This window comes from Cavia porcellus, unplaced genomic scaffold, assembly GCF_034190915.1.
Source record: "Cavia porcellus strain 051 isolate PalLab524CR breed Dunkin Hartley unplaced genomic scaffold, mCavPor4.1 scaffold_1, whole genome shotgun sequence".
Taxonomy (NCBI): Eukaryota; Metazoa; Chordata; class Mammalia; order Rodentia; family Caviidae; genus Cavia; species Cavia porcellus.
In genome coordinates, this window is record NW_026947484.1 from 181062755 (window position 1) to 181351112 (window position 288358).

General features: G+C 39.3%; 1 protein-coding gene across 7 annotated transcripts; it reads right to left on the minus strand.

Annotated features, from left to right (window-relative positions):
* Positions 1-36563: 36563 nt before the first annotated feature.
* Znf462 (zinc finger protein 462) lies at positions 36564-169929 on the minus strand. 7 transcript variants are annotated; one of them, XM_013153458.3, is made up of 13 exons: positions 169865-169929; positions 113869-114117; positions 107734-113342; positions 106801-106965; positions 105123-105226; positions 102100-102218; positions 99002-99193; positions 71553-71820; positions 69398-69534; positions 59918-60141; positions 46228-46360; positions 40300-40423; positions 36564-39346 (listed from the first exon to the last, which is right to left on the minus strand). In XM_013153458.3, the coding sequence occupies exons 2-13, from the start codon at positions 114086-114088 to the stop codon at positions 39139-39141; spliced, it is 7503 nt and encodes a 2500-aa protein (XP_013008912.1). In that variant the 5' UTR covers positions 114089-114117; positions 169865-169929; the 3' UTR covers positions 36564-39138. The 7 variants fall into 7 exon arrangements, with proteins under 7 accessions (XP_013008912.1, XP_023421306.1, XP_003470961.1 ...); XM_023565538.2 differs by lacking the exon at positions 169865-169929 and adding an exon at positions 166792-167570 and having other exon boundaries at positions 110323-113342; XM_003470913.5 differs by lacking the exon at positions 169865-169929 and adding an exon at positions 166792-167570.
* Positions 169930-288358: the final 118429 nt, after the last annotated feature.

Sequence of the window (288358 nt, forward strand, 5' to 3'; positions counted from 1 at the left end):
CAAAGTCCCTGGGGCAGACAGCAGGGCCACATGAAATTGCTGAACCAGGAAATTGCGAGAAGCTTGATGTAAATTAAGTATCATCAATAAGACAGGAAGTATGGAATCTAACCGGATAGGTTGCCTCTGAAGGTCTGTATCTCAAGGGAAAGTCCTGAAGAGGTGGATTTAAATAGTACCAAACCTTTGTGCTAAGCTTGATCAGACTGTGCCCTCACCTCAATGTCTTGTGGACACTGCCCACGTGTAGAGGCAACCAGGTGCAAACACAGTACTCTGAAAACCAAGAAGTAGCTGGAGTTTCCAGGGGGGTGCCCCGCAGCCTTTGTGTCTCTATTCTTTGTTCGAGGAAAGCACATTTCATTGAAGCAGAGCCGTGGCACCTCCACATGTGCATGACTACAGACACCTGGGCTGAGGGCAAATGGCTCGACTCTCCTTTGCAATGACACCTCCATCAGTCCCCACCCGTGGGAGGAGGTGTTCTCTTTGCCACATTGGTGAGGCTGGTGCCTTAGACTCGCAGCCAGGAGCCAACACACAGCTGCTAAGTTTCTTCCCCCCTCTGTTAAGCTGGAACATTTTGCACTTTTCTTCTCCAACTCTTTCAAAGCAAATCATTTTCCTCCTCTGGAAGGACGCCCATTGTTCCCTTGACATTAAAGATAGGTCTTCACTGTTTTCTCTTAAGGCAGCAATTGGTGAAGTTAAGCGGTATTATGTGGACTTGTCAGAAGGATACGACATTACACAAAGGAATGATGTGAAACAAAAATTGCTCTCTTCAACTTTCCCAACCTCTCCCACTTACAGATTTCAAGCTGTTTCTCTGCCCTTGTGTGTTCCTGGCATGGCTGGGAATGGGGGAGATGGCAGGGAGAGGCCAAGTTCATGACTGGCTGCTGACTGCCTGTCCAGTGGGAAAGCAAGGGGGTTCTGGGAATCGTTAGAGGACACATGAGGAGAAGAGAATGTGGGACTGTGGGTCAAGGAATCCAAAGAGGAAAATCTTTCTCATTGTGTTTTTTCTTAGGATTTGCTCAGGAATACTAACTTCATTCAGCTTCAGAGTTGGAGAATGATTGGGTAGTGTTAAAGAGCTAAAGGTCTTCTCTTTCCCATGGTGAATTCAGTTCATTCCCCAGTGAATTTTACTCAGGATGACGCATGATGACACGTGTCATTATTCACTAGTGAAACGTGGTGCTATCTAACTTCTTAGCAGAGAGTCTAGACACTGATGGCCAAAGCCAGTTTCTTCTTCATTCATTAATTAAATTGGGGTGTATGCTCTGGTACCCATTCTGTCACTCATTTAAATACATAAGCTTGAGCAAATATCCAATGGCTCAGTTTCCTCATCTATACAATGGGAATAAGTATTAGAGTTTCCTGGTAGAATTTTTTTATGGGCTAATGAAACACAGTACTTGTAATAAGTATAGTGCTTAGCAGTCTAGGTTCTCAATGTTTGATATATACTGTTATTATTATCAGTATTGGTCTGTGGACATTTATTAAGTGCCACTGGTACTGTTCTAGGCACTGGAGAGAGGGAGAGGAGTGAGATACGAAGGTGCACTGATGGGAGAAACAGAGCAGACAGTGATGACTGAGGAGGGGGGATGAAGCTGAGGCTGCTCCAGCAGCTGGTAGGGGTCACCTTTCCAAACCCAGTGGCTGCTCAGCATGGCTTGAAGGTACCATTGGATAAGAAGACAGTGTTGGTGATGCAGAAGCCAGCAAAGGGTCTTCCTGCAAGAGGAAACCATGTGTGTAAAGATGTAAGAGGACCCTAAAACTTAACCAGATTGTGTACAGTGCTAGGGCTCCTGGAGCATAGACAGGACTGTTTAATTGCAGTGGGTAGTGTGAATAGGGAAGCCTGGCTTCCAGGAAGGGCTTTGAACTGAAGATGAAGGCTTGGGTTTTATCTTGAAGCAGAAGGGAAATACTTAATACTATTCATGTGATATGACCTGAATGATTGGCTCCTGGGGGAGAGAAGGTTGAGAGATATCTTACATACTTTCTTACTATTGGGCACAATACCTGACATCTCCAATTTAAAAGAGAAGCTTGTTTTGGCTCCCAGTTTTGGTCCGTGGTGGGCTGGCTCCAGGACAGAGGCAGGAAGGCAATAGGGCATGGTGGAGGAGAAAGGGCCCAATCCATGGTAGTCAGGCAGCAGAAAGAGGTAGGAGGAGACTGAGAGGGAAATATATCCTTATGGGTCAGGCCTCCAGTAACCCATTTCCACACCTCCAACCAGCCCCACCTCCTCACAGCACGTTGAGCTCTGAACCCTGGATCCAACCAAATTGCAAAAGTCCACCTGTGAGCCATTTGAGGGACATTTTAGATCTAAACCATAATAAGAGGGGGGAAAGCCTGCTCCTGAAGACACCACGGTGGACAAAGGAAGAGCTGGGGTAGTGGTTTTTTGTATGGAGACCAGAAAGTGCTTCTGGGAAATTCAAAAGTTAGGATAGCTTGAATTTGGTAATAGCCAAACACAGGGGAGTCAGGGAGATATTGCCCACACACATCGTTAAGTTTTTGCTTGTTGTGATACCTTAATCACTCATGAGTCTCAGGAGTAGGTTAGATGATATGCTCCATTGTGGAGGTGCCATGGTGGGGCTGCCATGCTGGCAGTAGTGCCATGCTGGTGGTGAACATAAGGCATCTGGTCTTTCCTTACATGGGGCTCAAGGAGTTCAGGGTAGGTTATGTGCTTCAACACAGATGAAGCCATAGGCTAGATGAGGTCACCCCGGGCAAGTAAGATGGCAAAAGACTGCTGAACACCATGTCTCAAGAATAACAAGATTAAAGCATAGAGCAGCCAGTTAGAAGACTTAATTGAGAAGTGTCCAGAGTGATAAGAGGAAAACAGAGAAAACTGAGGTTGTGGAGGGTCTCATGAATGTTCCAGGGTATTGGTAACCCTGCCACACAAATCAAGGTATAAAGGTGGGCCCAGATTTACAAGTAAAGGAGGTTGTGGGTGATGCAGATAAGGACAGCACCATTTGTGAGGGAGACAAGGTGAGGACAGAAGATGGAAATGCACAAAGCTGGATTTGCCATTGGAGACCTTGTAAGTGAGGCAGGTGGAAAAGGGACGATGCACTTCTCCATGAAATAGTGGGGTAGTATGCTCATCAGATCTGCTGAGCCAGCATCTTTGTAGGTAGAGCCTGAGAATCTGCACTTTGATAAATCTCCCTTGGTGATTGTGGATCAAGAAATCTAAAGATCTGAAATTGTGACAAGAATAATGGTTTTGGCATTGGCAGCAAATTCATCCCTGGCCAGGTAAATGGGAGACCTCTTAAGTAGGATAGGAGTTTGACTCATGATCTTCCACTTACCATCTCTGTGACTGCTTTCTGCCCTTGACTTCTCATCTGTAAAACAGAGACAGTAGTAATTGCCTAATAGGTGCTGATAAGAACAATGCACAAGTGAAGACACTCATTATTACTGTTAACAAGGTGTTTAGCACGCGTGCCTTTTCCCATGAGTCAGTGCCATTGGCAGCTGAAGGGGAAGAGAACAAGAAGAAGACACCAATAAGCAAGCCCTTCCTGAAAATCGATGCCATGTGTGGGCCATTGTGGTGAGAGCCAGATGCCAGTCCCTCCTTATTTCTGGGAAACAAGAAGAGCCTCCCTGCTCCCCAGCCATAAGATACTAGCTGATCTGGAGAAACACAGACTGTGATTATAGCGATTGAGGTAAAATACAATTTAATGCTTGTAACCTTTAGTGTTTCACTGACTTTGCAGGTCTACAGCCAGTAGTCTGATCGTCTATTCGGAGGATAGCAATGTGCATTGTGGCATCTATGGGGGTCTCCTTCTGAAGGTGGGCGCCATTGTTAATTCCCTATCATCTTGTTTTGAAGTCCTGTATAATTTTCATCATTTTGCTGGATTTTATTCTGTTTTGTTTTGTTTGTTTGATTTTATTATATCTGATGGCATGGGCAGCTATTTCAAAGATAAAAGATACTATGGTAGCCATTTGGGATTTACTCTTATCTTGTTTTGAAGTCCTTTATTGCATTCATTGTTTTGCTCTTATTGGTTCTGTTCTGTTTTGTTTGATTTTTACTATGTCTGAAGGTATCTGCAGCTATTTTGAAGACAACAAGAGGTGTTATAGCAACCACTGTTGATTTCCTATTGTTTTGAAGCTGTGTTACTTACATTGGTTTGTTTTGATTGGCTTTATTCTGTTTATTTTTCTTGGCTTTATTCTCTTTAAAATAAAAAAAATCAATTGAAACAGACAAACAAAACAATGTGTTTACCTCCATGATCTAGAACAAACTTCACAGCTTTTCCAGACTCTATTTTTCAGACAAGAGTGGTAGTTTCTTACTCAGGGCTATGGTAGAACCAGTGTGGTCATACCAACAGGTATCATCTCTGTAGGTTAGGTGCTCAGTGAATCTCAATTTTGCATCTTAGTGCAGAAAGCTCCACTCAGAAGTGGTCATTAGTTAAGAAAACTGACTCCAGGGATGACTCAAATTTGCCCTCTACTCCCTCATGTATTAGCAGAATTTGGGGGCCTACAGGGTCTTGAGATTTCTGCAGTGCACCCCTGTGGCCTGTGGTTCTGGTCACTGACTTTGCTAAAGCAGTGATAAGAAGCTGAGTGTCAGCTGCCCCAGACTACAGGGCTGTAGTAGCTGTAACATATCCCACACTACAGGGTAAACTCTAGTTTCTTGGGAGATGGGCAACGTAAGGACAAAGTCCTCTATGTGTCCTAATCTCTTCAGAAACAAGAAGGAAAAGGCTCAGAATTGAGATGTTCACACGAGCAGGGAAAATGCCAAGATCAAATGCCAAGATCTATGCTTTGGCTTTTGCATAGTTCAGGCCTCAGAGCTATTGGGTAAAGAGGTCAGATTTGCAGCTTACTCTACCCGAGCTCAGTTGGAGAGAGGAAGGAGACAGAAGGATGGACAGTGGGAGGTGTTGGGGCTTGTGTTCTGCCTTCAGGTGCTCTGTGGACACATAGTCACCAGGCCCACATTTTTTTTTCTGCATCATACTCCCCTGCTGTTCTGGTTAGCACTGACGTTGGAAGGCTGCGCCTCTTGTGGAGCTGAGCTGCAGATGACAGTAAATGGGATTTAACATTTTTACAGCACCTTCATCTGACTCTGGCCGTGTGATTTGTACAGGTCCGTGGTGTCCAGTTTGTGCTTATTTTACATATAAGGAAACAGCTGCCTTGTGAGACTTACCGAAACCTTGGGATTGGTACGTGGCAGGGCTTGGATATAAACTCAAATGCATCTGGCTCCAAAGTCAGCCCTTTTTCCACTGGCCTAAGGTATCCAGAAGCTGGAGTGGTGGAACACACTGTAATCCCAGAAGTCTAGGAGGCTGAGGCAGGAGACTTGCAAGTGTGAGCCCAGTCTGGGTAATTTAGCGATTTAGGAAGACCTTGTCTCAAAAAATAAAGGAATAGGAATAGAGCTTTAGTTCAATCTCTAGCACACACTCTTCACGCTCAAAAGTAGCTCAGATTGCAAGATAAAAGACTAACTTCTTTTTTAAGATTTGGCCCCAGCCTTGCTTTGTGAACTGCTAAGTCACTTAACTGCTTGAATCAGCAACATTGAAAAGAGGTCTGGAACAGAGAATCTCACAGATCACTTCCAATCAGACTGACTGTATTAATCCTGGGATGCTCTGGGTCATGGTCCATGCCAGCCTTCACTTCTGAGGGGTTCACCTCCCAAGGATTCTCTAGTCTCACTCTGACCCTAGGGAGTGTTCCTAGTGAGAGTTCTTTGTACCTAGCCAGAAGCCACAGCATTTGTCTGAAAAGAAGGAAGCTTGACTGAGAGAGGAGAATCCACAGACATCAGTGGACATCAGCAGGGCGGTGCTGTCTTCCTGAGTCCCTGAAGCTGGCCCAGCTGCTCCCACAAGCATTGTTCTCTCCCTCTGTTGGCTCTCACTCTTGGGGCCCTTCTTTTACAGCCTCTGCAGGAGGTTACAGGCTGGATTAATGTCTCTTACCCTTGCAACTTGCTTGTGCTACTAGTGTACCTATTATGAATGCATGTGCTCTTCCTTGTTTGTGGAATGAATTAACAGAATTACTCATTTCTCTGTGGCTTCTATTCACCAGAGCTCTGCTGAGTGGGGTCTTCCTTTCTTAGGGGACTTATTCTTTTCCTTCTGGATATTAGATTTTCTTGGGAGATCCACTTTGGTTCCTACAGTTTACAGTTACAGAAAGTACCAATGGAATTTCTTTTAGTGCATGTCTAGTGTTACAGTTTGTATCTAGAAGTTCCAGCAAAGTCTCTTGTGTCTGTAGGTGGGGCTTTGGGGAAGTGGGTGGGTCATGGGTGTGTGACTCTGGGACTAAGGGTGTATGGTACTGAATTAGTCCACTGATTGGTGGAGCATAGTTCTGGGTGTGATAATGGGAAGGCCCACCCTGGTTGTAGGTGGCATCAACCAATAGGCTTGAGCCCACACTGGTTGTAGGTAGCATCCACCAATAGGCTTATAGCCTCATTAGAATAAAAGGAAAAGGGAGACTCAATGCTACTGCTTTGCCGCCTCCTGCTTGCCATACCATGGACTCTTTCTCCACTGCTGTGCCTCTCTGCCATATTGTCCTACCTTGGATTGTAAACTATGCACTGAAACCTCTGTAAACTGTGAGCTAAAGTAAATGGTGCCTCCTTTCACTTGTGGGTCTTAACAATGAGAAAGTAACTAAGACACCTGGTCAGGCTTATAGCTGGGGAGAAGGATGAGGGCTAATTCTCTGCCCTTCGTAAGTGGTTCTTCCACCTTTAGATCCTAAAGTTTGCCAGGTTTTGCTAAACAGGAGGAAGCCTAGACTTCCCTGAGGAGCTGGTCTTGAGATCTCTTCCTTTCGTTTCTTTTGACTTTTTGGCTCAATATGCAGCTTAAAAGGAGAAGCCTAAGGAACAAAGTCTCTTCAGCACCACATGGATTAGGTTGGAATTAGGCCACTGCTGTCAATTTTATTTGGTGATCCCAGTTGGGTCTCCAAATTATACCTGTAATTTGGTGCACTCTGTGTATTGCAGTCTGTCAGAGAAATCCTATAATTATTTTTAAGTGACAAAATTTTAAGGAATAGCTAAATAAATGCAGCTAAATTTAGAGCCATGTTGCTGTACAATGGAATGTGGCAGGAGGCAGAGACATGATCTGTGGCTGGACGGAGGAGAATTTTGTTACTATCCAAAAGGTGGCAGCAAAAATTACCTCAATTAACTGAACAAGAAGCTCAGCCTCCTCTGCCAGCTCGCCCAGGAGCCCTGGCAAACAGTTTTCCTTTCCTGCCAGAATTCCAGGCCTCCCTCACCAAGCTGTCCCTGGCTCCATCTGCTGCTCCTGTCTGAAGCTGATCCCTTTGCCCTCACCACCTCCTGCCTCCTCCCCAAGAGGCTCAGGCCCAGCATTCCAGAAAGTGAAGGGTCAGGAGTTCACACCTCCAAGAAATCTCAGCACAGATCCACGCTTACCGTGGAGCCTTGAGAAAAAAGGCAAAGGTCTGTCTGCCCCATACAACTCCATGGAATACAGAAGATTTTCTACAAACCCAAGCAGACAGTAAGATCTTGGGAGAAATGTGATCTATATCACACTGAGCTATTCATCCAAAGTTTTTATTTAGTGCTGAGAATGTACTCTGTGTTAGATGCTTATAAATGAGTCAGGTGTGTGAATAGATTAATCAATCAAAAATTTATTTAGCTTTTACGAGGTGCCATATAAGCTTCTGGATTCTAGATCTGTAGCAGTGAACAAAGAAGTTTTTGCTTGCCTGTCACTAATATTCTAATGGGGGTAGGGCAATGAATAAGATAAATGGGAAAAATATGTGCTTGAAGTGAGGTGAGACGCGCTATGGGGAAAGATCAAGCAGAGCAAATAGTGTGAGTGACAGCGGAGGCTGTCCTAGCATTACAGAAGGTGGCCAAGGTCCCGGGTGCGTCAGGAGCGGGAGGGAGTGAGGAAGCGGCCCTGAGTTCCATGGGGCTGAGGTAGGGATAAACGAAAAGACCCCGGGACGGAAATACTGAGGGCTGTTACAGATGCAGGGTGAATCCTGCAGGTCCAGGCTTGAAAGGCAACAGGACTTGGAGAAGAAAGACCTGTCTAGAAAAATGACAGCTATGCAAAGCTCACTGTGGCTTTCTTTAGATCAGGGGTCAGCCAGCCACGTGTTTTGGTACAGACCATAATCTAACATTGGTCTCATATTTTTAAATGGTTGGGGAAAAAAATCAAAAGAAGCTTATTTTATGATGCACGGAAATGATATGAAATTGAAATTTCAGAATCCATAAAGTTTTATCAAACAAAGCCAAGCTCATTCATTTATATCTTTTGTAAGATTTCTTTTGTGCTAAAATGGCAGATAAGAAGTTGTGATAGAAAACAAATGGCCTTCAATATTGAAGGTCTAAATGGTCCAAATGGTCTAGAAATGGTCTAAAATATTTACTATTTGGCTTTTTTCAGAAAAAATTCACTAACTCTTGGACTAGGCAAATGGGAGGGGAATTAGACCTTGGTTTGGGGGTTATGAGCCTCTGATTCTAGTTTTGGTGGGGCCGTGGCTTAGGGATTCTATGATTTAGGCCAACTACCTACCTTGAAATTTTTTTATTTCTAGGGTACAGACAAAGGAACCTACTCTCTTAGGATAGTTGTGAGAATTAAATAATATAAAGGAAATAAAACACATAACAAGTGCTTGATATTCTTGGCCATTATAATTATTACATATATAAAGGCTGATAAAAATATAGTGTGTGTTTAAAAATTATTATAGTAAAAGACAGATTGCTGTTAATCTCCCTCAGGATTTTCCTCCTCACGTCAAACACCCATATCCAACCAACCTTGTCACTTCCTGAGGAGGTTCTGAAGTCCTGTTTTGTGCATGGATTTATGAGTTCTGATGCAAGACGCAGTGAATCCGGTGACTGAGTACCATCCAACAGGAAGGGAAGTTCATGAAACATTACAGTGTGTCTTCGGCTACCTGATTCCCCAGATCGGGAGCTATGCAACCTCTGGTTCTTCTTCAAAGTCAAAGTGACCATAAAAGGTAAACATACGATGGATTCAGAACATCAAAGGAGCCGTGACAGTACAGCTGAAGACACTCATGACAGAGGAATTCTAGAACTGCTTCAAAAAGCATCCAGGATGATGGTGTAAGAGTGCTTGCAGCAGGAGGGAGAATTTTGAGAGGGTTTAATGGAAATGTCTCTTGTCCCGTAGCACATTTTTTAAAAATTTAAATATAATCATATTTTTATCATATGTTTCTTAGTGGTAAATTTGAAGGTAAGATGAAGGACATTTTACACAGTGAGGGGTGTTTGTGTCTCCTAAAATTCAGATGTTGAAGCCCTAACACGCAAGGTGATGGTGTTTCGAATTAGAGCCCTTGGGAGGTAGATTTAGGTGCAGTCATGAGGACAGTCTTGTTGAAGGTATTAGTGGCCTTGAAAGGGGAGACCAGAGTTCTTCCTCATTCTGTTCCTTTCCTCCATTTACTCCTCCACCTTTCCCTCTTCATCATTCCCAGGCACAGAGAAAGCAGCTGTCTACAGTCTATGAAGAGGACCCTCAAGAGAACCTGACACTGTTAACGTCTTGATCCTGGACTTCCAGCTTCCAGAACTGTAAGAAACAAATGTGTTTTGTTCACACCACCAAGCCAGTACTGTGGTGCTATGGCAGCCTGTACTAACTAGTGCAAACGAGGGGTACTGGATGATTTCTTAGCACTGGGACAAAGTACCCAACAACTACAGCATACAGGTGGAGAAGTTTATTGTGGCTCATGGTTTCAGTGTACTCAGTGCATGGTAGGCTGGCTCAAAGATGGAAACAACATGGCAGAACAGCATGCTGGGGGAAGCAGAGACAGAAAGGACGCACTAGGGACAAGAACATAGCCTTCCAAGTCACTCTCGGTCACCCTCCTCTTTTGATCAGGTCCTACCTCTCAATGTGAGACTTTTGGAGTTGACACTTTAGATGTCAGCCACTTTCAGGAGAAGTCAGAGAAATGTTAGGCTGTCTCTCAGAGGGTGAATATGATTTCCCTACATGGGCAAGTTAGAACATCTGAGGACAAAAAAGGTGCCTCATCATTTGCAGCACAGACACAGCAATGATGGAGGCAGGAAGAAGAGTAGGATTCAGCACAACCTGGGCAGGACACGCATATCCGTGAAAGGCCGTCTGTCCCAGTCTTGGGGTGGCTGATGTGTTAAGTTTTGCTCATTTGATATGTGAAGTGTTCTGTTCTCTGTTCCTGAATCATCTTCCAACAAGGGGTGAAATGCCAGCCAACAAGCCTGCTTCCTCCATGTTCTGTTATGGTCATGGGTCAGCAGATAGCCAGTAACCTCTTAATCATGGAGATGCATGTGAGAAATGAGAAAGGCATTACCTTGATGCAAAGGTGTTATATAAGCATTAGGAGAAATAAGGAAATTTTTTTAAGGGACAAAGAAAAGGAGCACAAAGTGCAATATATATGTATATGTGTGTGTATGTGTATATATATATATTTATATATATATATGTCTAATAAAGTCTTCATGCTTTTTGCAATGGACATTGAAAAAAGTTTTTAAATATTTTAATGATGTTATCTTATTTGAGTTTTAAAGAGATAACTCTGGCTCCTGTGAGGGTGCTTGAGTGGAAGAGACTGTCACTGTGGCCCACGGAAGACAAAGTTGTAGCTTAGATCAAGGAAGTGATCATGGAAATTAAGAAATGGGTCAAGGTGTGTGTGTGTATAAAACTGTAGAAAGAGGAATTTGGAGAGTTTAGTGGCTGAGTGTAGTGTGAAGGGAATGTACAGGTAAGGAGCTGAGATCAGCCTGTGCACTGCAAAGATGGGACACCATTTATGGAGATGTGGCAGGAGGGAAGGGACAGGTGCAGGGGTGTGAGGAGCAAACAGGAGTTCATAGTTCAGGGTTGGGGATAATGGGTGCAGGCCATTGAATGATCCAAGTGGGGGCTACTTTAAGATATTTGCTACCTCCGTCTAAAGTTCAGATCTCATTTGGAGCTAGAAACCAGGAGATTTTTAATAAATGAATAGTGACTGACATCCTAGAGTTTCTGAAATCACCAGGGGAAAGATCCTATTAGCCTGCATGCTGGTCCCCTCTCCCTGCCACCACCCTGGGCACAGAATTAAAGCCTACATAGTATTCTGCCACTAGCACACACACAGACACACACACACACACACACACACACACACACACACACACACTTCGATCCCTGATGGGTTGAGTGGCATGTGTCTGGCCCGGATTGTGCACACAGTTTTACAGGAAGTTGCCAGCACAATGAACCATCTGAAGCCTCTAATGAAGCAATTACAGTATGTGGAAGGAACAATCAATCAACTGTAAACTCAGTGGGGAGAATTTTACAGAGATAAAGAGTAGATAACTGGCTGATTGCAGTTAAGTCAAAGAGACACTGGATTCCTTCTTGGAGATGAAGTGTATATACTCTGGGAGATTCCCTGCCCCTCTGCTGACACACACAAAGAAGAAATTTCGTGGCACAAAACTGTCACCGCCCAACAGTCAGTGCTGAATTAAAAGTCCTGTCCTGGAATCATGAAAAATATGTTCACATTTTGGGAAGTTGCACTTCATGGAGACCTTTTGACCCCAGCGGGATCTGCACAGCAAAACAGTTCAGCATTCTGCCCCTGTCATTTGGTCCTGGAATCCAAAGCAGCTGTGCTATGGCAGATGCCCTGTCTGTGGCAATGCTGATAGTATTATGACTGCCACTGCTCTGTGCAATTCTGTACACATTATTGCTTCTAATTCTTGTAACAAGCCTTCAGAATGGGTGTTATTAGTCTCAATTTATGATGAGGAGAGAGATATAAGGTCTAAGTCATCTTTTGGATGTCATATAGCTCAGTCGGTACAGAGCTGGGTCACCCCTCACCTATCTGACCTCAGAGTGTGTCCCCACAACCTGCCACCTTGCCCACAGCCTGCCACCTTCCAGTCTGTGTGTGATCAAATTGAGTTGCCTCCCTTCAGATAACGTGTTCCCTAGATCTCTGGGTTTCTAGGGATTCTGATTGCTCTCTCCACCGTTGTCCTAGGCTTACCCTGGAGCCACTGATGAGACAGGTCATTTTCAGAGAACAATCATGCCTACTTCCTTATTCTCCATCCTGCCATTTCTGCTTCTAGCTTCTTCAGCCTTTCCCTGCATGACATCCTACTATCACTCTCTCCTCCACAACTTCCTCACCAGAAACACAACCTTCTACTGTCAGAGCTAAAGGGGTCAGAAGAAGTGAATCCTGAGAAGTGGATTTTTGAGTTAGAGAGTTAGGGAACTGAAGCAACTGAGAGATGTGCAAGGTGTTATATGAGCATCTGGAGCCTGACCTAAGTTGATTAAACACTCTGGGGCTCAGTTTCTCCATCTGGAAGATGGGGATGACTACACTTTTAGCAGGGTTGTTCTGAAAGCAGAATTAAGTCAAGCACAGAGGCACATTGCAGGCTGCTGGGCACAGAGGAGTTAGACGATAAAGGGTTGATATTACTTTTATTACCATTGTTGAAGATGGGAGCTGCTATTCCTCACTGACTTTTATTTACTTCACACAGTGTGAAGCACAAAGTTCTCACATGGATTATGTCAGCAAAAGCTAACTGACATCCAAATGTCTATGCACGCTTATAATGTACCCTCCTCCCCCAAAACTACCCTAGCACTAATATTTGTGGTCTGTATGGATTGTTCCTTGACTCATCACTTGCTATGTGAAGGAAAAATATGATTCCAACCTACTGCAGTATTTGTGTCAAAAAATAAAGATATCTCATCTTTAGAAAAGATTGTCAGTTAATTGTTTAGCCCATTTTGCAAGAAGTTTTCAATCTCTGAGCCAAATGTTTGGGATTAAGAGGAAAGCAAGAAAGCATTTCCACAGGGTCAGTGAAAAGAGCCACAAATACGAGGTTTTTTGGACTATGTTTTGGTGAAGGGAGAAAGTTGGGAGACCCTTAAGTTATGAGTAGTTTGATATTATATAAATCAGGGATTCTTAAACTAGTGCAGGTTTAAGTGTTACCCGGATTATGTGATAAAAATTCGATTGTGTCAAGTATCTCTACATCCCTAAAGCATGCTTTGTTCTTTTGTTGTGCCCAATATGCAGTCCTCAGCCTGGAGCATCTGGCTCTCTGTTACAGGAGAAGCCTCAGCTCTAATGTTACTTCCCTGAATCATAGTCCACGGTATAGAGGTACAGTCCATGGCATCAGACCAGAGCTAACCCTCTCTTTCTCTGTACTATGACATCCAGTCTCACAGGGAGACTCTCTTGTACCTTTCTTTGGTCATGTCTGTCATGTTTTGTCTTTGTATCTGTCACTGAGGAGAGAAGGATGATGTGATACAGTTGGCTGGGCTCTGGCCATAAGACTTTTCTTTAGATGTTGGATAATGTTGTATGATGTGTATTTGGTGATAAGGAGTGATTTCCAACAACATTGGAGGCAGTTTGCAAACAGAATAAGGAAGGAGACCCAGAAAATACAAGAGACAGAGCAGCCACATGACCTCTAGATATAGGTGAGGGTCTGTTCTTTCCTTTTCTCTTTCCTTCTTCCCTTTCTAGCCTGTGGAATTCTTCATACATACTATTGTATTGTTCTCCACATTATATTGTATTTTGTTTACAGATCTGACTTCCTCCCTTGGGTCCATCTGACAGTGAATATATAGACTTCAGAAACAATATCATGTCTTTCTTTGTGTTCTTAGTACTCAACGTAGAGGTCCAGTCATTGTGAGGCAAATCAACAAATAAAAGATTTAAGAGAACATAGGGCCAGAATGAAACGGTACATTTTATTTTTCCTGGCCCTGGGAGATCAACATCAAACAGTGGAGTTTATTGACATAAAACCTTCCAGGATAGGCTAAAAATGTTTAATTTGCATTCTCCCTAGGATTTCCTTTAACAAATACAAGCAACACCTGGGAATGAGAGACCTGCCACCGCATCATCCACTTGATTTCAGACTGGAAACCCTAGGCACATTCCCTTGCCCACAATTAGCCAGGTGGAGCCCAGACAAGTTAATATCCATGGCTCATCTTGATGCCTACACTGTCCCTGGAATCCAGACAAAGGTGTCCTTCCCTTTAATCCTCTGTGGCAGGACAGATGGTACTTACAACCCAACCTAGCACCTGGGAAATGTTTTTCCTGCCACCAATTAAGATGCATTTTCTCCACTGTGTCCCTCACTGGCACCTGGAGGACCCAGTCACCTCACCAGGAGCATCTTTCTTCTGATTATTCCCTTGTCCACTGAGCCATGCTGTTGCAAATCCACAGAGCTGCGAGGAAGAAATCAAGAACCACACCTGAACTGGAAGCTTCCTAATGTGTGACTGGGACTCCCAGCACATTATTTTTGAAAACACATTGTGTTTTCAGCTAGTTGACAACTGGGAACTTGCTGTGTACCAACAGACACAGAAGGGAAATAAATTATAAATAAGACCCTACCCATGAGGAATTCATAGCCCAAGAGAGACAGATTAGTAATCAGCTAATTAAAATTCACTCTGAGATGCCCTTAGTACAAACACTTTGAGGTAGTAATGACCACAGGAAGAAAAAGACTCACTAGTTTTGAGGAAGGGTCAAAATAAAATCTCACAGAGAGGCCATGTGTGTTAGTCTATCTTCGCATAAAAATATAACTCATATTTTTAAGGTGCAATATAGGTTAAATAATTACACATATTTATTTCACTTTAATGCCCTACTATCTTTGTGTAGAAATTACTGTTCCTTATTTATAGGTTAAAGAATTAAGGCTTAAATAGGCTAAGTGATTTGCTCAAAATGACCTCCTCCCCTGAAAAGGTGATTTTTGGATCTCAGAATTCATTTTGAATGGATTCTGAATTGAGAAGTGTTCCTCACTGCATGCAGAAGGTAACAAAATAAAACAGAAACCCCTCAAGCACTAGGCACAGAGGCTCTGTACCCAGAAAGACTGACATCACACCAGCCCAGGCAGTGGTCTAAAGAAGGAGTTCTCTTGAGACACTGGCCGCCACAAACCCAGCACCAGACTTTGCACTGCCCCTCGAACTGTTGCCCAGATGCTCCCAGAAATTAACAATAGTGTTGCCCCAACCCTTGAGTGAGTGGAGTCTTGGTAACCTCTGCTTTGGAGTCCTTAACTTCTAGCGAAGTGTAGAGTTCAAGCATAGCTGGACAGGATCTCCATCATGTCCCTCAATTCAGGGAAGGTAAGTACCTGGCATTCTCAGTTGCTTTTGTGAGTAATGGATTCAATTTCATAAATTTGGAAATTTCCAGGCAGGAGGTGGTTTAGAAGGCAGGTGACAACACTTTACATTCTCCTCAACATTACCTCTCTGTAGTGCTGATTTCCCTGCTTACTGCTTATTCTATTTGGCTCAATTTCTCATTCTCTGAAACACTCTGAACCCGGCAGGGGCAAGCAACTCTGTTCCTAACCACCTCCTGCATCAGGCAACATGACCACAATGTAATCACTATGATCATTCCAGAAACAGCTCACTTCATTCTTGATAAAACCCATTAATATAAGTGTGTGGTCAAACTCTGCCCTGGACAACTGGCCAGTCCAGTTGTCTAGAGTTTAATTAGCAAGAGCCACTGACTTTCACTTGTGAGTGGTGATTGGGAAAGAAGGAGCAAGAGTCCTTACTCATCTGTGAAATGAAAAATGTCTTCCTCTGCCTCCAGGGAGTGGGTCCTGGCTCCTCGGAGAAAAGGGCTTAGGTGAGGCCTGTGTCAGGCCTGCAGTTCTTTTAGGTCAGGGGTTCTCAAAGTATAGTCTGTTGGCCAGCTGCCGCAGACTTACCTGGGAGCTTGTTAGAAGTTAAATTCTTGAGTCCTACTCTAGATCTACTGCGTCAGAAATTCTGGGGGAGGAAACAGTGATCTGTGTTTTTAAAGCCTTTCATGAGATTCCGAGGCTTGTGAGCTTTTAGGCCAAGGAGCTACTTCCGTCACAAGTACCAGGCTTTTGGGCCTTCATGAGTTCATCTGCATTCCAATTCTCCCTCGTGTGCTTGAATATGAGCTGGAGAAGCTTTATTTAATGCAATAAGGCCACCCCAGATCATTCCTTTAGGTAAGTCGTACCCCAAAAAATCTACAATAGTTGGGCACTCCAAATAATTAATGACTAACTTGGATTACTTCTATCCATTATCCCATTCTGCCTACTGTACAGCTCTGGCAGGAAAGTCATTTCCACAAAGAAGAAACAGACACAGAAAAGTTAATTTACTTGCCCATTGCCACAAATCTAGTAGGGATGGAGCTTGTGGCATCTGAGTTCTACCAGGGCTATAAGTGTGACTGGGGATAATCCAGGGTCAGTGCTCCCAATCATCCGTCTGTAATCATATCACAAACACCTCAAGCAATTGTCTCTTTCTGCTAAAGAAATGTGTCTCTTTGACTTGGTAAAACTCTCAAGAATTTTCTTTCTTGAAAAGTCCCTCTTTATAAATACGATTTTATACAAATCTCGCATCATCCCTATGGCTTTTTAATGAAAATGATCCAACAGATGAATGCAAACTAGGAAAAAAAGACAAAAGGCCAGAGGTGTGAATATAGGACCCAGTAGCTATCAAACTCAGCTTTGCCACTTGCAGACACAAATAGAACCACAGGGAAACAAACAGAAAACAAAACTATGAACCTTCCCTGGTTGTTTTGAAATGTGAAGCTATTTTTCAGGTACTTGAATATAAGTCTGCTCTTTAATTTTTCTGCCTATTTCAGGTAAAAAAAATTTTTTTTGCTTTCATTAAATCCCATCTCATGTTTTGCCTCTTTCCTAACCTAGCATGAATTCCATGACAGTTATTCTGTCTAAATGCAACTCCCTGAAACACGCACACATACACACACCTCTACCCAAGGTGATCTTACTGTTCTTCTTGTACTTGTGATCCTACCATTGTTTTCATCTTGAAGCGCATAGCTGTGCTGTGGATTTGCTGTATTTCAAAGCTATCTTTTCACCAACAACAGGGCTTTTGACTCTCCCTGCCAGGGGACTCACTGCCATTTCTGCTCTTCCCCTTGCTCTTCACTCCTCTAGCTCTTTCTGCTCGCTGATCCCACTCACCAACAGCTGTTCTTATATCCTATGTCACAGAGAAAATGATGGCTAGCCGTGCATGGCGACACATGCCTGGAATTCCAGCACACTGGCAGACTGAAGTAGGAGGATTGCAAATCGGAGCCCAACTTTGGCAAGTTACTGACCTCGTGAGACCCTGTCTCAAAAAAAAATTTTTTTGGGGGGGCACTGGAAGTGTAGCTTTGTAACAAAGGCCCTAGGTCCAATCCTCAGTACCACTGAAGAGAGGAAAAAGAAGGCAAGCAGGGAGAGGGGGGAGGGAGACAAAGAGAGACAGATACATAGAGAGGCTTCTTAATCCACATCCTTGGACTTCTTGAATGATCTAATCAGTATCCAGTAACCCATCCTTTCCTCCTTGTCTCCTATCACAAAGAAAGAAATGGCATTTATTTCAGTCAAGATTAGTTTTCATAGTATTCATTTATTTACTTATTTTATATTCAAGATTTTATGTTTACCCTCTCTTTAATTGTTGCTCTGTAAACCTCTTCCATCTTCAACCTCTATCTCTTTATATTCTTCCCTTCAAACCATAAATATGATCAAGTTCTTCATTTAAAGATCTTTCTTCTTTGCTGATTTCTGCAACTCTAAAGAACCATCACTGATCAGATTCTAATTCTTTTCTTCCTTTGCTTCTCAACACAGAACATTCCAGTTCTGCCATTTTTTCTGTAACTGCCTTTTCTCGTAGCTAAATCCATTGGCTATGAATTCATCCCAGAGAAAGAAATCTATTCTTTGATGTAACTGCATTTTCTTAATTTACCTCTTTACTGTATTTGACATTCTTAAGTTCTGCCTTAAACCCTTTTTTAAAATTTTTAATACTAATCTCTTTTGATCCAGCTCTTAACTCTTGCATCCGCCTGTCAGTGTTAGGGTTGATATGATTCTTTTCTCAATTTATTGTTCTTTCTCTTCTTTTTTTCCATGACAGCTTTATAGTACCCAAATGGTGATGCTGAAGTCAGGTGTTGCTACCAGAGTGTGTTAACCAGCTTTCTGTGGTTGGGATAAAATATCTGACCTACACAGTTTAAAGAAGAAAAGGTTTATTTCAGCTCACGGTTTCAGAGGTACCAGTGCATGGTCAGCTAGCTCCAAGGCCAGAAAAATTATGGCTGAAGGATTTGGCAGAGAGAAGTCAAGGATCCCATGACAGGTGGAGAGCAGAGAGAGAGGAAGGGGTTGGAGGCGGGCTGTTCCAGTTTACTCCCCCGGTGACCTATTTTCTCCAGCCAGGCCCCACCTTCCACCAGCATGTCCAGCTATGAGCCCATCCACGGATCAATCACTGACAAGGTCAGTGCCCCCCCGGGTCACCTCCCAGAAGCCCAAACTCTGAAGATGTGAGTCTTTTGGGCAGTCTTTTTTATTCATAAAACAAATACAAATCTCTGTGGAGACCCCATGGGATGACTTTCATTATCTTTGTATAGCTAGCACTTTCTGGTATGCTTTTATTCTGTAGAGGCCCAAAACTTGATTTTCGTCAACATCAAAGAGTAGATTTCTTTCTCTGAAATAAATTCATATTAACCAAGTCAAAAAACTATGTGTAAGTCCAAAAAATCAATGTGATAAATAAAATGAGAGTGGAATGTCTCAGTCAGTGGGTAGGGTTTTTTCTTTTTCTTTTTTTTAAGTAAAAGCCTAGCAGATAGTTTTTCAAAGTTGATTGTATAATTTTACATTTTTACGATCAATATATGAGTTCCAGTTCCATATCTTCATTTATATTTAGTTTTATTAGTCTTTTTTGTATTAGCTGTTCGAGTAGATGTTTTAGCTATTCAAGCAGAAGATTTTAATTCACATTTCCATGATGGCTAATGATATTTATACCCATTTATGTAGTTACTGATTACATTTTTTTTTTTTTTGCAGTACTAGGAATTGACCCCATGGCCTTTGCACTGAGAATTAGAGCTATATCTCCAACTCTTTTTATAGGTTTTGTTTTGAGGTAGGGTCTATGTTGTTAAGCTGTCCTCAGACTTTCAATCTGCAGGCCTCAGACTTCCAAAGTGCTGGGTTATAGGTCTGTGCTTCCACTCCTGACTTGTTAATTTTCTTAAAAGACAAAAACTAGAGATAACTAAAAATATTACTTTCTCAGAGAATGCTATATCCATAGAGTAAAATACTAGCCAACTACTAAAAACACCTATCAACTCACATAGCAACATAAATAAATTTCATAGACACTAGAATTAGTGAGATAACCAAGATACAATAGACCATATACTGCATATTCCCTTTATATGAAGTTCAAGAATGATCGGTGTTAACCCATGGAGAAAGTGTGTCTGCTTTGTAAGTACTATGACTGATAAGAAAGAAGCACAAGGAGACTTCTGGGGTTAAAAAGATATTTTACTCTTTTACTGAGAATGTAAGTTTCAAGGGTATATGTGTATATTTTGTCAAAATTCATAGACCTATAAGAACTGCTCATTTAACTGTCAGTTATACCTTCCGAACCCTAAAAGAAAACAATTATTGAAGTCTTTTGCTAGTGCTTGTCTCTCTCAAGTCAGGCTTATGTGGCCCAGCAAGAGCTGGGGATGGGGAAGGTTTGGAGTGTTGTTAGGTGAACCTAAACAGCCCAGGGGGAGCTAGGGGCTTGAATGCTTAGTAACGTTATGTTAAGACGTCTGATGAATTCATCTCATAATTGGGAGGTCCGCCCTAGAGAACTGAAGTCTGGAAGCTAAACCTCATTTTGGTCCTATGAAGCTGCCTAACAAACCACCACAAAACTTATCAGTCATGTCGGATTGTGTTTCACAACTGTCACATTGGTGGGTTCAGCTGAACAGCTCTCTTGCTGCTCTTACTGGTGGTTACCTGTGTGGCTGCATTTAATTGGTGGCTAAGAGGGCCCTGAGCTCTACTGGAATTCTGGGATGGCTGGGTCTCCTTGTATGCAAGTATAAGATCTCTCTTTGCACATAGCTTTTTTCTATGAGGACTCTTCAGTAATGCTTCAGATTTTTCACATGGAGGCACAGGGCTCCTAAAATCATGAAAGTAGAAGGTACTAGGTCCAAAAGTTTATCTGTAGAACTGGCATGACATCACTTCTTTTCTAGTGTATTGGTTAAATCATGTCTTAGATTCGAGGGAAAGGATTAACAAAGTGTAGTTCATTGAGGGTCAGTACTATAACAGAATATCACAAATGTTTTGCATACAGTGATTTACACAGTAGGGAAGAACTTTCCAATAGGAATGCCTAAATCTGTTTCTGAGACTCCTTTTATTGCCTGCTGTGTTTATCTCCATCACTTGGACTATATATATATTAAAATATACCCGAGCACTGTTCTTTTGAGCTTTACTCTATTTCATTCAGGTGAATTTGCATATCTTTCTCAGGAAAAAATTCATTGCTAAGTTCTTGAGAGACTATCTTTGAGGTTTCAGGTACTAAGAGTTGTTATTTTTTAAGGAGCTTTTGCCCTTGCTGTGGCTTTGCATTCCATATCTGTCTCACAAAACCAGCACAGATCTGAGTTCCAGATGTTTTCATTGGGTTGTAGCAGGCTACAGTATTTGGCAAGAAGCTAGGATAAAACTTCGAGTTAACACAGGCATTTTCCATGCCCTGCACACACTTACTTCTACACTTAAGTATCACTGGAATCTTCTACTTATTTTAGACAGCAGCTAGGCAATTTAAGCTTACTGCCTCAAGGAAGGAGGGCCACAGCCACACAAAGGGGATCAAACATATCAACTTTCAATCTGGAGTTTCAAAACAGCCTTTTCAAAGTCCTGGCAAAGAAAACAGGTTGGTAGAAAAGTTTTTGAGTTTCAAAAGCTTGACTTTTTTTAATGTTAAGAGACTGAGGGACATTAAATATGACCCATAAAATCTAATGATGGTCTATAGAGACTCCAAGGGCAGAGCTGAGGGAGGAGAGTCCAAGAGGAAGCAAAAGAGTTACATGGAACATTCTGGAAAAGGTACCTTACCATGACTCAGCTTTCCAAGCATCACAGGTTGACTTCGCTATCAGTAGATTCTGAGATAAGCTTTGAGCACAAAATGTTTACTAGTGATTAGGGCCTAAAACAAAAGATAGAAGAAAGCAGGGTTGGACAGAGGGTAGTTGAATTGAAAACTGAATTAGGATTTGAGCTGGTCTAAGTTTTTGGCAGCAGAAACTCTACTTAACATAAATCCTACTCACCTGAGTTGTTCTATGTGAGAGTGTCTAGGCTTTTCTACCCGACTTTACTCAGTCACCGGACATGAGCTGCTCTAAGGAGGGCATGACCCGGAGCATGGTGGCTCTCTGCATCTGGAAGGAGCTGACAGCTGGAGACCATCTGCTAACCATTCTCACTCCCTACAGCTCAGTAGCGCCTTGTGTAATAAGCTGAGTTTCTGTCACCCTAATTCTTTCCTCCCTGAGATTAATCGCAAGCCAGTAAATGGTAGAACACTTGAATAGATTTGGAAAGTAGGCACCCGTGCTGAACTTCCAAAGCTTGGCCCAAAAGCAGAATAGTGCAGTGGACATAAGAAATGGAAGCAAGATGCATAGAGGGCCCCAGACTGCCATGGAAGATCCTGAACGTTTTCTATTACCCTGGTGGGGCCAGGAATGGGGACAGAATGTGGTCATGGACTATTTGGGTATATCAGTTAGTCTATGTGTTTGGTGGTGGGGCAGAGGATATATCAGCTGATAGATAAAAGTGCATTTAACCAAAGACCACATGGAGCAAATTTCTTCTTAGGTTCCAGCTAGAAGAAATTACAGCTAAATTCCAGGTCTTCTCTCCCATCTTCTTCCTGGGGCTAGGTTCCCTAAAGCCAGCTTAGGTCCTGTCACCTCCATACTTTTAGATAAATCTCAGGTCTTCAGCAGAAGGAAGCAATAAAGAAATCCCGGATTGCCTGAATTTAGGGTTTAGTTGAAAGAAAACTCTCAGCACCTGATTTTGTTGGGAATTAAGTAGATTTTTTTCTACCATGCAACAACATAGATACTAGATAAAGTTTCATTTTAAGAAAAAATATTCTACAAATTATATTCTTTATTCGCTTGCACCATAAATTGAAAATTCATACTGTTATATGAATATGAAATGATCAAAGAAGTCATTGTGGCTTCTGAAAGAAGGAAAGATATGAACATACATCACAGAAAGATCCAAACTTGCTCCTAGCCAAGCGTACCGCGCAACTGGGGATGCTATCTTAAAATCCAGACCCTCTGACACCACTGTTGCAGTCAATAGTGAGAGGTGACTTCTGTCAATCAACTTGGCTATGTATACACATACAGCCAAAAATTCTCGGTTATTTGCATTTTGCAATCTTATTTTTAAGTATCAAGCTTAACAAAATAAGGAGTGGCCATTCTGCCTGGTGTCCTAAGAATAAAGAGAGCAAAGAAATGGGCACAGGAACTGGTCTTATAATATATAGGGCAAAGTTCTCTGGTTGATGGAAAATATAGGAAACTGGTTTTGTTTTAGGGGAGAGATTTTTTTTTTTTTTGATACCAAGGATCAAACTCACAACCTCATGCTTGCCAGGCAAGCACTTATGCCACTGAGCTAAATCCCTGGTCCCCTAGTTTTGTTTTAGTTTTAATTTTAGCTTTTTTTTCCCCCTAAAGAAAAGCCTTGCTGATGAATTACTGGGGAGTGAAGTTTCAGGGCACAGCTTCTAGTTTCCAGCTTAGGAAATTGGGTGGATAATAGCGGGATTCCTCAATGTGGGGTGACTCCAGGAGGAGACAGCAGTGTAAGGAAAGGACGGAAAGCAAGAGATTTATCGTGGCCTTATTGAGCTTTCGATGCCATTAAGTACCCACCAGGCTAGTTCTTTGACATCTAGTCTGGAGCTTGCTGAAGAGGACAGGGCTGGAGATAATAATTTGTGAATCATGAGCATGAAGACAGTGCTTTAAGCCTTGGGGACTGGATGAGATCATTTACTGAATTACTGAATGTAGCTAGAGAGTGAATCAAGAGAATGACAGATCAAGCTGTAAGATTATTATAGAGTTTTCCTTTCATCTTCATTGTTTTCTATATTTTCCAAGGTATTCACAATGCAAGTATATTACTTCTGTAATCAAAAAACAAATAAAAACCTAAGAAACCTACTGGTGCCACATGCATACAGCTTCGCTGCTCCTTTTCCCGGGGTGGGGAGACTTTCGCTAGGTTTGGCCTTAAAAATATTAATGTGCTTATTTAATTGGGAATCTTGAAGACCGTGTTTGCATGAAAAATCAACCTTCCCTCCTCTTCTGCAGTGCAAATGAGCCACTCATCTGCACACCCACCTAACCCGCACCTCGCTGCTGATTGAACCTGTGCCTAATTATGTGTTGCTGCTTGAGTTCTGGAGTGTGTAATAGCAAGGTTTATTCGCCAGGATTGACAGTGATGACTAAGTAATTTTCCTCTTCATGTTGTTTTTATTTTTGTCCTTTTTAAGTGAAGAAGAAAGTGACTCTGCCTGTCATGCTACTTACCCAACAAGGTGATGGGGCTGTCTCTGGTTAGGAAGAGCTGTGGCAGAAGGCAGGATGTCTCAAGGGTATTTTGTCAGAAGACAGAAAGAGAGAGGGAGAAGAGGAAGAGGAAAAGGGAGGGGGAGGGGTGCAAGAGAGGGAGAAAGCAAGAGAGAGACAGAGAGAGACACAGAGAGACAGATAGAGAGAGACAGAGAGAGATAGAGATAGAGAGAGAGAGAGACCATAATTTATCCAGATGACTTGACTTTCAGGCAGTGACCAGAATATTTATTGTTAAAACTCTCTACGTCCTGACCCTACACTCTGAGCAGAGACACAGAGATAAATATGACCTTGTATGTGTTCTTAAGGAAAGCAAATTCTAGGAATTCGATTTGATTTCATTTTGTTAAGGGTCATGACGAGGGAAGTGTGGGATAATACGGACACACAGAACCAAGCAAAGGAGTATGGTTTGAGGTCAAGGCTCCATCTACTGAACTACCAGACACAGTTCTTCATGCTTTACCTGGGTTAGATCATTTATTCCTTTCAACACTCCACAAGGTAGACAATGTTTCTCTCTTTTTAAGGGAGAAAAGAGTTGAGGCACAACGTGGCTAAATGTGAGCTATTTACAATCAAAGACTTACTTAGATTGGAGGTAGAGGATGGAGGTAGAGGAAGTGTTCTTAGCAATCAGAGTGCCAGGTGAAAAGCCAAGAAAATGCATAGAGCATGAGGAATAATTTGGGGACTGCAAATGTTTGTTATGAATGCATCTAGGTTGGAAGGAGATTTGGGGCAGGGGCCTGGCAGAGAAGAATCTGGAGGATCTGGAGATGTTTGAGTGTCAGAATCAAATTTGCCTCCAGCTAGGCCACCTCATGTGATGTTATGAGACTGCGGTGGTTGTGCTGGTTTTGATAAACAATCAGTCCTGAGCAACAGCATAGGTGTGAGCGTGGACAAAGGTTGACGAATTGAGAGTGTTGTGGAGTAGACAACCCGACCTGGAGACCTACTGGAGGTGAGCAGTTACTGTGAACAAGTCAGCCAGGACCCAGATTTCTTCTCAGTACCTGGGTAAATTGTGGTGTTTCCTACAGACTGGGCACCCTGGTAGGCCTGGGTGCAAACGAACGTTGCATGGGGTTTGTTTTTGGAGGTAACTTGGGCCTGGGCCACTTGGGAACAGGAGAAAAAATTGCCCAACCAAATAAACAGAAACACAATGAATGTAAGGGAGGAGACCAAGTGCAGGAACCAACACACTGAACAGTAAACAGCTCTAACAGCCTGTTATGTGTAATCTGAATTTTTAGCATTTCCCTTGAAAATGTTATGAGCAAGGGATGGCAAATAGAAATTAATTAGACAGCTCTTGCTATTAGTGTTTTAATAGGTGTTAAATGTCATTGACATTTTATGTCTCTATTTTAGGGAAATTTAAAACATCTATTTATGAGACTTTTCATATTTACTGCTGGCCCGGGTCCCATCTTCCCTCTATCTCTTTAATGGCCAAATCTCTCCGAAGCCAAATTCTCCTGCTCTGAAGAGTACAAAGACTTCTCACAAGCTCATGGCTTTAGGTAGGGGAAATACTGCTTTATTGATGAGCATCCTATTTCACAGGAAAAGAAAAGAAGACTCAGAGTAAATGATTTTCTCATGGTCCCATCCCAAGTTAATAGTGTAGCTGGAGTTTCTGGCCAGGACCATCAGATTCCAAAGGTGCCTCTTCCCACCTGTCCTCACCCATACTGAGAAGTGGCTTGGGTTAATGTAGGACCCAGGCTTAGCAGAAGGGCTGCAATGCCTTAATCGTCTCCAAGTAGAAACTTCTGGATCTTAAAAACTAATGAGCCCTGAGAAACTTGGGTCCTAAGACAAGAGCAGCAGTTCTGTTAAGGACCAGTTTGTAGTCAAGGAAAGAGTCTAAATGGAAGAGGTGTAGCCTTACCTGAAAACCCCCACAAACGCTTTCATGTAGCTGAAGAAGTTTACCACTATGCTTTCTGAGCAAGAGCCACCAAGAAAACAAGCTTGAGATTGGCAAATCCCCTGTTCAGCCTGAACCAAGGCCAAGTTCCTGAAGCAGAGGAAATTCCAAAGCGTTGGAAAGCCAACGCTTGAGTCTCAGCTGCATTGCTTTTGTTAACACACTTCCCATTGCAATAACCCCCCAGAGCTGAAGCCATGCTTTCATTTTGGTATCCTCTCACTAAATGGGTATTCAGGGCCTATGTAAAGAGTATCACTTGTTGCCTGGTCAACAGCTACTATTCCTTCCTTCAGCTGGACCTAAGATTTTCCCACCCGTGTAAGCAGTCACACAGCAGAGGCCGTGTGAATGTACCAACCCAAAGCAACCATGCCACGTTACAAGGCAAATCTCACAGACATTGCTTTGGAGAGATCTTTTCTTTCTCTCTTCCCAGCTAGATGTGAGTAATAAAATAGGCCGCACTGAAGGTCATGCTGTGACCACAAGAGGAACCAGCTGTACAGTGCAGCTGACGTCAGTGGTGGCCGGAGGCTTCCTAACCCCTGATGACATCACAGAGCACTGATGACTGCATAGTAGTCAGATTTCTGGTTTTTTGGAAATTCAGCATTACCTCCCTGTTGAAGCCAATTTCTATTACTGTATTTGCAGCACGAGGCTTCCTAACTACATCAATGACTCCTTTGTTCTTGGCCCCGTATCAAGCCCTGGGAACACAGCGAGGCACCGTCTTTGCTCATCATGAGGGGGAAACGTAAGTGAGCAGAACATTTCAGTTCTGAGTGATCAGTATGAGGATCTCAGAAAGCCCTAAAGACTGCAGAAACCCTGGGGTGGGTGGGGGCTCAGGCAGTCTTGGGACTAAGGTCATTTCCTGGGGAAGTCAGTATCTAAACTGAGACCTGAACTAAGTGTGGAGATTCGCTGGAGGAAAGAGATGTGCTTTGGGTCTGAGAGAGATAGACCCAGATTTAAAATTTCAGGAGGATCCTTCTAGCATCTGTGGATTAGCTAATGTTTTATCTTCAGATGCTAATGCACACTGGTTCCCTGAAGATCTGGGACCAGACAGTTGAGTGTATACTTGGCTAATAAATCTCAAGATGAGAAGAGACCCATTTTCTAGTCCTATATGTGTATTGATGATTAAATAAAATAATATATGTAAAGCACTTAGCACCATGACTCTCCCAGTCTCTGCTCAATTTCTGTGAACCACTATCATTTTCATTCTTGTAGTTGGTTTCGCTTATTTAATGATTTGGAAACTTTCCTTTGAAGCAGTCTCAAAATATGATGCAGGGACAAATTATAGTCTTCTAGTATCTTTATCAGGCCCACCCCCAAATGCCCATCAGCCATAGAATGGATAAAAAAGGTGTGGTATTTTTATATAATGGAGTACTACTCAGCTATAAAGAAGAGTAAATTCAAGGCTTTTGTAAGTAAATGGATGTAACTTGAGACAATACTCATACTTGAAATAAATCAGACTTGCATGAGTAAACCTTGGATTGTCTCCCTAGTGCAAAAAACTGAAAGAGTAAATAAAATCCGAAATGTACAATAGATACTGTGAAAGTGAAAGGGGAAGAAACTGCTTGAAAGGGAAGAACAACTGAGATGGGGGAAAGAAGAAAGGAAAAAAAAGATTATATGTACAAACACAGGATAGATAATTATACTACTAATCTCTGTTCATTAAAAAGAATGGTTTGTGCTTTCATTATTCAACCATTTTTTCATGCCTGTATCTTATAATTTGAGCAACTACTTTGAAGATAACAACACACAATGTATTAACCATTGTTTATCTCCTACTATTTTGTTTTGAAATTCTATATCATCGTTTTTTAATTACAAAAAGGAAGTACCCTACAGTGTTTATGTTTAAACCAAGAAAATAGCTATACTTTCTCCAGACAACATGAATAGCTTATTCAGGATAATGCAAAGGAATGAGACATCTTCACGTTGCTGCTTTGGCCAAAGCATGGCTGCTCATCTCCTGAGTTCGGGAGAAACCTGATTCCTGGTGCTGGCTAGCAGGCATGTGAGATGCAGAATGACTCGTTGGTATTTTGAAAGTGTGAGAAATCTTATGCACCCGTAGACAAGCCTTTGCAGACTAATACTTCCATTTCTAAAAAATCAAAGGGAATTGCGTTAGGAAACTAAAGTCTAAAAAGGCTAATCTTTAAGGATAGGCCCTGCTTAATGAAGAATACCAAAGTGAAACCATCAGCTTCCTGCAGGGCACCTCCTGCCTCACTTCTTGGTTGGTCAGGCTGCAAATGTTCACCCAGCACCCTGCCAACAGACCAGGTGTGCTGTAAGTGCGGGACTGCAACAGGATGCCAAAGAGAGTCCCTGCCCTCAAGACCTGAGCATTTCATACTCTATAGCTCTCCTCTAGTCCAGACACTGCTTTAGCCCACAGTATACTATCATTCTCTATTTTACAGATTTAAAAAAATAAAACAGGCCTAGAAAGCCAAAATAACTCAATCGAGATATCAAGCCCATCAAGAAGAAGATGTGACACTCCAACCAGTTCTGTCTGACCCTAGAGCCCACCCTGTAGGGATTGATCCATCTTCTATCATTTTCATTGAAGAAACAAAACCCTTTACATGTTTTTGCAAGTTTCAGCAAGTGAGAAATCAGTAGATGTGAAATAAGATGCATTAAATCAGTGGCCAAACATGAAGTAACAACTGTAGACAAAGCACACACAGTCTCTCTAACCTATTTTGATCTTAACCCTCCTCAAGGCTTGAAGGAGGTGACTTTGCTGTTCCTTCCCTACAGATGGGGAAACAAAGGTTCCAAGTCATTAAGCAACTAACCATGGTAACAATGAGGAGGGTGGTTAGTTACAGCAACTGAGTGTCTACTACGGGAAAGGTACTGTGGCACATGTCTTCATGTGGCACAGGTTTCATTTAATCCCTGTGACATAGTATAATCATCCCTCAGTATCTGTGGGGGGATTGTTTCTGGGGCTCCTTCTGGATAGCAAAATCCATGGATACTCAAGTCCTTCATATAAAATAGCATAGTATTTGTGCACTACTTATGAATATTCCCTATATACTTCAAACCATCTTTAGATTACTTATAATACCTAATACAATGTAAATGCTATGTGAATAGTCATTATAGCATGTTGGTGAAAGATTACTGACGAGAAAAATAGTGTACACATTCAGTACAGGTACAGTTTTCGATTTTCTGAATATTTTCACCTGCGAGCTGACTGTACATGATTAAGTATTCTCGTGCTAATAATTTTTACATCAATATAACAGATGGGGAAACTGTTATGTTTGGAGTTTAAGGACTGATTCCCTTAAGCCACACAGTAAGTGAAGTCAGGATTTGAACAAAGGAAGCCCAGCTCCAGAAACTCCACTCTTACCCAGGATACTATCATGCTCTCTGTAGTCTGTAATCACATGGGATGAAAATCCAGTTGTGTTAAGCCAGTTCCCAGTGGCATCCCCTTTCTCCTGTCACATGGTACACCAACAACCTTTTGGCTTCTGGTTTGACATCAAAAGACCCATCAGAATAGAATCCCTTTGCTAGTCCAAATCTGAAAAGGCCTTAGGGGATCTAGACTGAGATCCATCCAATCTAGGGAAGATTTTTGTCTCTTCCCTGATCATTGTTTTTGGTGACTCCACCCTCCTCTGGGCTTGGTGGTCATTCTCAAAGCAGCACCCCAGTGGCTTCCAGGCTGATGTCCCAGAATGGGTGGAAGAGCAGACAGAAGCAGGGTCTCCCTCCTCACCGGGAGCCAGAGTCATGGGGCACAGTGAAAGGGTCCAGGCGTGCAACTGCCATGTTGTCTATGGGCCCCTGGAGAAAGCTCCTTTGGCTTTAGGAAAAGCTCAGAATTTCAGTCTTGCATTTTCACACATCTTAAATGGATTTCAGAGGCTCTGTCGCTGCCCGCCCCCTCTCTTTAAACAATGTGGTTAAGCTGCTGTAGCCTACCAGAGGCTGCATTCCTCCAGCATTGTGATGTGGTTTTTGGAAGTCATGCATGCAGTCAGCTAAACCAAACTAAGCTGTTTCATTAATGGGAGTGAGCTCAAGAGAGAAATTGTGAATAGAAACAAGGCAAGTTTACTTTCCAGCCCTAATTCAGAAAGCCGGATAATTAAGTGGGCGGGGAAAGGAAGCGTCCTTCACATTCCTAGAGTGGCTCTCTGTCTCCTTTATTTGATGGTTCCTGTGTGTCTATGGAGAGGCGCTTTAGTATATGGGCTGCCAAAACGAGCACTGGAAGGGTGTCTTGCAGGAAGTCCTAGCAAAAGATCTATTTGCCATGCTCCTCTTGGTGAGCCCAGCAGAAGCTCAGGTCCCTAGGCTCCGCTGGGTAAGCCTTTTGCACTGGAGAACAGTGCTAACCGTTTTCAGTTCCCTGCAGTTTCCCTTTCTCACCACGCAATTCTCTTCTCCTCCGACCTTTCTGCCAATTCATTCTACCTCTCACTTTGGATCCTCCTCTGGGACAAGACTCCTCCGCATGACCTCCACGCCCCGCCCCCTTCCACGGGCAAGACATCCCTTTCCTCCCCTTCCTCTTTTGTCACCAAAGCCACTTGCTCTGCAGTGCCCTGGAACACACCAAGCATTTGCTTGTCAGTTCCCTGCAGCTGGCATGGCCCCTTCCCTCCTGTGTAATAAACATGTCCAAGTCACTCTATTCTCAAAGGAAGTCTTCCCTCGGGCTGCCTCTCTGGAGCTGTGGGCCCGCGCTTGCCCGCTTGCTTTCCTTGGTCAGCACATTAACACAATCTTTCCTGCTTATCATGACCAGGCGTAGCCACTGCCATCACAGCCAACTCTGGCTTCTACTCTCCTCACTCCAGGGCGATCATCTGAGGCTGAGGGGACCACACCGTCCCTTCCCTGTCTACCTCTAGGCAAGAGAGGAGGAGGATGGTTAGGGTGAACTTAGGGGAAGTGCTGGTGTTTAGTCCTCTGTCATTTTCTCCGAGAGCTCCTGGAACTGCAGACAAAGACATTTTTTTCATCTACCAAGCTGCATATTTTTACTTAGATATTTAAAAAAGCAATATCGAGCTCTGAAAGAAAATGTAACATTGATGCCAAATCAGATGAGAACTAACACTTGGTATCAACAGGAATATATTTGAATTTAAAAAGGCTAGCTGCATCTGACAGCAATGTGTCTCAGCTCCTTACAGTCTGAGCCGAGGTGGGGGTGGGGAGAGAACATTTCATCATCCATCCATCCATTTCTCCCACAGACATTTATTGAGTCCTGACTCAGGGCCAAATTCTGTGTGTGGCACTAGGGAGATAAAACTGAATAAGACAAAGACAAGTGCATGGTGCCGTGGTAAGGAGAATGTGGGTGGGAAGCTTGCAGAGTCCATGCTTTCTGAGCTGTTCTTGGGCTATTCTAACCTCTCACCAAGGGCTCTAACCTGTAAAATAGGACCACTAGCAATAGTCATTGCAGACGTTTGCTAGGATTCTTGTGGGTTTCACACTAGATCCTTTTACTCCAAAGATATATCCACTTGGAATCTATGAATTTGACCTGATTGGAAGTAAGAGCCTTTGCAGATGCTATTAATGATCTTGAGATGAGATCATCCTGCAGTAGGGTGGGACCTAAATCCAACAGCTTGTGTCCTTAGACGAGAAGTGAAAAGGAGAAGACAGAGTCACAGAGGGAGAGGCGGTGCGAAGGCAGAGACAGAGATGGCAATTCTGCATCTGTAAGTCATAGGACAGCAAAGGTTGCCCACTGCCACCAGAAACCAGGAGAAAGTCATGGCACTGACTGCACCTCAGCCCTCCCGACGGAATGAGTTCTGCTGACAACTGGACTTTCAACTTCCAGTCTCCAGCACGATGAGAGAATGTCCTTCTGTTGCTTTAGGCCACCAAGTCTGTGAACACTGGCTACAGTGGTCTTAGGAAACTAGCATCAGGACTAAATGGGACATTATGGCTCAGGTATTTAGACCTGTTGCTGGAGCATCATACGACTTTAGTAAGTATTTATAAAAACAGTGAACCTGTGGTAGTTAGAATGAGAATGTGTCCTGTGACACCTGGGGAGTCAGGGAAAGTCTCACATTTGAAGCTGCAGGAGTAAACATTGAAGGCACACGCAGGGCAGGCCGTCTGGAAAGGAGCTGACATTTTCAGGCAGCATGAGCATGATACTTTGAGACATCTGATAAACTGTACAACTGAGTGCTGTGCCCTATCCCACCAGGGGTAGAAACGTTTTTACCAACACTTCCGCTCTGGTTTCCCATCTGCTCTACACTTAAGGCTGACAGAGAAGAGAGGGAGGTGGGACAGATCAGTGTGATATCTTATACTTCTCACAAGTGGGCCCTCTCATACCTCTTTTGACGTAACAGAACAGCTGGGGTCCAAGTCTCCCTTCCAAAGCGTTGCAAGAAATCACCAGCTCAAGGTCAGTCAGTAAAGAATAGAATCATCTATTGCATCTTTGGGACCTTTTTGCTCAACAGGCTCAGTTACTTAACACAATCAAAGTGAACTTGAGTTTCAGCTGGCTATTACAGTGCAGTAGCTAGACACTGCTCCACATTGTAAATAACAAAAACATTGGAATAGCAGTGGCTTAGACTGGTGTCTTTCCTTCTTTCCACCCTACTGAGGCTGAGAAGGAAATTCAGGCTGAGTGAATGTAAGCACCCACAGTATGCCCACACGTGCTTGGGGACTCAGCCTTTTTCAAACCTTCTGATCCACCAGTGTACTGTACGTTCCCACTTTTCTTGTCTCACAGTTGAAAAGTGACTGCTTTATATTCCAAATAAATTCCAGAAAGAAATAAAAAAGAAAGAGAGAAATGTAAAAGAAGAGGTATAATATATAGCTGGAAATGAAAAATGTCTCAGAAAATTTCAGTAGACTTCCATTTATAATTCATTGGCCAGAATTGTGGCTTCTACCTACAAAAGAACCCTAGAAATGTATTTTTAAAAGCTGAGTATATCATCACTCCAATTAAAATTAGGCTGTAATTTAATTTCCTAATTTATAAGAAAAAAGTGAGTGAGAGATATTGGGAAGGGCAGCTAACAACCTCACATTCATTCAATGCATACGTTCGTTCTTTGTTAAACTTGAATTGGATTGTGTCAATCTCTTGGTTAAAATTATTGAGTTTACAGTGCTTTCATGTATTTCCACATCTTTACATTGAAACTCTTTGGTGTGGTATTTGAGACCCTCATGAATTCTGAGCAAACTTCCTGAATGGTCACCCAACGTCATCTGCCACACTTTAGGATACTAGGATGAACATTTAATAAAAAATCTCCATGATTCTATGCATGCACCTTCCTCTGCCTGGTACATTTCCTCCCTACCTCCTTTCTCCCTAGCATACCTCACCCCAATTGCTGGAGACATTGTTCAGTGGTTCACTTCTCCAGCGTCACGCATCCCCCTCCTTAAAGCATCCAGGGTTTCTCTCCCCCTTGCTTTTTGTATGTCCAAACCACCTACCACATTGCTTTGTAAATTGCTCGTGTAAATTCCAGATGAAGTCAACCTAGGCAACTTATCATCCATAGATCTCATCAGCTTTGGCACGATAGCTTTCAGGCAGGTCCTGGGCCAGATAAAATTGGCTAAGAATTCTTTCTCTTCCTCTTCTGATTAAGTAGACTTTCACTAAGATTCAACACTATTTTAGAGATAGCTAAATCTGAAAGTCTGGCTCTCAGTTGGGAGCAATTTGACTATGATGAAATAAGTAGAAATTTAAAAACAGCCCTACATGCAAGCAAGATGTACGGTCGATATTGTAATATTCATTCTACAAATAGAAAAACTAAGGTACAAAGGGGGTTTAAGTGACTCAGCTGAATTGGCACGATGAGTGGGTCAGCTGGGAGTGGATTTCAAGTGGACTTAGTACTTACGGTCATGACTTTGCTATATATCCTCCCTCCCCTTTACTTTTTATATGTCCAAGAGCATAATTAAGTTATTCCATTCATGGCTGGTGCCGTGCAGATTAATAATGCCCTTTTGAAAGCTAATTATACCTCTGAGGATTTATTTTAATGAAATTATCTGAAATCAGGGTGCGCAGGGAATCCACAGGCAAGATTTGAGATTATTTGCAATACTGCAAAATTTAAAAAAACTTGAATATTCAATAACACTAAGGACTTGCATTTATGTATTTCCATTCAATATGTAATGTAACAGTTTTTAGTTATGAAGACTCTATAGCAACATGGAAAATATTTATACTCTTAAGCAAAAAGGAAAATGTTGCAGAAGTGCTGACCATTAGAGCCGTATGAAAAGTGCCCAGGAATAAAAATGGTAGAGAACATCCCTGGATGCTAATGTGGGAGCCACTCAAGTGACTTTATTTTGATGTTTCCTCTAAAACTTTCACATTATTTTAATAATTGTAAACATAATCTATAGAAAATATTTCATAAGTGTTTTACTGACCCTTAAAACTATCTTTTGGTTCATTTGTGCAAAGAGATATTTTTTATGAGATTAAACTTATTCCTCTGAGATCTGGGGCCAACAGTGGGCAGCTAGTGGATAAGTATGAACAGATGCAAGAGAATACATCATATAATAATTGTTGTTAGGTTTAAGGCTAAAGGCTCACCCAGTATGTCTGGGGAGCCAGTTTCTAATATGCCTGCTTATCTCAAAGGCATTCCCTCACACAGAGGGAAAGATCAGTCACTCTCAAGATCACATTTCCTCTACAGTCACCATCAACCCAATTCATTCAAAGCTTTTCAGCAAACCCCAGCATTTTCACTGGTAGGGTTAAGAATCTAAGTATTGTATATCTATCCTGTTTGTGAATTGTCAAAAGACATGTCATGTCCTGTTGTCTACCACTGAATATCTGCTAAAAAGTATTGGCCAAGGGCATTAGTAATGGGACCAGTTTCCTCCACTTTGAAAGAAAAGTTTCTGTCTCCTCTAACATCCTTAAAGGAACATTTTGCTATTCTGGACTGTGGTGGGTGCTTTGGGCTCACAAATTTTTCCTGGTCTCTTCAGTATCTAGCCCACATGCTTCCTGGCTCTTTTCTGGGAAGCTGAGGTGGTGACCAGGTTAGCCCTTGAAGTGAGATGTAGCTCCTGGATGAAGCATTCAAGTGGCAGAAGTAGGTCTCAGCAATCACCTCTGGATTCACATATGGAGATGTGAATTCGATGGAGCTAGAATTCCTCAGTCCCCACGTGTAAGGGCATCCCACAGATCTTCCCTGGGAACCAAGCTCTATTTGACTAAGTCACAGATTTCAGGATTTGCCTTATAGCCCCCACTATGACTAATATATCTATACATTCCATCCCTTCTACATAAAACAAAGCATGAGCGTGTATTAAACAAAGTCAGTTAAAGACATTCTTCATGTTTGATGGAGACCATGAGAGAAGAGCTGTTTTACAAGGAAGCCCATTAAAGTGACTCTCTCTCTCCTTTATAGAATTACATGAAAAATTTCTCAACTTGCTTCTTTGACAGTTAAACTTATATGTCAACTTAACTTGCTTGGAGTTGCCTAAAGAATTGATAAAGCACTTTTTGGGGTGTGTCAGAGGCATGACCTCCAAATCTCCATCTGGTTGGTCCCTGGCCTCATCTTAACAGTTTCCTGGCCACCAGGAACTAAGCAGTTTTTACTCCTCCCTCTTCTACTCAGAACCAGTCAAGCATGGATTGAGCCCTTCAAATGAAAACCTCGCCTCTTAAATTGCTGAGTTGGGTATTCGGTACTAGTAATGGGAGAGCTAATACAGTCCTAGAAAAGGCTGACCATTGATCAAAGTTAGCAACAATGTGGTTCCTACAAATTGATGCCACCCCTTTTTACAGTCTTGCTTACTACTCAAGCTCAGATCCAAACATGTCGCTTACGTGCAGCCTAATGGAAGCTGCTTTAGTCCACTCAGTCCTTTGCTACTCCAACCTCATTTTCCATTTGGGTCCTCATTTACCTAATTTTACTTACTGTATACACAGTCTTGTTAGTCTCTTAACAGTCTTAGTTTTCTAACAGCTTCCTTTTGGTGCAGGGAATCCATGAGATGAGGAAGTGTAAGAACCAGATTTCTAGAATAAACTGTGGAGGAATTACCACGAACTGTTCCCCCAACATCAATGGAGGGAGACAGTATAAATCAGCTGTGGTTAACAATGCTAGTGACTTTCACCGATTCCTCTGTTTCATGACTACTAATTTTTCCTTTGATTTGCAACAGGACAGCTCAAAACATATGTGAATGGGGTTAGCTTGGGGCAGGATGCACAGCAAGAGTAGTCTGAGGCTCAGACTTTCATAAGGTGAGACTAACCTGGACATGAGCTGTCAGTGGCCGTCACTGGGGAGTTAAAGTGACTATGCTCATGGACTCAAGCATCTCCAGATGATATTTAGGGCCTGGCTCTTCCCCTTTTCCCCAGAAACATCATGCGTCACTTTCACATTTTTTGCTGGAAAGCACCCCCTCCATGAAACGCTCCCAGTTGATGATGAATACATGATGTAGGAATACTGCACTAACTTAAAATCCAAGCTCACACCTCACTTTAATTTTACTTTTGCTTCGCACACCTGTGTAGACTCCCTGGCTTGAATTACCTCTTATACACATTCATTGAAAGCTAGTGCTGCATCATTTCCACATTTCCCCTCTGCACTCACATCGTCAATGATTTACAACAGATGCACATAGACACATGTGAAAAAATTCTTTATTAATTTCTCACATTTCATTACAAAATGTATGTTGCAAACAACTTGAATAACCTACTTGTGGGTTTTATTCATTTTTTTGTTTTGTTTTTAAACCCTTGGCTTCAAGGACTCAGGATTTCCCCATCTTTCATCAAGTATTGGGAAATGCTGATTATTGGAGTCAATAGGTTATTATTTTGCTATTTATCTTCTTCGCTCAAGCTCTGAAAAAAATGTCCTCTGTATAAATTAAACAACGAAAATGTTGTAAATTCTATGTCATTACAGTCAACAGAATTATAATAATGCGTCCAAAATGTGCGGCCACAAAATATCAGGTATATGTTTGAAAAAGAAAAAAAAAAAAATGACATTCTAGCCTTGTTAAAAGGATAATGGTCCCATATTTTTATTAACAGGTTAGCAAAACAAAATCCAATGGATTACAATATTTACATGTTATTTGAAAAATAATGTAGTGATAAAAGCATGTCACAATTATTTTCTTTTTTTTTTTTTCCTTTTTCTTCCTTTTTGTTTGTTTTTTTTTTTGGTAACTATTACAAACACCCAATCCAGGTATGGAACTGTTTAATACATTTGAAATGAGGCCAATTAAAAACAAATATGGACACAAAATGGATCTTTGTCTAGATAATTCACACTTTCCCCATTTTCTGGTTTCCACATGATGGCCCCATCCCTAGAAAAAAATTAAATTAAATGTCCTACAAACAAAAATTCTTAACTGCAAAAAAAAAATATATATATAAAAGAACAACATGCTTTTCAAGTAAGCACTTACTCCACAAATGCAACACCTTCCCATGGGTTCTATTTGAAGCTGTGTGGGACACTGTTATCTCAGCAATCCCCCTTCCCGCGACCCCTCCCCCCTCCCCCAACCCTTCCAAGTTAAAAAACAAAACAACAAAACAAAACATGAAAACCGAAGGACTCACACTCACACACATACACATGCACACACACACATACATCCAAGCACACACGCAGTCAGGCTTCTAAAACCTAGGCTTCAAGAAAAGTTCTTTCCTACTTTTTGGAATGAAACCCTTTGTTCACAATCAGAACATATTATAAATGTAGACATAGATTTAGTCTAAGCTGCTCCTTCCAGAAAAAGCTAATATGGGAAAACAGAGCAGCTGGCAGCTAGATTTAAAAAAAAAAAAAAAAAAGGTAGTTCTCCAGGCTCCTCATAGGATATATGTAATTTCTTTTCCATTCTCGCCAAAGGGATGGGATTCTAGCATATCCCCTCACCCCCTGAAATAAGTGAGAACCCCTTGTAAAACACAATGCAAACAAAAACACACAGTTTAGAATCACACACAAAAGCCAGCCCATCCTAACAGAACTTGGTGTGAGACGGATAATGTGTAAATTTGACAAGTAACAAAACGGTGAAGAGGACCTCTTCGTCTGGCCCACAAGCTGCATAGCTGTGCGGAAAGTTTGGTTCTTTAGTTAAATAAAAAATTTAAAAAAAAAAAAAGTTAACTTCTTTGTTATTTCCATGTTTAAAATAAAAACATTCCTATTCACAAAAAACTAAATCTCCCTTGCCCCCCAAATCAAAACAATAACGCACACACAAAAAACAATTGGTATGAAAAACTGAATTGTGCTGTGTTTGTAACACTCGAATCATAGAAAATAAAACGTGGCAAACAAAACTCCACAATCATCTTAAAATTAGCGCACATGAATCTACCAAACTCTAAATTATAGTTGAACACTAATAAACAGCTTACCTGGAATAAAGGATGACAATTCACAAACAGTTGTCTAATAATTAAAGTCTGTTTCTTTTTTTTGTTTTGTTTTTTACTAAAATAATTAAAAAAATCACAGTATTTTAAGAAATAAAACCCACGTGGGGATTTTAAGCACAATTTGTGTTCCTTTCTTTAAAACTCTTTTTTTTTCTCCATTCACCATCTTGCCCAGCAGTTCTCTCTACATTTAACCACAGGACGACAGGTAGTACTGACAGACGCAGAGAATTCCCTTGGTTAAGTTTGAGGTACTAGGAAACAGGTGACTGTTTTATGAAAAGCAGTTTGTTTGTTTTCTGTTTTTATTTTATTTATTTATTTTTTCCCAAAGCGGCTGCAGTTAGGTCTTGAAAAAGCTTAAGGTATTAAAACTAGAAAAACGCACCGAAAGGTATGCGTCCCAAAGTTGTTCCCCTAGGCGAGGTCTTCCGCTGTCCCCGGAGCTTCGATTTGCACACACCGTCCAGGACCGCCAAGCGGGGCGCACCGTGCCCACGTGGGGCGCTTCCACATCCGCGCAAAGGAAGCGTCCGCGTGAAGATCCGGAAGGAAAGATGTAGTGATGGAAAAGGAGCCACATATCCCAACCATTTAAATAACTTTTAATTTACATACTCACTCACACAGGTACCAGTGCTTTGAAAATAGATTGTTCAGTCCTAAAAAGCAGCTTTGTTCCGTCTTCTCTTTACTGTCCCTCCCTTCTCAGCCCATGCTGGCCCTCCCCACTTTTTCATCACGGTTCAAGTACGGCTTAAGAATTTCACCAAACTCTTTATTCTTTTTTGGCCTCTGCATTCTCCAGGAGAGATTTGTCGGCAGCTACTACACAGATGGCTACTGTTTCGTTTCTGAGGGAAAAGTCTATCCCGATCGGCTCATCGTCTTCCTTTTCCTCTATGGAGGGCATGGTGAGACTGTCCTCCACCATCTCTTTCGGGTGGATTTCTTCTCTGATCACTTGCTTGGTGTCATTCAATGACCTGCCATGAACATTGACGGAAGGGACAAATGAGTGAATATGCTTTTATGAATTAAACAACAAAAAAAGAGGCTGCTCTTATTTCCCTGATTCTAACAAGCTTCTGGGGGTTTCATCGGAAAAAATGCTACGGATGGAAGAATAAACTGCCAGTGATGTACACCCTCTGCCTGGGTAGGTCATGTATTTCTGCAGAGTTTTAAAGACAACAACAACACCACCAATTGTTTTGATTATACTGTGTTTGTTTCTAGATTAATGTAACCATCTTATGCCATGTCCTCTACTGAGTCATGAGAGGTGGAACAGGAAAACTGTCACATTCTAATTCATCAGAGGATAGGCTCTCTGCAGGTGAAAAGAGCAGCTGGGGTACTGAAGATTTATTGGAAAGGTCCAGAAACAAATCACAGAAACAAAGAATAAAAATCGCAAAGATGAAACTTGTATCTTGAGAAGCTTAGTTGTATTCTTGGAAGCCTAGACAACTGAAGTTTTGAGGAATTTTCTGCAGAAATGGCTGAACGCAGGCTTCTCTTAGTGCCTTGGTGAGCGAATGGTTTTGTGTTTAAGGATCTGAAAGGTGTCTGAGAGGCCAGCTATCACCTACCTGGGACAGGGCACAGGCGTATTCATGGACACTTGGGGAATGGAAGTCTTGACTCATGTTCTCTAATAGAATGGCACACTAATGGAAACTAAACAGACACAGGCTAGACTGACCTCTACTTGTGCGTGTGGGCTTGTAAGACATTTGTCATCCATTAATGGCTTCCCTCATCTGGCTGAGGCTTTAAAAACCCACAGGAAAACCTGACCCCTTCTACCCGACTGCCTTTCCACCTAAGCAGATGCAGCCAGGTCTTCGCAGTGTCAGGGGAGCCAAATGAGAAGCCTGACCTCCCTCCTCCCCTCTCACCTTGGACCCAGGCGTTCTGGGATGGCCTGACTTACATGCCGTGTCTCAGCACGTGTCTTTCCCACTCAGAGCCCTGTGAAAATGCCCGTCCACAGAATTCACACGGAAAACGCTTCTCAGGGTTAATAGCAGCCCCATGGTCAGAAAATCTCATCAGCTCTGCAAAGAGAAGGTGCAGGTGTTAACTGTGTGCTGGGGGACTTGGAGGAAGACACAAGGCCATGCTCACTGGTCCTGCCTCCTTCCTTACCTGGAAGCCAGGGAGGGAATGTGCTTTCCAGAACCCTTACTCTAGAGTTCCCCCGAGACGCATTCCTCCAGTAGCCACCTAGAACTGTTCTGGTCCCACGTCCCACGTCCCACGCTTCCCCATTTTTCTAACTGTTGTCACAAGTAATTGGGCTCCTCCTGGCCAGATGAGCCACATCTGCTTATTCTTAAGACATCTGAGCTTTCCTTTTTTCCTATTTAACCTTTCTTTCCCTTTGGTATGTTTTCTGTCAGTGCCTCATAGTTTGGCATCTATTTGATTTCTACATGACACAGGTTTATTTTTACTTAGTAAAAAGAATATAGGCTACACAACAGCACCCAGTTAAGTCAGTGTGGACATCAGGGGTTCTGCTTGTTCCAAGTGGGACCAGAGCCTCAAGACTGGGATCCCCTGTTATGGATACCATCAACACCTCTCAGAGTGGGTAAGAACCCTGAGTGAGATCTAAAAGCAAAGAACTTTGTGTGACTGTGGTCTGTACAACTGGTATGCAAAAACGTCTGCCTGGCCAGTAAGGGGTCCTGGCCAGCTGCCTGACATCTTCTCTTCAATCAGTGGCACGCAGGAGTGCGGGGCTGTGCAGGATTTTCTTCATGGGTCTGTAGTCAGCATCCAGTATTGACCTGGCTGCTTTGTTTCTTCCCTGGTGCTGGGCAATGGTAGGGGTCTGCCTAGTGTAGACGGGCTGGCTAATTGTTTTCAGGCCACACCTCCTGGCAACTCAAAGCTGATCGCTTATATGGCCTTTGTGTTCACCTAAGTCCCAAGCCCATATGTCTTTCATTAGACCACAGAGGGCGAAGTCTTCATGAGATAGTAACAGCAGGACTGGACGATGGTCCTGCGGCCACCCTGTCAAATGAGTGCAGCGCTTAGGGAAACACTGACCAGCTTTACATGTGCAACCGCTCAAGGCCCATACATATAAGGTGTGACGGGAAGAGGTCTCCTGATTGAAATACCCCATCTCATAAAATCCACAGGATGACACTAACAGGATAAGGGCTCGGTGACACCTTAATCTTCAGCACAAAAAGCTGTGTGAACGGGGCCAGTTTTCACAAAAGATGAAACATTTTCTCACAAATTAAGAAGATCACCATACAAGCCATTAAAAATAATTGCACAGACTATCTTCCTTGATTCTTTTCATTGGAAATGAGACAGCACCATCTGCTCTGCGCATTAATTCCTTAGCAGGGATTATCTTGGGCAAGAAATCAACAGAATGCCTTCCTGACTCCTCCCCAGTGGCATAATGAGAGGGGGTGGGGTGGACAGGATTCTGTTAGGGTGCATTTTGATTTCTGCATGCCTGGTTTCTCCTCTTTCAAATTCCCTCTGAGCTTCCCAGGCAGGCCCTGCCGTATGTTCGTGCTGAGTCCTCTGCTGGCCCTGGCGTTTGGAGAGGGGGCTGGGGAACAGGGTAGCTGCAAGGCTCTGACCTCCCTAAATTGAGGGTGTCTGATGAAAGTCTAAATTGACAACAGGGAGAATGTTCCTGGTACCCTGGCTCGCTTACCCTTGGGAAATATGAAACCAGTCATCTATTCTTTCCAGGCACATGCTAAGTTTCATCCTCAAAGGGAGGCCACTCATTACCTGTCACACTTCAAATGGCTCTTCTTCAGCCTGAGAGCTGCACTACTCCTAGAAGCCAGAGGGTTTGGCGAAAACACCCCGGGGCTATTGTCTGCTGCTGCTTCTTCTTGGCAAGAATCTACTGAAATGGTGGAAAATTCATTCTAGGTCTATTCAAAGGAGGAGGGACAAAGGAGGCCGGGTTTTCTGAAAACTGGATAAGGGGGAAAGGAAAGTTAGGCTTGTGAATTCCCAGGGACATGTCTGGAAGTAAGTGGGGGGAATCCTGCACCCCCTGGGAGAAGACACACTTCTCCCTCCAGTGTTTTCTCCACGGGCTCAAGGCTCATGCACGCGCGTGCTGCTCTTCAGTGAGAGCAGAGACCATGGAGTTCTTTCCAGTTATGCCCATTTGGCCTGACACAGCAAAGCCGGATGAGGAGGCCAAGCCCCCAAGCGGGGAAAATAGGCCCTGTGTCCCACACACATCTCAGCTGCCATCTTTTCTAATTTCCCGCATTTGTTGTAGTCACAGGAAAGGGAGAATAAAAGAGGTTTCTGCCTTGTAATGTTCCTAATCTCTAAAATAATGTGCACTCTGCTTCAGACATTTAAGAGTCATAATATCCAATGAAGAATAAATTATTTCCTGAAGAGCAACAGCAGGGCCACCAAGAACCATGAAAAAAAAGAAGCTTTTGTACCCTCTGTCAGATGCATATTCTCCTGGAGTACTCTTGTAACAGTGAGCAGATGTTATGAATTCATTGTCAAGAACATATTTGTGAAAAGGTTTAAAAAGAAGAAGAAAGAGAAAGTCATGCTTCGGTGATCACAACCATTGTTCTTCTAAGAAATGGGTCAATACAGACCCTAATAATAAATGTGCTACTGTAAAGAACAATCCCCAATACAATGAGGGTTGGATTTCCTTGTGTATTTTTCAGGTTACCACAAGCATGGATTTTTTGAGGAGCTAGCACACATTGGCTGTCAGCACATTGGCTGAGCAAGACCTGATGTCTGTGTTGCTCAGAAGCTCAAATGCCAAATGGACCCCCAGTTTACAAAACCACCAACCTCTATCCTGGCTGTCAGTGACAGGGCTGAGTACAGGTCAGGAAAGGGACTAGGGAAAGTCATAGGAAACAGTTCACCAAATAGGCTTGCAGATTGAGCAAGCAGGAGAAATAATAAAAGACATTCTGCTTTTAAAAGTGTGTGTTAAATGAGGTCCCAAAGGCCGCTGAAGCCACAATTTCAGAGCCAAATCCCCTAAAATAAAGTACATTCCACTCCTGAGGGCTTGGGAAAGTGGTCCGCAGTATAAGAAGTCTTGCTGAGGGTGGTGGCACATGCCTGTGATCCCGGCACAAATATATATATTTATTTATTTATTTGCAGTTCTAGAGAAAGAACTCAGGACCTCATGCATGCTTTGAAAGTACCCATTTAATCTTTGTAATGGAACCAACAAGACCCCTTCCCCAAATCTTGAATAAAACTGAAGTTGAAAGTATCATACTACTTTTTTGTTTGTTAAGACAAGGTGTCACTATGCAATTCAGGCTGGCTTCCAACTCACAAGAATCCTCTTGTCTCAGCCTCTGGAAGTGCTAGGATTACAGACATACACCCTCATGGCTGGCTAACATCCCACTACTTGACTAAAATCTACTACAAAGTTAAGGCAATCAACACAGCATGGTACTGGTATAAAAATAGACACGCAGGCCAATGCAACAGCATAGAGTTCAGAAATAAATTCACATATTTACAGTCAAATGATTCTTGAAAAAGCTACCAAGAACACAATGAAAAATGATAGTCCCTTCATAAATGTTGAACTGTATAACATGCATGAAGAAGAATGAAACCAGACACTTAATGTAAAATTAAAAAAAACAACTCAAAAGACCTACAAATATAGTGCCTGACACTGTAAACCTACTGGAGGAAAACAGGGGGAAAGCTTTAGGACCCCAGTCTGTTCAGTGATCTTTCGGATATGACCTTATGTGTAACATAAGCAACTAAAATAATGACAGATATGGTACTACATCAAACTAAAAACAGAAGATCACAGAATGAAGAGAGTATCTACCAAACAGGAGAAAATATTCATAAATCATACATAATAGGTTGAAATCTAAAATATATAAGGAAGTCAAAGAACTCAGTAAACAATCCAGTAAATAAACAATCCAGAAAGAAAAAGGACAGGGGCTCTGAAAGGACATTTCTCAAAAGAAGATATAAAACTAACCAGCAGACACATAAAAATGTTCAACATCAGTAATTAGAAGGAAATATACAAATTAGAATAGTCATTAAGAAGACAATATGAAAGTTTCTCAGAAAGTGAAAATTGGAACTGCTATATAACCCAGCAATCCCACTGCTAGATTTAAATGCAGAGAACATGGAATGAGTGGGTGCAAGAAATATCTTCATTCCCAAGGGCACTGAAGCTCATCCACAATAGCTGAGATGCAGAATTAACCTGTGCATTCTTCAACGGATGAATGGATAAAGAAATTGTGATGTATACACACGCTCGAATTATTTAGCCTGGGGAGTGAAGCCCTGTCATTTGTGACAATTCGCATAAATCTAAGGAATATAATACAAAAGGAAACAAACCAACTACAAAAAGAGAGCTATTGAACGATCTCTCTCATATGTGTAATTTCAAAAGGTTAGACTCAGAAGCAGAGACTATAATGGTGATCACCAAAAGCAGAGGTTGGGGAACTGGTGGGATATGGATCAAAGGATACCAATTCTTAGTTAGACAGGAAATGTAAGTTCAACTGATCTACTGTATAGCATGGCACCTATTAGGGACAACACACTGTATACTTGAAATTTGCTAAGAATACACTTTAAGTGTTTTCATTATCAATAAGTATATGATTTAATACATCTGTTAAATAGTTAAATTTAGTAACTCCACAATGTTTCAGAATACCATGTTGTACACAATAACTACATACAATTTATAATAAATTAAAAACAAATTAAATGTTAATACCAAAGCCCTGTATCTAAAGTTATATGTAAAGCCATAAAATATAGGCATATTGCAATCTTAGGAGGCAGGTCAAGATGTCATTATAATTTTATGAATGATGAATGCACAAGAAAGTAAATTATCCGAAGTCCTACAGCTAGCACACAGCAGCAGTGGGCACCAAATTCAGACAATTACGTGAGATTAAAGAAAAAATGTTATAAGTAAGGGCCACCCACACTGAACGTGGTGGGTCATGATACTCAGAAGTAACAGCTAATACTGGTTTTCTCATCACTAGAATGATCAATAATGTTTACTTCTCTTTTTATCCATAGGCTTTTAATACATCTGTAATAATAAAGCAACACCTCCCAACCTATAACCTGATGTGTATCGTCTGGGAATTTCTGCAATAGTCCACATCGAACAATGCAAAAAAACCCCACACACTTTAAGTGCCTATAACCAAGTATATTTTTGAAATCTTTTATTTTGAACTAATTTTAGACTTGCAAGAAGTTGGTAAAGGTAGTTCAAAAGGCCCATGGAACCTTCTCCAGGGTATTCTAAAATACATGATGGAATGAAGAGCACGGTCTCTCTTTCTCCCTACACAAGGAAAAGTTCCAAAGGGCTATGGAAGGGTAGGGCCTCGCAGGAGGGCAAAAGGGGAGAGCTCGGGCTCTTTGCAGACACCCTCTGCAGTCCCAACAATCGTCATTTTAAATGAGTGCTTAATTCCAAGTGTATTCTCAGTCCTCAGCAGCCTCAGTGTCATTCATCTGCAGTCCGTCTGTCCTCATTCTGAAGAGACACTAGTTTACCTTTTTAAAAACAAATTACTGCCATATATTTTAAAAATACCCATATATCTATAATTAGTGAGAAAATGTCTGTTTTCCTTGGAGTTCCTAGAGCTGGTAATAGTTTACAAAGAGACGGCCCCTGATGTTTCTTAAGACAGTCTGTTCTGCTACTTAGCTAAGAAGGATCATTCCTTCTGTTACTCCCACAGCGACCTCCTGCCTCCCTTCTGTCTCCCCACAATGTGGTGGATGCCATCTGGGACTCAGAGAGCAGGAGGAGACTAACCTCTGTCTTCAGCCTTGCTGTTCATTTCTTCTTCCTTGTCCTCATCATCACTGCTGGAGCTCTCCATTTTCTCTTTCATCTGTTCCAGCTGGTCCAAGTTAACTCTGCCAACCAACTCAAAGTTACGGCTCACCTGAAAAAGATCCAAACAAACAAATGATGGGATAATGAACCGTGGATTGAACGAGGTGCTCCCTGCGGAGACCTTTCCAACATCATTTTCCTGTGACTCTGTTTTGGAACCCAGATTAAACAACTCAGGTGCTTAAGAAGTCGACTTCTTCATTGTGACTCTCAGAGACAGGTGGGCCCTCTGTTCCCAAAAGCACCGTTTTCACTGGAACTGGTAACACGGGACCTTCCACACCAACATTGTTGAGAGATAGCACGAGCAACAGAAGGCCAAATGCATTGAAGCCTAAGGTACAGAGTAGGTATCCAATCAATATTTTCTGTGTTGAAGTCAAAGGTGTGATTTTCATAAACTACCCAAACTTCATAAACCGGGAATAAAGAAACTCTGCAAGTGTCCTGCCCTCTGGTAGTAAGAATCACAACCTTCTTTGCCATGAACCTTCTCGGTCAGGGGTTGTGGGCTGCCCCAGTTTAGGGACCCTGATACTGATTTCACTCTTACTCTAGTTTAGATGGAAGATAATACCATGGCTGTTAGTTTAAGTACTATATTTGAAACTTTCCACAGAGTATTTATCACGGCTTGTATTATCAGAGAAAAACAGAAATGACTTGCCCCTTTAAAAGCCCCTTAACAGCATTAACTATGGTTAGTTCTTTATTTTATAAGATGTGGTTAGATTAATGTGGGATTCTAACTTTTCTTTAAAATCTCACTCAAGAAAACAAAAAGCCACACAAAGAAAAGTTTTTAATGAGATTCTGTTTTGAGTTATCAGATCAATGATAGCACAATATTCACCTTCTCTTAGCCCACTTTTAGAATCTCTCCAGTTGCATAATAAAATGATCAGGATTGACAAGCGGAGGCTGAAGCCATAAACAAGGGCAGGCTACTCCTCCGTGGAGAGCACTGTGCCTCCCTTCTTGGGGGGCAGGGAAGTGCCTAGCAAGGATAAAATGAGACTTGGTTCTGGCCTCCAGAAGCTGGCAGGTCAGTTAAGAGGGAAGGCAGACATCATGAATTAGATTCCAAGGCAGATTTGCATGGCTTCTATGGTAGGGACAGAGCGTAATGAGCACAGGAGACGAAGGAGAGAATTTACAAGACACTTCCAAAATAGTCTCAGGGACCAGACTGGAACAAAGATTTGCTGAGCACCACCAATTCCATATGCCTGGCAGATGGGAACACCATCACTGGCTGTGACAAATGTAAAAGAGACTCAGAGTTATCAGGGCCAACAGACATCCTGCGAAATGGCTTAAGATTGTCCCAACAACATCATCTAGGTCCACCGAAGAGGAGGGAAAGAACTCAGGAAAACATGCTCTTTTAAAACAGAAGCAAGGATACATCGCTGTGTCTATCAGAAGGGGATCCACAGAATTAGCTGACTCTGAAAACAAGTCACGACTGGATGTCTCTATCAATCTCAATGCGATTCACTTAGGAAAGGTGACTTCTCTCTTTGTGTACGTAAAGAAGTTTTTAAAAATTAATAAAGTGAGAAGGAGGAAGAAGAGTTCAAGTTCACAATCTTTACTTCTGTTTTTTCTAAGTCCACAGCAACAGCCTCCAAGAGTTTGCTAAAGAGCATTTTACCTACTAGTCTTCAACTCTACAGACCTGTATGACTTTTTTTTTTTTTTAAAGGCACGAAAGCAAAATGAATTAGCACAAGGAACATACGCTTTGAAATCAGGCAGAAGCAAATTCTAGTTCAGGGTTCACTGCAATCACTCTCGACTCAATACATGTCTTCCACGTTAGCATTGTACCTGAAACATAAGTTCCCACCTCCCCCGATTTTATTTCCTTTCCTTTTCTGGGAATGTGGGTCTTTTCTAACTTTGGCATTTGCAAATGCTTATAACAAACATTATAAATACATATTTATGAAGCTGTGTTTGGCCACAAAACCTTCCTTTTAACCAAACTGAATTTATGACAAATATTTTAATAGAAGTATTCTGCCTTGTTAATTTTTCAGGAAAAGCATATAAGGTTGCTTCCAATTTGCCTAATTCTAGTTTATATTGAAGAAACACAACTTTAAGTGAGCAGTCCTTAGAAGGACTCTTTTGGGGACCCCTTGTTCACTTCATTCCCACCTTGAGTAACCAGGGATCCTGTAACTATGTAGGAAAGACAGGGAATGAGAAGTGGTTTTCAGGAAACAGAAACAGCGAAACCAAGAAAGCGAAAAGACAACCCCTGTGCAGCTTTAATCCAGCTGTATTCATTCATGCAGTCATTCACACATTCATTGATTCATTCATCTGCCCAGCACGATCTCCCTGCGGTTTGCTCAGTGCCGACCCTGGTTCTTATCGGAGCTCCCGCTTCTCATCAAGCTTACAGTGACAGAAGGAATTGTCACCAAACCAAATGTTATTTTTTCCCCATCCTTCTGCGATTCTTTTTGAGAACAGTATCTGTCCATTTTCCCATAGCCATCATCCCATCACCAGAAAACTGTTCACATTTTGGATTCTATGTTCCTTCACAATAGTGTCTGAGATTCCCATGAAGTACATCTTGGGCTACCCTGCAATTTATCCTTAAGACTTCTACAAGTTTTGCAAGGCATTAAAAGGCAAACCAGTCATCCAAACCTTAATCTGAACACAAAAGGAAGACTCTTTCTACATTTCTGAATCCATCATTATCTTCACCTGCATTAGTGCAATTGCCGCCTGCTTGGTGGTTTCCTGGCATCTACTGGCATCTCTTCTTGTATCTTTCCAGTGTGGTCAAAAAGGGTTTTTTTTCCTTCTTCTTTTTTTAAAATTTAAATCCCTTCATGTCAGTCTATGCTTGAGGATAAAATGCACATTTTTTTACACTGTTGTTTCCAGAGCGGGCTACTGTCTCACTTTAGCCCAGCTTCCCCGGCCCCTGCCCACCTCCTCACGCGCCTGAGGTTCCCGGGAGAAGCCACACTCCTGAGGTTTGCTTCCACACATTCTGCTGCTTCTTTTGGAAACTCTCGGTCATGCTCCTTTACATGTTGACTCAAGGCTTCCTGCCTGGCCTCTGCCCCCTCATCTGGGACACCTCCCAGGCCCATGCCCTCCCACCCCAAGTTAATATCCTTTCTTGGTTCCACAGTTCCCACATGCCCCCTTGGAGAGCACCCCATCAGAAATCAATTATGTCCTGCTTCTTTCTCTCTGCTCCACAGCAGCAGACCCTAAATCTCCACCAGCCAGCAGTGTGGAGATAAAAATGGGTGCTGCTAGCATCTTGTAGCTGCACCTTGAATATCTTTGTTTTATTTTTACATACATTTTAAGTTTTCATTATTATTTTTCTCATAGAAAGCTTCACACAGAAAAGGTGGAAAACAGAAAGGAATCTAAAGTTCAACTTCTTATTCATAATAACCAATTAACATATTGTATTCCTGTTCTCCAACTATATTATCATTTCTATGACATTCTGAAATATACAAGTGTATCTCCTGATTTTGTTATTCTTTGCAAGGAATAAATATAACACCTCCCAAAATAACTTTTAACCGCTATACTATATTTCATCAAGTGGCTATTCTACAATTTTCCTGTCTATTCCTCCATAAATATACCTTGGGTTTCTTCTAAATTTTTCACTACAAAAAAAGAAGTATCACTCCAAGCATTGTGAGGCACTCTAGGAGGCAGGGGCGGGCGGGAGACTCCCAAACTCAAAACCAGCCTGGGCAATATTGTTTCAAAATTTAAAATTCAGTTAGGCATGGAATAAACCTGTAATTCCAGCACCTACGAGGCCGAGACAGGAGAACCACTGGGGTTTGAAGCCAGCCTTGGGTACATACTGAGTTCAAGGCCATCCTGAACTACATTACAACACCATGTCTCAAACAACACCACCACCTCAAAACCATACAAACTAAAAAAATGGCCGGGGATGTAGACCCAGTGCAAAGCTCTTGTGTTCAAACCCCAGTACGGGAGAAAAAAAAAAGAAAAGAAGAGAAAGAAAGAAAAAGAAAAAAACAAACAAACAAAAAGCCCAATAGGAACTATTTTGTATGCAAACCTTTCTTTCATATTGTTTTAATTCCAGATGTGAAATTAAAAAGTCAAAGTCAAATATATTATTACATATTCAGCTGGCTCTGAAACAATCACGGTGTTCCCTGGGCCTGGTGATAGTGGCTAGACTAAAGAAACTTCACTTCTTTGGCTGCAGAAGGGAAAATAATTTATTACCTTGTTTTTCTAAAAGGTCCGCGATGAAAGGAGAAGCATGCAAGTCACAGCGTCTGAGATCTGAACTCCCTTTGCAGTGTTTCATAGGTAAAAGAAGGTAGACACGTCCCTGAAGTGTGGATTACTTAAACATGCAATTGTTCAGCCTATACAACTGTATGCTGATCCTTGTAACTTGTGAGGGTCACTTCTGAATATTCACTAACCCAGCATCCTGCTCAGGCCACTAACCCAGGTCTGCTGAAGTCGGCGGTGCACTAAGAATGTGAGATGAAGCGACCGTGACCAGCAGATGCTGAACCCCGAACAGGAAAGTGACGACGCTGTGAAACCCCCTCCACACTGGTCTAATGTGCAACCTTCACAAATTCATTTTGCTATTTGTTGGTTTTTTAACTATTCACCAAAATGACTTGGATCTTTTCCTAGCACACAGGCCCACACTTACGGTCTGTTCTAACATGCTGTAAAACAATTACCAAGTTAAACATGTATTTTCATACTGTGCTAGTGTGGCAATTCCAGGCTTCTAAGAGAGACTGACATAAATATGCTGGTTAGTGACAGAGGAGAACCAGACACCACTGCCTTTAGACTACACTGCGGGCATCAGGTGGGGCAGATGAGAACACAGAAAGCACACTAGACCTTTCTAGAGTTTCAGGGCTTTAGGGTTCCTCCACCTGTCACCTAACATTCATACCTTTGAAAGGAGACATCCACTCGGGATGCCCATGCTAGCTAACATCGGATCCTTTGTTAAAAAGAATAACCAAAGTGAATGTTTTCTTTCTAGAGAGAGCGACAGCAAGGAACATGGGAAACGCTGACCTGCCTCTCCCATCACCACTGCCCATTCTCCAGAAACTAAGAACGTGCCGGGCTGCGAAGAATTTAGATGACTTATCACACAGGCTGGCAAAGCTTTTCTGTAAAGAGACAGATAAATATTTTAAGCTATCTGGACCATATCGTCTCTGTCACAACTACTCAATTGTTGTAGCACAAAATCCACCATAAGCAATACATAAATAGGTAGGTACGGCTGTATTCCAGTCAACTTTGAGTTAACGGAATCCAAATTTCATGTAATTTCACCTGTTAGAAGAGATTATGCTTTCATTTTTTTCCCAATTATTTAAAGATGTTGAAACCTCTTTTTAGAATATAGGACATTTTTATAAAATCAGGTGGTTTAGGCCAGTTGGTCATGTTTGCTAACCATAGGCTTATAATATCAGGGGGTATATCCTGCAGATCTTCTTTGCATGCCTTTGAAAATTGAAATAGGGAGGAGGGAAAGAAATTAGCAAGAAAAATTTCAGCCAAATATTGTTTGTATGAAGTGGAATACAAACAATACAAACAAATATTGTTTGTATTGTTAGTGGAAGATTGTCAAGGGTACCTGCATAGATTTTTTTGTTTTTGAGTTCTCAGGTAGGAGAACTTCAGTCAGAGTGCTTGTAAGTTTCAAAAAAGGACATTCAACATTCTTCCATGCTGTTATGAATGGTGGGATTTCTTTATTTTTTTCTGGCCAAATAATATTCCATTTGGTACGCATGTCACATTTTCTTTATTCATGTGCCAGTACACATTTAAATTGTCTTCATGTATCAGTATTATGAACAATGGGAGCACAGAATTTCTCAATCACATGGTAGTTCCATTTTTAATTTCTTGAGGAAACTCCATAGCATTTTGTATAATAGTTATACTAATTTACTTTCCCACCAATAGTGCACAAGAGTTCTCTTTTCTTCACATCTATCAAAGCATCACTCTCGGCACCCCAAATATATACGATTTTATTTGTCAAATATACCTCAATAAAGCTGGGTGGAAAAGAAAGAGAAAAGGCATTCAGTCAAACAAACCACAAATGCAGTATTAAAATATTACAGAAGATGAGCTAGGAAATCATATTTGTTCAGCACTGTGCTGTCCTCTAATTTTATAGACACCTTTATCAAGCACAAAACATGCAGGGTTCTGACTCTTCAAGCCTTTCTTGCCTTGTTTGTTTATAAACTCTCCTAGGGCAAACCTTTCTTCTTTAGCTTTATATGCTCAGTGCAGAGTATAAGGTCAGCCCTGCAGCTGACACACAATAAATGCTCTCTGACTTTACCGGTAACCTGAAATCCCGTGAGAGATCCCAAAGTACAAAGAATCATAATATTGCCATTCTTTTGCGTCCTATGAAATAAATTTATTAATGACAGAATATAACTGGACACTTTCTGAAATATCTTGTATTTATCCTTACCTACTATATTCTATGTGCTAAAAACATTCAACAGTTTTTACTTGTATTGCTTAAGTTCTGAGACCAGTGTGTAAGATATGCATTATTCTTCTTATTTGAGATGAAGAAAACAGAACATAAAACAAGTGATTAAAGCTACTTATTTAGGGTCAGCCTGGACTACATAGAAAGACACAGTCTCAAAAAAAAAAAAAAAAAAAAAGGCCAAATTACTCACAAAATATGTGAAAATTGCCATGGTTGTACTAGTGGAACACAGGATAAACAAAGAAAAATACTGACAATAGTGTCCTTCTGCAAAATCTGATGGGTGAGTGTAGTAGGATCCTTTGAGAAGTTTTCTTCAAAATAATCCTTTCATGGACAGTAAGAATAAAGGATACTAAAGTACCAAGGATGGTAAGATGCACAGAATCAAGAAGAATTTCTATAAAATCAGATAACCTATTTTTTTCCAGACCTAAATTGGCCAAAGTCCAAACTAAGTCAACTCATTTGGAGAATCTTGACAAAACTGCAGATGGAAGTTCTCAAGAAAGCCAGGTGAAAGTGACCATTACGAGTCTCAGAGGTTCGCCTTGGCCAACTGAGCAGTTACCAAGCTTCTGAGCCTGTAATGCACAGGTACTGATGCTGATGATGTTGCCCCACTTTGCCCAGCTGAACAAACGGATACTTAAACTTCTTATTTGGAAAGTGATCTCATTCACTGATTTATTTAATAAATGGCTATTATTGAGATTCTATCACATACTTGGCTTCATGTTAGCTTTCGGGAGGGAAGAGAGGAACATGCCTTCAGAAGAAGGAGAAATGCCTCGAGGGAGCTTGGGAGGACAAGCGATCAACTTTTACCAGGGTAGTGAGCAGAAATCAGGGTTTCAAAGTTTACAGGTAAACTGCATCTTCTAAAATTATAAATCTTCTTGTCCATCTATTTCTGATTTCTAAAACATGTGAAAACAACAGATCTATCACTGAAAAAACAAAACTCAAATATGGAAAAGCAGAATGAAATGACACACTCAGAACGCTTCAGGTGGCAGAAATGTAATAATTTAGTTCAGACATTAAATGCAATCCAAAAACACACAAATGTGGTCCAAGGAATCGGGGGAGGTCTTTTAAACATTTATTCTCATTTCTGAAAACTAGTGTTCTATATGATTTGTATTTCCATTGATACTTGTATAGCCTAGAAAACTGAAGATTTTACTGGAAAACAAAAAGATTGGTGAACCTTTTTGGGCTTAATATTCTACACTTCCCTCAAACTGGCAAAATGTAAAAGATGAGGTTTTTAGAGTTCAGTCGCCTGAGGCCCTATTTGTATAAAAAATTAAAAACATTTCAAAGTAAATTTAATTAGTGAATGTGTATTGCCTGAATAGACTATCCTTCTAAGTTTAATATATCGAACATGACAATTTTATGAGCAAACCAACTTAGAGATAATATATTTTTATGTTCCTTAAACTAGCAAAGAGACTTTAGTACCATAAAGATCATTAACAAGGTATTGGATATACTTAAATTTTCTTCCAAAAAAAAGTCTATGTGTTTTTTTTTTTTTAATGAGAGAAGTATAAGATTTGTTTCTTCCCAAGAATTTAAGGTTCCTGCAAATGCTAAGCTTTCATTTCTTATCAGAACGGCTAACAGAGAGTATTACTGACAGATATTTCAGTGTGTGTGTGTATGTGGGGAAAGAGAAAGAGAAAGAGAGAAAGAGAGAGAGAGAGAGAGAGAGAGAGAGAGAGAGAGAGAGAGAGAGAAACAGGGAAAGACCGATAAGACAAAATAAAATAATCTTCCAGAGAACCTAGTGAGATCAGAAAAAGACAGGGAGTCAAAGGATGATAAAGAAAAATTGCCTGCCTGGTTTACTTTAGATCCCACGAGATTACAACTGAGTCCTTGCTCGCTGGCACAAAGATAAAGGTCTAGGAGAACAAGCTTCTGTTTGTCACCTATAAAATGAGGGTTCTCATTGTCATCCTTTCTCTACTGCACTTTGGCTTCTGAGGATAAACATGGCAGCCCACATCAAGTGGGCTTGACATTTTGGACCTTAAATGGAATGATATATTTGACTTCAAGGACCCTTCCTGCTGTTACCAGTATTTTGTCCTAGCCATGAACGATACGGCCTGACATCTTTAGATATGTTCCTGAGGTTTACCACCTTTGCAGGCAAAACTCAGATGTCTGGGTTTGAATGTCCAGCTCTTTTTAATGAAATCTTTCAACTGAAAAATACATCCTGCAGGGTCTTAGTTTCTTCTATAGAGTTTTCTCTACTGTACAAAATCATCCAAAGCTATTATTTTTCATGAGAGAATGCAATGAGCAATGCAGTCAAGACAGTCTTCCTGAAAAAAATAATTTGTGAACATCAGCTCAGAACTAACTGCTTTATTTATTTTCCATTTGACTTTTGACAGTTTATACATGAATCTGGATCTTGAGTATCTGGGCCTATTGGTTCCGAGGATCAACATGTTTAGAAAAAGACCATAGGAAATAAACATTTACTGAAGACCTATTATGTGTTTGGGTTTGGACTATTGAGGCGTAATTACTAACCATAACATTTGTCTGTCATAAGTGAACCACAATGCTGTTTATTGAATTTATACATTTCCACACTTTGAACAGTCTGAGAAATTTCTTCATATTTTTTGAAATCAACTCTTGCTTTTGACCTGTGAGCTACTGTTTCTATAATTTTGAAGTCTCAAGAAATTTCATGTAGAATTGTACTGTATCTAGTCTTTTGTGTCTGGCTTCTGTTCACCTAATACGATTTGAGATTCATCCATGTTGTGAAATATCAGTAAGTGATATCTCAGTTCATGAACCTGATTCCTTCCATGATCCTGGCTGCAAATTGAAGTGGATAAGAGCCAAATAAAATTCAATGGTTAGGGTCAATGTTGACTTAGGGAAATGTGATTCAGTTCTCACCCAGTTTGGTTTCAGATCAGAATCAAGGAGAGAATTGAGTTTGTGAACCGATGTATCACTGGAGTGCGTTCTTTTTCACTGATAAGTAGCATTTCGCTGGATGAATACAGCACAACACAGTTTGCTTATTGCTCACTAGAGTAGGATTGTCGGTCAGATGCTTTTAAATGCAAAGTGATTATACCATTTTACACTCCGGCAGCAATGTATGAGATTCCCAGTTTTACCAAATTCTTGCCAACATTTTGGTACTTTCTTAATTTTTGCCATTCAATAGGGCACAATGGTAAAATCTTATCTCTGTTTAATTTTTTATTTTTCCAGTAGTGAATCTTGTTAAACATCTTTTTATGTCTTTGTTTTCCATTTGTATAACATCTTTCATAAGGAATCTGTTTATATCTTTTGTTCATTTTTAATTGAGTTGCTCATCTTCTCATTACTGAGTTGTAAGGATTCTTTGTATATTTTGGTCAAAGCCCTTTCTTACGTAATTACTTTGCAAATATTTGCTTCTGATCTGCTGCTTGCCTTTTCATTTTCATTATGATATCTTTTGAAGAACAATGTTTAAATTGGTGACACCAAATTTATTACTTTTTTCTTTTAATGTCTATATATTTTGTGTTGTATCTGAGAACTTTCCTTAATTCACTATCACATTTTTATAGTTTTAACTCACATTTTGATTGGATTTTGATGTAGAGTAGTTGTATCAAGGCTCTTAATTTGTGCGTGAAATCCAACTGTTCCAGTACTGTTTTGAAAAAACACATTGCTTCTTATTACTTTGTGACTTTTTATGAAAACCAGTTGACTTCATATATGGCAGTGGACTTTCTCTTATGCTCCATCTATTCATATCAGAATATCATTTACTCTTAATTATTGTAGCTTTACAGTAAGTTTTGAAAGCAAGAAGGGTGAGTCCTCCAATTTTTTCTTTTTTCTGTCCTGTTTAGATTATTATAAATCTTTTGCATTTCCATGTAACTTTTAGGATCAGCCTTTTAATTTGTACCAAAAAACTTTCTAGTTTGATAGTCTATGCTGGATCTATAAATCAGTTTGGTGAGAATTATCAGTATTAAAGTTTATAATCCGGGGATTTAGCTCAGTGGCATAAGCACCTGCCTGGCAAGTGTGAGGTCGTGAGTTTGATCCTTGATACTGGAAAAATAAATAAATAAATAAAAAATTTATAATCCATTAACATGGTACATATTATAATAATTTAGAATTTCTCTCTGCAACTGTTTTTAGTTTTTACTGTAGCTCTGGTAGTTCTGTTTAGATTTATTCTTAAGCATATTATTTTTTTTGGATGTTATTTAGCATTCATTTTCAGGTCGTCCACTACTAGTATATAACAATATATAATTACATTTTTATATATTGATTTTATAGTCTGCAAACTTGTCAAAGTCACTGGTATTCTAGTAGCTTCTTGTAGATTCATCAAGGTTTTCTGGTTACCAAGATTATACTGTCTATAGATAAAACTGATTATATTTCTTAGACCTTTAATTCTTTGTCTTTTGTCTACAGTCCTTAACTTTTATATTTGAACTGTCAGCAAACTTTTTAGTACATTGATACTCTATGCTTCTTTTATAAATGCCAAGATCAGACTTTTGCATGCATTCATCCTAACAAATTATCATTTTCAGTTAGTGTGTAATGCCATTGTCTATCAACTAAAAATTCAGTTTCATTAGTACTGCTATCTTTAATTACAAAATAAATGTCTGGACAATTATTTTAAAAAGTTTAATTGTGCTTTGCACTCATCATTTAGGAAAAAAGGAATAGAAAATGAGAAAAGGAAAAGTGTTGATATCAGTAATAAGCACGAGTTTCATGAACTTAACAACGGAGACAAAGATGAAAGTCATTAGATAGGTTGAAAGTGGCAATTCTTTTGCTTTGATTAGGTGTTTAGTGGGATTAATAAACAAGTCAACCATGAGAAAAAGAATATGACAGTAAAAATCTAACATTCAAGACTGTCTAAAATGCAGATATAATTGGTGATTTTAAAACATATTCCAGGTCTTTGAGAACCTAAGTGACTTTATGATGGGTACAACCACTGTTATACTTGTTCAATTCACAAATACCCTGTGGAGGACACACTCTTCAACCATGGGAAATGCCAGGGCTTCAGCTGATCTTACAAAACTTTTGAGAATGGTGTAGCAATTACCATTTACAAATCAGAAAACAAACACACTTACATATTTAAGTAACTTCCAAAAGCACATCCAACAAATGGTGGAGACAACATTAAAACCTAGGTCTTTTTTTCTCTGACACTCCAGAGCAAACTATTTCCCTGCCCCACATTCTAGTCTCCCCGTTCCACCCACTGCTCAGGAAGTTCATGATTCTGTGTGTGCCATGGTTTCTAACATACTCTGTATTTCACTTATAAGCTACTTCCCCAGTGACAGCAACTGAAGAAGAATTTATCTTCCTGATTTGTTATGCCCTAAAATAATCACTTGAAGATTTAAGCATCATGAAAAACAAAAAAGCTGCTTACATAAATATGTGTAAATAAATATAGAAAGCCCAGCGTGAAACAAATGATTTCTCCTTATGTCTGGGTTAGGAATGCTCAAAAAGTATGAATTAGAAAACATATTGAAATTTTTAAGTGGTACAGTTCAGGTTTCCTTCCCTACCTTCAATTGTTGGGCAAATATTGGAAAGTCAATACATTCCAAAGCAGTAAAGCTGACATAAAACCATTAAATTGTGGACAAGAGACAAAACTCAGCATCCATCTCAACGCTACCAAAGTTCCATTCCAAGACTTAGATCTCAACGTTTCAGACTAAAATCTTTATAATCTAGGTTTGTACAGCCAGAAAAGCAGAGCTAATAAGGATGCAGAGCAAAGGAAATGGAAACCACACCGAAACAGCTTTTCATTGTGCCTTAAGTGAGCACTTAAGAGATGTTTTGGACTCAGTTCATCACAAAGGATTTCAATAAAGTGAAGTGGTATCCCAGTTCAGGAGCTCAATTCTCTCTATGATTCTGGCTGCAAACCAAACTGGATAAGCACTGAATCAAATTTTCCCTTAAGATCAACATTGAACTTAATCATTTAATCTGATTTGGTTCTCTTCTAATTTGGTTTGTGACCAGAATTGTGGTAAGAATCAAATTCGCGAACCGAAACCACTGTATTTTCCTCAAGCAAATACTAACCATAGCTCCTCTTGTAGTGAGGGCAATACCTCCAATCATAAATAATCATGTTGGCTCATGATATGCCAGGTAAACTGTGCAGAGTAAAGAAGTTGTCCTGTATAAATCTGATGCTCTGCTCAAAAACTTTGGAAGAGAATTTTTTTTTTCCCCCTCACAAATCCTCTATTTCATGTCTGGTTTTTAAATCACCAATTATGTTCTCTAAATAAAGCCTATTTTACAATCCTTGTGCTATTCAGATATATATGATGATGCCTTTGCAAATGTTAGAAGCAACCTACTTAACTAAGGGACATAATGACCTATCAGACAAATAGGGGTCAGCAATTATGGGCCCATAGATTGTTGCTTATTTTTGTAAATAAAGTTTTAATGGATCTGCCACACTCATGCATTTATGTATCGCATATGGCTTCTTGCTATAATGGCAGACTTGAGTAGTTGCTACGGATGCCACCAATGACCTGTAACACCTAAAATATTTACTCTGTGGTCCTTATAGACGTTTGCCAACCTTTGTGACAATCTAGAAAAATATTGTCAGGATTTTTTTTAAAAGTCAAGATACAATATTTTTTGGTAGAGTACACTCAGAATTGTGTAAAACAAGTGAAAATGGGTATAGAAAAGAGACCAAACATGTCAAGCAATCAGATTTGGGATATGGGTGATTTGCCTTTCCTCTTATGTTTTACAGTTCTCTAAAATGACCTCCGATTTCTTTTATTATCAAAAACTAAACTCCACTTCAAAAATTATTTTAGCGTATGTCTCTGTCTGGTACACAGTGGGTATGACAAAAGTCGCCTGTCTCCCCACTAGCCCCCTCCCCTCTGGAGTGCGGAGGGCGGGAGACAGGAAGTCCTGGGCAAGTACCTTATGCTCATCCCGAAGGTGACTGTCCAGTTCCTCCGTGTGCTTGGTCTCATAGTAGCAGAGCTGGCATTTGTAAGGTTTCAGTTCATTGTGCTTTTCTATGTGTTGCTGGAGGCTCTCGTCACTGGAGCAGGTGAAGGTACACTTATCACAGCGGAAAACTACTCCCTGCAAGTATTTTGATAGTTTGGAACGGCACACTTCAATGGGGACAACTCGCTCTTCTGTGGAGACAAATTGAATGGAAAGATGGGCATTTTTACTGATGGCAAGCAGATGTTTTTTGTTTTTCTTTTTTTTGGAATATTAGAAACTCACCCCGTCAATGTTGCTACTTCTCACGGGTCTGGATTTGTGATCCACACACACACACACACACACACACACGCACGCACACACACTTTTTCTCTTTCTCTCTCACTGCTCTACCCCAAGCCTCCAATCAACACATTTTTCTGGTATAAGTGTTTTAAAGACCAAGGCTCTGTATACTAAACACCTCAAATGACCTATAAAAACAGGTGGGGCAGGTTGAAAGGAGGATGTGGCCAAGGGGAGGGCAGGAATGGGCATGGCTGTCATGTTTACCAACATTAATGGTTATCGATAATAACCATTAGCAAGCCCTTCTCCCTTCACAAATGTTACTGCAGCTGGATCTATAGATTTCGGTAAGAGAGGAGGAAGTAGATATTACCTGGGGACCTGTGTGCTACCACTGTATTAGCACCTCCCTCCCAGCACCTCTGTGAGGCTGGTATTATTCCTGTTTTCACAATAAGTGAAACGAGGAACAGAATATTTTAGTAACTCTCCAAAGCTCACAGCCAATGTCACTGGCAAAGCTGAGATGTGAACCAGGTCTGCCTCACAGCAGAGCCATTACTGTCGCTATTTCCAAACCCATTGCTATTTCTCCTTTTAAGCTGTTCACAAGGTGGCTCGCCTCCTATTCTAAAACCAAGAGATTCCCTAATCTAATAGCAAATCAGAAAAACAAAGGAACCTGCACACTTTCTCTCAGTACAACTTCAACTGTGATGAGCTCTCACATGAAATGGCTGCAGGCAGCATCCAGGGGAAGCAGAGGTCCTGCGGGAGACAGAGGACCCTGTCTTTCACACCACCTTCATCTCATTGTCACAATGGGAAGAAACTAAAAGACAGTAAGGACTTGAGTGCTTCTCCCATTAACATACCAAATGCTGCAGGGCTGGAAATGCATGTGCTTGTTTATTTTGCACTCCCTCACCCTTGTATTTAACTGCTCAAATTAAATTTCACACCAGTCTGCCCAGAGTATCAGCGCACGTGCCAGATATCCATAACTGGGATAAAATTAAAATCTGTGCTATTTATGCAAGAATCAAATATAGCGTGTGTTTTCATGCTGTGTCTGGAATTCAGAAGACTCCAAAAGTTTACAAATGGATGCACACAACATATACTTATATTATTTAGAAACAGCAATGTATTATTAAGTCAAGAAAGCGTGATTTATTCCCAGAGCTGCTGAATGGCATGGCAGCATTTCTAGAACATCAGTGTTTTGGGAGCCTATGTGACTGGCTTCTCCAGTCTGCCCTTTGTTGTTGGTCCCTATTCCGCCCCTGGGGAATTTTCCTGCCCAATGTCATGCCTTAGACTCAACCACTGTCTAACTTCAGGGCAGTCACTGCCTTGGGAGTCCGTGAATGCAGTAATTAATTGGCTAGCAAAATGCTAGGCAGAGGAAGTGCGAGGTTGGTGTCTGTACCACACCCTGCAGCTCTAATGCATATGTTATTTTCCCTATACAGTCAATTGCTTATTTAGAAATATAAATATTTTTAAACCAAAGTATAGCAGACAGCTAAGAAACACTTCATTATAATGTAATCCACACATTTCTTAGAATAGAAAATGCTTAACAGTCTTCTAACCATTCAGTCCCACGGCTTGGTTTGGTGTAAATGGAGGGGAAAAAAAAGCTTTGGCATAATGGTGAGTCCTAAGGAACCCATGCTAGAATAGACTCTTATTCTAACTTAGGGTTTTTTTTTTTTTTTTTTAGTACTGGGGATTGAACTCATAATTGCATGCTTGCAAGGCAGGCACTTATGCAGCTGAACTAAATCCCCAACCCAGTTAGGGTTTCTTGACAGCAGTGTGATTGGCATTTTGGGGTTGGACAACTCTTTGTACTAAGGGGCTGGCCTGTGCACTGCAGGATGTTCATCAGCATCGTGGTCTCCAACCACTAAATGCTACCCACTTCCTCCTGTCTTGTGACAACCAAAAATGTCTGCAGACTAATGTGCCCCTAGGACGCAAGAGTGAGCCCAGATGAGAACCACTGCTTTAGTAAGCAAAGCAGAAGGGATCACCTCTCATTGCTCTGTGTGAAGCAATCCTTAGCATGACTCGTGAGCAAGGTGGTGGCATGGCAGGAGATGCGAGCAGTGGTGTGAACCAGGGGCCTGGTGCACAGTGGAATGCAGGACTCACAGGAAGAAGACCTCTTCTGGCACCTTCCTTCCTTGAGACTGCAAATGCCCTTGGTCTCTGTGGTTCCTAATTTTCACTGTGCCATCTCTGCTACTTTCTCATTCATTCTTCAGCTCTCGTCTGTCCCACTGGCCTTGGTTGTGTTGACCTCCGTGGAGATGGAGATCAGCTGGGTGTAGCTTTCCACATAATGGTGTCCCAAACACACAGAAGACACTCGTTTTGCCCCTCTCTGCCTTCACTTCCCATTGTAAATAAATAATCAGCTCTTTGGAACTTTTTATGGTTCTTTTTTTCAATTCCTCTACCACTTTGGTTAAATTTTCTTTGCAGTTTCTAATTTCATTATGTGTATCTAAGTGAACTTTACACAAAGTCATGAATACTCAGAATAATGCCCTGGAGTTCAAATAATAATAATAATTATGCACACTGTAATTTATTAAGTACCCCCCATGTTTGAAGCACAGTTAGGTGTTCTATACCTCACAGTGACTTCTTAGCTTCATAATACTCTATAAAGTAAGTTTTGCTTCATTCAGTTTGTGGACATGGAAATTGAGAAGTGATCAATTAAGATACTTCCTCAAAGTCACATCTCTAGTTTAGCATGGGTTGGTAATCTGGAAGCACAGATCTGACCTCAGCCAGAACCTGCCCCCTCCACCATTCAAAGAACTCTCTGGGAGCTTCCAATCTGTCGGCCAATTATTTTAAAATAGGAGAAGACTTTATACCTACTATTTTAAAACAGGAGAAGACTATAGAGTTTTGAAGTAACCACTTATAGCTGAATGTATTTCAGGTACCTTTTGTAACTGCTGGAAAGTCATTTCTCCACTTGCTTACTCAGAAATGTGACTTCCCATTTTCATATTAAGCTATCACCAGTATACCAAATGTCTCACTTGTAGGGAATTTTACTATGACATCAATTTCAGAAAAAAGTTAACCTTTCTTTCTTTCCAAAAACAGGGCTAAGATAACCAAGATTTTTTTAAAAGGCAGACTTTGAAAGGTGGGCAAATGACCAATGGTGTTTTCTGAATGAGGTTATTCATTACCCAGGCAAGTGAAGGACATAAAGTCAAAGACTGGAATGTTTCCAGGTCCTGCCTTGGCTATAGCAACTCAGTGCTGAGCGCTTTTTTTCTGTGGGGGCAGTGACAACTGTGGGTCTTTCTTGACTTCACACTTCTCAAAATTACCTTGGGTATGAAATCAAGGCCTGAATCACACTCATTGTGACTCAGCTTTCAGTACTGCCTGCAAAAATATTATGACTTCACTCGTTTGACTATAAGATGGATTGTGTCTCTCATGTCTTACTCAAAAGATGCCTGGTGCCACACAGGAACATAAAGCCCAGGAGGCTAGATCTAAGGAATACTACACTGAAACACCTGTGTCCTAAGGTGCCGCAGGAGTCAAGAAGTACGCCCCATCACGTTGTATGGAACTCAGTGGAAAAATCTGCAGCATCGTAACAACAGAGGGGTCACTTCTTTCCAAATCAGCAGAATATCACATCACTGTGGAGTCCAAGTACAAATTCTTCCAGACAGGCAAGCCCCAACATATATGGGGTTTTTCCCCCCTAGAACACGTCAAGTCTAAAAGAAACAGAGAGAGCTCTGGAGGTCCTTCACTTAGATAAAGTTGGTACACCAATTACCACCCGAGGAAACTGAGTCCCTCGATGGGCCAAACCAAAGGTCCATCTGTGAGTCTTAACAAACAGGTGACAAAGTCTGAATAATTAAAACAAAGTGCTCAAGAGAATAGCATTATTAATTTATGATCATGCTAAAATAAAACCATAAGTAGACACACATAAATACAAGCAAAGCAGCTATTGGTAGTAAGTTCTATGCTGTGATGTTAGCTAGACAGCCACGCTCAAGCTAGACAGAGAACAAGTGGCACCTCTGTTTCTAACAGGAGAAGGTATCTGGTCAGGTTGGTACAGAGCATATAGTTTTACTAAATAAAAACAACTGGCAATCTCCTGCAGATATTTTTCTCAAAAGAAAAATGACATAGCTAGTTAATTAGGGAAGGTAACTTCCATTCTCTACTTCTACCTGCTAGGTTTAGATATGGTTAGCACTGGCATACCTACTGCAAAAGAAAAGCATTAAGTTAACATGCCAACTTGAGACCGGAGCAGGGATTACACGGCTGGGCAATCACAATGTAAATATTTGGCAAAACTGTGCTTCATCGCAAAAATCAGTCTGTGCCAAGTTTTAAGGTTTACTATCAAGGGTACAGGTTCCCATGGATGAAGGTTTGGAAGGCATTTTGTTGTTAATGTGATAAACTGAACAGAAATATGCTCATGAAACTACTTATTCTCTTGTTTAGTGTCTCTTTTCTTACTAAGGTTAAATTCGTTCAGTGTACAAGCCTTACTTGACGCTTCATGGCTGTGTCCCCTCAAGAGCCTCAAACACTGTTACCTAGTTAGCATGTGCATGGCTCTGATTCAGTTTCCAGTGCCACACCCCACACACACACACCCACACGCACACACACACGCACACACAAACTGCTAGCACATAACAATGGCTCAACAAATGTTGCTCAAATGAAAGAAAATCCACAAAAAGGTGTACTGTTGACTTTGAAATTTAAATCTGAGGGCTTAATTTTTTCCTAAACTCATCAAATCATGGCCAGTCTCACCAAATGTTGATCTGACCTAAATCCATAGTTCCTGAAAAGTATGAATTTACCAACCCCTTGCTTCAACTTTTGTTAAATCATATTTAACAAATGTTTCATTGGCAATCTATTCAAAAATTTTCCTGGCCTACTATCTGTCTCCAGAGTCCAATGTCTGTATTAGTTTCCAAGCTCTCCATGACTTAGCCAGAACATACTTTTCTAGTATCCTATTTTCTAGCACCCAGAACAGTGTGATACAATTCTGTTAACATATCTTGCTTCCACTGACCTCAATGGTTTGTTAAGTCATTCCCTCTCCCCAAGTAGTGGGTTGAATAGTGTCTCCCACAAACATATATATCCACCTGAAACTCCAGCACGTGCCTTTACTGGGCCATGGGGCACTACAGATATAACGAGTCAAAATGAGGTTACACTGGATTAAGGAGGGCCTTAAATTCACTTACTGGTACTCTTAAAAGAAGAGAAGGCACCGAGAGACACGCAAGAAATGAGGTCAAGGAAGAGGCAGATCAAGTTAGGAGTAAGCCAAGGATGCCGAGGAACCTAGGATGCCATCAAAAGTTAGGAAAAGGTAAGGAAACAGTCTTTGCTCTTGCCTTCAGAGGGACTCACAGCACTGTCAACACCTTGATTTCATACTTCTAGACCCCAGAACTGGGGGAGAATACATTATTTTAAGACTTCTCGTTGGTGGTCATTTATTATGGTAGCCATGGGAAACTAATATGCCCACTCCACCTTGAGTTTTCTCTAACTGTACTGTGATGAATGGCTTAGTTTAAAAGCTGTCTTTGTTTACCACCTTTTTCTATCCGAACAGAAACATAACTCCTGGACACTCATCACACACTGTCTTGGACACACTATGCATGTTCATTTCCTCAAGGAGGCAGCTCCTGGGTCTTGTATACCCCTTTTGACCAGTCGACCAAGCATAGCGAGGTGTGGAACAAGCACATAATGGACATTCACTGAATGCACGAACAAACAGTATCATCTCTTTTGCCAGAGCCAACATGAATCTTTGGTTAGTTCTCATTCAGATTCCCTTCGAGTGAAACTCATGCTCTTCTCTTTTCTCTCTACTTAAATATATCAATATGTTTGGACAAGAAGTGATGGAAATTATTCTTGCCAGTAGTAGCTGTCTCAGGGCCAGTTCAGAAGTTGTTTTTCTTGCCTTTCATCCCAAGTATTTTCATTAACGAAGACCTCAGAAAGATCTCATCCTGCAGATCCTAGAGACCAAAGATGTTTATTTAGAGCTGGAAGTGCACAGGTGTAGAAGAAACCACATCTTGTTACTCTGAGATCGGCTCCAGTGCAGAATTATAGGGTAGATATCCAATCCTGTGTCTCCTGACATGGGAAGACCAGCTTCCCACTGAGCTTTCATTGTGAACTGAGGATACCAGACCAAGGCTAGGATAGATGGCAGATCCAGCTGTCCTGGAATTCTCTGCTGTCAGTGCATCAGTGGTCCTCATCTCTGACCTCCAGGACCGTGAATAATAATGGCCTCAGATCCAGCTACACAGTCCCTAGAACATCCAACAAGGTGATGTCACCTTCCCCCAGGTGAGAAAGTGCTATCTCTCATTAAAACTAAGGGCTGTGCGTCAGACACACTTGGGTTCAGATCCCAGCTAGGTTACATTGGTGTCATTTCTCCTTATGCCATAAACTGATGAGCCTTTCTGAACTTTCTTATGTACCACACAGGGCCTGCTGAGAATTCTGTATACATGGTATACATGGTATAAAGCACCTAGCACAATGTCCCTTACCTAGTAAGCACTCACTAACAGTATCCACTGCTGTTGTTATTAATGTTGTTCCTTATTTCCAAATGCTCATGCTAACTTCAGATTGATGCTCTCTGACCTTCCCAAGGGCAGTATTTAGATACTTAGAAAATTTTCTCCATAAGTAAACAGAATTCTGAGCTTGTAAACAACCAGTGGCAAGTGAGGTGATTAAACATGGAATCAAAAGACAGGTTGGCTCAGGACTCCACTGCTTATCAGCTGCGTCACTTGGATAAGTGATTCCAGCCCTCATTGGCTCTACAAAACTTACTCTTCAGCACCCCCAATGCGAACATCTGAAACCCAAATCCAACACCAAAAGTGATGCTCAAAAAAGCTTTTTGGTACATTTTGGATTAGTAAAGTGTAGGTACATATTTCAAAACCTCAAAAAAAAAAAAAAAAGTCACTGGGCTTCTTAGGTAGCAAAGCTCTGAGCACACCAGACCTCAATAGGGGGAAAGAAAACTGGAAATAATTCTGGTCCTAGGCATTTTGGATAAGGGATACTCAGCCAGTATTACATTTACAATAAATAGAATATACACTATCACAACTATTTACACGTTTTAGGAACCTTCTGTAGAAATTCCTTTCAGGTTTCAGTATCTGCTTTTCTGAAAATTTCCTGAACCACACTTTCACGGCAGTGCGAACCCCAGAGCCTAATCTGAAGCTCACTATTATCAAATGTCAGCCCGTTGTACGTTCAGACTCTCAACTGTCTTGTTCATACTTTGTCGCACTTTCTAGTACTTTCATTTTACTTCATATTTGCCTTAATTTCCTCTAGAGCTCTGCAGGACTTTCCTTAAGCTACCTAAAACCTTTTATGAAATGAAGCAGACCACAAATAAACACTGCACACTACAAATGCAAAAACAAAATTAAAAAAAAAAAAAAAAAAAAGCCCAGGTCTTTCTTAGCCTCAGGTTTTACACATGTTGAAGAGTTGTTGCTCACAGTGATGGGAAATGAAGTGACTGCATGTGTGAACAGCCCTTTGTCTAGGTCTTGGTGTTTAATCTTCTTGTTTCTCTTTCTTGAATTCTCAGCTCAGAAAAGTCACTGGGCTTCTTAGGCATCAAAGCTCTGAGCACACCAGGCCTCAATAGGGGGAAAGAAAACCAACCACAGAAATGGAGGACTCATCATTTCTTTCTCACTTGGCAGCATCACTATACTGGCCTCCACCCAAGATGTGACAGGGCACGGAGCCACTGCAACACATGGGCTGGGGGACCGGAAGCCAGGTGACTGAGGCAGAACACCAGGCAGGACCACTCAGGCCAAGAATTCCTGCCTAAATGTTGCTATGCTGCTTTTCCCAGCTTGCAGGTAGACATCCTAGCCAGCAACAATCTCACGTCTCATTAGCGTGCAACAGGGAGGAGGGAAACCCGAGGATGCTAAATGTGGAGCCTTCGATGGAATTTGCAGTATGAATGAGTAGGTCACAGTATGGACCGGACAAAGGCAGTGGCTCAGAGAACACGTGGGATATTTTGCCACTGCCCTCCAAATACCCAGATTTCACAGTGAGGGGCAGCTCAGCAGGGAAGCAGATGCTACTTACTGGTTTTGAGGTCGGTGTGATAAATGTTGAAGAGCTATCCAAGGTTAGAAGTAAAGGAAGTATGATAGGGAGAAAAAGGAAGAAAGCAAGAGAGGAGGGAACAAAGAAGATGGGGAAAATCAGTGGATGGAAATGGAAAGCAAGACTGTCAATGGATATTCTAGTGCTCTTTCTCCAACTCCTTGCAACTTGAATCTTTTCAAGACAAAGCAGATGCTATAAAAACACATTTTCCCTTCCAATGCAAAAGCAACTTGATGTTTATCAAGTTGTAACCGGCCAAGAGTAAACTCAACACAAAACCAAAGTGGACTTAAGAGAAGTATCCTTATTGGCTAGTTGGAACCAACATTTATGGATATCAACTCCTTACCCACCATGTCATGGGTATAATCCTCTCTACAAGTAAGAGGTTAAACACCATAGAATTCAAAACCAGAATTTCGGTTCAATGCTCAATTTATGGGTTTTTGATTATTTATCAGCCTACTTTAATTTTTTAAGAATATTTTTCCTCTGTCCATGTCATTATTTTGCTTTTTATCAAAATAATTGCTTATAAGCATAAACAGTAACTCTTCAAATGTTACATTTGCCTTCACCCACACATTTCCTCATCCATTCCTTCCTGAGGTGCATCCTACAAATGGCCGTGGATAGCAGAGATTCAGAATGTGCCCTGTGGAGGTGCTCACTGCAGAATCCATCCCTTTGCCTCCCTCCAGGTGGAGGAATTCATTTTCAGCAAGAAGGTGTTCTTACTCTGTGGGTTATCATGGTGTTTACCACTATGTTTCTTACCTGAAGAACAAGGAACCAAGGCCAAAGTGGTACTGTTGTAATCTCGAGAGAGTATTTGGAATACCACTATGCGTTCCTCCCAGTGCACCCAAAGGAAAGGAGGAGGAAGGTTACCTCGGTGCAGCACGATGTGGTCAATCATGTTGCGTTTGTATTTGGTGTGATAGAGGCAGAGAGGACAGCGGAGATCTTTGGGACCCTCCTCAGGAACCGCCGAATGCCCAGCTTCCACGTGCATAGTAAAAGCAGATCTAGGAGACAGGTTGAAGAGACAGGTGGTGAGTTCAACAAGAGGTCATTTCTTCCACACATCTCCTGCCAGCAAACCCACTAAAGTGAATATGTGTGACTTACCTGCTTGAGGGGCCAAAAATAAAGTTATGAGTCATGTATGTGACCACAAATTCCACGGTCAGCCAACCAATAACCAAACACACAAATATGGTAGCAATATATTTTTTTGTTTTTAATTTTGTCAGTTGGCTGGGATCAGGGTTTGATTTAGAAAATATTATGGTCCCTAAACACTTTCACGGAAATTAGAAATTGCATATCAATGACATGAAAACATAATCCCCACCAGGAGTATTTCACATCATACTGGGAAGACTGCTTTATCATTTTATTTCATTTTATTTTGGGGTTTTGAGACAGGGTCTTGCTATGCAGTTCAGGCTGGCCTTGAACTCACTATGTAGCCCAGGCTGGTCTCAAACTCATGGAGAGTCTCCTGCCTCTGCCTCCCAAGAGTTGGGGTTATAGGTGTATACTACCACACCTGGCTGAGAAGGACTAATTTTAAAGCTTGGTTTACAAACTCCCTACCTAGGCTTCTTGGGTAAGGAGTACAAATTGTTTAGGTTATGATGAGTGGGGAGTAGGAGGACTCAGTTCAGAGCTGTAACAGCTTCAAGGTCCAGTCACCTCTATCTCCTCACTGTCTGAATCCCCAATATTTTCAAACCCTTACATGTCTCACAAAAATGGATGAAACCAAACGTTTAATGGGCAAAGGTTACTGTTTATCAGATCCTGTGATTTTCTCTGGAGAAATGCAGGCCTGGTCATCGTGTCCTTTAGCTTCCTCTCTGTTCTAAATTACAAACATATTCATCTGAAAAGTAAGTGGACCAAGTTAATGGTCAGAGACCTAACAGTTTCCATCAAAGCCCAGCAACTAAGATGTTTGGGAAAAGGTTTCTTCTTTCAATTCACCTGTCTTGTGGGACAGGAAGTCTATCTTCCACTGCCTCTCTATGCAAAGCCTGCAGTGAAATGGTCAAAGGTTCAGGTCCTCCCTACAGCAGGAGTAGATCATAGCTGCTTTCAATGTGGAGCATAGTGTTGGTGTTATGGTATCATAACAGCTTTATCTATCATACAGTGCTCAGCAGTGTTTGTTCTAAGCACTTCAGATACACTGATTCATGTACTACTGGTAGCATAAGGGTCCTATGACGTAGGTGTTGTTATTATTATCTTTGGTTTATAGATAAGGAAATGTTGAGCCAGAGATATTCAGTGTCTCATCTCTGAGGTCACACACCTACCACGTGGCAAGGCCAGGATTCAAACTCGGGCGGTCAGGCTTCACATTTTACACCTGTAACCACTAACTTAAATGATATCTCACAGGATGAGATTAAATCACAGGGGAAGTTTAGATTCTATGGTAGAAAGCATTCACATCTTTTCCACTGAGCTCACCAATTCTGTCCTGCACAGGAGCACAGATGAGTATGGATTATCTCTTCCTAAACTGGAGCAGTCTGTTTAGGGTGGCTCAAGTCCAGTCTGCAGTGCTGGGACCTTGAATTTGGTTCTTTCAATACTACAATCTTAAGAGTTTTCCACTAGAAGAGCAGAGAGGCGAGCATTGCTGGATATTCTCTCCTGAACTCTGCTTTCAAACTATACATATGCCACATATAAAACAGTGTGTGTGTGTGTGTGTGTGTGTGTGTGTGTGTGTGTTCTCTGAAGGGAAAATACTTCTCTATGCAATAAGCCAGAAACATCCCTTGCTGTTGTTTCCTACTGTTTGGGAACTCATTTGCTCTGATTTTTAGTCATTTGTTCTGATACAGCTCTTCGTCCCTTCCACAAATCCCAGAGTAGTCTTCCTCTTTAAGGCTCCACCCAGCTTCCACATCATCACATGGGCATGGCCTTCCTCAAACTCCGGCTAGTAAAGTATAAAGGAAGAATGCAGTGAGGGGTGGAGCAGGGGCAGCCACGGTTTCTCACAGTTGTTCTTCATGCCACTTACTTAAAGCCTGTATAAAAGGAGCAGTCTTTGCACTTGAAAAGCTTCTTTCCCCCATGCTTGTCTCGATAATGACGTCTGATGCTCTGGATGTAGCCAGAGGAGAATTCACAGAATTCGCAGTGCAGAACAGCTTCGGTTTTCTGCTCGGTGCCAGCAGCGGCTCCAGAAAGAGGCACAGGGCTAACTCGGCTGTTGTTTCTGGCCAGGGCGGCTGACTGATAGTGGTTCAACTGCTGCTGAACATCAGGGGGCTCTGAGTAGGATGAGTCTGTGGAGAGATGGGCACAGTGACACGGGGTACTGAGAACACAGGAGAGGTTGATGCTTGAGAACTCCCAATTTTGGGGTCCCCCTCAGGCTCATGGGGACATAATGGACAAATTAAAAATGTCCATATTTAAAGTGTACAACACGATGATCTGATAGATGTTGACAGTGTGAAACAATTACAAGTTAACACACCTGTTTCCTCCCAGGATTATCATTTTTTGGTGTTTGGTTGAGGACATTTAAGATTCCAGCACATTTCAAGTACAAGATACAGTATTATTAACCGTAGTCACCTGCTGTACACGGAGACCCCCAGAGCTTGCTTCTCCTCTAACTGCAAGTCCACACCCTTTGACCAGCATCATCTGATTAGTTTTGAGTGTTTTTTTAAGCGCAATGGCCACGATCCCATATCTCATCTTTGCTTACATTCTGTGATGCAGATCTGGGAAACCATGTAGGGAGGAAGTGCCACGACTTTGAGGGCTCGTGGTATTTAAAAATAAAATTCTGAGGTTTAGGGTTCAAAGCAAAGGAAGAAAGCAAACTGCTCCACTTAAAGGAAATTGCAGCGTTGCAACACATTGCCACAGGATAGCCATCCTCACAGGTGAGATAAATTAACCCACAGTGTGTACACAGGAGTCTACAGGCAAGGGAAGGGTGATGCAATGGTTTCTCCTTTGCTACCCAGAATTATTTACACCAAGCAAAATTTAAAAAAAGAAACCAACCCCCCACCCCAAAACTCAGTCTGTAACAGAAATGTTCAAGCACATGGCACTCACACAACTATAAAAATGTTTTATGCCTTCACAGTCAAGTGATTTAAATTTTAAAATATAAAAGTCCGATGGTGTTCTCCTGGAATGGATGCTTAAAGCTTAGTCAGCATTAAGATGGAGATTTATTCATAAATCCCATTAAAATGAAATTCCAAACAAGTTCTCCGAAAGGTATTTTAAAGTCTGCAAATCCGAGGAAAATGTCGGAAATGACAGACACAGATCTTAACCCGGAGGAGCTTCGATGGCATGTGGTGGAGAAACCTGATCTGGGTGGGAGGAGGGGCAGAGCTCAGAGTCCTTCACATGAAAGATGGCAGACAGAGGGAAAGTAAAATGAGGAAAAAATTAAAAGAGGAGAGAGAAAATAAAGAAGGGTCTTGAACCTTTTCCCAACACCCTGCTTTGAATGTAGAGGTTTGGAATTCAGTGTCATCCTACAAAACCCGCAGCTGCCTAGGAGCCACACAGATGAGGCCTGTGAATACCACACAGAAGAATTTCGGTGTAACTTTCCTTGAAAAGGAAACAAAGGGCCCTTTGCTTAAGCCTTTTGGAAAGCCAGCGAGAAAGGGGCGCACAACTGTACAAGCCTCCTCCTGATTTGACAGACACTTAATTTTCCAAAGCATGATTCCCAGAGGCGGGATGCAGAGGATTTTGTAAAACCCATGCTTAATGAAACCAGGACCATCCATCCCACCAGCCTCCTGGAAGAGCAAAACAAAGACGTGGAGCCACCTCCTCCTGACTTCAAACTAGAGATGTAGCTTCTTCTCTTGTTCTCTGCTCCCCCATTCATAGTGTTGGAAACTAGGAAAACCCCTTAGAAACTGTGAACAAACCACACACACACACACATACAGTGAAACAAAAGGAAACTTGAAGAATCTTCCCAAGCCTCTGTGAGTTCATTACCAGGTGTAAACTAAAGACAAAAGATGAAACGAATAACACACTGAATTCATTTTACTCAGATCTTTTATCTTCTTTTTCTTTATTCCTCTACCCTCACTGATGAACCTACTCAGGATCATGATAATCCCATTGTCAATTTTTCATTTTTTTTTTCAATAGCAGGTTTGTTTATCATTTCATTAATTGTTTGGAGATGTTTTCTATTCAAGCCCTTAGGACAAATTTCGCCTTAATACTCATGCACAGTGAAGGGCAGTGTGTACTCTGCCTCTCCTGTTAGTCCAGTTCTGAGCTGCAGGTTAAGCACAGCTGGCCAGCATCCCTGGAAAGCTTAGGACCTCTGGCTGGTGCTGGTCCTAGCATGCGATGTTAGCTCTGTGGAATAGAAATTCTATAACCAACAAAGCCAAAGTCAGGTTCTGCTGCTAGAGATCTGTCCACAATCCACAAATCCATCCAGAGGCCAAAGCAAATATCCCAAGGAGTGGCCCACTTGGCAATAAGTGGCTGCAGTTGGGTCTACGACATGGCCCATCCCTCAGGGAGTGTCTCTGCCAGGTTTGTATGGATACTGCGGCACACTTCAGAAACCAAGCACTTGACAGCTTTGATTTCTTCGCAGCAAAGCTATGAGGGACACGTGGCTCCTAGAAAGATTATACGCCAGGTGAATGGGTCTCCTCTTACCTTCCATCCACCCCAGCTCAACCCAAGCATCATCTAGGCAGACACCCCCTAGGTAACACATTTTTCTTATCTCTGAGTCTACTGCATGTAATTTCATCCATCTGAAAAAAGACAAATTCTAAATTTTGACCGAGTATTTATGTGCTATAGAAATACTTGAAGAAATAAAATGTATGAATCTTGGGCAAAGCATTCCAAGACAGACTCATCACCTTTCTTCAATGGCAATGCAAAAGAGACAGCTATAGATATCCACGGTATAAACTCCCCTTTTCCCTCCTGGTAAAATCAGATGGACAGGTGTATTTACAAAAAGCAACAAATCCCACCACTCACGGTACATTTGTAATAATGCCCAGGTTACAACTCCATAGATTTCTTAGAGCTCATCTTTCCTTTCTGGTGTCAGCATTCTCAATTCCTCCCCCCCCCCCCCCCCACTGAGAGTTTGTGAATAATGTACGATTTTAGCACTTTGGGCACTAAAGTAACAAAGACGTGAGTGTGTATGATTCCACCGATCTTAAAAAAGCCTACTTGCTAAGCAACATAAAATTCCAACTTGCTCAAGAAGCACAGCCCTGAGAGCAGGAAGAGGGTCATCTATGTCCAGGTGAGAAAGGCAAGCAGATCATAAGCCAAAGAGTATGTCATGTAAGTTAAAAATCATCATTAGGACTATTCTGTTTTCATTCTGAGCTTAGCGAAAGGAAAGTAAAAAATATTCCTATGTTTGCAGAGACAAATTTCTGGCTATGGGAAAAGGAACTCAGCAGCAGGAGCTCATGGGTGGGGTTAGGAAGAAACTGTGTCCTAACAGCAGGTCACAAAAGCTACATTTATCACCTGCAGGGGCAACGCTGTCTGCAATGGAACCTACAGCACAGACTGGAGATGCCCAAAAGCAATGCTCTAAAATTCAAGAGGGATTTGACTCAGAACACAGGCATACAGATGAAATGGAGATGGGTGCTTTAGGTGTCTCTAGGGCAGGGTGGGATTTCATACTAGGAAGGGGCTGGATTCTGAATGAGTTCTCCTAGTCTTCTCACTTCTTAACGTTCCTGGAGAAATGGAAAATTTAATTCCAGATTCCGAGAATACCAGGCAAATCTAGGTGAATATCAACTTCAGGGCTTTTGTCATTTTGATTTGTTTTCCTTTTTTCTCTGGAAATTAGACAGCTTGAAACAATCACAAGAAATTTGACTCTGTAAATGAAAAGAAAGAAAATGTAACTCCAGAAGAACAATAAGCATGACAGAACGAGGCTTTCCTAAGCACACAGACCTGAGTCCACAACACCTAGTTACTGGTGTCTTTGTGCACGATCACGTGCTGCCTGTGGGTGCTCCAGGACAAAGATACACCTTCGAGAACTCAGATCTCTTAAGGAAGGGAGCTGAGCAGTTGACTGTTCTCAAAATACAGGCCTTTCTCATGTCTAGTAAGCTTAATTCCATTGACTGAAGGACTAAAAGAGGCACCGAAAACAAATGAACAGTAACGTGAGAATTTAACTACTATAAGATTGAGGAAGACAGAAGGAAGAGTAAGAATCAATTGGGCAGTAAATTGTGTCGCACAGGACAGCACCCTTGCACACTGAGTGATACTAAAAGGAAGCCATACCAGAGATCAATTCTCAATTTTCTGCAGCTCTGCAAAGAGGCTGTAAGGGAAGAGGAAGGTGGCAAAAAAAAGTATCCCAGTGCAACAACTGTACTCAGTTACACTGGAGCTAATTTTTGTGCAGACTTAGGGGACAAGCTTGATGGTTAGCGTGAATCAAGTATAGACCAAGAATTCCAGGCAAGCAAATTTTAGAGGTGACAATGGAGCAAATGACTACATTCTACCAATTCATTCAGCAAATATTTTTTATTTTTGTTTTCTGAGATGAAGTCATACTATGTAGTTCAGCCTGGACTTGAAGTATATATAGCCCAGGCTGGCCTCAAACTCACAGGAAACCTTCTGCCTCAGCTTCCCAGAGTGCTGGGATCACAGGTGTGTACCACCACACCCAGCCATTCAGCAAATATTCGTAGGGCATCTGATAAGTGACCTGTTCTAGGAAAGACTTGATCCCTGCCCTCAAGCAACTTAACTGTCTCAGAAAGACATCCAGACAATGATAACACACAAAAAATAATTTTTAATAGAGGCATCTACAAAGAGGTGGGGAGGAAAAGGTAAAATAGGTAGTATTTGATGACTGGAGTGAAAAAAGGAACAAATATCAAAAGAACTCATTTTAATAAATGTGAATAATATTAGTTATTGTGTTAATTCTTATCACTGTGAAAAAAAGTAACTTAATTTCCTTAAGGCAAAGAAGCAAAAGACAAGAGGAAGAGAAAGATGAGTTAAAACAAACAAACAAACATGTCTCAGAAGGAGAGGTAGGTTGTGTAAGACACACTTTAAAACTTCCAAATTCTAAAATAGTATGGAAAGTTCAAAATATAGTTTAGTGGTACTTTGGTTCATAAATATTTCTGTTCACCAACAATTAGGTTCCTAACAGAAGTGTTATGTCAAAATTTTGCTTCCATTTGCAAACTCTGCAAGGAGTGACCAGTACAGTCACAGCCATCACTCCCCCTGTACAAACACGATAACCATCTGACTCAGAGTCATGGCAAGAATTAAGTTCATGAACTGAGGTACCAGGGTAATGAATGGATTGTAATTTTCTTCAGAAAAGCAGACCATTTAACATCTAAGTATTGGTAGCATAAGCAACTAGGAATAGAATAGTACCTGTGGATAATTTAATCACAAATAGTGTAGATGCCCAAAATACAGGGCTTAGGAATTGGATCCAACTATCCTTAGTCAGGAAACTACAGAAAATTTGAGAAAAGCACAGCAATAGTGACATGAGAGCAGCTAAAGATACTTTATGGCATGCAACTTCTGTTATACAAATGCCCATAAACTGAGGCAAAAAACAAAAATAGTTCAAATCTTTGTGTGTATGACAGTTAACTGGAAATCTACAATAACTAGAGAATTCTGATGCAGTGAGAAACTCATTGAGCTTTGCAATGACCAAAATCCTTCACCAAATGGTTTACCTCTGGTGGACTCTTCATCCTAATCCAACACACCAAACATTATCATTTTGTTCTAAGCATCCTTTTTCCTTCTGAATGGTAGCAGCTGCTTTTGTTCAAAATCAGAGTGTGAGGGTTTTCATTCAAGTTACCAGGCTTCTCCCTTTTCTATGGCAGTACATTTAACCATGTGCTATTGAAGTATCTCATGATCCAACTTCATTTTCCTTTCCATTCCTCTGCTACCTGGTCTTCCTCTTAAGATCTACTCTAGTTGGGCCAATGTATATATCAAAGGTTATGATTATGATACGATGATGTACTATTGCCAAATAAAGTCTCCTTTCCTTGCATCAGTACATACAGATCTGTAGTCTGGTCCACGTCTATATCCTTATCTCTAGGTAGTTTCCCATTGCTTGCATATTCCACATATTTCATCATTCATGGTCCCTAGTCAGGACTATTTATTGCTTTTCCTCTTCCTTTTCCCTGGAAAAGTCCTACCCATCCTTCAAAATTCATCTGGAATGTCATCTCCTTTGTGAAGATTTTTCCAAACAACTCAAAAAGAACTCTTTGTTCTTTTCTAAGCTTTTCCAACACATACACATTATGATTCTTTCCCTTAACTCATACTTTATAATACATTTAGATCATGTATAATCTAAGTAACTTTCACCAAACCAATGTCCCAGGCCTTAAGAGTATCCTGACCAAAGAAAATTAATGGGCAACAACAGTGTCCAGATTGGAGTTCGTACTGCTCTCCAGCAGTTCCATCTATTTCTGATTTCAGCAGTTGAGCTGATGCCATGAAGAATCAGTTTTATTTGCTCCCAAACTTCTTTATACAGTTATGATCTGTTACTGTGCTTACTTAATATATAATTAATATCCAATAAGATAATGAGATAAGGGTGTAAAAAGTTATGTCTAGGAAAGCTGCATTGAATATTTTGAAAAGGCTTGATAAAGTCAAGTTATTAAAAAAATACTGGTGAAATCATGTTTTGGTGAGACACACTCTAAAAGACCGAAAACAAAAATCTAGAAGAATTTTGTTCTAATGTTTAAATTTTCAATCCACTTAAAAGACACTGAAACTGAAGTACCACGCGATGCAATATAGGTAACATGATTTATGCAAGAGAAAAAACAGAGAACTCCAATCAAAGGATCCATCCTCAGCTACCTGGGATTGACCCCATGTTACAGTTCTGGAGGAACATATTTACGTATTAGGTGAAAATTAAATGCATAAGGTGTTTTAAAGAAAGGAGTCTCTGATTAGGATGCCATTATCAAAATAATATGAAAATAAAATGATAAACACACATCAATGGATATTATTCAACCTTGAAAACGTAAAGGAAACTTGAGAATACTATCTTGGAATAAGACAATCATAAGAGGACAAATCTTGCATGGTTCCACTCTATGAGAAACCTAGGGTTGTCAAAACTCAAGAAACACAGTAGAATGGGGGCTGCCACTGGTGAGGACAGGAGTTGGAAAGTTGTCATTCGGTATATTTAGAATTCTAGTAATGTAAAAATGTTCTAGGTATCTGCTATACAATAATGTGCAAACAGTTAACAAAGTACTGCACGTATGCTCAAAATTTGATAGGAAGCTGGACTTCATGCTATGTGTTTCTACCATTTTTTTAATCTTTTGATAAGACAATCTGTTGGATTCTTTATGAACCTAATAACACTTTTATTATTATCACAATAAATTATGGTACTAGAATAGTGTTTGCTGGGTTGAATTCGTGGGCAATTGTTGCTATACAGAAAATATGGTATTGTTTCTGCCTATTTAAATATAAAGTAATCTCCTCAAGAGAGAGACATTCTGCAGCTTTTATCACTGAAGTATCTCAAATGCTGAGAAGTGCCGGGAAAGGTATTTAAGAAAATGTTTGCTGCATTGAACCACTTCTATAAGTTCAAAAAAGTATATTGCACAGAACTGTCAAGATACATCACAGATTTAAGAAGTCTACTTGTTTAAAAAGATTTCTTAGGTTCTATCTGAATTATTTTGTACCCAGACTTTACTCTCATTCAAATTCTTGTTCATTTTGTGCTACTAACACTGAATAAAATATGGCATCCAGAACAGCACCAAACACTACAAATCACCAATGCAACCTTCCAATGATTTCCTTTGAAGATCCTAAAAAATGTTCTCTATCTGTGGATCATTGCAAAAGAAAACCATTAGAAGCTAGGCTTTAGAATGCAACTCATTTAAACTCCTTCTGGGTAGTGTCTACGGAGGCATATAAATCTCTAGAGGCAGTTACATTATTTTATTTCCTTCTTCTGATTATGCCTTGAAAATCTCCAGGCGAAGGACTCTGGCACCTCCTCATCTTCTATCATCAGTGGAGCTCCCTGGCCTGGATGCACAAGATTATGCACAATGGCCAGGGGGACAATGGGCGCTGGATGACTATATATAGGAATCTGGACTTGGTTGTCATGGAGGCAAATGGAAAAACAAACGCCTAGTCCTGAAAATAAAGTGGAGGCCAAGCTTGAAGGAAACACACACTGAAAACTTCCTGTCATTCTGATGAGTAAAAACAAAACCTTGAAATATGATCAGGGAGTAGATGACAAAAAAACCAAAACAAAAAAGAGTCCCTAAAACTATAAAAACACAGCAAAACAATCTGCACTTTTTATCTTTGAGATATAGTTTACCAACCTACATCACTTGGCGGAGTCTCTCGAAGATCTTATTTTGTATGTATCTTCATGCTGTTCACACTCTGTATTTTGGGGAAATCCAGGTAGAACTGACCTAACACAAAGAGAGTTCCTGGAAGAGAGTTCCTGAGCTTCCAAATGACGAGGTCTTATATTTGGAGATAAGCTCATCTGCTTTTTTTCTCTACTTTTCTCTCCAACGTCATCACCATTCACTTAGCCAACAATTCAGAATAGATTCTTGATTCATTGCTCTTTTGTTCTACATATTAGTAAATCAAAAAGCACTGTTGATTCAACCTCCTGGAAAGCTTCTCTGCTGTGATTCACTGCTAGGTCACTGTTTCTCATGGTTCAAGTTCTCATGGTTCCTGTTGTGAACTTCTGCAAAATGCTCCTTACTGGCTTTCTGGTGCCCAGTTGTTTTCCCCCTAAGATTCCTTTCCATTCTGCAGTGCAAATGTGACCACAGGGGGAAAAAAGTCTAGATGCTGACCTGTGCTGTTCATCTGTCCTTCACCTTTCCAGACCTATCTTATCCCAAGCCCACAGCATGCTTAATGCCAGCCAGCAGGTTTCTGATACTTGCTTGCCATATCCTTCTTAGACATTTCAGCCTGACATTTACTAATCTATTAAATGAATTCAATTCAAATTTGCTGTCACTATAAAGAGTTTCCTTGATTGTTCTGGATATACTTATTCAGTTCCCCTCTGGGTCTCTCCCACTAGTACTCATCATGCTATATTGAGATTAATTTATTTTTACCCTCACCAGTCTGTGATCTCTTGGAAAGTAGGCTATTCATGCATGCATTCATCTATCTGTAACTTTTTAAAGTTTGACACCCCCTAGCTAAGCTCAGGATATGTTCTAAAACAAATGCTCAATAAACATGTCAAAGAGTTCAAACTGAAAACAGTACTCTGGAAAACTCAGATTTAAAAGGAAAATCCAACAGACCAAAGATGCTCTCTTTTTGGACACTAACTTTAATTGATCCTTTCCACTGAAACACTGACTCACTTACTAAAAAAAGATTGTTTTAAATTACCTGAACAATGGCTTCTGAACACTGGGATTTAAACAGCGTAGAGTTCAGGATCCATGGCCATGTCAAGAAGCCAAAGGCATTAATTTCTAGTTTTGATTCCCATCAGCTGAGTCTACACCTGAAGGAAGATGATGTCAGTGATCCAGAAGCCACTTGAGACGACGCCACAAGCAGCAGTCCCTTCCTTCTTTGTTGCATCATTAGTAGATGTGGGTGTTTGTGAGACAGTCAGGTGTAACAGACAACATAGATTTAGTAAACTATGACTTTTCAAGAATCAGTGCCAACACTATGCAAACAGAACCCTAGGAGAAGGCATTCCTGGGTCAGTTTTGGGTATTTAGAACTACATTTTCTCTGTATATAATGTCTTACCAACTTTACTTCATCAGGAATGCATGTTCATCCTAGAAATGTGACGTGCAGATGATTCACTTTGTGCAAGGGTTGGTAATGGCTCAGAGAAGCAGAGATGGCTTAATGTTATCCAGACAGTTGATGGAGAAACAGGAATATAACCTGGGGCACCTAAATGCCCCAGTTTCAAAACCGTGTTCTTTTTCTGCCACAGTCATTAGGAAACATTGTAGGCATTCCTTCTGCACTAAACTGTTTGTAAACCAAAGCCTGCATTCTTGAAAGCCCTCCTTGACACAGGCTGGAAATCTGCCGGGAAACAAACGAATATGTGGTAAGGGAGCCTTTTCATACTGTTTTTCGGAGGAAACGCTGGGTGGCATCTGCCATTGTTAATTGAGAAGCTCTCACAATACCAAATGCATAATTCACCTGTGACTCTTTTGAATTGTATGACGAGGAAGTCTTGTTTCCTGCTGTTCGTTTAGATCATATAGATGTCTTTACCACACCGAAAGATCCAACGACAAGTGTTGAGTACAAAAGCCTCTTTATAGAAACGACTTGGCCTCAACCATAGAGAGCTTGCAAATGACCTCAGATGGTATTTTGAGCTCACAGGCTGTGGGCAAAGCCACGGAGCTTCCTCAAGACTTGACCGGAGGGAAGATGCCTACTGACTTCAAGGAGCTGGGCACAATGTCCAGTGGGCTGTGAACAGCACTGTGACAGCCCGGATAGGAAGCCATTGTGGAGATTTCTTAAAAGATTAATCAGAAAGAAAGAGCACATCTGGGTATAAGGATATGTATTTAGATACATGTGGAGCTCTAAGTGCTAGTATGGAAATCAGGTGAGAAAGGCGATCACTGATCAAGAACAGGAATGCGCAGCCACACATCAAAGCACAAAGCTATTCTAAAATTGTCCCTGAGCTGGAGTTTCTGAACCAACAAACCCAGTGGGTTTCTTAGCCTTTTTTTCTTTTATTTTCATCCATTCCCATGCAATGTAAGAAATCTTCATTTTGAGTTAAGCTATATAATCTATATAAGCTTTATATTTAATCACCATTAAAGTAGTAGTTTGTTAAGACGGCTTCTCTACCCATTCCACACTCACCCCCCATAATACTGTCCAGTGACGGGGGCTCTGGTGTAAGGGGTAAGCCTCCAAAATGCTGGAAAGACATGACAGTGAACCCCAGGGGCTCCTTCCACCATCTTAGCTATTACTTTACATCTAGCGACTGTGTTAAGTGCTTTTTAAAACAAAAAGCTGTTTTCCTGGGCTGTCTTTTGCCAGGCGTGAGTACACACCTATAATCCTAGCACTTAGGAGCCTGAGAGAGGTGGATCACTGTGAGTTCCAGGCCAGCTTGGATATACTGTGAGTTCCAGGCCAGCCTGAATTACAGAGGGAGACCTTGTTTCAAAAATTAAAAACAAAGTATAATAAAATAATCTCTTGTTGATCTTCATCATGATTTTATAGAATTACTGCTTCCCATTTTATAGATGGAGAAACTAAGGAGGCAAACAAGAAACAGTTTAAGCTCTCTAATGAGTGCTTATAAGCCTTCTAGAGACTCCGAGAAAGCAGACCTCTGGCTCCCTCTTTGTCGAGGGCAAAAGTGACATGACCACATCATATTAAACTTGTTGTGGGCTCCAGTGACAGGCACACAAGTCCACAGCAGCTAAAGCTTGTGCAACACAAAAAGTTGCAGCAAACTGTAGTGTTCATGGACTGTATTCTATAGGCAAGAGGAGCTGGTCTCCTCAATGGGGCTGGAGGATCCAGTGGAGCAGGAGACTCTTCCATTGCTATACACATTTTAACACCCATCCCAGCTCTAGGCACAAGTAAGATGCTTGCACTCCTGCTTGCCTAGTTGATTCCCAACAAAACCAAATGCACAGCTTTTTCTGAGAGCAGTTTGTTCGCAAATGTTTCAGATAGAGAGAGCGGGGCAGGGCTCAGGAGAGACAACACTAATTGTTGGACCTGGATGCAGTGTGAAGGCAGGGTTTGACCTGAAGAATATCATAGAAGGAATGATTTGTTCCTCTATTGCCAGGTAACAATACACAAAGAATGGCTGAAAAATCAACTTGCTATAAAAAGGCCTGTCAGAGCAAATTTAATTCCCATATTATAGTGGTTTTCCTGACAACTCTTCTGAGGTCCATTTCTTTTTAAATATTTTCAAGATCACCTCCAATTTTGAGCATGATTCTTGTTCGCAGAGTCCAATTTACAGATACAGCCCCAATCACCCTAGCACCAGTGACACCCTCCGCAGCCACTGCGCCTGACACTCCACCTCTAATTGTTTCTACACTCACCCTTCCTCTTCTAGCTCTTGACAGCACTTCTAGCCATCTTATCTATGGTAGATATCCCTTGGCTGATTGGGTGTGCCTTCTGTATCTGAGGGATGGATTCTGCCACAACTTTTTGACTTGAATGGCTTTTTATATTTTATTTTGTGACTGATGAGAGCATCTTGCTTCCTTGGGAGCATCTAGTCGCTTGGGTTCCAGGGAGATGGAACAGCAAGGCCTGGAGTTGAGGCAGCAGGGCACCTAAAGACAAGGTGCTCCACATGGCTGTAGCTCAGTGTGCAGGAGGAAAGGTGCAATGAGGGACCAGCCCAGAGAATTGTGGGGCCCAACCGCAGATTCATTTGGAAGGCCAAGCAGACAGCCATTGGCAGGTTTTAAGCAGGGGACAGGTGAGATAGACGCCTCACATGCTTACACGTTCTGTCTATAAATTGTACCCATACCTCTGACCAACCATCTCTCTCATACAGGGAAGGCAGCTTGGTCTAAATGGGTTTCCATCTTGAGAAAAACCAACCAGCAACACATTCCTATCAATATTGTAATACTGTCAGCACCCTGTGAGTCCATACTTCATTTTAAAAGTTGAAGACATTATCTGTTCTCCTCTTGATTTTGCTAGTGTGTTACAATTAATTGTTTGAAATTCAGCTCCTATTGTTTCTACCACACTCCTATTGTTTCTGGAGTAGATTATAGCCCTACTTATGGAAAAGTAAGAAGAAAACTCAGTAGTCTGACTTATCTCTGATAGAGACAAAGACACTCAGACTTCAGGTCTCGAGTGCTCTTGCCACAACACAAGCTAAGATGAGCACAGCAGACACCCATGGGGTCTGTTTGCAGTGGGGCTCTGGAGTAAGGAAAAAAAAAAAAAAAAAACCAAACGGGATATGTTGATTTGCAACTTTAAACTATTATAATGGCCATTTTGTAAGATGACTAATTTTCACATTACACATGTAGGATGCTTACTCTAAGGGAAAGCAGCTCTAGGCCAGACATTCAGAATACAAGGATGACAAAACCCTGACCCTACACCATGCTCCTTTCTGGTAATATGAGGCTGGCAGAATGAATCACACATCCCCAAGAGAGGACAGGCACAGCACCACGGGATTTCAGAAGAAAGAACTGACTTACATTGCAGGATGTCAGGGAAGTGAAGGAATTTGTACATAACTCTGAAGGACAAGCAGAGTCAGGATGTGTAGAAATGAAGGAAAAAAGGCAAGAGTGAAACAGGCTCCAAAGCACAACACGGGAGAGATGCTCCTTTCAGTTTGGTAGAATCAGGGAGAATGAGGCAGTTGATGATAAGAGAAAAGGCTTGGGATGTGAAGAATGTTTAATGCACTAAAAAAAAACACAATGAGGTCATGGAGAGCTGTGAAGATTTCTGGGTAGAAGAATGAGGTGGACTTAAACCTTATTTAGAACAGAATGCATAGAGCGCTTGGCAGTGAGGTGAACATGGCAACAGTTTAGGTAAGAGATTGGGATGGAAAGGAGCAGGTGGATGTGAGAAGAATCAAGGAAATATAAACGAGACTGAGTAGGCAACTGATTCAGTGATGAAACATTAGCAGGGGATTCTTGCTGGGTTCTAAAGGCACTAGCTGTGGGAATACTTTGGGAGTAAGTTAGAGTGTGATTTTAGAACCTGTGAGGTGGACGATGAATGAGACCAGCAGTGCAGAAACTGATGAGTAATCAGAACACCATCTGGGGCATCTCCGGAAAATCTGAGCAGGAGATGCAGGTGGTATTTGGAGAGGTGGGTGCTGAGTCCATGTGTTTGTGAAGACAGTGCAGAGAACAAGACAGAGGACCAGACACAGGTATGGATAATGACAGGAGGAGAAACTGTGGTGAAATCAAGGTAAAGGGAAGGCATTGTCAACACAGGCTAGAGGACAGCCTGAAACACACACACATCAGGACCAAAATCAAGGAAGGAGAATTTGCTTAGGGGGAAGATCAGCAGTTTTAAATGCCACAGACCAAAAAAGAAGGATGAGGCAAGAGCAGAGGCCATGGACTTGGACTTGTTTGTCTGGACTCCCTGATGACCCTTGTGAAAGCCATCAGGGAGAGGGAGGGAAGGAGGGGGCAGCAGGTGTAAACAGCAAAACAAGTGACTTTCCTATGGAAATGTCACTGGACTTAGCCGGGAGCAGACCACTGCAGCAGAGTGCCTCAAAACCTGCTGAAAGCAAAACAGATTGTAGCAGGTGAAGAGTGATTGGTGAGGAAGCAGAAGTTGGGAATGAATGTTCCTTCTTTCAGGATATTTGGAGGCTGAGACTGCAACTGCAGAAATAAACTTGCAGAAGGTCATATCCAAGAATGGTTTTAATATTTAAAACAGTATAATTTCCTGGGGCTTATAGATTTTCTTTGATGTTTTCTTAGACTTTCTAGGAAAAAAAAAAAAACAGTACATCTAAGAAGGAGTTTAAAGGAGTCTGACACAGAAAACAGAGCTCTGGAACCGAGCTAACAGCACTACAGCCCCAACTCTAACAGGTGCCGATCATGTCCCAGGCAGACCATATAACCTTCTGAAAAGTATTTTCCTCTTTTTCTGAAGCAGGGGAGAGCTGGTCTTGGAAGTTCCTGCCTCATAGGATTGCTTTATGGAGGAAATGAGACGAAACAACATAATCTGTCAGTAGGCACACAATAAATGATAGTTATCATTAATTAAAAGGTGCATTAATAAATAATAATAATAATTTCTGCCTGACACTGAAACTTACCAAAGCATTCCCTCAGCCCTTTAACATGTAAAGGGCTAAGGACTTTCGCGTTGTAGCTGATTTCAATTAAGCCCTAACATTCAGGTTAATACCAACAGGGTTCCAGATTAAGCACTACTTTCAAACATGAGATTACTTTAGACTCCCAAGAAACCTCACAACATAAGGAAACTTCGTTCAGTTTCAAAGTCGCAATGTGGATTTGCTTTTGTTACCATTAAAAATAAACTTCACTATTCTCTCTGGTTGATGATAAATTACCATAAGTTGATAAGAAAATTCTGCTTCTCCTCTACTACTTTAATAATATCAAATATGTCTACAGTAATTTGGAATAGAAAAGCATTTTCACATTATCTCCCTTGATCCTTGAAATAGTCCCACAAAGTGGGCATGGTTATTTCACATATTAGAAAACAAGGCTCCCAGAGGGTAAAGGGTTTATCTAAAGATACTTATGTGTGATATGGAGCTAAGCATGTGCCTAAGACGGCACCTTTCTTTACAGTATCAATGCCACTTCCTGAACCTGAACCTGCAGCACCCTTCCACCTGGTCCTTAAACTCGGCACTAATATCCTGAGTGATCTGTAGACTAGTCAGTAAAGATCACCTACACAGAGAAATGGTTTCAGTTAGCTCATGTGCCCCTAATTTTTACTAGCTCCAGCTGGGTGAACACCATCCTGGGATCTGCTCAATCAAAATGAATTCAGCACTACACAGAAAGAGTCATACTTAATGCCAGTACTGTGACGCAGCTCCAAAATTCTGCTGGAAAACAACTGTCAGGAGTTGGGGAAGAAGGTCCATAAACATCTGGCTGTCTCCTCTGAATCAGTGTGCCTGATCGGAGCATCTACAACCAAAAATGCCTGGGGCAGAACTTGGAACTCTTGTGGAGTAATCAGATCTGTGGTTATCAATAACCTGCATTCCTCTTCTGGGTTCAGAAGCCCAGAGGTGCATGAGAGTTGCTCTACCTGATCTGTAAAGAGGGCCTGGGGCTTGTAAGGCTTGGATGGTCTCAGCACTTCCTTACACAGTTACTTTGTATGGACAGCCCCAGGAGAGAGATCTCCTGTGACTGTGATGATTATGATGATGCATAAAACAACTACTAATGGGTACAGTGTATTATAGTTTATAAAGCTTCTCTCTCCTGTGATGCTTTTGCTTTCTCTGAATTTAGAAAATGAAAGTACACTGAAAATCAATCAATTAATCAATCAATCCATCCCTGGCTTCAATCAAACCATCACTTCTCCATATTATGGTCTTCAAAGCCTTTCCTGCTCTGGCCACACATAATAGGTGATATCTATACTCTGAGTATACTCCCCTAAGCATACTGTGATTTAGAAAATACTCCTAGAAATTAGAAGCCACATAACAATGAAGCCATTCAAAAAGTAACTGAAAAACAAATCTTTAATTTAAACATTGAACTTAATTTCTTAATGAGTTACTTTTTCCAGACCTCCCTTATGGAGGTGACACAAGCAAAATACAGAAGCACACTGCAGATGTATAGCCAAAGTGATCCTATTTCATTGTTACCATAACAACATATAGAATCTACCAATTTTAATGTGTTGGTTGGGAATTTCACTTACTATCACTGTCTGCCTGTGGTTTAGCTATCTTAATTACTATGTTTCTTCTAACCAGTGTTGGTGGTATTACTTTTGCCTGCATGCAAGGTAGATGTGTTTCTTCATCTTTCCTTCTCTGTATTCATAATTAAAAACCTACCCATGGGCAAAATTTTAAAATACTGTAAAATCAAAAGTAATAATAAAATCACAACTTACAAGTACAATAATTTGCAATTGCCACAGTTATTAACTATACAGCTGCTCACTCCATTTACTTTGGGACAGGCAAACAAGACTACAGCTATCTGCAACTGCTGGCACTCTGCTTATGATTCTTTTCCTGTCTCTTCTCAAGAAAATAGCATGGGATACTGATTGATGGACACACTGATGTTACATGGGTATAAATCTGAATATGTGCACATTCATTTTAAGAGGCAAATCAGACTTTGTGATTAACAAAGATAACCTGGAGCACAGTTTGGAAAACGGTGAGATTAGAGCCAGAAAGACTGGCTGACATCAGAGAACATGCGAGCAGAGGTTCAGGTTGCAGTTTGACAAGTCTGGAAAGCAGAGCAGAAGAAGGGAGGTAGGAAATCACCAGGCTGGAGAAAGCTCTTCTGAAGTAGTAAATCCCAGGATCTCAGGGTCTGGGAGGAAAAGAGACCTGAAAATGTAGTCAGACGAAATGTAAGAGTTTGAGATGGGGCTGCAGCAGTTAATTGAATTCAACTACAGAGAGTCAGGCAGACTATTGTGAAGAAGAAGGTCTATCTTTCCTGAGGAGGCCAAGATGTCTGCTGAGTTACTACCCTAAATCTGGCCCACTGGACCGCAAGCACATGACAGTTAGGGTTAGATAGAGCTGACAGAAAGGCTGTGAGCCTCGACCAAGTTCATGAAAGAAGATGAAGAAAATAAACAAAGAAAAATAGTTTAAATGAGACCAATAAATAAGGAAGCAGAAATATTCTCAAGTGGAAGGAATGCATACATTCCTCTCGGCTGGTGGAGGGAGAGGAAATTACTCCCTTGAGTTTCAGAAAGCTAAGAGGGATATGGTGTCATCAGTGGGAGCAGAAGTAGAAGTTAGTTAACTCAAGGAGGGAGGAGCAATCAAAACAAACAAAAGATAGCACATGCTAGTGCACATAAAGCCCAATTCTAGTGACTGTCTCCAAACACCATGTAGCATCACTGACAGTCACTCACGGTGTCGGACTTTTCCACTCATAAACTGTCATTGTATCAGCATTCCTTGTATGTGGTTGCTTATTCATCACTAATTGAAATCAACTTAAGAAATATTTATTGAATGGCCTGCTAAGTGCTAAACTTCTGAAAATGAATAGGATACAATTGTTGACCTCAGAGAGCACACAGTTTATAGTTGGGAGACAAATATGATAGCTGATAATTATATGAGCATTTGGCAAGTTCAGAAACAGAAGTGAATACAAGGGTCAGAAACTACCCAACATACTTTATATTTATCCTCTAGCAAAATCTCATTTTTAGCCAATTATTTGAATAGTCTAGACAGTCTGTAATCTTGATTTTTGGCACTTAACTTATGGATTATTTGCTAGTATTTTAAATGTATTAAGCCTCAAGTAAACACAAAGAATTCTATTTGAGAAATTTCTGAGATGAGTGAGACTTAAAATGAAAATAATTTTGATTGGCAAAAATATCAAAGGCCTTAGATAATTCTGAAAATCCCACCTTAAATACATATACTCAACACATAAAAAATACTGGAAGCCTTTAAGTAGTGAATGCTGATTATTTGGAAGGAATAACAGTTTTTGTTTAAGATATGGTCTATCGTGTTTCCAACTGAGAGTGAGTCAAGCCATGGAACCTATGAAGTGAGAGCAAAGCCATATGAAAGAAAAAGCTTGTGTAGTATGATATCAGTTTTTTTTTTTTTTTGTCTTTTTTTCGTTTTTATTGGTACAAGGGATCGAACTCACGACTGCCTGCTTGCAAGGCAGGCACTTATGCCGCTGAGCTAAATCCCCAGCCCCTATGATATCAGTTTTATAACAATAATTAAAATAACAAAAAGTTTAAACATTCATAGAAAAATTTTCAAGATGGCTTTATACCAAACTGCTAACCAAGATTATGCTGGGTGGAAAGAGACTAACCTTCTGGGTGAGCCTTGTATTTTATGCTATACATTGCCATAAAACTGTTCTTCAATTATGAGTAGTTATAACTTTTATAGTTAGAAGAAAAAAATCTACACAGCCACCTTTAAAGAGGATGACACACATCTATACCTGTCTCTCATACAGATTTATTCTTGAAATGTACAAATGCATTTCACTGCACCGGTAGCTCAAAAGTACTCTGCTACTTTCCTAAGGGAAAAGCACCTTGTTGTTGCTCTTCCCTGTTCAGTATGTTTCTTAACAAATCCAATGTCCCCTCCCCAGTGTTAGATACACCTACTGTCTGGTACCACCTCTAGACACCCACTAACCTCACCATCCACACTCCACTCTAATTGGTCTCCTTGTTGTCCCAGGATCCTTCTATTAGTATGTTTGCTCGTTGTAGACTCCTCTCATGTGGAATGGCTTTCCTTCTGTCTGTATAAATCTACTTGTGCTTCTGTGCCTAGCTGGAGTCCCACTTCTTCCATGAAGACCTCTGTGACTCATCAATTCTTTCTCCTTTTCATAGCTATAGCCATTACAATCAAGAGGCTCAACTGTTTATTTCATTACATTCTTGTTTTTTAACTTGATACTATCTGTCTACCTATTAACTTAAACATCAATAAATAATGAAATCTTGCCTCCTGTTTCATTTATAAGAGGTGATCCCTTAGCCACTCTGTGTCACTTCTTGGTTGTGCCTTTTTGGTGTCAGGCTTCAATGAGGAATAAGGTTAAGGATAAGATTTAGATTCTGTGTTGAAACTCAGCTCTAATGCATTCACTTTTTAACACTCAGACTCACCATTTCACTCCTCAGAGCCTGGGTTGCCTTCTCTATAAAGTGAGAACATTCATTTGTATCTCTGATTCATTAGACATATTAAGACAAATAACAAAACAATCAGTAGAATTAAATAAATAAAAAATGATTATTTTTGTCACTCAGGAATTCAATAAGGGGATATGTGGAGTCATTATGTAAACCAGAATGGTTGACTTTCAAAAGGGTCAAGGGGAAAAAAATAACCAGGAATGCTAAAACTCAAGGACTAGATTAGAGGTTCAGAAGGTTTTCTGTGTTGCTGGTATGGCAGCCACTGCAGTTTTGGTGGAGGGCTTGAAGGGCATGAAAATAAAAGATGACATAAAGAGAGTGATTTCTGCAAGTCATCTAAGAATATTTTGTGTCCCTGGGGCCGTGGCAGAACCTAGGTCCTGGAATGACTTCTCCAAGAGCAGTGTGCTGACATGTGAAACCTTAGCTGGGCTCTGCAGTCTCTCTCTACCAAAGCGGTGAGCATTCGTGGCAGCAGCTTGTCTCTTCCTGGGCATCAACAGCAAAGACTGATTGCAGCAAAAAGAAAGCACGTCCTCTGTCAGGGTCAGGTCTAAAATGTTCCCTCAGTGTCCTCATGTGTTCAGAGTAGGGGCCTTTGGAAGGAGAGCGAGTAAAAGGGGCACCAGACTGATCAGTGGATTGGACTGATCCATGGATGAGTTCAGAGCCCAATTTGCTCATGGTCAGAGTGGAGGGTCATCAAAAGGGTGTACTCTTGTCCTTGGCTCCTCCCTTCGCTTGCTCCAATTCCTGACTGCCACTGATGGCAGTTTTCCTCTCTCATGTCCTTCTACCAAGTCACTTAGCCCTCGGATCCAGCCAACCGTGCATGGACTGAACTCTTGGAAACTATGAAGCAAAATAAAGTGCTCCTTTAATTCATGTCACCTTGGCTGCTCTTCCTCTTCTCATTGTATTTAACCATCCCCCTTGGGATCTTTTAATAGGGTATTATATAGGATCATGAATATGCCAGGAAAATGTACGTCACTTGGATATGCTTTCCCAGGTCATATCGTCTAAACTCTGGTAACTTATTTCAGAAAATAGTAATTCTTTCTTCAGTATTATTGCTGGCATCTCATTCTCATTTCTGCACTTACCATTCTCTCCGAGCGCTCCTTCTCTGAAAGGCTATCCCAGGATGGCTAGCTCTGAATCATGGCTCGCTCCGGTTGCTCCTCCTAACTCTAACACCCTTCTTTTAGCCTTTGCAAAATTCTCTCATGCAAAGTAGTTTTCGAAAGACAACTGATGACCTATGAGTCATCCTGAGTCTCAAGACAGCTTGAGGGATTTTTGTCTCAAATAAAATTGGACTGACTGCAACATCTAGCTTTGGCTCCAGGAAAAGACAAATCCAAGTGGACAACGATAAGACACGGGAAAATTCTTTCTTTCAAAAGCAACTGAGATTAGTCTTTTAGACAATACAACTAGTAATTCCACGCATCCTCTGCCAAAGACTAAAGTAGATTTCTAGACATTCCCATGACTGAGATTCTGGACAGCATAAGGTAATCTTCAAACAGTTCACCAAACAATGCAAAAGCCAGATGTGGAATCATGAAGCCAAATCTAGTGTTGCTAGGAACCAGTTCTGAATATGTTTAGTAGTAAATGCTTGTGTTTCTGATGATCAAAAGTCTTTGTTGGCATGGGAAGAGGGGGCCTATGTTCTCAGAACACGGAAAGTCGACACCTGAAATGTTTTTCAATCAGTACACAAACAGTGGCTAACAGAAAAGGTCACAAATCTCCGGCAGGTGGGTTTCTTGGGAAGGGTGTTATCACATGATCTCGACTTCAGGGTGATGATCACTGTGGAGGATTCTTATTTACCTTTGAGGGTAAGTTCTAAAAGTTTATCCTGTACAGTTTCCAGAGTGTATAATACAGGACTCTGGATTTTTTAATGCTACTTCATTGAAGACCTCTAAGATTTCATATGATAAATGTCATTCTTTATACTAAGTGTTAAAATAAACTCTAGATCACAGTTTCTGTGGAAATTCTGGTCTCAGAAAGGAAAGTTAGTAGTGTCTGGTCAGATAATTTTGAGCCTAGCAGAACCTATTAAAAATTATAGTCAAGCCATTAAAATTATGCTTTATATCCCATGTGCTATAAACGATGTAAATCTTTTTACTTTAGAATTATTCACTCGAGAGTCTCTATTTCATTACTGTCATTTTTTAAAGAAACCACCTCTTCTTTCTCTCACCTCAAGAGAAATCTGATTGCAATTGGAGCCTGCGTGGAAGGTCTGATGCCCTAGCAACTAATTGGATCCTCTTAAAGGTTGAATTTTATGTCTGACCTATTTAGAGATCTGAAAAGTTGCTCTTCGAAAAGCAGGTATCTCAGATCTTAATTTTTTTAAGTGTCAAGTACTGCTGCAGTCGAGGTTAAATAAGTTGATAGTTTGCAGGTTAGACTCAACATGCTTCGTAGAAAAGATTTTTCTTTTAAGCTTACATGTAATTCATGCTTATAATTCACTAATATTTTAAAGGTTTATCCAATATTTTACATTTCATATATAAAACAAGACTATTTGGGTCAAGTTACATTTTAACTGTCATCTCAGAATGCTCCACATATGAAACGCAAAACGTCAGAAAGACATTTAATAGAAACTGGGTACTGTTCAACTTTTCCTGCAGTCATCTGTATCAAGAGTTGGTGAAACAACTTCCAAGCCCAGCTTCTCCACTGCTTTTGCACATAAAGTTTTATTGGAACACAGCCATGACCATTGCTTACATATTCTCTATGGCTATTTTCATGTTGCTTTGCTGAGAACTGAGCAGTTGTGATAGTGATTATTTGACTACAAAACTGAAAATACTTTCTCTCTGGCCCAGTGTAGGAAAGAAGCTTGCTGAGTTGACCTATATGAGTTTTGCAAAATAAATTTTTGCTAAGCAATATACTGTTTTATGTTAAAAGCCTGATGGGAAAGATTATCAGGTAATTAGAAAGTTCTACTTATTGAAAAGTTGTGTTGATCTGTTTCACTGTACAGTTGCTATGAATTTGGATTTAATTCCCACTAGATATTGTAAGTTCTTTTGACAAAGACACAAGAACAAGTCGGTCCCTGTCAGGATCCGTGATTGTATGCAGCAGCTCACTTACTGAATACCCTAACAATGTCTATCTCTCCATCACCCCTACAGTTCAACCTTCTGAGGGATGGCAGGTTTACAGCTGTCTTAACCTTCAGCTTTCCTTCTTCACGGAAGGTGTCATTGTGCAGGAAGCAATGATAACATTTAATTTCTCTGTGTTATGGAAGATCTTTTCATCCTGGCAGAATAACCTCATCAGACAGTTTCCGTTAGAAAAATCCCTAAGGTTTGTTTCATCTTTAGATTGTTTGTCTTCTGAAGGTATCTCTTAGAAGAGAGATAAACTTATCCTTGTATAAGTGTGGTTCTATGGCACTAGATAAGTTTAGGGACTCAGTTCAGTCAGCTGAGTTGAAAAATTGGAATGTCTCTAACAAATCACTGATCTGTTAAAAGAACACAGTACTCACTAAGAAGCTACCTCATTATTGCCATTGGAAAAATTAGGGGGCAGAAAAAACAGCATATCTATAACTACGAATAAAGCTCCAAGAAGAGCAATAAAAATAGGGTAAAAAAAAAAACAAAAAAACAAAACAAAACAAAACAAAAAAAAACCACCCTTTGAAGGCAGTAAAAGTCATTAACTAGTAGAAAGAAGCAGATAGGTAGGAAATCCTTCTACGTTCAACAGGGTACAAGTGCTGAGGAAGAAGTTAGGACCTGAAGGTAGCAAGTGCAGAGACATGAAGTAAGAGGTTTGAAGCCACTCTGCAATGGAGGAAGAATAGCTAAATAGCCAACGCTGAGTGCCATGAGGTAGACTTTGATTTTGAGATGACAAATGTCAGTAGTTCCGCCATAAGAAGTGTCTGGATAAAAATCATGCTAATCGCTACAGTATTCTAGTGTTTGAAAAAGGCAACTGAAAAGTTTTACAGTCATATCACATACGTTTTTCTTTTAATTTCTATTAAACATTTCTCTGCTAGATGAACTCAGTTGAGATCTCTATGATAAAGGGAGAGACATTATGACCAGGTGTTCTTTGTGTTTTCTCCGGGTTGTCACGTAGGGCACGGGCAAGAAAATCCTATATTACCCTCATTTACCTTATTGATTTTGCACTGATTTTGTACTGCTGTTTTAAATGCATCATAGTAGTAATTACTTACCAAATCAGACAGTTCCATTCAGCATAACTGAATAGATAAAGCAAATAAATAGGCTTTTTTGTTGAGGGAAATCTGAAGGCAGGAAAAGATGTGTCACCACTGGCTTGACTTGTTATAAAGTGTAAGGCTGAAACTTAAATTACGTGTCCACTGCCCATGTCTTGTGTATTTTTTCAGACCTAAACAAATTTTGATGGTTAAACTACGCTGTCCTAGTTCCTTTGTTATTTTATAACTGTGTGTGGATGTGTATTTTTCTGTATTGAAAGCAGAGACTTGGAAACAGCCTGATAAAAGCCAGTCCTACATTCTGTATGGCAGGAGAAGGAACACAGTAAATACAAACACAGTGGAGCTCTTCCCTTTGTTGACAACCTCATTGTCTCCCCTGAATGCATTGTTTTGAATAGCAATTACATGTCATTTCCCATTATCCTATACACAAAACCAATACCATCCAGCCACTGTTTTTCTTTCGACAACTGATCATGAAGAATATATAGAGGATTCATGTACTGGTGAAACATGTCAAGACTGACAGCTCAGAGCCCAAGAGCTTTATTTAAGTACAGAACAGGTGTGTGGCCAGGCAGCTGGAATGAGATCTGCCCTCCACCTTCTCATTTCTGCTTTCTCGGCTTCCCTGCCTTGCAGTGCTTCCTCTTGGGCTGGAAAGAGAACAGCATGGGAAGAACCTCCCATTTGGGCTCCTTTCCTCTGCCAGAAAGGGCTGGCTGCCTCTCAAGGCAACAAGCATTTGACCACTGCAACTGCAAAGCACAGCGAGCATGTCAACTCATTTTATTCACATCCCTCACGGGGGATTCAGAAAGCCAAGAACACACTGGTGATTTCCCTGGTTTTATGGATCTCGACTCCCCCAGGCCTGCAACACATTTTTGGTTTGTGTGTTCACAGTGTCCTGGCATCTGCAGTGTGGGAAACTTTAACTGAGAGCCAATAGCCCCACAGCTTCTCTCTATTAAAATGTGCAATTGGATTTCACATGTGTGTCTCAAACACCATTCAAAGCATGATTTACAGGCTACTGTCTAGCCCCACAGCTGTTTTTCCATCCTTCAGACTAAGCTGTTTCTAGGAATCCACCATCCAGCTCCTTGGCAAACAGTCCTCGTAAGTGTGGTGCTCCTCAGTCATATTTGGCCATGCAAAACAATGCAAAAGCTATGGTAAGGACTCAAAAAATTATTGAATAAATAAGCTATTGATTATTCTTTGCATGTAATTATTCCTACATAAGAACACCCATTTGGTGCTTTGTTTCAATTTGTTCCACCTGCTAATCAACTTTTTTGTCATAAAATTAAACTAATCACTCCTGTTTCTTTGATTTGGTTATTCATAGTATAAATGGTACAGGTCCATTGACTTTTGCATAGGCCATGGTTAGCACCCAGGGCTTTCAGTTACTGTGTTTTAAGATTATCTTCCCATGGCTGAGCAAAGATAGGCTGTCTGTGTTACAGAGACTTACACTGTTGTGTTTTTGTGTCACTTGTCACACTCCATAGTCCAGCCTCTAAGAATCTGAGATCAATCCCCTAAGAAAGGTTAGGCCTCAAATTTGGGGGTGTGGTTAGCTCAGATATGAGTTCTGATAATATCTTTTAAATATTTCAAGTGACTGGAAGACCAAGATAGTACAGAATTTGTTCTCATTGTTCTGTGCCTGCTCCAGCTTTTGGCAGAGGGTGCAGGCTCAGGGAGTTGATATGATTCAACTCTTTTTAGCCTATACTGAGAAAGATGATCCATACAGTGAGTTATCTATAGCAGTGATTGTCTTGTCCTGTGACTGAGACCCAACTTTCAAGGGAGAAGGTCAAAGAAGGTGACACTGAGAGAAATGTCCCAGCCAACTCTTTGCCAGGAATGGTGCTTGAATATAGTGTATCAGTTTCTATGAAAAGGCTTCACAGATGTAGCTTCCATTTCAGATGAAAGCGATTAATTAAAAATCATGCTGCCAAAGATCTTACAATTTGGGTCATAGTAGATTTTGCCCTCTGGTAGCAATTCTTTCCCCAATGAATAGAATCTCAAGATACGAAAGTGTATTTTTTTAAAAACCTGTCACAAGTAGGTTCACTCAGTCCTAGGTTTGAATCTTTAAGATAGCACAGCAATAAGGAGCTATAGTGCTTGATATCATATAAAATACTTTGCAAGGAATGGCCATGAAATGTTGCAACTCAATAAAGACAGTGTTTTCATCTTAGGACTTACCTTTCTGTTTCTTCCTACCCACATACCTTGTAAATAAAGTTACGTATTCATTATTTTGATAATAGGAGAATTAGATCAGGTTGGCAAGTTGGACCATCAGAGAATGAGGTCACTGGAAGACTCTCTCATTTTAAACTCTTGCATCAAAAACTAGTCAAATTTATACTTGCTCTAAATGGCCCCAAAGACCAGATTTGCAAAGAATGAAAACTGCAGAAATAAAATGACCATTATTAAATACTTCTTAAGTGTCAATGTTATATTAGGCATTTTACATTTCACCTTTTTCTTATTAATCTCTCAAGACAACCCAATAAGGTAGATGTCATTGTCACTTCACATACAGGGTTAAAAAGCTAAAATTGCTCAAGAAAATATAACTAGTATGGTGAGAAGATTCAAATCCAACATTCATTGCACCTTCTTTCCTATCCACCAAACTACACCCAAGAATGAAACAGTGGACCTTGGTATCAGGCAAGTCCTTGATCTAGGCAGTGTGTAAGCTGGTGGGAATAACTGGTTATGAGACATTGCAGAAGGGATTCAAGCATTTGGAAGGAGTTGGAGGGGAACAGCTCCAAGCTCTTTCACAACTTCAACATCCACAGACTTCATTTTTTCTCTCCTAAGTCTCTGATTCAGCAGTCATCTGAGGTGAGCTAAGTGCTCAGTACAGGTCTCTTTCTTGGTCTGATCAAAACAATAAACTACTCCTTTGTTCACTGATTTAGTCACACTACCCATGAGCCAATCTCTCCGTATTTTGCTATGTTTCTTTTGAAGCTGCAAGACTGGGCAGTTAAACCCTCCTCCCAACTAATGCTCATTCAACATCCTTCAGCTCTAAGAAATCATTATGGAATCCTTAACATATCACACGACCTGCTCAGATTGCCCAGCTCCTTTATCCTTTTCCTTTCTCCTTTGAGTTTTATGTCATTAACTTACAGATAGGAAACTCCAAACACCTCACAGAAAATAGTTTTCTACGATCACATACGAATGAAAACAAGCAAATAGAAAACCGTCTGCCTGGTGTTTCAGTCCTGGCTTGCTTGAACCCACAGTGGAAGAATCCAAAACTGACGCATCCTACCCCCAACCAGGGTGCTCCTTCCACAGGCGATGCTCCCGCGGTACCCACGGATGTTTTCACGAAGGCATCTCACAGGTGCTCAGAGTTCACACCCCTTCCAACTCCTAGACTGTCTCAACCTTTGCGCATTTCTTCCTTTACTTGAACTGTCATGTTTTCATATAATGTGTTCTTCTAAAAGAGTAAAGACAACTGATCCCAGCCCACTCTAGAAAGAGTAAGATGATTGATCCCAGCCCTCCCCAACCATAAATTTTGCTGAGGAGCCCAGTTTTACCATTGGAGTCTTCTACTTCTTCAGCTGGGGAAGCCTTTTGAGAGGAGTGGTGGGCATGTGAAGAGAGGAGGCTGACAATTCGTGGCCGGGGGAGGGTCAGGGCTTTTCCGTGGACCTTGAGGGAGTGTTCCTTCAACTGGCTGATTGTCATGGTGGAAAATGAGCACCAAGAACACTTGTAAGCATGTTCACCTGGAAAGAACAGTGGCAAGGGTCAGGACAGAAAACAGCATAGGGAAAAGAAGGTAGGGTGGACAACAAAATAATACAGTAATTTATTTGAAAGACAAGCTTCCTAAGCCTCACGATCTAGGAACCCTTACAGGCCAACCACCTGCCCAGTACCACAAACGCAAGGCCTCCTAGCGATGAGACTTTTATGGATGCTCCATAACCTCATGACTTAGTCATTGTTTATCTTAGTTGTAGAGTTAAAGTTTGGAGATTCTCCACCCACCTACCATTAACTCTTTGTAAGAGTTCACCATCCCCTTTTCTACTTTTCCATACTAAGAATCATCATGCCAGGTTTCATCCAAGTATAGAAAATAATGCTCTTAATTCTTAATTTAAAGATCTACTGATGGCATTTCCAAACATGCAGTCATACTGTGTAAGGTCTATTGTACAATTGGAAATAATACACTACATACCAACTTACACACACACACACACACACACACACACACACAGACACGCACACACATGCACGCACACACACAGACGTGATCAGGAGACTTCATTTTTCTATCTAATCAACAGTGCATAAATAGGTCAAAATAACTCATTACTTTAATGAAAAAACTTGTACTGTAAACACAAGGAGGGTGTGTACCGTCCATATACTTTGAAAAAACAGGAGGGGGTACATTTAAACTAAAATACAGCATAAAACACCATGACCAGATTAAGACAAGAATGTGATGCACCTTTGCTACTGGGTTGGTTGCTAAATTGCTTCTGTCCTTGAACTACCATTAATTTTAAAATTAATGGTAGTTCAAGAATCAAGGATATGAAATTGACACATGCATGTTGCTGGAGACAACATACTCACTTCGGAAAACAACTGTTTTTAGAAACAACAGAAGCAATTTAGCAACCAACCTAACCATTCTTATTTCTGAGAGTCTCTATTAAGAAAATATCCTTTAATATGGAAAATCTTTGTTTTTAGAAATTTACATTTATGCTTAAAAATGGATTAAAGAACCCAAATTTTTAAACATAAGGAAAAGATAAAGTAAATGTACATATATCTTCTTGATAAACTACCATTAAATTCGTGAAGTAGGTAGTAATATAGAAAACTAAAAATAGAAAGGCAAAATGTATGTTAGATCACATCATAATCACAATTTAAAGATAATTATGGAGAAAATGATTCAAAGGAAATATTGAATGTTAATAACAGTGGTCTACAGGTAATAATTGTGAACTGAGTTATTTTATTTTTAAATTTTCTCTAATAAGCAGGTATTTTAAAAATGTATTTCTTGGGTGAAGTTTTAAAATCAGAGGAAGAAGAGGAGAAAACAGAATCTTTGGTAAAGTTAAGTTCTGTGGGACAGTGAAAATGGGCAGAGCTGGTGGGGTGCAGATTAATAAAGTAAAAGAGGAACCAGAAGCTACTTGCCTTCACTTAAGCCAGTTGCAATGGTTACTTTCTTAGCCCCCCAAAATTACCAAAGAGCTCAGGACCAAAATTCCAAAATTAAACCACTGATGATGCCCAGAGCCTGCATTTCCAAGACAGTTTCTAAAACATCAGAAAACCTTACGTACAAGACAGGGTATAGTATAAGGAAAGAAGTTGGAAGTCAGAGGATACAGACAGAAACACAAGTCATTTGTGCTCTCAACCACTGCCAAGGACCTAGACAAAAACGTTTGGTAGTAGACAATGATACCCACTAATATATTGCACTTACATTGTTTGTTTTTGTTTTTTAAATGCGAGCTTGGCTGTATGAATCTGCAGGATGGTTGTGAGACCCACAACCTGAGAGAGAATTCAAGTCCAGATTATTTGATTGGTTCATGCTACTACTGCTCATCCTAAAATATACCAAATAGTCCACATAAAATAGACAAGATGAGTCCAGAGACTTTTAAAAAATGTACTAGCCTTTCTCCTAGCCAAGCTTCTCAGTGGCTCAAAGTGTTATCACAGAGACCAAGGTTCCATGATACAAAGAGTAGAATTACACTGCTCCCACTGTCTCTTTCCTTCTGGGTAGACAGTGAGCACAGAAGACAGTCATCATGGTCAGCTCCAAGAGCACATACTTTAGCTTAGTATCCTGGAGTCAATGTGTACCTCTAACACACTTCAAATCCTTCCATGGGCCACACCATTCACCCAGTTCTGAGATGGTAAAAGTGCTTTTGACTAGGCTGAGGTCTAGGGGGAAAAAACCTCTCAGGATGCTGTCCTAGTTGAATAAATCTATAATATGGTGGGTTGAATTCTGATTTCACTGATTCCATAGACTTTAAAATTCCTAGAGACATTAAAAATACTTCACAGACAGAAAAAAAGCCTGTTCTACCTCTGATCCCAAGGTACATTAGGACAGTTGGGAGACTGGGTTACTTTTACTCTAAGAAGCTAGGTCAACAGGACCAATACTCAGGAGATAGACAGAGACCAGCACAGATCCTGGATATATACCCAGGATCCAAAGTTTAAAAAATGACTTATTTATGGGCATCTCTTCAGAAATCTCATATAGTTTAAGTTCTGTCTCCTTTCAAACCATCTTAAAATTATAACCTTATTTTAGTTGAATATTGTCTTTAGAATTGTCTTCAATGTGATAACCAGGCTAAACAATTCAGAAAAAGTCTGATTCTAATCTGTTGGTAGCATGAATCAACATGATATACATGATTATTTTGGCTTTCAGTGCTTTTAAATTTGTCCTATTTTTTTTTCAGTTTTCTTTAATAGGGAAAAATAAAACCTATTTGCAACCATCTCAAGAATAATGGCTCATGTGTAGGTCAAGATATTTTAAAAATTTTACTCAGTAAAGATCATTAATTCCCTATTTCAAACCTGCTGAAAAACTTGTGAACCCCAAGTACCAACTCACCAGCATGCGCTTTGAGTATGTGTGTTTTCAGCCGGCTGTTGTAGGAGGACTTGAAGGAGCAGAGTTTGCATCGGAATGGTTTATGGTGTCCGTGGTGGGTTTGCATATGGCGATCCAAACTTGATGTGGGAGAGAAAAAAGGGAAAATGGCAAGACTGAAAAGTGCAGAAGTGTTTTCTTATTGCTCTCTACCAGGCACCCCACTTCTATGCTGCTCAAAGTCCTTTTGTTTACCTTCTATTGATGGTGCTCACCATTAAAGTGGGCAAGAGCTAAGAGGAAAAGAGAGCTAAAGAAAGAGATCACGAGATTTTCTGAACAGAGGGATATGGGAAGTGGTAACACTTACGACAGATCCTTGTTCTCTTTTCTCCAGACTCTAATAATTAAAAGAGGATCTCCAAAAGAAATAAAAAGGTACAACAAGGTGGGTAAACTCATGCTGTCTGCAGTCAATGAAAATGCCTATCTAGCTTATTTTTTAAAAAGAATGGGAGAAATTAAGCACTTAAGTAGATGCTTTCTTTTTAAATTTTAATTCTACTATTGTGAACACTAGAGCAAAGAAAGATTTCCAGCTGACCTGCGGAGTGAACTATCTTGTTTCTAGCATCTGTAGTAATACGCAGGTGCAGTGCAAGTGTGTTTAGGAGGAGTCACATGGTCAAGAAGCTGATTATCCCTTTTGATCTCTGCCATATATCAGCCTTCCAGAAACAATTTATGAGGCTGTTATTTAATTAGAATGACCCACCCTGTACTTCATAATAATTATAGTTTAAAAATTAATAAACTTATCAAAATATAATAAGCTCCAATTTGTATCAGTACACAGAGAACTAAATCCCATTCCAAGTGAATTACATGACAGTAGTACTGCTTACCATTGACACATTAATGCTCTTGTGAACTGCAAAGAAACAATTTCAGTTGCCTCTGGATATCTCCATCTAATGTCCTTTAGCCATCTTCTACAAACCTATCAGGTTTTTTTTTTTTTTTAACACTTCAAAGTCTCTTTTTTCATTTTCCTATTTCTGTAAATGGCACTATCATGCTTTCACTCAACAGACTGAAAACTAGGTGCCATTTCTACTCTGTTTTACTCCCTCAACCCATACATACATCAGACCCATTCTAAATCAAGCAGATTTGGTCTCTTCACTATGCTTTAACTTCTCAGATCAGGTACTGGCATCACTTCTGAGTTGATCTCTCCTGGTGTTTTCAACTCGAGAGCAGAAATTTTGGAGTCACAATGCTCAGAATCACATCCCAGACATTACTTACAAATTCTGTGACCTTGGGCAAGTGATCTAACTCCTTTAAATTTCACTTTTCTTCTTCATAAAATGGAGGTAATAGAACTGTATAGCTCATAGGGCTATTTTGAGAATGTACATAAGTAATACTTAAAGACCCTTAAGACAGTGCCCGGTATATTCTGGGGTGCACTTAGACTTTTGTTTTCACCAGTAATAGAATCCTAAAGTACTAATTTGGCATTTTAAGACTCTAAACAAAGTTTCTATTCAAGTAATCAGACCTTACCTTCTGCCATTCCTTTACATGTACTGTAAGAATTAGTTAAATTGAACCACTAGCAAGCCCCACTGAGAGGCACATCCTCCTCCACTTGAGATCTCGTCTTTCCCCCGACAATGCAGCTCCTTTTCAAACTACTCAAGTCTTATCTTCCTACATTAAGAGTTGACTCAAATCCTCTGTACTCCAGAGTTTTTCTGACTCTTCCAAAGCAACTTTTGCTTTCATTGAAATAAATTGCTCATCTGTTTGTTTTTTTTTAACAAGCGTGTTTCACTTGTTTGATGCCTTCATAACACAATCCTAGGCTCCCAATTCCCTTAGATGACAGACTCTGTCCTATTCATCTTTATATTTGCCCCACAGTACAGTGCCCAGAGCAGGGTATATTCCTTTATTCACATGAGTTCCACTACGTGTCAATGGTATCTGCTGTTCAGGAAATACTTATATGTCAATATATGAACCTGATGAAAAGACTAGATATTGGGCTCTGTTTAATGAAGGTTTGTAATCAATCCTAATCTCCACAGAAACACCGCCTTCTGCTTCTCAACAACTGTTAACTAGCATTTTATCTTTTTAAGTTAACAAATAGCCCATCGTGTACTTTCAATGACCATAAAAATAAACAGCACATCAGTCTTGAAATCAGTTACCTTCTTCCAGGACTATGGGAGCTTGTTGCTAAATATTTATTTTTTTATATAACAAAATATTGCTTCTTTGAACAGCCTCGCTTCCCCTACTCTATGAAACTTTATAAACCTACCCCAAATTTACACTCGCTGTGGGAAGTTACAAGAAACTCAATACTGCCCCCCCTCCACTTTTTTGTCTTTTTGAGACAGGATCTCACTATGCAGTTCAGGCTGGTCTTGAGCTCACTTTGTAGCCCAGGCTGGACTTGAACTTGCAAGGATCTTTCTGCCTCAGCCTCCCAGGTGCTGGGGTTACAAGCATGCACCACCATGCCTGGAAATTTCCCTGTATTTTTAACAACTCTTCAGAATTTTTAAACCTTGTCATTTCTGATGTCTTTTTTTTGTTTTTTTTTAAATCTCAAACAATGATTCCTTGATCATGTAGATTAGTACACTAATTTTATCTCTTTAGCAAATTCATTTTCCAAATGAATTGTTACTTCTTCAAACAATGTCCAAGTTTTGGCTAACTGGTTGGTAAATCCATCAGGAAACTCATCTGTGCCCTGTAGCTGCAATCTTCCATGTGGTAAATCATGACAATTTTCCTTTTTAAAAAATGCCTGCATTTGCCAAATCTAATGCCATCCAGTCACTCCTGTTCTTAATCCCATTTTGCAGATGAGTTGACTGAGAACTCACATAATAGTGCACCAGGTATGAGCCAACAGTGCAGCTGTCTAACTCATCCAAGTTTCTCCTGCTGTAACCGAGCTGCCTTCTACTATGAAATCTTTTCCTAGTAACCCCCAGGGACCACCCAACAGCACTTACTTGTGCCTGAAAGCAGAAACAAAGGAGCAGTACTGGCAGCTGTACTTGTCCTCTCGGGTAAACATGGCCAGGGCCAGGTGGCTCCTCTCATGAGAACGCAGCCCCTGCATGGACATCAGGACTCTGTCACATTGACTGCAATGGTATCCCCCCGGCCGGGTTTCATCCTCCAACATTCCATCAAGCAAGCAGTGTCCACCATCCACCCGGCCCACCAGGGCTCCACTGGCATCTGTGGCTGCTTCCAATCCATCCAGGAAGAAGTGAGAAGGGTCTTCAGCCTCCTGCTAAGAGAACCACACACACACACATGCCCCACCAACAAAATAAATATCCATCATCATCGTCCCCAGCTTTCCTCTTCTCCCTGCATTCTCCCAAGATCATCAGCATTTCTTGTCAGGGATTCCTCCCCTGCCTCTCCAGCTCCTCCTAAAGTGAGGGCAAGCCAGACTGCCCACTCTTCATGCAACGGCGGTGACTTTAGGGGAACACATCCGGACATAGTTTATTAATGCCTGGGAAACACGAAGGGTGCTCTCTCAATCTGCAATGGGGCACTCATTCCTGGACTTAAAAAGAAAAATGAAATTGTGATCCCATCTAAACTGATATGAAGCTGTGTTATGGTATTATGGCTCAAAGAAAGAAAGAAGGAAGAGAAAATAGCAGAGTGGGTTGGCCATTTAGGAGCCTTGGGCTGTCATTTGGAAATGAAGCCAAACAAAAGATTCTGTTGTCTGCCTCCCACCCCAGAGTTGGTTGGTGACTTCACTCCTTAACTGAAGGTGGCTGCATAATTACTTGCAAATGTGAAGTAGCAGCCTGCTTTGAAGCGACCCAATTTTCAAGGTAGCTCCTTGGAACTATGATTTTGTCTTGCTTGATTCCAGGAAGCAAGTCTGGGCACACTGCAGTGGTATGTGCAAGAAGATACCTACTGCTGTCCTCGGGGTGCCACTGTTCTGCCCAAAGACAGAAGACCCCAGTCTTCAGTGTAGTAGTCTCCATTATTCTGGATGAACAATGACTGCTACTCAGATTAAGGCATTCAAAACAGGTGCTCTAATAAAGGTTGCAGAGAGAGGGAAAATGCTTGGCTGAATCACATGGGGAGGAAAGGGGGCAGACAAGCAAAGCCAAAGAACTGCCATTCTCGAAGGGTTTTGGTTTTAGATTTAATCAATGCTCTTTGTACTCACTAGACACCCCAAGATAAGAAGCAAAGACATATTCTGCTGGGCTCTTTGCATCCTCAGCCACATGAGGACAGTAATAACAGTCAGGCAGTGGGAGGAGCAGATGACAGGAACAGAACCCACTTGATTCCTTTTAAGAGTTCAGGCAACTTGGAACAACCAAGACATAATGGCACTAAACACAGAATAAAAAGTGTGACCAAAAGTTTCTTGTGCAGAGAATCCAGGACCATCTGTGTCCAGCGAACTGTCCATATGAGATGGAAACGAGACCAAAGCTTGACCTTTACCTGGACAGAAAGATGAGGAAGGTCCAACCTGCAAAAGAAAGAAAATCAAAACACGCCAAAGGGATGCAAATGTAGCTCAGAGGTGCTGCGTTCGGAGACGGTCCTCCCGAGCTGCTTTGAGCAATGGGGTTAACAAGGAACTGGAGGCGCTCACTCACAAGACCGGCATCCACAGCTCCCTTTTCTCACCTTCACGGCAGCCGACATGGCTGGGACATTGCCGTACTGGACGTGTTTCCGGAGGTGATTGCAGATGGCTCGGAGCGTTGGGTGCACTTCCACACAGAATTTACATTTGTAGCCCACCACTTTCCTCTCCTTGATCTTTGGCACCTCTTCTAAGTGACCAAAAGGCTGGTAAAATACAGTGGTAGCCATCAGTACTCCAAGCCCTCCCTCAAAGGCAGGCATTTATTATATACTGGCATATATATATATATATTTTTTAATTTTAAAGCAAAGTAGCAAGTTAAAAACCAAGGGAGATATAAGCAAGTATTTTTAAATACCAACTTAGCAGTCATGGCACATTCCCTATTGGACACAGTCTCCAGAACCCAGGTATGTTACGGCTTGTGAGGAGAGAAGGTTTCTGTGCCGAAGCTCATGGTCACGGCCATTAAGTTATCTGGTTTTCAAACCAGTTTCAACGACGCAGGTGAAGCGTTGCACAGCTGCGCCATTAATGAACCTCTTGATAAAATAATCTACTCCTTGAGATGTTAGGTTCCTGTGGCAAACACTGAAGACCAAGACATGGCTGGGCAGTGCTAATGATACCAAGAGACAGCCACGACTGCCTGAGCAAAGAGCGGGCGTTGTTGTATAACAAGGCTTCAGATCAGGCTACTTGGCAGAAAGACATACATAGAAACCACCCCAAACCTTCCCTGGGGAGCCACGAGTGGAGTCAGAGGGAGAGGGAGGGGAACAGGACCTTGGAGAGGGGTGAGCATAGAATGGGGGATAATCAAGCTCGAAATGTTTAATTGACTTATTGAGCTCTCTGGCAAGCTAAGTCACTAGGAAGCCTGCAGCAGTTTGGCTGGCAACGAAGAAGCGCATGTGGGCACCAGTGATGAGAGGCCTCCTGGGGGAAGGGAAATCAAAACATATCCTTACCCTCTCTTGTTTGAAATCTGCAAAAGCACCATCTGCATATTTCTGCTTGCTCAAAAGCTGTTTCCTCCTCTCCTGACGTTTGGCACGCTTCTGGAATTCCTCATTGTGAATGTTCAAGTGTGAGGTCAGCTCGGCTGTGCTTTGCAATTTGCTATCACAGTGCTTACACTGGTAGGTGGAGTTCAGCAAGCGGGGACCGTTGCCCAGGATGACAAAGTCCCTCTTTAGGTCTCGGCTGTGGTGGTCAGTGTAATGCATGCACAGCAGCTCCGCGGTGCTGAAGGACAGCTTGAAGCATTTGATGCAGCGAAACGGGAGCCACTCGATTTCCTGAGCTTCACCCTCCACCTCGGCTTTCTCAAAGCTGTCTCTTTCCTCTTCCTCCATCAGCGTAGGCTTCTCATGCTCGTCTGCGTAGACGGCTGTGAAGTAGCCCCCCAGCTTGCTGGAGTGCTGCTTCTTTGGGAATACCCCTGGATGGCGCTTCATGTAATGGGACACGATACCCTTCTTGCTGAATGACTGGAAGGAGCACAGGGAGCACTTTTTCTTCTCCACAGCCCGCCGGAGTTCCTCACTCAGCTGTGGGGAGTCGTCCTTGGGTGGGGATGGGATGATCACCTTGTTGGGTTTGTCACTGATGGTCCGAGAAGCTGCCAGGCAGTGAGTATAATAAGCATCAATGTCATGACGCTTCTGGTAGTGGGCTGCCAACCCTTTGCGGATGGGGTTGGTGTAGGCACACAGGGCACACTTGAAGAGGTTGTTCTTGCCCTCGGGCTGGGCGCGGACGTTGTTGTGCTTGATCCGGTAGTGCCTGGCAATCCCCTTCCTCGTGGAGCAGAAGTACTTGCAGAGCTGGCACCGGAACACAGTGTGGGAGACCAGGTGCGAGGTAGAGAAGTGAGAAGTGGACACGGCCTCCTCTCCCACCTCCTCCTCGGTAATGGAGATTTGGGAGGGGCTCACTTCAGTGGTTATCTCCGGCTCAAGGGAAACAGGCAGCTTCGGAGGGGAAGGGGAAAAGACATCAAATTCAGGCTGATTGTGGTACTTCTCATAGTGGATTTTGAGTTTCTCCAAAGTGCCGTGTGTATACGGACACAGTTTGCAGCGGTAGGCACCATACCCTTGCTTGAAAATCCTGCTGGTCTCTTCCACATCATTCTGGGAAATGTCAGTAGACTGCTCCACGTCATGCACAAAATCCTCGGCGGTCACCTTGATGGCCGGGTGTCGCTTCTGGTAATGGGTCAAGACGCCGTGGATGCGAGTGTTGATATACGGACAATGCCTGCATTTGTAGACGGCACCTGGATTGATGTCGATGTCCTGGGCAAAATCAGCAGCCTTCACTTTCATGCCAGGGTGCTTCTTCCCATAATGAGTGAGGAGGCCGTGCAAGTTGTTGTACTCGGACTGGCACACGGTGCACTGGTAGGGGGTGGAGGATATGGCAGGGTTGGCTGAAGTGAGGTGTATGCTTTTCTCTGGGGAAAGTCTTGCATCCTCTGAGCATTCTACTTCCTGCTCGGGGAGGGGGATGGGCAAACTATTTTCACAATTCATGGGGCCCACTAACTCGTCAGGTAGGAGGGGCTTCTCCACACCATCTTTCTCCTTGATGATGTCCAGCAGCACTGACTCATCACCATTCATGGCCCAGGGGTGGAATGCTTGGTAATGATTAGTGATGTCCCAGATGGACACCGCTTCAAAAACACAGTCCCTGCATCTATATGTTTTGGCTTCAGCTGGCATGGTGAGGGAGGGAGGGGACGGGTCTGGCCCAGCCCAGAGTTTGGTAGCCATGTAAGTATAATCAACATAATGCTCTGGATGCCTCCTCTGGTAATGCAGAAGCAAACCATTGGGCTCTGGGTGGGAATAGATGCACCACTCACAGTGGTAGCCAGCTTCTATCAAGCCATCTAAAAATGCCCATCGCATGATGGACGTGACTGTGGCCTTCAGGGCGGGGTGGTCTTTCTTGATATGCTTCCTCAGTGCATAGAAGTAGGGGGAGGTATATGAGCACTGCCTACATTTGAGTGCTCGGAGTTTTGCCTTGTCCCGCTCCACACCAGAGGTGGGGAGAAGGACACAACTGGCAGGCTTCTGGTTCCGGTCGCAGAGGCTTCGGATGGTGGCTGTGTGCTGTCGGATCACATCAGCATTGGCCTTGAAGTCTCGGTGCTTCTTCTGATAATGAATGAGTACACCTTTGACCGTCCGGTTTCCGTAATCACAGTGCTGGCAAAAGAACATCTCATTCTCCACAGGAGGGCCGTCTCTCTCAGAACTGCTCCGGTTCAGCTGTTGCATGGGGGCAGGAGGCCGGGGGGAGCCTTGTGGCCCTTCGACCCCTCTCATCATTGCAGCTGTGGGAGGAGCCTGCCTGATATATTTGGCAGTAACCTTTATTTCTGGGTGTCTTTTCTGGTAGTGAACAAGCACTCCCACAACTGACCGATTGCTGTAGGAACAGTGTTTGCAGTAGTAAAGCTCAGTACTGAGGTCTGGTGGCGGGGGTTGTGGGGGGGGTGGGGAACCCATGTTGGACATTTTGGGAGACATTGGAGCACCCACCTCAAATGATAATTGGGAAAGGGCAGAGCCCCTGTCCACAGACACCATGCGCATGGTTTTCTGGATCCTAAAGTAGGAGGCCTTTTCTTCAGGGTGTTTCTTCTGATAATGAACCAAGACAGAATGCATGTTGGGGCTTGCGAATGAGCAAACGTCACAATCGTAAACAACAACGGTGTTGACTGAAGGGTCCTTCTGGTTTTCACATTCTGGAGTAAAGGTCTTTGAAGGAGTGCTTTTATTAAACGTAGCTGCTATACCACCACCGCGACCCACGGGAGTGGATGTCGCCATGTTCTTGGGAGCTGAATTCAGAATCTCCCTCAGGGTCTGGGATTCAGTATTCAGCCCTTCCTGCTGCTCCACAACATAGCTTGAAAATATCATTGCATTGTTGATCTTAACTGTGGGATGCATTCTTTGGTAATGTGGCATCAGACTTCTGACATTTGGGCTAGTGTAGGAACAAAACCGACACCGGTATATCAGGTCCGAATGATCAAAGTTGAGAACATTCATGGCTTCTGGGTGATGTTCACCATAGTGCTGCTGGAGATCTTCAAAATTGGTGTAATCGATGTAGCACTCCAGGCACCTATAAACTGCACTGTGGTCATTGGGGTCCAAGATGTACCTAAAGCTGAACTTAATATATGGGTGCATTCGCTGGTAGTGAGTGCTAACACTCCGGGCAGATTTGTTGTTAAAGTCACAGTGTTTGCAATAGTAAAGCCTTCCAGAGTCACCAAAGTCTGTGTTTTCATTGTTGTGCTCAGTTCCATAGATAGGGGTTTGAGTATTCAGTAAAGTAGTGTTGGAAACCTGATGATCTTTCATGTTTGTTGAGGAGCCATAATAATCCTCTTCATCTTCAGAAAGGGTGAGCTCAATCTCAGCCCCGTTGGTAGCATTGTAATCGTGGGTGACATTTCTGAAGTTGGGCTCCTTCTGGGGCTCACTGGTATCTCTGACCCAAATCTGTTGGGCTGAAAAGGAAGTGGGAACCTCCAGGAGAGGTTCTGTCGGTTCTTCTTCCCTGTCCAACTCAACCTCTATCTCCACTTCGTTGTCTTCCTCTTCTTCCTCGTCATCCTCAACATTGATCACTGCATCTTCCTGCTGTTTGGTTTGGTTAATTTTGCTCTGCAGGTTGCTTGCTATCTCGTCGATCCTAGTTCTTTTCTTCACGGGTGATAAATCGAGAGGAAAGTCATTAGCAAGCTTCCTAGAGGCCTTAGCTACAAAATTGTTCTTGGAGGATAATCCAAGAATTGAGGTCTGACTTTTCTTCACAGTGTTGCTGGAAGAGGGGTGGCTGTCTGTCTCATTTTCCAGTGGTAGGCTTGAGGGTTGCCCCTCAAATTTTGGCAAATTGTCACAAAATGAATGTTTGTGCTGTTGATGGACTCTTAGCCCTTTCAGAGTTGTGGTGGAATAATTACACATGGTGCACTTGTAGGGGTGCAAGGGTGGGGCTTGAGTGGGCGGCTGTGGCGGTTGCGTTGGTGGTGGCTGTGGCTGGGGTGGCACCTGATGTAGTGGCTGGAGCTGGGGTGGCTGTGGTTGTGGCAGTGGCTGTGACGGCGGTGGTGGTAGTGGTGGTGGTGGCGGTGGTGGCTGCTGCTGCTGCAAAGGATCCAGCATGACTCCTGACTTTCTGCCGTTGATGCTTGAGCTCTCATAAGACACCACACTTTCATTCAGTGAAGAAGAAATGCTTTCACCCTGGGAGTTGACAGCATCCCAATCGGATGTTGTACCCGTGTGACACTGTTTATGAGCCCCAAGTTTTAGTGAGCTCTTGCAAGTAAACGGACATTCATCACATTTGTAGACAGCTGTTTTTCCAGATAAGTGGATGTTTTCTATGTGACGAGAGATGCTACGTCGATGCATGGTGAGGAAAGGACAAAAGGGGCACTGGAACCTATTCATGAATCTTCTAAACGGAATCCCCTTGGTCTCCAGCAATTTGTTGCCATCCGAACCCATCAGCTGTTCTGCAGATAGGGCTGATGCCTGGTGATCCATAACATTTAAGCCATTCTCACTGTCTATTTCATTTAACTCTTCATCAGAACTCGAGTCATTCAGCATGCTGTTAGTTTCCAGGTCAGCAGAAGAATTGGTCATGTCAGTCATTCCATAACGAGATCTCTCTGGCAAGCTAATGAGGCCAGAATTATGAGGTGACTTCGGCTTCATCTGAGGGTACGACATGGGTGAAAATTTGGAAGCTGAAGAATTGGGTCTCATGATGGAGTTGCCAATGGATCCCCTGAAGTTGGAGACGTTAGTGTTGGGTATCTCCCGGTTTGCAGCATTCATGGACAGATACGTGGAATTGGAGGTGGGGCTGGCAGCGTCTTTATTCTGCACATCAGGTAGGTTAGTCCCTTCTTGTTGCTGTCTGATACTGGAAAGAATCTTGACCATACTGCGGTGCTTCTTCATCATGTGGTCACACCAGCGTTCTCGACGGGGGGTCTGATAGCTGCACCACTCACAACAAAAGTTGCCTCTAGACTTGGTCAAAGGTTTGACCATGGATTCTAAGATGCTACGCTCCACGACCTCTGCTGGCAGTTCCTTGCAGGGGTCTTGCAGAGACATGGGTGGACCCACAGCATCTGGCATTGGAGCAGGAGCCGGTGGAGGAGCTGAGGTCTCCTTCAAATTGTTTTTGTGATACATCTTCTGATGCTTGATTATTCTTGCCCTCCTTGGAGACTTGTATGTGCAAAACTGGCAAGAGAAGACCTTTCCAAATCCCTCATGCATCATGATATTATAATTTAAGGATCCTGGGACAGGGGGTCCTGCTGAACTCCCTTCAGCTTGGGCTCCATGTACCTTCCTAGTGTGTTCTATGAGGAGGTTTTTTGACCTGAAGTAGCGTACGCAGAACTTGCACTGAAAAAACTTGTTTGTTGGTTTGGGACTAGGGGCAATATGCTGACCGTAATATCCTGGACTGTGGCCATAGTAACTTCCGGTCCCCAATGCAGCTGCATTTTGACCTAAAGAGAATGCACAAGAAAAGTAAGAAAAAAGAAGCAAAAGAGAATTAAGAAATCTATTCATGCAAATCAGTAGCATTCCAATTATTCATTAATCAACATCACGTCCAAAAGGCCTAAAAAAGCACAGTCCTGAAGAGTATTCCTGAAGCATTAATGAACATACATATATTATACCTTCTCACTGATAAAGATGCAGTGTACAGCTTTAGTTACAATATTCTCTTCACCTTCATAAATGAGCCATAGCTATGAAGATACAAGGTTCATAAACCACAGTATTTATTTTGTAACTTTCCGAAATATTACTTTGTTCTCAAAATTAAAAGTAGGAGACCTGAGAAAGCTGAAAGGATAATAACCTATGAGACTCAAGAAGAGAAAAATGATACCCAAACAACAAGAAATAGCTTGCAAAGAGCAAGAAACTGTAGAAACCACACATATCGAGAACCATAGCTACAGGCTAAAAATAAATGAGAGCAATTAAAATATATCAGATATGCTGAGTTTAGTATAGATTTACCTGATAAATCCTCTGCAATTGCAAATTCATCCTTTATAGAGGAAAACGCCACCTCTGTCTGATTACTGGCATTCATGGACCCGGATCGTGGCTCATTGTCATTGTCCTCAGCAACATCAGTTGGCTGCAGAAATGCTGTATGGACATCTTGGATGTGTGCCTTGAGATCTTCATAAGACGGAGCTCTGAAATCACAGCCATCACACTGCAGCACCTCCATGATCTGGACTACTCTCTCACATTAGGAACCTGGGGGAGAAGTCAGAACAAAGCATCAGAAGGAATGCACTAATCACAGACCTCAGACTGAGGGGGCTACACATTCAGTAATGGAAATATTCCTAATATCGGCATCCATCTCTTACTTGGCTTTGCCAACTGGAACACTGGCCAAAGGAAAGGCAATCAGACATAACAGAGACAATGTCATTGAATGCATAATTTCAAAGAAGAAAAGAAAATCCAGATAAATATTTTCTGGCTTGATACATCTTCAAATGTCACTTGTCAAGGAAACCCTTAATATTTCAAAAGTTTTAGCAGTATCTGAGTCTCTTCACTATCTTCATATTTCTTGGGAACTTACTATTGGCTTTGTTTCTTCTTTGAACTCTTTTTATTTTCAACTAGAATGTTCTTAGGAGATATCAATAAAGAAAGCATAAATCTCAATTCTTATTCGCTGTTTTAATATTATTACACTGATATTTTATCAGCAGATAGTACACAGTACTGAATCTGAGGAGTAGTGGTAAAGACTTTTTATTGTTGCTTTTATTATATTTAATATTTTTACAGATTCTGGAGTATACCTCTTTCTCCATTCCACAAAATTTTAGTTGATTCTCATTCTCTCTCTCTGTCTTTCTTTCTGTCTCAGAGCTAAATGGTTATTTGCTCTTTTACTATCTACCAATTAAAATCTAACAGCTTCTCCAATCTAATTAGGTCATAAAATATTTCTCATGAGGTTTTCAAACAACGTTAGATGACAATCCAGTTTCTAGTTTAAAGTTGTACCTTGGCACCTCAATTCACATTAAGGAAACAGAAGCCATGCTGGCAGGTTTGAAGGGCTTCTAGGTTCTGACTCCGGCTTTGTCCATTTCTTTCCTTTAGAAACATTAAGTGTATACTCAGATCCAAAAAGCTATGAAACTGGTGTGCCATAAAACAAAACTTGTCCAACTACCTTCATTCTCTATTAATATAACTGAAATATACAGAAATCTTCACATTAACCCAGTGGAGAGTTCCACCATTAAGAAGTCAAAAAGGTATTAGAAAAGTGTGTAGTCTTTCCTCTAAATATATCTCCCACCTTGAGCCATCCAGTTATCATCTTAATGAATGAGTTGCCTCACTAAACTCACCACAGACTCAGGTGAGTCACTGTAACCTAGAACTAGATGTCCAAGGACTAAAGTTATAGCCAAATCTATTTCATGATGTAGTTTTCTGTATTTTTCTTATAAAAGATAAAAATGATTTCTACAGGAAGAATGAAGTCCACTAATAATCTGTCAATGTAGTGCAAGGAGTCATGGCATGAGGATTTTCCATGAAAGAATGCTCCTCCTGGTAGCCTGCTAAAATAACTTCTGGCAAGTCCAGTTCTGGACAGCCTGAGCTTGCAGAGTGAGACCGAGATATTTACCTCCTCTTCTTTCAACCAGCAATTTATCCTTTTTCAATAAACATTGAACTCTGCACCAGAGTCCTTTGAGCTAACTAAGTCTCAATATTCCAGATACACAAGCTTTTATGTCTAAGCACCAACCCAAATTGTGTGGAAGAGGTTGCTATCAGCTCTGGATCGAATTACAGCAGTCACTGAGGCCCCACCCCACTTCTCCTTTCACACAGTCCATTAGACCTGAAAACAAATTTTTCCATGGTGCAGACGATTCCTGCATTTAGAACACTTCACAGAAAAAAAGCAGATCATCCAGTGTGCACTCCCCATCCCCCAAGCTTAGTCCTTTCATCTCAGTCAAACAAGCCACAGCTCTGCTGAATGTGTTTATCACACTTTCAAGAGATAGGAGCTCCTGCGTCACTGAAGCTCTAAGACTCACTAAGCTGCCCTAGTCCTCTGAGCTTTAGGAGCAGCCATTTTAGCTCAGAGCTTCTCCTCCGTGCACAACATGGCTTCTCTTGGATTCTGCTAGGCTGACAATCAGAAGTGAATGCTAGAAGGGCAGACTGGGCTCCTCCTATGCTCTTCTCTTCCCAACAAAGAATGAACTGTTTTCATTTCTTTCTGAAAAGCAGCACCTTTCTCCTCAAATGTCATTCACCAAGATCTCCAAAGGTTCTTTTATTCCATGATTGATATGCTGGTTTGTTAGTTCCAGCAGAGCAGTAGTTAGAACAGGGTGATCCTGGACCAGACACTGCTCCAGAGCAAGATTTGGGGGTACTCAAGGGGGACCTCCAGAAGCCTTGGCTTCTTGGGAGTCATCCTTCCACACACAGAAGACATACCATCCGATGCTGCCTGCCAGATTCCAAAGTCTAATGACCTTTGTTAATCACCAGCCAGTCTGTCTGCATCAGCAGACCCTGCCAACAGACACACCCATCAACACAAAGCCTGTAGCTATTCCTTTTAAAAGAGGTTCTCTGAAAGCTCCATTGTGCAGCTTAGAGGAAAACAAAATCTCTTCCCTTCAAAACTTCAAGCCTTTAGAAATAATGCAACAAAAGGCTTTCTGCTGTGTGTCTTTTGGAAAGACTGAGCCTGCCTGGTTTGCACAGTATCAACAAAAATTATGGTTTTGAACAAGGAAAGTGGGCACCTTCAGCATTAAGTCATCCACCTTGAGATGAAATTCATCTCCCAATTCAGTTCTCTCATGTCATGGTGTCTTCTGAAGCTCTTATCAAGGATGCTAACCTCACTGGATACAAACACAAACTAACAATCTCCTTGCTCTGCTACAAAGGAGATTAAAGGGTTAGGAGATCAGAAAAAGAGCCACTGATTTGGAAAAAGAAGAGATGATGAAAGTGATTTTCTAATGGGTTCTAGCTTTAATGTTGTTGCAGTCTGGACCTCAAAAATAGCTCAAAGCCTTAGAAGAGGTTAATCTCCAGGCTGCTGAGAGACCCAGCAGCAGGTAGAGCTGAATGGCCTTCAATTTGATGTCTGCACCAATATTGAAATGAGGATGTAGCCTACTTTGAAAGCCATTTTGCCTTCGCGCACACATTCTCCTGAAGATGCTGACAGAAGAAGAAAACAGAAACTGCTGGCATGGCCCAAACAATCAAACAGAAACTTGATATGTTTATGAGACTTGGTGCCTGTAAGTGCAAAAAGCAAGAGCAAGAGCAGATGAATGGAACTGAGAAGGATAGATATCAAGAAAACTGGACTTGAGGAAGACCATCCCCCCAATCCATGATAAGCATCTAAGAAACCAAAAAAGATGAGAAACAAAGCCTTGTGTATTAGTTGCACCACTCAGAAGAGCAGTAACCTAGATACTGATTGGTTACAAAATTATGACTTAAAATTAAAAGCTTTCATCTCATAGCTATTACTTTACTTAATAATATTGTGATTAGGAGGTTAGCAGTATTTTTTTTCTCACCAAATCAGCAAAATCAAAGCAAGGAAGCAAGTTTCTGAACTACCTAAAAATGCTTTTTTTTAAAAAGGTCATGAGCTCAATCTACAAATCAAATGAGTACTCTCCTCTCCTAGCCCCAGGCAGTATCTCCAGGGCCCTCAAGGTCAAACAGAATTTCTTTAGATAACTGGACTCTAAGTACCCATGATAATGAGTAGGTGAAAGCAAGATTCATTCTACAATAAACTACACCTCAGGTGATTGTTCTTTTAAAACAAAACCTCTAACCCCTAATTATTTGTTATTCTTCAAACCACTTATTTTTGGTAGAAGGTTTGTTCAGTTTACACTTAAAAGTTTGCAGATTTCAAAATACGGGGTTTTGATGAGAAACCCCTACTCGAGGCATCCATGTTTGACCAACCCTTGAAGACAGATATAAAGAACATCTGGATACCTGCTAAGGTTTTGGAATATACACATCAGAACTGGGGAAAGGCATTAGGGACATAAACTGTTCTTTTTTTTCCGTCTCAAGAGATCCAGTCTGCCCTGACACAGCCTGCCCACTCACTCTGTGCACTCAGAATTCCAAGTGTCCCTTACGCCTCAGTTTTTCCGCCTGGGAGGAAGAAAGCAGACAAGCCACAGCTTTATCATGTGTCCTTCCAACTCACTGCTCAGATGTAACTGGCACAGGGAAGTGTTCTTGATGTTTCACAGCATTTTCACAAGCCTGCCATCATCAGCTCTGGTCCCAGTCGGCTTGGCACACACCGCTCTCTATGAGGGATGCTAGCAGCACACGGTGGTCCTCAAGTCAAAGTCTCAATGGCCTCCAGGAAGCGAGCAAGCAAAAATGCATAGGCTTTGCCTGGACCTAACCTGTTCTCTGACTGAAGGACTGTAGACCAGAAATAAAGCTGTGGAAGCCCCACAACCATGTGATTCAGTAGCAACTAATTATAACCTTCAAAGCCTTTGAGAAATAGATCCACATACACCATAAGGTGCTTTTCCTCTGTCCTCTCCAGAAACCTACTTTCATTTATAAGACTCCACTCCCCAGTTCTTCTCAGACACACTTCTAATACAGGGCTTTAGTGCCTCTTGTTTGTCCTTTTCCACTTTATTCTCCTAGGAATGGAAACATCATTTATTCAAGGACAGGCAATTAAAGAACACATATTGGAATACTTCAGGTAGAAAAACAGAACAAAATCCGGAACTGGAAGAATCATTCTAAAACAATGTATCCAGAGGTCAGAAAGAAGCTGTTGACCCGAGATCAACAAGTTGTGGGGTGTATTGCAAGGTTAATATTTCTAATTGCAAATGCCAAGCCCGAAGAATAAAAAAGTGGAGGGCAAACACAAAATAAACTTGTGAATACTGGGTTGCGGGTCTTACAGCAACACGAGCTATTCTGTATCACTACTAACAACTTAACTCTTGTCATGACCAAAGTAGAGGCTCTAATAACTTAAAAACCTTAAAACATCTTTCTAAATAGTACTGAGCTGAGAAGTTGAAGTGAAATCTCTTTCAGAAGCAATACTTAAGGAATAAAACCTACAAATGCAAATATAAAATAGCCAATTGGATAAATTTTATATATGAACTCTGATTTAAGACTAGGTACTTCAAATTTAACAAAGCTAGGACAGAATCAGCTCTTTTCTAAATAAAATACAAGTGACATATGTGTTACTCCCAAGTTATAGTTTAAAAAAAATAAACCAACAAAGAACTTCTAATGCTGAGCTACATTCAATGATCTCACACCATTTGGTACTACTATAGATCCTGGCTTACCATGTGGCGTCTTCAAATGTCCTATCAAATGTTTATACTATTTGCTACATGATCTAAGCAGAGTTCTGTGTACTCTTGGCAATTCACCACACTAATGAAAGGTTTAACATATCAGGGAAGATAAATAATTAAGGAATTCAGAAGGGAGACACAGCTGTTCTTCAAAACCAAATTTTCAGAAGAGAAAGGATTAATTTGCAATCACATATGTAACCCTCAATATGAGACTGAATTTAAATAATATCAGGGCAATACCACAAGACCCAAGTCATGCCAATGCATGTGGCCTCTGCTGTGTATGGCTGGCCTGGTCCATCTGTGGGACCTTGTATACAAGCACAAAGTCAGCAGATTAATAACCAAGTCCCTTCCTGATAAGGAGGCTAATCTTCAGGTTTTCTCTTATTTGAGATTTGCTCTCCTATATAGAGTTTTCGGGTATTATAGAGCATGCTAGAGTAATGTTTCATAGTAGCTACCTTTAGGATCATCATTAAAATGAGATGAGCGTCTAAGGATGCAATCTAAGTAGCTAAAAAATTGTCAGATATATAGGAAGCAGTTCTGGCTGAGTGACCTGTTATGAAAGCAGGTAGTGGGTGTGTAACACAGAAAGAGATACTACAGACCTTCTGGAGAATTTGTGGATTCCTTTGCAATGACACAAGGCTAATTGAGGCCAACAGGCCAGTAGGCAGTCTGCCAGCTCTCCTGTCCTCAGAAAAGGAAGCGTATGATTTGAACAACGAGATAAAAGGAGAGAAAGGACGAGACAAGAAAGGGAGGAAGCAGGGTGGTATCTCAGCAGCTTTAGACTTCATTGTCTGTGAAGGGGAACCTGCAGTTCACCAGATAACTCAATATTCTTGAGATGTGGCTTAGAAACAAAATAGAAGATGCCTCTCCCACACCTACATCCTCAAAATGCAGCCATGAGAAACGAAAGGCCAGCTCAACAAGTTCTTTCAAATAATGGGGAACCATTCTTGATGTTTAATAAATAAATGAGAATTGATAAGGGCAGAGGAATTCTCTGGAACGTCATGGGTTCACCAGGAAGTCCTTGCAAACTGAAACCACTCTTGTCCTAGCATTCTGAATAAGAGATAACTGATCTACCTCCTCCAGAGCCAAACCTCACCCAAACAGCAAAGACAGAAAACCACGGTGTTCCTTTAGAGACTCTTCAGAATGCTGGCTGGGATTCTGCAGACATTTTTCACACTACAAGAACTCTCATTATAAAAATTGCAAAATTAAAGGGAAGTTGCAGATATGCTGCTGGGTCTTCATTACAGAACTGATTAAGACGCAGAGTAGGCAGAAGCTACAGTAAAAGTCATCTTCCACATGGAGAAAGACTGAAATGTGCACTGACTGCTTTCCCTGTGCGCTTATCAGCCTGACTGACTTGGAACCTTGGATGTAGCTTCACAGCCCACACTAAAACTGTTCCTTCCTCAAAAGATCCAGCCACGTACATCGGGTCTTGATGCTACTGGTTTTAGTAAAGGAATTCTGAAACACTCTTAATAACTTACCTTGCTCTCTATTCTTTTTTTCAAAGAAAACAACGATGTAGACTGCTGGCTTGTGGAAGGTGTAAGAAAGTTTGGCCAGAAGAACTTCCTTTGTTTGGGGAAAAGTCCACCAAAACCCCCATCTAATCTCTTTGAAGACTTACTCATTCATGGTATGCTCAATAAATTCAGACAAGTCCATTTTCAGCAACATGGATGGAAGTAAAGGAAATTATGTTAAGTGAAATAAATCAAGCACAAAAAGATAAACACCACATTTTCACTCATATGTGGAAGCTGAAGTTGCTCTTAAAAAAGCAAGGCAAAGAATATCAGCTACTAGAGAGCCTAGGAACAGTATGGAGGAGGGAGGGATGGAGAGAGGATGGATAATGGGGACAGAGGTATAGTAGGACAGGAAGAAAAACTTTTTGTTCCCCTGGTGCTAGGGCTCAAATCCAGGACCCAGACAAGTGCTCTACCACTGAGTTATACTAGAAGGAATAACTTCTAATGGTCTGTAGCACAGGGGATAATTACACTTAGCAAACATTAATCAAATACATACCAACAGTTAATAGGAAGGGTTCCAAAAGTTCCCAATGTAAAGGAAGGATATGTCTGAAGAGACAGATATGCATGCTATCCCATGTGATCATTACACATTAAATAGATATGCTAAAAAGCCACACTATGCTTCGTAAATATTACCACTAGTCAGTAATAATTGTTTAATTTAAAAATTCAGACCAAGTCATTTCCTTTACATGAGAATTGAACTAAATCTGCCTTTGGCAAGTCTCCTGACTTCCCCAGCCAAAATCCTTGTGTTAGACTACACTGATTACCTATACCTGGTTCCTGGGGGTCTGTCTGTTTGTTCCTCTTTAAACCAGGGTTCCTCATCTCATTGCCCTGTCAAGGTGACTTATAAAACAGTCTGCTTGCTGGCAAACAGTGGCTTATGTCTATATGAACCATGCACATTCCTAAGTCCCCCTATAAGAGGACATTATGCTGTGGCACACATCTGCAACCACTCCCACCCCAGGCTGAGGTAGGAGCTTTCACAAATCCAAGGCTAGCCTGGCTATATAGCTGGATGATATACACGTATGAGAGAGAGAGACAGACAGACAGAAAGACAGACAGACACAGATATTTTTCCCCTTCCTATTTCCCTCTACCTTCAGCAGAAGCTTTCAGAAGGCTTTTTGCTCCTTATCAAACTAATCAACTGACTCACTCAGATGCATTTGTTTTTCCCACTCTTGCTTCAAGAAATTAATTCACTCATATTAGAAAAACACACTATGCATTTACATTTGAAATTGGAAAGTACTCAAGAATTGGGATTTTTCTAAAAAAAAAAAAAAAAAGACAGTTAAGTAATTTCTTCTCTCTTGCAGTCCTCAACCTACATCCATCAAGTAAGTTTATGCATCCCAACAGTGAAGCAGAAACCTTGGACATGTGTCAGTCAACACAATTGTCGACTTCATCACAGTGCAAAAACACTACAGCTCAGGTATGTGGCCAAGTCTCACATTCCACAGATCCTTACTGATACTCCACTTTTGTCCAATAAGCTTAGATTCTTCAGCTTATTCAGTACTAAGCTTTTTTTTTTTAAGACATGCAGAAATTCCTATTCAATCGATTTAAGAATTTGTTCTTATGTCACTGAAACCAAAAAGTGACAGTAGGTATGATGTCTCTGCCTGTCATCTTTATCTCAAGCAAGTCTTCTGAGGTCCTTACTTTGATCATTTTGCTAAATGAAGAGGTTAGATCATGATGTTCAACCTTTTCATATAAGAGACCTATTTTACATGACTTCCTTCTTATATTTTGAAAGATTTTTTTCCTGATTAAATTCTTTCCACTACTTTTTATTATTATACAGAGACCTATACATGTCAGTCTTCATGTGGCTGCCTCCTCACATCATCCAAGTCTGAGATTCAAGTTTCTGTCTTCCAGGAGCTTCCCTGACAACTCCATCTAACATTGGTCACAACCTCTCCTGTGAAATTGAGCCCTTTACCCACAAAAACACATGCACGCTTGGCCTTTATTATATTATGCCCCTATATTTTTGTCATCATTGACATGATACCCATTTTTCTGTAGTCTGCCCCTTACTAGGACTCGAGCATCCTGAGAGGTCTATGGCTCTCCTCTATATTGGTACCTTCAGCCCTCCCTAGAACAGGGGAATCATGTACTTAACAAGCACTGTCCAAATATAAATTGAATGAATGATAGAGGCATAAGTGAATAAATCAGAGTTTCTGAATGATAAGATTCTCACCAACCATAAAAAATGATTGGCCACGAAAGCTAAATTTTTTACTAACCTGTTGTTATCACAATGTAGTGATCACAACCAGGAATAATTTTGCTCTCCATCCGTATAACCCCAGGATATTATGCAATATCTGCGAATAATTTCACTTATCACAGAGGAGTTGCTACCAGCCTATAGTGGGTAGAGTTCAGGGATGCTGCTTAACATTCTACAATGTACAAGACAGTTAGTTCACAACAAAAAGCAATGACTTGATCTCAAGAATCAGTAGTGCCAACATTAGAAACCCTCTGGTGAGTGACCTGTAGGTATTTGCAGTTTCTACCTTTATAAATCCTTCCTGAGTTTCTACCTAATGAGTCCCTGGCCCACATGATCAACAAGTTCTCTCCTAGCTGCAAGATTAATGAATCTAAGCCTCGAACTGACCTTAGCCACATGCTAAGCAATATCATGAGTTCTTAGTTTTCTGATTCAGGTATTTTAGCAAGTATCTTCCAAGAAAATTCCAAAATGAAGGCATGTGACTGACTGGTCCAATTTTTATAGTGATAGTTATGGTTTGCGTCTAGATGTTCCCCCAAAGCCTCATGCAGTCGTAGGTGGGGCTTTTTCAGAGGTGGTGGGATCTAGAGTGTGTGACACTGGAACTGATTCATGGCACACAGCTAGGATCAAGGGCATTAGGATTAAGAGTGTGAATGCAACACACCCTAAATAGCCTGGATAAAATACAAGGGATAGAAAGAGCCATGGTTGCCGCTCATGTTGCTTTGCTCCTTTCTGCTCACCATGAACTGCTTCTCCTCTGCAATGCCTGTGTGCCGTACCACCTGGCCTTGGAGCCAACGGATCATGGACTGAAACCTCTATAGATTGTGAGCTAAATAAACCTTCCCTTCTTTAACTGTGGGCATCAGGTATTTTGTCTCAGTAATGAGAAAAGTAACTAAAACAAGGCCTTGCCCTGCTGGCGATCCTGTAACCTGAATAAGGAGCCAATGTCACCCCTAATTGTCAAGTTCTATACTTAGCATGAAACCTCCAATGACAATTCCTGTGTAACACACAACATACATTTTTCCTCTCCAGTGTGTGTGGAGTTAATTTGTTTCAAAGTGATAGGGTCTCAAGCTACTCAAAATCACTCTTCAGAGGACAAGTAACGTGCTTCTTTTCGTTCTTTTGTCTTCAGGGCCCAGCAGGTCTGGCTCTGATGAGACTTGTGGTACGAATGACTAAATGCATACTTGTTTTCCTAGAGAAAATTACCCAGTGGTATAAACTCAAAGTAAATGTTTAGGAACTTAAGCAATTCCAGAGAGCCTCCATGACCAAAAAACCCAAAACCCCAAAACAGAACTTACTGCTATCTAACACTTCCCAGGCCCCAACAAATAAAGCTAATGAAGCTATATTATTACCCGAGTACTAGGATACCAAGAATGCTAAATCTCGTCTTGTCCTTGATATTCAGGTGAGTGGCTATCCTCGGCTCCCTCCTCATCAACAGGGAAAGCATCTCTGGCTGCACTGTTCCACCCATTCTTACATCACATTGCTATATTGCCCTAAACTGATGGGACACTTGTGGTCATCACCTATGGCTATACTTGAGACTATCTGGTTACCCTCCTCAAAACCCTTTTATTTTTATTTGGAAAGTGTTCTACAAAGCCTGAAGGACAATTCTTTCCCTGTATATTATTAAAACTGTATAGAATTCTTCAGTAGAGGGAATTATAACAGGTAGGAGCAGAATGTTCTCTTGTTAGCAGCCCTAAAAAACACTGAAGCAATATATTACATGTGGCTTCCTTCATTAAATCAAAGAGAAGAATCCACTCTGAAAGCTAATCATCCATAAGCTTAGAATGTTCATCAGAGAGGAGGGGATTTTAAAAGCCAAATAGCTCAATCTGGTCCAATACAGCTTCATTTTTCAGATAGGGAAACTGAGGTCTCAAGAAAAGCAACCTGCCTAAGCATTTTGGAACACAAATTCTCTGAAACCAGGAGGCAAAAAATGAATTCCATAATTTGAGAAAGAGACTCTGCAGTAAGACTACTCTAAGTGTTCTTCATACCTATTCTTGCTTAAAAGTCCATGCTCCGTATATTCTCAGTAATACTGTCTTTCTTCAAGGCAGGGAGGATTTCACAATAACCCCTAGTGTTTCTGCTGCCCCGGATTTCCACTCAGGAGAGTCAGTGAAAAGGTACAAAATCCACATCGTCTGCAGTTTGTTCAAGAAACTTCTTAGGCATGCAAGCTGTGTGTTCGTACTTTGGAAACACATTTGGAAGACTGAAAGTTGCTGACAAAGGTATACACAGAAGAACAAGGGCTATAACACTGAATTATCTTTCTTCAGACTCCAACCTCATGGAATCAGAACAAGGTTATGTAGCAGGTTTATGCCTGCCAAATCTACCCCAAGAGATACATCAGCTTGTTTCTTATGGAAAATGTATACTGCCAACAAAATCACTGAAGAACTAGGCTGAACGAGCCTTAGGGGTATCTGGAAATATCGCGGTCAGTTCCATGCAAAGCAGAAGGGAGAAAAGCAATCATTCTGATGAACCCTGGCAAGGAGGCTGATGCCCCTGTACTATGCCTAGTGAGTAACTCAGACAAACAGTACTACAACACTGTTGGTACCCGGTACCAATTGAGAACATACACTGCATTAAAAACAACTACCATTCTGAATATTTTTCTGTATTGCCTAGCATATTAACTTTGTTCGTTATTCTTCTATCTGTCTTTATTTCTAGAGAGTACCTATGTACCTTTGTTGTGTATTTAAAAAGCTAAATGTATCAGAACATCTGGGAATCATCTTTAACTTTTTAAATATTTTCCATAAAGGTGTTTATAAAAAGAGTTCACTACTCTCCTGAGAAGTAGCGAGTCCCATGTTTGTCTGTTTTTCTACCACATAAAACACTGTCACCAACATTCTGAAGGTCTAAATAATTGTCAACCTTTAAGACAGAGCTTCTCAAGGTCTGGATAAGCAGCATCAACATCACCCAAGAATTTAGGGACACAACTTTTAGGTTCCATTTCTAGGCTTCAGTCAGAAACTCTAGGGATGAGCCCCCAAAGTCCATTTTAACACACGCTCAGAGTGATCCTGATACATGCAGAAGCTGCAGTGTGAGCCGTAGCTTTCTTTGCAGTGTGAAATGGTCCCTGAGACTATCAGATAGAATAGTCAGCACCTCCTTCTCCATGGCACTGAACCTCTTATTTTCAAATACCGTTGTTTGAATGAATGAATACAACAATCACTATGCAGTACTTACACAGTATGAGAGAGGACTAATGCTTGTAAATATTATATTTAGTAATTAATGGAAAAATACCAAACTGGGAACCCAGTATCAGAAGCAAGAAAGGGTATGCTTGTGAAAAACAATGGCTAACCTTAGATACTGTGGCCAGGGCAGTGCTGATCCTGATCCTCATCTCCCTTACAAACGTCAGATGATTGATGACACTGTGTCCTTGATGTTTTGAAAGTAGGACATGGCAATCCACAGAGGAAAGAAACTGTTTTTACCCAGAAGACACTAAAAATTGAGTGCATCCTCAGAACAAATACGGAGCTCAATTGTCAGTAATGACCAACACTTGAAGGCACAAAGGTGTTTAAATTAAAAGCCCTCACTCCCCCCCCACAAAAAAAACCACCAAACACACATACACACACAACCAGTAGCTAATTGTCACAAACTGTGGACAAAGGTTTCAATGGAGAAAAATATAAAGAAAGGGGAAAAAAAGTTTGGCCACACCAAATCAACTGTGTCTTGTCCAAAAAGACAACCAGAGATTCTTCAGACTGCTGAAGGACCACAAAGGAAAACCAACCATCAAATCTCAAACTCAAGCTCCGAAGGCAAAACTGAGCTGGGGTTATGGAGATTTCAAGTGAGATCATCCTGACGTATGGGGGCCAAGAGAAAGTTCCAATAATTATGTCCCAATCAAAAACAAGTTGGAAAAAATGAACTGAGGGGGAGATGAGAGAATCCAGTGGCATGGAAAACAGTGAGCAGCTGGGTGTGGTGGCGCATGCCTGTAATCCCAGCACTCAGTAGGCTGAGGCAGGAGGGTTGCTGCAAGTTCAAGGTGAACCTGGGATACACAAGGAGTTCAAGGCCAACCTGAACTACATAGCAAGACCTATCTCAAAAAGACCAATAAGTAAATAAACAAATACCAGTAAGCAACATATTTTGAAAGAACAAGATACAGAAGAAACTTGTATATAACAATTAACAGAAATTCTGTGGAAGAAAAGATCAAAGACAAGATAATAAGACATCAGATGAAAGGGGAGCTGGCAGTTGAAAGAAACTGATGACAAAGAAATACCTTTGCAGAACTAATAAATATATTAAAGTTATAAAAGGTGCAATCCACAAACCAAAAACAGAGTTGATGTGGAAAACAGACTTCAAAAACTGCACAAAAGCACAGGAAAAGACAAGTAGATGAAAGCAGGTAAAGAAGATGACAGATAAGAAGGTTCGAACACAGAGATCCAACATACAGATAAAAGAGTTCTAGAAGTAGACAGCAAAACAAAACAAAGCAAAACAAAATATGCTCAAATCTGTGATATGAAATAGCTGAAACAAGAGAGTAACTGATGTTCCAGGAGGAAGTAATATAGGATCATCAAAACTGAGATGCCTTGGTGAGGTTGCAAGGTTTCATGGGTAATCACTGAATTCTCTTACCATCAAGATATCCAAAAATTAGTCGGTTACAGAAAGAAAAGTCAGCTGGCCTCTTTTTTCAGAGTAATACTCAAAACAGTGAAGCAGTATTTATGGAGGCGTTATGGAGGCCAGTTATTTCATTCAGCAATTAAATTCCCAATCAAGTACAAAAGAAAAAAGCATTTTCCGGTAGGCATGGGAAATGCCTCTCATAAGTAACTCTTCTTGACAACCTATGCAATGATGTATAATACATTCAAATAAGAAAGGATTCAAAACCAAGATCTGAGAACAGGGAGTGTACCGTTACATAAGCAGAGGCTGTGCACATCAGGTCACCTTACATTTAACAGGAAGATCAAATAATTAGTAACACTTGCAAATACAACTTTTAAATATATGTAGTAATAAATTTTTCCCTAAATAATCATAAAAACAGGGAAAAACCCTCAAGTATAACAAAATAAGCAGGAGAAAATTAAGTACACGTGGCTCAATATTCTCAAACTTTGTCCCTGGACATAAATAAATACTCAATGTTGTCCTGAAGTTAACTAAACTCCAGGCAGAGGTATAAACACATCAATTAAAGATGAACTTTTTGTTTTGTTTTTACTTTTTGAGACAGGGTTTCAGCATGTAGTTCAGGCTGGCCTTGAACTTACTTTGTAGCCCAGGTTGGCCTCAAAGAGGCAGTGTTCCTCCTGTCTCAGCCTCCTGAGAGCTGAGATTACATGCCTGGCTTTAAAATTAAAAGTGTAATTAATAGTAAAAACAAAAACGGACTGCACAGCTTTTAACTACTAGAAGGAGGAAATTAAAGAAAATGCAGGTCACATAGTAAAGGCATAGGGCAGAGGAAATTGTAAAGAAATATAAAATACATAAAACTACAAAGAAATATGAAATACATAAAATTACTTAAAATCAAGTATCTATGCTACCATCAATAAAGTGAATTAGATAACTAGTCCTAGAGAAAAATATCCCCAGAAGACATTTAAAAACAAACTCTAATTGCATGCTGTTTATAACAGACACACATATAGCCGAAAGACCCAAAAAATTTAAAAGAAATAATATGAATGAAAATACATCAAGGAAGCTAGATATGGTGGTCCATACATGCAAGCCCAGCATTTAGGAGGCCGAGGTAAGAGGATTGCTGTGAGTTTGTGGTCAGCTTATACTGGGAGTTCAAGGCCAGTCTGAATGACATAGGGAGACTCTGTCCCCAAACAGCTCCTCCCCAAAAAACCAACAACAAAACAAAGATATAACAAACAAAAGAAAACAGAGCTCATTATTAATAACACTCATGGGTAAACACAAATACAAAGCTTTCAAGATGGTAAAGAACACTTAATAAAGCAAAAAGTGGAATCCACAATGAAAATTAATTATGAATATTTATGCCCCTCCCAACAGTACTAGGAATAGGAAAAAAAAGGCAAAAAAATGAGAAAAATGCAGAAGAATTTAACAGATTAAGTGAAGAAAGACACCCAAGGATGTAAGTCATAATTAATAAAATTGAGTTAAGAGACACCATTTCAAATTTTATATCCTGGAAATAGACAACACACTGGTATTTTTCAAGAAAGTAGGTCACTTACAAAAGTTTTCAAGTGCCCATAGAGATTTTGCATGCCAGAATTAAAATATAATAAATTACAAATAGAAAAAAGTGTGTAATTTCTATTTACAACACAGTAAGTAAGGCCGGAGACAAAAGGAAACAAACTTCCAGACATTTGGAAAACTTTTTAACATTCTCCTAAATAATATGAGAGAATCACAACAATTTAAGTGATAATTCATAAAGTGTTACATATTTAAGCGTGAAATTTAATAAAAGCAATACTTAGAAAATTTCATAGTTTTATGAAAATTATAAAACAAGGAAATAAATTTTCTTCATAAATGAAGAAAAATAATAATAAATGAAGCAAACATCTAACTCAAGTACAATCCAAACTGAAGAAAGTTGAAAGTGGAATTTGGTGTCAGACATAAAGCAGCATAAAGAAAAAGCAGCAATCAAAATATCAAATCACAAGAGAACTGATTCAGTAATCACTCATTTTTTAAAAAAGTATAGCACTACATAAAATTAAATGAAAACTAGTTAATATAATGGAGAAAAAAGAGGGAGGAACAAAACTAAAATACAGAAAATTAAAAATACGCAGAAAATATCCATGAGTGTAAAGTGAATTACAATCTTGAAATCACTATGTACAACTCATGGCACTATTTATTTACCTACAATACACAAGCACATAGTTTATCAAAATTAATTGACAAAAGAAAACCAAACCAATGCAAGAATAAAACATTTTTAAAAAGGCTTACTCAATCACAAGATAGTGTGAGAGTTTAAGGAGCTAGGAGATCCCATGCTTTTTAAACAGTTTAGCCTAAGGCATAGAGACTGTTATCAGTGTATTTCCAATGGCAGTGTAACACAGGGACCAAAGCTTGCCCGAAACTGTAAATAGAAATAAACAGACCAATATCACTTATAAATCCAGGTGATCATTAAAGTACCAGCCCTCCATGAGCAGATGTGGTTGGCTGCAGGAATCAATGTCTCCATACCATAACATCTTACCCATACTCTGCTACGTTAAGAGATCAAAAGAGAAAAAAATTTGGTCAATACAGAAGAGACTAACCAGTGACACAATTTAAGATGAATTCAGCTTCATATTTAATGAAAAATTTGAAAAAAAGGTCAAATATAACACAAAAATTATTACTATTTGCATTGCTGTAGAAATGCTAGCCAATGCATTTGTAAAAGAAAACAAAATTAAGAGAATTATTAAGCGAGATGACATTCCCTGGGTGTTGGCACAGGCGAATGACACTTTCATTTTCTACTTAATAACTTGAAAAGTTTTTTAACAAGATTCTACTATTTTAACATTTAAAAACAAATATCAATTTTGGCAAGAGACTGGTCATCAATGGACATCACTTCCTTTCTTCAGGTGGCTAAAAACATTGGCTTCCACCCTCCAGCACCATGTTATTCCTTTCACCACCCTTTCTGGAATTCTTTTAATGACTAATTGAGTCAACAATTTCAGATGATATGTATTCAGTGATTTTAAAACTCAAGCCCTAAAGTCATGAAAATGGTTAATTAATTTTACTCATTTATCATCAATTCTCAATCAAAAGTTTGCTCTATTTATACATTTAAAAGCCTTTTATTTCTAGGAAAAGAAAAATTACCCTTTATCTCCTCCTTTAAAGAACTTAAACTAGGTGTGGTTACATTCCTATAATCCTAGTACTCAGTGAGGGTGAGGCAGGAGGATCCCTGCAAGTAGCCTGAAGTACATAGTGAAACCCTGCCTCAAAAAATAAAAGTTGCTGGAAGGAAAACTGCAAATAATCATATATGATGAAACTCGGTCCATTAATTTTCCCTCATAACCATCCAGAAAAATCTCAGCCTTAGTACTGTCTGAATGAGTTCTTCCTCCCAATTTCTCTCTGCAAATCCTCAGACTGGTGTCTCTGCCCAACTCCCAGCCTCAACTCTGCCCAGCAACTTAACATCTACTCGGTCAAGCATGTTTCCCATTTTCCACCGGATCTCAGTACGAAAAAGTTTCTGTGTTCTACCCTTTTCTTCTTACTCTCCTGCCACAAGGAATGGTGGACCTCTTTCTCCCATCCTCGACCTCCATAAGCAATGGTGGACCTCTTCCTCCCAACCCCAAACTCCACAAGGAATGGTGCACCTCTTCCTTCCATCCCCAACCTCTAACTGGGTTATAGGTGCGTCCTCTACGGTTCTTCTGAGAATCCCACAGTTCTGTATTCTTCGTTTCTCATTAAGTCACTCCCATCTTGGCCTCTTACTTAACCCAGAAAAAGACATAAGCACACACACAAACACACACACTATTTCTAAGGCTTGTCTTCTTCTCTAGAGAAGCAATATAGACAGAGTCAAAGAGAATTTGACTAGAATTCCATGATAAACTACTGAAATTTCCAAATCTCTATTTCTTCATCTATGTAAGATAATCCATTAATCCATATTTCAAAGGTCTGGAATCATCTGGATAATGAACACAAACCACTTGGCATATGCATTGGCATATACAAAGAGTTAATTATAGTTGCCATGATTGCCATTAATTCCTCTTTCCCACAAACTGCTCCCATGCGCCTCACTTTTCCACTGATCTTCAACATCTGCCTTTTGTAGTTGCCACTCTGCTAACACAAATTTACCATGCTCAGGACCAATGATACTTTTACTCTGCAACCTTACTAAATCATTAATTATGTGTCATTCTCCACATAGCCTATATTTTCTTGACATAATAATTACCTTCCCTGGATACTTGTAACTCTCTTCACCCTGCCTATTCTCCCATCACCAATTTGCATTTATCCTTCAGTTATCAGTCTAGACCAAGTTTTCTTAATCAGAACACTGCTGATGTTCGGAGCCAGATAACTGCTGTGGGGGCTGTGCTCAGTGCTGTAGAACACTGAGTATCAGTGCAGATGTCAGCCATCCATCAGATGCTAGTAGCATCTTCTCCCACCTCTAGTAGTGCCAACCAACCAGTGTCTCAACTGATCTAAAAACAGTGAAAAATGCCCTGTGATAGGACAAAATCACCCCGGTGGGGTACCACTTTCTCTGCAAAGCCTTTCCTAGTACATCAAGGCTGGGATAAGATGTCCTCCTGGCGTCCCAGAATCTCCCAAGTATTTTTCACACTGCACCATCTGCTTTATTGGCCATCTCCCCTTACTGCACTATGAGCTCCTTGATAGCAATGATAGCCAAACTCCAGAACCTATACAGTGTTCTTGCCTTTTGGTAACAAATTTATTATAATGCATACTCTACCAATAGATTTAAGGATAAAATTTGCACACACTAAATGTGGAAAGGCTTTAGCCCCATTCCATCTGGCCACCAGTCAAGGACCTGCCTTGGGGCTGGAGGATATTCTAGGACAGCTCAGCAGGGGCCTTCTGCAGGCCTCTTTCCCTCAGTTCTTAGGTCATCTTTTTCCCTAATCTCTATGTCATCCTTGTTTTAAGACTCCCTAGCAGATTTGGCAGTTTGGGGTTTAATCGTATGTTTCCACCTCTGTCCTTTTCTCTTCCTTACACACATGACTCTGCTCCTTGTACCGCACCTGCCTCTGGCAATGAAATTTCAAAAGAAGAAGAGTGTTCTTATAAAATGTGATTTTCACTCATAAACCATTACTGCACTTTAGAAGACGGGTAGTGTATTTGAGCATGAGAAACAGGACTGAAAACAACTCACTGGTCGCAAATTTATTTCTATGAAATTATTCAAGAAAGAGTCTTTACAGATCCATGTATTAAAGTACGACGAGGTCACTGATGGTCAAGATTCAACACAGTGTGGTCAAAACTCCCTTTTCACCAAGGCTAAGAATCCCAGGCATCTAGCTCTTTTGCCTGCATACCAAAACCTGCACTTCTCCTTAAGAAATTCTTAAGTTGCAAAACAGAATGCATAGTCTGTAACTAATTAAATGATATTTATATATATTAACAATCAGAAGACATAAGTCCCAAACTCTGAACAGTAAAGTCTTCTATGGGTGTGGAGGTAAAAAGAACTTTGATGACATTAGGGTATTTTTTATTAGTATGTGGGTTTTAAACTTGGAGAAAACAAACTCAATTATCGTCTCCTGTCTCAAAAAACTCCGATTCACAAATGGTTGGGCAACAGGTCAGTCCACACCTCAGGGAACATGTGGGAGTGTGATCACTTCTGCATTTAAACACTGAATGTGAATGCAGACAACATGGGAAGGTGAGCAAAGAGGCAGCCAAGACTGACCACAGAACAATAACTGCCTATTAGCAAAAGACGCAAATACCAATGCTTTACTACCTGTCTTCATAAACTTCAGACAGGAGCAGGTGTGTCTCATACTAGAGAATCAAAATTCTAGCTGGGACACAAACTTCTATCAGTCAGTGGATCCTAGTGACCTACTGTTCCCTTTAATGTTCAATTTTGCTCCACGAGGCCCTATGAAGGGCATAGACACCATCCCTGTGCAACCACATACATTATAATATCCCCAAACACAGAAATATCTTATATGTCACTCCAGGAAATACAAGAAAGGATATAATCCATTATCTTTTGGACATATGGGATACTAGCTATGACCACTCCGTCCCACAATGAGATCCTAAGATCAGGTGAGAAATCTGAGACTCAGTGAGGTAAAGTTTGGCATAAAAGTGTCTTGGTGTTGCCAAGGTCTGCTCTAGCTCACACTTACACTGGTAAACAGGGAATCACTGACCTAGGAGTTCTCTGCCCTAATTTTTTTGAAAAGTCATTTTCAATTAAGCCAAAACGAGAGTCACCGATCAGTTACCATCAGTTGACACACCCTCTTATTGAACATCTGAGTTCCCACTGTGTAACTGGTATGATTCTAGACATGGGAGAAAATCAAAAAATATGAAGGAAAAAAGGGTTGATATACAGCATGCCATCCTCATTCTATATAGTGGTTAAAATATAGCTGGGGAAAGATAACGAAAAAAATAGACAATGAAGAATTCTGAACACTATAGTGAAGCGTGGGTTGTTACAGTGCGTTTTCCAAGCACTAAGGCAGAGAGAGCAGCAGCGATATGGGGAGCTAGAAAAGGAAAAGACATGATTTCAGATAGAAGGATATTTTTTGAATGCTAGGCAGGGAGCTCAGGTCAGTAGAAGAAACATAGGTTTTAACAAAGAAAGTTAACAAGACCCTGCCCTGCAGGCCCATCTAGCTCCCTTGCTTAACACTTGACCTCAGGCAAGATAGTGAACTGCTTCCTCACCTGCAGAGTGGGACTAAAAAATATCCATCTCAAAGGGATTAAGAAGATAACATCTAGGGAGTCTCAAATGTCAGATTCTTCTCTCCCTCCCTTCATCTGGAGAGCAATGGGAACTCTTATCGTCCTTAATCAGAGGAATGTGATATATTGAAAGCTGTGTCCTCTCAAGATTATTTTGGCAGCACTATGAAGGACTTCTGGGGGCAGGGAGGGTGGAGAGACATAGGCAGCTAAAGCAGCTGCTGAGATGGTGTCCAGGAATGAGATCAAGTAGGCTGGGTCAGCAGCAGCAAGATGCACTCTGGGTGAAAGCTGGGGTCAAACCTCACACATTTAGAAGAGAGAAAGGATGGAAGCCATGAGTGTGAACTTCATCTAAGGCTTCACTTTTTGACCTATCCTGAAGAACTAATGAGACATGGTCCATGCTTCATGTTTTCCCCCAACATATGTCAGAAGTCTGTTCTTTGGCAATGAATAAAAAGTAAACTTTTAACTGAATTTAAAAAGAATACCATCAATGATGGTATAGAATATCACCCAAGAAGCAGTAATTCCTTAGGTAAAAAAAGTTTAATCAGATGGTGTTTGGTGACATTGCATTCTCATGTATTTTGTATTTAACTAGATAGCAAGGAAATTACCTAGACCAATACTGTCAGATATAAAGTCAATGCAAACCATATATATAATTTGACATTGTCTAGCAGCCATAAACAGGTATAACTCTCAATAATATAGTCTGTTTAGCATAATACATCAAAAATATTACTTCAATAGTCAACATAAAAACTTATTTTATAAGATACTTTATGTTTTTATTTTTATAGTGTTTCCAAATTCAGTATTTTTAGATTTAGAGCAACGTACTTATTCAGAGCAGGCACATGCAAGTATGTACTTGAAAGAGTTTGGCCCTAGAATAAATTATGGGACATTATGGTGGCAGTTCAATATGGTGGAAGGCCAAATCAGGGATGCTTACTCTGATGGCCACTTCCTCCTTCTTCCCCAATTACCGTTTCCTCTTTCTTTCCAAGTGTGCACGGTCCAATCAGCTCCTCGCATGTCATCAATGCCTAACCCAAGCACCACATCTGGTCAAAGGTCACATATACCCCACATACCCCATATATGGGCACAGGAGAAAGCCAAATCCTTGCCAGTTGTGGGCTCCTCTCCATGTCCTTTAAATAAAAGACCACTTTTACTTTTTCTTATATTCTGCTTCTTTATTGTGCCAGAAATCTCTAACAGTGCTGAGGAGCCATATTTGGCTCAAGGCTATGTAGTAGACAGCAGACCTAGACAATCTTGAAGACCCTTCAACTAAAGTACTTATTCAGTGGTTTTCATTGGTGTTCACTTTGAGATAGCCACCTAGGGCAGTTGAACAACTAGAATGAGAGATTCAAAATTCTTGTCTAATTACATCTGGTGGTATGTTTATAGTCTTGTAATATCCTTACATTTTAAGATAAAGGCCTGAGTTAGGGATCCCACCCATTCAAAAAGGAAAAGTCTGAAAATTGTTTTATGGTTGATTGAGCTAAAGTCTTTATAGCTTCTCTTAGAAACAACAGAGATACAAAGGTCTTTCTCAAAGCCCAAGTCTCTACTACCTAGTACTGTCAAACGGGTCATTTTCAGAACACAACAATCCAAACTGAGCCAACTCAAGCTGATTCAGCTATAGCCAATTAGAGCTGGGTTGAACTTGACCTGCATAATAGTAACCAGCATGGCATTCAGGAACATGAACGTGTCACCCCCCTGCTTGTCTGGTCTTGAGAGTCCCAACAATTTCTTTATGCTCCCCCCCAGCCACCCTCCCACCCTACACACAAATACAACACGTTAAAAAGTGGTAAAAATGGTTCCATTTCAGAGGACTATAGTAAGGAATTTGGTACAGGTCTCACCAGTAATTCTCAGCCTCTATCTTCCTGGGTATCTCTAGTCCTCCGGAAGTACAGTGTCAGTATGATGTCTCTCAGTAATCTTAGAGAAGTTTGTAGGCAGCCCTGCACTATGAAAAGGACAACTGGCTTGCCTTCACATCTGTGTCTTGACACTGAACACATTCGCAATCATGTGCAAGGTATTCAACCTGTCAGAGCCTCTGCTTTTTCTTATGCTAAACAGGAGGAGCACTCCTCATATGCTAAATAGGAATAAAAATAAACTTGAATCCAAGGTATAACAATAGGGTGGAGGTTAAAAAACAAATGTAGTAGTAATCTGGCCTATCTAGAAAATACTTTCTGCCCCTCCTTGCATACCATTAGCATTCCCCCTCCCTAGCAAAGCCTGTAGCTTTGAACCATTAGTATGAAGACGAGCTGAAATACAAGAGTTGAACCAGGCATATCAGAGGGAAGTAAAGGCACAGAAAGCAATCACAACAGTACTATTTCCTATTTCAGGAGGAGTTTATTATCTTACCAAATCATTACCATGTCCACAATCATCATGCAAATCCATTTTACATAAGACAGAAAGACATCTCAACTAGTGGCTCCAAGGACTGTTCTATGAAGACCATGGTGATTTCCTTCCATGATGATACATCCTCACAAGATTAGAAGATGTCCCCTGAATATCCTCAACTTCCTTGAAAAACCTACAAAGCATTTGTCATTTGTGAGTCATGTCTGGTGTACTGGAAAGGACGGTCAGTAGACAAGGTTTAGGTCTTTGTCATGACATTCAACCAGCTATGACTTTGGGGAAGTCAGTATCTGTGGGTCACAGAGAGTGCTTCTGTTTCAAGGGGTTGTTGTTGAGAATTGATTTATATAACATATCCTGAAAGCCTTTGGCCTAATTTACAAAGAACTTTGCAAGTCAATCTAAGGTTTGAAATTATTTAATTCTGCTTTTTATACTTTTATGCTTTGGTAGTATGTTTTAGGAATCTGCTCAGAAATACAGATGGAAACTCTGCTTCATATCAACTGTGTTATCTCACTGGTTTTTCTCAGTTCCAAGTCAGTAACTAGAGATTGGGTCTCTGACTTTGAGAGCACGACTAGGACTAGGAGGAGGCCAAAGAGAGAAGCCTGGGGTCAGAATGACTCATAACTATGGAATCCATTCATGGTGAAATGCTCTCTGAGTTTCTCCTCTACAAGTCTCTGCCTTAGCAAGGTAAAGATGACAGATGACAGATGAATGAAACAGGCAATATTTCTCTACAGACAAAATTTATTTATATATGCATGCATACATGTGAGTGTTGCCTCCAGATATGTTCTAAGCAAATTATCTAGTATGTTGTATGAAACTGGAAACTGACTTGATGTTTTAAGAAAAGATATATTTCATAGTGTGGTACTTTTCCCATTTGTCATTTCTCCACTGTCTTGGAGCTTGGCAAACTAAAACTCACAAATCCTAGAAATGATTCAAAGTTTTAAGAAAAAAAAAGTGAAAAGAAAGAATTCTTAAGACAATTCCTTGAAATTCTCCAACATTCTGAGGTTGTAGTGCCATTGAGTGGGAACACACAGATTATATAAGAACATTTAATGATGCCTGAACTTTAAAAAAAAAAAGATGGGCAAAAACCAAAGCTAATAAAGCTTGCAATATATGCTCATGTAGAGAGAGCTACCCAATCTTCCATTGGGGCTGTTAAATGGATGCCAGGATTGCTATGGAACAAGTGGAAAAGACCTCACAGGGGACATTCCAAATACCTTGTGCGTGGATTTTTTTTTTTCCACACAGCTGTAGCTATTAAAACTCTATTAAACCAGCTGCTAATAATTTTCAAATGGTCCATTAGTTCTACCAATGACCTTGGGCCACCACCAATTTCAAACCTTGTCTTCATATCTTAATCAACAACTTCTAATGAAATGCCCTGTTCTCTCAATAAAGAAATACATTTTGAAGAAAGACTGTTGATTGCATAGATTCTTTGACTTTAAGGAAATAGTATAATGTGAGATTTAACCTAAAAAAGAACTCCAATCTTCCTGAAAGGAAAATGATGCTCCAGAGATTTCTATCTGCTTTAGCAAGGTGAAAACTGAATTTTTGTTTGATTGTTTCTGTTTCTTATTTAATAGAAGAGAATGCATAGATAGGTCTCTTAGGACTCTGGAAAACTCTTGAATGTGCTCGAGCAACAGTGGGAATTAATCCAGTGGAAAGAAAATGCCAGAGAAATATACTAAGCTAAGTTACTTTAGAGGAATCTGAGAAAACATCACCTTTTCTATAATCAAGGGTGTGGGAAGGGAAGAAGTTACAAATATGATTTCATTTTCAGATGTGATTTACTAACGGGACTCCAGGAGAAATCAACACCATGAAAACAAGAGTGCCAAAGACTAAAAGGAATGTCCTTTTCTTAGGCTTGGAACTGAAAATATCTTTCTCTCTCTCGTGACCATCTTAACTTCAAAAGCAGAAGCAAGGAATGTCAATCCGTATGGAGCTCCTCTGGCTGCTTTACTGTGTTTCCATTCTTTCCACAGAGAAGAAAAGATAGCCCATTGTGTGTCCCCGCCAACAGAAATGGGGAAAAAAAGCACTTGTTTTTAAACGTTTAGAGGACACTGATAACTCGGGGGAAAAGAAAACAGATGAAGGATTATTTTGTAATTAAAAAAATATTTTAAAACTCAAGAAAGTCTAAGAATTCAAGAAATGTTCAGAATTTCCAGTGTTAAAAAGCATGGGTCCCACAGTTTTTATACCAAGGAAGTACATTTTTCTGTTTTTGCCTTTTTTGTTATTTTTTCAGTACATCTGTTCCAGGAAGAACTCTCTTCAATACCATGATTATACCAAACAATTTCCCATTTCCTAGAAATCAATCATCTCATCTTTTTCTGCTGGATTTGTTTTCTTCTGTTCCATCTTTGACTTTTTACTAATTCTCACCAAAATTGGCTAAAAAAAAAATCTTAATTTTTTAAGATCTTTAAATCTTAACCACATTCTTTGGACAGGGGTGAAAGCATGCTTCATCCTTTAGTGGTGTGTGGGGTACAAAGAAAACCATCAGATTTTAAGGATGCCATTTAGTCTTCAAGAATAAAAGTGAGAAAGTTGCTTGGGTCATCTCTTTGTTCACCATTGCTGGCAAGTTTCCAGGAAAGAGAATGCAGTAATCTCATGATAATTGAACAACACAGTCCCTTAGGCACTCCCTACCATGCAATATTGTTTCAGGTCACAGCATGATGCAAGTGACATGAGCTTTTAGTGCAGGGACAAACGAACGAATGACTGGTAGAATTCCTTATCCAAGTATATGCCTTCTGACCAAGCCACATTTGGCTTACACTCACCAATGCTGTGAATATAAGCTTTAGTGCAACTGTGTGAATAAGGGTAAGTTTCAAACATAAATCATAAATGGAGTTAAACCCAGATGCATGAAACAAATGTGAGGACCATGGTTGTGGAAATACAAAAGGAACTGCAGAGAGACAGGTATGATAGTTTATTGAGTCACTTCATGTGTTAACTTTGTATATGCCTCAAAAAAAACACCATAGCGGGACATGAGAGACTTTTTCTGAAGATGTTGGGAAACTCCAAACCAAGAAACTAATCACCAGTGTTCCTGGAAGAGAGATTTCAGGTGTTGCTGGGTATTATGACCAGGATTTCTGAGGTTTATATACCTAAATGATGCTGACAGCAGATTTGAAGAGTGAAGTCATACATAGTCAACTCAAAGCTAAGAAAGCCTGGTAGGATTTTATTACTAAGAGAGCTAAAATGTCACCAGATTTTATAAACATTTAGGCAGAATATTATCCAAGGATGGATGGAATAACCAATGGAGAAAAACTCTCATCTGGAATCCTGTGAGCATATTACAGTACTGATAGATCAAAATTAAGATTAAGAGGAATCAAGCTCTAGTAAAAACACTTAAAGAAATGGTCATGACCTTTTTTATTTTATTTACTTATTTTTTGGTTTTTGAGACAGAGTCTCACTATATAGTCTGGGCTACCCTTGAATTCAATGTGAAGCCTACATGGCCTCAAATTTGGGGCAATCCTCCCACCTCAGCCTAAGGGGTCCTAGAATTAGAGGTGTGTACCACCACACCAGGGCATGCCCTTTATTTTAGCCTGAATACGCATATGTATCAATGTGGCTTGAAACTTCTTAAGGTAATGATCTGTATCCTAATCACCTGGTATTAACATGTCTGAAAGAATGAAAGACTGAAAGATGTCCAAGTAGCTGTATTAGGACGTATTATCTTTAGCAATAAGAGATAGCACAGAAACTAAAGATAATGCACCATGTCTAGTTATGCAACAGGTTACACCTGCCTGTGACTGCAGATGTAAATACTATATTATGAGTTTCCAGAACACAGAATCTGTGTCTTTCATTTCTGTACAGCCAGGGTTCAGTTCAATGCCTGAGAAGAGATCAAGTGTTCAATAAATGTTTAGAGGAACTGAGTATGTCACTTGGCACCTAAAGCATGGGGCTAGCATGCACAGTGAGCTGGTTTCAATCCCCATCACCACTGGAATGAATGAATGAATGGCGAATGAATGAATGGTTTTGAATGAATGAATAAAAGACAAGTAAACCTGGTGTCCAACATTCAATGACAGAGAAACGGGTTGTCTTTTCTAACTAACCAAGAGGAGTCAGAGCCGGGCACGACTGTATAAACACCAATGGCAGCCACAAATCAAAGAGAAGACCAGGGGGATGCACAGTCTGACAAAGAGAGTTCTCCAGCTCAGCTCCCTTTTAACCAGACTCCCCTGTACATGCACCACAGCCCATCACTGGCATTACTTTCAAACCCGAAGACAGCAGCAGCGACAGCAACAACCTGAGCTCGTTAATGATCACAACCCTCTGAGCTACCAGAGCACAGGGGAGGAAAGAGACAGGAAAGTTTTACAAGATAAATGGGGAGGCAGCAATTTCTGAAGCCTCCCTTTTAAAGGGGTGGGGAGGAAGGGTGTGTACACTGAGACTGGATATACTGACTTCCACCTAGGTGCCCTATTAGGCCAATATTTTACAAAGCCAGGTGTGTGCAATTTGCTTATTAAAGTTCTCACCCTGGGGCAACTGACAAGACTCATCAGTCCTTGAAGACATGTGCTGTGACCCCAAGGCAAGTTAAAGCAGATCCAGAATATTTTAAACTAGAAAGAGAATCTTTTTGTTAAAGTGAAAGAGAATCATTCTGCTGAAACAACTGACTGAGAGGAAAAGGAATTAAAAGTGGTTTATTCTCAGTTTTGTGTAGACATTATCTTCCCAAACAAAGGCTCAAGGTTAGATTGAGGTTCCAGAAGAAACAAGGGAAACATTTTTATTGATGATTCTATAAGTGGTAGCACTGTCAAAAGGAAATGTTTCATCAGAGGGCAAACGCTCCAAGGTGGCCTAGCTGGCCTACTTCCTCTAAGAGGTCTAAGAGCCAACACTCTTTGGAACGCTGAGATCTCTTAGGAATCCACCTAACCCTTTCTTTTCCTTGGTTAATATGGTAGGGAGAAGGATAGGTGTGAAGCAGCCAGTGGAAATAAACAACCATGGCATTGCCTAAGGAAAGCAAGCTGATGCAGAAGATGATTAAACAGAAGAGCCTCAATTCTCTTTTCCAGAACAGCCAAAGGGACAAATGGATGCACCTGAATGGGAAATGACAGTAGTTTTTTTCTGTGCTGTTATCTATAGCACTCATGTCAAATTAGACATTAACAGATTGGTCTGCCTGTGAAACAGCTCCCTTCCTGCTAAACACTAACCCTATTCAAGGCAAAGTATTAGCAGTTCATATATAAGAGGATAGAGGATAAACATGGCAGAGGTCTGGGGGTCGGTGCTTCAAATTCAGGAAGATAAATAAGATGAATAAAGTCCATTTGCAGAACAACTGTCATGTAGCGAGCATTGTGCAAGCAACCACAAATTCAAAGCACTCTTCAGATTGCCAGACAGAATTATTTCCTACATATGTCTTCACCACAGCAACTTTTGGGAATTATACAAACGCCTTGTGAGGGTCATGTTAAAAGAAAAAGACCAAAGTTTTTCTTTCCAAACTTACTATATTAAGGATAATTCCAAAAGTCCTCCTCAGTCACAGTTGCCTTATACTAACCGCATGAAATCTATAGATGTTAATACTTTGCAAGGTAATCCTACTCTCTGTGAATTTCTTGAGGAACAGATCATTTCTCACTAAAATAAATACAAAAAAGAAAGAAAGGAAAGGGGAAAATGTACAGTGTGAACTTGGCTTTGTTCCTCAAGATCCAGAGGGCTTTTGTGCCGCCTCACAAGTTAGTCACCTTGGGCAATTCCTTTAAATGATCTTGGACTCAATTTCTCTGGCTATAAAAGGAAATTAAATAATCTCCAAGGTTTCTTCCAGTTTCAAAATTGTGGTAAGCAGTGCCTTGGAATGCTGATGATCAGGGCACCATTTCTAGTGTGTTAGCCTGGGCAATTCTGACCTCTCGGTACCTTTCTTATTTCCACCCGCAGAGGAAGAAGATTCAGTAGGCAGTGTGAGGTCCTTTACAGGAAGTAGGCAGTGAACAGTAAACTGTGAACAACATGTAAGAAGATGGTGGGAAAGCAGGACAGTGAGGGATCCTCAGCAACACAACACAAAGAGCTCTTTAGTTTAGCTGATAAAACCCAGGATGCAACCTATCATTGGTTCAAACTGCAACTTAACACATAGTTACCCTGGGTAACTCACCTGCACAAGTTGTTCCAAATGAGACTCTCTCCCTCCCAACCAGACATTCTCTTCTTTGTTTTAAAACACTGGGAAATGTGATGTCTTCATGAACGCCAAGTGAGGAAATATTTTGGTACAGAGTAAATCTGTGATTTTTAAATCACATAATTGTAAGGGACAGCAAGTATGGGGAAGTGCCACTGCCTGTCATTTACCCTCTCCCGCCTACTGCAGCCTTTTTCTGCTTGATCTCCACACTGTCTTCCAACAAGCCCAGACAAGACACAGAATTCTCAAAGTGGAGCTCCAGGCAGTCTCCACCAATCGATCAAAATTGGCACAAGAAATAGAAGCTATCTGCCAACATGGGTGCAATGGAATAAGCATGGATTGTCAAGGCAGGAAACTGAGATTCCATTTCAGGTTTCCCTAGCTAACTTCCTGTGTTGTGGACTTTGGATAAGTTACCTAGACCTTTCCTGAGCCACAAAAGAAGGGGTTGGGTGGAATGATTTCATAGGTCCATATAATGACAGACTTCACATTTACTGTAGTAACTTCTTTCAGACTCTTTCTCTCCTTTCTGCTTTTTGTAGCTGACACTACTGTGTATTTGGGGATCAAGATCTAAAATGTGCTCACAGACTATGTCTGGATCCTCAAGGCAGCATCCCAGCATTTTATTTTTAAAACCAGGATCCAGTATCATTGCCAACATGCAGTGGCTTGAATCCTGAGAGCTGGATACCCTTGAGTTATTATCAACTTTCAAAATAAGTCAACACATTTACAGAGCTAACAGAAAGATAGTGCAAGCTTTGAAATAATTTTGGATTTACATAAATATATTGGAATCATGAAAAGATAATGTTAAAGAGTGGTCTAGCGAGCTAACAATCCCAACCACCATCTTACCACTCCACCCTCATTCTCAATTTTACTAAATTAGTAAAGCTAAGTGAGTCATTGTGTAGCTACCTCCTAACATCCTAAGGCAAACAAACCCACTACTTGGGTAGGAGTTACTCTTGGTTATTATTTCATAAAATAACAAACTAGTCAAGTTTGTTATCTTATTCAACATAGACACCACATACTTTTTAAGGCTACTTTGCACATACTTTACCTTTTCCTGGGGAAAACAAAAGCCTCCTCGGTTTATCTAGATGAGGAAATATCCAACGTGCAAACAATTATGAGAACATGGCTCTCCTGGCATCCTCTCCTTCTCTCCAAGTGGTTTATGTGAGGATAAGGGACAGGGGTTGAGGTGAGAACTGGAAGGTATTAGGCATCAGATGAGTGCCCAGACACCAGTGGTCCTCAACACCATGTGCAGGGGAGCTATTTCAAGTTGTCCTTGTTCTCAAGTTCTCTGCTCTGCGCCATATGCCTAAGAAGTGTCTTAATGCTGATTTCTGCTGGGGCAGCTGGAACGGGACAGGATCATTTGCCACAGTGATCTGAGTCACTGCTCAGCAACATCTCAGGGTTAACAAGATCACATGTTCAGCTGCTACTTACAGCCTTGGAGGCACTTCAACCTCTTAACTTGGGTAAGCATTAGGAGCCTAGCAGGTAGTGTCCAACCTCTTAAAATAACTTTCAAGAGACTATACTCCCTTCTTGGAGCTTCTCAGCATGCCAAGGACATGACTATGAGTTCCTGGGCCATGATCACTCTTTTCTGTTACTAGAAAATTACTGGCAATCAGAAAAATATCCTCAACATTCTTCTTTCCACTTAATTGTTTCTTCCTTCCTACTTCTAAAACAACATTCTTCTCATCCCCATGAGACTTTTAAATTTGCAACAAAACGTAGAGAAAGATCAACTTCTCTCAATAATATATAGCTAGAGCCACTTTCTTTAATGGGTGTAGAGGGTTTAATGGCAATGGTTGCAGCAGTAGACAAGATGCAAAGAAAACATTTTTCAGCATTTCCTCAGGAAGCCAAAGTGTCTGACCTGTCAGATTTTGCAACAAGGTCATCTTCCTTTTGTTGAGATTATTGCAAGACATAGTCTAAATGGGTATGTTGACCTTACTCATTGCTTTGAAGCAGAATCTTCATCTTTCCAAGTTTCATCTTCTCCTTTGGGGCAAGGTTTACAGGGCTGGTTTGGTCAGTTCATCACACTAACCAGCACAACTGCATATCAGGCATACTATTAGTCCTTAAATCATGCTGATCCTGTAGCCAAGGTCACTCTGATTCACACATAGGTCAGTTAACAGTGGCCTAACATCATAGGCAACAGCTTTAAACCAGGCCAAACAGGAAGCCATATAGAGCAAGTCTCTGGTCAGCAAGTTTATCTCCTTATCATTAATAAAAGAGAGAAAACTTCACCTGGGTGGATCAGTAGCAATGTCTTTGTATGTAGAAATCAACATAATGGTCCTACCAAATGTTCAACACGAAAAAAATTGCAATCAATTTAACGGACACTGCCTTCAATGTTAGGAGGGAAGGGACAGGACACAGAAGGATAGTGGCAGTAGGGAAGCATAGTACAGAGCCTGGCACTAAGATGACATTTCTACAAGTTAAATCATTTAATCTGTAGTTCCCTTAAGGTGCACTCAAGGTACTAAATACCTGGGGGAAAAACGTGAAAGAAAGTCTACACCATAGCCCAAATTATTACCAGCTATAAATACCAAGTTCTGACAGTAATTCTCCCATTTCCTACTTCCTGCAAGTTGGACATGCAAGCACAATGACTACGTCCTCTTCCCTTGCTTCATGATACGTCATTGTCAATGCCAAGAGTTCCTACATCTGGCTTCTTACAATATACATTCTAGGCTCCCACCCTAGACTAAGGAATCCCTCTCCTGGATAAAACCTAGTCCATTTTCAAATAAATCCTCTTTTAAATTATTTTTCTCCCCCATTCTCAAAGTAATTTTAAAAGTTAACCAGTTTTAGGGGTCACTGCCTCATACCATAATTCTATGATGAATTTTAAAAGGAGCTGTCCCCCACCACCATGCAAACAACGTGGTCCCTCAAACATTTTCTTTATGACCGATGAAGAGAGTAGAGAACTTACTCCACCACCACACAAACATCCAACAATTAGCAGACTAGTGCCACAGATTCTTCAGATTCTAAAGCTGTTAAAACAAACAGTGTGTGTCTGGTGCAAAGTTTGTTCACCAGCCCCGTAACTCATGTGGGCTCCTCTAACCATCCAAATGAGCAAGTCACGGCTGCTGATTCCAGGTAAAATGATAAATAAGTCAAGAGCCTCAGACTTAGCTCTGGACTCCATCCAAACTTCAAATAAAAAGATTTACTAATCCCTTGCATACAATAAAAATAATAATATAAAAACAAAACCACCTGCCATTAGCCAAGCTGAACATAATCCTTTTTGCAGTAATAATTTTACTCAGGATACTTTAACATCAAACTGTAACATCAAGGGTTTGCATGTGCAAGGAATGAAATGACGTAGGCCAGTGTACAAAGTACTCTGGGAAAATGCAACTCCTCAGAAATGGATTGGGACAAAACGTGAGGATTAAAGTTAGAACCAGCAAACAGGACCAAGAAGCGTAAAGTCTTTTCGTTTTCCATCCAAACACAATTCTGCCTTTCCTGGGCTTGTATTAATATGGTCTTCAGAAAGACTTTGACTTTCCTGCTATTATCCTAGTCTTGCTTTAACACATATTTTATATTAGAATGCGTTCCAGGAAGCATATGGCAATAGAACTAGGTCAACCATTAACCAAATAACAGGAAACTGCTCTGCTGTGCACACCCTTCAAAAGCTTGCTTAATGAGCTGGCTCTTCAGAATATGTCCTTCACTGAGGTTGGGACTAACAGGATCCATGGGTTTCTTTAATGCTGCAAGGTCACCTAATACCTAGAAGGTTTCTGTACATACTAGACTTCCAACCATCTAAATCATTCCATTGAAATGTTAGATAACTAAGGTCAAAGGTGAAGAAGCATGTTACTGAATTCACTTGACAGTCCTCAAAGAACATTGGCTATTATCGTGGTTCTGTTGCTTCATTCTTCCAATTCTGTTAAATTGATACACTACATATTCATCATTTCTTTCCACAACATTTTCCTTTATATTCATGGAGGCTTCAATATCAATTTACCTTAAGGAATATATGCCACATGGGATTTAATAGAAAACTACAAACACATTCCTGAAGAACCAAGCAACTTGACTGTTGAGTATTTCTGAGTTTGACTTTTTCTGGTCCAATGCTTGAGTCAATTCTACAGAATCTCATTTTGTAGTACACCAAAGAGTCATCAGGAAAATACTAGTGTACTATCATCTTTAATACTCCTTCTGAAACTGCCAACAACCAAATTCATCTTGGCTTCTTTCAGTTAGATGGCTATCTAGATATTCTTACTTCCAAGATGTGTGTAGTATGTATTTGTAGAGTAAGGTAGTTTCTATTGATCAAGAACTTACATTAACGTTCATCTTGAGTTAGAATCAGGGCCAAATATTCAGTCACTAACATTTAAAGCCCCATGTCCAGTGATATGGAATAGCAATGATGATTCAGAAGAAACTAAAAGGTACTATGTTTCGTTTCAAAAATTCAGGCAGAAGATATTTAAGAGCAATATGACGTTTTAAAAGATGCTAGGATCAGCGGGCTTAACATGTGATTTTTTTACTGGGGCATCTATTCTGGGTACTGTGTAAGGCACTGGTGAACAAGAGGAACCAGGAGCCTGTTTTTCTGTAGCTTCTAAGTCCTGAATCATTCAATAACTAACTTGAAACAAACCCCTGGTTGGCCTTTCATTTGGCTAAATTTTGATTAATTAAGGTGCTTCTTCTCTGAAAATAGTCATTAAGACTTCATTGAGAACCAATACAAAGAATGGTACACTGGGGCTAGAGGTCAAATAAAAGAAGCTTATAAAAGACATTAAAGTTGTTAAGTCTTTTTGATTCTGGGTCACTATCTCACATCTGGACTATTTTGGGGAAAATTCAGGTTTTATTTCAAAGGAGTCTGTTGTATAGCAATAGTCAAAACAAGAAACCAGAACCTCATCTAAGGAATTTAATAAATAATCCACTACAGAATGTTCAAGATAGTGCAAACAGAAGTTGAGGTACTTTTCTTCTCCTTTTCCAAATTTTGGAATCATGTTTCAAAGAGAAGTATATTCACTTTTAAAAGTCGCCTCATAGTAAAAGTTTCTGCTCAGCTTCCAAAGCCAAAAAACAAAATGTTTATCAATCTCATCCATGCACGTTTCCAGGAGTCCTCTACCGGGGATTTCATGGATACTTCAAGGGTGTTCTAATCACATAGTCACTGGCAGTGCTCTGCCTCCTATCATTTTATAAAAACTTAAGGATGAGAGGAAAGGGAATTAGTATTTTTTATATGCCTACTATATCAGTCTGAGCACCAGAGATTTATATTCATGATTTCATTTATTCTCACACAAGAAACTTACAAAGCAGAGGGTTTTGTCCCTAGCTAAGGAAATTAGGGACCACCGATTAAATCATTCACTCAAGGTCACTGAGCAGGCACTCAATATCTACTGGCTTTGAGTCTATGATCTCTGCAGCACACACTACAGCCCTCTCTGCCAAGGTAAGGCCTACTGATGCGGATAACAAAGGGCTCCCTTGTATATATGGTCTCCTTAGTATGGAGGAGGCAGAGTTCCTCCCTTATATGTGTGCAAATGTTCCCAACATAATCTCCAAGACCCTGGAAAGATAGATGGTTGAGTGTTTCTCAGAGTGTCCAAACACTGCTGATAACACAAGGTCAGGCAAGTTCCTACGATACAAAGCAAGATGAACTCAGTGGGTCCTCCTACCAGTTGCCCTTGTCCTTACTCATAGGCTGGAGCATGCCAAGGCCTGCCTGGAATGACGCAGGAGAGGGTCACCATGGGTGATCCATACCCCCACCCCCAGGCTGCTAACAAAACAAAAGCTCAGTGCTGAGACACGCTGCTCCCTGAAAACCTGCCAACACTGTTTTGTAGGAATCAAGATTCTTATACTAATTGCACCCATCAACCTCAGAAGTAAATCCAAGAGGTGAAGAGTGAAGCAGAGGTCTAGAGGTCTGTCTAGAGGTCAAAGGACCATGAATCCGTGGGCCCAATGAATCTTGGAGTCCAAGTCTTCACTTTGCCTGCTAGGCATTCCTTTTTATCTCACAAAGAAGCCAAAATGCTTTTAGTTCACATTATACTGATATTCTGATGACAGGCACATTTAAATAGAGAAATAAAACTGAGTATCATAGTTATGAAAGGCCCAGCTTATGTCATTAGTAAAAATGTACCCCAACAATCACTTTCTATTCTACCAGCTCCACAAAACCAACATCAGAAAGACAAGACTGCTGAAACAGAGCTACTTAACATAAACAAACATGAAGTCCACACTTTGGGGTCAGATGATGTAGTTAATTTTAGATGACTGTTTTCCATCTGATGGAATGGTTCTCACTGGTTTTATGAAACCCTTGCACTTATCTGTAACCAACTCTGCTTCAAAGTTTCTCACCTATAGAAAACAAGTAGTGAGGCAGCTGAAAGAAGGAATGATTTCTACACTGTGAGGTCTTCACAGACAAACTGTCCAGTTTGCTCCAGCTGCTGGACTGATGGGGGCACTCACTGCACTCTGGGATAATGCTGGGGAGATGTAAGAATTTGGAGACAAGATACTCAAGCTTGCAGCTTCCACTGGTCAGCCAGCATCTGAGGCCAGCATTCATTTAAAAGAGGCTGTGAAAACCCTGCTGAGCCAGGCTTCTTGGTGATTGTAGGCAACTGTTAGTCTCATTCCTAGGGAAGCTCTGGAATAGCCCAGGCCTTGAATACATACAGAACAATCTTAAGATATTAGCAGTGAGTTCGACTGATAAAGAACACATTGTTCTAAGAATGAGTTAGTTGCTGCACTCTCTCTCTCTCTCTCTCATTCTCTCTCTGTCTCCCTCCCTCTTTAACACAACTGAATGTCCCGCCAAGTGTGCTCAGGAACTTCTTCCCCCGTCATGCCACTGAGAAGACCAGGTTTCAGCCTAGTGCCTTGATATACTAGCTCATCAGCTTCCAAGTTTCACAAGGAGAAACAATCTACTCCTCACACTGTAGAAGCTTTCTTTTCTGGAGAACTAGACAGTGCTGATGGCTCTCGCCAGTTACATAGCAATTATGTAATTGCTAAGCTTCTGCAGAATCACGGGAACCATTCTGCAGCCTTCTTACTGAGTACAGCTGCAGCACAATGTTCCAAGATGATTGCAGCCTTTGAATGGATGGCCAGTCTCAAAGCTGAGCACAAAGGGACGTACAATGGGATTCCATCTCAAGCACAAAGATGTTCCTGCCTAATGAAGCCCTTTCTCCTCCTCCCAGTCTGTGCAGCAAACCCTTCCCTCTGCCTGTCCTACATATGTGTGGAATGTGGTTTACTGTTTATGTGACAGGTTCCAGGAGAGGCAGAAAATCTGCTGAAGTTTTGCCATGGACCATGCACAAGGTAATCATTTAACATTTAATACGAAAGCTTCAAAAGAGGACAAGAAGCAAGGGGGATGGAAAGCATCTCTCTAGGCTTCCTGCACTGGCATGAAATGACTGCTTCCCTTCCTTCTGCCAGCTCCAATCCTTCATGTTGACATTACACATCCTGTGCTGTAGATCCACCCCCATGCTGCCGCTTGCCCAGCTGAATTATCTCCTGCGTCACAGCGGTGGTAACAGAACTGCTGGCTCGGCGGACCTGAAAGCACCATTTCAATGCTTAATGCGTTTAGCAACTGGACACATTACCAGTGCATCAAGGCTGGTCTATGGCCCTCTCAGCAGCCATGCAATACTTGACCTAACCTTCTGCTAACCAGATGGTCTGTTTGCCTCTTGGGATCAAACCATTAAACTTTACTTTATTAAATTCTATCCAAATGTGGGGACAGTTTACAGCAGCGTGTCTGGTTCATCTCCAACAGGGTTGCTAAGATGAAAATGACCTAAAAATAACTGGAAACTCTACTTCACACCAACAGAGAACAAGATATTTTGGAGTAAATATTTAAATGATCTGCCAGATTACGAACCACAGCAGCACTGACTCCTTGGTTAGCAAATTATATTGTAAACATATACACACACCCGAAAAAGGCAGAAATGAATGCATCTAAACAAAAATCCACTAACCACAGCCTAAACCACAGTTCACCATTCCCTTGCCTCCAGGCTATTTTAATGTGGCTAAGGACACCCATCTCCATCATAATCACTTCAATTACCAAAACAAAGAGCCTAACACAAATCTGATAGATTTGCACATCCCATGGGTTTGACCATCTAAGCACACAGCAGGTGTGCCCAGTACTCAAAAGGTGCTCAATGAAGGTTTGATGAATGAGGAGATGAATGGTTACATATTTTTTAAATATAGCAGCTTCTATAAAACACATCTATGACCGTGAAAACACTAAACTCTTTCCAATTCTATCACCACCTCACAATAGCTAACAAGGCATGCAAAACCAGGCCTCAGATGAATGGCAAGGAGCAAGCCAACTGCATCCAGAAGCACTGGAAGGTTACTAATTCATCAGTGCAAAAGACCTTCAGAGGTGGCCACTTATTGGGCACCTGGCAGAATGCTGGGTGCTTGGCATACATTACACCTCTTAACTTCCAACAGAGAAAATTCTAATCTAAAGATAGGAACCCAGGAAAGCAGAGGCAGTGAAGAGCTTAAACCCACCTTCATAGAAGTAGAAAGTAAGTTGTAGATACGGGTGTGACTTTAACTCTGGCTCCAAAGCCAACATTTCTTAGTCACAGGTAAGCAGCAATTCTAAGACAGATGAAGAACTCCACATATGAAGGTCATCTCTATAACATACAGTATCAAGGAGAAAAACCTTCTTTCCACTCTTACTCTTTTAGGTATCCAAGTACTCAGGATTTCAGTTCCCTTTCTTTCATTCTGTATTGCTTATTGTGTCGAGGGCATTCATAGTATAATTACTACCACACCTGGGGCTATGTCTCCTTTAGTTTTAGGGTCCCCTCCCCTTGAGATTAAAAATTTCTCATATGCAGTCTCAGAGACTTGAACACCAGTAAATTTGTGCATGGTCACTTTTTCTCCCAAAGAGCAATGGACACAATTTTAAAATGGTGACTATAAAAAGATATATATATATATATATACATATATATATATATATATATATGTATATGTATATATAAATGTGTAATGTAAAAACTAACATTTCATTGACACCTTGGTCTCACTGGAAATCTCCAAAATGTTAAAAGAGAAAGAAAAACTTCACAACTGATTCACTTTTTAAAAGTAAGAAATTTATTTTCAAAGGTGAAAAGTCACTGTACAGTTTAACCAACGAGCCACTTAGATGTTCTTCATCTTTGCTACCAATATCCTTACCACCACCCCACTGTCACCAGTAAAGCCACCAATAAATGTTTTGTGGTCCAAGCAAATAAGGTGACTCCTGTTAGGCCCTACCATTTCACATTTTTCACATTTTGAAATATCATCATTACGACGCTCTAAAATTAGCCCGTCTACCTCTGAGATCTCAAAGCATTTGCTATTACAGTACATTAGTAAGACCAAGTAGACATGGACTGTTAAAACAAACATTTGCATAGAGCAAAACCTAAGCATTTCTAAGCTAGCCTCCAGGACAGTCCTCAGAATGCCTCACAGATTTCTTATATGAGAAAAGAGGCATCCAGCACTTACAGGATTTTTCTTGCAGAAAGTACTGTTTTCTTAACCAAACACTGGAAACACTAATAACATCTTTCTTCCAGAAAGCTCAAAGAACTTCACGTTTATTAAAACTTGTTCTCCTACCACACTCCAGGAAATATTGCTGCAAGAGGGGGATAGGAAAGCTTGTTACAACGTAAATGCACTTTTCTAAAAGGAAATGGCACCGTTTCCGGGTAGTTTACAGATTCCTAAGGAATGCTGCTGAGCCCTCCTCAGCCAGAGGGACCAGCAGCTCCTGAGGTAAGGACGTCTGCTTGTGATGGGCTTCAGCGCACAGATGGTTCTTCAGTAAAGGCAGAAACTTAAAAAAAGAAAGACTTAGGTTCAAGACCAAGGATAAAACAATATATTGGTCATGATGACGGTAGCACAACTCTGGGGAAAGGTTTCTTTCTTCAGTGTCTCTACCAATGAGGAAAGAAGAAATTTATCATTTTGAGTGTCCATAGAAGCCAGAACTCTAATATGTTTTAATTTTTATGTCTGATCTAGAATCATAGCATATTATTCTCCTTTTATTGGACAGAAAGTCATGGGAACAGAGAAGCTAAGTGACTTATGCAAGGTCACACAGCTAGGAACGGAGATAAATTTCAATCTCTTGTGAGCCCTGCTCATGATACATCACCTCTTTAACGGAAACCCCTGCACAGAAGTGCACTGTCACGGACAATTCTAGGAGAAGAGATGACCACCAAGTAGAAAGCTGCCCTCTTGATGTCTCAACAAAACCTTAAGTGCCGAGGGAAAATCTAGCTCTTTACTTACATGTACATAGATATGCACATAGAAATACATGTACACATAGAAAGAAATATAAGCATATGTACAATTGCAGAGTTCTACATGTTTTTCAGACAGACAACTGTACTGAACTTCAGCCATTATGTGCAAATTATAAGTGCATTATTATCCCATATAACTGTGCATCCAGAAGAGGAAGGCTGCCAAATGACAATCAGGCCCAGTGATTCAGTGTCACCCTGACATACTCACTTCTGATACAGGTTGTTGTTTATATTTCCTAGAAATCATTGTCTCCATTTGGGAGATTAGTGAGTAAACAATATCCCTGGCAATAAGATTTTTTTTATACTAGAATATACTGGCAGTATATTTAATAAATTTAGGGGATAAGACAGGACAATACAAAAGTCCTCCCTTTACAGCTCCTTGGATCTTGATGACCCTGTTGTTAAGGTATTATTTTAAACACAAACGATTACTTCTTGGCTTTATGATTATACCTTATAACGTAAAAGATCTAGTCAAATGAATCACTAATATTAAGAGTTTCTGAATAGATTCACGTGCTAAGAGAAAAAACAATTTAGTCAATTTTGGATTTTTGTGCTTCCAGTTCTCATCTACTAATGGATTAATGCCATGTTTAATGCCTAACAACTTAAGAATCTATTTTTCTGTAAAAAGCAACATGAGTTATATAGTATGTGCCTAGTCATGGACAAAATAATATTGCCACAGAGCTTGTAAAGTCGGGGTGGGGGGGAAACTGTAAGAAGGAGGCAGGAGGAGAAGGAGCCGGCAGGAACACCTTGGCAAACATCAGATGCTCACTATTCAGAGCTGTGTCAAGTAAGGTCCCTAACACCTACCTGTGCTGGGGTCATTTTTGATAATTGTAGTTGATGTCTAGAAGCAGGGTTATGAACGTAATTATCAGGAAGCAGCAATTGGGCAATCACAACCTAATTAAGCCCACTGACTAGATTATCTTGTTTTCTCCTAATAATCACATAACATTTAACACTTGCTAATTTCAGGACCTATGGGTGATGTTCATTCATTATTAACAAGCTACAACCACTGGTCAGAAAGACAAAGGGTGAAGTACCCTGAAACACTGAGTCAACCATAGGCTAGGATGACATAAATTTCAGGGTGAGCTGACATCTGTTTCTGAACACCCCTGCCCTTCTCTGCCCCTCCCCTTCACTGCCCAAATTACTAAGGAGAGGTAAAGTCCTGGGAGAAGGTGGAATGACAATGAGAACTTTCACTGGCAATAGAAGAGTGCAATTCTGTTTTCTTACACATGTACTGCTTTATGCCATCTTCGATGTGCTTGTTTACAATGACCACGGAAACTATCTTTGAAAATGTGACTTTCTTTCCTTTTCAAGATAATGGATGATTCTTTTGCCAGGCATGCATACATAAACTTTATGCATTTACCTTCCCGGAAGGGACGTGGCCCAAGGCTCCCTCTCCTATAGGGCATCTCATTGAGTGTACTCAAATTTATTGCCTATGATTGTCACTGCACCTACAAAGAATGTGAACCCAATTCACCTCAGTTGTGCAAAGGAGAGCCTACTTAAGTTTCTCCTTAAAGAACTGCAAGAGAGAGTGAAGAAACAAGTTGATCTTTGAGACAGGTTCGGTTGAGGGATATTTTAGGTCTGACATTACTGAAAAGGGTCATAGCTTATGTTATGTAAAGCTGAATAGTCCTTAATTCCTGTAAAAAATAGAAATTCTTCCCAAAGAATCACATGCTTTTATACTTCTCAGCTATATAGCTATTTTTTGAGGCCTTTTCCCATTAGAATTCTTAATTTAAGAAAACAGTGGATATTAAGGGGGGGAGGCAAAAATGAGCAAAGCATGTTACAAATATGTCCCCCAAATCCATCATTCTGTACAACTAACAGGCACTAATAAAGGAAAGGGGAGAGAAGAAAAGAAAGGTTTTGGAATTGAAGTGCAGTTCAGTGGTAGAGTGCATAGCTAACATGTAAGAAGCCCTGGGGTTTTGATTCCCAGTACCACAAAAACAGAAAAGAGAGAACTAAAGAACCATTGATTTTAATAAGTTTGATAAATGATGATGAGAAGGGTGAGTCTGTGGTCTCCTCTAGCATGCTTTATCAGCAGGACACCCAGGGCTGGAGATGTGGCTCAGTGATAGAGCACTTGCTTAGCATGTGTGAACCCCTGGGTTCAATCCTCAAACAAATCAAAACAAAAACCAGGGTGTACATTTATGGTCCTACAAGAGTTTTGGTTATGAGTTTGTCTGGGGACCATGGGTCAGCTGAACAGATCCATAGTATGGTGATGTTTTAGAGCTCTAACTCTGCGTAGCAGTTAAAACCCAACTGCTTGTCCATGCAGAAAAGCTACTGTCCTGGACATCATTGAGGTGTCTGCATCTGTTCTACCTCCCTAGTACAGCCTGTGACTCTAATAAGGGCATTTATGATCATCTATGAACACCTGCTTCCTTACTGTACCTTAATGTTCCAGGGAAAGGCAGGTAAGACCAAAACATTTCCCATGTCTCCATGATCCAAATAGAGCACATGGTGATCTCTAGAGGGCAGCGAGTAATAGCACCCACACTTTTAAGAGAATCTGCCTTGTTTTCTACAAATAACCATTAGATGATACAGCTAATTTTCAAAGGACTGTGCAGTTATTGAAAAGGCTTTTCCAGCTTACATTAAACAAAGCTAACACAGAACACTGTGACTTTTAAGGAGACCCTAAGAAACAGAAAAGTGAAACTTTTTCTACTTGAAAACAAAAACAATAGCATCTTTCTGCCATAACAGGTAAGAGCTGTTTGTAAAAGTCCATGTGTACAAGTACTTTACAAACTTGATACACTTTACAAATGTTTATTCTCTAAAGTGCCCCACCATGTGGTCTCTTGTCTCATTTTGCCCATCATCTCCTTTGTAAGTTGGAAGGTATGTTCAGTTAAACACAGCACTTTGTCAAGCCACTGCACCAAGTTATCTGTCTCCTATCAACCAATGTATTGTAATTAATTTTCCATTAGGTGCAGATTTCCTGCCAGAACACCAAGGATGTACTCCCAGCCATTGAGGAGATAAAGCATGAGGAACACTAGCCGTTAAAATACGAAGTAATAACCAAACCAGGACTCATGGGTCAAGAGCTACAACTTGAGAGGCAGTGGCTTTTCCTATGGATCCTCTCTCCCTACCTGTAGCCTACAACCTTAGGTACATCACTTTACCTCCCTCACTCTTCAGTTTCCTCCACCATATGAATAGTCCCTGGTTCATGTTAAATGTTAAACAAATGTTACTTAGAATTAATATTAGCTATCAGTCAACCCAAGAGGGAGAGCAGCAGTTTTTGAAAGACTGGATATTACTACGGTACTCAGGAATGGCAAAATTTCTTGATGAAGCAATGGCTTTTATTCTCTTACCACCTTTAACCAGCATTGAGACAGACAACACATCTTGAGCAAAAGGAGGGAAGTTTTGCTTTCAAATGAAACTCTAGACATTCAAATGAAAATGGTCTCCACACTGATCCTCCACCCAGTTAACTTTAAACACTAATTAACAGTCTTCAGGAAGACTCTTTAAGATTGAGACTATCAAAAAGTCTGGGTGGTCTGCTGGGGATTTAGCTCAGTGGCATAAGTGCCTGCCTTGCAAGCATGAGGTTATGAGTTCAATCCCCACTACCGCCAAAAAAAAAAAGGTCTGGGTGGTAACTACTTGTTAGGTTAAGTCTTTACATGATTTTGTCTATTTGTTGTCTGTTTGAGACAGAGTTTAGCAGGCTGCCCTTGAATTCAATTTACTAGCCCATGTTGACCTTAAACTAACAGGGATCCTCCTGTCTCAGCCTGTCTCTGCCTCCCTAAGACCTGGGATAATAGGCGTGCACAGCACACCTGGCCCCTGGGATTATAGGCGTGCACCACTCACCTAGCCAACTGGTTTGTTTTGGGCCATGTTCAGTCTGTAACCTAATATTAAAATTTTACCCCCAAAATTTTGCTTCTAGATTAGCTCCTTCACAATCTAGGTGAAATAAATGGTGCTGAACTGCTGACTAATTTACTCCTAAAGCAGAGGCCTGATGTAATTAGGGATTAGCAAGACTAACCATTCTGCCCCCAGTAGCTTTATTTTGGAATTTAAAATGCTGGGAGTGGATTGCCAGACCAGTCTGTGACGTTGAGGATCATGTAAATGGGTTAATCCCCAACTGGACACCAGGTAGTAGTCATGATTCACTCTTTCCTCTCTGAAATAGGCATGTCTTTGTTCCTATTTGCTTCTAATACTCGGAGTGTAGATGGTGAAGCTCTATGGATAACCTTAGAGAAGACTATCACGTTTTCTTCCCATTAATAATGCAGCTATTTTCTACTGTGCTCTGTTCTCTACTTCGTTCATTTTCCAGGAAAATCTCCACCTAGGCCTACTTAACCGGTTCCCTCAAGTTTCCATCTGTCCTTTATCAGAAAAAGCTGCATTTGCAACACAGAAGCCACACAAAGAGTCTCCCAAGCCCAATTCTATTTTTTACAGTAGGAACTTACCAAAGAATGTGGATCTGAGCACTGGTCTTCATATTTCACATGCAATAGGTACCAAGTTACAAGTTCTTTTTCTACTTGCAGTATTATTTTCTTAAGAGCAAGATCTCACTTCTTCCTGGAAGCTCTTCCCAGTGGACAAACCTCTTCTATTTTGACTTGTCAATTATTCTCCTACCTTCTTTTCCTTTTCCCATCCAAGTGGACTCTCCTTCCCAGCAAATTTCCACCACATAATTACAGCAATGCTTCAGCCTACTTTTCTGTTAGCTTAACAACAACCCTGTCTATTTTCTACTTATGCTGATGCTACTGTTTGCTTTTGGGACAGACTAATCCAAGGATCCTTTCAAGGCCTGACTTCCCCTACCATGATAGCAGTTGGAGCTCTGATTCACAGGCGCCTTCCAAAGCTTTTCATTAGCAACAGAAATGAGATGGTTTAGAAACCCATTTCTTAATCTGCAGGTGAGTCTTGGAAATCCTTGTGCAGCAAACATCTTTCAAGTACTCCACATTGTACCACTGCACAATTACTTTCTGAGTAATAAGTACAATGTTATAGGCACATTTGTAGTGTTAACAGGGAGAATGTTCCCTCTGAGGAAATCAGCCTTCACCCTCCCCTGGCCTCTAGCATCTCCCAGCTCAGCTCAAATCAGAAGCCCTAAGCAGACACAGCAAAAAGAAGAATAATGGCTTTACCTTCTTACATCTGAATAGAGAAGAATTAGAATCCAAAATTCAAGGGCCTTAGCTTCTGCTCTGGTCCAACTGGCCAAACAACAGCTTAGGCAGTGAGTGTGGCTTTCCCCAGCTGGGCTTTGTGGCAGATAAGCCTCTCCACAAATCCTGGGCTTAATTACTTCTGATACAGTTGTCCTGCCTGCGCCTCCAGCTCCTTTTGTGCTCCAACCAAAGTGAATCCAAAAGTAAGTCACTGCTTGTTCACCTTGGGCAAAGGCGTAATTTCCTCCTAAGTGATCCCAAAACATTTAAATCAGGATCTATTGCTTCCTAATGGTATTTTCCCATCTTTCCTTGCATGGTGCATGGTAAAAGTCTACTTAACACCTACAAATATCTTCTTGAATTATATAATTCTAATCTTCAAGTGTTTATTTAGTTTTTTAACATGAGTACCTACCAACCCTCCCTTAGTCCTAGTAAACAAGTTCTACTCTCTGAGTGAAGATGGGGGGTAAGATGGGAACAGGCAGTGCATAAGTGTTTTATTAATATCCAGAAGCAGCATGCAGTGAACTAAACAAGCAAACACATGAAAGCAAGGAAATCAATACCAAAATACCCATGACCTGGCATGAAAAGAAATCTTCCCTCCAAGAATAACTCAAGAAGAAATGTGTCCAGTTAGGAATTAGAAAAGAATGCTTTGAAGCCACCAAGTAAGCTGCTCACCAGAAGAGAAAGACAATGCACCTGTAGGTGATAATACCAGCACCCTTTGCCACCACATCACTTGACTTCTCTGAGCCTGAAAAACAGAAAACTTAGGGTTGAAGGCACATACTTAAGGACTTCAAATATCTTATGAATACTTCAACTGATGAGCACAGAAGGCCTTGGAAAAAAGATAACTTTTATGATAACACTGCCAAGCAGAAAATGTAAATCCAAATTACTTCCAATGGACTTCTAATTTATTATCTGTGCAGCTCTCCAGATACAAAGTTCAAGGAGAAAGCTTCCTGGTAAACTGCAAATACAATCTAAATTCATGACAATCTACTTTCCTGCATTTGGAAACTTCTGCTAGGTCTTACAGATCCAGCAGACAGTTTAACTGACAATTATCTTCTTTCCAGTGCCTCCCCCCTCAAACTTTTTTCTTCTTCGCTCAGCACTGGCATGCAAACCATGCTGTTTTAACTTCTTTCCTGTTCTCCCAGTTCTTCTGGAACATTTTATTTTCGACAGTCAACTCATTTGGAGGAGTGCCACACTGAGGTTCAACTGTTTACAACGTTAACTGTGTTTCTGCCAGAAGTCCACATCCAGCACTACCTTCTCCAGCCTGCCTCCTGGATTAAGAATTTATGCATTCGTTTGGAAGAAGCTTAGAAAATGTGGAAACTTCCAAACAGCACTCTTCCTCTTTACAAGATACTTTTGCTTACCCAAGAGGACACAGTAATGAAACCCATCTCACCCTTCCCATAGTACTCTCCTATTGTTCATGGTTAAATATTGCTTGTGCTGTCCAGTCATTTTAATTATGACTTCATGGATGGTGGGGAAGTAGTAAGCCACTGGTTGACAAGAGAAAACTGATCTCCAAGAAGATACAAGGAGGACACACTTCTGAATGACTACAAAGAACCCTTGAAAATCTCCATTAACTGTTTGAGACTGGGTTTCACCCTCTCAATCACTCATCAGTATTACAAAATGGCATCTCTGAAAGAAGCCAATTTAAATCTGTCCCACATTGCAAAACAGATCCTCAGAGTCCAATTCTGGGCACTTTTGTAAGCTGCAATAGACCCAGACAAATTTCCAAAGAAGGGCATTTGAAAAGGACTTCCAAGGCCTAGAAGATAGAACAAGAGAGAAGAATAGGAAGAATTAAGAGAAATGCATAGCTACAAAACCAGTACTAAAGCTTGACTAAAGAAAAAAAGAAATCGCATGATCAAAATCAGTCTTTGGATCTATGACTGAAACACACCATACTTAGCCAGGAGTCTCCCAAAATGTTAAATTCAATGAACAAAATCCATATTCCTGTCCCAGTGTGTATGCATGACAGTGGTTTCTCAGAGAGCCCTGGACTCTCAAGAGTACAGCTGTTTCACGATGTGTCAATCAAGAGCAACAGGGTGGTGGAAAGGTCACTGCTGCAGGCAGACCTGACTTCTAGGCCTGGTTTTGCTAGAGCTGAACTTTCTGACCCTGTTCAAGTCATTTCATGTCTCTGTTTCCTCTTCAGTAAAATAAGGGTATAGAAAGAATAGCTGAGGTATATTATCTCTTTAGGGCCTAAGAGAAAAATAAACACCTAACTTCTAAATTGCAAGTTCTACCTGGCAATATTAAACACATTTTGCTTCCTTCACTTGTCACCAACGATGTACACATGTGTCCATTTTTCAATGATTTGCATGTTAATTTCTACTTGGGAAATAATATTTTGGATATTATCCCAAAATCTCAGCATATGCTCCCTGTTCCCTAGTGTTCTTTCGTATTATACTAAGTGCTTCTTTTCCTTTCTTCCTTTCTTATTTTTTTAAGCAACCTTCCCCAAACTAAGAGTTGTGCTATTAAAAGAGCTTAGAACTTCCCATTTCCTTGCGAGGGCTAAAATTAAACTGTCCATTCCTTAGGGCCCAACATAACATCTGCCAGATGTCTTGGCATATCACACAGGAGAGGAATTTACTTCTAGCATTATCTACTCTCTTCTGTTTTCTCATAATCAATTAATAGGTCACCAACACTTAACTAACGTTTCTCCCAAAGCCATCAACTTCCTAAGTATGTGACTCTCACAAGATACTCACTTTCATAAACACACAAACAAGCTGATATATTTTTCAGCTCATTGGATCTTACCCACAAATCCTGGCAATCTTTTCTCCTTACTTATTTGTGCATTTCTGTATTTTCCATACACTAAAGCATCCAGTCATACACTCATGTCAGACCCTTTGCAATCTGAATTCATTATTTATATTTCTTAATCTATGAGTGCAGCAGTATGAAATGGCATTGCTCTTCTCCAGTCATGAACTTGAAAGTGTTCCACATAGCTTTGTCAGTTTTGTGTCCCATGACATAGTGAATTATCAGTCTGAAAAAGGCACCTACTACAAAGAAGTACAGTAACCTTAACCAGGAAATCTCAGCATCAAGGAAATATATAAGGCAAACCAGACCCTATTAAACTCCATCACATATAAAACAGGACTTTCCTGAGCCAACCTTATTATTCCCTTCATTCAAGAACACTGAACTAGAGTACTTTAAAGCCCATTAGTAGAGTTAGCTTTTTTTCCCTCCTATCTTTCAGAAGCCTCATTAGGAATTGATATGATTTCTTATTTTGGTTTATTTTCCTCTCTAAAAGTTGTCTCCACCTGGAGGAGTGGGGGGCACAGAAGGATGAGTCCTCAGGAAATACAGTCAGAGAATCAGACTGACACAAAATCAAGAAGAGAAATATTGTGGAATATGAAGATCTTATATGGCAGTGTCCATCATAGCTTACATATGTTGCTTCATTAAGATTTCTGAATTCTTAATTTCATTAAGATTGTGAATCATTTAGTAGTATGGCAAAATTTTGCATAGTGAGTCTCATGAACTTGATGTCTTAAAAACAAAAAGGATCATTAAGTTTTGACAGCAAATGAGAATGTTCAATCTGACTCTCTTATTTCTCTCATGGTGAAATATCCAAAACCCTTGTCTCAATTCAAGTATATAGTGCTCTAGAAAAATTCAAGAAATCATGCTTTTAAGCAGTTTGGTGCTTGCCGTGTTGATGAAGTGCAAAAGCCATGGTTATGTCTCTTTGGTTACCACTTAGAACACATTCTCAAACTCCAAAAGGCTTCTTTTTCCTCCAAAAAAGCTAATCTCTAACACCATCTATGAAGATGCTAAAGTTTCTAGTTGTAATATTAAAAATTCAATGAGTCAAAGTGATGGACAGGCAATCAGTGTGTCATGTTTTCCCCCCACTGAGATAAGTAAATAATCATCTCTCCTGCTAGTAACAATAAAGATACCATAAAAGTTTGTTTCAAGATCAACATATAGTGTATTGGTTTAGATAAATATAATCAGATGCAAAATTATCTGATAATCACTTTCCCAAATAACTCTCTTTATCCACCACATCTGATCTTCCAAGTTTGAACACCTAGCATCCATACATGCCTTAGCAAATTTAAATGTAACAGTGATGACATTCCTCTTAAGAACAAAAGTAATGGTAGCAAAAGATAATATTCAAAAATGAAGAATGAAAGGTATGGTTGCAGATGACATTTTTTTTTAAGTGCTCTTGGAGAGGCTTAGATTTTCAATAAAGAAGCCAAGACCCAAACAGAAACGTTTTTAAATAAGCATACACATCAACTGAAAACCACCTATCTTCTTCATCTATGAAAATAGGGTTTTACTTTACTGACCATGGACAATTATCAGCTAAAGAACCATGTTTCCCATCTCCTTTCACACTCCTCAGAAGAACAATAACCCTCAATTAATGACACAACAGTTTGGTTTGAAAAATGTGATGTGGTCATATATGGCATTGTGCATTTTCTGAGTGACACTGCTACCAGCTACTCAACAGAATATAATTACATCTGGAATCAAAAACCACTTCAATATGCACAAAAACATGTACACATGGGGAACTTCATGCACAATAATCTGACACATAATGAGAAAGCAAAGAGAAAAAAGCTGGTGCAAGTCGCTCACCAACATGTTCCTTATTTCTGTTGAAGCTGGTACCTTTCTGTATTTCTCCTTAGTTGAAACCAAGGTCTAATTAGCCCCCTCCAAATACCTTAATTGGTTCTGAAGCATCTCCAAGTTTTCATTTCACTGTGGAGCGCTCCTCACCTATCTTTAATAGTCCATCTAAAATTCTTCCAACATCTCTCCTTATCCTCAAGATGGCTACCTTATCTAATGGAAAAGCAACATCTTCATGGTTGACTTTTATAAATTCCTGAAGCATTTTAAGAGTACTTCTTTAAGTCAATTACATACATTCTCTAGAACTAATCTGTGAGGAGCTCCAAATCAGTGTGTGGGGACTGGGGTAGAACTGGGGTCCTTTTTTCAAATCACCCTCACAAAATGTCTTCCTACAAGATTAATAAATTCCTCCGATTAAAAAGGTGAAGACACTTGGACATTAGATTTTCTCAACTGACACAATTTGTTTCCATAGTGACATTGTTAAGTTAGACACACTGATATTCTTGAAGACTTACAGTACTTGAGAAGACGGGGAAAAAAATAGCAGAAGAGGGAAAGGGGAACAAAGGAGCTAAAAGGAGGCCTAACATACAAATGGAACAACCTGAAGAAAATATAGAACCTGGAGAAACTGTTGTCAGCCTGGCTTAGAGTTCCTCGGAGATCCTGCAGGAATATTTTTCTTTCTTTTCTAGAATTTTTTTTTCCAGAAATCATATCCAACCAGACAATAAAGTCTTGCAAGACCTCAAACATGATGATCACCAAGCCCGAGAACTCAAAGAAAAAAAAATCTCAGCTTTGGACCACCACCATCTGCACAATGAGGAAATAACATTTCCTAGTGACTTTCAGGAGACCAGGAGCAGCTTTAAATTGTGAGAAGACCTCAGTGGAAATGTTTAAGGTTTTGCTTTGCTTGTCCTGAAGGAGGTCAAAGCCCTTTAGGTCCACTCAGAAAGAGAAAAAAAATTCCAAAAGTTTACTTTAAAATGGAAACAAACGTCTCAATAACTTGTGAAAGCACTCCTTGGGTGGCAGAAAAATCTGAGGAACCCCCAGGACCCCTCATTTCCTTGCATAATGAATAGAGTGAGGAACCACCAGCAGGTCTCCCTCTGGAGAGGGAGAAAGAGGAGGCCAGCAAGTCTCCTCCTCCAGCCATCACCAGCTGAGCTTCAAAATGGAGACATCCATAATTTTATAAACACTTCTCATCTCAGCTTTGTCTCCTGGAAACCCGCTCTCCTCCATTTTCTGGTGGAGTTACAAGAAGACACGGCTTACCTGACTCAGTTCCCAGCTCTCAAATCAAACTAGTCACTTCCTCCAAAAACCTGCAAGCAACCTCCAGAAACAAAACCAAAGCATGCCAAACAGCCAACACAGACACTCAGACACTGCCCCGGGGGACCTAGGAGAAAGCCCCAACTGGTTGGTCTTTCCCCATCCCAGTCGCGTGCTTAAAAATGAAACTTTTTTTTTTTTTGGTTGGGGAGGAATATAAAAGGAACTCTCCAGGCAACCTCCCTCCTGCCTCCCTCTCTGTAGATTAGAAGCTACAATGAAAAGAAAATGAGGGTTCCTTCAGGAATGGTGAACAGCCTGGAGAATGAACGTGAGAAGGAGCTTTGTGTTTTGGAGTCTGGACTGGAACCAAAGCAGACAGCTTGCAAATGGAGGACAGGGAGATAAAGAAAGGGAAAGAGAGGGGCTGCTCCAATGGGGGGGGGGGCGGCTGCGGCTTCCCCTTGTGCCTGGAAGGGGGGCAGACCCCTGGGAACCGCACCAGGAGTGAGACGCCCCCCCTGGCCTCTGCCTTCCTTTCTCTCGGCCTCAGAGGAGAGCCAAGCGTGTGTAATGGCTTCTCCTCTCCAGAAACCGTTGTCCTCCTCCACCAGACGCTTCTGAACCTCCAGCCTGGAGACAGCTCCTCAGCTGCTCCTCAACCTGCGCCGCCCCCCCAACCACCCTGCTGCTAGCCTCTCAGCTCGCCCACAGCGGCGACAGCGGCCACCCCCCAACACACACACACACATACACATCCCGACCCCGCATCCCAACTTCGGAGAGAGGGGGGAGAGAGAGAGAGAGAGAGAGAGAGAGCCAGCCAAATACCTGAGGAAGAGAGGGGTGCCAATCCGCACGGCTTTGCCATCGGGCGGGGGACAGGCAGACAGGGGGGAAAGCAAGGAGAGAGGGACAGAGAGAAGAAAGAGGTCACCCGCTCGGGTCGGGGCGCTCGCTCCGAGTGCTCGCTCCCCTGACCCTCGCTCGCTCCCGGCCTCCCGCCCTCCGCCCCCCTCTCCCTCTACTCCTGTCCCCGCGCTCCGAGCATCCGTCCTAAGCCTCCAGCTCTCTTCTCACTCATCTTTCATTTTCTCTTCTCTTCACAGAACTACACGAAATTAATTAAGCCACAGCGCTCGCCTGCACCCCCCCCCCGCAGAAGGAGCAGCCAGCAGGAAAAGCACAGCCACCTCCACCGCCACCTTCTCCTCCTCTTCCTCCCTCGCTTCTCCTCCTCCTCCTCCTCTTCCTCCTCCCCCTCCTGCTCGCCCTCCTCCCCCTCCTCCTCCTCCTCCTCCTCTCTCGGGCTCCTTCTCCTCTTCCAACAGCCAGTCCATGCACGCAGGGGACTCCCTGTGCTCCCCGCTCCGCCAACCCTCCTCGGCCGAATGAATGAGCGCGTCGGCGCCTCGGCCGCCCCGCGCTCTCCGCCCCGGCGCACTCGGACCACCCGGAGCTGGTGGTTAATTGCAGTAACTTACAGAAGAAGCGTCCCGGCCCCGGGAGGTGCTTCGGGTTCTCCAGCCCCACCGCCTCCTCAGCCTCTTTCTCTTTCTCCTCTTCCTGCTTGGGTTATTGTTGTGGAAGTTGTTTAGGAGTCTCATGTGCTTCTGCCGGGTCTCAGCAATGGAGGATCGCCATCTTCCCTGCCTTGCTCGGCTCCTCAGACTCGCTGCAGCGGCAGATGACCTGAGATATCCGTCTCTCTCTCCCGCTCCCTCTCTCCCTCCCTCCCTCTCCCTCTCACTCTCTCCCCTCTCTCCGCTCTTCTCTCTCCTCTCCTCCCTCTCCCTTGCGCGCTCTCTCTCTCCCTCCCTCTGTGTCTCTCTCTGAATAATGAGCAACCAGAGGGAGAGAAAGCAAGACAGAAAGAGAGAAGGAAGACAATCTTCTCCTGCCACACAAAACGCCGGAGCACCAGGGGGTGCGCGAAGCCTTTCTAATAACAACAACAACGTGCAGGAGAGAGGAAGGGGGAAAAAGAAAGAAAGAGATGGGGAAAGGGCTAGAGAGGGGGGAGAGGGGCTGAATTATCCAAGAGCTGGAGAAGCGCAGAAGGAGAAGCTGGAGGAGATGCTGAGGCTCTGCTGCGGTCCCCCCTCCCCCCCGCCGAACCCCAGAAGGAGGCAAGGTGGTTGCAAAGTTAAGGCTGGGACATTGTCTTTGTCACTCAGAGCAACACAGAGCCAGGCCAGTGAGATGCAAGAGGAGGAGGTGGCGGCGGCGGAGGAGGAGGTGGTGGAGGAGGAGGAAGAGGAGGAGAAGGAGGCAAAGGAGGAGGAGAAGGGGAAGAGGGAGATGAGATGAATAAAGACCTGCGGAGAAGGCGGTGCGAGGAGCGCGGCCGCCGGGGCCGAGGCGTGCGCGCTCGCGTCCCGGAGGCGCCCGGCAGCCCTGCCGGCCGAAGAAGCCCCCAGTGTGGACCCTGCCCCGCTGCACATAGCGCTCCCACCGTCAGCCCTGCCAGAGGAGCCCAGCCCCGGCCCCACAGGGTCCCTCACATGCATCCATCTAGAGGCCAATCTTTGCAAAGAGCAGACTCGGGGAACTGGAGGTTTGCAAGTCTAAACCCAAATCAACCACGTGGGGCTTTTTAATTCCTTTCCAGCTTGCGGTGTGAGTATCTCCAGTGAAAAGCTCAAGTTGTCCATTACTGGCACGAATTTTGAAGTCGTCTCCCCCGAAATAAAGGCTCATTGTGCGTTTAATTTCTTTCTGATATAGGAAGCGGGGGAAGGACGGGGGACGGAAACAACCCATCATTTCGAGTCTCGGAATCACCACTTTCTTTTCCTAACTTGTGAAATGTTTTGACGGCGCACCAAAAGGGGTGGGGGCTACTTAAATAACTTTACACCCTCCAGCCCCACGTTGTTTGAGCTTTCTGGCTGATCATCTATAAAGGCTTGGAAAGTAACAATCAGTTCTCCTAATGATAAGGTGTCATGTTGAAGACAAGAGAGCCAAGATGAAGCTTTCACACCTTGAATTTTTATTTAGCGTAATGTTCCCCAAATCGTCTGAACTATCGCTTTGCAAGAGTGGGTTTCTATCCCCTCGCACCAGGTCGAATGTCTCCCAAGGCTTTAATTTGAGGAGGGGGGAGGGGTCTGGGGAGACTACGGTATCAAAAAATCAATGCAGCAAGTCAGGAGCAATTGAAGTTCAAGGGCATGGGCTGGCTGTACCATTTCTATTTCTCAGATCCTTGAGTTGGACATCAACAGCCTCGGGAGAGAGAAACACGCAGCGCGCGGGGCAGAGACCTTAATTAAAGTTTCTTTTGTCCGCGTCTGAATTGGGGGATGTCGCTGGATTCCTTTGCATTGAGGAACGCGCATCCGGTGAAGGCGCGGTGTTGAGGATCCTGGGCAAGACCGTTCTCTCCAACACGCGTCCCCTCCCTCCCCCGCAACAGTCCGAGTACCGGCAGATACACCCGTAAACCCGTACAATAAAGGAGGAAGAGGAGACGCGCGCAGAGTTGGTTCCCATCGGATAGCGGGCTTTTATAAACAGGTCCGAAGCCTCATTTTTTTAAAAATGATTTTTTTTCCTGATTGTACATTCCCGGGCAGAATCTCGCACCCCGAGGCAAGATTTCACCCCCTTCCAGTCAACACTTCCTGCCCTTTTCTCCTCCCACTCACATTGAAAAGCTCGGGAGCCCTAAAAGGGTGTTGATGGCGGGGGTGATAAATAAATAAATAAATGACACTACGCGTGCGGTGGAGAAGAAAGGAGGGGGAGGGAGAGAGACGAGAAAAAGTAGGGAGAGGGGAGCGGGGAGGAGAAAGGACACGGGCGAAAGGGAAACGGGAGCCAGAGTGAGAGAAAGAAGCCCAGAAGACGGTGAGGCTGCTCTGCAGAGGAAAGAGCCTGGCTCTGTGCAGAACTGGGAGGATTCCCCCTTCCAGGTGCCCCTAGGGACCTGGGAAGTTCTTCTGGCCCGAGCTCCTCCCCAGCGGGACCCCGGGGTGTCTGAGCGGTGGCCGCGGCTCCCCCATAAATTCCTCGTGGCAACCGGAGGAAGCGCGCCAGGTCTGCGCCGTCCCCAGTGTCCCGGCTGATAATTTACCTCTTTGTCTTTAATAAAAAGCTGACTTTTCTTGTCAAGCTCTGCACCGGGAAAATAACAATCGTATTTCAGGTTGAAAGCTCCTATGACTGCCGGCTTTTCGGAGGCTGCGATAAAAATCTTCATCGACGTGAAGGTACCTTCTGGGCAGGCTTGGGTCGGAAGTGCTAGGAGCGGGGCCGCCCTTCCCCCGGGGCGCAGCGAGCCGGGCGGTGGGGCTGGGGCGGGGGTGGGACGCGGCGAGGTCAGAGGAAACCTGGAGTTTCCAGGCTCCGGGGGCACCCGGGGCTTCCCGCAGTCGGGGAATGAGCCCTGGGGAGGAGCCTTTCCCGGGAGCGCGAGCGCGCCCCAGCACGCCTCCGACCTCGTAAACCCACTTGGCAGAGACCGGGGAAGCCGCTGGCGAATCGACTGCGGTGAACTCAAGAAATTAACCTGCGCTACAATTAATCGGGCTGCCGCCCTTTCAGACTCACCTCGAGCGACCGAGATAGAGAGAGCTCCCGAACCGGCCACGGGAGGACCTGGCTCCACCCTCCCGTCCCAGAAGAAGAGGACAAAAAGGGGAGATGGACTTGGAGATGGCCCCGCCCTTCAAACGCTCCAATCCTTGGAAACCAGACCTCCTCTCCAAGCTTCTACGTCTAGAAGGGACAAAGACAGCCAGGAGATCCAGAGGCTGATGTGGAGATGGTGGCTTCTCGGGGCTGCTGGTGTGGGTCTGTGGGGAAAAGGCACAATCCATTCCAAGCAGGGCTCCACAGGATGATCTTAAGAAGACAAGTCAGTCTTCTGCTTCAGGAACAAACTGACTTCCCAAAGCTGTAAGGCAAAGTATTGCAAAACTCCTTCACATCCCTGCTTTTTCAGTGTGGCAAGGCTAAAATTTCAATGGGTGTCACACACATTATTGTACACTTTTAGAGGACTCTAACTAAAATAATTGAAAGAAACTAAACATAAGGGGGGTTAGGGTTTGGTGGTTGGTTTTTTATTTGGAGCAGTTGTTCAAGGGATAGGAAAGCGATTGGAAAAATGTGAGCCAGGACAGGGAAAGAAAGTGCTGTGACTGAAGGTTTTAGTGAAAACCTTAATAAACTTGACACTTAAGTAACCGGAGTTACGCTTTGCCTTTCGCAGGCTATTTAGATAAGCAAGAGAAAGTTCACACCTCCTGCTATTTCATTCCCCAAAAATATTCACAAAGATACTGCAAGCCTAGTTGGTGGGTTATCTTCTCCATCAGGAAGGTTAACGTTTAAATTTTTTCATTAAAATGGAAACGTCTGAGTTTTATATACAGCCAACATAGTGAAGGCATTCTCATAGAAATATATCAACTCCTTGATATTTACCTTTTGTATCCTACCTATGTTATTATCCTCCAGGGTCAGATGGGATTTCAAGGCTTTATTAATGTTCCAGGGAATAAGAATATGTTGAAAGTCTGGACTTTCCTTTCCCTTATCATGGGTGACTGGCGTACAGACTCTTCATAAAGAGAAATTATGGCTCATCAAAAGAGTGACTTTATGAGCATTAATAGAATAATAAATCTTGAATTTCAGTTCAAGAAACAGTGAAGTCCTATAAGCAGAGTGACCCATGCAAATATGATCCACTTACTTGCCTAACACTAGCAGGAGAGGGATAACCTATAAATCATTTTGGTTATTAAAGCCTCAAGGAAGAAAGGCACCCCTCTTAAAGAGAAAGTGTTTATGACAGGAAAGGGTTTCTCCTAAACCTGCAGGAAGGACTCATGGGAAAAATGAGACTTGATAAAGACTCCATTCAAGGCATTTTCAGCTGAAACACATAGAAATGCATAGATGATCTGATGGTGTAATTTAAATAGTCACAGCCTATAGTATAAAAAAGAAAAGGTCCCCCGGCTTCCTGATAACCGTATCCCCCCCCCCAAAAGTTCTAGATGATAGTTCCTCCTCTTCCTAAATCTAGCTGGAAGACTATTCAAGCCAATGATTTTAGCAAAATAAAGACAAGGTGAATGCAGAATAGGGCTTTTTCAGAAGTTTTTAATTATTCCACCTTTAAACATTTAACCATATTGTCACACATCTCTTGCTGGGACTTCTCTACCTATGAAAAATTCTTCGTAATTCAGTATAGTTCTTTCACGATTTGAGTTTGTGAGTTTCAGAAAACAGGCACGTTCGTGACGGCAGGGCACTAAACAAGTTTGTGATTTTCAATGGGGATTTATGTTGAATTCTTGATACCTTTATTTTGCCAAAAACATTGTCTTTGAAAAGGTTTTCTGAAAATTTAAAATTAGATAATTATAGAGCCCCATTCAAATTTAAGGCAGTAAACTCACTGGCATACTTTCTTTCTGATCTCATATAGAGAATTCAATATATTTTCATTACTCATATTTAAAACATATGTATCTGGTTGACTAACATCCATGCTTAGGGAGAAGAAACTAAAAGAAAAGGTAGATGATTCCTAGCCTTTATCAGTTCTCAAAGGAAGAGAAATTCTAACAATCTAAACTTACTCTGTATAAATATTTGTATATACAACTTTAGATACCAGAGAGGATGTTTCAATAATAATATTCTAAATTTCAAAAGAAAGTCTTGTTCCCATGGACAGAAGTAAAATTTATGCTTCCATCAAGCTGGTTACTATAACATGAAACATGTAATATCCAACCATTGAGTATTCCATCAGCATTTATAAAATGCTGCCCTGAGAGCTGAACACAAGTGATACAATGATGAATGAAAGATGAACTGAAGCCTCTATGCATGATTTACTTCATGAACTAGCTTCAGAATCACATTTCTTGGTTATAGAACTTTAGTTTTTGTCTTACTCAAAAGCAATGCAGGAGTTTTGTCAGTGAGGAGAATCTGGTTGAATATTTTTGTCCTTACCAGCAGTTATTCAAGAAGAGTATTTTATTAAAATAAATTCATATTCATATATTGATAGCTCATATCAAAGGTAGCTCATATCTTGACTTAACGCATAATTTAACATGAATTTCTTATTCAAAGCAACCTTTTAAAAATATAGGCTGTTGATATAACTAAGTAGTGGAACACTTTCTTAGCATGTTCAAATACCTATGTTCTGCGTCCAGCACAGAAAACATAAATTTTCAAAAAAAAATCAACTTTAGATTGACTCTAGTTCAATTAATCAAAATTCTGAAGACTCAGTTTAATGAGTGCTCATTTCTAGAGGCATCCCTTCCAGCAGAGACCTGTGTTTCTAGATTCCTACTAGGCAAACTGATGAATCAATTAGAATACAGAGCTTCAGAGGCTGTCAACTCTAGGACCTACATCTCTATGGCACTTTCCCAAGCAATCATTTTCAAGCCATCTTCAAGATTCAAGATGGCAAATTGGCTCAGTGCTAGAGTTCTTGCTGTGGATGCACAATGCTCTGTGTTTGAAATCTTCAAAATTCTTTGCTTTGGGTTTTTTCTTTGGTATATGTTTATATTACTTTTCTATTGCTTTCCTTTGATATATTTCTCTATTTCTTTCTGTCTCTGTCTATCTATCTATCTATCTATCTATCTATCTATCTATCTATCACCCCACTCAATATTGCAATTCCACAATTGACACTGAGCTACATCCCTGACCCTTTTTAAAGTTTTATTTTGAGCTAGACCTATCTCTTTAGTTGCTTAGACTGGGCTTCAACTTGGAATCCTACCTCATCCTCCAGACTACTGGAATTACAGGTATGCATCCCCCAGAGTAGTTAATATTTTTTATCCATTTGCAAGAAAATTGTATTTATCATAAACATTCAAATATAAACCACTTTATAATTTAAAAATATATTTAAGACAAAAATTACATAATCTACTTTTGGTAAGAATTAAAAATCAGCACAAGCCTTTTAAATTCAATTACACAGTATATACTAAAAGTCCTAAAATGCTCACACTTTCATCTTTTTAATTCTTCTCTTAAATTTCCTGAGGAAACAGTCAGAAGTAGAGGAAAGATTTATGCAATAAATGATAGAAGAGGTAAAGTAAGTGAATATACATGATTAAGAAAAGAGAAATGGTTAAGCAAATAATTCATTTTCATTATGTCATATTAGACAGCTTTAAATTGTTTATGAGAATTTTGTAATTAAATAGAAAAATGGCCTATTATTAGTTAAAAGGCCTACATACAAAATTTATGATCATGGTTTTTTTCATAATACATTCCCAAAAACTTGTTAAAACATGTATTAACTGTATATTATGCAGTTAGATAATAATATATAAAACATACAAATATACATTATGTACATTTGCTGTAGAGTCAAGTTTTTTTAAATTAACTGTCAATTGTTTTTTTAACTGTTAAAAACATTAAGTTAGAACATATGTTTATATATATGATAATAAATGCTTCTAATAGTATATTAATTCTGCTAATAAACTAGTGTAGTAGTAACAACTTTTCACATAGGTATTTTAATTTGTTTTTCATGGGGATATACATAGACAGATAGGAGTGGGGACATAGCTCAGTGCAAAGGTCCTTGGTTTAATACCTAGTATCGCTCTCCAATATCACACATATAATATATATAAACTTCACTTGTTGAGGATATGGAAAAATAGATCCTATAATTCTCTAATGATGAGATTATGAACAGTTTCAACCTTTCTGAATATATTAAAAGTATTTAACCTTAAAATTTAACTTTTAGTCATTGATTTGAAGAAATATTCATGACTGTAATCAAATTTTATGTAAAAAGGGATTATTGTCACATCAGTACCCTATAGTAAGTGATTGGTTTAAGAAATTATGTACATTTATGTAATAGTTGTATAGCTATCAAATTCTTTAGGAAATACTAAATGATGTTATAATATGTATGTGATTTTTTGATAATGAAAAACAAACTTCAAAACTATATAGTATCACCTATCTGTAACTATGTACATATATTAGGCACCGAAAAATATTAGAAAACTATAGATAATCATAGTTTTAGTAGTAGTTTTTCTGAGTAATATCATTTTTAGGTGATGTAATTATTAAGTGATGTAATTATGGGACATATATACTATATATATATTCTATATACAATAAATATTTATTTAACTCTGGCTTTTCAGATTTTTAAAAATTTCAATAATGTAGTCTCATTTGCAATAAGAAAAATTTAGAATTTGCCAGCTTAAACTACTATGTCATAAATCCTGACCAGATTAAATGTTTGTCTAATTTATAAAAGGAATTTTAACTGTGAGGTTTTGTTAATACTTGTGTCAAACACACACACACACACAATTTTGAATTTTTCTATATTTTGGTTTCCCAAATAGGCTAGACTCAGAGTTTAGCACCTCCAGTGAGAGTACACTTAGTACAATACCAGGTTTACCTGACGGTGCCTCCCAACGCCAGTCCTGGACTGGTCACTTGTAGAGTTCACGTTAGTGCCCATTTTACCACAGTCCAGAATCCACATATATTCTCTCTGCCTGCAAGGTTGCAGTTTGGTTTCTCAGCAAGTTGCTAAGAATAGTGTTTAAGAGAAGTTACACTTTGGTTATATTTTCAGTGTCTCAAATGTTCCGTAAATTTGTTTTTTAGTTTCTTTCTGATGTTTACACTGAACATTTGTTCATTTCAAAGAATAGGCTTAATGTAGGTATTCATTTAGAATAAATGAGACATTTGTTTAGGAAAAAAAAAAAGACAAAAGCTACACCTAGCAGCAAATATTTACTGATTAATTTCTAGCTCCTGTTGTTATTAGTGATGACCTTGCACATGGTCTTCTGCATGCTTTAATGTTGCATGCAACATTTTCCTTATTTGCAAAGGAGGAATATGTTAAAACTTTTAGAATTGCTATGGGAGGGTTCCAGGAAATGCTTATAAGGCACAGGGGGCCTCAGGATGTAGCTCAACTACTAATGCACTGCCCAGTCCCTGGGTTCAATCCCCAGAACCACCTTTAAAAAATAAAAAAGTAAAAAAAAAAAAAAAAAAAAACTGCAGGGAGGGAGGGAGAGCACGGAACATGGAGTTTTGTAACTATAAACTAGCACAAGCTATGTCCTCAAATCTTTACTGTCAGGCAGTATAGATGAAGCTTTAAATTTGGAATCAAGACAAATATCCAGTCTAGAAAATCAAAAGCAGACTATGTACCCATGATAAAAGAAAAAATCCAAGAGTTTTTAAACAAATCAAAAGACCAATAATCATGAAAAACATTTAAAGTCAAGCATAATTAATTGTATCTAAAATTTTCCATTACTACCATTATTTCCTTGCTACTTATTAATTCACTTTGTCACTTTTCAAAACTGTTTCAAACGTGGCACTAGGGCAAAGTGTTCTGGCAACTGGGTCAAAATCCTAAAATCAAGAAAATTTGGTTTACCAATAGCTCAAATTTTAAAAACAGTTGAGTATACTTAGAAAAATCGATACTATGCAGAAATTGTTATAATAAATATAAATAAATAAACTACAGCAAAGAGGAAATATTTTATTTCCCTTTATTTTCCTGTGAGTTGTATAGACACCACTGTTCATTGATCTAGCTTCTGGTCAGCAGCGTTCTGCTGGAGCACAATTTGAAAACCACTAATCTATTCCAGACGAGGAAAGGATCTGAAGGAAAAGTGATTTGCCCAAGATTAAGTAGCAAGCTACCAAGAAGTTAAAATCCAAAGTTACTCCTTCCCTTCCCACGGTCATTTACACAGCACCAAGGTTGTCTATGCCATCCCTGCAACAGAGATTTCTGCAGCTGGTCTTAAAATGAGTTACCATCTTTCCTACCTCTTTTTCTTCTCTCCTTTGCTTTCTACCTTCTTCCCTCTCACTTTCCTTTCCCCTTCTTTCCTTTCTTTCTTTTCATAGTTTCCAAAAAGTGAGACCCTACGCTTTACATGGCCAGGAATGCTTAACAGTTTAGCTTAAATTCTTTTGATGATTTTTGGTTCTATCATCTTTTTTTTCTAGGGGATTACATTGTCCATATACGTATCAATATCTTCTGTTCCTTAGAAATATTTATTCTTTTTTTTTTTTTTTTTTGTCTTTTTCATTTTTATCGGTACCGGGGATCGAACTCACGACCGCCTGCTTGCAAGGCAGGTGCTTATGCCGCTGAGCTAAATCCCCAGCTCCTAGAAATATTTATTCTTACCCTCCACCTTTTTTTCCCTTCATCTTTCAAACTAAAGTGATTTTTGTTGACCCAGAAGCAAAGAAGAAAAAAGACAAAGGGGCGTATGATTTTTTATGTGGAAATTATAATTCTACTTTTAATTTATATCGGGATATAAATGGTGAAACAGTCCTATTCTGTATATCAAGGAACATATGCAAGAAAAATTGATTCTTTTGGACCTTCTGCACTTATTCTGTATCATGTAGCACTCACAAAGGAATTATTCTATTATTGAAAAAGGAGGTCGGCTGGTGTTCTCATTTGACTTACTATGGGGCAGAGAATTTGAAATTAGTCAGGGCTTTCTAATGGCAGGAACATAAGATTACAATATCAACTTGGTAATTAAATTAACTCCATGGATACTAGCATGGACTGATGAAGGATCTGACAAGAAAGGAAGGTAGCAATGGTGTTTCTTAGTGTTTCACTTGACCGAATAGCCTACAGTCAGGATCTTGTCAACGATCATGTTCCATTCACTGAGAAGACGGCAAAACCCAAGTCACCTCTTGCTGTCACAAGAGCTACTCAGGGCCGTAACCACTTATCAGGCACAGAGATGTGGTGTTTGTAAGAGAAGACTCACAAATTCTTCCTGGAGGCTGGGAGAAGCCCTCAGGCATTAGATCAGAAATAAATCTCTGATCTGAGAGTGATCCTCACAAAACCTTTCCACTTTCCCCCAGTACTAGGGATTGAACCCAGAGCCTTGAACATGTTAGGTAAACGTTCTGTTACTAACCTATACCTCCAGCCCTCCAAGTGTGTTTTAAGATTATCTGCTACTTTATATTTGAAGAAACCAGACTCCAAGTAGTTAGAGAATTGCCTAAGCTTGTTCAACTGGAATTTGAATTCAAAAGTTCTGGTTCCAACTAGTTTGTGATTGGCAAGTACTAAAAGTATTAAAATCCTAACATAGCATAATAAAAAGTATTAAAATCTTGACATAGCATAGTAATGTGGTTTTGGCACCTATGGATTTATGTAAATATATAGGGTTTTTAAATTATAAAAGTAATATATATGTATTTAGCAACACTTAGTTTTATATATATATATATATATATATATATATATACATGTTTAGCAAATACAGTCCTTTAAAAAAAAGAAAAATCATATCTATTCCCCAAACACAAAGACAGTAACTTTTTCCTCCGTATTTTCCCTCTTGTGTTTTGATAGTTTATGCTTCTTATTTACTTTTTATTGTGTGTGTTCACAGCCATTTGTGATGTTATTTAATAAATTAAGAATATTAATCCCAGGTCTGGGAAGATCCAAGTAGTTCGATAATAGAGCACCTGCCTAGTAAAAATGAAAATATCAATCTCTATAATACATAATACATTGGTTATCTTATTAATTTTTTCTGATGTATAGATTTTTTTTTCAGTGTGAGTGGTCAAATATAGCACTTTCTGTGTGTGAAGAAAGTGACTTACTACTGTGCTATAATTTCCTCAGGCCCAATTAAAAATTATTTTTGTGTGTTTAAATGCATTAATCAATTTTTAATGTTTTTACCATTGGTGTAATATTAAAAGAATTTTAAAGGCCTTGATAGAATAATTATTCATCAATTTGCTTTTTTAATTAATTCTAAGATTTTTATTCTCACATTTAACTCTATCAATTTATGTGGAAATTATTTTAGTATGTGATATGAGGTAGAGATCAAACATAACTGTTTTCTAAATCATTAATCAGTTATCACAGCATCATTAAAAAATCCTTCCTTTACCCACTTAATTGAAATGTCAGTTTTATAATGCAATAAATGTTTATATGTTTCTAGACTATCCATTTGTTTCCATTTATGTTTTTCTACATTAGCAAACCTGTTCATCCTTATTTACTCATTTATAGTCAGATTTATTCTTTTATATTGAAAAAGATAAAAAAGAAAAAACCACAATGAGCCGGAATTGGTGGTACATGCCCAGGATCCCACAACTCTGAGAGGCTGAGGCAGGAGGGTAGGAAGTTCAAGCCTAATCTGGGCAACTTCGTGACTTAGCAAGATACCGTCTCAAATAATTTTAAAAAGAGCTGGAGATGTAGCTCAGTGTTAAGTCCAATCCCTAGGTCCAAAGAAGAAAAAAGAAAGAAAACAGACAACAAAACAGATCATAATATCGAATATTGCTTAGATTTTATAAGATATTTGAGAAAAACTTGTATCTGTAACTATGTCTATATATGCTATCATCTATTTATCAAGGAATTTCTCAATTTCAATTCATTCAACATTTATACATGTTTAGCTCAAATGTTATTTGTCTTTTCATAAAGTGCACCTTACAAATCTATTCAGAACTTAGCTTTATTCTTAATGCTGTTGTAATTAAGAATTGGAATCTAAGGACTTATACTCCCAAACACTGTTAGACTTTGTTTCATCTTCTTGAGAAAGTAGCTAAGGTAATGAAGCGATGATTTCAAAGTGCTTGAAGGGAAAGAACAAAAACTTTCAAGCAATCTAATAAAAGGCAAGGAAAAATGATACAAACAAGGAGATATAATAGAGAATACAAACATAATGCCAGAAATAAATAATAAACCTAATTGGTTAATATATTTGTGTCAATTTTCAGGATAAATGTTAATGGATAAAATTTTTCTACTGAAATTTAGAAATTCATATACTAGTAAGCCAAATAGATAACCAGAAACTTCAATCATTTATTAAATGAGTCGTTCAATTCCTCCAATGGAAATCTGAATATGACAAAAATCAATTTCTGAAGAAAGTGTGTTAACAAGACAGTCTAAGAACACATAGGTTATAAATATAGCTAAATTACTAGAAATTTTTAATCTATAAGGAAGTAACCAGAAATCAGGTAAATGTACTCAAAAATAAAGTACGAGAATATATAATAATATCAGGTTAAAATAAAATCCAAGGTCAAAAATCTTACAGTGAAAAAAGAAAAGAACTTAGTTGGTAAAGGGAATAATTCATCACTTTATACCCAATATGCTACATATGTAAAATATATATCATATATGTTTATAGAGAGACACAGAGACAGAGACAGAAAAATTAACAAAATTACAATGACTAGATTGTTTACACTCCTCACTAAAAGAATGAGAAACTATCTTAATCACTTTCTACATTGCTGGGGCAAAATATCTGATGCACACAAATTAAAAGAGCAACTTGTTTTGGCTCCCAGTTGGTAGAGGTTTCAGTCCGTAGTGTGCAGGCTCCAAGGCAGGCCCACAGGGCACAAGGATGAGCCAGAGAGTAAGCAAGAGAGCAGGGAGGACCCGAGAGGGAGATAAAGCCTTCCAGGCCTTTCCAGGCCCTTCCAGGCCATGCCCCAGTCATCTTCCTGCTCAGACCAGACTCGACAGCCTGATAGCAAGTCTGCTATAAGCATTTACAATCCAGTTACTATCATCACATGCGGCTTTAAGGGGAAGATATGAACCATACTAGGAATTAAATGACTCTCAGATACAAAAGGAAATGAATGGCAGTACCTTTATTAAGTTTATTTAAAGAAATGAGTTATTAGAACTATGTCCATGTTTTTCTAGTACCCATGAAACACCTCCAAAAAATGGCAAGTTATTCGGTCACATGTGGAAAAGATGTATAAACTCAACAAATATCCAAAGGAAAGCTGGTGGGGGCACACACCAGTAATTCCAGCACTCTGGAGGCTGAGGTAGGAGGCTGAGGCAGGAAGCTCACTGCAAGTTTGAGAACAGCCTGAGTTACATGCTGACTTCAAGGCCAGCCTGAACCATTAGAGAAACCCTGTCTCAAAAGTAAAGCCCAAAGTAAAATAAAACAGAATGGATAAAACTCATAATTATCAGCAGATAGAAACACAAATATAAACATCTACTAAAAATTCATTTCATAATAACTCTTAGTTCAAGAAAACACTAAAATGAAATTGTAGCTTAGTTATATAAAATACAGTAAGAATTCTACATATCAAAATTTATGTAACATAATCCATGTATAGCAAAATACAAGATAATACCATTAAATTTATTAGAAAGCAAAATATTTTTATTTTTTAAATTTTATTTTAAAGAGAAAAAAAAAAAAAAACCAAATTTCAGAACAAGGTAACCGGAGAGGAACAGTGGTTAATACATTTCACACTGTTATCTTTAAATTAGTTGCTCAGAGCCCAAGATACAGGCATCTAATTGTCCAAATACTATTAGCACAAACTTTACTTCAGAAAACAAAATATTAAAAATGCACATTTTACATTTTTGTTTCCTCCTTCTTCTCTGTGGTGTCAGGAATTGAACCCAGGACTTTCACACTGAGCTATATCCTAGCCAATTCATCCCTTTTTAAAACAGGGTCTTGCCAAGTGACTGATTTGCCCAGGTTGCACTCTGGCTTGTGATCCTCCTGCCTCAGCCTCCTAGAGTACTTTGATTACAGGTGTGCATCATCACACCCAGCTATATATACTTTCCTTAAAGAAGCTAGGACAAAACTGTTAAGTAAATTTAAATAGAGAGCACTGAGGATTAGAAAAAGAATTCCATGAAAACAAACTGCGAGTTTACCAATTGAACAATAAACTGAGAAATCATTTAAATATGATAAAAACACAGATATACAAGACTAAAATCAGTAAGGAGACATAGCTATAGAAATTCAGAACACATGAATGTATTATGTTAATAAATTTGAGAATCTTAGGAGGAAGGAATAGTTTTCAAAAAAATCTATATAATAATGAAACATTTCAAGAAGAAGAAGAAGAGAAAAATCAATTACCATATGAGAAACTAAAACATAGACATACTGCGCTGGGCAGATAGCTCAGTGCTAGAACATGTGCTTAGCATGTTACAAGACCTGGATCCCAACTGGAGAGGGATAAAACATTGTTAAGTTAAAAATAATGGATACATTCTTATTATTATTGTTTTATTGTAATATCCAGAGTCTCATGCAGGCCAGGAAAATGCTTCACCACTGAGCCAGGCCCTCAGTCTTAGTAGCAGGTAAATACTGCTATACCTTACAGAAATTGTGAATTCATGCATACATCTACCTTTAAACTCCTTATGTTACAAAAATAACATATGAAAAAAATCTAGACCATGAGACATAATGGTACACATCCCATGCTATTTGATTTCATATTCAATTCTCTGATTTCCTATTATTCTATATCTTACAAAGCAACAAATAAGCCATGTCATAAAAAAAACTCTCATGGCAACATTGTCCAGATAGATGCAAAATTTCTATATAGAATATTTTCCATAAAAAATCCAACAATAAATAACAGAAATGAAACTTCATGAATAAATAAGGTTATTCTAGAAAGGTAAGGTTGCTCAAAACCAGGAAATGTATAGATTTAGCTCACTGAATTTGCTGAACTCTATAGAATGACCTTGTGATCATCTTGATATATGTCAAATAAGTAGTTGATATAATTTAATAACTCTTTCTGATTAAAACCAAAATAAATTTAATAATTTATGGTAGTTCTTTCATTATCAGAACTACCAGAAAATTATAGCAAAAATTTTACTCCTGAAATAAGCATTAGGGTCAATAATTAAAAAGAAAAAAATATATGCTATCTACTGAAAAAATTCAACATTTCACTAAGGTTGCAGCTTTTGAGATAATTCAGGAACACAAAGAACTATTAGAGAGATGGAGATCAAATTTTAATTATTTGCTAATGCAAATAGAAATTCTCAAATAATCCTCTAAAAAATTAATAGAACTCATTAGAGTTCAATCAGAGAGCTCGATACAAGGTAAACACACAAAAATCAATGATTTTTCCATATGCTAGAAGTATCTAAATAGGTTTACATGCATTCAGTTGCAGTCAGAAGAGCTGAATTAGCTGAAGTTGAAGCCTTGTTTCCTGAAGAGGAAATCTAGGGAAAGGCAGCTCATTAATGTATTCAGTGGTTCACTAATGTCCTCAAGAATCTCAGCACTTTACACCTTTCTACCTTATCCTTGCAAGGTGTCACCATTTTATTATCATATTTGTGGCCTCATGGAATAGTTATTTCAGCCAGGCGTCATGAGCTCACCAGCACTGACAGTAAGGAGAAAGAACAGAGAAAGGCATAACAGGGTTTTCCTTGTATCAAGGAGCAAAATTTATCAGAATTTGTCTTAACATACATTTGGTAAATCCAATGGGATAGGGGAATCGCATGTGTAGCAAGACAGTCCGTTGGCCTGCCATCCTCAGGAACTGACACAGCGCTGATTTCAAACAAATCAGGATTCTGTTAGCACGGAAAGATGTTCCAGTGGGCCACCCGGTAGATGCCTCCAGGTGAGTGCCACTAGATGAGGTAAAATATAACATTCAGGACAAGATGCAGTGCAAATAGAAAACCTCAATCACTCGGAGACTGATTTTAAAAACACATAAAATAATTCAGATATAGGACATACTTGTAAACCCTGTTTCTGGGAGTCAGAAGTAGGAAAACTTCACGTTCAAGCCCAGCCGGGGCCACTTAGCAACTTATCAAGACCCTGCCTCAAAATTAATGTAAATAAATAAACACACAAGAATTGCTGTGTGTTTAGTGCCATGCTAAGGCTGAGTTCAATGCTCAATATTTAAAATGAAATAAAATATCTAGAATGAGATATATAAAACCTACATGATGATATTTAGAAATTTTACTATGATGCTTTATTAAAAATGAAGGCATATCATACTCTTATGTGTTGCATTTTCTATATAATCATCTACAAATTCACAATAGTCATAATTAAATTGCCCAGTTTTCGATTACCTTGATAACTGCTCCTAAAGCTTATATGAGAAAAGGAGCATTTATAAAAATATTGCTGGTAAGAACCCTAACTTCCCATCAGACACCACAGCATTTATTATGCAGTGACAAAAATAATGTGGTAGTGGCACAAGAGTTGAATACAAATAGCAGAACAGAAAATGAAAAGCAGTCCAGAAAACAAAATCCAAAATCAGCCCACGTACCCGTGAAGATTTGGATATAATAAATACAGTGTTTCAGATCAGTCAGAAGCAATCGATTATTTTAGATTTAATTTTGGAAGAAATATCTTCCCTTGGGAAAAATTATTATATTCCTTCTCTACCTTATGTGCAAAAATAAATTTCATAAGTAGGCTATAATTATAAAGCTAGCAAAATATTTGCAGGAGACTATGTTTATGGTCTGAGGTGTGAAAGAAGTTTCTAAGAAGAAATAGAATCCAGAAGATTGACCAGTGAATGCACAAAATAATTTCATAGGTAAAAAAGGTAAAAAACAAACAGTAGCCTAAAGAAAATATTTGCAACATACATGGCAAGGAATAAATATTACTTCAATGAGTTCAAAAAGTTCCATAAAAAAGGACATTTTTCAAGTGGACATAGAGTGCCATCAGCAGCTCACAGATGTTACACAAAATTGGCAAAACATGTTAAAAGATATCATATCTCTACTAATTGCAGAAGTAAAATTTATAATAATAAGGCAATTTCATTCCCCAGATTGCCAAATTTTTTAAAATTGATAATATTTAGTGTTGACATACATATATAAGCACTGAGTTCACGAAAATATTAATTTGCACTGTGATTTAGTGACCAGTGGAGCAATATCTACTAATATTCATATTCACAGCTTTATGATCTGTATTTCTTTTTTTTTTTTTTTTTGTCTTTTTTCTTTTTATTGGTACCAGGGATCGAACTCACGACTGCCTGCTTGCAAGGCAGGCACTTAGCCGCTGAGCTAAGTCCCCCGCCCCTATGATCTGTATTTCTACGACTCTAACCAACAGAAATATTTGTATATGCTTACAAAGGTGTTTATTGTTTGTAATACAACAAAAAACTTAGAAATTGCAGTAATACTTAACATAATAACGTATTAATAAATTACAGTGTATGAGCTCGCACTATAAATTTCTATGTATTCAATACTATTAAGATGAACAAAGAAATTAGATGTACTATGTACACGTACCAAATCCCCATGAGAAATGTAAATATTATGTACTACAAATATGTACTGATCAAGAAAATGATCTGGAAAAAAATTTGTTTTTACACTTTCAAAAATAAGATAGACCTATTTGTAGTAACATAGAAAAATGTTCAAGGTTATCATTGAATGAAAAATCTGTCATTCATTTTTAAATGCTATGTTATATATTACAATATCATTGTGTTTGTATTACATATTCTGTTTATGTATCTCACTCATATGTAATGTAAATGCATGTAACATAATCAAAAAGAGGCTTTTATAGACAATTTTTGAAAGGTTGGAGTATATTAATGCAAAGGATTGGGTAGGGTGAAACTAGCCACAAACGGGCTTAAATATTTTAGTCTATATGTTTCAAACTACAAATACTGTGTGACTGGGATGATATTTTTAATTTTTAGAGACTTCACTTCCTTATAAATTAAGTCATATATTAGTACTTACTTTATAAATGTATAACAGATCGAATGAGATATTTATGAAAATCAGTTGGCTCGTAACAAGTGCTCAATAAATGTTTGTTTCTTAAATCTTGAAGTTACAGACAAGTAAATAATCATTTGGTTTCCTTGTTTGGGCTCACAGAAAGCATGGTCCAACAGATCTATCAAATGTTTGCACTTGAAATTTCATTGAAAGATGCAGATACGGGTCTATGTTTCAGATTAATTAAATATTTAGTTGTGTGATCATTACTTATAAAGTGAACACAGTATTCACTTATGTTAGCCAGTGTGCTAGGAACTTGGAGGTGTAAAGATGAGCAAGAGACGGTCCTATTGAGGGGTTTAAAGGCTGCTTTAATTTAAAGCTTTCATCTTAGTGAAATAAATGCAATTCTAGAACCATTTACAACAGGCTAAGGATACAGAAAAAGAAAAATAGTGAAAAGACACAGAATCAAAGAACCTTCAAACTGGGCACAATGTTCCTTCCACAAAGATTGTCAAGTAATTTCAATTAGAATAGTAACTATAATTTGTTGAACATTTATTATTATTCCAGACTTCACACTAATTCCTCATAGATGTTACCTCAATTTAAACTCACAAAAACCTGAAAGCTGTTTACCATCATACACAATTTATAGACTGAAACCAAGACACAGAGAGGTTAATTTGTCTGAAGTCATACAGTTAATCCAAAGGACTGAAATTCGAGCCGAGGTTAGCTTTATCTCAGGGTCCTTATTTGTAATCGGAACCAGTTCCCTCTATTGTCTTCACTTCTGGAGTGTGTCCAAGGTAAGAAACTCTGTGTATCAAAAGGCACCTCTTTCACTTCATGTGAAGTTCTCTCTAGAGTGCTTGATTTCATCTTCCTATAACATCAGTTCCATTCCTCAACAAGCATCAAATAACTCCTCCAACGTAACTGGACTTGCCAGGGATGCAGGGAAGCTAGAAACATGGTTCGTACCCCCAAACAGCGTATCATCCTGTCTTTTCTCTCTGGAGGAGCATGGGAAGCCTGCTGTTTCTACAGAAGAGCCCTTCAAAAGTCTGCAAACTATCCATCTCCCATACTCTTCGAACTAAAAGCCACTCTATCTCAGACTGAACTTTTGGTTGTTGTTCCACATAAAATATCTTCAGTTTCTTAAACTGTTGTTGAGCGGCTCCGGAGATCCGGCCATAGTGGAAGTTAAGAAAGCAATTCGCCCCCTCCCACTTCGGTAAGGCCCCTGGGGTGGGCCAGGAGGAGAATCAGTCAGTAGCTTCCTTGAGCCTACCAGTGCAGGCTGAGAATCAAACATCCCCCCACATCCCCGTTAGCAACTGGGGGCAGATGTCTGAGCATCTCTTGGGAAGATGACCATATACAATATAGCAAATATGGGGGATTTCCTTCTATCTTCTGTTTGAAGGCAAATATGTTCACTATTTTGTGTTGTTATGATTGTTTGCTCTATTCAGTACTCTCTTTCAGTTGGTTTTATAATGCTCTGTTTTTGGTTTGATTTTGTTATAACTAATTGACTGGACAACTATTGTGAAGATAATGAGATAGACTATGGTACCTGTTACTGTTATCTCGGTATCTTGCTGTGATTTCTGTACAAATTTCAGTGCAGTGTCCCAACCGGTTTTGTTCTGTCTTGTTCTGTTGTATTCTTACTACCTTCAAAATAAAATTTTAATAAAACTTATTGTTAGAGTCCCAAAGATTTATTTAGCTTAAATATCTTTTTCCAGATGTGCATCTGATGTCATCCCTATAAGACATGATTTTGAAATAAAACAATCTACTTCCATACAAGTGCAGAGAAACTTTGACTTACATCAAAATATCAACTTCAAATAGTATTAGTAGTGTGGCTTCTAGTTGTGTGGGTTTGATAATAGGAGTGTCATTTACCTGTATTAATACCACTTTGTTTTTTTCAAATCCATTTTATTCACAGATAAAAAGAAAAGAAGAAGAAGAAGAAGAAGAAGAAGAAGAAGAAGAAGAAGAAGAAGAAGAAGAAGAAGAAGAAGAAGAAGAAGAAGAAGAAGAGCATGTTAATCAGGGGCAGCAATAGTACATACACTGTGCATCATCATCCCCAAATCACTCATCAGAGCACAAAACATTTGCATTCAACTGTCCAAACAGTATCAGCACAAAATTTTCTATTCAGCGAACTAGGAGAAATCAGTAGTATAACTATCTTAACTACTTTTTATATACATATACATACACGTATATGTTTTTTCTTTCGGCTTGTCATACTAATGAAACAATGTGATGTTTACACATGTGTGTCTCATTTCACTAATGAGTATGGTCTCTAGGTGCATCCATTTACCTATAAAAGTGTCTAGTTTATCATTTTATGGCTTAGTAGTACTCCATTGTATAAAAATGCTGCCTGTTTTTTATCCCTGTCAATGGGCATTGAGGTTGTTTCCAAGATCTGGCCATTACAAACTGTGCTGTTATAAATATGGATACACAAATATCACTGTGGTATAAGGTTTTTAATTCTTTAGGGAAGATACCCAGAAGAGGAATAGCTGGGTTGAATGGGACCTACAATCCTAGTTTTTTGAGGAATCTCCACACTGATTTCCACAGTGGTTGCATCAGTCTGCATCCCCACCAACAGTAGATAAGGGTTCCTTTTTTCCCACAGAACCCCCCCAGCATTTGTTATTGGTTGATTTCTTGACATTAGTCATCTTTCCAGGGTGAGGTGGAAACTCAGTGTTGCTTTAATTTGCATCTCTCTAATGACTAGTGATGTTGAACATGTTTTCACGTATTTATTTGCTGTTCGTATTTCGTCATCTGAGAAGTATGTATTCATCTCAGGTGCCCATTTTTGGATTGGCTCTTTAAATCTGGCAGGACTGATTTTTTTTTAGTCCTTCATATGTTCTCGATAGTAATCCTTTGTCTGAGTTACAAATGGCAAACATTTTCTCCCACGCTGTGGGCTATCTCTTCACTCTGATGTTGGTTTTCTCTTGCTGTGCAAAAGCTTTTCAGTAGAGTGAGATCCCAGTTGTTGATTCTTTGCGATAATTCTTGTGCAATCTGAGTTTTTTCATAAAGTCCTTGCCTACATCAATGTCTTCAACAGTTTTACCTACTCTATCTTCCAGCAGATTTAATGTTTCTGAGCTAATATTAAGATCTTTGATCTATTCTAACACCACTTTCTTCTACACTCTGACCCATCTTTTACTTTTACAAATTTTGGTCTATCCAGGTCTTCACTTGAAGATTGTGAAATAGAACTTTAAAAAATTTAAGAAATGAAGCCTTAGTCTATTGCTTAGGCTGGCCTCCAGTTCCTAGGCTTAGGTGATCTTCAGGTCTCTGTCTCTGGAGCAGCTAGGGTTGTAGACATATACCACCATGTCTGAAAAAATTAAATTATTTTGGAGAGAGGGCCTCGCTAAGTAGCTCAGGTTGACTTTGAGCTCATAATCCTCCTGCCTCAGCTGCCTAAGTAAGTGAGATCATAGGTATGCACCACCACCTCCAGTTTAAATTTTAAATTCTTAAATCAGGACCTTGTTACTCTCTGTTACACATAATAGTTTTAAAAATTGGTCTATCATTTCAAACTGTTAAACTTTTAAATTCTTGATGTTGTGTTCCAATTTATTAGATAGCTCTTCAGTTTTATACAGTCTTCAATTTTGAGAAATAAATGTTTTTCTGCCCACTTTGAAGGACCAAGCCAAAAAAGCGAGTTTTGAATTGTGTTGTCAGTGACCTCTTTCCGAGTTGGAATATGTTCATTAATCAGTCCCCTTCTCTTATGGTTATGGTTTAAGGCTAGATATCCCTCCCAGGCCTCATGCAGTAATAGGTGGGTCTTTTTCAGAGGTGACTCGATCTAGAGTGTGATGCTGGGATTACATTAACAGACAAATGCTCAATTCAAGATTAAGATTAAGAGTCTGAGTGAGTGCTACCTATCTTAAATAGTCTGGATAAAGTAAAAAGAGCAGAAAGATGCTGGTAGGGTCCCTTATTGTTTTGCTACCTTCTGTCTGCCATCAACTGCTGCCCCTCTGTCTTGCCATCCTGTCCTGGAGGCAGCCAATTACAGATTGGAACATCTATAGACTGTAAATAAAACTTGCCTTTTTTACCCTTGGGGGTCAGGTATTTTGTTTCAGCAAAGAAAAAAAATAATTAAGATAATTATCATTATCTGGTAAACTCTCTTTTTGTCATCAGTATTCAATACAGAATGAATTCACCCAGATAAATTAGCCTCTGACTTGCTATATTATGAGAAACAGAATACATGTTATTGAAATGTGAGTATGTTTTCCTCTCATTGTTCATCTGGTCTTGTTTATTTTTACTTAGTTCATATGGGAACTAGTAATTATTGAATTTCTTCCTAAATGGTTACAAATATTGTATTTCAGGGTTGGGTCCCACTAAATTCGTAAGTTGTTCATACTGCACTTAAACTGGTGATCTTTTGGTCTCTACCTCCCAGAATCCTGGGATTATAAGAGTTCCATCTTTCTTTTTATTTTTCTTCTAGTTTTACAAAGATTAAAATTATAAAATTAAACTCACTGTAAAATAGTTAAATCTGAGCAAATTATGAAAATTAAAAAATATACTCAGAAAAATAGTTAAATCAGAGTAAGGAAGGGGCGGGGGATTTAGCTCAGTGGGATAAGCACCTGCCTTGCAAACAGGCAGTCGTGAGTTCGATCCCCGGTATCCGCAAAAAAAAAAAAAATCTGAGTAAGGAGAAAAATGAGTAAAAAAATAGTAACAGTAGATATAAAATTAGCACACAAAATGCCTGGCCTAGACTCTTTATGTATATTGAGAATGGACAAAAACAGATAGTGATCTATGCTGTTCAGAGGATAAGAGCAAAACACATTTTTGTTTGTATTCTTTCTTAAATCACATTGTCATCTCAATAGATGCAGAAATTTTTTTTGACAAAATCCGAACAAAAATAGTAAAGAAAATAGAACCCATCTCAACCCGACCATTTATAAACAACCTACTGCCAACATTATACTATATGGGGAAAAATTGCAAGTGTTTCCTCTAAAACCAGAAACTAGAAAAGGTTCTCTATGTACCCTCTTCTCCAACATAGTCTTCGAAACATCAGCCAGAACAATCAGGCGGGAGAAAGAAATAAAAGGGATACACATAAGAAAGGAAGAACTCTGAGTGTCATTACTTGTAGATGTCATGATCCTCTACATACAAAATGCAAAAAATCCCATTGACAGACTCCTAGCATTAATACAAAATACAGCAATGTATCAGGATACAAAACCAACACACAAAATCAGTAGCATTTCTATACATAATAATAAACCCATTGAGGAAGACATTAGGAAAACAATACCATTCACAGTAACAATAAAAAATTAAATACTCAGGAATTAACCAAGGGCGTGCTCTGTAACAAAACTACAGTACTCTGAAAAAGTAGATCAAAGAGGGCACCAGAAAATGGAAAAATATCCCATGTTCTTGGATAGGTAAAACCAATATAATCAAAATGACTATACTTCTGAAACTCATATTTAGATTCAGTACAATTCCAATCAAAATACCAATAGTATTCCTCTCAGATCTAGAGAAAACAATCTTAAAATTTGTAAGGAGCTAGAAGAGACCCAGCATAGCAAAAAGCTATCTTGTATGACAAAAGCAGAGCAAAAGGCATCACAATCCCAGATTTGAAGTGATACTGCAAAGATACAGTGATGAAGACGGCCTGGTGCAGGCACAGTCACAGACATGTAGGTCAGGGGAACAGAACATAGGAAGCAGAAGGAACCCGAGACACATTCAGCTTTTTGACCTTTGACAAAGAGCCCAGAAACCATGGTGGAAATATAGTTTCTTTACTAAATCGTGCTTGAAAAATTACATATCCACATGCAAAACATTGAGTCTAGAGCTATACATCTCTCCATGTGATAAACTACATCAAAATGGATTAAAGATCTAAATGTTAAAATGGAATCACTTAATCAGCTGGAAGCTAAAATAGGTAAAACCCTTGAAGACACTTGGTGCATCCAGGCGAGGACTTCCTGAGCAGAACCTCAATGGCACAAGAAATAGTACAAGAATCAACAAATAGGATCACATCAAATTAAAAAGTTTCACCAACAGAATGAAAACATAACATATAGAATGGGGAAAAAAACTTTTGCTCAGACAGAGGACTAACATGTAAAATATACAAAAAACTCAAAACGACTGAGATCCACATGATAAAAGATCCAGTCAAAAAATGGATAATTGAAATGAATTGATGCTTCTCAGCAGGAGAAGTGCAAATGGCTAAAAAATAACGAGAAATGTTGAATATCTTTGGTTATTAGAGAAATGCACATTAAAACAATACTGAGATACAGCCTTACTCCCTAGATCCCCTTTCCTTTTGCACAATTTCTTTCTATTTCACAATATCTATATATGTTTTTGGTTTTCATTTACACTTTCAGTTTCTCACACCAGAGAGACAATGCAATAGTTACACATTAGTCCAGTTTATTTCATTTAAGAGTGTGGGCTCAAAGGTCCATCCATTTAGTATAAATGTTTCAAGTTTTCATCTTTATGGCTGAGTAGTACTCCATTGCATTAAAAAAACCACATTCATTGATAGACATTTGGGTTGTTTCCAAGATTTAGCCATTACAAATGGCAGACACTCAACCTTAAATATCACACAGTTTCTCTGACATGGAAAACCAATAGAGAACAAATAGAGAGGAAATGAAAAGATAGATGATAGTAAGAAGGGCAATCTTTTTCAACAGGAAGGGGACCAAGGGGGCCAAAAGATGGAGGAAAGGAAGAAGGTTAAAGAAAAAGAAATTGATAGAAAAAATGGAAATGAGCTTTTACAAATGAGAAAAGAGCTAAGAAATGGAAGGATCAGTTACAGATGGGAAGAGCAGGGGACAACAAAGAATTAAAAGCTGTTATGTATATTTACCAAGTTCCCACACTAAGGACAATCACTGTGTACTGTGAACATGTCTGTACTAATAAAAAATAAACAAATAAAAGAAGCTGAGCGCTCCTGATGTGAAGTATGAGAGAGCCCTTATTTCTGTGAACTCACCTGCAGCCCTCAACAGGGTGAAAGGGAAAACACCAAATCCTGATTGGTTGAGGGCAGTTCTAGAAGAGCCAAAGCAATACATCTCCACAGGCATGCTTCTTGGGGTTTCAACACTTCCAGGATGACCCCAAGGTTCTGCAGGCGAGGATATGTTGATGTGCTTTGGATAAATGCCTCATAATGTTGCTTGTGATCACATTTTTTCATTAGTTTGGAATAGCTGAGATCATGAGTGAGAATCTAGAGTTCAGTGGCTCAGCTCTGTGCTACAATTTCAAAGCATATGTATGTGAACCAGGTCCCTGTAGAAAGTACAAAGGGATTGAAGGTGTATTTCAATGGCAGAATACTTACCTAGCATGCATGAAGATCTAGGTTCAAACCCACGTGAGTGCGGGCACACACAACGCATATATACATTGAAGAATCTAAGACATCTCTATCAATACCACTTACAAGGAGGAGGAATGTCATTTCTTGAGACCATAGCAGTTGTTCACTATAGATGAAGTTATGAATAATTTCCTTTTAATGACATATTTATGTAAAGATGTGTACTCTTTAAACAAATTAAAACTGGATGTAGTTGTGCATACCTGTAATCCCAGGTATTTGGGAGGCAGAGTCACAAGTATGCTAAATTCAAGGCCAGCCTTATCAATTTAGAGTCTGTTTCAAGCTAAAAAAAACTTAGAGTTGCACCTCAGTTGTAGAGATATCCTGGGTTCAATTCCCAGCACTACAAATAATAAAAAGTACTAATATTTATTTTAGTCAAAGGAAATCTTTTTTTTTTTTTTTGGTACTGGGAATCAAATTCAGCATCTTGTGTTTGAGGAAATCATTTTGGGGACTATAGGCATGTAAATAATAAATTTTTGGTACTATAGGCATGTAAATAAAGAAATTTATAACAAAAAGAAAAGAATGCCATTAATAGTTCAGTAATTTTTGGTTTTCGCTACAGAAATTTGAATTTTTTCCAGAAATTTCTAGATAGAAAAACACAAAGATGTCATATTTGCCATAGTTTATTACTCTTAAAATAAAAGAATTATATAAAACAAAATCAAAAACAAGAAAAACCTCTCTCCTCCAGTGTGTTTTCCCCCAATCTAGCAAGTACTTAAAAGAAATGTCACTTGATCATTTGCTCAAATGTCTTAGTTCAAAGTCTAAAAATAAATAAAATCCAGGTTGCTATCAAGCAGTGTGTCAGCGCTACCACAATCAGATTTCCACTGTCCTCAATATCAGATCCCTGTATCCATTCAGCCCACTTCTGTGTTCACCTTGTAGCTGTGATGGGCATTTCCTGGGGGGGCACAGACAACTTCTTACCTCGAAGATCCATGTTTCTCTGTTTTTCTACCTGGACATGTTTTGCTAGCACCACAGAACCTGCACAGCAATTTGGGAAGGCTAAGGTTTTAATGCTCCTGCTGGGTAACTCACCGCTGACGGAACTGTGGGTAGCTACCCCACCTCGACCTTCCCGACAATGCTGAAGCACATTCTCCATGTTTCTCAGAGGATCCCCCTGAAACTGAGCCAGTTGCCTGGGACAATAACATGCTCATTAATATGTGGCTTCTGTCAAAGTCTTGTTTCAGGGTCAGCTTATGAAAGAACACAAACTGAGCTACTCTCCTTTGCTACTCTTATTGAAATTTCGGTGAATTTGATTATGAATTAGCAGCTCCTGGGAAGTCTTGTGTGTAGCTCAGGCAAGGTGGCCTGCAGTAAGTGAGGGTCCTGTTATGGAAAAATCATAGAAATGAGAAGCAACAAACCTGACTTGACTTCTGCACAGATCTTGTGACTTAGATCTCACTGAGTGCTTCCTCCAGTCTCATAAGCTACACATTCTCAAGTGCCCTTTGCTTTACCTTCCTAATTTTCCTACTTTATTTGACAGCGAAATCTAAGCTCAGTCTCCAAATTCCCCTCCCCAACAGGATATGGTAAAAAAAAATATGGAATTCAAAAAATTTTTAAATTTTGTTACAATAAAAGATGCATTACCATCAAAATACTCTCCTGGCTTTGAACACTTCCCACCATTCTTGTCGCTTTCTGAAACAGTTCTGGAAGTCCTCTTTTGCGAGTGTCTTAAATCACATGGTGGCTCCCTATATGTCTTTAACTGACTCAAAACATTTACTTTGCATGGTCCTTTTGACTTTGGAGAAGAGCTAGAAGTTGTATGGTGTGAGGTCCAGTGAACAAAGTGGGTAAGTATACACCATAACATTTTTATAAGCCTGCCTGTTCACTGAATGGCATTCAGCAGCATTTATTTACTCTATTTTAAAAAATCATACCTTATAAAGACACTCATAAAAGAGGACTTCCAGAACTGCTTGAGAAAGCAGCAGGAATGATGGAGTAAGTGTGCTCAAAGTGGAGAAGAGTACATGGAGGGGGATTAATATAATATAGCTTTTACTATAATAAAATTTCAAAACATAAGCACATACTATGGAATTTGAGCACCTCATGTGTATATTGACTCCAAAATTGACATCTTCAATCTGACTCTTGCTAATACTCCAGAAGCTCAGTCTAAGGGCTACTTAGCTCCTCCGCTTCAATGTCTAAGAAACACCGACTGTAGTAGACTGACAACTTTTGACACCAGCTTGAACTGAAAGAACATGCTGCTGGGTATGGATGGCCCACCTGAGAACTGTCACCAATATGAAGAGGCGAACTGGAGAGGAACAAGTGGCGGTGTTCTCCTGGGTGTTGCTGGTTCTCCTGTTACTGCTGGTTCTCCTGGAGGAGCTTGTTGAGCCTCTTTCCTGATGTGAACTTGGCTGTTCTCATTATCAGAGGAGCTCAGGACCTTGTTGTCACTGAGAATGGTTGTGGTTCACTTTGGGGGAGCTCTGGTCTTTATTTTACTGCTTCCTGGCTCTGGAGGGGAAGATGGTGCACTGCTCAATCTTTCGGAGAAGCTTGTCATGCTGGTTTCCTGGTATGAACTCAGCTGTTTTCATTGTCAGAGGAGCTCAGAACCTCATCGTTGAGGATGGCTGTGGTACTCTTCAGGGAAGCTCTGGTCTTCACTTTGAGCACTGCTTCCTGGCTCCAGTGCAGAACCCACAACCTACTGGCACAGACCCTTTGTTCTGCTGGCACAGACTTTCTAGCTTCCACCGCTGATCTTTGGGCCTTCTAAGCCCAGATCGATGAAACAGACTTGCCTGAGACATTGTCATGAGCTCCAGATCTTCAGTGGACTCAGGCAGGATCTTGTGGTGGGATCCAGACCTTCTGCTGGACTTTTTTTGAGTCTTTAGTGTGTAGACAAATTTCCTGCACCTTTAATGTTTGACTCTTTGGGTGACTGTTATAAAATAATTCTGTAAATTATATGTCCTGTATTAAATTGTTTTCCTTGAAACCTCAAACTACGACACCAACATAACAAATCCAGAACTAAATCCTTGTTCCCTTGGCAGTCTTGGAGATTGTATTTTTCTTAAAAGCTTAACCATTTCTAATTCATTGCTGTCTTATACTCAGTCTGCAAGTTCAGTCCCTTTGCTTATGAATACATCCTAAATCTTCTCTATGGCTAATCTGAATCTAGTCAACACCATCTCTTCACTGAATTATTTCAATAACTTTCTGATAGAACACTCTGCATCTATTCTTGACCCCTTGAACTTTATTCTGAGTGACCTTGTAAACAAACACGCTGTTAGATCAAGAAATTGCTATGTTATGGCACTCCAATTGCACATAAAATCAAACATTTATTAGATTCTCTTGGACAGTGGAGTAACATGATTGAGTCTCTCCTATTTTTCTAATTACGTCTTCTATCACTCTCCTTCCGGCTCAGGTTTCTTTGGCCTTGCTGGCTTCCTTTCTCTTATTTGCTTTTTTGTACTTGTTGTTCTCAATCCCCAGAAGTGTCTTCAATAATATGCCTGCCCTGTCTCTTCACCAAGATCTCTACACAAATCAATCTATTCATGTATTTTCCCACATCATTCTGGCACAGCCACCTCACAAAAACATATACATGTCAAGGGCCCATCCATACACACAAACTGCCCATCTCTGTTAGCACTGTCTGAATTTTAAAAATTCAGATATTGTCTTTGTCAACTGGACTATGAGTTCTTTGAGATCAAACACTCTGGTTTATTTTTCCTCTATGGCTAAAATTTCCCACAAATTCTGGTACAAATCCATCACACATATTGTGAATGATGTAAGAAACCAGTTATAAACTAAGAAAAATTGGCCTTCAGATTTTTGACTTTTGTTGGCTATAAAGTATAAAAGAAGCGCTATAACTTGTTTAATTAAAATAAAAGATTATTTTTACTATTGTTCTTAATTTTCTAATGTTGCCTGATAACTCACATTTCTTTATTGCACATTATCTATTAGAATGTTTCACTGATTTTTCTTGTGTATACATATATGCCAAATGGATATTTGTCTTTCATTTTTTCTTCCTATCTTGATTATATTGTCTTATGAGCATTCCAGTTTTCTCCAGGCATGCTGTATTCTCAAGAGGACTGAGATTTTCCCCTTTTGGGCAGGACCGCACCTTTTTCCTACAGATTTCCATCCATCCATGTTTTTACTACTTACAGGAAGTCAAGAAAGAAAGAGGAAGGGGCAGTGATGTGATTTTATACCTACACAATTAGCCCAAGGTCATCTTAGCCTTTCTTCTTCTCTACTCAAGCTACTTTGGGCTCATGGGTTTGTATTTTTTTTTTGTACTTATCTTAATTGATTGGTGCTCATTTATAACCTGAATAATTTAGGCAATTAAAAATATTTATTTAAGTTTATAGACACATAGGTGTTTTGTTCTTTTAATTCTTTCCTTAAAGCTGAGATCTAAGATTTTTATATTTACAAAACAATGGAGACCAAATTTCTCTACCAGGAGCAAGACTGAATCTAGCCTTTTGCAAATTCCTTTTCAATCTCAGGTACAATTGGTGCTTGATTGTTCAATTTTATCTTTTAGTACCTTTCTTTTTCTTAGGATGATTTTCACCTACTCATTTTTTATTTTTGTAAATCCCCTCCTTCATCCTCATTTTCTTTTCTTTTCTTTTTTTTGAGAGTGTTCAAAAGTGTTTTATAATTATCTGCTAAGCAGCAATGAGACTTTATTGGTCTTTTTCATTCTGTAAATATTCCATTATTAATTGAACATGTAGAAAGTAGAAGATAACAAAAGTCACACACACATTAGAAAAAGAAGCTACTCTGAATACTGATAATGCATATGTCCACTTACTGTGCAAGTACTGTTGGCCTTAGTTTGGGGACCTCAATGTAGCTCCATTCTTAGAGTAAATCTGGCATAAAGAGCCACCTACAAAGTTTTTTGGAATTTTTCTATGTGTGCAAGTTATCAACATGATGGAAATGGAAAGAGTAAGTGGAAGAAAGGAAAATATCAGTTAAAAATGGAAGTTTAGATGCACTCACTGATCTATAAATACTACTGTTTGTTCTGTGCCAGGCAATGTGTTGGAGAACAAGGAATACAATGGCAAACAAATCTAAGCAATATTACTGGATCTTTCAAAGATAGAGTCTAGTAGGGTAGAATGGAGTGGAAGAGGCGGGGAGAGTAGAAAGAGAAAATGACTAGGAAAATTGTTAAATTACAGCAGAAATGTGGGTGAAAGACAGATAGGTTATTCAGGTATTATGCATCATCTAAAAAAGTCAGGCCAAGGTCACACCAGCCAGAGCTCTGCTGAGTTTCTTGGAAGGAAGAATACTAAAAAAATTCTTTTGGTAATTTCACAAGGGTTACCAGAAGCCCTAAGAAAAATTCATAAAGCTTATCACAGTCATAGAGGTCAGGGAAATTTCTTTGAGGAAAGACAGACAGGCAATCAAAATCTGAAAAAAGTTTCAAAAGGTGTCAGTGAGGATGGAGGTGTGAGCAGATGGGGAGAGTGATGAGAAGCCACTCAGAGGGTGACTTGTGTAAAGACCACGTGATCAGGCCCCAAGAAGCTGAAGGCCGGACGCTGGACCAGGTGAGAGGAGAAAGCAGAGGGTATTTTTGGGGGCTATGCATTTGAACTGGGACCTGTATAAGAGCTGATCACAAAATGTGGTATGCGTTGAAATTTTTAAAAATTAATTACAATAAAAGATACATTGTCATCCCTTCCAAACTCTAACCCCCTTACTTTGATCACATTTATCTCATTGTTCTTGGCACTTTCTGAAGCACTACCAGTAGTCCTGTTTTGTCAATGTCTTTATAAAATGTGATAAAAAGTGTGGTGAACACTGCACTGGAGGACAGCAAGTGGAAAGGTAGGCTCAGCTCCTAAAAACATTACGGTATGTCCTTATCCACCTCATCCACTGGACCTGCTGTTGTATGACCTCTGACTCTTCCCTGAAGCCAAGATAACCATGAAAGGCAAATGCTTTGAATTGATTCAGGACATCAAGGGAAGCACAACTAAAGACACTCAGCAAAGAAGAAGTGCGGAACTATTTCAGAAAGTGACAAGAACAAAGGGCAAGTGTCTTTGAAGTGAAAGGGAATGTTTTAAGGGAGATTAAAGACAATGCCTCTTTAATATGTTTTAAAAATTTAAATATTATCTTATATTTTGATCCCATTTCACATGCTTTATTAAAGACAGTATTCAACAATGGTAAGCGTTGGTATTGTGATATGGAACAGGAAGGGGAAGCTTACAAGGCCCTGGGAATGATAGGCAAGATGAGTGGACAGTACCATCTCTGAACATGGCAAAGTCTATAGAAACATTTCATGAATGCTTCTTCACAGGGCTATGAACACTCTGTTGATTGGAAAACCTGTAGAAGGAATGGCTATTTAATGTATAGAGTAGAATTCACAATCCTTAGGCTCTAAGGCATAGTTTTCTGCCTTGGTAAACAGAGCAACCCAATTATAATCTACTTTGTTCTTGATAATGAAAGCTCTCGGTTAAATTGAATTATCTTAATTTTTATGTGAAGAATCTAGGTTAATGAATTGATTCTATCCTGGTCTTGGATGTGCCCTGAGCTTACTTCCTTAAAAACCACTGCTGTCAGATTTATTTCTTCTTCTTTACCTTGCTTACATAAATGGGAACTGTTGGGTGACTCAATGTAACATAGCTAGAAAATTAATAATCTAATTACTTCAGCAATCTAATATTGTAGGACAGCTGCTCTCAATCTCTGATTATTTTCCTAGGATAAATTCTAGAGAGAGATAATTTCTAGGTTATACATATTTTTAAGACTTTTGACATGCTTTGTTAATTTCTTTGGAAAGATTTCATATGTTATATTGTCATTAGCAGTATAGAGATTCTTGTTGGTCTATACTTGCACTAACATTAGATGTTCTTATCAAGAACATTCTATTAAGCTTTATCACCCATGTAGATAATAAAATTCAATTATTATTTTTCTATTACCATATGTATTTTTTTCAAAATTAATGGCCATTTGCATTCCTTCACCAAATTTTATATTAAGGTGAATAGGTTTTATTTACTGATTTTCAAGTATTCTTCACATAGTAAATTTCCTTCAACTTTTAAATAAGACTTAAAATACATTTCTATTTCAGCATGTATTACTATTTGGGTCACTATTTTTTGTCACTTTTGAATCACTTTTGATTTATGGGAGAAACTTTGGTTCTGAAACTTGAGAAAATTATTACCAAATAAAATTAAGATCAGACTACACTTTCGCAACTTTAAGCATGGGTGAATCATGGTGCTTTGGTTATTCACTAACTGTTTTCTCCATCTACTGTGCTGTTGAATGTTTGAGGGGTATTAGATTTTCTAATTTGAACTCTATAAATAACTGATACTCATATCTAGGATAGTGACCTAGAAGCCAGTGGTGTGTAGCAGATGCTGGATACTATGGGTTGTCCTCAGCAGGGCTGATCAAAGGCTACCAAGGTGAAGTTGCATAATGGACTCTTGAAGACTGGTATTGACAGGGGGGGTGGGATATGCACCACTATACTAACGAGGAGTGAGCTGAAGGCTGGCATTGAAGCAATGCAGGATTCTAAAATGTCATCTGAGTTGCCAAACTGGTCAAGTTCAACCACTCATTGTATTATTGCCAAAAACATTTTCACTTTTTTCAAATATTAAATATATAGAGGATAATAAGCCAGAAAGTTGCATTTATCAAGTTTTTCACACAAATGAAATTGTAATTTTCCCCCTTAGGTCAATATATCATCGGAAATTCTAGCAGTCTTTGGATAAATAAAATAGTAGGACAACTTAATTCAGTTATTTCTAACACACCAACTAAGATATGTGTGCGGGGTGAGAATGGAATCATAAGAATTTAGACTGATTCATCTACGTAAATTGAGAAAAAGAACTGCTTTAGAAATTATCTTTAAATGCTGAGCGTTTATGGTTATATAAAACCAAACTACACCACACACACACACACACACACACACACACACACACACACACTTCCTTATTTCCATGCAGTTGAGAACAAAAGAATATAAGCACACTAAAAAAGGAAAGATTTATCTTGATTTGAATAACAACATTCCTGGTTGTAAAGATTATAAAAAATGTTCCAGAAAACAAAAGTATTCTTTTCCTATATATCTGTTGAAATAATAGGATACTGCCTCTCGGAATATCCTGGTGAGATTTTGTAATAGATCTAATGAATCCATTGAATACACTATTTTTGTTTTTCACTACCGAGAAGGATCATGTATAAAGCAAAACCTCTTGTCACAATGAGTGACACGAGCTCTTGAAGTCCGAAAGTTTATAATGACATGGCACGTATGAATGATTGCCCTTGGAAAGGGGAAAACAGATTCAGGGAGGGAAGCCTCAAGGTGGGGGTAGAGTGACTGGAAAATTCACTTGATTGCTTTGAAAAATCAACTTAACTTTGGCTCAGGATTCACATTTCCCACTTATGTCTTGTCTTCAAAAATAAAAAAGAGGAAACCACCAATGAACACATGTGGTGAGATAAATTATTCAGACTATTGTTAGAAAAATGAGTAAGGGTTCTAAACAGTTTCAAAGGGTCCTGACCAGCTCTTTTCACTCACCTTGAGAAGAACCATACAAGTAAGAACACAAAAGAAATTCTTTTTCTTTTCCTACACTAGTCATCAGCAATGTTCTCATTGGGCTCCTGGCATCTGGGCTGAGTTGCTGGGTTACAGACAAATATCATCAAAACAAACACTAAAGGTACTCTTTTGGATCTTAACATGTTGGAAAGGTCTTCTGCCTTCCAGCCTCTAGGCTAGCTAGTGACTTTCTTATTACTTGCTGTCCTTTCCTTTTCTTCCTGCAGGACAACCTCTGATTATAAACTTGTTGTGGAGCAGAAGCAGCTTTTAAATGAGACCATTAGACCTTTAGACCTTTCCTCCAACTTCCTGCTGAACAACTGGGGCATTTAAGTGGCTTCCTGTCACTATCTTTTAGTAGAACTTACTGTACCACCTGATCCTCTGAGAACCAGTGGGATATAATGTGGCTCCTCCAGAGTAGCGTTAACCCTTTACTGCCCACCTTTTCCACTTACCAAGGACAGGTTGCCAAGGAAACAAATGGTATTTTCCATTTAGTACCGTGGTGCCAGGTTTGGTCAAGGGCTTCCTGCTTCTCAGCACTTGTGATGTGTTAGACTATATTTGAACTTGGACAGGAAAGCAACAGGCATGTTTAGAAGTTTGGGAAATAAGATCTATGGCAAAAGTCAACCCATTAGCCAGTTTGTCCAAAGTATTTTATTAAGGTCCACAGGGTGCCAAGCACTTTAATAGAATAGGGACATTCCAGCCTGCTCTGCAGAAGTCAAAAGCACCACGGTGATTTGTCCTGAAGAAGAGAAGACGGAGAGAAAGCTGTCATAAATCTTCCAATATTTGGAGAGGCTTTATTCAGAGGGTGGCAAACAATTGTACTCTAAGTCTGCTAAGGCAAGAGTAGAAGGAAGTGCACTAAAACATACTCTATTATTTCTAAGAAAGAAATTTCTAATAGTGCAAGTGGCTAAATACTTTTAGGATATATCTCCTAAAAAAGATGACCACATCTTTCTAAAAACATCAATCAAAAAGACCTACTTAAAAAACAAAAGACTCATTTCTCTTCTGTCTGAAATGGTTGGCTTTTGTGTGTGTGATTTGGAGGGTGTATGTATTTATCTGCAGACAAGAGTAGGCCTGACTTTTGATATAGGGAACTTCTAACCATGACTGATCTTTGAAAAGCAAATATTCACTATATTTCTGGAAAGGTCAGAGGTAAGTGTTTTCATTCTGGTGTTTTGCAAAATTTGAGCCAAAGAAGACAAAGTGTCTGTCCCAGGATCATCCAAAATATGAATGTTAAAGCCAAACACATATTTTTCAAGTATATATTATTTTTATTAAAAGCTTAGTTTCTAGAATGAATTTTATTAGAATGAATTTTTAGTGGCTTAAAAAAATTACAACTTTCCAAGCTTGTTTGTAATGAATTTTTTGTTTGTTTGTTTTATTCTCTTTTATCATTGTAGCTGCTATTCTTTGAACGTCTGTTATGTCAGGCATCACACTCAGAGCTTTACACACTTTTAATCCTTACATCTATGATTTTTTATTTCTTTTAATCCTCACATCTATGATGTAAGGTAGTTTCATTATTTGTATTTGCTATATCAGGAAGTGGAGTTTCAGATAAATTCTGGTAAAATATGTCTAACTGTAGTTATCAAAGTAGTAGGTAGTGAAGCCAGAATTAAAATACTGGTCTCTGAATTCAAAATTCCTTCTCCATTGTACTGGTTTTCTGGAAAGAATCTGATTCAATTATGCTATGCAAAAAGATTAAATTATTGTTAATAAAAATGCAATTCATACGTACTGACCTTACTGAAATTGAAAAAACATGATTTATGTCAATTAGCACACTTAACGATGATTAACATTTTTTTTTCGTCTCAGAAAAGACAAAACAGTGTTGAAAGCAGAAAACACTTTACTCCTCTTACCATCTTCCTTCTAAAGTGATTTTTGTGAGTTTTTGTAGAGCTATAAGATTGATTTCACTGGAGCCCTATTTCATAACTGGCATCAAATTCTGGAAACCTTTTATAATGGCCTGGATTTCTTGATCAACAATTTAATTCTATTTCATAATTTGAATAAGACATGCTTTCAATGCTGAACCTCTGGAATATTACAAATTCTTATTAGAGATGACTTTGCATTTTAAGTCTCCTCAGTCTATACTCTTCTCTCTTCTCATGGTCAAATTTAAAAGTAGAAAAGGCACCAGTAAAACTTCTAAATTCTAGCAGGTGTGGTGATGCATTCCTATAATGTGAGCACTCTGGGAAGCTGAGGCAGGAGGATTTCAAATTTGAACTCAATCTGGGCAATTCAATGACTTGGTAAGAGTTTGTCTCAAAAAGAAAAAAAAAATAAAAATGGATGAGATGTGTGCAGAACCCCTAGGTTCAATCCCTAGAACTACAAGAAAAAAAGAAGGAGAGAAAGCAAGTGAGAGTGAGAAAGCAAGAGAGAAAGACAGAAAGAGGAAAGAAAGAAAGAAAAAAGTGCTAGATCCTAAATGACTCCAGACAAACCTCTTAAATTCTTTGAGTGGACACTTTTCATTTGCAAAGCAGAGATAAGGATCCTGGCCCTGGTTATCTCCAAGCTGTGAGACTTCTTATGTGCTAAGGGAAAGAGTAAGCAAGAAAATTTGGTTAAGTATATAACAGGTGTCGTGGCTTACAGTGACAATGAGAAAGAGGTTACACCTTGGGTCAGTCTGAATCTTGGAATTTCTAATATTGATCGTGAACTGATTCATCCTTTGGTTCAACTGGCCTAAACTGCTTTCTCCCATGAAAGTTTTTTCAAAGCGAAAATGTAATAGATGTGTCTCTTTGCTTTGAATTTCTTCTGATATGGGTCACAAACAAAACAGAGCTCATCATTTTCTCCATAAGACCTTTTCCTTTTCCCATGTTCCCTACCCCAACGGATGAATGCAGAATAAAAGGTGTGATAAAAAACACAATAGTTCAAAGCACTAGTGGCAATTTCTGACATTACAGAGAGACCTCATGCACCTTATTCATCGGCTCTGGCTATTCCTCAAAGCAAAAGATAGCAAAAGTTTTCAATCAGTTGGTTTCACTGAGGCCGCCATAACAGCACAACTGAAGATGCTCTTGAAAGAGAACGTCTAGAACTGCTCCAGAAAGTGGCAAGATAATGCACGTGCTCAAAGTGAGGGGAAATGTTTTGCAGGGGATAATGGCAATGTCTTTTACTGTAGTACTTTTGTAAAAAGTTTAAACATTCACTGTATTTTTCTATCACATCTCATACACTATTTAGATTCTAGTCTCCCATGCAGCCCCTGCTCCCTGCCCCATTCCTCCCACTCTTACCTGGTTCTGGTTCTATCATAGACAACTTTCTTAGATCTGTCCTCCAGTTGCTGTCCCTACATAATAACTGGATCATAATCTTTCACTAGTACTATATTGGTGAATTATTTTCTGGGTGGAGACTAGGCTTTAAAAAAGGTAATATAAAGTGGGAAGAATGGGATGCAATGGAACAGAAAGAATTGGAATACATTTCATAGCATGTGCATGACTACATTATGAAACATTTGTTTTATTTTAGTTCTTTATGGGGCTAATTGTGTGTGTATGTGTTTATGAGTATATGGGGTCATAATGTAAAACTATTAATTATGCTGAGTCATAGACTGAAAAATTTGGAAGGTACCACTAGGTTAGAGGGTATAGGCAACTTCCCCTGCTTATAATTCTCCTCCTTGATCCATTCACTATTCTGCAAATTGTCCCATGGATAGTCTTCTTTCACACTTGATGATATCATCCAATCACCCTGGATAAAGGCTCTATGTGGGTGAATGTGGTGATACACATCGATAATCCCAGCACTCTTGGTGGCTGAGATAGGATTACAAATTTGAGCCCAGCCTTAGTAACCTAGAAATCTAATGAATTTCTGTTTAAAAAATTAAAAATGACTGAGATGGAAGTCAGTGCACAGGTTTTAGGTTCAATCACTTCAAGGAAAAAGGAAAAGGAGTCCTACTTCTCACAGCACCGATTCATGGGGATGTCATTCAAGATCTTCAGTAATTCAATCCCAGATGCTCTTCCAGTTTCATTTATTCTGTATTCCTTATTGGCCTACCCATCTCTTCCAAAAATGCTTTTAGCATCATCATTTTGTCTTTGCTTATATTGTTCTTTGGCCTAAAATTGACATTTTCAATTCTCTGTTTGTCTAAATCCAACTTATTTAAAGTTATTTAAAATAACTTTAATTTTTTCTGTTTAAAACTTTGAGCTTCTACAGAGGTTACTAAGTATAAAATAGAATCATACAATCCTGATAATCCAGAAATAGCATTATATATTTAAATATAGTATTTTTTAGTCTTTACTTCAAATCACATATACATATTATATACAGAAATGCATATTTACAACTCTTTTTGGCTTAACAAACTATGAAAATTTGACAACATCATTAAATAATTTTTAAAATCATATGGAATGGGTGCATTATATTTTATTATCCAGATACCATGTGTCTTAGCCACTGTTTCATCACTGAGAAATAATGCCCAAAGCCTAAAATTTAAAGGGGAAATTTATTTTGGCTCATGATTTCAGTCCATAGTCAGCCTGCTCCAAGATAGAAGCAGGATGTCAGAGGGTGTGGCAGAGAAAAACATGCTCAATCCCTGGCAGCCAAAAAGCAGAGAAAGGAGGAGCTAGGGACAAGAACACACTCGTGCAGGTTACACCTCCAGTGATCCACCTCGAAGTGGCTAATGCCACATCGAGCTACTGATCTCATCAATGGATGATCCCATTGAAGAGTACAGCACCCCCAGCATCCAGTCAACTTCCAAATGCATTAAGCTTTTGGGGGGACATTTAGATCTAAATCATAGTATCATTGAAATTTTAATGAGAGTTGCTGAGGACCAAACCTAGGATTTCACTCTGAGTTATATCCCCATTTTTTTTTTTAGATAGTCTCATTAAGTCGCTAAATTGCCCAAGCTCTGTTTGAACGTTCAATCTTCTTGCCTCAGTCTCTCAGAAAGGTGGCATTACAGGCATGCACCGTCATGTGCAGTTTAGTTTCTAATATTTTATCATTATGAATAATTCCTTGATATATGTCTTTATATATTTTTCAAAATTTTTCCCCATTAGAATAAAATATTAGATTTGGAATTATTGGGTAAATGAATACTAACCTTTTTTTTTTCTTGGTACTCGGGATAGAACTCATGACCCTATGCTTGCCAGGCAGGCACTTAGGCCACTGAGCTAAATCCTCCCCCATATTAACATTTTTCAAGGCCACTGTGTATATATTTTTAATATATACAAGCCATACAAAATCTCCTTATTTGTGCCAATTCTGTACTTTGTCATTTTTAAAAGTCTGTAAATTTGAAAGTTGAAAAATAATTTTCATTATTTTAATTTGCATTTTTTGAGTAATAACCAGGTGATATACTTTAGAAAATTATTTGTCTCTGGTTTTGTATTTTTTTTTAAATTAGGGAAGTTGTTTGTTTTTCTTCTCTTGTACCTTTACTGGAAATCTCACTTGTGCTTCAAAGTTTAATTTAAAACACATTCTCCATAGAACTTTCTTCTAGTTTCTTAGTTTAAAGCTTTGTTTTTCCAAAACAGATTATTTGTACCTCCATTTAGAGATCAATTTACTCTATCATATTGGCTGCTATCTTCCTCATTTAATCATAGGATATTTGAGAATCAAAAGCTTTCCTTATTTGTATCTGTATCTCTCTCCAGTGAAAGGCACAAATCAGGAATTCAACAGTAAGTTGATGGTCTGTGCTGAGCTAGAGAGGAGATCCTTTCCTTTTTAATGGGAAATTTGAAAAGGTATTTTTTCATGTTTGCTTCTAGCATATCTTATCTGAGGCTACACATATATTCTTGCCATGTATTTATGGAGGTTCTATAAGGTCAGCCTGTATTGTTTTTGGGCTATTAGGAAACGGGAGCAAGCAGTACCCTTGCTCAGGTCTGCTTGGCTATGCTTCCTAGTTCCATTTAAAATAACTTCATCAACATTAAAGGCTTTGCACTCTGGGTAATGTAAAGCTTCTCTTTTCCCTCTTTCCCTCAACACCACGGTGTTTTGTTTTGATATACTTACAGGGAATTTGTGTTCCATTTGAATTACTCCTGCAAATTGGTTAAGAGGTTACAATCATAAAATGCAGTTTCTGGGCAGAACCTCAGAGATTGTCTAATCCAAAATCTCTGACCCTTTACAGCTTTTTGCTTTTGAGATTCTCACTTCAGTTGATATTTCTTCTCAGAGAAAGTAAAACTCAGACCCCAAGTCAAGAAGTAATTCTTCCTTTCCATACTCCATCTGAAGGACCATCCTTCTGAGCACCTTCCTTTGAGAAGAACATAAGCTTGATTCTCAGTAATCTGGAGCCAACAGCAGAGGCCCCTCCAGAGTCTCCCAGATTAACACACCGGCCTGCCTTCTTAGTGCTGTTCTCCAGGGATGACCTGACTACTACATACTGGCTGTCTTACGTCTCTTTTCCATATGCTTAACCAGTTTTAACAGATTTTGTGAAGGCATTGGTTATTTACTGAGCCTCTACATGCCGTGCTGTGCTAGGACTTTTGCAGATTTTATGGCATTATTTCTCCCAATTGTTCTCATTTTTGTATTCGGAGATTTGAGGCTCTCAGACTATAGAATACAAAAGCTACATCTCTGGAAAAGTAGAGGAGCAAGAATTTGTGTCCAGGCTTGCCTAACCTAATGATCTTGTTACTTTCATTGCATCCAGTTTCAATACAAAGAAAGCGATTAAATTTCTAAGACCATATATACATCCTACACATTCGGAGGAGGAATATTTTTTCTCTTGGAAACGCAACTGTTGAATGTTAGGGATGGGTGGGAAAAGACTTGCTCCAAGACATGTTTATTTTGAAAGTATTTTTTAAGTGTTTAGAATAGACACTAAATGAGTACATACAGAGATGGAATGAAAAACTGGAAACATAGGTATCAAAATATTTATCAAATGAAAAAGAATAATGCGCTTTTTAAAATCAAGAATATGTTTGATTTAATGAGAAAGTGAGATATAGCGCTCAAAATACCAGGCAACTCTGCTGCAGAGTACTGTTATGTCTGCAGATTTTGGAGTCATTCAGAGCAAGATTTTAAGTCTAGTTTTGCTGTGCATACTTCATCTTTCTGTATCTAAGTTTGCAACAAAGGGTAACAATACCTACCTCTTGGGCATTCAGTGAGATAATAGATTCATTTATTCATCTATTCATTGCTTTGACAAAAGTATTTTTGAATATTTACAATTTGCATTGTAAATGGGTAGGTAGCCATAAGTGAGCCATATACGTGATTACTGATTTAAGGGAATTGATAGTCTTGTGGTTAAATATAAAATGCTTGTCATGGTGTCTGGCACATGCTAAGCGGTAAGTGGCAGACGCTATCATTATTATATTATTATCATTACTATTATCAGTGTGCATTTATATAACTGTTTGTAATTTTGACATATCTTATATTTGATAATAGCTGTGAGACTAAGTTAACATTTTCCTATATTGGCATTTCTAATTAAAGGATAGTGTCGTAAGGTAACGAGCAATTATTGTTAACAAAAGAAGCACTGTATAATTAGAGCCTTGTTTCACGAATGTAGGGTTTCTTTTCTACTCCTTACTTGACTGCTATTCTGTCTTTAGCCACATGAAACGCTTGTAACACTGGATGGCACAAAGAATAACTATTGGTTTAAAAAAGAACATACAAATGAATAAGAGTTGAACGGACTCTAAACACAATATCTGGCTGGTGACTGCAGAAGAGGATAATATCTAGTTTTAGATTGTGCAAGGATCCTCCATATAATAGGAGTCCTAATTCTCAAGCATTTTAACTTGGGGGACATTTTGAACTGGGAGATTTTATGCAAGAAAGTTATTTTTATTTCTTATAAACCACAAGGAAAAAGAAAAAGTGTAAAGGCTATATATGCAGTAACCATCTTCTAAACATGAAGAATTCTAGTTGGAGGGAATTAAATGCTGAAATAATTACTCAGGTATTTTTCCATGTATGCTCACATTTCACAATGACAGGCTTTAAATGTAATGGTTGGAGTTAGTATTTTGTGATGATTTACTGTGTTTGGAGATTCATACTTTAGAATTTAATGCCTTGTTCAATGGAAATAACTTTTACATGCACTTAATGAATACTCTTGAAAGTGGTTAGTAATGGGAAGAACATGTGCCACGGAGGTTGAAAGGGATTCTACCATATCAAATTCACATTCGTAAAGATAAATTTGTTTATGTGGGTCAGATTAGATTTCCACAAATATCAGTTTGCAGAAGATGAAAAGGCCCCAGGTAATAATGTATTCATGTTGTATTGGAAGATCTGCTCATTTAATATTATATTCATCTACTCATGTAATATTATTTTTAAAAAGTAGCATAATAAAAACCACATTTTTGTTGAACTTAGAATCATGGAATTTGACACACAGATTATTTAATTTTGATTTAACTGGTATAATTTGTAGATCTGGAGAAATCTCTGTCCTTAATAAACTTTGTGAAAGCATAAATTGTTATTTTGTTTCAATATTTTTATATTATAACTCAAACTCATTGCCACCATAAGGAAATAAATATGATCAGTATGAGCACATTTTTACTTTTTAAGACATAATCATAATAATTTTATGTAGGCCAAGTAATGTTGATAATGAAGTCTAAAGGAAATTAACAGCTTTCTCTCCCTTCCCCCCACTCTCTTTCCCCAAACACACACTATCAGTTTAGATAAACATTGCACGTGACAAGCATAATGCTTATTTACTGAAATATTCAGGGAATTAATATTTGACCCATAAATTCCAACCTACATTAGGCGCTGATTTTTTCTTTCTTTTCCTTCTGAAAGAAATATGCTTCCACTTTCTATGTGTTGAATGTAAATCAGAGAGCCAACGCATCAGAAATGAACGTTGCCTTTTGGAATCTACACACAAATGCTCACAAATCTTGAAACATAATTGTATGCATGTGTGCACGATGATTGCACACAGTGTGTAAAAATGTTGCTATGGTGAGTGAGCAGTTATGAAAATAGAAATTGGTCAGTACTAGTTTAAGCCAGACATGGTGTGAAAAGGTAATATAAAATCTTCTTTCTGTAGACCTCCTAAGTTGTCTGCAGCATCCCAATTCTGAGCGAAAACCTTCATTGCTATTCTAGTCATCAAATTCCAAGATGGAAAACACCTATTAGGTTACTTAGTTTATCCCCTTAGGGCCAGCACTGAAGATTACTCTGATAGCATATTTGATTCCTTCTTGTACTTTTTCAGTATTTGGTCCACCTTTATTCTAAAATGTCTGTGTTGGAAGGAGTTTAGCTATTTTCCCCCTTAAGTAAGTACATTTACCTAGATTTCCTTTTATTCTTTCAACATTTAGATACATTTTGTAGTTTGCAAATACTATTGTGTGCCTGCAATCAGATCTAGGCAAATGACTTCTCCCCTTTCATAATATTACTCATTTGCTCATGGCTCATAGCATCCAAAACAATGTGGGGGCACTATTAGCAATAGCTTTGATGCAGTTTTTGCTTCCATGAATATTTGTATGTATTCATGTACATCATTTGCCAACAATTTCTTTCTCAGATTGCTCATCAACAGAGACTGCAGAAAAGACAAGCAGATTACTTAAGTTATGAAAAACTCTGCATACTGAACTAGCCACAAACCAAGATTGTTCCAAATCTCATTATTAGAACAAATAGGGTATGGCAAGGAGACCTTGACCCGGTTCAGTTGAAGACATCTGGACTGTATGAGTGGTAATCTCAATTGGTATACCAAAAGAAGGATGAGGAGCTTAAGACGTGTCAAGAATTTTTAAAAAATGTTTCACATATGTTAGCCCAGTCTTTCTAACAGCTTTCTTGGGATTTGTTCTAAATAACCTCATATCTTGAGGGTTACTTGTCCTGGGTAGTAGAACTGGTTAGAAATCTAGTAGTGGACTGTAGAGTCTGTACCCATAACCACTATGCTGTCCAGAGTGCATGACGGGGCTCTGAGTGAGCTCACACTTTGGTATCATATGGACCCTATTTTGGACACTAGTTTTGTACAATTTTGTATAATTGGTAGTCTGGCCCCTCTCTCTGTCTCTGTCTCTCTCTTTTTTGCTCTCAGTAAAGAAATTAGTAGCATCCTTCCCTTAGATTTTAGATTTTATGAGAATTGACTGAGAAAGTGTCCAGCCCTTGGTATAGTTTGTGACATATGATTGGCATTAAACAAAGATTAGTTTTCCTCTTCTGAGTTCTCCTTAATGTCATGGAGAGAGGTTGGCGATCATAATTTCTCCTCAGCCATTCTAAAAGTAAACGATTTTCTAAGTGATTGGCTTTTGTACATGTGAAGGCACATGCTTGTATTTCAAAGTGCTAGGGATTTTTGTGATTGGGAAATGTCCTTGAGAAATCAACTTGAGACATAGTCTGGTCAACTTCTTCATTTCACCATCCTGTTCATCTGACACTACAGGATGATAGCCCCACTCTAAAAATAGATTTTCTTCTAAAAGTTTGTTGCAAATTAGAACTCCCAGCATGTTTTCTCCTAAAAGCTACATTGTAAATAAAAATTAGGTCATTAAGTTACCTGCATAATCTTTTTAATGCATAAGATATCTAAGTTATCAGCCTAGCAGCCTGGAGCAAAGACAATAGTTAGTTTGATAGTCATAGCAAATGTATTTATTGATCTTAGCTTGTTTAACTTATAGCCATGGAATAGGCTAGTTCTGTTGGTCTCTGATAATTGTAGGAATTTTGGAGAACTTACAGATCCATTAACTGGCTGATAGTCAATCAGTGCTCTCCCTAGAGTCTGAAATGAGTAACAAAAACCATATTAGACACTGAGAACCTTCAGGTCACATGAGGCCTGCTTGTTATATTTTCAACTAGATCTCTCAGGTTCTTTCTCTATTATTTCAATAAATTGTTCTCTATTTATGGTAGTCTGAGTGGGCTTTTGAGAAGCAACAAGCTAAAGATCTCAGGTCGGATTCCTGCTGGATTCTATATTTTGCAATTCTGTATGGCAGTCTAGAAGGTACTTGTCTCTGATGGTGTTAAGAGAGGTTCTTGGTTTAGGAGGTTGCAAGTAGAGAGCAACGGGAGCCTTATTGTTGATAATGATCTGTTTCTGTTAACTCTTAACCCATAAAATATTGTAGTCACCTCTTCAAGGTCCTCCCTGCTACATACAATCTACCATGTTTCTCTCATGGACACAGTTCATATCTTGAATGCCCTTTTGTTCCTTTCTACTTATACAAAGTTTGTTTTGCTTTCACTGTATCTTAAGATGAGTCATGGAGAATTATAGAACTTTATGGCAGGAAGAGGATAAAGCCATCTAGTTCAAAGGCAAAGAGGTTGCCAAGGTCACTCAACTAGAAAGCAATGCAGCCAGATCCTGGATTTGGGTCTGACTTGAGTATGTTTTCCATTAGACAGCTTTACCTAGAGCCCATAGCATACCAGAGCGACCTCTTCACAATGCATTGTTTAGTCCTCTATTCCCTTGACTTACAGATTTGGCTCATGTTTCTCTTAAAAACTGCAATCTTGTTGAGAGCAGAAGTGATACTTCCTTTTGTTGTGGCTTAGTTGAAGGATGTTTCCAACATAGACAAGTTCCATTAAAATAGTTTTATTTTGCAACTACTGGTGCCAGGGAATTGTGTCCTAAAGTAGATAGCTGGACTTTTACTTACCAGAGTGGGAGCCAGATCCATGGGCCGGAAGTTTTATTAATTGCAGTAGTTGGTGTTGCTCAACACGGAGATGGTTCATATGTGGCCACATGCAGGCACAAGCACAGAGATGGGACATATGTAGCCATCTCCCCCATCCAGGTGTGTTAAGAGGTATAGTACAATCAGCTGGGGTAGATGAGGTGATTTCTGAATTAACTTACTGTTTATTTCAAGTGCTGCTCAGGTATTTCTTAGAGCAGAATCATGAAATGTCTCTTCTAAGTGTTTATGCCTCGTAGGGGTCATGGATGAGAGGGCAAGTTAATTTTTCTTTTCGCTGACCCGAAGAGCATCTTTTTGCTTGCTATTTTCTCTCCTAACCACCATCTTAGTTTTCTGGTGGCTATTTTCATGGTCTCACATTTCATCATTCACATTGGTGTCTCAAAACATTCTGATCCTATGCTTTTTGACAATATAAATACAATATTCAGATTAGGTCATAGATACTGGCAAGTTATATTTAAACTTTTCGGGTCTTAGATTCATGAAGTGAGTCTCCAAACTGTGATTTCCTACTAGATTGCATCACAAAGTGACCTCTTTGCCACTTACTTTGATATAACAAGTTGGGATTTCTAGCTTTGAGAAGGACCATCAATATAAATGTACTCTCAGTGTTCAGATATCATCAATTGAATTGGGTCAAAGTCTTTTTTTCTGTATCTTATTTGGTCTAGTTGTAAAATTTGGAACAGTCCCAATAATCTTGGTTTATGACTCATTTAGCATGCAATATTTCCCATAATTCAGGCGATTTTTCTTCCACATCTTGATAAGTAGACTGAGAAAGAATTTGGTGGTCTACGAGGTATATTCATATGCATATGCATAGAAGCAGAAGAAATTGCATCAATAAAATGTTAGGTGACTGGATTAAAGTGAGTTTTCTCTCTTTGCATTTTATGAAGTGAATGTAAATTATTTTATAGTTAAGAAATCAATAATTATTCTTACATATAAAATGAAGAAATGTGGATTTCAGAGAGTTATCATGTATATCTTAGATGTACTCAAAATGTTCTTAATTTTTAGAAACACGAGTTGAAGAGCACAGTGTGGGAGAATATAAATTGAAAAGAAAAAAGAAAGTTTTCCAAATTCTTGGTTTACCTAGTAACGGTGCTACGTTCACTGGAGTCCCTGTAAATATGCATGTTAATTTTCTCATGACCTTTAGTATATGATATTCTCAAAAGGAGATGCTGGTGCTCTGACGGGGAAAGAATTTTATTTAAAGTTTTTGTTTCATATTTGCTGTGTAATTATTGACAAGACATCTAAACTTTTTGAAGTTCAATTTTCTCATTACAATAGCATACATAGTAATAATAATAGTTGTTACAATGACCAGTTATGATAATCTATTCGATAATTCTTTTAAAGTATGAGGAAGGACTGGAAGCTCAGTGACAAAGCGCTCCCCTACCATGTGCAAGGGTTTGGGTTCAATCCCCAGTGGTAAGAAAGAAAAAGGAAGGAAGGAAAGAAAGAAGACAGGGCTGTTGTGTGGATCTTACAATGATAACTATCATTTCCATCCTAAAATTCATAGACATCCTTCTACAACTTATTTCTCATTGTTAGCCATGAACTGGGACTCTTCTGGCAAGCAGTCCTCAGCATCACTGAGTAATCTTCCCAACTGGGACCACAACTGGATGCTTATGCTTCTGTGCCTGAGCTTATGTTCTGAACTTCACTTGAATCCTCTGCTGTGCCTTGAATCCTCTACTATGCCTTCTTGGCTCACTTTTCTGGAAGAACTAGCTATTCCATCCTCTGGATAAACTCTCTTCTAGAATTTGGTCATAATGCAGTTTTATCTTGTTAGTCAGTTTGTTGATTGTTATGTTGAGATTGGCAGGTATACAAAGATCCCTTCCCTGATGTCCTACTAAAATTTGATCTAAGTTTAAGGCTTATTTTTGTTACAACCACCTGCACAATTATTACATAACTCTTGTAAGAAGGTCCTTTGAATCAAGCAAGTTTTACATTGTGATCCAGTGTGCTATTTGCTATAAGATGAGAGTAAGAGTTGTTAGCAGCAGGCCAGGAATAAATAAAGATCAGGAATTTATGTCAAACCATGGTGGTCTATAGTGCTATCCCAACTATACACTGCTTGAATGAATAAAACATAGAACAATACATAATAATCAGGGCTAGGAGATTTAAAAGGTTCAGGGGTCAAGTAGTTTTTTTGCTGTATCTGGCACTTTCTTAATATGAGGTAAAGAGATTTTTGGTGTTGTCTGTGACCAACAATTTCTAGGAACTTAAGAAAATGGATCAAGCTTATTTTATGATTAAGGTCTTGAGCTTTGAAGTTGCACAGTTTTGTGCTCAGATCTTGACTTCGTTGTTTACTTATTTTAATTGTTTAATGTCCCCAAACCTCAGTTTTCTTGTTTATCAAGAAACTATTGGAATATATCAGAGGGGATGATTTTGGCTGCAAGTAATGACTATCTTATTCTGACAGTAACGCAGTTGATTATTTCACAGAATAAAGGATTCAAAGACACAGTAGACTTCCAGGCTATGAAAATCCAGTGACTCAGTGAGATTTTTTCCATCCTTCAGCATTATTGTCATCAGGATTGATTTTTTCAGAGGGGAAGTGGAGACCACATATTCGTTCCACTGACTCTTGCTTAGGAGCGAGGGGAGTTTTATCTGATTGCCACTAGGCTTGTGGCTTATTTCCAAAGTAATGACTGATATCAAACACAGATACCAGTGGCACAGATCAAATAATACATTAGGATCAAATGTTGGAAAGTCAACTCAAGCCATCATAGAGTCAAATTTTTAAAAGAAAATTTCATTCATTTTTTTTGGTATCAGGAATCAATCTCAGAACCTTGTGCTTGCCAGACAAGGGCTTGTGCCACTGAGCTGTATCCCTGACCCGAGAACATTGTTCTTAACTCAGAGTTAAAATATGATAAGCATAGGGCAGCTTTGTTATTGGTCAGTCACTAATTTAAACCTAAAAAAAAAATCCATCATAAATTTCTGCAGCATTTCTTATACTTGTTTTCTTTCTTAAAATTCAAAAAAATTAGGATATATAAATAGTAACTCTTTTCGATTTCCTATTAACTTGTTTTGAAGTCCTGTAGTACTCCCACGATCTTGTTTTGACTGATTAGACTCTATTCCATTCTATATGATAGTATCAAGTTTGAAGACATAGGCAACTACTTTGAAGACAATAAGATTCACTAAGATACTTATTCTGGTTTGACTATTGTCTTCTTTGGAAGTCCTGTAATGTTTACAATGCCTAAGTTTTATTGGTCTTGTTCTCTACTGTTTTGTCCAACTTTATAATATCTAATAAGATAGACAATTCTTTTTAAGGAAACAAGGGACAACGTTGATAACCATTGTTGATAAACTTGTACTCTGTTCTACACCATGTGCTATGTCTATCCTTGGTATTGACTGACAGCTTTGTTTTGCCATATTTGACTGTATTCTTCCCCCCCCCCCAAAGAAAGTAATAAGCACTAAGGAGTAATAAAATCCAAGATGTGTAAATTTTGTTGTAAAAAAGAGAGGGGGAAAAAAAAAAAAAGAAAAAGAGCTCTAACGGATATAACAGCAAGTGTGTTTGGGGGTGTTAAATAGCTGACTTTATCAATGTTTTTGGAACATTGAACACAGCTGTTTGCAGTCTCCCTGTTTCAATGTCCACCTTGTGTTCTTTGATACTGTGATTTGAGGAACTATTTTCAAGAAGATAGTGTGTAATCTACTAGCAGGTGATTTCTTACTGTTATGTTTTTTTGTTTTGTTTTGTTTTGTTTTGTAGTTCTGTATTGCGTGTACCCTTATGCCGCTTTGGTTTGTTTTGTGTTTTTCTCTTTTTCCTCTTAAATAAAAAAAAAATTGTTCTTTGCCTAATTCCTTCTTTTGCCTCTGAGTAACATTTGCCAGATATCTGTGTCCCACATACTTGCGGATCTAAACAAGAGTATCTTATTGCACTGATAACACTCTGCTTACTCGTAAGTCGACTTTACTTTTCGTAGTGTGGAAAGCCCGTGTGGCTTGAGAAGCATGGGTTTTGCCATATGCATGGAGACAATTCCCGTGAGACAGTCCTGGGGTAGGTGTTTCATGCAGGATTTGACTGAAGGAAACTTGGGCTGATTTGTCTCTCCTACTTAGCATTTGGGTAATCTTGTGTAGAACATTATCTCTTTTGGGCTTCTGTTGCCTTTTCAGTTGAGAATAAAAATGATTTAGGGATCAAGAAGATAACTGGTGTGAAAGGTCTTTGTGTACATTTTAATTCTATGAAGATAATAGCTATGTGCCTTTTACTGTGTTTTCTTTTTAGTGTTAAATGTAAACACGAGAGTCAAATGGAATCTCAGTTTTCTTGTCTGTAACTTATGGGGAAGATGCAAAACAATAATGAGATGACTTGATCTAAGAGATGCTTCTTATATTTAAAGAAGAAAACGTCATGCATTTCTTTCTGCAGGTTCTTCACCAGCCTCAAAATTTCCAGTTACCTCAGTGAAACTTCCAGTGTACAGAAAATGCTTCTGGTTGCAAAGGAACTAGGTAGGTTGATTTATTTGGAGTACAGGTCTCTGGGGAAAGTACCCCATTTCACCAACAAGAAGTGATATCATCTACTTTTCTGTGTATTGACGGACATAATTCTAGGAACTATACATCCAGGAAATCAATAAAAGTCACTCAGAAAAAGTCTAATTTTCTATAGGGTTTTCTATTATGGGATTCAAAACTCAACCAGGTTGTATTTCTACGAATATGAATTGCCATTCCTTAGGAAGCAGCATCCAAATAAAGTGACTTTAAGGGATATTCCTTGGATGAACCTAAAACTGAAACAGACACTGCACATGGCTTAAAGTTGAATGTGGGAGGAATTCTTAGCTCAAAATCCTTCCAGACCATTGAAACTGGTTGATGTCTTCTGACAAGGGCTCTTGCCAGAAAATTGCCAGGCTAACCTCTCCTAACTAAGTGATTTCAACTCTGGACTTACACTGATATATCTCCTAGCAACATATTTTCCCTTAAATAATAACAGATATGTTATGGTCTTGTTTATTTTTTATTTCTATCTTGATAACCATCTCATCACTTTCTCAAGTTAGACATTATTTTTCTTTTGTTCTCTTCCTTCAACTTCATTGTTTTATTATTGCTCTTCATCTTTATAAGATAACAGTTAGGTTATCACTGTCCAGCATGGAAAACCCTAGCTACTGAGTCTATTCAATTGAAATTGACTAGAATTAGATAAAATAAAAAATTCACTTGATTTTCAGTTTCATTACTCGTTAATCAAGTACCCAATAACCACATGTAGCTGGTGGCTGCCATAGTAACAGCAGTCCAGATATGGATAATTTCAATTATTACAGAAAGTTCTATATATAATGTTGGTCTAGGTAGTTAAAATTTCTGCTTTATTAACTGAGTTTCCTCCCTACTTTTAGCTAATTTTTATGAATTTAACCCTCATTCCTATAAAAAAGGTTGCTAATTGCTTGAAGCCAAAAAAAAAAAAAATCTTTATAAGTTGTTCATACACCACACACACTTTTCCTTTTCCTAGGGCATAGTTATTTCACTGTTTCTATAACCTTTTCAGAAGATTAAGTAGCAGAGTAAGCTGCTATAGTCTTTAAGACTTTTTAATCATCAAAAAAAGAATTTTAGGTGTGGTAGTGCACTTTTGCAATCTCAGCATTAGGGAGGCTGAGGCAGGAGGATCACAAGTTTGAGTCTTACTGGACAGCTTAGTGATATTATCTTAAAAAGTAAGAAAAGGGCTGGGGAGATGTAACTCAGTGTGAGGTCTTGGGGTCAATTCCTAATACTACATGAAAAAAAGGAATTTTATATAAGCTTTGGAGATTAGCATTTCTTTGCCTTCTTGGGTCCATTTATGGACCCAAATATTGGGTCAATATTTAACCATGACTACTGAGTGGTTATCCAAAGAAGTCACCTTCAGCAGAGAGCTGTTTGTACAATGTGATCAGACCTGCCACTCAAATTTCTACTGTCTTGTCTTTCAGTCTCTGCCAGCTGTTATCCTAACTTTCTCTTTGAACTGATTCTTGTTTGGTGTTCTTTATTCACCTTTGATTAGAGTTTTCCATAGAATTCAGATCCTGACCTTAGACCATTCTGGCCTTCATTTCTGTGCTAATCTTATGAGGTTGATGACTCATCATATAATTTCCTCCTACATCCACATTTTGCTTTGTCCTTCAGGTGCTGAGATCACCCCTGGAACTTGAGAGACTGCCCATTCCTCCCTTAGCAGGCATGAGTCTGACTTCTTCGGTTTGCCTTGCACTCGGCTTGGAGAAATTGAAAAAAAGGAAAGAAGAATTTTTATCATCGAAGAATTCACACAGTAGTGGAAAGTACAAAAGACAGTTACATCAGACCAGATGACTTGCAAAGGAGTCCATGAATGGTGTCAATATGAGAATTGTTAGAATTTGGAAAAGAGGTGGATCTATTTCATTAAAGTAGAACTTGTTTGGATGTGAAAGTCTGGGCAAGCTTTGAACTAGCCGGGAAAGGATACCTTACTTAATGAGTTCGGGCCAATACTATGAGGTCAGAGTTACTTAAGACTTGCTTTTCCTGTACTTTCCATGTTTTTGACTGACTCTTGGGCCCACATCCCGGCCCAGGTGCCCCATCCTTCCAATAGTTGCTTAAATATGGATTCACTTGGCTTCCTGTAAGTTCCTATAAAAAGCTTAAAATTTATTCACTTTTTATTTTTGATGCATCTATTAAGACAGTCTAGATCAGTGGTGGTGAACCTACAGCACATGTGCCACAGCGGGCTGTTTGCATAATTGAATGCTCTAAAAGGTTCTCCATCACTGGTCTAGATATTTCACTGGGAATAACAGTCAGTCATTCTGAGTTGAGTTAAATCTGTGGCTGAAAAATTGCTTTGTTCTTTCCATTGGGAGCTTCTGAGATCTTAATTGTTTGAAGCCCTCCCCCCATTATTCTTGGATGTATACAGGTGCTAAGACTTTGTAAACTTTATTTTTCAGATGGAGAATCTGAAATTTCCAGGATGAGAGAGGTAGCTGAGCTCAGGATGTAAACTCCTTTGGGAGTTAAAGTCACTCTATTTCTCTAGTGCTTATAGCTGTTCCTGGAACATATCAGGTTCTTAGTAAATGTTGACTGGGTGAGTGTTTAATGAATGTCTCAGAAAAACATGACTCTCATAATGTAAGGAATGAGCAGAATTCAGCTAAGCTGAGTATGCAGAAATTCATCTTTTCACAATGATTTTGAGTTCTGCTTTTCAAGTGCCTGCTGTTTAAGATTATGTTCTCGCCAAAGTCCCACATGAAACCTACTCTGGCTGTTGTGAGTTTATTCATTAGTGGTTCTGCAGAACTTTTATCTTCCAAAGCACCAAACATGTTATCCTTAAATGACTTCTTCATACATCTCTCTTTTCTTTTGGGTGTGGAGAGTTTGGGTGCTTTTGTTCCTTTCTGGGTACTTTATTTATGACTATTTCTGGGTACTTTTTATAAAGAACTTTCTAAAATTTTCATTTTGGTGTTACAGCCTGTTCAGGAAATAATTTCTTAATCATTTTTGTAAGTTCAGCATTTCACCCAGTACCTGGCACATTTTAGATGCTGAATTATTATCCAGTGAGTCAGTGAAGGTCCTAGGTCCTAGTGGCTATTGTTAGTACTCTATACAGATGCCCTAGGATACCCTTATGTTGTAGTCAGGGGCTGTGCAGAGAACAATTAGAATCAGGACATGAAATTTATAATATTATTTTATGATGGTCACTCAGAGTTAACACAAGAAAGTGCAAGAAATCTGTCCACAACACCAGTGACAGAATAGCCAACCAAGGACCTGAATCCCACAGCAATGTCCTGTGTGAGTCCAGATGAAGACCCAGAACTCATGACAATGCCTCCCACAAGTCCAACTGCAGGTCTAGAGCCCACAAAAAGGACTCACATCAGTCTCTTTTATGGATCCGTGCTGGGAAGGCCCAAAGGTCAGTGGTGGAAGTTAGAAAGTCTATGCCAGTGGGGTGAAGGAGCTGTGCTGGTAGGTTTAGGGTTCTATGCTGGAGCAGAGAAGTCATGCTCATAATAAAGACCAGAGCTGTCCTAAAAAGCACCATGGCCATCCTCAGCGACATGGAGCTTCTCCAGTGCTAAGCATAGTCGAGTACATGCCAGGAAGCCAACGTGAGGAGTTCATTCTGGAGATTGAGCGGCATATGTCTTCCCCTCTCGAGCCAGGAAGCAATGCTTGATGTAAGGACCAGAGCTCCTCCAGGAGAACCAACATCTCAAACAGCAGCACATAGGAGAACCCACAGTGCCACAATGCCTCAATGCCTCAGTGTCTTCCTTCTCCTCCATTTATGCTGGCAACTTTCCTCAGGTGAAACATCTACTCTCAGCACCATGATGATTTAATTCTGCTGGCGTTAAATTGACCACCAGTTTGTAATCTATAACACCTTATCTGGATGTTTTCTTCCTCATAGTTTCAACCAGTGCCCTTTTGAAGAGGAGCATCTCTCAGTAATTGGGCAACCTTTGTTCAGACCTTCGATGAGCCAGGGGGCTTGTTAGTTTATATCTTTCAGGGACGTCCTGGAGCCAGTGTTTTACTGGTGCAAGAATATGAAATCCCAACTTCCTTTCCTCAAAGCAGACCAAGTGACAGGGTTATTTATCTTCCAGAAGCTCTCACAGGTTCACCGTGGAGCTGTAACTTCATCCAATTTTACACTGTACTTGGTTTATTCCTCTTTTTTTGTCCTGACTTCCCTACTCTCCAGAGATCACTTCTTTAATAAATCACCCATACACAAATTCTCCTCTCATGTTCTTCTAGGAAACCCAAACTAAGACATATATTGATCTTTTGGCTGCCATTATAATGCAAGTTTTTTTTCTCCCATTTTTATTGAAATAATAAACATGTTCTAAATCTTCACATAAATTAAAAAGCATTGGAAATAGGATCAGGAATGTGACTCAGTGGCAAAGCACTTGCTTAGCATACACAAGAGTCAGTGCTGCAAAAACCAAACCAAAACAAAACTCCCAGAATACTAGAGATAAAGCTTCTATGGTGATTCTTTTGCCTCATTTTTATGACATGAATGATATCTTATGAGAAAGCACATCTACTGATAAATACATGGTTGGAACCCAGGACTTCACTTAAGTCATCAAGAACTTGACCACTGAGTTACACTTCCAATCCAGGAATACGAGTTTTTAAGTAAAAAGAAAACAACAGCAACAACAACAAATCCAAGAAGCCAGTCCTGATGTTAAAGCATGCTGCCTACACATTGGAATGGAAGTGATGGGACTCTAGTAGATGAGTCACAGAGAAAACACAGCTGGAATGAAACAAGACATTCCAGCACATTCAGGAATGTCACTAATTTATTTCTGAATACTTGGGAAAATGTAGTCAACTGTGGAACACATACCTCTCTGTTTGCTGTTTTCCATTTCACCTCCTTCTTTCTCCATTTCTGTATCTGCCCAGATCTGTTTCTTTCACTAACCCAAAATAGCAGGTCAAATTTCCTTCCACCTTCTGATGTTGGTAGCCGCAGTAAACCTGAAATACCAACAGAAAGAGCAACAGCTGAAAAATGTGACTTTCTTAATGGCTGTGTGTGTTTTCAAAGAAGGATAGATCACTGGCATTTTAAAGGGATCATAAATATACCATTAATGAAACTGGAAGCCACCATTTCAGCAGCCAGATTAATTTCAGGAATTGACACCATTCCAAGAGAAGGGAAGAGCAACCAAATAAAATCACCCAAGTCCAAATTTCTCCACACTGCACAGGGATTGAGTGAATGACACTTGGAAAAACACATACATCAATACCTTTTAAGTGCAAACTCTTCCTTCTTAAACCGTTGGGCTGGTGACAATTTGACACACTGAAGACATAACTCGATGTAGACTATTTAACCAAGGAAACACGATTGTCAATTTTCTTCAATTTTCTTTTGTTAATAGCCTATAAACACAGATGTCCTTATTAGGTGCAGCTCCTTTTCTTTATTTGAAACCCCCATTACATTGTTCTTCAAAAACGTTAGAGAGTGGCCACAGACCGCACTGCTCACTAACTTTACAAGCTCTTCCTCTTTCCCTTGAGCTTTTGTATGCTTAGCTGCCCGTCCTCAGGCTCTGAGTGTGTAATCAGGCCCAGTCTCCCGCTGAGCACCATCAGGAAAATGGCAGCTCTCACTGAGAGACAGCAGAGCCATTCACAGTCATGGAGCTACGGAAACATTGACAGATATGACAGACATTTCCAAAGCTGTGTGAAGCATTAATTTTAATGTATTCTGTGTGTCCTTACTTAGTAAATATTTATTTGACTGTGAAAGATAGGAGAGGTAATCACTGCTTTTCTTCAAATACAGTTCTTGTGTGAGCCCCAACCCCCTCTTCTTGGGGGAGCTCAAAACTTGGTCCTGGAGTTTTGAAACAAAACGTGGAAAAAGAAAAGATGTAAGAGACAAGATCTCTATTCTAGAAGCAGCTTTAACATTCTTTTCTGTATTTTGCCTAAAGTATTTCCTCTGGTTGCAAAGAGATGGTCTAACCACATTGGCTCAGCAGCTAACATGGATCATGCAGACACAAGGTGTGGTAGTGCATGTATGTGATCTCAGCACTGTGAGAGGCAGAGGCAGGAGAATTGTAAATTCAAGCCCAGCCTGGGCAATTTAGTGACTTAGTGAGAGTCTGTCTCAAATAAAACATGAAAAGGGGTTGGGGATAAAGCACCGTGTGAAAGTCCTGAATTCAATCCACAGTACTATAAAAAAAAAAAAACAAGTTGGCTAGAAAATGATTTTTAAGAGGTCTGGATGGCCAATGATATCTTATCTGAAGATCTATCAACCTAGCCGACACTATTTCCATTCCAGCTTTTTTGCCACACTCTAAGTGTGATCTTTCTAGTTAATTTCTACAGTCACTGACTATCCAATCTACCCAGAGGGTCTAAGTGGGCTGCTATCTCTCCAGATACAGATACAGAAGACATTTTTTAAATTAAACTAAATGGATGCAGAAGTTGAAAGAGATCAGATGGGGTCACAACAATAATCTCTGAGGGCCTACAGAGCATTTTTGCATGTTCTGTCTCAGTTATTTCAAACAACTTCCTGTGATGCAAGCACTTCTTGCACTTCATAGAGAGGGAGGTATAGGGAGAACAGAATTCTTACCTCAGTGTCACCTGTGGCAGAATTTGAATACAGACTTGAAAGGTTCTAATCCAAGGTCTGAAGTTCTGTCTGGTACACAGCAACAGAAAGCATTGCATATAAGAAGGCACTTTGTAATTCTTAAATCTTTATAAAAACGTTAGTTACTGCCACCGTGGATGGTAAAAAATGTGCTTGTTAGTTTTGTCTGGCTGGTCAGCTATCCAGGGCTTTTCTAATGAGGCAATGAACCCAATAGGGATGAGGGGATGAGCTGCCAAGCCTTTCACATCAACTTGTGTGCACTAATTAAACATCATGCCTGGATAAATGGCTCAGGATGGCAAAGTCCATAGCTTCTCCCAGATGGTTCCAGTAAGTCTCATGGTTGGCTGGAGAAGATCTGGTCACGAATAATATACAACCTCAAATTTCCTCCGGGCTCTGTGTGACCAGGTACATTAATCTTTCTTTGTATCAGTAGCAAGCTATGATGTGAATGTCAGGTGGGTCCCAGAAATCAGTCTCCCATTGGTGAGTACCTGATAACGGTATGCTTATTTTATTACAATATATAAGAAGAGTGACATACATTGCACTACAAAAACTCTAAAATATTAATACATTATGCTTTTCCTTTAGAACTATACTCTTAAATCTCTCTTAAATATCCTTTGACTTTTTGCAGACTCATTTATTTGTCCAGCTTGCTCTCTTCTATCCTTTGTATTCAATGGAACTACTTTGGAATTTTTCCTTGACAAAATTTTATGTAGTCAATTTTTATAATGAATAGACAGAGGCTTAAAAATTTTGCAAGAAATATTGGTCATGTATTACAATATCAAGGTAACTTTATCATCTTAGAAACAGGTAGGTCTCTATCTAAAACTTTATTATATCTGAAAGAATGTATGTTTTCTGTCTTGAATTATACAAGTACAAAGATGAGTTTTTTCTCTTAAGCAGGTAAATAATAAGACGATTACAGGTTTTCCACATATGGTAAAGGTATGTTCCCATATGAAGTTCTTGAAAAAAAGTCACAATCATACTAGCAACTACTTAAACATCCTGAATTTTCTAGTTACACAAGTACAATGTATTTGTTGATGGCTAATATGAAGATGGGTCATAATGTGGTCTCCAACGAATTGATCCAGCATTTATAATCCAGCATTTGTGGCCTCAATAGTTTTATCATGCTATGTCATTAAAGACTCTACACCTGGCATAAACAGACTATAATTTTACTTATATGCTAAACTCTTTTTCAGATCCAATTTTGGTATATGGGACAACTCTATAATAGTCGCCATGTTGAATGTTTCCACATATATTATTCCATAAAAGCTTTAAAAAAACTTGAGGGTAATACCTATTTTCAGTGTTTAGGGATAATTAATTCCTGGAAAATTTGATTGGTTTTTATGAGGTCAGAATTGGTATGTGAACCCCAAGTTTCTAAACTTAAATTATAAAATCTATTGGTGACTTATTGCTAGTTTCTATTTTTAACAAGTTGTGGCAAATTAAGCAGTAAGGAAACTACCAAGCCATTCTGGTATATGTGGTCCATCTTATTTGAAAAGTTCCTGTGCCTTCACTCTGCTGGACGTGTAGCTTTCTTGTGATAAGATATGATGATTCTTTATTAGCATTCCTGTTCATAAATTCTTTACATTCAACCAAAAGAAATAACTTGTAGATTACTGTAAAAAGTGGTAGTGTTTGGTCATTCATTTGCTTCAAATAACCAAACTACAATGTTTGAGTTGTAACTAAGATCATCATAAAGATGTATTTAGTGAAATATTTTTCATCAAAAGTCCTTGTTCTGAAAGTCATGCAAATCATTGTGGACCTGGAATAAGATAAGTGGCTTAGAATTACCTGTCGAGATTAAGCTCTTTCCTTTATACTTAGAAGGAAAAAATTAAAAAGGGTATAGGGATCATGGGATCTTGATTTCTGTGATGAAATAGTGGGCATTTTGGTCAATTTGTATGTGACTATTTTCTGAATATGAAGTCATTCCTGTTTTCTAAAAAAATGGGCAGTTTAGTCCTCCAAAGTTTTGTGGCTAAGTAAAGTTTAGCCAAATTGTTTATAATAAGAGACCATGGTTTTGGTCAAGAGGTAATGAAATCCAAAAAGTCCAAGAAGTATTTTTCTACTGATGAATTCAGTGCTACAATTCACTTCCTCGGCATTAGACAATGGGATGATTTAACTATAGCTGCATTTTGTGTAATAAAAGCATGGTGAAAGCTCAGTTGTTCTAGGATGGCTTGAAGACATTATTTTTGGAGACCATGTGACATAGATTATGCTTCACTTAATTTCAGAAGAGTGAATACCAGAGAAAGTAATGCAATTGACCAAGAAGATAGCACGTTCAACTCCCCTTTCTGGAACTGTTCCCAGAGCTTTCAGTGCTCACTATTCTCTGATGACTCCCAAATTTATATCTCTAGCTCAGAGTTTTACAATGAGCTCCAGACCAAATTTCTAACTGCCTGTTCAACACTTTCTGTGCATGTCTTCCGTGTACCTACTGCTCATCTGACGAACAAAATCCAATCTGCCTCTTTTCTTGTCTTTCTTCATTCTAGCTCATCATCAGAATCTCTTCTCTGTTGTTTCTCGTTTTATTAATCATTTTACTATGCTAATTTTACCTTAGAAATAACCTCCAAATCCAGTATTTTTTACTGCATTCATTGAATATTTACCACTATCTTTTATTTTTCTTGTCAAGATTTTTGCATGTATCTCACTAATATCCCTACTTCTATATTTGAATATCTCATACTCTGCTTCATAATGGTCCACTAAAATGTCCTTTCGCTATTTAAATATCCTAATTATCTCTTATCTTTAGGCAAAAGGTCAAAGTTATTCACAGGGTTTACAAAACCTTTCACAATCTGTACCCTACTTATTTTTTCAATCTTTTACTTGCCACTCTCCCAAGCCATACACTCTTCACCATCGCCAAACTGAACTACCTTGTTCCCTTACCACATTGTGCACTTTTTCCCCTCGCTGGAGTCCCTTCACTTCCCTTTACCCCCACTGAAAGCCATCTATAAAGATTTAGCAGACTGATTGATTAACCGTTTATTCTATTTCATGCAATATGCTAAATATTTTGCATGAATCATCTCAATTAATTTGAAAATATTTCAAGATGTGGGTAGTATCTATATTTTGGAGAGGAGATAATGAAGGTTTGGAGCAATTAGGTAATTGCCAGATTTACAAAAGGTTCAGGCTTCAGAACTCTAGAGCTATTTTCTAATTTCCACAGCACTGTGCTTGAAAAATTAACTGAAAAAAAAAATGAATGAATGAACAAATAGTATTAGGAAAATCACAAGATTTGCTTTTGGAGAAACCATGCTATGAATTTTTTCCTTCCTTTACAGTGGCATCCACCAGCCTACTGCCTCATTTTCCACTAAGAATTATAAATTCATTATTAAGAAACCCGATCTGTAAGTCTTCTGTGACTGCCATCATCACCTATCCAGGTAAGATGGGTAAGTAAAGAGATGCTTTTTGTGCTGCACAGACTGGCTATAGCTGCTTAGGTCAAGCTAAAACTAGGGAGCCAAATACTAGTAATGAGGTAGGTAGTGTGATTAGGGTAGATACATAGCAGAATTTATGCTAAGAGGAAGAGGAAAAGTGTGGATAATGGTTAAAGACAGGTGTCTAGGATAGCAAAATAGAGATTCTAGATTTCACAAGTGAAAGTCAGAATCTGGGATGGGGTGGGGGGGGATAGGATAGCATCCAAAGTCAAAGTAAATAGGACTATATCAGTATATAAACTGTTTGAATCTTGGTGAAAACCCAATCAGTTCAAGGCAATTTCCTAGAAGAATACTTACACATCTTAAATATAGATGAGTCACCTTGAGGCCTGTCTGTGTCAGGTGACACATAAAACATACTAATAAGAACAATTTTCTGTCAGTTTCAGTCTTCATCATAAACAACTTGCCCAGGGATTTTAACAGCAAAATATATTAAAATTTTTCAATTATTCATCTACCTAAAGACATAAAACATTTCCCCTCTTTCTGTTTCCAAATTGATCTCTGATTCTCTCCTAATTTCTGGCTTTCTTCCCTAATTCCTTTCTCTTCTACCTTCATTTCCTTAGTCAGGACAATGCTTTTATAAGGAATATCTCCCTTATTTCTCAACCCAGGTAAGGATTTCAGGGAAAATTAATTTTTTTGGTCTTGTGGGTACATATTTACATCAGCACTCTGTTTTGAACACAGTGAATTCCTAGCTTTATCTCTTTAAGGTAGATTTCTTCAAAGTGATCCTGGCACTGGAAAATTTTATGAGGAAAGAAATTTCCAAAGGGAAGGCATATAACTTAAAATTTCCATTCACATGCAATGGTTGCTTCATCCAAGATTAGCCGTTGACCAATTTGGACAAAGCCAGGCTTGCAAAGTTCTTACCATCTGTAAGAACATCCAGAGCCAAAAGATCCCAAGATGTGGTAGATAGGTGCTGCTTCAGAGAGTGTGTGGTTGCACTGCATTCTCCATAGTGCTACATTATCAGGCAATAGTGTGCGTTATGGTTAAAAGGCAGTGGTGGACTTCTGGGAAGATGGCAGAGTGGTGAGCTGCTGAGAAACAGCCTTTAGGAGATTTGGTGTCCAGGTTCTGGGACATGGCAAGATGAGGAAGAGAAGAAGGAGGAAAGTGGGTCCCCAGGATTCAGGAAGGATCAGAAATGAGAATTGAAGCCTATATGGAGAGAACAGAGAGAGAGAGAGAGAAAGAGAGAGAAAAGAGAGAGAGAGACAGAGAGACAGAGAGACAGAGAGACAGAGAGAGTTAGTTCGATGAAGAAGGTGATGGTAGATGCTGCTTTCTTCCTGAGCCTAGCCTCGCTGTGTGGACGGGCAGCTTGAACCTGAGATATGCAGTGGCGACTGATGACCCTCCAAGCCTCCACAGAGAGACACACCAGTGGAGTGGAGCAGGGGATGCCGTGAGTGGCCTGCAGTGGCTGGTGAATTATTTAGGTTCAAACAGACCCCAGGAGAGGGAGACTGGCCAGTAGCCAATTTGGAGAGGGGATAACTGAGCTCAGAATTCAGAACAGCTCTAGGGTAGCTCTATCTAGCTGCGCTTAGTTTTAGGGTGACACTGCTGAGTTCAAGTCTGCAGGGGTCAGGGAGGCGGGCTCAACCTACCACGGAGCTGAGTTCAAGGCAAGAGGAGGTACATGGAGAGTTACAGGCTGAACAAATTAAGCCTCTTGGCCAGAAACCAGTCTGAACTTCAGAGGAAATGAAGGTGCAGACTGCTGTGATTATCTGTTATCCTGCTGTAAAGCTGTAGCTGGTTTTTTGGGATTAATCAACTCAGATCCGGATTCTTTTTGCCCATACTGATGAATAGTGACAGCAGAGATAAGCCTTAAACAGGACATTTTATTTTCTTCTTTTCTTTTTTCTTGTTATTTTTTTCTTTCTTTTCTTGTTTTGCTTTGTTTTTGTTGATAGTTTGGTCTTGTTTTTATATGAATGTAGATATGGTTTATAGTTCTTTTGTTGTTGTTTTTCGGTTCTGGTCTTGACTTTATTTTCTCTTTTCCTTCTGTCTTCTTTACTGATTTCCCAAAGTTTGTATACTCTTCCTTTGTCCTTCAGTCTTGTTTCTAACCTCTTTTTCTTCAACTTGTCTATTTTCCCCAACCTCTTTTATTGTTTTTCTCCCTGAGGATAAAATCTCCAAATTGAGGGCTTATTAACTGTATGAAGCTTTCTAGTTCCTTTTAGATTATGCTATATGACCACAAATCTATTTTATATGGTTGAAGGTGACAAATTAATAATTACCACAGTTTACCATTTTCTAGTCTGTGTTTGATGCTTTTGTTATTGCTGCTTGTACTACTTTAGCCAAGGTGACATAATGGTTCTAATCAGTTGTTCTTCCTGGTATACCAAGACTGAGATTGCGTAAGAGTTCTAAACAATACTATCAGCCAAGGCCAAAGAATCAGGCAGGGGGCCAAGCAGGCAGCAACTTCTCATCCCCAATAAATTAAAGAAGTAGGCTCTTGCAACAGACTCAAAACCCAAAAGCCAGTTATACCTGGAAGCCATCTCTGGAAAGCAATCATTTCCCAAGGGTTCTAAATATTAGCAATAAAGCTACTTGCCATAAGTTTTTTTTTTTTTTTTTTTTTTGTCTTTTTGAGACAAGGTCTTGCTGTGCAGTTCAGTTCAGGCTGGCCTTGAGCTCACAGTGCAGCATAGGCTGGTCTCAAACTTGCAATGATCCTTCTGCCTCAGCCTCCTGTGTGCTGGGATTATAGGCATGAGCCACCACGCCTGGCACCATAAGCAATTTATAATCATCAGACCAGGAATTCAACAAAAATAAATCATAGAAAATGAGAAAAAACTTAAACAAGACACAATCCCAGATTTCCAGCTCACCAAAGGCAAACCCAAGGGACACTGAGATGCAAAAAAATGAAAGCCACTCAGCTGGAGTCTGTGAAGTGGTAAGAGAAAAAGTAACAAAGCAGATGAATGAGGCTCTATGAAAAAATAAAATCAGAAATAATTTCCCAGATAAATACAGAGACGGTGATCATAATGAATGATTAGTGACTCTAGAACAGACATAGATAAAAAAGAGATGCACCAAGGAAAATGATGGAAACCATAAATTCCCAAGATAGCAAACAAATGGCATCCATGAAATATATTTAAGCAAATACACAAGAGATTAAAAATTCTATTGAATATATATGTAGTAGAATGACCCACGTGAGGGCATGCTAGCTGATGTAGAAGACAGGAATGCAGTTAGCAATCAAGAAAAGAAAAATTTCCTGAAACTAACATAGGATAGCAAAAGATCAGTCCACCATCTGCTAGATGATACAAAGAAGCATAATATAAGATTGATCAGTGTCAGTGAAAAAACAGGAAATAGTGAAAATGACATAACAAATATGTTCACAAAAATAATGGCAGAAAACTTCTCAAGCAGAGAAAAAGAATTTGACATACAGATAAATGAGGCATCTGAAACTCCAATTAGCCATGGTTAAGAAAAACTGCACCAAGGCATATAATAGTTGATTTCAGAAATTCAAACCAAGAACAGAATATTAAAATCTGTTAGAGAAAAGAGATGAATCACCTATAAATGAAAGCCCACAAGAATAGCAGTGGACTTTTCAACACAAACACCTAAGTCAAGAGAGCTTGGAATAAAATATTTCAAGCTCCCACTACAAAAAAAAGGGCAACCTGCAAGCCAGATTGATATATCCTGTAAAACTATCTTTCAGAATTGATGGAGAAATAAGATACTTCCATGACAAAGTGTACTTGAAGAAATTCACACCCATCAAATCAGCACTTCAAAATGTTCTGAAGGATTACCTAGAAAGAGATAACAACAACTACAGCTGCATGAACCCCAACAGAATGAGTTCACCAGCCAAGGCAAGCAATTAAACAAGGGGAAGGGGAAGGAAGTCAACGACAAGAACATTATGAGACAAGAATAACAGTTAAACCATCAATGTTAATGGTTCAATTCACCAATCAAAAGACACAGACTGCCAGAATGGATCAAGAAGCAAGATCCAACAACATGCTGCACTCAAGAAGCACATTTAATTAAAAAATAAATTCAAGGGGCTGGGGTTTAGCTCAGCGGCATAAGCACCTGCCTTGCAAGCAGGCGGTCGTGAGTTCGCTCCCCAGTACCGATAAAAATGAAAATAAATAAATAAATAAATAAATAAATAAATGCATACACCGAAAGTCAAAGGATGGAATATGTCATGTGACAGGAACCTAGAAGAAAACAGGGGTAGCTATCCTTTTATCAAACAGAGTAGATTTCAAGCCAAGAATGATTAAGAGAGACAAAGATCACTGCCTCCTTGAAAAGGGAACAATCCAAGAGAGAGAGATAATGATCACAAATAGATATGTACCAAAATCTCACAACTGTATAAAACAAATATTGATGGATATGAAAAATCAAAGAAATACTAATACAAGTGTAATTTGAGACCTCAATATCCCACTGTCACAAATAGACAAAAAAGATCAACTAGGCAAAAAATCAACAATGAATATCAGAACTGAACCAAACTTTTGAATAAATGGACTAGTAAGTATCTACAGAATGTTCCACCTGCCAACATCAGAATGTATACTTTTCTTAGGTGCAAATGAGACTTTCTCCAAAATATGCCATAGAGCTCAAAGAAAAGACTTAAATAAATGCAAAGGAATTGGAATTATCCCTTGCATAGTGCAGTGAAATTGAAAATCAATGTCAAAAGAATCCTCAAGATTTTTATAAATTTATGGAAATTAAATAATATCTTCCTGAAAAACCAATGGGTCACAGATGAAACGAGACAGTCTCTACAGCTATATGATAATGCCAATACAGCATACCAGACCTTCTGAGACATAATGAAAACAGTCCTGTAAGAGAAATTCATAGTGGTGATATGCATATCAGAAAAGAGATAATGTTGAGCCTCAAGCTTCTAGCAAAAGAAGAGCAAGTCTGGGGCTGGAAATCTAGTTCAGCGGCATAAGCACCTGCCTTGCAACAGGCGGTTGTGAGCTCTATCCCCGGTACCAGTGGGGAAAAAAAAAAAAAGTGTAAAAAAAAAGAAGAGCAAGTCAAGCCCAAACCTCATACAAGGGGAGAGATTATAAAGATCAGAGCAGAAATTAATGCAATGAAGACTAAGAAAACAATAAAGAACATAAAGGAATTAAGGAGTTGGTTCTTGAAAAGACTGAATAAAATTGACAAGCCATTAGCCTACCTTATAAAAAAAAAAGGAAAAAAGACATTCATGCAATTAGGAATGAAAAGAGTGAAATCACAACAGATCCTGCAGAAATTCAGAAGACATTCAATACCTCTTTGAGAACTTGTATTCAAATAAGATAGAAATCACAGAAAGAAATGGAAAGATTTCTCGCTGCATATAAACTACCAAAGCTGACTCAAGAAGATACAAAAATTCTGAATAAAGCAATATTGGTCAATGAAATTGAAGATACACAAACAAAGAAAAGCCTAGGCCCTGCTGGATTCAATGCTGAATTCTAAAAGAAATTTTAAAAACCTTAATGCCACTACTTCTTTTCACTAAAATCTTTAATGAAATTGAAATGGAAGCAATACTCTCAAATTTACTCCTGGAAGCAAGTGTTACCCTGATATCAAAACCAGAGAAGGATCCAATCACAAGAGAGAATCAAATAAATCTCCCTAATGAACATATATGCAAAAAGCCTCAATAAGATATTGATGAACGGAATGCAGTAAATCATCAAGATTATACACCATACTCAAGTAGGATTCAGTCAAGGGTTACAAAGATGATGCAACATATACAAGGCAAAAAATGTAATACACCATATCAACAGAGCCTAGGGCAAAAACCATGTGTTCATCTCAGTGGATGCAGAAAAAGTGCTTGACAAAGACCCATTCATGATAGAAAAAAAACCCTACAAAAAATTGGAATAGATGGTTTCTATCTAAATCTGATTAAAGTCATCTATGACAAACCAATGACCGTCATCACACTAAATGGACAAAAATGTAAAGTTTTCACACTAAAACCAGGAACAACACAAGAATGTCCACTGTTACTACTTTTATTCAAATAGTTCTGGAAAAAGAGCAATTAGACAAGAGAAAGAAATAAAAAGAATAATGATAGGAAAAAAAGTTAATTTAGCATTATTTTCAGAAGATATGTTACTCTATAAAAAGACCCCCAAAACTCCATCAAAATCTTCTAGATTTGATAAACAAATTCAGACATGTAACCTGATACAAAGTGAACATTCAAAATATCAATGAACTTCCTATATACAAATAACAAACTCATTAAGAGAGAAATTATGAAAACAACACCTTTCACAATAGCATCCAAAAAAATGAAATATCTAGGAATCAGTCTGATGAAGGAAATAAGATTTTTCTTTACATTGAAAGCTATGGTACTCTAAAAAACAAGAGACTGACAAGAGCATCAGAAAATAGAAAGATATCTCTTGTTCTTGGATACAGAGAACTAATACAATGAAAGTGGGCATAATTCAAAAATTGTTATTCAGATTTCATGCAATGTCAATCAGAATTCCAAAGCATATCTTACAGGATTAGAGAAAATAATCCTAAATTTCATTTGGAACAAGCCGGGACCTAGAATGCAAAAGCAATTCTGGGCAACAAAAGCACTATAGGGGACATCACAATCCCTGACTTGAAATTATACTACAAAGCTACTGTGTAGGCAAAGACTTTGTGAACAAAACTCTGATTGCACAGGAACTATCAGAAGAATAAACAATGGGATCTCATCTTATTCAAAAGCTTTTTCACAACAAGAAAGACCACCAACAGAGTGAAGAGACAATCCATAGAATGGGAAAAATATTTTCCAGTTGTTCTTTAGACAAAGGACTAATATCTAGAATATACAAAGAACTAAAAAAAAAAATTCAGAACCCCAAACTTTAAAGACCCAGTTGAAAAATGGCATCTGAAATGAACACACACTTCTCAGAAGAAGAATTAGAAATGGCAAATATATATATATATATGAAAAAAATGTCCAAAATCACTGGTCACATGATAGATGTAAATTAAAACAATACTGAGATAGATTACATCTCAGTCCAGAAAAGATGGCTATTATGAAGAAATCAACCATTACCAGATGCGGGGGGGCTATGGAGGAAAAGGAAAACTTTTCTCAGTTGGTACACCCACTGCAGAAATCAATGTGCAGAGTCTTCAAAAAACTAAAACAAGCTATTTGAACCCAGATATCCTCCTTCTTGGTATCTTTCCAAAAGAATCAAAAGTATTGTACAACAGCAATACATGGACAACCATTATTATAGTGGCACAGTTTATAATAGCTAAATGTCAAAAATGGCCCAAATGCACATTAATCAATGAATGAATAAAGAAGTTGTCATTTTTAAAAAATAAAATGGACTACTGTTCTGCCCAAAAGGACAAGCTTGAGATGTTTCTAGGTAAATGGATGCACCTTGAGACCATACTCTTAAGTGAAATAAATTGGACACACATTTGTAAACATCACTTGGTTTCTTTGACGTGAGAAACTGAAAGTGGAAGTAAGGACCTAACTATAATAAATATTGGGAAATGGAAAGAAAACGTTCAAGTGAGAAGAGGAACAGAGTGGGAGTAAGGTGAGAGAAGGGATAAAACAGTAGTAAAGAAAGTGACAAGAAAAAGAAATAAAAAATGGAAGGAAAAGTAGAAGCTAAGATTTTGTAAATAAAAGAGTGAAAAGGGGCTGATTGTAGGGGAGAAGAACAGGAAAAGTTAGAAGCAAGATATACCATGTACAAGTACAAATTCCTTACAATGAATGTTATCACTATGCCTATCTATAGCATACCAATAAAATTTAAAAAAAGCAGTGGTGATTTCAGGACATTTTAATTGACTATTGAAAAATATTCAATTTTTTCTTTGAACTCAGATTATTTCTACTATGAGAATGAACTAATAAAAAGTTAAATTCAGAATGACTTTAAATTAATAGGCTTATAAACTTCTCGTATTAAAGGCTCATATAAGCCTCACCCCAAGGTGCACACCAGCCACCACTGGGAATGCTTCTTACAGGTAACCAGCTCAGGTATGGGAGGTAGCAGCCAGGCCTGCCCCTGCACACACACCAGCCTCCTTCGGGGACACTTCCTGCCTCTGTAACCAGTGCAGGCTGGGAAAAGCAGCAGCCAGCCCTGCACCAGTGCACCCAGTGGCCACCACTGAATACCCATAGCCAGCACTGGCCAGAAGAACCAAACGATCATGCTTCAGAGAAATTGTAGCTAATGTGGGAAGTGCCTGGAACCCCATTACCCACTTGTCCGGAAGAACGCAGGAAAATGACAAGATGAAGAAGCAAAAGTTAGTTTCTGGCCTCTGCCCAAGCAGAGCTGATCCAGGAGATGTAAACACAGAAGAGATGGGGAGTCACACATGTGAAGGTCACTTCAGAAAGTGATGGCAACTGAAGTAAAGAGACAACTTCATTAGGTTATAAAAGAAATTCAAACAGAAATGCTGTCTCAGATAAAAGAAGAAACAAAAAACTTAATAAAAGAATTGCCAAGCACCTCTAAAGAAGACATAGGTAAAACAAATAAAGGAGCATAGGAAAATGATGGAAATCTTCAATGAACAGCATAAGGAAGATTTAGAGAACATGAAACAGATTCAAAGAGATACCCAAGGAATTAAAAACTCCACTGAAAGCTGACAAAATTACTTGAAAGAAACTGAAGATAGATTTTCAGACCTTGAAGACAGGTTTGTAGCTAGCAATTGTGAAAGGAAAGATTTCTTAAAAATAACAAGCAACCAGGAAATAGCAATATGGTGGCTACAAGATTATGCAAAGAAAAATAGTTTAAGAATAAGATAGATGTAAGTGAAAAAAGCAAGGCTCAACACAAATGACACAAAAAGTCTATTTATAGAAGTAAGAGAAAATTTCCCATCTATGGGAAAAGGACACTACATCAGGTAAGTGAGCCAAACAGAATTCCTGTTAGCCATAGGCAAAGTAAATCTACACCCAGCCATAAAATAATCAGATCCAAGAAATTCATCAAAAGAACAGAATATCAAAAGCTGTTAAAGAAAAGAAATCTGTTTCCGTCACCTATAATGGAAAATCCACCAGAATCATGACAGACTTCTTGACACAAATCAAGTCAAGAAGATGTTGGAGTGAAATATTTCAGTTCCTGAAAGAAAATAACTTCCAACCCAGACTGATGTACCTTGCAAAACTATCTTTCAAAATGAATGGAGAAACAAGAAACTTCCATGACAAAGAACAACAGAAAGAATTCAGGACCAACAAACCAACCCTACAAAGAATACTGAAGGAAATTCTAGAGAGAGATGAAAATGACAAATGTTCCAGGAACAGTGGCAGATGGGGATCAATGAGTGGGGCAGACAGTTGAATGGAAGGAAAAGTAGGCAGCCAATGGCAGGAAAATAGCATGGCAGGGATGAGCCAGTGCATGTTGGCCATAACCATTAATGTAGATGTCCTCAGTTCACCAACAAAAAGAAACACAACCAGAGTGGATCAGGAGACAGGATCCATCAATATGTTTTATACAAGAAACACATTTAATTCAAAAGGAAATTCACTGCCTGAAAGTGAAAAGAGAGAAAACAATGCTCTATGAGACAGGGAACCAGAAAAAAGTAGGGGTAGCTTGCCCATCAACTGCAGAACAGACAAGACATGGCATTTTTATATAATGGAAAGCTACTCAGCTTCATAGAAAGATAACCTCAAGGCTTTTGTGGAGAAATGGATAGAACTTGAGATCATGCTCATGGATGAAATGGCTCAGAGTTACGCAGGTGAACATTGCCTTGTCTCCCTAGTATAAAAATCTAAAGGAGTTAATGGGTTTCAAAATGCATAATATTGTGAAAGTGAAAGGGGAAGAAATGTCTTAAAAAGGAAGGCAGTGGCCATTGTTAATCTATTATCATGTTTTGAAACTCTGTAGTGCTTTCATTGTTCTGTTTAGTTTGGTTTTATTCTGTTTTGTTTTGTTTGACTTTATTATGTTTGCTAGATTGGACACCTATTTCAAGGATAATGAAATATATTATGGTAGCCATTCTTGTTTTCCTATTACCTTGTTTTAAAGTCCTGTATTGCTTTCATTGTTTTGTTTTGATTGGTTTTATTCTGTTCTGTTTTGCTTATTTTATTATGTCTGATGGTATGGGCCCAAAGGCAATTGGAAGAGGAATTATGGTAGCTATTATTGATTTTCTTTTATCTTGTTTTGAAGGCTTGTGTCATGTTCATCGTTTCAATTGACTCTATTCTGTTTTATTTCAGTTGATTTTATTCTCTTTGAAATAAAAAAAAGATTTTTAAAAAGGCTCATATAATGTATATATTTGCACATATAGACATATATACACACATATTTATTTTTGTTTATTATTATTATTCTTTGGAACAAGATTTTGCTGTGTAGTTCAGACTGGCCTTAAAGTCATTATTTAGGGAATGCTGGACTTGAAATCACTGTGATCATTTTGCCTTAGCCTCCCAAGTGCTAGGATTACAGGAGTATACTACCATGCCCAGATATACATATATTTAGAAAAATAATTTGATATCTACAAAAAAACATTAATTCCATTTTTGAGTGTGCATCGAATGAAATAGCCTAAATAGCAGAAAAAAAATTATTCATGAAAACCCAATTGCAATGTTCTTTACAATGAAGACCAATTAGAAGACTTGAGAAGGCAAAAAACCTAAAACACAATAATGGTACTCAAGAGAATATTAACAGCCAGTAACCTAGTTTTAGTTATGCCCATGATCACAATGGTTAATTAAAAAATAAGTCCTAAGGTTAGATACACAGCATAGGAACTTTATGAAAAATATATAAAGATACACAGAAGTATATTTGTTTTCTAGAAAAACGTAACTATAAAACAACCTGTTGATTATAGTTAACTTGGGATGATAGAACCAAGTATTTCCCCTCATCTTCTGTCTTCTGATTTTAAAGATAAATACCATGAAATTCTTTAATAGTTATAGCAACAACAACAACAACAACAACAAGGATCAGGAAAATATTTAAATATCATCCCAAGGAGAATGGTTGCCTTGGGCACTGAACCCTCCTGCTACACATTAATTAATTTTTTTTTTTTTTTGTTTCAATTCCCTCATAATGACACCTCACAACAGAATTTCTAGCATTGTCAGCTGTGAGATTGTTGTAATCTCAAGGAATGCGTGCTGGTCTTAACAACCATGGCAACAGACATGGAAAAAAGTTAAATGGAATGTGTCTGATTAAGGATCTACCACAACTCAGTTCAATTTGAATCTTACTCTCTTGGTTAATGGTGGAGCTCTGCTGCCAGTTCTTGGGGATACGCGCTGTGGTATCAGTGGAAGAGAACTGATATTCCTGCATGACCTTTGCTATCACTTATTTTCGTGAACTTCAGTTTTTTCTTTTTAAACAAGAATGGCAATCTTACATCATGGGGCTGTTGCCTAGAGCAAGTGAGGCAATTGATACACACTTAAGTACTTTGCAGATGTTAGTGAAACAGCTCAGTACCTAGGAAAATGCATTGGATGTGGTGTTGTGCAAACTTGTCTTTCATTCCTGGCTCAACTAGTTATGCTTTTAGGTAATGACCCAACATTCCTGATCATTAGTTGTTTCATTTGCAAAGTGGGGGTAAATGATATTCACGTTGCAAAGTTATTATGAGGGTAGAACCAATATTTGTTTGAAAATGCTTCACATGAAGCCTTTAGAATTAATAACCATTACTGTTATTTATCAAATGCAGTTTAATTTTGCATTCTTTGACTATGTTCCCACCTTTGACATTTACTATGCTTGAATAATCAAGGTGATGGGAACTTCTAGCAATATTTCTGGATTCCAGTCAGTGGATTCAGGTAAGTATGATCTACCAACATTATTTTTTGTATTGGTGAACTTGTACTTCACATTATTCAATATATGAATAGACTTTAATGTGAGTTTCTATACCTTGATTACGCTTGCTATTTGGAGATTCCGGGGTAAGTGCTTTCCTTGATCTGTGAATCAGTTGTTTAAAGGTTTTTGTTTATACTTTATGAAAAGTGATCTACAGTCTTGATTTGTGATTTCTTAACCACACAATCTTGCTGATGTAAAGATTTTTCTTGGGTTATTAAAAATGATCACATTTTCTCAGTTAAGTGCAACTTTTACAGGACTTGGCTTTTTATGATCTTTTCAAACAAAATAAAGTTTAAATATGTATTTTAATGAATTCCCTAGTTGCAGTCTTGAAGCAGAAGGGACATTTGTGTGATACAAACAGCTTTGCACCCATTTTATTTGGAAATTGTTAATCTCTAAATAATGACTAATGGCTTAAGGAGAAATGTCTCTTTAATAATTTGTTCATCTAATTTTATATCATCATTTTAGGTAAAGCAGAGTGTCTGAGAATTCTTTTTTTTTTTTTTTTTTTTTTTGTCTTTTTATCGGTACCGGGGGATCGAACTTACGACCACCTGCTTGCAAGGCAGGCGCTTATGCCGCTGAGCTAAATCCCCAGCCCCTATGTCTGAGAATTCTTGCCACCACCTATGGAATGACATCATTTCTGTCTTCCTGGAAGTTCTTTATCTGAGCGGTTGAGGCTAGAATAAAAGGAACCCAGCACAGGAATTTTGTGACGAAAGATGTTTGTTTGATAAGTACTCTTCAGGACAGTCCAGAATAACCATATGCATACAACATGTACTCAGTTTCAGGGTAATGTCAAGAGTAATTTGATTATGCAAAGACTAGAAAGCTAAATTTGCAGGGCACCTGCTTTAGTTTCTACCATTGTAATAAGAACTCATTTTGTTATTAGAAGTGGCAGGATTTGCAGCCATAGTGAGAAGCCCTGGTCACGATTCCAACACTAACCTATATTACATGCAAGAATTATGTAATTATGGCATTATACCCCTGTGTGCGACACATGCGTAAGGAAAGCCAAAGATAGCAACCAAGGTGAAAATCTCTAGCATTTTTCTCTAGAGCTTCTTCTTGTCTAGCATTTCATCAGAAGAGTCAAAATTTCTAGATGGCTGTTGACTTCAGAATAAAGACTGCCATCCAAGTAGAATGAAATGTCCTATTTTGGAACTTGGACAGAAAGTTATGACATAAGTGTACAAATCAAAGAAGAAGGACACCAACCACCTTGATGAGCAATGCAAGGCTTCTCAAATGTCTTATAGATGGCAGAGAATACGACCGTCATGGGGCTCACTTCTGAACACTGTGAAGTAATTTGATTCATCTTCTACCATATATGTTAGGAACAACTTTGTTATGACATACAGAAAAATAACAACCAATCTTTTTTGATAAATAAGTCAGTGTATGACACATACTGAATTCTCAGCAAATGTTAGGCATCATTATTATTACTCCTAGTGTCTGCTCAGTGTTCTTAGTGGTAAGTAGATGAGTATATGTACACCCACTTAATTCTCACATTACCCTTTGAAGTGGTGCTACAAACACCCCAAATTTAGTTTGGAAATTAAGGCACCAAAAAGTTTTAAATGACTTACTAAAGAAGGATACAGCTGTCAAGCAAAACTGTGAATTCAGGCAGAATGGCTCAAAGCTGGAGTCCTCATCTTCAAAAACACGTTATAACAAAGAACACACAAAAGAAAACTGTAAGGGCATAGTGTTTCTTGTTTTCCTGATTAATGTTTATTAAAAGCATATTAGTGCATTGTCAACAAATTCAAGCTTGTGTAGAAGGGTCAAAAAATTTAGAGAAGAAAAGCTAGAAATAGAACAAATGTTAGAATTTATTTTTTTATTGTGTTATATTTTAGAGGCAGGTCAGAACCTTTTGGTAAACTGGTTTTATGGGGTTTCTGTTTGAGAACTACAGGGGTATGAAAGAATCTTGAGCTTGAAAATACTTGGGTTGTACATGATCTACTTTTGTCTTTTTTTTGTACTAGAGATTGAACTCAGGACCTCATGAATGCTGTACAAGTGCTCACCCACTGAGTTACATCGGAAGCCTCACATTCTACTTTTTATTGGCATATGATTCAAGGCATAGTGGGCCAGGGAGAGGCTGAAGGATGGGATGAAATGCTGTCAGTATACTAAGAATGTTTCCCATCTGCTTGTCTCGACTTATACCTTATCATTTACATTCTATCCACTGTCTGGATTAAACCCTCTCATTATTTCTCTGTATACCGAACTCTGGACACCTATTTATTCCTGCACAACTCAATTCCTAGCCTCCGTGTGAGATCCTAGTTGACTACATCAGCTCCTTAGTGAAAGCATACTCTTTTCATAAATATCGCCATGCAGATAGGGACTTGGGAGGTCTTCAGGCTGTTTTATGGATAATAATTATAGATTTCAAGCTTGAAGATTAATATCTTTAAGTCAGGGTCACATCTTTTTCATCTCTTACTTTGCCTGGCATCAGTCTGAAGACATGAACATAATGGATAGCATCACGGAGGAAACTGAGTTGCCTTACAATGGGTGTTACATTCATATCTGAAAAGACTAAGAAATAATATCTGGAAAGATGGAAAAGGAATACTTTAAAATTTTTAAGGACCAGAAATGAGGGGAGGAAAGGGGATGAAAAAGAATTAAGACATGTTATGTGGCGGTACCAAATCCCCAGGAGGAAGGCAGTCATACTATACTGAAAACATGTATAATAAAAAGTAAAATATGGAAAAAAGTTTATGTAACAAGAAAAACATCACTTTTTAAAGTAAGTTCAATCAACTCTTGAACTCATAACCTCATGCTTTCCAGGCAGGTGCTGTGCTGCTGAGCTATATCCTCAGCCCAAAGAGGATACTTTCTCCTATATGGAAGTGTTATAGCTTTGCTGAGTTTGATGAAACAAGTCAGGAAGCAGGGTATCAGGAAGAACAACTTTCTCTGGATGGTAAAGAAAGAGAGGAATTTGGAGCCGTAGGGGAAATCCAGGAGGCAAGTAGAGGAGTAAGAACAAAACGAGTGGGAACAGGTGAGGCTGAGGTGGCGTGGGTCTCTTAATAAAATCCTCTAGGGGTAGGTGGCAGATGGGACTGTAAGGCCTGGAACTGTCCAATATGAGATTTTTAGTTGTTTAATCTAAAATACATTCTCAGACTCAATGCTTTGGGTGTACGTGTTGTGTAGTGAGTTTCTTTTCCTTTTATCTTCCTTTCTTTTTTTGGTTTTGGTTGTTGTTTTGTTTTTTGCTGTCACTGGTTTTATTTTTATGGAAAAGGTTAAGGGACACAGAGTCTTCTCTGGTTTCACATTTTGCGGGACAAACGGAGATTCAAATGAGGAATCAGGATTCCAGAAGGCCGGTAAGTGCTTGGGCTCATAAACTCTTTGGAAATTTGCATAATTCTTGGGGAAGGATTTGATCTTCTGCATAGTACTGAGATAGGATTTGAGTCACTGTCCTGATATTTGAGGTCAAACCTTAGAGGACATCTGGGTTTCATTTGGCAACTTGCCCTAGAAATGTTAGAAGAGGTCGTGGTGGATGGTGAAAAGGAGACCAAACTTGAAATAAAAGACTTGATTTGTATTTTCACCTGCTAATTACTATTCTGAGATTCAGCTCCATCATTTATAAAAGATACATATAATCTATGAAGTATGAAAGCAAAGATGAACCAGATGACACACACCAGCACATGGTACATGCTCTGTACTTGATACACGAAGTCAATAACTTTTAAAATAAACTAGATTCAACCCTCAAATGTGTAAAACTTAACAGTCAGCACAGGCTAGATTATGCCTGGCAACAAAAAAATCCCCAAATTTTAGTATTTGATAACAACAAAGATTTATTTTTCATTTGCTCTGTAATTCATTGCCTGGTCCCCACTCTAGAACCAGGCTGATCAAGAAGATATTATCATTAATCATCATGAAGCAAGGGGAAAGCAGTTTTGGAGAGTCCAAAATAGATTCTCAATAGAAATACGCTGGCACATCCCAGGAGGCAGAAAGTTAGAGGTAGGTGGCAAGCAGTATGGAATCATACCAAAATAGTATGTTTATTCTTCAGTATTTCTCTGATCTCTTTATGAGTCCCTCTGAATGGATCTAGAAAGCTTCTTTAGAATACTGTACCCTCTTGGGATCAGGCATCCTCTGGTTTGTTCCAAAGATTGCCTCTCATCTACCTTCATGAATCTGAAGCAATAGCTCTTACAGTCAAAGATTTTGAATGCAGAGTGCTTAGTCTCATGGTGCAAGTTCTGATGGGTTCACTTTCACAGCATTTCAAGCTAATTCTTAAGTCTTGTTGGAAGAAAGATACTTTCTATCCCAATTCAGATTTGGATAACTGCTGATAAAACAAATCAAATGTTGAATAAAAAGCAGTCAATACTGTAAAATTTTGTTATGATTTTTTATAAACCAGATATATTATCTAAATATTTATATCTGAATATTCAGAGGGAAAAATTAGAGATAAACATTTAATGAGTTTTTGTCATATTAAAATACAAAGATGTGCAGTTAAGTGTATATAATGATCTTAGAAATACAGAGATAGATATGTGGCCAGTACATTTTCCTTAAACTTTTCCTATCTGCATAAAATTCTTACCAGTCACACTGACAATTGTTCCTTTTTTCTCCCAAATGCTATGCATGTCTATTTATGGTGACACAGACCAACTTTTCCTTCTCTACCTAGAAAATATCTGCTCCTTAATTATTTAGCTCAAATTTCATGTCTTCTGTGAAGCTGTCTACGTTTTGTCAAAGAGACCGAATTACTCCCTCCTCTATAATTCTGAAGCACTTTGATGGTGATTCTTTTATAGCACTTAGCACATTGCATTTTAATGGTCTCTTTCTCTCGGCTAGTCATTTCTGTATCACTAGCATCAAGCATAATTGCTGGTACATTGTGGGGATTACATAAATAAATGGAAGACATGTAGCCAGGTCTTCAAACCTGGTCTTCTAGTTACAGAAGTGAATCAGTAGAGACATTCTCTTTAAGAGATAAAGGCATAGCCATCTCTGTCTCAGTATTCTAAGAATGCTAAGACTCTCACAATTATATAAATTCCATACTAGGACAGATGTGCTTTGGGGACAAAGATATTTCTGATTTATTAAATATTCTGTAGCAATATTTGTTCTATATGGGGAAGGCAATAAACACTTGCTGAATGAATAAGCAAATTTCACTCCTTATAAAATGGTTTGGATACAATTATCACTGTTATTTTAAAAATTATTATTTTTCTTAGCATGTACCTGGCAAAGGGAATAGGACATAAAGCCAATACATCAAGAAGTTAGGGGGAAGGGGCGAGGTCTAGCAGAGCACAGGGCTGCCCAGTGTATGTAGGTCTGATTGCAGCAATCATAAGAAATTCTGTGATGTTCACAGCTTCAATGATGCTGTTGAAAGGTAGAATGGCTTTGATTCACAGGTTACCTGTTTTGCCACTATTCATGTGACTATCATCCAAATCTAAGTGTGGGAATTACAATCTTTCTTCTTATTTAAAATCATGTTAATAAATCTATCTTCTCTCCTTATCAACTGAACCCTCAATCTCCAAGTTTGGCAAGGGAGGGGGAAAAGCCCATCGGGAAGAGCCTGTAAGACCTGGTCTTATGTTTCTAGTCTTGCTGAGATTTTCTTTCCTGCACAGATTTCTTTGCTACCACCATTCAGCCCATTCCCTGATTAACTTGCCAGCTAAAGTACACAAACATATCAGTTCATTATGGTGGTATCAATGAAGTGGATAAAGATGCACTTCCTCCATAAGACATTTTGGGCTCAAGTCTAGCCTTCTGTCTGTGACAAAATGTCTTCACTTCTCCAAGTTTCAGTTTTCTCCACTATAGAATATGGAAAATAATAATATTTTGAACTAAATTGTGTCCCTTTTCTTCAAATTCCTATGTTGAAGCTCTAGCCTTCAGTATTTTTTTAAGAAGGTAATTTAGGTTCAATGAGGTCATAAGGTAGGGTCCTAACCCACTAAGTTTCCTTAAAAGAACAGGAGGAGACACCAGAGATCTCCCTCTCCTTGCAAGAGAATTCAGAAAGGGCAAGTTGGGACAGGGCAGAAGAGTGACTTTCTGTAAGCCAAAAAGAGAATACCACTGAATACCAAATTTACTGGTACTTTGATCATAAACTTTTAACCTCCAGAACTCTGAGAAAATAAATAATATCTATTTGTAATATTTTATCATGGTAGCCTGAGCAGACCAACACTAGTGGAATGTAATAAAGCTTTTGTGAGCCATGAGCTAGTGTTGGACAAAGGTAATTTATTCTTTTTTGTACCAATATTCAACCAACTGAAAAGAGGATGATTGATACATAAGACTTTATTAGAAGTTCAATGATAACTAAAAGGATATATTTACAAATAGGTGCCTGGTCTACAAAACCTTGTTTATAATCCCTACTTCAGGGCTTATGAAAGTATATTTACAGGTACTGAAGCTCTAATTATCCATATTTTTCATGTGTGTGTGCAAGGTCGTCATGCTAGGATATCTAGACCCAAGAGAATAAAATGCTTTGAGATAAGACTGTCTCTTCTTATGGTCTGCTTTATAAGTTCCAGTTTGCTGATCCTATTTATTTATTTTTTTACAGTGATAATTGATTGTGAAAGTGTTACCACATTAATGGTAGATTCTTCTGTCACCAACTTTTAAGACTGTATCCTATGTATGCTGCCTATCAAAATATCGAATGAGACCATAAATCAGAAAAAATACATATATATCATAGAATAATACGAAGGTATTTTTTAAAAATCTCCTTTTAGTTTAGGTCACAAATGAAAGACAGCCATTCCATTTGTAAATCTTTTTAATTTTTAAACTTTTTTGCTTTTTAATTTAAAGAAAAAAACCAATAAAAAACAATGGTAACAAAATTTCAAAGTGAGATTGTAGGAGAGTAACAAAGGTTAGTGCATTGTGTATTATTATCTTCAAAGTAGTTGCTCCTATTACAAGATAAAGGAATGAAAAATTGATCACACAATTCCATTTTTAATAAGTTCGGTGAAATATCCACAGAGCATCCAATTACCCATCCAGTGGTTTTCAGTATACTCACTGATATGTGCTGATATCACCGAGCTCTTTCATTTTCAGTGTTTGTCAGTCTAGATTCTCCATCCTTATACAGCATTATGCATAGAAAATCAACACAGGACTCTGGGGAATTTCACCAACCCAAGGTTAGTTCATTGTGATGATTCTTTCTGTAGTCAAGGGGGGAGATCTAATGTCATTCTGCAACCTGCTTTGAACACAGCATCCACAAGAACAAACACATTCCCATGAGGACAAGCAGTAATTTGATGGTCAAATTCTGCTTGAGTTATAGAAAGTAACTTACTCTAAATGAAGGAAGTTTCACCTTTCATCAGTCACTCTGCAATTCCTACCAGAATTTCAGGATTCCCTTGGATAGTCAGTTGGTTTCAGCTCTTTCTTAGAATTCCTTTGTGTTTTTGGTTTTCTGTTTTAAGTCCTACAACAAGGGCTTAATAGATCCTGTCTATTTTTTCATCTGGTACCGTACCACCTCTTGTTTGAGGACCAGCTCCAGAGTGGAAGCAGTTGTAAAGGAACAGAGGAAAGACTGCACAAACACAGTTCTACTTAAACACATCCCAAATTTACATTGTACGCATGAAACAAAAAAGTCTGTTGCTTGGATTATACAAAACAGTTTTGGGTTTTACACTTACTGCTTTCAAGCCTCTCCCTTTTGGATGCTGGCTAGTGAAGCTGTTCCACAGTGTGTTTCCAAGAACAGTGCCCAGGTATTTGCATTACATTTGCTTAAACAAATCAGTTTCTGTGCGCTTCCTTTCTAGAGGAAAGGGGAAATACTGAAAATGTATACAAGCATTTACCTCTCACAAGCAGAAGTGAGAGCTGAAATGCCTAGTTCCTTTGCATTGTACCATTTTAAAGTTTCTTTAATTAATTAAGTTTATTGATACATTTTAGGTATGCGTAATGAACACATTCATCACGGGGAATTTGTACCTGTACACGATATAACTTGATTCTCTTTTCCTCCATATCCCTACCCTCTTTCAACCCCTCTTCTCCTCCCTATTTGCAAAGAGGTTTGTTTTCATTTCTATCATTTTCATCAGTGCTTCACAGCACTAGTGTCTAGTCTCTGCAAGCTCATGCTTTTCCAAGCACCTGCACAAAACTGGGAAAAATGGAGGCTATCTGAGCTTCCTGCAGCTTCCTTATCCTTTTCTTCCAGATTTTAGCAATAAACTTTATCCTCTGCTAGAGCTTGAATGGGTCCCCTCTAAAAGTACATGTTGGGAAGTCTTACCTCAGAACTTCTATGCTGATCATATGTGGAGAAGAGTCCTTCAGGAGGCATTAGGGTTAGATAACGTCATGAAGATGGGGCCCTGATGATGGGATTAGTGACTTTATAAAGAGAAAAGGATCTGAGCTTTCCTGTTTCTCACCATATGAAGCCTTCTGTTTTGAAGCACCTAGAATGTCCTTACAAGTGTAAACCTCTATTTTAGACATCCCAGTCTCTAGAACTACACAAAATACATTTATTTTTTTGGTAGGTTATTTGGTCTCAGTTGTTCTGTTGTAACAGAAAAAACAGATTAGGATACCTTCATAAAAAAGAGACTTTACCCAAAAATTCAAACATGGAGATTTCTTGAGTCCTACTGACTGTTGCTGCTCTAAGATACCTTGTATTAAAAATCTCAATGCAAAATTATGAGGCAGGACTGAGGTCATTTGTTTTCTTCTTTCCAAATCTGAGCTAATAGAGTCAATATTTTGTACAATGACCAAATAAAAATTTTCCTAATTAAACCCAAATCTTCTGACTTGGGCAGGCCATCCTCTTTTAGAAAAGTTAAATTGATTAAGGATTACAATACAACAGGAGATTAGGTCTGGAAGAAGTAAATGCTCAGCAAAGCTAATAAACAGGTAGCATAGCCAATGAATCTTAAAAGAGTAAATGAAGTGAGCAAATGAATGAGTAAAAGAAGTTTTGTAGCACTTCATACTTACTTCAATAATTTTCTAGTTCAGAGCCTTGATACCTAGTAATCTTAAAAGATTTTGTTTCATCTTAATTTTCAATGACTGTCAGTTAAGGTTTCTTTCTTCCACAAATGAACTTGGCCATCCAAGGTAGCAGGTGATTGCATCCCCCTGTTGTCCACTATCTTGAGGAAGTAGTTGTTGCGAAGAGAATGCAGTTACTGATCTGGATTGAGAAATCAGAAAACATTTCATGGAAGAGGTAGCTCAGGAGCCCAACTTTGACAGATGAGGAGTTAGAGGAATAGAATTTAGGAGCTATTGGTTCATGCCTTTGTGGATTAAACATATCTTGGACATTCCTAAATGTTTGGGTCCAGGTCTGATCTTATTCCTAATGCCTTAGCATTCACTCAGGTGATCTACTGCTATTTTCTCTTTCTTTATAGGGAGATAGGGTGGAATAGCACAATGAATTGTATGATTGTTTTTGAAATAATTCTTCTGGCTTTATTTTATTACCTACACAATAGGGGTAATAACACTAATCCCATTAGGTTAATGTGAGACACGAATTAGCAAACATAGAATTTAAAACTTGACATAGCCCAGCACTAGCCAACAAAATGGGGAGCCCTACTATATAGTTGTGCATCAGTTTACATGGGCTAAACAACAAGATGTGACAGTGGTCTTGCTAAAGGAACATGTACATCAGAGATCCGAAATATATTTATAGATTTTATTTTAAAGGAAGTAGAAAAGCTTAATATGGCGGCCAACTTCAAATAAATACACAGCTGTTAATTTTATATAGCAAAAAAATCTGTTAAACGATATAATAAAGAAAACTTCCCATACCGGTTGTTAACCAAAGTGTAAAATACATAAATATAAGCACCAACAAAATAGTTAGAAATATATTAACACAAGTCAAGAGTTCAAAATATGTTTATTAACAAAAGCCCAAAATAAAATGTACTGACATTATTTTGTCTAGGACGTGGTAGCGAAGACATCTAAAGGATCTGTTTTGGTGAAAAGTTTTCTGACTTTGTCTCCCAACCTGCTTTCTTAAGTGACCTTCTAGAAGCCAGCTTTGTTACCCAATGGCTTGCTAGGCAACTCAGCACCCCTTGGATGCAAACAGAATGCAGTAGTACAGTGAGAAAGTTGAGGCCCAACACCACACCTCAGAGAGCAATGCATTCTTTTCGTTTGACATTCCTCTGTAAAGTGCTCAATGTGTGCCAGAATCTGTGAAATGGAAGACACACTCAAGAGTGAGCCTGGTGTATCAGCCTCTGAGTCAGCAGACAGCCTCACCACGGGGATGTGCCACAGCACAATGTGAAGGTGGCTTGGTGTCTTGAGAGTGCAGAGGAACATCCCCACCTCCTCTGGGTCCCTGTCTGTTTGTAAGATCTGGGCTGACCATGCTATACCCAGAGGTAAGTGATTCACACTGTTGAAATAAACAGACAACACCAAAATGCGGAACATGGTCAGTTGTTAAGGAGTTTTTGTAAGGTGTGTTGTAGACCTAACTCTGGGCTGGCTTCCAAGGAATTTTCTGAGGTTTCGTGAGACTTTTGCCTGTCTTGCAGAAGTAACCAAAGCTTATGTTTTTGTTGTGGCCATCTAGCCCTTTAAAATTCACATCACTCCCAGGGATTAGACTGTCTCATTGAATCTGGTGGGAGTCTTAACACCTGAACATGAGATGAGTTAAGTTCTAATGTGAATTTTGGAGGGAACACAAACATTTAGATATTTCTAGTCCCTGAGGCCAACCTATTGGCAGTAAGCCTCACCATCCTACACCAATATAGTTCAGTACAAATATAATACAAGCCATATATGCCAGCCTGAGCCATATGTGTAACAATTTTTCTAATAGCCTCATTAAAAGGTAAAAAGAGACATGTGAAATTAATTTTTAAAAAAATATATTTTATTTAATCTAATATAATCAAAGTGTAGTCATTCCTCAGTACATATAGGGAGCTGATTGTAAGGTCCCCCATGATAGCAAATTCCATGGATGATCAAGTCATATAAAATGGCATAGTATTTGCATATAACCTTCTCATAATCTCTTGTATAATTAAATCATTTCTAGTTTAGTTATAATACCAAATAAAATGTAAATGCTATGTAAGTAGTTGTCATACTTTATTGTTTAGGGGACAATGACAAGAAAAAATCTACAATAAGAAAGATGTTTGTTACAGATGCCTTTTTAAAAAATATTTTTGGTTGAATTTGTAATCTGTGGATACAGAACTTTTGGTTTGGAGGGACAATTAAATAATTTTAATCTTAGGCAATCTTCCGTAGATAATCTAAGGAAGATTATTAATAAAGTTTATTTCCTTTCATACCAACTTTTTGAAATCTAGTGTGAATTTTATACTTATTTCACATTTCAATGTGAATTAACTCAATAGCTACATGGAGCTAGTGGCTACCATATTGGATACTATAGGTCTTGACCAACAACAGTTAATTGGGACATTAATGCAGCCTGGAAAGAGAAGCCAGCTTGGATGGGAGCTACCAGTCTCTGTGAAGATACCTCTAGTAGGAGATTATTATGTACCAGCCCAGTCCCTGTCTTTCCTTAGAGACTGAAATTAGCTTGCGAAGACCATTAATTATAGTTTACCATGGGCCAGGCCATGTGCTAAGAACTTTACAAGTATTATCTCATCCTGTCCACAGAACAATCTGGAGGTTCTTTTATTGCCTGTGAGGCATAAGAAGTTTTGTAAGCTGTCCAAGGTCAGAGATTTGCTGTCAGTGCCAGGACTCAAAACCAGTTTTGTCTAACTCTGTAGTCCAAGCTCTTAACCACTGTACCATATCTCCTTTCTCTTGGCCCTGTGGATATCAGGATTTGGATGGCTGCCTTTTCCCTTGTCAGCCTCTCTCTCCCACCCCTGCCTGCTCCTGCTCACTCACCCTTCTTGTCTGACTCAGCATGGGCATCTCAGTGTGCTTTACAGTTAAGTCACACAGATTCTGGTGGCATGGGGGCCTTGGGAAAAAAAAATCTCTGCATATATATGAAGGACTTTGCTCTTCTGGTTGGTAAAGCTGGTATCCTGGGCTTCTGGCAGGTTTGCAGCTAATGAACACAGGAATATGGAATTAGAAAGTACACCCAAAGCTGGTTGCTTGGCTAATGGAGACGTACTGCGCGTCTCAGGAGCTTGTCTGTGGTCTCTGGGGAGGCAGAGCCTCTCGTGTTAAACAGCTGGTTTAGCACATTGTCTGCCCTGTGAGCGGGTGCAGTGGAAAGCTCTTAGGAAAAATCCTTAGGGACAGGAAGAATGTCTGCTATGAGGTGGATTTTTCTCAGTGAGAACACTCCCAGCAGATCTGGTTTTCTCCTGGGATGAAAAGAAGGGTTGGATGGAGGTGCATTGTGGATTCAGAGAGGTATGGGTGAGTTCTTGGACCTTTCAAAGTCCTTTGGGTATTCACTGTGAAAGAGATTCAGCTGTGTTCAAGCAGCAGCATAGAAGTAAATATAGTTCTTGTTGTCAACTAGCTCATCAGAGACCTGGGAAATGAAAAGCCTATGACAAACTTATGCATTGTAATGTGGTGTATCAGAATGATTAGGTGCTGTGTATTGTTTGGCGAGTCATTTAACGTGGAATCTCAGTTTTTCTGCCTCTAAAACTGGGATCCCACTTTGCAGAATTATAGAGCACATGAAAGTGACAAGCATATTCCCTGTCCGTAGAAGACACTTAGTATATTCCTACAAGTAAAGTCACAAATGGAGGTAGTTGTTGTGAAGAGAATGCAGTGACTGATCTAGATTGAGAAATCAGAAAACATTTCATGGAAGAGGTAGCTCAGGAGCTGAACTTTGACAGATGAGGAGTTAGAGGAATAGAATTTAGGAGCTATTGGTTATGCCTTTGTAGAGAAGGGGTATAGTTGTTCCCTTGCAAGTGTGCTCTGGGTTTGAGCTTTCATTTACTCATTATTTTCCTGAATGATGAGCCTTTCTTCACTCTCCCAAGTCTGAGTTAGATGTCAATTCCTTTGCTCCCATGGCTCCTTATCTGTCCCTTGTTGAGTTTTACTGAATGTATGTGCACTGGATTGAATGGTATCTCCCCTCAACTACTTGCATCCATCTGTAACCTCAGAATATGGCCAAATTTGGAAATAAGATTTTGCAGATGTAATTAAGTAAATGAGATCACACTGGGTTAGAGTGGACAGTAAATCCAATGACCAATACCCTTATAAAAGGGTCATGTGAAGACACTGAGAGCAGAGTCTGATGTGCAGACACCCAGGAAAGAGGCCAAATGAAGACAGAGGCAGAGATTAAAAGGACACAGCTACAAGGAATATCAGGGATTACTGGCAGTAATCAGCAACTGGGGAAAAGCTAGAAAGAATTCTTCAGAAAGAGCACAGCCCTATAAAAATCTTGACTTTGGACGTCTATGGCTCCAGAACTGTGAATGAAAGCATTTCTATTATTTTAAACCATCCAGTTTGTGGTGCTTTGTCATGGCATCCTAGAAAGCTAGCTCAATAGCATTTTTTTTTGGTATCAGGAATAGAACTCAGGACCTTGCACTTGCCAGGTGGTCGCTTTTGGCACTGAGCTATTATCCCTTGCCTTCAGTAGTAATTTTTAACCTTTCACAATTAGACTGAGTATTTTTTGTCTTTCACAGAGTTGTGCCTTTGGTGTTCATGTAGTTTAAAGCCCAGAATAGATAATTTCTATGACTGAATAAATGTTTGAATATCCTCATTTGGCCACTTAAGGCATGAACACCAAGATTAACCATCACTACTACTTCACAAGGAAGGATTTCCATTTGTACCTCTGCATACTCACAGTACTCTGTGCATCATTTGTGCAACGTTCCACTTTTTAACAATGTGGTCTGTGTTTAAATTTCATTTCTTTCGATTGTCTCAGTTCCTTAAGGAGACTTTTGTGTTCTGCCACATGGCCTTGGATTATTGAGGACCCTCCACTGTCCATGCTTCCATAGTTTCAATTTTAGAAAAGATCACTGTAGATGAACTCCAGGTTTCATTCTCAAAGTGGAGAAAGTGATATTTCACACCTAGTGCTCTTCTGAGTACTAAATGAGGAAACCAGGCAAGTGTCTGTAGGTGCCTGTTCAATTGTAGATGAGGTATGACAGGTTGAGCTGAGTATATGTTCTAAGATCCAGACATAGTTGAGTTTATCTGGTTGAGGAATAGGCTTACGTATGTTCAATGCACATACAGAGGAGCTTGTTAGAAAAGGATTCATTCTAAAGTGAGGCATGGTTGTTACTGCATCAAAGTCTTGGACTCTAGTTAGGAATGTGTTTATCTACTTTCACTCATATGGTCTGCCATTCAGAGCCCTCCTTGGGTCCAACCCTGTAAAGATTCATATTTAAGTACTGGCAACATGGAAAATGGCAAATATGTGTAAACAACATTACTACATCTACCACAGTTATACTTCTGTGATGAGGCGGGACTTTTCCTCTACTTTTGCACAGATAATTTGACTTTAGCACATGGAAGACCATGAAAACAAACTGGTAACTCCGGAACTCCGGTGTTCTAGCTGCACTGTGGAAGGTCTATGGGATGTGCTTCAGTCTTCTAGTGACAGTGTTGGGACGCCTTAGCTAACTTGGAAGCGGGAAGTCATCATAAAGGCATCTTGGGTCAGTAAAGGAAGACCCAGGTTTATTGTGGGAGCAGACAAAATGAGGCAGTGAGGATGGGGAGCTCAGCAGCACAGTGCCTGTCGGACAAGGGTGAGGTTGTGAGTTCGATTCCCAGTACAAAAAAAAAAAAAAAAAAAAAAACCCATGAGGCAGTGAATGGTTATGTGATACCCTTTAGGGCAATCCAGGGAATTTCTAGGTGAAATGGAGGAGGGACAGTCCAGGGATCTGGAAGTTTTAGAAAAACCAATGGAGTCACATCTCCAAGGTATTATTTTGGTGTGATCCTGTATCTTCTAAGCTGATTTGGCCTAGCAATGCACATTCTATGCTAATCATATATGTCTGGGTTATTCTGTTGACCTTAAGTATTTGCAGGAGTGAGTAGCATGGCAAAATGAACCTACAGAGAAGAAAGTGTGAATGAATGCTTGGAAATCAGAAATCCAGAATTCTGTCTGGAGACCAGTAGGCTTTTGGGGGCCAGCCTATATAGAAAAGACCATTTTCTCATTTCTACATTGAATTTAGAAGTGTCTCTCTTTGAACAGTTATAAAAATAATTTTACTAGAGAGCATATTTCATTCAGTTTGTTAAGATTCATTTTGAGTTATGAAATAGAAAGAAATTTCAAGTTATGCTTACAAATTTTTTACTGTGGAATCCCAGAAACTGGCACTTTGATCTGTCTGAGACATTTTATTGTATGATTAAACTGTATTTATTTTAACTGACACATAATGATTGTATGTATTTATGGGGTACAGTGTGATAATTCAATATATGTATATACAATGATCAAATCAGAGTATTTTCCCTTTCCTTAAATATTTATCATTCTTTGCACTGGAAATCTTAAAGCTCCTCTTTCCTAATTCCTTATAAAACATACAACAAACAAATTCTTGTTAACTATAGTCACCTACTATACTATAGAACATTAAATTTATTCATCCTGTTTTACTGTATTTTGGTACCTATTATCCAACTTTGCTTTATTTTCTCTCCTCCCTATCCTTCCTATCATCTTGCAAACAACTGTTCTATTTTCTACTTCTTTAAAATCAATTGTTCAACTCTATACTTGAGTAAAAATAAGGGATATTTGTCTTTCTGTTCCTGGATTATCACATTTAACAGAATATCTTCCTCCAGTTCCATCCAAGTTGCTGCAGATCATAGGATTTCATTCTTTCTTATGGCTAAATAATATTTCCAATTTGTATATCCCAAACTTTCTTTATCCATCCAGCTATCAACAGACACCTCTGTACTTTGGCAAACATGAATAGTGCTGCAATAAACATGGGAATGTGAATATTTTCTTGATATTAGGATTGCATCTCATTTTGCTATATACTCAGCGATGGTAGTTCTATTTTTAGTTTTTGAATTACAGAGAAGACTATATTGCTCTCCATAATGACTATACTAATTTTTGTTTCAGAAGAATCTTAATACATAAGTGACAGAAGGAGAACCTTTGGCATCTTGAAGAATGATAACTATGAATCTCAACATGTCCATTATTCCCAGAGAACAGGAGGGCCCTGGAGAGACTGGACATGTGGATGTGCACATGACATCTCTTGTCCACTTTTCACCTTGGCTCAACCAAATCAAAACTCCTTGGTCCTGTGGTCAAATCAAATGGGATTGGACAACTCTCCCCCCTTGGACAGAAGTGAGGTGGGTAGATGAGGGTTGTTCAACCTCTTGCATCTAGAAACAGTATTTAACAAATGATAGGATTTTATTATTTCATGACTGGATTTACTTGTTACCTGTCACAAGCAGAAAGAAACCTTCCCAAATCAGTGCCACCATTTTGGTACACAAATCAATTTTAAACTCACCCTTAGTAAATAATCCTATACAAAAATGGCATAAATATCTTACAGGATGTAGAAATTTTGTAGTTAATACTTTTGGCGAGTGCACCAGGAAGTCGAATGGCTTCAAAACTCTTCAGAGTTGTCATACATGCATATGTGAGTATGTTTGTATTCATGTATGTATGTGTATGTGGATAACAGGAACATTACACCTACTTTAAATTTTTCCTTATACCTAATTTATGCAATTTTGATGCCATGTAATTTTCCTAACCTTTCTAACTCCGTGTTAACAAAAGTGCTTTTGGTGTGATGAAACTATTCTACTGAAGGTCCTAGATTCTACTCATCACTGACATATTTAAAGAACATTGTTGAGAATATGCTCGTTACATGCTGTAATTCCTTCTAAGAGATTAGGGGGTGAAAGTTATCTCTGGTTTCAATGTTAGGGATAGGTAAGCTCTTTTTAAAGAAACATCTGATTCGAACTTACTTTGTTGACATAGTGAATCTTGCAACTGATTCATATTTCCTCTTTAGCATTGACTACTTGGAAGCTGAGGACTAAATTTTAGGTTAGCTCTATTGTGATACAGGGATTTGCTGGCCTGCATTTGTTAAACTTTCCCTTGAATCTACTATTCTTATTTCTTTTCTCAGTTTATCAGGTGATGCTATATTCATCGTTATAAGCTATCTTATGTGTCTATCTGGAGCCCAGCAGCATTGTAAGCAGATGATATTATTCTTTAAGTTTAGGTGAAAGAGAGGGTAAAGGATTTAGAATTAGAAGACTTGCCACAACTCACTCATTTCTGATTCTCAGTGTCTCACCTCTAAGTAGGACTAATAGTAAATTCCATCACCAAGGACTCTGTGGAAAACCAAATGAGATGATGAATGTGAAGTGTTTTGTAGTATTATTTGTAATAGATAAAACAAGAGGCATCCACTCGTTCATAGTAAGAGTTGTGAGTGCGACACACACAGTTTAAGCATAAAGGCAATGTTAAAAGCACGTATAAGATAGGATAGTTGCTTGCCCCAGTCCTAATCACACTCATCTCACTGCTTGAAGGGAGTTGTTTTAGACTTAATGTTGTTTACCTTCAAATATCTACATATTACGGTACTTTTGATATTATATATTAGATGCCCATTATGTCATTTGGGAGTTAACTCTTTTTTTTTTTTTAATTTAAGAGGAAAAAGAGAAAAACACAAAACAAACCAAAGCGGTGTAAGGGTACACGCAATACAGAACTACAAAACAAAACAAAACAAAAAACCATAACAGTAAGAAATTACCTGCTAGTAGATTACACACTATTTTCTTGAAAATAGTTCCTCAAATCACAGTATCAAAGAACACAAGGTGGACATTCAAACAGGGAGACTGCAAACAGCTGTGTTCAATGTTCCAAAAACATTGATAAAGTCAGCTATTTAACACCCCCAAACACACTTGCTGTTATATCCGTTAGAGCTCCTTTTCTTTTTTTTTTTTTTCCCTCTCTTTTTTACAACAAAATTTACACATCTTGGATTTTATTACTCCTTAGTGCTTATTACTTTCTTTGGGGGGGGGGGAAGAATACAGTCAAATATGGCAAAACAAAGCTGTCAGTCAATACCAAGGATAGACATAGCACATGGTGTAGAACAGAGTACAAGTTTATCAACAATGGTTATCAACGTTGTCCCTTGTTTCCTTAAAAAGAATTGTCTATCTTATTAGATATTATAAAGTTGGACAAAACAGTAGAGAACAAGACCAATAAAACTTAGGCATTGTAAACATTACAGGACTTCCAAAGAAGACAATAGTCAAACCAGAATGGGTATCTTAGTGAATCTTATTGTCTTCAAAGTAGTTGCCTATGTCTTCAAACTTGATACTATCATATAGAATGGAACAGAGTCTAATCAGTCAAAACAAGATCGTGGGAGTACTACAGGACTTCAAAACAAGTTAATAGGAAATCGAAAAGAGTTACTATTTATATATCCTAATTTTTTTGAATTTTTTCTTTAATTAAGACAAACATAAGAAATGACTAAATAATTTTTTTTGAAACAATAAGGGGGAGATTGAGATAAAACAGGACATAACAATATAACAATAGAGGTCACAGCATGACTGTTTCAATAACCTAGTACTTCACCACCTTATAACCTGACTTAATAGTAGTTACCATAGTGTCTTTTTCCTTGAAATATTTGGGTAAAACTTCATATACTCTAGCTTCAAATATTTTCATATCAAGAAGCCCAGAATAAAGCCTTTCTAATTAATGAGTGAAAACTTTATAAGGCTTCAAGGCCACCTAATGGGGAACCATGATTACCACATATTTTTATATATTTGAATCATTACTTACATTAGGGAAACTATTCGGTATTCACACATGCGAGATTGATTTATTTCACTTATGAGTATGGTCTCAAGCTGTGCCCATTTATTGATAAATATCTCAATGTGATCCTTCTTTATAGCTGAATAATACTCCATTGTATAGAAATACCACAACTTTTTTATCCATTCCTCAGTTGATGGGCACTTGGGTTGTTTCCAAGATCTGGCGATTACAAATTGTGCTGCTATAAACATAGGTGCACATATATCACTGTGGTATGATGCTTTCAGTTCTTCTGGGAATATGCCTAGAAGTGGAATAGCTGGAATAAATGGGATTTCCAGTCCCAACTTTTTGAGAAATCTCCAGACAGATCTCCACAAAGGCTGTACCAGTCTACACTCCCACCAGCAGTGCAGGAGAGTTCCTTTTTCCCCACAGCCTCTCCAGCATTTGTTGTCGGTTTTCTTGATCCTGGCCATTCTTTCAGGAGTGAGATGGTATCTCAGTGTGGTTTTAATTTGCATTTCTCTAATGACCAATGATGATGAGCATTTTTTCATGTATTTATTTGCCATTTGCATTTCTTCATCTGAGAATTGCATATTCATCTCAGATGCCCATTTTTGGATTGGATCTTTGAATTTCAGAGGTCTGAGTTTCTTTAATTCTTTGTATGTTTTAGACAAGAGGCCCTTGTCTGAGAGAGAGTTCACTAAAATCTTTTCCCAGTTTGTGGGTTTTCTTTTCACTATGCTGGAGATTTCTTTTGACATGCAGAAACTTTTTAATAAGAAGTGGTCCCAGTTATTGATTCTGGGAAGTATTTCCCGTGCGGTTTGAGTCCTGTTCATGAATTCTTTACCTACTCCTATGTCTCCAAGGTTTCTACCTATTTTGTCTTCCAATAGATTTAGTGTTTCTGTTTTAATATTCAGATCTTTGACCCATTTAGATTTTAATTTAGTACATGGTGATAGACATGGGTCTAGCTTTAGTTTTCGGCAAATGGAGAGCCAGTTTTTCCAGCACCATTTATTAAAGAGACTGTCGTTCTTCCAGTGAACCTGCTTGGCTCCTTTATCAAAAATAAGGTGGTTGAGTGTGTTCGTAGTTGTGGTTGTATCTTCTAATCTATTCCACTGATCTTCAGCTCTGTTTTGATTCCAATACCATTGTTGATTTTACTACTGTTGCTTTGTAGTATAACTTCAAGTCAGGGATTGTGATGCCTCCTGCTTTGTCTTTGCTGCTTAGAATTGCCTTTGCGATTCTAGGTCTCTTCTGGTTCCAGATGAAATTTAGGAGTGATTTCTCTAGATCTATAAGGTATGTTGATGGTATTTCTATTGGGATTGCATTGAATCTGTATAACAGTTTTGGGAGAATGGCCATTTTCACAATGTTTGTTCTTCCTATCCATGAGCAAGGGATGTCTTTCCATTTTCTGAGATCATCTTCAATTTTCTTTTTCAGTGTATTATAATTTTCACTGTATAAGTCTTTCACTTCTTTCGTAAGAGTAATTCCTAAATATTTCATTTTTTTGCTTGCTAATGTGAATAGTCCAGTTTCTCTTATTTCCCTCTCTGTAATTTTGTTGTTCGTGTATAGGAATGCTATTGATTTCTGAGTATTGATTTTGTATCCAGCCACATTACTGAATTTATTTATTGTTCTAAGAGTATTTCAATGGAGTTTAGGGGGTCTTCTATGTAGAGTATCATGTCATCTGCAAACAATGATAATTTAACTTCTTCTTTTCCTATTTTTACCCCTTTTATTTCTCTTTCTTGCCTAATTGCTCTGGCTAGTACTTCCAGTACTATATTAAATAGGAGTGGTGATAAAGGACATCCTTGTCTTGTACCCGATTTTAAAGTAAAGGCTTTCAATTTTTGGCCATTTAGTATGATGCTGGCTGTTGGTTTGTCATAAATGGCCTTTATTATATTGAGGTAAAGACCATTTATTCCAATTTTCTGTAAAGTTCTTATCATGAATAAGTGTTGGACCTTATCGAAGGCTTTTTCTGCATCTATAGAGATGATCATGTGATTCTTATTTTTGGCTTTATTGATATGGTGGATTACATTTATTGATTTGCGTATGTTGAACCATCCTTGCATTCCTGGGATGAATCCCACCTGGTCATGGTGTATAATCTTCTTGATGATTTGCTGGATCCTATTTGCCAATATTTTATTGAGGATTTTTGCATCTGTGTTCATTAGGGAGATCGGTCTATAGTTCTCTTTTATAGTTGGGTCTTTCTCAGGTTTTGGTACTAGAGTAATATTTGCTTCCAGGAATGACTTAGGAAGGATTGCTTCCCTTTCAATTTCATTGAATAGTTTGAGGAGTGTCGGCATTAGGTCTTCTTTATATTTCTTGTAGAATTCTGCAGTGAATCCATCTGGGCCTGGGCTCTTCTTGGTGGGCAAGGACCCAATTACATTCTCAATTTCATTAGCAGAGATTGGGTTATTCAACAGTTTTATATCCTCTTGATCTAGCTTTGGTACTTCATATGCTTCTAAGAATCTGTCTATTTCTTCTGTGTTATCAAACTTTTGAGAGTAGAGGTTTTCGAAATAGGTGTTGATGATCCTCTGTATTTCTATTGGGTCTGTAGTGATTTCTCCTTTTTCATTTCTTATTGCATGAATTTGAGCTTTTTCTTTCCTTTTTTTAATAAGGTTGGCTAGGGGCTTATCGATTTTATTTATTCTTTCAAAGAACCAACTCTTTGATTCGTTGATTCTTTGGATTGTTTTCTTAGTCTCTATTGCATTGATTTCTGCTCTGATTCTTATAATTTCCTCTCTTCTTTTGGCTTTGGGCTTGACTTGCTCTTCTTTTTCTAGCTGTTTGAGGTGTAGCATCAAGTTATTTACTTGTATTCGTTCTGTTTTCCTGATGTGGGAACTCAGTGCAATAAATTTTCCTCTCAGAACGGCTTTCGTTGCATCCCACAGATTCTGGTAAGTTGTATCTGCATTTTCATTTTCTTTTAGGTATTGTTTAATTTCTTCTTTAATTTCTTCTGTGACCCACTGATTACTCAAGAGTGTGTTATTTAGTTTCCATGTGTTTGCGGAATTTTTGCAGTATCCTTTGTCATTAATTTCTAATTTCAGAGCGCTATGATCCGATAATATGCAAGGGATGATTTCAACTCTTTTGCATTTGCTTAAATATGTTCTGTGAGCTAATATATGGTCTATTTTAGAAAATGATCCATGTACTGCTGAGAAGAATGTGTATTCTGATGTTGTTGGGTGGAACATTCTGTATATGTCTATCAAACCCATTTGTTCACAGGTGTGATTCAGTTCTGTTATTTCTTTGCTCATTTTCTGTCTGGTTGATCTGTCCCTTGGTGTCAGTGGTGTATTAAGGTCTCCTGTTACAATTGTGTTACTGATAATTTGAGTTTTCATTTCTGTTAATAATTGTTTTATATAACTGGGTGCTCTGGAGTTTGGTGCGTATATATTTAAGATAGTTATCTCTTCCTCTTGGAGTTTTCCCCTTACGAGTATGTAGTGACCTTCTTTGTCCTTTATGGTCATTGTTGGTTTAAAGTTCACGTTGTCTGCAAACAGAATGGCTACTCCTGCCTTTTTTTGGATTCCTGCTGCATGAAGAATTGTTTTCCATCCTTTGACTTTCAGTCTGTGAGTATCTTTCTGGGTTAGATGGGTTTCCTGTAAACAGCATATGGTTGGATTTTGTTTCTTGATCCATTCTGCTAGTCTGTTTCTTTTGATTGGTGCATTGAGACCATTTACATTAATGGTTATTACTGTTAAATGCTGGTTAATTGTAGGAATGTTATCTCTCTGCTGTTGCATCTTTATCTTTCGGTTCTTTTTAATTATTTGCTTTGCTTAGTGGTTTTTTCCTTTGTGTATCTAAACTGTCTTTCAATATTTTTTGCAGGGTTGGTTTGGTGTTCATGAAGTTCTTCAGCTGTTCTTTGTCATGGAAGTATCGTATTGCACCATCTATTTTGAATGATAGTTTTGCAGGATATATCAGTCTTGGTTGGAAATCATTTTGCTTTAGGATCTGGAATACTTCACTCCATGCTCTTCTTGACTTTATCGTTTGTGCTGAGAAGTCTGCTGTGATTCTGATAGGTTTTCCTTTGTAAGTGATTTGTCTTTTCTCTCTGACAGCTTTTAATAATCTATTCTTGTGTTGGATTTCTGGGATGGTGACTATTATATGTCTGGGTGTAGTTTTATTTTGGTTATGACTGTTTGGAGTTCTATATGCTTCACTGATCCTGATGTCAGTTTCTGATCTCATGCTTGGGAAATTTTCAGCTATTACTTCTCTAAATATCCTCCTGACATCCTTCATGTTGTCTCCCTCTCTTTCATTAATCCCTATCATTCTTATGTTATTCTTCTTTGCATCGTCTTGCAGTTGTTGAATTGTTGTTTCCTGGTTCCTTGTTATTTTCAAAAGATCTTTCCTTTCCTGTTCACTAGCTGCAATCCTGTCTTCAAGGTCTGAAATTCTATCTTCACTTTCATTAAGGCGGTTTTTACAACTTTCAGTGGAGTTTTTTATTTCCTGTATATCTCTGTGCATCTGCATTATGTATTCTGTTTGTTTCTTATATTGCTCGTCTAGGGATTCTATCTTTTTGTTTAGTTCCTCCAATTTTTTATCTGTGTTTTCTTTAGATATATTTAGAATCTCTTTCATTTCTTTTATCATTTCTTCTTTTATCTGGGAGATTATTTCGAGTTTGAATTTCTTTAAAGCTTCCTGGAGTTGCTTGTCAATTTCAGTGGCTATTGTGTCCGATATATGAGGTGGATGGGATATATTTTCTTCTATATACATCACTCCTAGGGTTTCTTGAGATGGGCTGGAGGTTTGAGGTTGTAATTTGGTCTTTCGTTTTGTCATTTTCCTATATTTCTGTGTTTCAAGTGTTACTTGAAAGCTTCCTCAGGATCTGTTGAAAATCCCCTTCTATGTTTGGAGCTACTGGGACTCTGGCGCCGCGCTACTCCAAGCCATTAGGACTACAGAACCAGTGGCCCTCCTCTGCCTGCTCAGAACTCCACAGTTCCAGACAAGCTGGGCCTCAGGGACACTGTGCGCCCACCTGCCCCTTGGAAGCTCCACAGTTCTTCAATCGCAGCCGGGTTAGGGTACTCACCACAGGCTGCAGTGCTTCAGGAACCTGTGGACCCTCCCTGGTTGCAGAGATATCCACAGTCCTCCAGACACGCAGAGAGGCCAGTGAGGGCACCCCAGATCTGCCCAGCTCCTCCTCTGCAGACCTGTGGCCAGGCGCGGCAGCTAAACAGGCTGGGCTAGGCTGGTAGTGTGGGCCAGCCCACCTATTGGGAGCTCAGCAGGTCTCCAAATGAAGCCGGGAATGGGGAGGCTGATGTGGAAGCCTTAAACCCACCTCTCTCCTTCAGTGCACCTGGAAGCCTGAGGGAACTCCAGCAGTCTGGGCGCAGAAATCCAGAGTCCTCCAGACACGCAGAGAGGCCAGTGAGGGCACCCCAGATCTGCCCAGCTCCTCCTCTGCAGACCTGTGGCCAGGCGCGGCAGCTAAACAGGCTGGGCTAGGCTGGTAGTGTGGGCCAGCCCACCTATCGGGAGCTCAGCAGGTCTCCAAATGAAGCCGGGAATGGGGAGGCTGATGTGGAAGCCTTAAACCCACCTCTCTCCTTCAGTGCACCTGGAAGCCTGAGGGAACTCCAGCAGTCTGGGCGCAGAAATCCAGAGTCCTCCAGACACGCAGAGAGGCCAGTGAGGGCACCCCAGATCTGCCCAGCTCCTCCTCTGGGAGTTAACTCTTATGAACAGGTTTCTTCCTTTCGTAACAGCGCAGGCTGCTAGTACAGTTGTATATCTTCTTTTTTCTTCCAAATATACAGACAGAGTAGAACTGTCACCCTATTTACCATGCTCACAACCTAGCCAAGCAGTATAGATTATTATATAACTTTCATTTTTCCTGTGGTTAATAACATCTGCACTTATTTAATTCTATTTAATTATCACAAAATATTTTCTAAATACCTCAACAGACAAGTCAACATCTTGCAGTAAATATCACAATTGCTTAAATACACAGAATAAAATTTATCAATACTGTATGTATTTCTTTCCTGAGAATTTATTTCTTCAGCATATATACTCATCGTACTCCTTGTCTAATCTAGCTGAGTTTCTCTCTAGGGCTGGTGAACATCAGAAGATTCTCTTTACCTTCCCCAGCATTTGACATTTTTATTTCTACATATTTTGATTCCCAGTATCCCCACACAGTATTTCTTTTGCTGAGGTACATCTTTTAGTAGCTTTTGAAGACAGGTACTAAATGATAAACAGTTTTTTAAAGTCTCTGTATATATACAAATATATTTTACTTTTAATCAGAACAAGAGTTAACCTCGATATTAAATTGTCTTCATAAAGTTTCTCTTACAAATGTCAAAGCCGTACTTCACTGACTACAAAACATCAGTGCTGAGACTGAGAAATCTAATTTTTCCATTGTATCTTCTTGATTGATGACTTGCAATTTACCTTTGGAGAGTTTTAAATTTTTTGTTTATTTCCATTGCCTTGAAATTTTATGATAATTTACATTGTGTGAGTTTATTCCAGTTTTTATTCTAGTTACACATGGTCCACTTTAATTTTAAAATTTGTTCCCTTTATTTCCATTTCCTCTTCTTTTTTCTTGGCTCTTGTTTTCTTTCTTATTGGGATAGTGTTTCTCTGTTGGAGTCTATTTTCTATTTCTGTACCTTTTTGTTTTACTTTGTGTGAGTTTTCTCTATTTCAATATTTTGGACTTTCTTTACTCCTAATTCTTAGAATAAACAGCATTTTAAGTATCAGAAAGATCTCTGTATCATTTTTTCCTTTTGCCACATCCAATTCTTGTTTTAAGAATACAATAGCATATTTTTTTTTTACTCTAAATACATTAAATTAAATTGAAAAATAATTTTCTTATGCCCCCCCATTCCTCATGTCAATATTTCCCAAATTGCTTTTTAAAATGAGTTTCAATTCTTTAAAAAACGTGTTAGTGATATTCTTACTTAAAGCAGCCATTTTTTTGAAATTGTGCATATGATGTGTGTGGGGGGCAGTGTGTGTGTGTGTGTGTGTGTGTGTGTGTGTGTGTGTGTGTGTGTATGTGCGTGTTTGTGTGTGTGTTTTGGTGTTTGGAAAGTGTTATGAATAAGTGGGCTTCAGTCTAGGGAGATCAGGAACCCAGACAGCCTGACCTTGTGCGGAATAGTGGGATCGGTGTGCATGGCCTTCTCTCTAGAGCTGTCATGGTGATGATTTGAAGTGGGTACAAGGGACTGCAGTTCAGGAGGTCAGTGTACCTACACATAGTCTGTCTCAGTCTCGCACTTTTTCCTGATCCTCTGCTTATCTGGCGTTTCTGAGACTGGGGACCTTCTGAAAGAAATCTCTGTTCTCCTACTCAGTAAGATGGTGAAGAAAAGGGCCATTATCTGTGCTTCCTGCTGAAGGAGGAGGTGAGCGTCTTAGTCCTCTCCCTATAGAGCTAATTTCGCCTTCATTTCTCTAGTTTATCTCTCCCTCCAAATGCAAAGATCCTTTCCTTAGACCCCAAGAGTCCTGTGAGAGAAACAGCCTGCTAATGTCTTATGATTTTCCATCATCTGTAGGCACAGTGTTTGTAACTTCTGCTCTGTTGAATTCTAAAATCTGTTGAATTCCTATCTTTTGAAAACTGTTTTCTATACTGTTTGTCCTTGGACATTTTTTAATCCTTTACTGCCATTTTTGGGACATTCTAGGAAGGAGAAAAATGAAATAAATTTAGTGAATTTAAAAGAGTGTAATTTGAATTTCCTAATGAATATATCACTAGTTTAAAAGTTTTAATCCACTGATGTATAATTTGCATGTAATAATACATACATGGAGCAATGACTTTTGACAAATGAATACATATAGACATATAATATTGTCATTAAAATATAGAATACTTTTATTACCCCCCAAAAGATCTTTCTTCCCGATGGGTCCTCAGCCACCATTGAGGTCACTGTAGATCACAAATATCTTATTTTATCTTAAGAATGATAAGAAGATTTATCGAGTTTGTGAGATTATAAAGGTTTAAAATTTTTTTCTTGTATTGAAAAGATGAATACATTTTAGGAAAACATAGAAAATGTGAATATAATAACAGACATCTCTATAAACCAGAAAATATTTGCCGTGTATTATTTAGTTTTTTAACCAATTCATGTATTATTGGAAATTGACTGGGGAAAAGATACTTTGTAGGAGAGAGTGGGTAGGATGTCTGAGACCTGCTGGAGATGCCTAAGTAAAAATGTACTATATGCTTGTTGATCTACAGAAACTGGCACCTAGAGAACAATTATTGTGAAACTCTGGAGAATGCGGCCTGTTCAATGCTCATGAACCTTTTCATATTCAGAGTATAACTCTGAATTATACTCTCAAGTAACATTTGAAGAAAAGTAGACAGGATAACTCATTCAAGTGGTGTCTCCAGTCTTTTGGCAGTACAAATGCAGTCAATCTACATAAGTGTTCAACCGCAATAGACATAAGCAACTACACAGACCCGAATTAACAAAACATAGATAAGAGATGATATTTCTCACAACATAAAGAGTGGGTAGCTGAAATATTCCTAGAATCAGAAGGGATTTTCAAGTCCTTAAACTTCAATGTTTTAAAAGAGCAGGAAATTATACATCTCTAGGATGAAGTTGATTAATTGCTGGTTGGAATTACATGACGTATGAAAGTTGTTTTTTACTTCTAAATTCCAGTAAAAGGCCTTGAACTTAAAAAAATGAAATCCAGTTTTTTGATAGCACAAATGTTCTTTTAGTTAACATGTATTCTTGCTGGATAAGAGGTGTGAAAAGACTAAGTGGAAAGAGGAGAGAGGAGGGAAAATTTTCCATTCCTCCAAACACTGAAACCTAGTTTAAGAAAAATTGATAGCCATATTCAGGTTGTTGTGAAAAAAAATGGATCTATTAAAATTCACTTTACACATGAGGCTACATCCTGAATTTTTTGAGGCTGAAAGGGAAATGTAGTTGGAAGTTTTATATTTTAATTTATTGAAAGTTATTTCATAACTAAGATTTCTGATAACTCTGGACCTTAATAAAGAGATGAATCAGGTATATTAACAAGAATGCTCTGAAACCAATACAGATGATGTGAAGAGAGGACTATCTGTTAATCGAAATGATTTGATTGAGGTTGGTGGTCTTTTTTCTCCAATCAGTTGAGAAATCAGTGAATTTCTGGCTGAATTTCTACCTAGTTCCAATTTACCAAAGCAAAAATTTTAAAAAGTGTAATTACTCATAATGGACTTGGAGCCTTTTTATAGGTAGAATACAAGGCTTGGGGCTTCCGTGGAACTTGCTTTGCCACAAGCCTCAGGGCATAGAGAACTTGCCACCATTACCACCAGCATCAAAACCAACACCAATTATACGGTTTGCTGTGAGTTCTTTCATTTATTTAGAGAGTCTGGAGAAAATGGTAAATGCTGCATTTCGTTTCTTTTATTCAAGCTACTTGATATTTAACTGCATTTACAAATGCTCTGTGACTGTAGGCCTTGGTTTAGTTTACAGCAAAGATATGAAAAGTAAATAGATAAGGTCTCAGGAACCTGGGGATTCTAGGAAGAACTGTGTGTGGCATATGCTCACTGGGTGATCAAGAGCAAGTCCTCTCATCTTGGTTTCAGGATGTCTGTTTATAGAACATGAAGCTTACTACTTCAGCCCTGTGAAATGTGCATTCACTGACATAAAGTTCAGTCTCATTCTTATGCAACTGTTGTCACCATATATCCCCAGAGCTTTCTCATCATCCCATACTAAAACTGTGTGCTCACCAAGCAACAACTTCCCGCTCCCCTGTCTAGAACCCAACCCCTGGCAAGGCACCCACCATTCTACTTTCTGTCTTTATGAGTGTGACTAGTCCATATATTGCTCATTGTTAGAGAGTTTGATTTTTGTGTAACTGTGTGTTGTTTCTGTCAGCAACTATCATTTTGCATTTCACCAACCATACACAATGATCCTAATTTTTCCACGTCTCTGCCAGCTCTCATCATCTTGTTGTCATTGTTGCTTTGTAACCCTAGTGGATATGAAGTAGTATTTTACTTTGTTGTTCATTTGCATTTCCAAAGTGATAAATGTCATTGAACATTTTTCGTATAGTTTCCAGACATCTGTATATCTTTAGAGAAAAGTTTATTCAAATCATTTCTCCATTTTAATTTTGTTGTTTTTGTTTTCATCCTTACTGAGTTGTAGGCACTCCTCACATATTCTGAGAGGCAATCCCTTAAGATTTGCAAATATTTTCTCCCATTCTGTGACTCGCCTTTTCACTCTAAAATAGATAAATATTTTGTGCTCCAAAGGAATGGGATTGAACCCGGAAAGTGCTGAGCTATAATTTCAGTCTTTTCTAATTCATTTTATTTTAGGATAGGATCTCACTAAGTTGCCCAGGCTTGCCTTGACCTTGAAATCTCCCTACCTCAGCCCCCAAAGAAGCTGGGATTACAGGCATGCACTAGCAAGTCCAGCACAAAAATCTTTAATTTTCATGGAGTCCGAATTTTGCCCTTGCACTCTAGAGCTTTCACATTGAGCTATATCTGAAATCTCTTTTAGTTGTTATTTTGACACAGGGTGTTTTTAAGTCACTAAATTGCTTAAGCTGAGCTCAAACTTGCAATATCCTGCCTCAGCCTCCCAGAATGCTGGGATGACAGACATCTACCACCTTGCTCAGCTAATTTCTAAGTATCTTGTCCCTTTTGATGATACTCTAAATGGAATTGTTTCCTTAATTTGCTTTATTCACTGACTTTTTCCCCCTTTTTTGATTTATGGGAACAATAAAGACCTGACTTGCAAGGATTTGTGAAGATTAAACTCACGTCTAGGAGGACTTATCAAAGTGCAGGTGCTTAATAAATGGTAAATATTATTAAATCACTATTATTAATAGTGATTGACTTGTTATTGACATTCTGTGTTAGATTCTCATTTAGAAAGCATAACCCAAGTCCAAGCTTTTGGGCCATGGACAAGGACCCAGCTGTTACAAAAAGAGTATGATCTGGGGTTAATCCAGGCTCTGACATTTCTCATCCTTATCATCTTGAACAAATCACTTCATAATTCTAAGTCGCAGTTTGCCCATTTGCAAATTGGGAACATTGATACTTGACTCATAGTATTACCATAAAGATCACAGACAAAATTACATGCGACAGTACCAGCATGATGCAGTAATTGTTCCCCCTAGTGCTTCAGATTATGGGTTCTGCAGCAAGTCTGGCTGGTTTTAAAGCCTGACTACTTGCTAGTTGGTGAATTTGGGCATGTTGTTTTTATATGCCTCCGTTTCTTCATCTATAAAAGAGAATTGATAGAAGTCCCTACCTTGTAGTGTCATTTGAGGATTAAATGAGTTAAAACTCTTCAGTGCCTCGAATACACACGAGCACTACATGAAGATTATTATCATTATCATTGCAACTGCTATCATTGCTTTGCTGCCCTGTGTCAGAAAGTCTATAGGCTGCCTTATAAAACCACTTATAATCTTTTTTTTCTTTTCAGAAAAAGAGAGTCTCTACCCACAGCCTGAAATCCCCCTAGTGGGAGCACTTCTGTCTCCTGCTTGTGGGACACCACCTGGCAGGGGACACCCCCGACCCCCATGGCTCCGGCAACAGTCCCGGTGGAGATCTGAGCAGATGTTTCTGCTTTCAGACCCAGGCATTTCCTCTCTTCTAGCAGCGCATGCCAGCGCAGTCAATATCTGGAAACCCGCTGCTTCACAGTAGGGCTGAGGGCTAAACTGGTACTTTACTAGGAAATGGCAATAAAGCAATTTGAATTGCTTTTCATCCTCCCTGCTCTTAACGGCTTTTAGGTTCATACGAGACCAATCAATTAATCCTGCTTCGGAGTTCCAGGAATGGGATGTTTTTTAGCTTCTGCATAGAAGATGGGCCCATAACAAAGATTTTTCAGCCCTAGACCTCAAGGACCACTCATCCTAGGGCTGTGGTGGCTGGAGGTCCCCATGTGGCCAGTTCTGTATTCCTGCAGCCCAGCCAGCTCCTCAGTTTCTATTGAATGGTCTCCACCCTAAAGGCAATCTGTAATTGTGATTCTCTTTTCTGTGGCCTTTCTTTCCTTGAACACTTAATTCTGTCTATCCCTGGTTTCTGTCTTGGAGAGTTAAACAGGGAGAGACGAAGATTCACCTGAATGAAAACTCATATGTCAATTAAAAACAAAACAAAAAAGAAGGCGCCCTTTCCTTCCTGACCAGTGTGAGGCTGCTTCTCTGATGCTTCCTCTCTTGCTTGGAGGAAGTTCCCACAGATCTCCGCATTCCTAGGCTTGTACCCACCTGTCACTCTCAGAGGACAATGGATGAAGTGAACTAAAACAGTAAAGAAACACAAACTTAGAAAAGATGGAGAAGCCAGAATTTTTCTTCCTTCTCTTCATGGGTATTAACTGTAATTCTTTTAAGAATTAATTTATCTTTTTTTTTCAAAACCTTGGGATCAAAAGACAAATGATTAATCCATACATGGAATGTAACAGATTGAAAGTGATCAATGCAGGTGGACTGGCACATTGACTCTCTTACAGACAGATTGGTGACTGTACAAATCAATGTATTCCCCTAGTTGTGGAGGCAGCAATCTGGGGTATTTCTCCACCTCAGCACAGATTTTTGCCAGAAATTGTCTCAAGGCCTCAAGTACAACTTGTTTAGACATTTTCCAGTTGTAATTTTTTTTCTAGGCTGTGAAAAATATTGACTCTGACAGCTTTAAAATGATGGCTTCAAAATTGGAATAATTTACATTCAGGAATTAAGATAATTCAGGCATTTCTGCTGGCAGTGACAAAGGATAGGAGCCAGTTATATAAACCCCAGATTTGAGGGAGACGGAGCTATTAGCAGAGATGGGTTGGCTGTAGATACTCAGAGCAGTCACCTTTCCATGTAAATGAACCTTTATGTCTCTCCCTGGCAGGCCCAGATTCTGAGCTATTTTTGGAGCTGCTCTTGGATCAGGCAATCTGGAAGAAGGTGTGTGAAGGCCTCAGACTCAGGCCACACTCATGCTGCTGGCCTCTTAGAGTTCTACAAGAGACATGGAGAGCCTCAGGAAAAATTGCAGCCACTGTCTGGCTGCTGTGTGTTTACTCTAGATGTTCTCCCTTTTACTTTCTGGGTCTCAGTCCCTCAGAGTCAACACAGAAGGCATTCAGACCTGCTCAGTGGTCCTGGACCTGACCCAGTACTCTCTGCCAGATTCCAAACACACCTGCTAAACCAATTCCTTTCCCCCACTACTCTACTGACATTTTCTACTGGAACCAAAGTGGGTCTTTTGCTCTGTTGAATTCCTTTGACTACTGACTGGGTCATTTGTCCACTGTATTCCTTGTTTCTGGCTGGAAACAACTAAACAAAAGAAAACTTGGTTTCATCCCTGAGACTACAGTTGGGAGGTGATTGAGTGGTAATCATACTCAATAGGGGAAAATGAAATCAACCACTCTCATTATGATGCTTCTCTTCCTTCTTGGTACCAGATAGGTTTGAATTTATCACATTTGGTGATGTTCCGATTGCTATGATGTGTCAAACACACTTCACATGTGAAAAAGAAAGCTTTGGAAAGCTAAACACTTTCCCCAAAGACACCTGACTCGTGGTTGGATCAGTGGAGCCCACAACAATGTCTTGGATGTTTCACCTGTCATCTCCAGCCAAGATGTTGGTGACTTAGGTAACCCTTTCCACAGAATTCAGCAGGTGGAAGCATCACTAGCAGTGCTTAGGGCTTTTCTTTGATATGGAGCATATGTGTGGGTGTGAGTTCAACTATAGTATTACTGCCATTTGAAATTTTTTGATTGGAAGGATCTTAAAGACCATCAACTCTATATTTAACACCCAAGTGCTTGAAGTCCTTAAGTACATGGTAAGTAGTTCTTCGTAGGGGATGATTTTGACTTTCCAGGGACGCTTGGCAATGTTGGGGATATTTTCAGTTGATGCAATAGGTAACTGAGACCAGGGAAGCTATGAAATATCTTGCACTGCTTAGGACTCTCTCCTGTTTGCTACTCTGTACACACAGAAAAGAATTATCTGGATCAATAATGTCAGCAGTGTGTGATTGAGAACCTCAATATGTGGGAATGATGATAGAAACATAGGAAGGATGATAGAAACATAGATACTGGACGTAATTTGGATCAAGTTTCTCCTTATTATAGAAAGGAAGAAGAAGCTCAGAATGGTGAAATCATTAAGGCTTGGTCACACAGCAAGATTTTGGCATAGCAGGATCTGTATTCCTGACTGAGTGAACATGTGAACATGTGAGATCTATAATATTGAATGTCTCTACTCACAAATATATATATATATATATATATATATATATATATATATATGTATATATATATATGTATATATATGTATACGTATATATAATAAAGAAAAATCATGACTGCAGTGAATTCATGCAAAATACAAAAAAAATATTAACAGCTTAGTTACACTTACTCTATATAGGTAGTTACAACAAATATGAGAGGGAGATACTACAGTATTTTTTTTTTAAAAAAAAACTGTTGAAAAAACTGAAACACAGAAAGGAGAATGAACGTGTTCAAAATCTCACAACGGAACTCGCAATTGAACCTATTTCCTCTAACTTTTAAATCAAAACCTTTGGGATGATTAGCCAGGGCCTTGGCTGTTTCCATGACCGAAGAGTCATAAGGAAAAGAAAGTTCATGCCCTTCTGTGTGAGAACTGTAGGATGTTCAAGCATCTCGTGTGTCACATTCACCTGTATTTCATATATCTTTCCATTCCGTTGCTATGAAAAATGGTGCTTTACTCCTGCGGGTTCCTGCTGTTGGGTATACAAATTGCCTGAAAATTTTTGGAGGATAATTAAGCACTAGGTATGAAGAACCACCCTTTGATACAGTGATTTTATTCATCGGAATATGTCCTAAGAAAACAATCAGAGTTGCAGATAGATTTATGCACAAAGATATTATGATAATAATAATGGTTGGGATTTATCAAGCTCATGCCATATGCCAGACTCTGTGTTAAGTGCTTTTTACATGCATCATCGTATTTACTTCTCATAGCAATGCTATGAGGTGAGCATTATTCTCATCACCATTTATACACAAGGAGCTTCGGCTTAGAGAGGCCCTGTAATTTAGCCAAGGGTACTTGGCTTTATGTGATAACAGGGATTCAAAGCCAGGCAGGACTGATTCACAGCATTTCCTCATTCACATCCCTATGCTATACTGACGAAAAGCAGTAAATTACAATTTTATTGAGAAAAATTAGAAAGAACCTGAAGTCAACCTTAGTGTAGTTGGTTAGGTGAATTATAACTGTTTTTTCTTTCGGCGTCTTGGTCTAAAGTTAAATTTGATGATGCCTCCTTGGGTGGGAATGGACAGCTTAGAGGTTTAGCAGATGGTTCATACTTGTGTGGAATATTCTTTACAGCTTTACTCTGGTCCCTGGAAGGAGAGGAAACAGACTGGGAATCATACAGACCTCTGTTGGAATTCTGACTGGATCACATCTTCCTCTAGCCTTTGATAAACACCAAATCTCACTTTCCCTATCATTAAAGTGGGGAAGTCATTTCCACCTTGTGGGCTTGCTGTTTGGAACCCTTGTTCTGCAGAAGTGCTTGAGGGCGCACAGTAGGTGTTCTAAGAGCCAGCCGATGAAAATGGGCAGAGCTAGAGCCTCTGCTAGTGTTAGGCTGCTGAAGAGGACTTGTCTGAGGGAAGCAGATTTTTGCCCTTACATAAGAGGAAGTAAAGGAAAGCTGCTTGAGAACCTTGAATTCCTGTGGCAAAGTTCTATGGGCAGCTTTAGGACAATGTAAGTAGGATCACTGGCTGTGGGGAAGCAACTCAAGCAGGAAAAACAGATTGAGAAATTCAGAGACCTGAGGGCCCCAGTGGGAGGGCTCCTTTTTCTTGGAAGTCCAGGTAGGCCCTAGGGGCAGACGCTCTAGTAACCAGGGAACTGCCTCTGACATCTGCCCTGACCTCAGAGGAGACTACTGCTCTCCAGTGCCTGAGAATAGCACTTGGATGTGACTACAGTGAGTGTGCTCACATTTCCTGATCAGCCCCCAAATAATTCCTGCTGCAGAGGTGACTCAGCCTGGGGAAAGGAAGAGGTTGGTGGCTTCTTATTGCAATATTTGACTCACAGAGTACGAGAGCTCCAGGGGGCAGCTAACCCACCCAGCACTCTACTTCAGGGCAAGAAAGGCTCAGAGAGAGGGGCTTGTTTCAGGGCCTCCCAGCTCCTATGTAACAGGGCCAGAAGGCCACCCCATGCAGTGCTGGGTCCAGAAGAGGGATTTTCCCTCTTCTACTACCATAATACTATTTATTAGTAATTTTTGGTGGTCTATTTATTGAGTTATGTCTTTACGAATGAATTTAGAGTTTATAGATATTGTACATACCCAAAATATACATGTGAAAACAAGGAAGTGCGTATATATATATCCAGACTGCCAACAAACGTTGTCAATTCTTAGCCCCAAAAATGTCTTTTGAATTCATTTCCATCTCTCTGGCTCAGACTTATCACCTCTTTTCTGAATCTTTGTACATGCCTGACTGCTTTTCCTATCTTTAGTAACTGCCTCTCTTCTCAGACTTTTTTTTTCAACTCTACCATCAGATCATTTTTCAAGGAAATCTTTCCATGGTTTCACTGCTTACTAGACTAAAATACACTTCTTAGGAAGGTGTTCAAGGCCCTTTGTAGTCTGAGGCTAACTACCTCTGCCAGGTTCGTATCCAACAGTTCTGCCCACCCATGCACGACAGACTCATATCCTTCTGGAAAGAGTGCTAAGAGGCTGTTTCATGCTCTCACAATTTTTTCACTGTGTTCCCTCTGTCTGGAAGGTCTGTTTCTCATTCTCCATCCCAGGAACCTTTGCTCATACTCAATGACTGCTCAAATGTCTCCTTCTTTATGAAGCCTTCTGTCATACCTCTCCAGAAAATATCTCAGTCTTCTCTGTGTTTCCAGTGCTCTGCACACACATATTCTAGCTCTCACAGCGGATGGAAGTGAGTTATTTATTTGCCTGTCTTGTCAAGGAGGCAGTGAGTGAGCATTTTTGCAGCAGGGACTATGTCTGTCTCATCAACTCTCAAGCCCTAGCACAGGACTTGACACAAAATAAGTGTTCAATAATGTTGTACAAGGTCAATGAATGAATAAATTCTTGAAATAACATATATACAATTATTTATTGTTCTTTGGCTTTCCCATGAAGTAAATAGCTAGATGTCTACCAAGACTGGTGGATATATTTAAGGTGGTCTGATTTAAATTATAATCTATGTAGGACAGATAAATGAGCATGGAAGAGAAAAGACAAGTGATTTTAAATACAGTCTCAAATAAAAATCATAAGGGATGAACCTTTGAAGTGCAGGTGTGGAATAGAAGGGAGCTGCTTCTCATGTGGACAACTCTACACTGCACACTCTAGGGGAATGGTGACAGAAGCTTATTTGGATAATGAAGATGTGATGATTTCCAAATGCACCTAGAATGAGGCTGCCTAGGGTACAATAAATATGTAAGTGGATCTGATGAATGCTACAAAGTTGATTGTGATGCAGTGTGCTCGGTATAGAAAGCTTGTCCATTGTCAAGATAAATTCTTGATTCCTGGGATACTTTCTTCTCCACCATCAGCACCAAACATGGATGCCAACATTTAACTGCTTATGATTTCTGAAGTAATTAGGTGTGTTGGATCTCACCTTCTATGATTTGAACTTTTGTTCAAAGAGGCAACTTGTAGGGGAACCTGAAGTTCTTGAAGTCTATTTTTAGAGAAAAATATGAAAGCTAGATAGTTCGAATCCATTTGTGACTCTCAAAGTGATTTGACAATGGAATCTTCGAAGTCTCTATCTTATCACTTGCTAATATTTTGAATTTTGTCAGAGGAGGTATGGAAAGGGGCTTAGAAGACATGGGTGAGAAATGGTCCCAATGACCTTTTAAAAATTACTTTCTCTTGCTATTGAAGGTTGAAATATTTGGCTAACAAGATTTGGATTAGTCATTATTTTGATCTCTGTGTTTAAATGTATTTTTTATTTGCATCAATGGGTTAAGTTTGGGTGTGCTGAGCAAAATCTCCTTCCTGTAGTAGCACAAGAAGCTTTAACATTTGAATTCCTTCTGCATCTTCATAATAAACTAGGGTGTAGCACTTAATAGATCCATTTTACAGCAGGGCTAAGTCATTTTCTAGAAGAAATAAGTGTCACAGATAAGACTTACACATGGATTTTATGATTTACACTTCCAATGCTCTTGAGTTGTTCATAGCTCCCAGATTTGCATCCTATTTCCATCATCTCTATGAAGACCTGTAATTTAGGGTAAGTTGTTGTGGTCTGTAAGTTACATGTTCTTCATCTGTAGAATAAGCTTACTGGTACTCTTTTGTCAGGATGCTCTGAAATTGATTCAGGAAATATACAAAGTGTGGAAGGAGAAAAGACTGGCAAATCTAATGGACACAGCTGGTTCTCTTAGTGTGACTGAAACAAAGGGTGAGGTGAGTGGCTGGAGTAGTTAGACTTCAGGACCTTAACACAGTTATTTGTCAGATCAGTCAAGATCTCACACAGTTGCTGGGTATGTGGTACATGTCTGTAATCCCAGCAATCAAAAGACTAAGCAGTAAGACTGCCACAAGTTAGAGACCAGTCTGGGTTGCATAAGGCCAGCCTGGGTTACATAAGGCCAGCCTGAGTGGCATAATGAGACCCTGTCCAGAAAAAAAGATCTTGCATGGTTACATTTTATCCCAAGGGTAGTGGAAATCATTAAATTTTAAGATAATTTAAGAAAGTGAGGAAGCTGATGGTACATGCTTGTAATAGAGATTGGGAATGTAGCTCAGTGTGAAGGCCATGGATTCAATCCCTAGTACCACAAAATAAGGTAAAGTGTACAGAGATTTTCATTTTCTCTGACGTGCTCTGATGACGGTCCTTATACTGAACCTTCCCTCTCTCCTTTTCCAGTACTTATCACTCAGAGATGCTTCTGTAACACACCCCACCATCTCAACCTCCTGATTAAAATCTTTACCAGCTCTGCATTCTTTCAGGATGAAAGTACACACTGGCATTCGAGGCTCCTAATCCCATTGCTCCTGCTGGCCCTTTTGGTTTCATGTTGCTGTCTCTTCCTCCAGCTTCTGCACCTTCTCTGAGGTGGCTCATCTTGATGAAAACCCTGTGGCTGTGACAGATGCTTCTTGTCTTTGTGTGCCCTGCTCTTGGGGGTGGAATACTTTGCTCTTATTGTCTCCAAGGCATGCACTCCTAACCATCAGGACCCAGCTCAGCCAGGCTTGTTTGGTTTTACTGTAACTATGTGTCTGTCTCCTGTACCAGCTATGAACTCCTTAATGATGTCTCATTTAAATCTGAATCCTAACACAAGGCACAGCACTTTGCACAGTGTGGACACAGCACATGAGTAGTGAGCCAGCCTGGGCCTTGGAACTAGATTGCCTGAGTTCTAATTCCAATATGATGGTCACTAGCTGCATAGGTTTCTCTGTGCCTCAGTTTTTTCTTTTGTAAGGTATATTCACTATCCAAGGCTGATTATATGCATGTCTATATTTATGTGGAATAGTACAAAATGAAACAAGTGCTTTTGTAAAGGGGACTAGGAGCTTGTTTGCTCCTTCACCTTATGAAAACTAAATTAGAAAGTATCATCTGAAGCAGAGAGGATGCCCTCACTGGGGACTAAATTAGCTGGCACCTTGATTTTGGATGTCCTATCCTCCAGAACTGTGAGCAATAAATTTACATTGCTTATAATTTTCCCACTGTAAGGTGTTTTGTTATAGTAACCTGAATAGACCAAGTAGTATATTGGTCTATTTTATATTACTATTACAAAATACCTGAAGCAGGATAACTTTATAAAGAAAAGAGGTTTATTCTGAGCTTAGAGGCTTAAAGTCCAAACAGCATAGTGCCAGTCCTGGGATGAATCTTTTCCTTGGTTGTATTATTTTATGGTAGAGGGTAAACAAAAGTGGGCATACACATGCAAGGAACAAGTTGCATGAGTGGATATGAAGCCAGAGAGCTGCACAGGGCAAGGAGAAGGCTCTTAGAACAACCCTACTGAGAGTACTATGAAAGGATAGCTCAGGACTACTAAGGGAAGCACTGTTACTTGCTCTGACATACTACAAAGCCCTGCTGCCACTCCACCTCCCAATATCACCATTCTGGGGGCTCAAGCTTGCAATACATGAACCTTTGGGGGAAACACCAAAACTATATCCAAATAGCCACAGCAGACATTGGGTCTTGGCAGACTAGTTAGGAACATGGAACATTTACATGAGTAAACCTTCTGACTGAGGGTCATCACTGGCAATTTCAGGGTCTAGACGTGTATGTTGATGTTTCTGATGGAAGAGGGATTAGTCCCTTTGCAGCAATAGCTACCATATCCTATAAATCCATTTCATGTATATGTGAAATGTACTCTCACCTCTAGGTCTAGACCCATTTCACCTTTCTGGAATGCCAGATAACAGGTGAATAACTCCTAGGTGGATACTAAAGAGTCATTCATGATGGTGGTAATAATGGGCAGCAGTGGGGAACAGGAAGACAAGAGAGGAGGAAGCCTAACAGAAGCTCTAGAAAGTGTGCTTGTTACTCTGTTTGACCAACTTCCATCTCAGAAAGAGCTCTGGATGGGAAATAAAAGGAGAGAATGTATTATATTGTAAAACCAATGGCCCAATATTTAATGTATTGAATGATTGTATTATAAATAATATATGACACATAAAGCCAAAAAATGCTTGTTCCATAGACTTGTTTATTCAGCTGCTAAGATATATACTCTAGGCAGCTTTCTCTTTTTCCCATTAAAAAATGTATTTCATTGAAAAAAATATAACATCCATATGACATAAATTCTGATGCAAGTTCTTACAAGTATAAAATTTGAAGAAAATATAGATTTCTTTATAGAAAATGTGCAGATCTGTTGGTTAATATTTATCTGAAAAAAATAGAGCAACCACAACAAAAAATGTGCAACATAAAACTGTGTTTGTTTGGGCAGCAGTAGAATAAGTAGCTGAGAATTCTAGTTCCCTGTCTTCCACGATCTGGGATCACCTTCTATAAGTGAGTACTAAACCTCTGTGACCTAGACTTACCCATAACAAGATGGTTCTGTTTTGAATTGAGTATCATTAAATTTCTTTCTTGACCTCTGGTGAAAATATACAGCAGCCCTGAGAGCTAGAAAGAGCTTCAGAATTCACTCTCCTGCCCAAAATGAGCACCGATCTGCACTGCTTTCAGAAGCATTTTTTTTTGCATTTCTTAAAAGATCTTCCAGAAAAAGGTTCTACAGCTTACTTTATAATTCATTCCACTTTTTAATAGCCCTTGTCGGCATACTAGATTTCTTTAACACTGAACACTGTGTAATGCTTTAAAGAACATATATGCTTGCACGTTCTGACACACACAAACACATGTGCACACACGCACACACACACACACACACACACACACACACACACACACACACCCTTGACTGCAGAGAACTATTCAGATGCAACAGGTGCAATGAGTTATAGATCTTACAAAGAACACAAAGAAGCACCCAGTCAGCAGGAACAGCAGTTGCCAAGAATTTAATTCATCAAGACAAATCCAAATTTACAAAGAACTAATCCCACATAATGGATAAAGGACAAAAAAGAAGGATTAATGCAGGAAAAAAAAACTCTCAAAATTCACATCTCAAGTCCACTCACCTTCTCATTTGTCCTATTCCATTTTTCTTCTTTTCTCATCAGATCTTAATTTACTTTTCTTGAGAAAAATGAAATAGATGATGATGAACAGTCTCAGTCTAAGAATATATGTGTACTTAATTTCTCCTAGGTTGAATTTTCCTAGGTATGGGAATACACTTGTATCAGGGATGTGGGAAGATTACAGTTGAGAATAATGAATCCTTCCCCCCAGCTTGCATGGCCTTTGCAGAGTCAGGGCAAAAGTCTGTTTCTTCTCAAATGAAAGGGCACCTTCTTTTCCCAGTCATGGAAAGCATATTTCAGTGACAATTCAAAATGAATGGCTCAATCTCTTACCCAACAACATTTATGACTAACCATTAGCTATTCACTGGGTATTGAGTCCCATTCACGTTGAAAAGCAGCCCTGATATACTGACTTGGAGATTTCATTTTTTTCTTATCTGGCAGCTGTACCTTGGGGAAGACCTGGGTCAAGAGGGATGGAGGGAGGGTGCCTTCTCAAAAAGCATACCACCTCGGCTTTGGGGACTTGGGCCCTCTCCCTGTTTTCCAATGTTCTTTTCTATTTACTTCTTTTGACTCCCACTCACTGCATCTGCCCCTAAGTGCTTATCTCCTTGGATCTAGGTCTACTCTACTAGTAGAGTAGTACTCTCTACTACTGCTGGCATGGAGAACTCATTCTCCATGCCAGCTTTAAACAATCTACTCCTGAAGATGACCCTTACATCCTACTTCTCTTTCTCATTTTTCTTCCAGTTGTCCAACTGTCTTGTGAAATTGGCCAACTATACATTGCTTTCTGGATGTTTTATAACCACATCAAATGTTACTTGTTCTGAAATGAATGAATCATATTTCTCCTCAAATAAAAAAAAAAGTTGTTTTTAAATTTAGTTTTGCATTAGTAAGGAGCATCAGGCCTACACTCACCCTTCCTGGAATGTCTTTAGGTTTATTTCTATTCCTAGCAGTGTCAGTCTGACTTCTATTTTTCATGCTTTCTTACTTTCCTGAACTCATTTCTCTACTTCCTCCTTTATACTCCTCTACATTTTGAGAGCATGTTTTTATATTAATTGGTTTTTGTTTTGTTTTGCCACCAATTGCTTTCATTTGTTATCTAAGAAAAAACCCAAGTAGAATAAATGTAAATTCTACTGTAGTTATTTAATAAATGTCTGCCCCCACCCGGGGTGTAGATCCTTCAAGGTCATTTTTATTATTCTAAGCATCTAACATAAAATACAGTGTTATGCTGAAAATAGTAATCAAGGGAAGGATTGCAACTTTGGATGTATTTAGTTAAGTCTGCTCAGTTTTTTTGTTTTGTAAAAGCATTTATTTTTGGATTTTAAGAACATTGAGGAATTTTACACACAAAGAGTTTTTCATGTTTTTCTTGAATAATCACAAAGGCTGATATGCTGAACTATATTCATATCCTACAACCATGGATGGAGACAGAGGAGTTGGGTACTAGCTTCAGAGAGAGTGTGTCTGTTCCACTGTGTCCCTGCCACTCTCCAGTGATTCCCCAACACTCAGCCCACATCTTCATATGAATCATCTACCCACGGGTCACCTGTAGGTATTTGAGTGTATATTTCCAGTTTTAGCCAAAAATAGATGCTCAGATGTTTATGGCATTAATGCCACATTGATTATTTGTCTATCTATCTTTCTCTATCCATCTACATATATAAGAATCTGACTGGTACAGGACTTCAAAGACTTCCCAGTCCACATTCCCATTACATGCTAAAGTCTTTATAGCAGGTAAGGGGTTTCATTTCAATTCCCTGACAATTTCTGGGTTCTCATGTAAACTTCAGTGAGACCCATTCTCTGTCTTTCCAGGCAGCTTATTACTTCATCTGCAGTCAGAGAGCAATAATTGTTGGAAAGGCCTTCCCTGTATTGAATCAAAATCAATTAGAGATCACAATAAGGACCTGTATCAAAGTGCTTAGGGGTATGGTGTAGATTTTTAAATGCAACCTGCGTGTTTGGAGGAACTGAAGAACGAATTGTGCAGGGATCATAGATTTTTTTAAATAGATGCACTTAATATGGGGGCTAAAGGAAGACTGATTTTTGCAGAATGGAATATGAAAAAGATTAGTATCAAGGAAGAAAACTGCAAGAACAGAGGCCTGAGGCATGCCACAAACAGCTCCAGGTGGTCTGTATTGGCTGCAGTGTCCCACACAAGCAGGGCAAGTAGATGGACGATCCCTTCTGGGCTACAGGTTGAGGAGTCTAGGGGCTCAAATTCCCAGTCCTTTCTTATGACTGCCACTTACTGCTCATTTCAGTTTCCAGCATTGTCCTGTCTTCTCTGTCAGCTTCAAGTTTCCGTCATCTCACATCTGAGTTTCTGGTGCATTCCTTAGCTTGTATTTGACCATGTATAGTCTTGTTCCCTTATAATGCGTCTTGCCCACAAGGACAAGAATGATTTTCCTAAAATAATATTCAGATTGGGTAGAAGAGAATTTTCCTATCCAACAAACTTGGTTTTTTGTTTGTTTGTGTTATCTTACTAATTTTTAAACTGATTTCTCTGATTTTTATGGGGGGAACCCATGCTACCTCTATTGCTCCCATCATGAACTCTGTTAAATTTTCCTGATGATGGCTACACTGGGCTGCTTGTTCCTCTACATATTCATGTATATATGGTGAGGTACTAGTATTACAATCAGAAGACCTTGGTGTGAGCCCCTCTATATTCATTTTGCATAACTTTTCCTTTCCAATCCAGTCTGGTAATTAAAATACTTTTCTAAGGAATGTCTTACATTTTGCGAAGGTTTTTATTTGTGTGATTTTATCATAAGTTGATGAGGTAGATGTGATTTTTTTCTCTCTTGTAAATGTGTCAATCAGGTTATAAGAATATGACCTAACTAGTCACCCAATCTGTTATATGGTCAAAAACTCACACTCAAAATTTTAATTCCTAATATTTACCAAGAAAATCATGACATGTTGAGTATAGTTTTATCATATTCTGAGCTGCTAGCTGGCACAGAATCACAGAGAAGAGCATGGAACTGTAGAGAAAAGGGGAGAAAGAGTTCCAGTGAAGAGGTCAGATGGAAAGATGACACAAATTTTTAGGCTGCAAAGTTCAGGAACTTGTTCATGAGGAGCAGTTGAAATCAGAAATACTACTTCTAGCAGTAAAGGGAAATACACGTGTACAGATGGAATGATGCACAACTTTGAGCTTCAAAGGACCTTAAGAATTCTTTCTCTTAACAATCAAATAGTGATTATTTTCTAGAAAATATACTAAATAAAGGTGTAGAGGTGAAAGAAGGAAGTTAAATGACCCAAGGCTGGTAATGGCTTGTTAATCAACAAGTCAATGAATTGTCCTCAAGAAGCTGGAGGATCCATTGTGTCCTCTAGTGTTTTCAGGGTCCTATGCAAAACTTGACAGCATTAACATTTACACATCTAATTTTGAGGAAAATTGAGCAAAAGATTTTCACCTGCCAATCAAATATCAGTTATCAGAAAAGTACCTTTTCAGCTGTTGAAAATTATGGGCTAAATCCAATGAATATATTCTTTTCTCCCTAGAGGTAGTAATAGCAATGGATAATGATCAGGACAGTGATTTATGCTGACTGGTTTCAGGGAATGGAATTGTGCTGTATGGTTTACAGATATGATTTTATTTAATCATTCTAATGGTCCTGTGTTTTTGTTTTTATTTTCATTTTGAAGACGAGGAAGCTAAGGCTTAGGAAGAAGGTTCTGCAATGTGCTAGAGAACATACATCTATGAGAGGATAGAACTATTTTTTGGGTAAGGACTGAGTAGCCTGCTGACTCTTTAGAAAATATCCTTGTGAGCTGTAGAACAGTTGTCCCCAACTTTTCTTGGCATCAGAGACCCATTTCATGGAGGACAATCATTCTTGCATGGAGAGGATGGGAGATGAGTGGGTTTCCAGATTAGATTGTCGTAAGGACCACAGAGCCTAGACAACCTGCATGCATTGTTCCCCATAGGGTTTGAGTTCCTATGAGAATCAAATGCCACTGTTGCTCTGATGGGTAGTCCAGCTCAGGCGGTGACATGAATAATAGGAAGCAGTTGTAAGCAGTTGTAAATACAGATGAAGCTTCACTTGTCAGCCTCATGCTGACCTTATAGAGCTTTATAACTATCGAGCTGTACGACTACAGATCTGACCACTGAGTTGTATGACCACTATGTTTTACAGTCATTGAAAAACATGCCAAAATATTGCTCCAAAGAGGTGGTTTTGGATATGAAAGTACACACTTTCCTGGTCTACATGTTTCACTTAGCATCTTCTTATTTTTCAAATTATATTATTCGGTAAATAAAACATGGCTGGAGTTTAAAGAATGTGTGATGTGGACACTGATATCCTTTCTTTGTGAATTGATGGTTGTTTCTTGATTATTTTAATTCAGCAAATAGATACTGTGCACGTCCATGAAATTTAGAGAGAGGTGAGGTGTCAGGCAAGTAGATATGAGTTAATGCTTCAGATCAGCTGCTCTGAGAGTATCCAGCAAGAGGATCTACCCTGGTCATTGAGTGGTTCTTATCAATCTTAATTTACCTGTCTGATGAATGGAGATGACAATATTATCTTCATTACCTATTTCAAAAGAACCATATAAAGTATTGTATATGACCATGCCATATAAACTATAAAAATATAATGTTAATTATCCTATTTGGAATTGTTATTGTCAGAATAATAATACCCTCTGTAAGTTAACAAGATCCCCATTATACATTTATCTATGGTTATCATACCTACAATGTATGGTCTCAAAATTAATTCTTAGAACATATAAATTCAATGATACACACTCGCTAGAATGTGACTATTAGTTTGTGGACTTTAGGACTAATATATGCAATAAAAACACAAGTAACAAAAATATAACTTAAATCATATAAGTGTTGATTGGTTGGGCAGGAAAGAAGTGGATTCATAACATAGATTAGGGTCACCTAGATTACAGAAAAGTAATTGACTGTTGATAGCTTTGATAGGACGTTTTCCTTTTTTTTTTCTATTTTTTCCAGTTGCTCTGAATATTTGCCTCAAGAAAAGAAAACAGTTCCATTTACCCAAATACACATGCATTTCCCATCAACTCTACAGTCATGATCTTGAAGTGAAAATTCAAAACTGAATTTCTAAGAGGATCAGTTGGAAACTGATGCTTGATGTAGGGAAGAAAAAGCTTTTACTCAATTATCTACAATAACAGCAGGGGAAATGCTGAAATTATTGACACAGTAAATGGATTTTTTTGCATAAATGTTCTCTGTTTTCAAGTTTACTTTAGTGTGAAAGATTTTTATTATGCAATGGCTCTCATTCCTTTTTTTTTTTTTTTTAAAGAATGAACAATTTATTTATTTATTTATTTACAATGGAATTACCATTCTGAATTGTTTAGTTTTAAATTTCTGGCTGCTTCCAAGATTTCATTTTCCACAGTTAAGTGGATGGTGTTTTGCATGATCATACAAAGAGTGACCTGATCTTAGATATAGTGAATGTCTCTTCATATTTTTTCTCTTCAAAAAAACCTTCATGGACATATATGATTGAGATAGTAAGGTAAAAATACACGGCAACTGTTTAAAATTAAAAAATATTACAACAAAAGACATTGTCATTTATCTCCTTCAAAATATGCTGCCTTACAAGCACACTTTTTCTAGCATTCTCACCACTTTCTGAAGCGATCCCAGAAGTCCTTGCTTTTTAATGTATTTAAGAGATCTGATAAAAACCCAGGATGAATGCAGCCGCCAAATGTCATCCAACAAAAATGTTACAGTATGTCTTCATCCATTTTACTCGAAGAATTTGGGCAATGTGACTTCTGGCTCATCCCCATTCTCAAAATGACCATGAAAGGTAAATTTTTAAAATTGATTAAGGAGATCAAGGCAGCCATGATGATGCTACTAAAGACACTGACACCAAATTCAGTTATTGAAAATATGTAATTCAAAGGCTTTTAGTGTATTTACAGTTTGTGCAGCTATACACATAAAATAAATTTAAGAATTTCATTGTCTTAAAAACAATCCCCATATTCATTATTCACTCCCATTTTCCCAAACTTTGTCAGTCTTTAACACTCATTAAATTACTTTCTGTGTCATGTTTTGTCTATACTGGATGCTACTTATCAACTGTATTATACCAGATGTGCTCTTTCTGATTGGTTTCTTCTACTTGGCATATTTGTAAGGTTTATCTCTATTGTAGTAAATTTTATTTCTTTATTCCTTTCCATTGTTGAATAATATTGCAGTGTCTGGGTTTGCTAAATTTTCTTCTCCTTTTCTTTATTTCTCCTAAACATCTGACTTTGTTGATAACTTCTTGGAAATCGTTCTTTCTTTATTTTATAATAACACTTTAGGTTTTCTTTTTTTTTTTCTTGTCATTCTATCTCAGACTCCTTTGTGGGACTTTGTTCCAGCAACTTTTCAAGTGCTGATGCTTCTCAGATGGGTCTTTTGACTCCCCAGGAGGGATCCTTCCTGGAACATCTCTTTGAAGGTGCCACATATCACATCAGCCCAGTAAATTTATTAAAGTATGCAAGAGTGCCTCTGCATGGGAGATCCAGCAATGGGAAGTGTGTCTTAAAACCTTCAGTTACTGCTCCCAGCCCCAACACCACTTTGGCTCCAAAGAAATCCCTCTCCACTTACGTTGGCCCATGTGCTCTAAATAAAAAATGTTTAGCTCTAATTCCATAAAGGTATATGAGCTACACTGCAGCAAAAGCCAAGGATGGGTGCTTGGAGTGCAGGGAGGCTTTGAGTGGCGGAGGCACTTAGATAAAAGACAAATTAATTAATGTGTCAAGTCTTTCCTCTCAGCATGAATGCAATACATTCTTGCATGGTGAAGTATCATTTCTGCTAAGTGCCAAGTCCCCATTTTCTTGCTTCTCTTCACTTTTCAATTCACATTTCAGAACTACTTGTGAATTAATGTGAGATTTACAGTAGTGGCACATGGAAGCCAGAGAACATTTATAGTAGTAAGCAGTTCACATTGTTCTTAAATTTGTATATATATAGCTTTATGTGAAGTGAGCATGAAAAATGGTACTGAATCTTTATATCACTCT

Excerpts from the sequence above, each read along its gene's own strand:
- Znf462 (XM_013153458.3), bottom strand. The coding sequence starts at position 114,088 with ATGGAGGTGCTGCAGTGTGATGGCTGTGATTTCAGAGCTCCGTCTTAT. Across the intron at positions 102,219-105,122 it reads GTTTCTGCTTTCAGGCACAA|TTTGGATCGCCATATGCAAA; the intron begins GTAAGTGCTGTT and ends TCCCACATCAAG. Across the intron at positions 99,194-102,099 it reads CATACTCAAAGCGCATGCTG|GTGAACATGCTTACAAGTGT; the intron begins GTGAGTTGGTAC and ends TGTTCTTTCCAG.